Raw genomic sequence first — 283274 nt, forward strand, 5'->3', positions numbered from 1 at the left:
AGGCTGCTCCCTTAACGTCCTGGGGCTCCCTTGCTGTGGAGACGGGCTGCACATTCTGCATCACCCATTGTTCAAAGAGCAATAGCCAGTGAAACTCTTGTGGAGATAAACGCTAACTTCTGAGGCTGGGCCGTAAGAGACCGTGGGCCTTCTGTTTTGCACTCCTCAGAACCACCCTGCACATAAGCCAGCCTCCAGGCAAGACGTCAGCCTGCACCAGACCACCATGCCGGCAGGAAGCCCAAGCAGCCCCGCGGAGGACGCCCGATGCCCACTTCCTGCGAGGGGAGCCTTCCTGGACCTTCCAGCCCTGCTCACCACCAGCGGAATGCATCCGAGCAAATGGCCCCCGCTGATGCCATGCGGAGAAAAAGAACCACCCAGCTGACTCCTGCCCAAATTCCCGACCCCGGAATTATGAGCAAGGAAAGTGGTTGTTTCAGGCTCCTCGGTCTAGAAGTGGTTTAGCACGCGGTAAGAGATTACTGATTCTCCTGAAATATGCCTTCACCCTCCTCGGGGACCAACTTTCAGACAAGCAGGTGTGGGGGACAAGGTGCTATTCTTTTCCCTAGCAGACCATTTCCGAACTCCCCCCATCTGGCCCTCTCTGGGCTGGCGGGCAGCTGTCCCCAGCCAGCTCTGGACTCCACAGGCCTTCACGCCCGAGCTTCATTCAGAAAAGAACGGCTTGCTGCCCTTGACTTGGCCTGGCCTGCCCCCCCCCACCCCCGCCACCGCGTCTCTCCTGGTGGGTCTCTGCAAGAAGGTGTCAGGCCAGACCTTCCTGCCCTTTGTCCCTGAGGATGGCAGCTCAGGGTCCCCGCCTCAGGCAAGAACAAAAGCAAGCCGAATTGAGAACAGCCAGCGATACCGCGTTTTCTCCAGGAAAAATGTTCAGTGCAGCGAATTCATGCAACATTTCACGCCCCGCGCGGGAACAGTCCCAAAGCGAGCCCCAGGATCCTCCCCGGAAGCCGGGGTCCCTCTCCTTTCGTGTACCAGAAGTGCCTTGGCATGTTCAAAAGGAAGTTGCCCTCAGAGCCTGACAGCTTCCGTTGTGTTGAAATTTTAAGGAAAACAATTATCTGTGATCACAGTAAACCTTGTGGGTAATTTATATTTCTAACGATCTGCAAGTATCTCTTCTCGTTAAAGGTCCAAGTTGCTCCCACAAACATCAAAAGTGCTTTTTCCCCTCAGCTTTCTCTGTCAGTCCCCGCGGCAGCACGCATCTGTGTTATTCTGATCACCGTCTGGAAAGGTCTTGGGGAGGGTTCTGAAGCAGGTAATTTTCACCTCCCCTTGACATTTCCCGAGTGCTGAAATGCCTACGTTTTCTTCTATTGTTTCCTGGTGAAGTGAACAAGAAGTCCCCTCTCCCACCAGCTCTGGGTTTTGTCACGATGACAGCTGGGACTCAGGAGCCAAGGCACGTTTCACTTCAGAAGGGAGGGAGGAGCCCACACCCTGGCGGTGTTTGTTTCACGGAGACCCTCCGTGGCACGAGCTGTGTGTGCTTTAGAGCCACGTGAGCCGCCCCCCCTCCCCCTTGTGAGCTTGCTGGGTTTCAGACGTGGGGTCTGCAGGGGCCGTGGCATTCCAGCCGGGACTGGGGACAATCGGATCAAAGAGGTGTCTCAGCAAGCCCTTGGGCAGGTCCCTCAACTTCCCAGAGCCCCTGCCTCCCCTGTCTGTAACCTGGGGGTAACACCTGCCTCCCAGCGCCATTGTGTGGTCTTAATGAGCCACCAAGTATAGGAACCATTCAGTCAGGGGTGGCAATAGTTTCCGGCGGCGTGCTATGGAAGGAACCAGAACCCACCGGTCCGCTGTGTGCTGACGCTGTGCTGGCCGTTTCCCCGTAAGTTAACTCATGACTCTCCTGACAACGTGCAGGGTACAGGGGTATGAGGGGTGACTCTCAGGGAGGGCGATGAGTCACCTAAGCCAGTCTCACCTGATGACCCCCTCATGCTCAGTTCCCCGATGTAAAATCAGCACCTCTTGGGTGCTTCAGTAGGTGATGGACGAATACACCGTAGGACATCCACACCGTGGAAGGTCATTCACACTAAAATGAGGTGGGCTATCAAACCAGGAAGAGACAGAAAGGAAACTCGGAAACACATGACTCGGTGAAAGAGGTCAGTCTGAAAAGGCAACACGCTGCACGATTCCATCTACGTGATGTTCTGGAAAAAGGCGAAACTGTGGAGGCCGTAGGGGGTCGGCGGTTGCCGGGGGGTCGGGAGGAAGATGGAGAGGCGGATCACGGAGGACTTTTAGGGCAGTGAAGCTATTCTGCATGAAACTATTATGGTGGGTACGTGTCATTACACGTGTGTCAGACCCCAGAGAACGTACAGTGCCTAGGGTGACCGTGACCCACGCTCAGGACTCCGGGTGACTGTGATGCGTGGATGCAGGTTCATCGATTGTAACAAATGTACCACCGTGGCGCGGGATGTCATGGATGGTGGAGAAGAATGTGCGTGTTGGGAGGCAGGAAGCACATGGGAATTCTCTCTGCTTTCCACTCAATTTTGCAAGGAACCTAACACTGTTCTAAGTCATAAAGTTTACTGAAAACAACCACCGGGGGCGCCTGGGTGGCTCAGTCGGTTGAGCGTCTGACTTCGGCTCAGGTCATGATCTCCCGGTCCGTGAGTTCGAGCCCCGCGTCGGGCTCTGGGCTGACAGCTCGGGGCCTGGAGCCCGCTTCGGATTCTGCGTTTCCCTCTCTCTGACCCTCCCCCATTCATGCTCTGTCTCTCTCTGTCTCAAAAAAATAAATAAAGGTTAAAAAAAAAAAGAGATTAGCGGCGCGTCCTGCCGGGGTGGGGGACAGCATCCCATCCGTTCAGGGACTCAAGAGAGCCAGCAGGTAGAAGAAGGGCAAGGGTGCTCTTTGCCTGAGCTGGGACATCCCTCCTCTCCCGCCCTCAGACACTTTCGGTGGTCCTGGTCCCCGGGCCTTCTGAAGTGGCCTGGAGCTGTACCCCCAGCTCTCGGGCCCCCAGCTCACAGATGGTGGGTCGTAGGACGTCTCAACCCCTGCAAGCGTGTGAGCCGATCCCCTGTGTGGATCCCGGGGGTTCAGTCTCTCTGGACAATGCCGACTGGTGACCAAGGAGAGTGTCGGTGGGGTGAAGGGACGGGGGAGAAAGCCCTTCTTCCCCTGCAGACACCCATCCTCCCTCTGCCTCGCAGTTACCTTCCCCCTCCTCAATGCTCTTTTTCCCCCCGTATGAAACTTCGCAATGTGCTCGGTGACTCATTGCAAGGCCATTAAGCGGCATTAACTCTCTGCCTTCAGAGATGACTAAATCACGACTCAGACTCGTGGGGGGACTCAGCTGCCTGGCCACAAGGCAATGTGTGGGTGTGCTGGGGGTCTGTGGAGGTGTAGACAGGCGGGAGGGGTGGGGTGGGGGGACCTCTGATGTAGCACCCAGTCCTGGTGACACAGAGCTGTGTGATCAGCACCAAGCCCACCATCGGGGAACACAAGAAAGTGGCGGGGGTGGGGGGGGAGTGCTGCCGGCAGGACTTGGATTGGTGGAGGGATAGAGGGAGCAGAGGGCAGGTCTTGGGAGCCCAGAGGCTCTGCTACTGACCAGCCATGCGATGTATGATCCTGGGGAGCCTCTGGTTCCTCAGAAATTGGAGGGAAGCCCCCTGACTGGCTATGGCATTAGGAAGATCCCTGGAGAGGTAACACTAGCCACCTTCCTGTCCTAAACGTGGCCAAGGGCGGGTGAGACCACCCCCAGCAAGGAGGCTGGGAAATGATCCTGCTCACAGTGGAAGCATGGCCTGAGCGCACTCTAGACCGCACTCAATTCTGAATGTGGCTCCTCTGCTTCCCGTCTCTCCAGGAATCCAGACTTCCGGTTTCGCTGGCCTGGGCGGGACAGGCTCTACAGGTGGTTCCTATACTTGCGCGGCCTGGGCTGGGAGCCTCCCACCTACAGCCGGCCTCCTCCAACTTGCATATGTATACGGATTCCGGGGGTGTCGCTTTGAAACGTAGGTTCTGACTCGGGAGGTGTGAGGGGCTCTGCACGTTGAACCCTGGTCCGGGTGAAGGATGCCAGTGCCAGCTGGCCCAGTGACAGATCACTCAGCTCTACGGTCATGGGTCTCGAACTTCCCGGCATGTCAGAGTCTCCCCAGGGAACCGTTGACATGTGGATTCCTGGGGGAGGGTAAGGCTGGTGTGGGCGGTCCTGCGGTCACCCCGTCCCAGCAGTCCCAGGTGGGGCCGCCATACTCCCGCACGCTGCTCTTCTGTGACTGGTGCAGTGGCCACCCATTCAGAGTTTAAGTCACCAGGTGCTGCAGATGCCCTGAGGGCACAGAGTCTCTGGAACACTCAGCCTGGTCTGCGGAGGGCGGTTCTCAACTGTCAGTGGCACGTGTCTATCCTCCTGGGACCGACCCACAAAGGGTGACTGGGCCCCTTGATTCCTTGATTTTGATAATATCGATTTGAATATCGGTTCCTTGATTTTGATGACTATCTGAGCCAAGGGATTGGTTCAGTCCGCTGGTTACGTTTATCCCACGCCAGCCTGCCGAGAGTTGGGATTTCTGTGCCCCACCCCAGCTCATCTGACCCCCCCGGGTGGACAGCTGGTGATAGTGGGACCGTAGTTCGGACACACCACTGATTACATCCGTTCCCTGTGGCTGCTGTAACAAATTGCTGCAAACCCAGGGGCTTAAACAGCAGAAGTGTGTTTTGTCACAATTCTGGAGGCCGGAAGTCTGAAATCGGTATCACGGGGCCAAAATCCAGGAGAATCCGTTTCTTACCTCTCTTAGCATCTGGTGGCTACAGGCTCTCCTTGACTTGTGGCCGCATCCCTCCAACCTTCAAGGCCAACATCTTCGTATGTCTCCTGGTCATCTCCACGTCGCCTTCTCTGTGAGTATGGTGGCCCCCCACCCCCGCCTGCCCATGCCTCTCTCCTGAAAGATACCTGTGATCGCATCTAGGGCCCGCCTGGTAATCCAGGAGGACTGCCTCACCTCCTGTGAGCACAGCATATGTAATCCAATCACGTCTGCAACCACCTTTCCCCAATAAAGTAACATTCACGGGTCCCAGGAAGGAGGACCTGTATCCCGGGGGGTCATTTTTGGCCTGGTGCACTGATGGTCTGAGAAAGCCCGCAACCTAGCTATCCTCCAGAAGACAACCCACCAACCTCCTTCTTCACTTGACTTTGTAGGTTTGGCCTGCAGCCAATGCTTGGAACTGGCAGGAAGTCAATAAACATCTGTTGAGTACATTGAAGGGGCTTAAGCAGCAGTAGAGAAGGAAGTGTGGCAAAAGCAGCAATGCAGATTCGGAGAGCAGGTGGAAAAAAAAATCCAGAGGCAGCTGGTGGGACAATGGGACTGAAGTGTGGGAGGCATATTTAGATGTCGCACTGAAGAGTTTGGACACTGTCCTGAAGGCAAGAAAGAGCTCCTTACGAGGTCTTAGCACAAGGTGACTCATTCATTCATTCATTCATCCAACACACACACATACACACACATTCCAAAGAGAGAGAGAGAGAAAGATTTCTTTCAGGCAATCGGTTCATGTGGATCGTGGGGGCCGTCAAATCCAGTCTGCAGGGCAAGATGGCAGGCTGGAGACCCAGGGAACAACAGATGCTGCAGCTCATACCTGAAGGCCATCTGCTGGCAGAACTCCTTCTTCATCAGGGGACCTCAGTCTTTCTCTCTTAAGGACTTCAACTGATTAGATGTGGCCCACCCACACTGCAGACAGAAATCTGCTTTCCTCAAAGTTCACTGATTCACATGTCACTCTCCTCTAAAAAGATATCTTCAGAGCAACATCTGGACCAGCGTTTGATCAAAGCTGTTGCCCACGGCCTTGCCCATGCCACATATTAAAGTAGCACATCACAGGAGCGCCTGGGTGGCTCAGTCGGTTAAGCGTCTGACTTCAGCTGAGGTCATGATCTCACGGTTTGTGGATTCGGGCCCCGTGTCTGGCTCTGTGTGCTAACAGCTCAGAGCCTGGAGCCTGCTTCAGATTCTGTGTCTCCCTCTCTCTCTGCCCCCCCCCCACCCCACTCGCCCTGTGTCTCTATCTCTCGAAAATAAAACGTTAAAAAAAAGTTTGTTGTTGTTGTTTTTAAAAAAGTAAAGTAGCACATCACATAAAATATAACACATCACAGCTGCCGTCTTTCTGGTACATTCAGATTTATGACTTGAATCTTTGTGGACTGCACCTTGCACCATTACATAATAATCCCTCTTTGTTCTTGTGAAAGCTTTCTGCCTTGAATTCTTCCTTCCTTATATGATACTCATTTGCTGTGCTTATTTATTTTTTTAATTTCACTTTCAGTTGCTGTGCACTTTGGACCTCTATTTCTCATCCTTTGGGGGGGGCATTCCTTGCAAATCGCACTTCATCACCGGATTTGTATTTTTACCCCAGTCTTACAGGCTTTGATGGGAAATTCAGCCCATTCGCATTTTTTTATGAAAGTCGACGTGCATGGTTTTATCCATTTCTTCTCGTTTTATGTTTACTTGGACTAAACTTTGTTGCTGTGGCTATTTTCTCCTCCCCTCCTTCCTTAATTTTGCTTCCCTGCTCATTCTCTCCACCCACGACCTCCCCCTATTGATGCAGAAGGTCTCCTCTGCTCCTTTTCTCTTTCAGCTCCTGATAGTCATAATTAAACCGACACTCCCCCGGGAACGTGTGAAAAGTAAACGGAGACAGCACGCCCCCCACAAGATTGTTCCTTTCCCACTCCCTCCGCCCCCAGTGCGGGCACCAGAACGGCCCTCCTTCTCCCCCACAATCAGATGTGATCTCAGGATGTCCGACCTCTGCCCTCCACCCCTTCCTCCTTCAGGTCCGGGGGCCGCGGAGATTGAGTCTATTTTTACTCCCGGATGAATACCAGTGTCCCTTACACCATGTGGCATATGCTTCAAGAATCCTTACTTAGCAATTATCCCACAAAATCCCAGGCATGTTTAGATTCAATCACGTATCTTGCAAGGGTCACTGCCAAACCACCATTTCCTGTTCCCGGCTTCTGCTCTATCCTGAGAGGCTCCTGTGTGGCTGATCCACCTGGGGGGAGTGGGGGGAGGGACTTCCAAGGGGAAAGGGGAGCCTCTCCACCTCTTGCGGTCCTGCCCCGTGGGATACTTTATTTCTTATCCCCCAACAGAGGAATTCCAACACAGCAGTGGGGACTCCATCATGGACCGTGATCAGATCATCAGGGTCCCTGGACATCGTTCCAAACTCCCCTGGGAATGGGCACTAGCCGGATTCTCCTGCCTTCGATGCGACTGGTTCTTTCTGGAATTCTGCAAGACATTCTCCCTTTGGACTCGGAGCCTTCACAGCAGAGTTTCGGATGGAGACATGTTCCTCTGGCGTTTCTTTCACTCGTGTCTCCCCCGCCCCAGCTCCTTTTGGCGCTCCGAGCGGCGTGTGTGCTGTGCCTCCTGGAACTGCCCCACAGCCTCTCGGTTTTCTTCAACCAGCAGGGGTGGACGACAAGCCATTTACGTCCCTGTAGACAACAAAGAAGGAGCTGGCAAGGCCCTCCCATGTCGCTGAAGGAAGGCTGTCTGCTCTCAGCCTCCCAGGTGTGAGCAGGGCTGCTGGCTCCCAAAGGTGGGCTGCACAAGCCTTTCAGGCAGCCCCCCAATCCTGCGAGCTGAAGGAGAGGACAGGCAGTAAAGACAGTGGGCTGGAAAAAAAAAAAAAAAAACAACCTCATCTCCTGGGTTTTCAAAGAGCCGAAGGAGCCCAATAGATGAATAAGAGAGGAGATGCTTTTCAAAATGAAGAAACAAAGAAAGTCTAGCCTCACTAGTGACTGTGGAAATGTAGACTACAGAGGCAGTGAGACCATTTATCATTTACTGTAGTAGGAAAGGAGTAAAAAATTCTCCATGCCAGTGTGCACCCCTCAGAGGCGAACTGGAGACAACATGGAGGCATTTGTTTGGGTAAAAATGTATCTCATAGACCTGAAAAAGCCTATCAGGATCAGTGCTTCTGTTTCTAGGACTTTGTCCTTATGAAACAGACATGCGCAGACACGTGCGAGTGTGATCACAGGGCCTTTGGGAAGCCCCTTTTTCAAAACGCACAGACCCCAAAACGTGAACAGTAATCGTCTTTGAATGATTTTTTTCTTCTTCCTACGTTTTGGAAGTCTCCAAATTTTCTGTAACAAGAGGCGAAATATTTCCACGTGGCGTTGGGCAAGTAACTACCTATGTCCAAACCTCAATCTTCTCATGGATAAAAACAAGCCCCATGCCACCTTCCTCAATCCCACCCTCATTAGAGGTGTAGTGAAAAACCTCAATGTAGGCAAGCCCCCCCCAAACTGAACCTGGGTGCTGCTCTGTGCCCATTTCCTCCCCTCCCCTGCGAGCCTTAGATGAGATGGGATCACACACAGGGGGGCAGCTGGAGAATTAGATGAGGTGACTGATGTGAACCACACAGCTTTTGACGCAAGTCCCCAGGGCTGTGTGTTCACTATACAGAATCCACCTCCCAAACCATCTGGGATCTTTCCCGCCAACATGTTGGTAACACATCTCTGGCAGCCACACTGAGCGGATTTCTGTAATGATATGCTAGGACAGACACCCCAGGTTGGCTGTGAGGACCAGATACAGAGCAGACACGGCCAAGGGGGCCACCTGCCAGGGCCTTGTATTTCCGTATTTCCAAGGGCCTGACTTAAGGATAGACCTTTACCCTCATCTCCAAACGACACCTCTCAGACATAGGACAGGACAGAAAGAAGAGGGTTTCCAAACTGCCTGAGCCTCACACATCACCCCACCCAGGGCTGATACATTTTCTTAAATGAATCCTACAATTACTTTGTGAAAGGCGTGCTATGTTGCACTTAATTTCGTGCATTTAAAGCTGTACTTGGTTACTTGTACCAGATTTTCTATCCCTACTGCTAGATCTGGGGAGCCCTCTATCTCTCTCTCTGGCAGAGCTGGAATTAAGGCCTCTGGCTCATAGCAGACACTCCACTGTTAATTAGTATTGCAGTAGCAGTGATAATGCATCTGGGGCCAGAGTAGTGGGTGAAGGGTGTCCCGAGTCTAGTCCAAGGGTCCAACCACCTGTTACAGCTAAAGGCAAGGGGCCTGCCTCTGCGACCAAACACCTTGCGGGCGGGGCCGGCCGAGGCCGTGGCGGGGAGGGGGCGGGGCCACGACGGGGTGGGACGGGGCCGAAGCCGACTCCGCTCGGAAACTTTCGCAGTGGGCGGGTCGGACCCGCCCCCCGGCTCCCTCCGACCGCGCGGCGCCAGGGGGCGGTCGGCGGCAGCCCCGGCGAGGCGCGCCGTGACTGGCGGAGGCGTGCGGTGATTGGCAGGCGTGCCGGCCGCATAGAGGACAGAGCAGGAGCCGCGTCTTCCGAGCCGCGCCGGGAGTGGAGCGCGGCCCGCGGCCCCGCCCTCGGCCCCGCCCTCGGCCCCGCCCCTCCCGCGGAGGGCGGCGCTCGCCGGCTCTCGCCGCCGCCGGAGTCGCTCCCTCCGGTCCGGCTGCTTCGCTCCGGCCCCTGGGCGTCCGCCTCCTCGCGAGCAACTTTTCGGTGGGCCCGGAGGCCCGAGGGCGTCGCGGCGCCGCGTGCAGCCCACTCGCGGCCGGGTGAGTACTTCGGGGCGGGGGGCGGCCCCGCGGGGGCCTGGAAAGAGAGCCAGGAGACGCCGCCCGCCTGGGGCCTCAGTTTCTCCGTCTGGGCGACTGCTCCCAGCGCCCCCCACAAGTTCCCCAGAAGGTAGAGGGCCGGGGTCCCGCCCGCTTCACGGCGACCGCTCCACGGCGACCACTCCCCGGGCTTGGGTTGGGTCTTCCTCGAGGGGTGCGCGCCCCCTCGGCCGCAGCCCGGCGCCCCGGGAATCGCGGGGCCCCGCGGGTGGCCGAAGGCACCCCTGCCCGCGCCCCGCAGCGCCGGTCCCGACGTGCCCCGTCATGGCCCTTCCCCCGCGGCCGGCGGCCGGGCTCGGCGGGTCCCAGGGCGGCCCTCGCTGCCCGCCGGGACGCGGGTGGGGCTGCGGGGGCGCGGGGGGTCCAGCCCGCACTGGGGAGCGGGCCCGCCGGAGGGGGCAGCCCCTGGGTCAGGCCGAACCCCCCCCCCCCCCCCGCCCACAGCCCACTTGGAATCTGTGTCGCGCTTCCTCTTCCCCTGGGGCTCCTCCTCAGTAAGCGGGGGAGGGGAGTGGCAGCCCTGGGTCCTGGCTGGTGCGAACCCCGCGGGGGGCCCCACCTCGGCAACATTACTTTCTGTTTTGACAGATGGCAGCTTTCTGCGGAATCTCGCCCTGCCCTTTTGGATGTGATGGAGCCATGCCCTCCCACCCCATTTTTTTGTAGTTGATGTTAAGAAATTCCAAGGAGCTAACATTTGTACAATATTTACACTACCCTCCCCCTTAGTCCTACGGGACTAGGAATGATGGCCCCATTGGACACATGGCGGAGCTGGGGCTCACTGGGGATTGGTGACCTGCCCAGGGCAGGACCACGAAGAGCGCAGGGGAAGACTTCCGCCCCAGGCTGCCCTGAAAGCAATCCCAGTTCTGCCTCTCCTCACCTTGGACAGTGACCCCTGGCATTTGGCCTGTTTATAAAGGGCTTTCCCTTCCGCTGGGATCTAGCCCTGCTTGCACAGTGCCCTGGGTACCCTCTGTGCTGGACGCCCGTTCTCACTGCAGCCCTAGTGAGGGAGCCCGGAGGCCACACTTACCACCATCCAGGCCCGGCCCCCATGTCTCCAAGAGGCTGTGATTCTCGCGGGAGCCCCAAAGTGTCTGACCAGGAGTTTAGAGGAAGTTTCCCCTGTATAACCTCTCCTTTGCTGTGACCCCCCCCCCCCCAGCCCCCAAGCACATGGAGCTTCGAGCACAGGCAAGGTTGCTGGGAGACCACATCGCACCTTTCCCAGGATGAAGTGTGTGGAGGGCTCCCGGTTAATACCTCACCAGCCCCTCCCAAGCCAGGGCTGGACAGGCCTTGGGGGCTGGTCACAGAGGGGCCCCCAGCTCAAGAGGTGCCTGAGCACTGGGACAGAGACCAAACGCTGGCGCACGATGGTGGTGCTAAGAAGAATCGCAATAGGGAAGGAGCCTTACGCTCCTTTATACGGCTCCTGCCCTCTCGCACATCCCCACCCCAGAAAGTGGCACCACTGCTGTGGCCCCTGGCCACAGACCAGGCCACTCTCTGCGCCCCCGCCCCTCCCATTGTGTTGGTGACACTCCCGCCTCTCCTGGGTCCAGAACCACTCTCAGATAACCTGCTCTGGACCAGGCCTTCTTACCTTGCCCTGGAGAGTTGCCCAGCCCCTTCCCTGGTCTCCCCATCCTGTCCCCACACAGCCCTGGTGGTTCTGTAACTGTCACTTTCCTGCTCGTCACTGTCTTGTACTCCTTCTGGCCCTGGACGCAGCTCTGGCTCCAAAGCCTGGCGCTCATTCAGGCCCTGGGAACCTGCCCTAGCCGCCCACACAGCTTCTTCTCATTCCTGCACCCCATCCCCAAGCAGTCACTTCCCAGCCGCCTGCACCTTCCTGGCGACATTGCTGGTCACTCTCACCCCACCCCATCCCCACCGCCTTTCCTCCTGGGCAGTCCCCTGTTGGAATGCCCACGCGCCTTCCTTCCTCCTTCCTTCCGTCCTCACCTGGCTCACACCTGCCCTCTTTGAAGGCTGAGTCGATCCCTTCCCTGCCTTCCAAAGCAGAGTGAGACCCCCCACCTTGGGTGCTTGTAGCCCCAAATGCTGCTCTGTCTTTGTGGTTGTCTGTTGAGGTGACCTCCTTCCCACTGGGCGTGAGCTGCTGGAAGGCCAGCCCTACGGGGGTCCTCTCTGGGGCGGGGAGGCCAGCTAGTGCCTGGCAGGGGATCCGCCCACCGTCCGTGTCTGCTGTCCCCCTGGGGCCTGGTGTGCAGTGGGGGCTCGGCCACCGGGGAGACATTCATAACTGTCCTTGATCAAGGACTAGGGTATTCCCAGCTTGACTCCCACTTTGTTCCTGTGCATTTGGCATGTTGAGTGGAGCCGGAATGTTCCTTGGTTTGGCCCTTAATACTCTGGGGCAAAAATAGGTATCTGGGAGCCTCCAAGGGCTTTGTGCCCTTGTCTTGAGGAGTAGCCCAGTGCCAGGGGCTGGGCTCCCAGACCTTGGGAACCCCTGGGTCCTTTTGCTTGGGGCTCAGTCGCAGATGGGCTTTAAAATCTATTTTGTCTTAATTTCAAGAACCTTATTATTATAGGAAATTAGAGAAATACATTGAGAAAAAAGTCTAAAATAAAACCAGTCATAATCCTTCCCCCCCAGACAGAGTCAGTGTTGACAGTTCGGGGGCCATTTTCTTCCACGTCTTTCTGCAGGTAGGTTTTGATGGCATTCTAAAGAGACAGGCTGATTCTCATGCTGTTTTAAATCCTGCTTAACAGTGTTATACCAACACTTTTCTTGCCTTTAAACATTTATTTGTACACAGGGTCGTGGGTAACGTCTGTATAGGACAGCACCGCGCTGACGGGTTGTAATTTTCAAAACTGGTCTCTCTGGATGGTTCCTGATGTCTGCCTGTGTATGAAACCTGTGGGCATCCCTGCTTACTCTCCTGGGCTGGGGCTCTAGTGTGGAGGCTTGAGCAACTTGAAGGCTTCCCGTGGGGGCTTGTTCCAGAGGTGGGGCCTTCCCCCCAGGAGAGCAGAGGGGGGGCCTGCCTGCACAAGGACTAGAGTGTTTGGGGCAGAAGACCACACGTGGTCATCCTGCTCTGTGTCTCAATAGATGCACGGTCCGTGCAGTCCCCTCTGGGGGTGGGAGCTCCTCAGCCCAGCTCCTTAGTGCTGGAATTCGTGTTTTGATGGGATAAAAATATGCCTCGGTGCTCACGTGGAAAGAATGCCAGCCACTCTGCTTTTTTGGAGCTGACACAATGACAGGTTCCAAGCTCCCGCTCTGGCCATCAGGTGGCAGTTGGGCTTGACTGGTCCCACCAGCAGGCAGGTTGGAGGAGTCTTGGGGCCGGGGCCCAGCTGGAGGATGATGTGCCCGTTTTGCAGTCAGGACGCCGGTGTCTGGGGGGAGGGAATTGCTTAGAATCACAGGGCAAAAGGTCCTGAAAGCTTCTTGCCCGGCCAGCGCACCTTCCCTGAGGCCAGGCTGCCTCAGTGTCCCTTGCGCCCTAGGCCCCTAACGTGTGTCAGGCAAGGCAGCAGCTAGTCTGAGTGGATGAGGTCCAGCTCCTGCCTTCCGGGCTCCTGGCATCATGGGAAAGAAAACTTGTCAAAGAAGGAAGGACCAGGGGCACCTGGGGGGCTCGGTCGGTTGATCATCTGGCTTCAGCTTGGGTCATGATCTCGTGGTTCGTGGGTTCGGGCCCTGCGTCGGGCTCTGTGCCGACAGCTTGGAGCCTGGAGCCTGCTTCGGATTCTGTGTTTCCCTCAGAGTCTCTCTGCCCCTCCCCCGCTCACACTCTGTGTGTGTCTCTGTCTCTCTCTCTCGCTCTCAAAAATAAATAAACATTAAAAAATTTTTTAAAAAAAGGAAAGACCAGACACTTGTGGGGGGTCCTTCCACCAGGAGATGGTCTGTGATCCTTCCTGTGACCCAGCCATGGCAATGAATTGTCTCCTGTGCTTTAAAATAACAAGACTTCTGATCCCAAAAGGGCTTGACCAACTCTCAGAGACCCTGAAAATTAATTTTCTTTTATTCATTCATTCTTACTAACCGTTTTACTTGAAACAGTCATTTTGACTGCTGTATGAGATGCATAATACTTAGCCCGCAGGCCAGCCAGAACCTGTTTCCCTGGAACCCCTTTCATAATGTGTTTTCAACTGAATATGCCTTTGTTCAGCACCTGAGAGAACTAGCTTGTTTATTTGTTGTTTTTTAATGCTTTATAGTTTGCAGATTACTTTCTCCTCCTTCACACCCTTAGTCCCTATAGCACCTCTACGTGGAAAGCGTTATTCTTATTCTACAGATGAGGAAAAACTGAGAACAGTGAGGTTAAGTAGCTACAGGTAAAGGGAAGAACTGGGATTCACTCCTCATGTTGCTTGGTAGTCAAGTCGTGTCCTGTTGGCTGGGGACAGAGCTGTCCCTCCAGACCTGGGGCGTCCTGGTAGGAGGGGGAGTGTTACCCGAGACAGGACTCAGCAGAGGCAGCGGGGAAACTCCCAGAACGGAGGCACGCTGGGGCCTTGGCTTGGATGTCCAGTGCTGGGGGAAGGGGCTCTGCCAGAGCACAGGCACGGGGTCAGGGGGAGGCGGAGGACGGCTTTGGGAACAGGAGAGAGGGAAGAGAAGGCGTGGCAGGGGTCGGATTTTGAAAAGAGGCCGCATTTTCAGAGACGGGCTTTGTGGATTTGAATTCTGACTCCCACACGGTGAGCTGTGTGGCCTCTAGCAAGGTATCTCGTTTCTCGATTCGCGTTTCCTCACCTGCGAAATGGGGTGAGGGTTGAAGGACGAACCACTTCTCCATCTGTCACACCTGGGTAGCAGCAGTGCCCGCTTCACGGGGCTGTGCGAGGAACCCCGAGAAAATGCACGGGAAGCGTTGAGAACAGGGTGTGTTCCAGACACATGTGCGTTCCTGTTAACGACCCGGGTGCCCCGGCACGAGGTGGCCGTCTTAAGATGAGCTGCACTCTGCCATTCCAAGAAGGTGGCACTTGATTCTGGGGGCATCCGGCCAGGCGAGGTGGCTCGGTAGGACGTGGCCCGGTGTGGCCTAAAGAACAGACTTGTTTGCTGTCTCGGCAAGACTCTGTTCTGTGTCCCAAGTCACCCGCCGGTCTCCTCGCCCGCCACTGGCTACGTGCTCCCTCGGGTCTGTGCGCGCTGAACAGCGAGTTTCCTGGAACTTGCCTCTTTGTTTGGTTTCCCTGAAGCCCGGGAGTTTGGAAGCCACACCAAGCGCATCGATGTCCAGGCAGAGTCACGTGGCTTGGCCAGGCTTTTGTTTTGCCCCCGGGGGATGTTTTTAAATAAGGACTCTATCCCTCTGAGGCAGGAATGTCCAGATTGAAATCGGTGGGGTTGTTTGGCGGACACAGATCCCATCTCCCGGACCCATTTGTGGCTGGGGACAGGGCAAGCAGGGCAGCGTAGACCCTGGGAACAGGCCACCTCCACCCTTCTTGGGCCAACGGTCTCCAGAAACATCCGGTGAGCATCTACCCTGCAGGTGCCTGGAGCTGGGTGTTTGGGGACACCTGGCCCCCTTGTGCAGCCTGTAGTCTCTAGCCTCATCTCGTCCTCACGGCACCCCCTCACGTGGGGCGATTGTCCCATTCATAGTGGAGGAAACTGAGGTGCGGGGAGGGGCGTGGCCCGCTCAGGACCGCAGAGCCGGGGGGGGGGGGGGGGGGGGGGGGGGGGGGCGGGGCCGGCGTTCCATTAGCAGAAGGGGGTGGATGTGGCCTTGAGTCCCGGGGAGGGTCACGACATCTTTTTGGAGTCTGAGGAGAAGCCTCGCTGGGTCCCCCCGCTCAGCGCACACATAGACCCCGTCAGGGGCCTGTGTCCCCCTCAAGTCTATCCAGGGCACCGGGTCGGGGACCCCGGGGCACCTCCCAGAGCTTCCGGCTCCCTGCCCCGTGACTTCCGGTTGCCCTCGGTTGTGGCGGTGCCGGTTTCTGCCTTGCTGCTCGACAGCACGTGAGGTCCCTTTCCTGGACTGATGGAGCCCCGCCCCCTGCCACGAGGTGGCTGTAGGTCTGTGCTCTCCCGTCTGGGCCGGTTCGCCCCCTGTCCCTAGGTGCTCCCCTCTGCTTTTTAGGGTGTGTTCGTGTCTGGTGGCACCCAGGCTCCGCTCGGGCTCCGCGGTTGTCCTGTGGTTCGGGCCAGCACGGATGGCTCTGCGGTTGGGCAGGTCTGACTGAGTCCCAGCTCCAAGGGCCGTTTCCCTCCCCTACAGAACGTGAGGCGGCCCCTACCCCACTTCCCTTTTCTGTCCCTTCTCTGCCCAACACTCGAGGCCCGAGCAGGCTGGGCCTGGCCCGCCTGGCGTGTCTTACCCTCGGCTTTTCTCCTCCGCAGGATGGACCCCGGCGCCCCCTCTGCGAGCCCCTCTGGCCCACAGCCTCCACCACCGCTGCAGCCCCAGGCCCGTTCGCGGCTCAATGCCACTGCCTCGGTGGAGCAGGACGAGAGCGGGGTGCCCCGAGCCCCTGGACCCCAAGTGGGACGCGGACCGGATGTAGGAGACACAGCTGCCCCAGCCGTGGCCCGGACCCCGAGCCCTCGGATCCAAGAACGAGGGGACAGAACAGGTAAGGGGCGGGGCCTGGAAGGCAGCAGCCCTCCGCACACGTGGCTCAGGCGCCCTCCGCGGTTCTCCCTGTGGAGCAGGGCCCTCGGGCTCCCACCCGCACGGCGGGCTTTGCTCTTGGTGCGCAGACGTCACGCTTCCCACCTGATGGCTCACCCTCGGGGCTGGCGCCGGTCCCTCAGCAGGTCCTGTGGGTGAGAGGTCCTGCTCTCGTCCCGCACGGCGCTCAGGGAAGCCCATGTGGTCCCCCCTGCCCCCCGCCCAGTCCCCAGTGAGGGTGTGCCCAGGCTGGACAGCTAAGGGCCGCCCCCCTCCCCACTCTTGGGCCCCCTGAGGTTTTCATTCCCCGAGGCCTTCCCGGAGGCACCTCCCCGGGGCAGAGGTGAGCCGGTGTGCGGGCCTCGGTGAGACCGGATGGTTGGCCGTGGTGCTGGCTGTCTCGCTGACCTTGGGGGAGGGGCACTAGCCCTTGGGCCGTCCTCCATCCAGCTCCTGCTCCCCGAGTACGGCCCTGAGTGGCCGTGGGTGGCACACATGGGTCAGGTCTGCCCCCGACTCCCATGAGCCCACAGTCTGGTGGAGAGCAGAGGGAAGCATGAGGCCTGGGGAGCACCGAGGTGGCCCTGGGCCCAGGGCCGCGGCGGTGGGAAGAGAAGGTGCCCGAACAAGAGGTAGGTGGGAGGAGAGGGCATGGCGGCCAAGAGAGTCTGGACCTCCGGTGACGGTGGGAAGGTTGGGAAGGGAGGGATGCGGGGATAACGCTCATCTGGCCTGTGATGGAGATACACTGGGAGGGAGCTGGGGGGCAGGACTGGTCACTGGGCCGGAGCACAAGCCTCGTCTGAGACGTTTCTTCACGCTCTGGAGGCTGCTGTGGGTAGGGACGGCTGTGCGCCACCATGAGCTTCGTGGACACTCAGAGGCAGGAATCCCAAGCCTCTGGCTCCGATGTTTGTGGCGAGTGTAGCTGCTGTCAGCTCCATTCTTTCTGGTACTTTACTCCATACTTTGCAGCGCGTGTCTCACTCCCAAAGGAACCAACCCCTCCACCTAGACCGTGCGCTCGAGCACAGGTGGGGTCATGGTCTTGCTGTCCTGCTCAGAGCGCCAGGTCCCATTCCTTGTCTTCCTGGGGTACCGGCCCCTCCTCCCTGCACACCCAGACTGTTCTCTGTCCCCCAGGCCGGCCTCCAGGCCTCCCCATCTCCCTGTGCATGTGGGAAGCTCCGCCCAAAATGTGCCCTCACTGTCTCCACCTGCTGGAGTCCTACCCGGCTCTTAGGGCGCGGCTGCCTCCTATACTTTCTGACCTTGACCCACAGCAGGCAGTACACGAGCCACCCTTACCTGACCTGCGTGCCTGCACACACACACACACACACACACACACACACACAGCCCCGATGGCAACAGAAATTTCCAAAACACCACTTTTCTCGCTGCGTGTGCTGCAGTCAGATCGTGTCCTTTCTCTTCCTTTGATGTAAAAGCAAACGCCGCTCGTGGGCAGTTAAATGGATTTTGGGATTTAGTGTGTCGAGACAGGCCTGCATTTTATAAAACGCTTTCTGCAGTTTGGCTCCGCTGCCGGTTCTCTGTGCACATTTCCAGGCCGGGACTCCCCGGGGCACGTGTCTGCACACGAACCGTCACTTGTTGTCGGGGGCCTGACTCTCACGGTGGCGCACCCCCCAGCCACGTGCCCTTGACGGAGTCGGGAGGCCACGGCGAGCCTGTTCCTGCGTCTGAGGAGTGGGCGCGACCTCGCCAGCACGTGGAGTCCTGCCAGGACCTTGTACGCCGGGCAGACCGCCGTCAGGCCCTGGCGCATGCAGAAGCGTGCTGGCGGGTCGGTGAAGGGCCGAGTCCGAGCCTGTGGTCCCCCGGGCACCCCGTGCCGGTGCACAGCGACCGTCTGTACCTTGAGCTGCAGCACAGTCACCAGACAGCCCGGTGCCCCGGCTCCCTCACCCAGATCCTGTGCAGACCTCCTCCTGGGGGGCATCTGCTATTTTATGATCCCCCATTGAACCCCTCTTTGGACTGGTCTTCACGTTGGCTCGGGCCGTGTGTGTGCACCAGACTTTTTCTCTCCCCCAAGGGAAGCTTGTTGTGCCACTAACTGGGTGTGTGCGTGTGCGTGTGCGTGTGTGTGTGGTAGGGGGTGGGGGCTCTCTTTACCTTCTCTGTCACCGCTGGTGGGTGGGATGCTACAACCTCGCTCCTTATTCCCAGGCTGCTGAGGTGAGGCTTCGTCCCCCAGGTGGTCTGTACGAGCTAAGGAAGTCCAGCTGTCGCGGCCCCCTGGCCACACCTCACCTCCCCTTTCTCATCTCACCCAGGCTTTGTCATTTTTCTCTTCCTCTGGACAGCTCGCCGCTTAAGTAGGCCACCCCAGCTCAGCCATGCCGCCCGTGCGGAACCCCCAAACCTGCCGTGAGCACCTGCTGTGTCTATCTGTGTGTGCCACGTGGCCAGCCCTGTCCGCAGGGCTTTCCGTGGGGCACGTCTGACCCCTCACAGCAGCCTGTGAGGGAAGTTCTGTTATCACCCCACCTAGAGGGGAGGAAACTGAGGCACAGACTTGCCCAGGTGACCCACTGCTGTGTGACGGGTGCACAGGTGACCCGAGTCTCCTGGGTTAACACCAGCCCCTCCCAGCAGAGTTCAAGCTCTGGTTGAAGCAGGCTTGAGGCTCCCTGTACAGTTCATGCTGGGCCAGTGCCTGCTTTATTCCAGAAACTCACCCGGTCCTTGGGCACTTCTGATCTTTGCATCTCCTTGAAAGATCACCCGGTTCTCCGCTTTGTCTCCAAGGCCTCTGGGCAGGCAAGGGGGCTTGACCCTGAGATCTCAGCCACAGATGCCTCACGGCTGCAGGGCACGGAAACCAGCTCTAAAAACACACTTGGTTTTAATCTGAGTGTGCAAAACAGCCCCAGGAGGGCAGGGTCGAGACTGCAAATTTCAGGTAGGAGCCAGGAGATGGCTGTGGCCTCTGGTTGCTGTCCACCCCCAAGGGGGGGAGGGAAGCGGGTCCTGGGCAGTCTTGCGGCCTTGGGGTCCCAGCCCCCACGTGCTGCTCTGAGGCGGATGCAGCGGGCCCTGCCCTGCTGGCCCTGCGCAGCCCAGACGGCGCCTGCCCCTGGAAGGGCTTTGTGGGCACGTTTCGGTGGATTCCCTGACCTGTGCGTCTGCAAACGTGTGATGCGCATTAGTTAGGTAACACTGAGAGTAAGAGTGAAAGTGACACGTCCCGTGCTGGGTACGCGTGAGGTTTTCTGCCTTAGCTCACTCGCTTCTCCAACATTTTCGCGAGAAAACCTAGGGGAAGAGCGGCAGTAGATACCCCGAGGCCCCCAGCTGGTGAGGGGGAGGTTCAAACATACTCTGTGACTCTGCCTACCCGGGGGTGGCAGGCGGGGCCCTGCCGCGTGCCCCGTGCCTTCAGGCCGTCTCTTCAGGGTGCCCAGGGCAGGAGCAAAGCAGAGACCTCTGGGCTGAGGCCTGGGTGGTCTCTGGTGAGGACAGAGGGGTCCGCCCCCCAGGAGCCCTTGGGCCACAGGGAGACAGAAGCAAACAGTAACGGTCCTGGCGGGCAGGCACCATGCTAGGGAGAGCTGACGTCATGGGGACCCGGGGAGCACGAGACACCCTTTCTGCTGACCTCGGTTTGCGGCGGGTCTCCAATGGGACCGCCAGCCCTGTACAGCCTCCCAGCTACGGGGCCACGGACGGGGGTGCTGGAGCCCTTGGGCACCCCAGTGTTGACAGAGGACCTGCCCAGTGTGGGCAAGACAGGAGGGGCTCTGCCCTCCAGGGGGGGTCCTGGGTGGGTAAATGAAGAAGGGTCAGCACAGTACGGGGCGTGCTGGATGCTAGGCCCGGGGCAGGGATCAGAGTGCAGGGGCAGGGGGTCAGCCAGGTGAGCCCTTGGGGGTCGTGATAAGGAGAAGGGTGTTTTAGAGGGCATTGGAGGGTTTAAGACCTGCACGAAGCCAGGCTGGCCCCCAGGTCTCTGGCTAGATGGTGGGGTCCAGAGCTGATAGTCTGGTCTGAACCGATACCGATGTGGGACCATGAGCAGAAGCAGAGTGTCGAGGCCCTGCCATCCCAGGGACAAGTCACAGCAGTGGACCACATGGGTTCTGAGGCTCTGCTCGAGGAGCCAGCTACTGATCACTGAGGAAGTTTTCTGCACACATCGTCTCGTTCTGATCCCGATTCACGCCCCGGTCTCTCTGGACGCCCCACCTGTGCTGTGACCCCCTCACTGTAGGATGTCCTGTCCCAGGACGGCAGGGGCAGTGAGTCTGTCTTGGGCGCGGTGGTTTCCTGAGACCTTTGGAAACTTGGCAGTGTGCCCTTAATCGGTCACCTTTAACCACCCACTTATGTCCCAATCCTCAGGTGTCACCTCCTCCAGGAAGCAACCTCCCGCTGCGCCGCCCCCCCCCCCCCCACTGCCACCATCAGGCGACACCTCCACAGCCTTGACCTTCCGGCCTGGACCCCTGCCTCAGCTCAGCCAGCCCCAGGCAGAGACGGGGTGGCAAGGATTTTTCACCGTTTGTTTATAAGAATCAGAGTCACTATCACAAAGGCTGATGAGACACCCTGTTAGTGCAAGACAACCCCCACTCCCTAGGTATGGGACACCCCCTTGGCATAGGGCAACCCAGCCACCCCAGGTGTGGGAGCTGCGTGGCCTTGGACAAGTCTCCCTCTTGCTTCCAGGGGACCCAGCTATCCTGAGTATGGGCACCTGTTGGGGCAGGGCGGCCACAGCAACGATGCGGGCACACAACGAGGACACACGGTGTCCTTGACTGCAGGGCCCCCGTGAAAGGCGTCCTGAGAGGACCAGGGCGTCCAGGAGGCCTAGACTCGTCGGGGCGGGACTGGGGAGGTGGGATGGCAGCAGCCGCCCAAGACAAGAGCTTTGGTCATTATCATTCCTGCAGGCGTCAGGTGGCTCCTCTCCTAAGAGCTCTGGGTGTGCATTCCGCAATTCAAAACTACTTCCACCACAGACCTTGCTAGCAGCCTTCGTGAGCAAGGCTGCCGGCCGTGGGAGCGCTTCGTGCATAGGCCTCCCAGCTCGCAGCCGGGGTCCTGACGCTGTCCAGAGTGGACCCCAGACTTGCTCACCACCCTCTTTCCTTTCTGCAGAGCACCTGCTCCAGCCGTGGGGGTGCGGGGTGAGCTCAGTGCAGTCACCGTGCCGAGCACGGGCCGTGTCCCTGCGCTGGCATGTGCGGGGACAGGAAGGCCGCAGACCCTTCTTGCGATCCTTCCCTCGGCAGCCCCCACCCCCTCGTCCCTCCATCCTGCGCCGTGTATCCAGTCGCGCTGTCCCACGCTGGCCGGAATCTGGGGATGGGTCAGACCCACTGGACGGATCGTCCCCACGAAGGCTGGTGGGAGCTTGGAGACACCGTGTGGACACTGCATCCTGGGTTACGGAGGGAAAATAGCAGTGGGCCCTGCTGGGAAGAGGGGACGGCATCCTGGGGGCTCTGCTCACCTCACCAGCTCCGGAGAAGATGAAGGGTCACGTACCAGGTCAGCAGGGCACGGGGTCTGTGGGCATAAACAACGAAAAGACGGGGGTCGGTGTATACGTGGGTCTCCGTGGGCTCCGGCAGAGGTGTGCGGACCTGCCCAAGGCCACGCAGCTCTTGCTGCTTCGTGATAGGAAGCTCTTCAACAGTGAGTTCGAGTCAGGACCCCTTCGGTCGTAAGTGACACAGAAACACAGCGTAAATGGACGTAAGCGAGAAATCAGGAGTTGAGAGGAATTTCTCAGTCCCATGGATCTGCAGAGTGTAGGCTGTGCTGGCTCTACACGTGGCTGGATGCAGGGGCTCAGAGGACGTGATCAGGAGCCCCAGCTCCACCCTCCCTCCCTCTGGTGGGCTGTCCTCACCGGGCGGCCTTCCGGGGCTCCCGGGGGGCATCCATCAGCCAAGTCCTAGCGGAAGAAAGGCTGCTCCCCGATAGTTCAGCACAGACCCCGCTGGCCCGGCTTGGGTCTGTGTCCATCTCTGAATCAGGCGCTGTGGTCGGGGAGACAGAGGCTTCTGATGGGCCAGGAGGGCGTGCTGTACCCACCCTGCATTGAGGGACAATGCCACCGGACCTCGAGGACCGAGATGGGGAAGGGTGGGTACCCAAGAGGGGCATCAAAGTGCTACTATCAGAGAAAGACAGGAACGCGGGCCGGACATGCACAGAATAGTGTGTTTCGTGGTCTGTGGTCCATGCTGACTCAGCCAGATTCTGGGGGCGTCCTTTACGGGGCTGAACAGTAAGCCTGTGACCTGTGGGAAGGCTCCTACTTACACGGAAAAAGCCAGAGCCCTCTGATGGGTCTGCAGCGTGGGCCCAACACTTGAGTGGTAGAGAAGTATTTATGTCAGTGCCAAACGGGAGCTGGAATAATAAAGGTGTGGCATGTATTTCAACGAGACTTCTCGAAATGTCAGGCTGTGAGTAACTTCTGTGAAAAATTAATCACAGACAGAATCTTTGTAGCCAACAGATATATGCTCGAGTCTTCTATATCCTGACTAAGACACAAAAAGAACGTGGGCTTGTGAATTTGGTTAAGAAAAGTTTCGAACTTGTGGGACGCGCCCCATGGGCGCTATGGTGGGAAGTGCACTGAGGAGCAAAGGCCCTGGGGTCAGCTGAGAGGTGGGGAGCATGGACGGAAAAGAAACCTACGTTTTGGGAATGCTGGCTCTGGCCCAGCCACTTCATACGAAGTATCTCGTTCTTTATGACCGTCCTGTTGGATGGATATTAACGATTAGGTTGATAATAACTGGCTAGGTCACACAGCACTTTGACGTTGAAGGCACAGTCACACGCAGGTTAGATTTCTCTCCACGCCACACTCCTTCCCTGGGAGCCTGCAGGCTTTGTGTTCTCCTGTTCTAGGCCAGAGAGCGCATCCAGGGGCTGGAGGGGCTGGGACAACAGCCAGAAGGGAGAAGTGACCTTGCTGGCTGGCTCGGGAGGCGCCAGGGTCCTGGCCGCGAGGGCAGGCAGGGTGGGCATGCTGAGGCCATTGCTGGCAGGGTCCCCGGGGACCTCAGGGAGGAAGTCCAGTCCGAACTCCTCAGGGAGGGTATTTTCCAACCGCCCACCAGGAGGGCGATGGTGTGTGTCCCTTAGCGTGAGGTCTTGAGAAGAAGCTTCCCCTCTTGGAGCTGTGTCCTCGGTCCCCTGTGCCTCTCTGCCTTTGAACCTGCGGGCCGTGTTGGCTCAGACCCCCGTCGCATCCCCCCGGAGTCCTGTGGCCCGTGGACTCGGGTGCCCGGCATGCAGCAGCCTGTGGCCTTGGCTGACACAGGCAGAGCCGGGAAAGGCCTGGATGAACCAATCAGGAAGGCTGGTCATCGAGTGTTGTTACTGGGGACCGTTTTTGTTTCCCTTCATTCTGCCTCCCGTTTCCAGAAACATCTAGGGAGTGAGGAGGCTGTCGTGTCTAATAAGCACCTGCTGTGAAGTCAGCAGTGCTGCGGCCGCATCCCACGAGCTACTGCGAGGTGTCTTATACCTGCCAAGGTGGGATGCGGGGTGAACGGAGGCGGGAGAGGAGCCGGACGTGGGCCCCCGAATATCGGTTGCGGAAATCAAAGACAGGCACTGGTAAAAAAGGATTTGTTTTTAAACTTCTTATTGTCATGCTGCCTACTGCTGGTAAGGTTGCGGTGACATTGGTGTAGTTCCATGACACTGTGTAACTTGGGGTAACTTTTTGGAGACTAGGCTGCAGCGTGAGCCGTAGCTGTTTGGGCCTTGGGCCTAGGATTCAACTGAAAGGCCTGTGCCAGGAGAGTAACCCCCAAAGGAAACACATACACGGAGTGGTTTGTGGCACCGTTTCATAAAATTAGGGAGCATTGGGAATAATGTAAGGGCCCAGTGGAGTGGAGGGGCCCGGCACCCTGGGCATGTTCCTCCGACGGGATCTCTGAACTGTGGCAATGCTGGATTTCACCACAGGGTAACATGGGAGATCGGTTACGATTCACTGTTGTAAACGTGTATATGTCAAAATGTGCATGCACAGATTGTGACCCCCAAAAGTCGTGTGTATGTAGACGACAGTCTTGGATTTGGAGTGTTTATTGGGGCACAGGTGTTTAGCTGGGTCAGGGGCTTTCCCGCTGGAGCCTGGGATCTTTCTGGAGCCCCAGTTCAAGCAGGCCTGCCCTCAGGCGTGGCGGTGGGACTGGGGTCGGGGCCCCCATGTCCTTCCCGCCACTCTGAGCCGCTGCTGAAGACCCCCGTCCGTGGCAGGTTTGCTGTCCATGCTCTGGGGCTGTCAGCATCCTGGATGGCAGCTTTCTGGAGTGTTCTCTCCACGTCTGACCTGGATTTCCATAGAGCTACCCCGGGTCTGAGCACATTCTCGCAGTCCCCTCCACTCCCAACGAGCGACAAGGACCGGCCTCGTGACGTTCTGTCTGCTTCTCTTCTGTGCTAAAGGGCCCATGAAGGGCGATGTGGAAATGCCCTTTGAGGAAGTCCTGGACAAGGCCAAGGCGGGGGACCCCAAGGCACAGACAGAGGTGAGGACGGCGTGTGGGTGGGAGGCTCAGGCCTCGGCCCCCCCACGTGGCGGCGCTGCGAGGGGCGGGTGCCCCATGAACAGGGAGCAGGGGAGCCGGCTGACTACGCGCTGTGTGCAAGGCCCCCTCTCTTCCATGGTCTCCGCGTCCTTCTGCCTCCCGCCACTCCTCTGGGGACCCTGTGTTCTCTCCCGTGTCCGGCTCACGCCTCATCTTGGGCCCCCCCTCCTCTGGGACACCTTCCCCACCTCCTGCCTGCCCTCAGCACCTCCACCCTCCTCTCATGTCCTCTGTGGAGGGGGCACCACACCCTCCCCGGGGGCTGCTGAGAGGGTCTCACAGGCCCAACCCGGTGCAGGTCTGAAGCTCCCAGAAGGTGGGGTGGGGAGGCGGGCTGGCCTGGGTGACGGGGGTCGGGGAGGCGGGCTGGCCTGGGTGACGGGGTCGGGGAGGCGGGCTGGCCTGGGTGATGGGGGTCGGGGAGGCGGGCTGGCCTGGGACAGTGGGGCAGGACAGGGTCTGGAAGCCGGAGCTTGCGCGGCCATGGGGAGCAGGTCGGGGCCAGCACACAGAGCCGGAGCCCGGGCGCATGCGTGTGGGGACTGCCGTGGAGCGTGGCCTGACCGGGTTCTCGCCCGCAGGTGGGGAAACACTACCTGCAGCTCGCCAGCGACGCGGACGAGGAGCTGAACAACTGCACTGCCGTGAGCTGGCTCATCCTGGCCGCGAAGCAGGGCCGGCGTGAGGCGGTGAAGCTTCTCCGCCGGTGCCTGGCGGACAGGAAAGGTGGGCCCGCGGGAGGCTGCGGTGGCTGCCGGGGACACACTGCTTCTTGCTACATCAGCACGTAACGGCAGGGGGAAGATACGAAGCTGGTGGCACTCTTTTTGTTTTATGGGGTTTTTTTTAACGTTCATTTATTTTTGAGACAGAGAGAGTCAGAGCATGAGTGGGGGAGGAACAGAGAGAGAAGGAGACACAGAATCGGAAGCAGGCTCCAGGCTCCGAGCTGTCAGCACAGAGCCTGACGGGGAGGCTTGAACCCACGAACTGTGAGGTCATGACCTGAGCCGAAGTCGGACACCCAACCGGCTGAGCCACCCAGGCGCCCTTGAAGCTGGTGACGCTCTCGAAAAATAAGTGTAAATTCTGTTTCGCCAGTGCTTTTGTCATTTGGACGTTGTTTCCAGAGCATAACACGGGATGTTTAGCCAACAAAGCCACTCATCCTATCTTTAGTGTGTGTAGGTGTCTGAGTAGATCCCTTCTGAGTTCGAACCCAGATTGAGGAGTGGATCATAGAGCCATTGGAGAGTCAGCTTCCCTGTGATGCAGCAGGACAATGTGACAGTGGCCGGAGGTCAGGATGGAACTCCCTGGACTGACTTTGCATCTGGTCTGGGCCGAACGGCTGGGAGACCGTGGGCCAGTGAAGATGTGCTCAGATGCATTCATGCCTGGAAGGGAACGGATGTGGAGGGCGGTGGGGGGGGACAGCGAGGCAGAGCCCGGCCACGTGTGGTCGCATATTCCATTATCCTGCCCAAGGGAAATGGCTTGTCCCTGGTGCCGTGGAGCAGTGTGCTTCTGGGGGCTTCCCATCTCAGAGACAAAGGAACGGGTATGTCATAACGGGTTTTTTTTAAACAAAGTTTCTCCAGATTGTAGAAGTGTTTGATGCTTATCATATAAAACGTGGAATACATAGAAAACAGAAAGATACAAGTTACTCATAACTTGGAAACCCAGAAAGAAAACGCTCTGTAGTCTGGTGTATTTTCTTCTGGTTTTGTATTGTACCGTTTTTAGAATTACATTTTTTATATAGAATCTGCTTTCTTTGGAAATGGGGCTAGTGCCTCTGAAAACCTGGAATGGTGGCGTTCTGTTACCCGGGATTTCTCGCCAGCCCACCTTCCCGTTCTGGAGCAGGAGGGAGGGCTGGGCCCACGGCCCACGTGGCCCGGAAGAGGGGCTCAAGTCAGGACCCTGGGACCCAGGGCGGGTGCTAGACGGGGCCGGGAGCGGCTTCACGGGCTCCGCACCCCCACTTTCTCACGTTGGGTGCTTCCTGATCTTGAGAGAAACGTGTGCTCAGGTGGAAAATTTGGAAGACGTGTAAAGGGAGAAAAAATCCCGTCTCTCTCTGCGGCGAGTCTGTGTCTCCCTCGGAAAGGCAGCTGTGCGGGGACACAGCTTTCCCGGCCGTCTTAGGAGGGGCAGTGCCCGGGAAGTGCCGTGGACACAGGGGAGTCCCGCTTTTGCACCCAGGCTGGTGACCCTGGTTACGTGTCTCTGACGCCCATGGTTACCTGCCACTCTGTTTGTCTCTGACTCCCTGGCCGCCTGCCCCCCGGGGTCGCCTTCTGCAGGGCCAGGCCGTGCTCTGAGCTGGAAAGTCTGGGACTTGGCCAGATGGCATTTTTGGTCAAATGTCTGTTTCTGCCCTGGTGACCACAAGTGCCTGCAAAACCTGTCACCTGAGTCCCCTCCCAAGCCCCCGCAGCAGAGCTGGTCTGGGCCCAGGGCATCGCTAAGGACACCCAGGCGGGCAGGATGAGGCCTTTAATGCATCTTGTCTCCTAGGCATCACTTTCGAGAACGAGCAGGAGGTGAGGCAGCTCTCCTCCGAGACTGACCTGGAGCGGGCCGTGCGCAAGGCGGCCCTGGTCATGTACTGGAAGCTCAACCCCAAGAAGAAGAAGCAGGTGGCTGTGTCAGAGCTGCTGGAGAACGTCGGGCAGGTCAACGAGCACGGTACGCGAGCCTCGTGGGGACCAGCCCTTCCCACGGGCACCTCATGGGCTTCTCTGGAATTCTGGGGGCTTCCCTATGGGGACTCTGGGAGCCTAACAGGGGGCTCCCAGGGACCTTGTCTCGGAGACCTCATGGGTCTCCTCTAAGTAAGGCTCAGGGAGGGTCCCTCCTGGGGTGCCATCCTGTTCTTGGGGTCCCCTTCCTAAGCCGTGTCCTGAGCTCTGGAACAGTCGATGGGCTGGGTGCCCGCAGGCAGAGCTGTAGATCATGTCATTCTTAGGGTGTCCTGCTCCTCCTGAGGGGACAGAAGCTGGGGGAGAGTAGCAGATGCCGGCAGGGACTCGCGGTTCCAGGGGTGTGGGGCCGGCTGTGGCTCTGATGGCCTCCCTGAGGCAGGCCTCGTCTCCGGCCTCCACAGCCCCTCCCCCAGTTTCCTGACCCGGCAGCCAGCCAGAAGGACAGATCGGGCAGAAGAACGGGCATCCCTGGCTGGGTGCGGCCCCTTCGTTTCCCAGGACCCGACCTGGCTTTTTCTTCTCCATCAGCTCGAGGAGCACCTGCCTCCCTCTGTTCAGAAAGTTGATTCCTGCCCTTGGGTACACAAGACAGGGCCTGGGGCCACCTGCCAGCAGCAGAGAAGGCTGCCCGGTGGACACCTTTGCCCCTTCTCCTGGGGTCTCTGGGCAGGACCCCTGTCTGACTAGACCTCTGGCGACCAGCCCGCTCTCTTGGCTCTCAGCTCTCTCGGTGCTGGGGCCGAGCCGAGGCGTCCGTGAGGCCTGGGGCTTGGGCGGCAGCACCCGGACAGACATGCTTGCTGTGACGGACTCGGGGCCGCCCCCTGGAGCCCCAGGGGCCCTGCAGTGCCATAGGTCAGCCCCCACCCGCTGCCCCCCCCCCGCCCCAAGGCAGTCCCAGCGTGTCTGGGCCCCTGTGGCCCCCGGTCACTCTCGGTCACAGTGCTTCTCACCTCGTGTTGTCACTGCCTGACCTGACCCTGCGAAGGCACGCCTTGGCGCCTGGCAGGCAGACTGGAATGCTTGCCAGATTGGGGGCGCGGCAGGTGGTGGATGTTGACAAAGGGGCAGAATTCTTCAGTCCCGGCTCAGCGCTCAGCCATTGAGCAGACTCTTGTGGGGCCCCTTCCAGCACCAGGGCTGGGGAGACCGGGAGAGGCCTGACCCGTGGCCCCAGGCGCTCCGTCTGTTCGGAGAATCAGGGGAAAATCATGCCAAGGGACGATGCCAGCAAAGGTTATGCCGACCAGAAACTGCGATGTGTCCTCTGCCCTGGCTGCATCCGCAGAGGAGGTGGCTGTGCTCCCTGGGTGCCAAGTCAGCCTCGTGGGCGGAGGCTCAGAGGTGGCCCTCACTGTGCCCACCAAGGGCTGCAAGGAGGCCCCAGGCCCTGCAGCCCCCAGAGCTCAGGGGCCGGTTTCCGGAGGGCCGCAGGGCATGTGGGAACGGTTAGTCCTGTTCTCTGATTCTCTGTCTGCTCTGTCACTTACAGATGGAGGGGCACAGCCAGGCCCAGTCCCCAAGTCCCTACAGAAGCAGAGGCGGGTGCTGGAGCGCTTGGTTAGCAGCGAATGTGAGTATGGCCTCCAGTCCTGCACCTGTGACAGCTTTGGCCCAGCCGTTAGGCCCCCCAGCCGGGCACCACCTCCACTCCTTGGGCACCACAGCACATGCCCCAAGACCTTGGAAGCGGGACGGACTTCTCATCCCAGCCCATCTGGGGCTGTCGGTGTTCTGGGCAGCGGGATCTGGACTCTGCCCAGCAGGAGCACATGGCTTGGAGCGAAGAGGGACAGGGCACAGAGAGGGCAGTGTGACAGTCCCTGCAGGGCAGAGAGATGGGGGAAGGTGAGTGCATCTGGGGTTCCTGAGTAGTCTGCAAGGATGAGGAGGCAGTTGGCCCCTGAAGGGTAAAGGGGAGGGAACCGCACACAATGGCCTGGCGGGGCAGTTGCGGGGCGGGGGGGGGGCTCCCAGTAGGGAGTGTGGGGGGCCCCCCCCAGCACGGGCTGCGGGAAGGTCGGGAATGGGGAATTTAGGGCATCCAGTTAGGAGAGGTCCTCAGATGCTCTGTGTGCAGCTGCCCGGCTGGGTGGTGGTGGTCAGAGTTCCCCGGGGCCCGAGTTCCAGGGGAGACAGACACGAGGGGCCCAGGGGCTGCTCACCACTGACAGGAGGCCTGGGTCCTCCCCTAGCTCGGCCACACACTCTCCTCCTGACCTCAGGCAGGCCTGGCTTTCCTCCCTGGGGCTCAGTTTCCCCTTTCTGCACAGTGGTGGTCAGATTAGAGGGCCGAGGGCCCCACCAGCCCTGAGAGCTTCTGTACGGGGGCGGGGGGCGGGGCGCGCTTCCCCCCTTCTCACCGTCTGTCTCTGACGTGTCATTGGAACTCTGGGGGCATAGCGCATCCTGGGCCTGGCTTCCCCAAGGCCCCGGGCATGTAGGACCCTGAAGCGGAGAGGAAAGTGTATGGCTGATAGGAACCAGAAGGAGGGGAGGTTTTAAGGGGGTTTTTTGCGCAGAGGTGCCGGGAGCCCGTCTGGGGTGAGGCGCGCCTCTGGGCAGAGGTTCGTGAGGGTCGGTTCCTCCCGAAATAGGACTGCCGTGTGGCGATCTCAGAAGGTCCCTGCTCAGCTCTGCCTTCTCCACCCTGGGGATTTTATGATTAACGGCCTAGAGCTCTCCTGCGGACCTTGTAACTGCCAGAAGGTCACGGGGTCCCGGGGGAGACCACGTGCTCTGGGCTGGGAGGGATGGGTCTGAGGCCCACCCGCGCTGAGAGCTGGGCAGAGACGTGGCCTCTCCAGGCGGGTGTGGACAGTGCCGTCCACGGGTCCCAGCCCTGCCATCAGGCGGCCAGGCCGGCCTCCCCTCTGGCTTGGGCTGCCGGCCCCCCCTCCCCACTGGGACATTCCCAGCAGCTTATGAACACGTGCCTATTCCTCCCACCTCAGAAAATGAAGACGAGACCCTCTCTGGACCCCTCGTGCCCATAGCAGCCACCTGCCCTGTTTCTCTGCTCCCCTTTCTAAGGAAGGTGGAAAGGTGCACATGGGTCCGTTTCTTGGCTCCTCTCCCCACTTCTCCCGGGGCCTTCCGCGCGTCATCCCACCACAATGGCTCTGTCCAAGTCCTTGGTGACTCATCCTTACACCCCATTGTGTCCACGCGCCACGCCTTGGTGGCCAGTTTCGTGGCATCAGAGGCCACCCGTGACCCCAGTCACACAGCCTGGGCCAGGCCACTGGGCCCCGTTTTCTCCCCTGCTTGTTCCATGTCGGCTCCAGCCTTACCTGTCCCTGTGTGGGCCCCACCAAGGCTGCCCCGTCTTGACCCTTACCGCTACCCCGGCTCGTGTTAAGGAACAGCCCCTTGTCTGCGCCCCACCCTCTCCGTGGTGCTCACTGCGTTCTAGACACTGTTTCCTTTGCTCTTGCTGCTGTCTGTCGCTCTTTTCTGCGATGGGCTTCTGTCCCCAGTGTCCAGAACGCAGTCCCCGCGTGGGAGGCCTCAGAAGCGCCTGGCAAACGGCAGCCCTGGGGCTGGCGGCCCATTCACGATCGTGATCTCTGTGCCGAGTCACTCACTGCACCTCCCCGGGCTCCCCTCTCTCCCTCTGCCTGGAGGACGGTTCCGGGGAGCAGCCGGTCGCGTCTGGCAGCCAGCTGTCTTTAGCACGACCCCACCAGACTTGTGCACACGCTGGGTCCGTGCGCACATACCGGGCCTTCCCAGTGCTTAGCACGGTGCCTGGCACGTAGTAGGTCCTCAGTGGACGCACGCTGAGTGGAGGGGGGGGCAGGTGGCTGGGCCGTGGGCTGCAGGTGGCCATCACCAGAGCTGGGAGCAGCCAGGGCTGAAGGAGAGGAGGTGGCTGCAGGGCTGGTGGGGGCAGACCCTAGTCTTGAGAGCTGGGCAGCAGGAGGTTCAAAGGAGGGACTGCTGTCCCCAAGGCGAGGAGGCAGGGTGCCCGCTCTCCACCCGGTTGGCCCGTCTGTGCCCGCCTGTCTGTCCAGGACAGAGAGGTTTGTGCCTGGCGTGCTCGGCCTCCCTCCGCCGGGGCCCAGCCACCGTCCCCTGCCTTGCCCATCCGTGCGGGGTGACCGTGTGCTTGCGGTGTGGGCGGACCCTGTGCCGTTCTCTCTTGTGCCCCAGCCAAGAGCTACATAGCGCTGGATGACTTCGTGGAGATCACCAAGAAGTATGCCAAGGGCATCATCCCCGCCAACCTGTTCCTGCAGGACGATGATGACGATGAGCTGGTGGGCAAGAGCCCCGAGGACCTGCCCCTGCGTCTGAAGGTGAGTGGGGCCAGGGGCCCAGCCAAAGGGCGCTCACCGTGCAGCCTGGTGCCATGCAGGAAGGAACGGGCAGGAGGCCGCTGCGACACAGGAGCCTCCGGGACTGCAGCTTGTCTGGGGAGGCGTGTCCGCAGGGATGGTCCCCATAACTGCATGAGGGTGTGTTCTCGAGAGAGGGGCCTTTCACATGCACTCAGGCTCCAAACACAGGGACACAGGTGGGGCGGTCATGCGCGGATGTGACAGACGAGCACGGGTACCCCCCCGGGCCGTTCTCCGCGGAACACCACAGGCAGCAGAGTGGCAGGCTCTGGAGTCCGACTCTCACGGAGACCTTGTCATTTTGAAAAATGATCCGTTTACGGCACGGAATGGAGGTCGGTTTTGCAAAGATGCCTTTCCCCAGACGCAGAGTGCTGGTACTGAGAGACCGTGAGGATCCTGCCGGTCCCTGTTTACCCAGATCCGCGGGGGCTCGGGGGAAAGCCAAGTGCAGTGTGCATAGTAGCAGAGAGGCCACTGTGGGCTGGCTGGACGGAAGGGAGACACTCTGGCCCCCGCTGTCGGCCCGCGAGCAGCCAGGCCCGTGAGGAGCAAGCACGGGGCCTACAAATACGTGCAGAAGGCAGGGATGGCAGGCCATGCCCCTTCTGTGACAGCTTTCACTTCCCTGGTCACGCCATTGAAACCACGGTGCAGGCGGTTCCCCAGGTCAGCTCTCTGGCTTGCAGAGTCTACCGTGATTCCGCATGCCTGGCTGCCTGACCCAGCATGAGCGGCTCTGAGCAGACGAATCCTCGAGAAGCTCGTGGCGTTAGTCGTCCGAGCGTCCGTGTGGTGCGAGCTGAGTGGGAACCGGGGTGAATCACCATCAGTGGGGCAGAGGGGCAGGCGACGGCTGGGCCGCCAGCAGGCAGGAGTTGGGGGGACAAGGAAGCGTGGGGAGTCCCCGTGCTGGAGACAGCTTGGTGTAGCACCTGCCAGGAGCCCAGATGCGGAGGCTCAGACCAGGGCGGCCGGCGCGATGGCCACGCTCGGGACCGACCAGCGAGCTGCGTGAGTCCCCCGAGATCAGGTGCTGTGGCGAGCCGCAGGCCAGGATGGCCAAGGAGCTTGACCAAGGGAGGTCACAACTTGATTGAAGGTCCACTCTGACAGGCTGGGGCTGTGTGTTCACAGATAGTTGCTTTTAGTTTCCTTAGAACTGGAGAGAAGGGGGGTGGGGCCCTGGCCGTTGTTCTTGGCCAAGCTGAGGTGCTTCCGAAATGCCAGTGAAGGTCAGAGGTGAAAGGGTGAGTCTGGAGGGCCTGCGGGCAGGACTGCGCTGTCCCCCCTAATGATGCCTGTTTGCAAAGCAGCCTGGCTGGGACAGTAAATTCTGTCACTCTCAGTGTTGGGAGACGTCTGAGAGTCCTTTCTGGGAAAGAGACTTAAAGTACTCTGACAAGAAGTACATGGGGCTCTGAGTTTCCTTCAGGTTTTGAAACCATCAGAGCACTTGGATGCCTCTATAGTTTGTCTCATTAAAAGTCTTTTGCAAAAGAGATGGTGAATCCTAGCAGGTGTCCCTAAAACTGGAGGCTGTTGCAGCTTTTAATAGCCTTTTGGAGGCAGAGGAAGAGCAGTGTGCTCTGTCTTCTGGCCCCAGCGAGGTGCCTGGTGCCTCCGTGAGCGCATGTGGCCCCCACAGGCAGGCTCCAGACTCCAGGCCCCGGGCTGCACGGGCCTCTTTTGTGGCAGATGAAACCGTCGTAAGAGTAAATGCAGTAAAATCCACACGGTTTTCACGTCAGTCATTGCGAGGTCCAACGTGTGAAAACTCACCGGGGTCTGAGCCTTGCCGTGACCTGCCGGGTCCCAGATGGGCCCCTTGGTTAGCGGCCTGTCGTCACACCCCTGGCCTCTTGGGTCAGCAGAGCGGCCGACGACCTCCGACCTGGCCAGAGCGAGCTGTACCTTCCTGTCGTAGAACTGACTCCCTGCTCTGTTTTTTTAAAAATCTGTTTCCTGCTCAAAGAACAGCTTGTTTTAATTTGTTGGACTTTGTCTACAGAAAGGTTTTCTGTTTCCCAATTCAGTGGGTCCCCAAGAGCAGGGTCTGGATGGAAGTGACCGGGGACAGAGTTGGGACCCTAAAAGGGAAGGGCTCCCTGGTCCTCGTGGCCTTATGCCTCAGCCGACAGAGGCCGGACACCCTGGACAAGCTGGGCATTAGGTTGGAGAAGCTTCATTGTCCTTGAAAGTTCCTCTCAACCACTTTGTGTGGCCTCAAGGGCAAAAAACAAAAGGTGTGAGTGGCTCGGAGCCTGGGGGGAGAACTTGAGACCCGTCTCAAGGTCCCAGCCGCAGGGCACGGGGAATGACCACTGACCACAGCGGCCGGGAGACGCCTCTAGTCCGTCTGCCACTAGCTAGCGAGGCCCCCGTCCCCAGGGATCGGCTGCGCCAGCCTCGCTGACACCCTGTCCGCTCGTTCTGAGGCGGTTGACCTCCTGCCAAGCATCACAAGTACCCGCCGAGACTAACGTTACAGGGCCCAGCACTCGCTGGTGGCCGTCCCCAGTCACATGTGAGTGTGATGCCTGCTTTCCGGGAAGGTCACTAGCCCCGGGGAGCTGGGGGAGTAGTTAGCTGGGGTACCGATCTGTTCATTTCCTAGCTGGGCTGTCACAGACATGTGAGAAGGAATGTAACCCTTCACACGGGTGTGTGTGTGTGTGTGTACAGACAGGTGTGGGCATACACACGTTCTTTGAGCCATGGACTCCTGTAGGAGCCCGGGTGCCCCTTCTCTGTGGAACATGCCCCATGCCGTTGCTTCCAGGGTATTTGGTCACCTGTAGCTGCCAGCCACATCCTCAGATGAGAACCTGTCCCGAGGGCATGGGCGGAGGCCGTGGTGCCCACCTCACCGGGGCAGTGGTGGGCGTCCGTCACCTAGCCCCTGAGGTGGGCTCTGGGTGGCAGCCGGGCTTCCGTGCCCCCACACGTGGGTGATCTCGTGTGGTCTGGGGTCCACGCCTCTGCCCCTCCAGACACACCCAGACCCCTGCCCTCCACACCACACCTCCTGAGCCCTGGCAGGGCCGGGAGCCTCTGGGAGTCCTGCAGAGAAAACCGGGCAGGAGTGGGGTCCAGCCCGCCTCCGCCGTGGTCTCCCCTGCCCTCTCCACTGGGTGCAGATTGCAGAAGTGGCCGTCGGTTACGTGTCTGCTCTGAGCGGCGTGGGTGTGTGGAGGTGGGCGGTGGCAGGCAGCTGGTTCTCAGGGTCCCTGCCACTGGCGAGCACCTCTCCTCTGGCCCCTTTCATGTGAGCCCCATCGTTCCGTTTGCAGGGAGCTCTTTCTGGAGCCCCTACAGCCACCGCGGCTCCTGGGAGTGTTCAGAGCCCTGTGTGGGCTTGAAAGTATCTTTCTCTCTCCTCAGCGGGCTGGGGGGCCGAGGCCCAGCAGGGCAGCCCTTGCTGGCAGGTGGGGGGGATCAGGTCACAAGCCCTGGTGCTTTCCCCCAGGGACTCGGGGTCCCACGGGGGACACTGGCTCACAAGAGTCTGGAATCCCTGGCAAAGATTGGGACGAGAGGGGAGCCAGGGGACACGCTCCAGGGGTGCAGAGGACAGGGGCCAGGACGTGCAGGCCTGGGTGCAATTGAGGGAGGGTCTGTATAGACCGCAGGGCATGGGGAGGACGTCACCACGTGGAGAGGGTATTCCTGGGGAAGGACCCGCTGGGACGAGGGGCCCAGGGGTGAGCCGTTAGCTTCGCGCAGAGCTCGGGAGGCTGGCCGGCCGGGTCACGGGGACGGCAGCGGGGGCCCCGTCCCCACCCGCCTCCGACGCCCCGTCTTTGTCTCCGCCCCCCAGGTGGTCAAGTACCCCTTGCACGCCATCATGGAGATCAAGGAGTACCTGATTGACATGGCATCCCGGGCGGGCATGCACTGGCTGTCCACCATCGTGCCCACCCACCACATCAACGCCCTCATCTTCTTCTTCATCATCAGCAACCTGACCATCGACTTCTTCGCCCTCTTCGTCCCCCTGGTCGTCTTCTACCTGTCCTTCGTCTCCATGGTGATCTGCACCCTCAAGGTTTTCCAGGACAGCAGGGCCTGGGAGAGCTTCCGCAGCCTCACGGGCCTGCTCCTGCGCTTCGAGCCCAACCTGGACGTGGAGCAGGCCGAGGTGAACTTCGGCTGGAACCACCTGGAGCCCTACGTCCACTTCCTGCTGTCCGTCTTCTTCGTCATCTTCTCCTTCCCCGTCGCCAGCAAGGACTTCATCCCCTGCTCCGAGCTGGCCGTGGTGGCCGTCTTCTTCACGGCCACCAGCTACATGAGCCTGAGCACCTCGGCCGAGCCCTACACCCGGAGGGCCCTGGTGACGGAGGTGGCCGCTGGCCTGCTCTCCCTCCTGCCCTCCCTGCCCTTCGACTGGCACCACCTGAAGCTCCTGGGCCAGACCTTTGTCACCGTGCCCCTCGGCCACTTGGTCGTCCTGAACGTCAGCGTCCCCTGCCTGCTCTACGTCTACCTGCTCTATCTCTTCTTCCGCATGGCGCAGCTGAGGAACTTCAAGGGCACCTACTGCTACCTGGTGCCCTACCTGGTCTGCTTCATGTGGTGCGAACTCGCTGTGGTCATCCTGCTGGAGTCCACCGGCCTGGGGCTGATCCGCGCGAGCATGGGCTACTTCCTCTTCCTGTTCGCCCTCCCGATCCTGGTGGCCGGCCTGGCGCTCATGGGCGTGGTGCAGCTAGCCCGCTGGTTCCTGTCCCTGGAGCTCACCAAGGTCGCCGTCACCGTGGTGATGTGCAGCATCCCCCTGCTGTTCCGCTGGTGGACCAAGGCCAACTTCTCGGTGGTGGGCGTGGTGAAGTCCCTGACGCGGAGTTCCATCGTCAAGCTCATCCTGGTGTGGATCACGGCCATCGTGCTGTTCTGCTGGTTCTACGTGTACCGGTCGGAGGGCATGAAGGTCTACAACTCCACGCTGACCTGGCAGCAGTACGGCTTCCTGTGCGGGCCGCGGGCCTGGAAGGAGACCAACATGGCCCGCACCCAGATCCTGTGCAGCCACCTGGAGGGCCACAGGGTCACGTGGACGGGCCGCTTCAAGTACGTGCGCGTGACGGACATCGACAACAGCGCCGAGTCGGCCGTCAACGTGCTGCCGGTCTTCATCGGCGACTGGATGCGCTGCCTGTACGGCGAGGCCTACCCGTCCTGCAGCCCCGGCACGGCGCCCACGGCCGAGGAGGAGCTGTGCCGCCTCAAGCTGCTGGCCAAGCACCCCTGCCACATCAAGAAGTTCGACCGCTACAAGTTCGAGATCACGGTGGGCATGCCGTACAGCGGCGCCAACGGCTCGCGCAGCCCGGAGGAGGACGACGTCACCAAGGACCTCGTGCTGCGGGCCAGCGGCGAGTTCAAGGACGTGCTGCTCAGCCTGCGCCAGGGCAGCCTCATCGAGTTCAGCACCGTCCTGGAGGGCCGCCTGGGCAGCAAGTGGCCCGTCTTCGAGCTCAAGGCCATCCGCTGCCTCAACTGCATGGCCCAGCTCACACCCGCCCGGCGCCACGTGAAGATCGAGCGCGACTGGCGCAGCACCGTGCACGGCGCCGTCAAGTTCGCCTTCGACTTCTTCTTCTTCCCGTTCCTGTCGGCGGTGTGAGGGCGCGTCCCCGGCCAGGGGAGTCCGCGCGTGTCCCCGCCAGGACCTCCAGCCCGCGTGTGGCCACCCAGCCAGAGGGCACAGCACTAACGCTGAGAGTGTGTGTGTGTGTGTGTGTGTGTGTGTGTGTGCGTGTGTGCATGCACGCACGTGTGCGGATGTGGCGCTTGTCACGTGCAGCCTGCTCACACCTCCGTGAGCTTCGGCTCTGCCCGCCTGGAACGCGATGACGTTGGCAATTGCATGCCGTCTCGACCCACAGCCCCGACCTTGCGGAGCGAAGCCGATGGGCCCTCCAGCCTGGCAGTTCTGGGCCCTGGAAAGCACGTTACAGAGGAAGTCCTTCCCCCTTCCCTCCACTTCCAAGCACCGCCCCCCCTCCCCCCGTTTACTCCCGTGTCGGATTTGTTTTTTTAAAGAACCAAACGCGCTGCTGTGAAATTCGGTGATAGGATGTCTTATTTATTTGGTCACTGCTAAGCCTCGACAGCTGCTTGCCGATCTGGGGCTTACTCGGGTACCGCCTGAGCTCTGTCGCGCGGTCAGGGCCCCGCCCGATTCCCAAGGTCAGAGGCTGGGGGAGGCGGCAGCCCGGGGCCCCACGGGCTTGCCCTGCGGCTCTCCTGTCTAGTGGGCAGTGGGTGAGCTTGTGAGATGCATCCACGGCATCAGGAAATGGGAGGAACCTGGGGTGTCCCTTCCTGGTGCTCAGAGAAGCTTTGCCTTGTTCACCAGGAAACAGAGTCAGGGTCCCAAAGCAGCCAAAATAAAAGCATTTCATGAAACCTACTCTTTTCTTTATTTGAAAGAGCTGTTTTCTTGTACATTCGTGAGAACAGGTGTCTACACTTGCACTGAACTAAGTACAGGTGAGTTCCAAAGAGCAGAACGGACGTTCTCAGTAGCCGACGACTCGCCTGCCAGGGCACAAACCCTGGCACCGCCTCTAGGCCGGGGGCCGCCCAGCTGTGCACTCGCGCCTTACAGGGTGAGACGTGTGCGTGGCCAGAATCGCCCGTGAAACTCCCATCGGTGATCGCATGGCATACACGTGACTCACAGTTTGGGAAGAGCCATCCCGTCGGCAGTAAGTTTGTGACACCGGGTCCCGTATTCAGTGACGCACAATGGTAATTCCATAGTCACGTAATCAGGGCTTCGGCCGTTTAGGGGTGCTGGAGGAGTGGCTCGGGTCCCCCATTAAGCTTCGTGCCCCCTCAGACAGGGACGGGTGTCTGAGTCCCTCGGGTCTTTTGTTTCTTCCCCGACGTTGAGGACAAAGCCGGCACCCCGCTCCTCCCCAGTGTGCAGACGCCCGGGGAGCAGTGGGTCCACATCTTTGCAGAGGTCGAGAAATGTGGAGTCCTTCCTACATTCTTTCTGTGGTTCGGAGACCTTGCACCGACCGTCCAGGGTGTGGCTGCCTCCGTTTTCCGTGGACGTGGCTCCTGTCACCATGGCAGGTGGCAGCTGTGTCCCTGCACCCTTGGCTCATCCTGCTTTGTCCGTGGGTCCGCCTGAAATCCTGTGCATTGGAAAGTGCTCCCCAGGCCGCATCCTTCTGCGCTGGGTTTGCTCCCGGGTTTCTTCCCTGGGCAGTGAGGACAGGTGAAAGCCCATCCCCCTCTCTGGCCCCGCAGTGTCGGGAGGCCACAAAGTGCATTCACGGTTTGACTTTGCCTCCCAGGCTCACCGCTGGCGGTTCAGAGAGGGGGGCATGCAGACGACATCCTATGATCCTTGCACTTGGACGGGGAGGTACAGGGACGGCCCTACCGCCCAGAGGAGGAAACAGATTCAGTGAGGAGGTCGCACTGCATCCTGGCAGGGTTGCGCAGAGATCTGTCCCCTGGGCCACCACGCTGCCACTCGGCCCCCAGCAGAGTCCCCTGCTTGGTGCAGGGAGTGGTGATAGCTCACGGAGATTACCTCAGACTGGGTATCGGACCCCAGTTCCCCTGCCCCCATCACAGACGCCTTTGTGACCGGCCACCCACACCCCTGTCCCCAGGCCTGTGCCCCGATCTGCAGAATGCAAAAGTCGGGGCTAGGTCAGACTTCGCAACGAAACCCTTTTTAAGCTTAAATGCTGTGCACGACTCCAATCTATCAAGTGAAGAATGTGTTATTTGTAAGTTCAGGTGCAATATACCCGGCAGGTGAGAGCCCACAGCCTGGTGTGAATCCCACTCCTGTGCCTCCCAGCTGTGGCCTTGGGCAAGTTCAGTGCCCAGGTCTGTGCCTTTAGACCCTCACCGCACCCCTTCTATCTTTTCTGAAATGTAAACTTGATGAAAATAACTGTGGGTTATTGACCTGCCTGCAGCCCTGCCCCCTGGGCACCCTGCCTCTAATTCCTCAGGGCTGCAAGTCCAGGAAAGTTCAGCCGGTACCTAAAACATTCCTTATTTAACTTAACTAATGAGCCTTGAACGCACTTCTTGCCACCCACGAGCAAATATTTATTGCACCGTGATGTTGAACAGATGCTGTAACTCCACAGCTGGAGTCAAACCCGGGTCCCACCCCAGGAAAGTCACGTAGAGCGGATGTGAGTGGCCCTGATTGGGTCAGAAGGGCCCTCCTGCCACCAGACACGGGAAGCTGTGGGAGCCCGGGGAGAGAGGCACGTCCAGCCTGAGGTAGGATGGGGGCCAGAAGGCCTCCGGGAGCACGGGGCGGGGGGCGCCCCATTCTGACAGCCAGGGGAGGGACTGGGCTGGGGAGGTCAGAGGCCGATTCATCACTCAAGGCACCCACTGGAAGGCCTCGGGCGTGGCCCAGGATGCCAGGGGTCCCAGAAGATACAGCCTCAGGCCCAGAGGCCAGGTTGGGTTGTCACTACTGTCCTACAAGCAGCTGGGAGGCCCTCTTGGCTCCGAAGCCGGGGCCCCAGTAAGACACGGAGAGGCCGTCCCCGGCCTCCCGTCCACCTGGCCGGCTCTGAGCTGTTTGGTTCGAGACGCCGCCTCGTTGGACTGCCTCCAAGGAGCCATAAACATCGGAACGCCCTTGGCCCGCCTGGTCCCGAGGCTTCCTGATGTGCTTGCCGTCCTGCTTTTTCTGTTGATAAACAGGCCGCCGCCCGCCCGGCCCAGGACCGGGTGTGAGGCTCACGCAGGGGTTTGCTGAGCTCAGGCGGCCGGGGGGCAAAGGGTCCCCCGAAACAGAGCTGGGCCGTGGCTCTGGCACCGTGTTCACGTGAAGTGATTCGGGTGACACGCACAGGTCCCGCGCAGCAACCCCCCCCCCCCCACCACCACCATTTCGCGTATGAGAATTGATCAGGTTCACGGGGTGGGACTTGCCCAGCGTCACTCGGCCAGGAGGGGAGCAGAGCTGTGATGGAAACCACGTCCTGCTCTTGCTCCCGGGCCACCAAGAAATCACATTTTACTGGGTCTTGGGGGCCGTCCCTCGGGCCCGCGGGGAAAGAACGGGGGCAGCCCGCCATCGGTCAGCGCTGTGTCCGAGCACCCGCTGGGCGCATCCTCCAGGGCTCTGGGAGCACCGGGGAGGGTCTGCGCCGGGGGTGGGGTCTCGCCGTGCCTCCGGGTGTCACGCCGACAGAGGCAGGTGCCCCTGAGCGGCTGGGACAAACGTGCCCGTGTGTGGCAGGAAGTGGGCAGAGGGCCGGGGCGTGCTCCCTCCTCCCAGGACCCTCAAGGTGCTTCCACGGTCCAGTTTCTCTTTCTGCTCAACTTGCCCTCTTATCTGGCTTGGAGGCGGAGGCACTTGTCAACACCCCGAGTACTTGGGTGGCGTGGCGGCAGGGCCCGGCCCCCGGGTGAGCCCCGCTGTCCGCATTCCGCTGGCCCTGCGGCCCCCGCCTCCCCGATCCCCGCATTACCTGTGCGGCCTCATCACCAGCCCCCCTGCTCAGCGTTGCCCGCCCGCCCGCCCGCCCGTAGCTGGGACCTGCGGAAGGGGAACCTGGGGGCCTTCATCCTGACTCCTCACCCCACAGGCACTGCTCAGGCCTCCGCTGATGTCCCGATCTGCTTCTCCTTGAACCCAGCACCCGGGTACTTGCCCCACTTTTCACCCCCCAGCTGCCTCCACCACTCTGTCCCTGGAGGGAGCCCTCCCACGTGGTGCTGGTCCCAGGGCCCGGCCTCCCCAGCACCCCCTTGCTGGCTGACGAAAACACGCCCAGGCTCTTTGATGGTGACCGGTGCACCCACGCAGGGGTGACAGGGTGTGGGATGTGGGCCAGTGACAAGGCTCGAGTCCCCAGGGCCCGGCACCCACTGCCCTGCTGACTGCCCCCCAGGTGCCTCCCGCTCACTGCTTCGTATCTCTGAAAGTGGGGCTTTTTCCCCTTTTACCAACCCCCCTGCCTCCCCCGTCAGCCATGCAGAGGCGCACAGCTCGGTAGCTGCAGCCAGGCTGTGTGTCAGGACCCTGCTCCTCCTGGGAAGTGTCCCGGCCTCTCCCTGGGGCCTCGCCTGCACCTGCCCTCGGGCTGAACTCACACCCAGGACCCGCCCGGCTGCCCCTCCCCCTACTCCCCTCTGGATCTGCCAGCTCTTGCCCACCGTCAGCACCTTCAGAAAGTCGCCGTTGTTCGTTACCGTGGGACAGTCATCCATTAGCTCGCACACAGGAAACAGGCCCGTGTTACCTGGTGACAGTCACACTGCGCACAGGTGTCCTTATCCTCTAGGGACCGTTTGGTGGCAAGTCACAGGAATGGCGGTGGCTTCTGGCTGGCTCCGGGGGGTCCCTCTGGGAGCGGGTTGGGAACAAGCGCTGGAAAGAACGAGTCGCAGCCCATTTCTCTGCGGCGACAGACACAGACGTGCTGCTCTGTCCCCCCAAGTGCCCTCCATGGCAGGAGAGCCTGACTCTGAGCCGGGCCTGTAGCTGGTCAAGAAAAGCCACATCTCCCAGCCGTGTGCCTAACTTCCGGCCAGGGGTGGCAGGGAACACGGGCACCTTCCGGGCGGTGGCCTTAGGGACAGAGGCCCGCGTCCTGCTTCTGCCTCCTCTTGCCAGCCTTGCAGAGCGAAACCACCAGGCTAGCATAGGCTATGTCAGAAGCACGAACCCCACATTCACACGGACTCGCATGGGGCTCACATGCCATTCTTCTCCTGGCTCTCGAGGGTCAGGGGCCACACGGCAACCCCAGGACCCGAGGGGCAGGGCACTCACACGCTTCCAGTCACCCTGTGCTCGCCGGGAGCAGGGATTTCCCTGCCCAGCACGGAGCCCAGTTACCAGCAGAAGGGGGGAGGCTGCTGGTGCAGTGGGAGGGGTGCTCCCACCCTGCACAGCAGCAGGGAATCCAGACACTGGCCAGCAGTGCGGGGCGCCCAGGGATGCACTCGGACCCCTAGACCAGCCTGCTTGGTGTTGGCACTGTTGGTAGGCAGGTGGCTTCAGGCTGCAGCTAAGCCCCCACCCTGTCCTCTCCACCCCACCCCTGCTCCCTCCTCCTTCCTGCAGGCAGCCCCTGCTGCCCTCCTCAGTGAGCCCCCTCCTCATTCTCCACACAGGCACAGACTGTCCCCACGTCCCCAGGATGGCTGGGGCCAGATGCAGCATTCAGCGGGGCTTCGTGGAACGTTCGGTCACCGTGAGAGGGACTGTCATTAACGGGCTCCCCGGGAGCTCAGGTGACACGCTGACCACTTACGCAGAGACTTTCTTGTTTGACCTGCACCACTGAGGTGGGTACTGTCATTCTCCACGCTTTGCAGATGAGAAAACTGAAGGGCAGCACGGGTGGGTAACATCCCCAAGACCTCCGGCCACCTCCAATGCCAAGATTTGAGTCCCAGCGGCTGGGGTCCAGCGTCCCAGCTCAGAGCCACGTGCATCGGCACCGCTCACATAGCAGATGCTCAGAACACGTCTGCTGAGGGAATGCGTGAATGACCAAGTAGATTTGCCGAGAGAAATGGGCATCCTTCCCAGGTGAACTTATTCGGCCCATTTACGAATGAGACGGTCATCGGCTTTACAGGTGAATTACATGACTCATTCACTGCTCCAAACATTCACATGTATTTTTCACGTTTAGATTTTTGGGGGGGGGAGGGCATAATTTTGCTAATGGATTCCTTTCCATTTTCATTGTTATTTTTGTCCTAAGACAGCTGCTGCCTTTTGCAGATTTTCAGTCCCTCCGTGAAATTCATCCTGTCATCTGACTGCGTGGGCCCCTGTGCAAAATGCTAACAGTCTCCAGGTAGAGATAATGGGGCTTTGTTTTTTTTGTGTTTTTTTTTTTTTTTAATAAAAAAGGACATGGCTGGTTGAAATGAATCACTCACGACTTGGGCAATTATTTCGAGCTCTAAAAGCTTTTCCGTTGCTAGGATACCACTCTCGAAGCTGGTAAGCCTTTGTTAAAGTTTTTCTCAAGTGGTTAACTTTTGCAGGGGGCTCTGAAACGTAGTCTGGATGAAACAAAGCAAAAAAAAGACGGGTGACAGGGTCTTCCTTGCCCAAAGTCGTGAAAACAAATGGACCCACACGCTGCTTTTAGCTTTCCTCCAAGTAAATCTATAGATCATTTGCTTTTCCTGCAAACGGTTCTGCAGAAAGACTGTTTCCTTATGTCATTCACAGAATAACCTGTCTCCTTAGTGGAGTCATCTGATGAGCTTTAAAAAGTTCCTATGCCGAATCCCAGCCCGAGATGCTGAGGGCTGGGCCACGGGTTTTGGGAGAGCTCCCAGGCGAGGCTAACACACACCTGAGGCCGAAAGCCACCGGGAGACCAGGAGCCAAGCCGGACAAGACCAGAGGAGACGGGGTCAGCTCATCCCCTGCCAATCTCCACAGAGCCAGAAGAGCCCCCAAGAATGTCAGCCCACCAGAGGAGGGCACTGGGGCCCAGAGCAAGTGGGAGACAGCTGACTAGGTCTCTACGAACACCTGGCACCTGCCAGATGCTGTGACGGTGGCCTTGTGGATGTCAGCACCTGGAGTCTCTCAAAAACACCTTAGGTGATCGGTGTTATCATTGATGAAGTTTGGGGGTGACGGTGGGGTGGTCCAGGGCCGACGGCCAAGAAAGAACTCTCAAAGATGTCTTTGGTGCAAAAAGGTGATTTTATGAAAGCCCGGGGACGGGACCCGTGGGCAGGAAGAGCTGCCCTGGGGTCGTGACGGGTGACTGATCAGATACCTTCGGGTTGGGAGGGGGTCAGGGATAGAGTAAGTCTCTAAGGAATTTTGGAAGCGAGGTTTCCGGGACCTTGAGGGGCCGGCTGTTGATAGGAAAACGCCATTTATTACCGTTTAGTAAAACCTCACTCGTGAGACCCTTCAGATGTGCATCAGGGGCCAGAAACTTGGACTATGATCGCCAGCGTATATCTTGGGGGGGTTGAGATAAAGGAAGTTTCGAAAGGAATTTTTATATGTTGAAGTCGACTCACAGGTTCCTGGGCGGGGGGCGGAGTCAGGATAATGTTAAGCCAAGACTCCCTTTTGCCCCCAGCCAAGTGCCATCGTCGGGGCAGCTGAGCTCCCAGAGGGAGGTCACTCGGCTGGTTTCAAGGCCTTGCCAGTGGGCTGTAGGCAGGGAGGGAGTTTAACTTTTCATTTGCCTTAGTTTCCCACATCACCACGGCAAGCACTTAAACCCCTTTCCTGTGTTCTTGGGGAGCCGGAAGTGTCTGAGGAATATCACACATTTCACGGGGGGGGGGGGGCGGTGAGAGAGGGTGGCGGGGTGGTGCTGTGAGCCTGTATTGTGCCCTCAGCTTGTCCCATGCTCCCTCATAATTGTCACCACTTTATAGTTGAACCCTGGGCTGAGAGACATGCAGAGGCTTGCTGGGACCCCTGTGGTAGCCAGCCTCCAGATGGCCCCCGGTGACCCCCACCACCTCCCACGCCTTCTTGTCCCAGGGTGCCAAGATCGGGCTATGTGACCAATAAAACATGGCACGTCTGAGATTAGTTTACAGCAAGACTGGCTTTCGGCTTGGGTGCCCTCTCTCTCAGATCGGCTACTCGGCGAGCACTCCGTGCTGCACACAGCCCCGGGGAGATGCTCGTGTGGCAAGGAACCAAAGCCTCAAGCCACGTAAGCGAGCCTGGAAACAGAACCTGCACCGCAGTCGGTCCTTCAGAGATGACGGCCACGTATGGCGCCCTGAGCCAGAAACACCCAGCTCGTCTACGCCCGGTTCCCAACTCTCAGAAACTGTATGAGGTAACAGATGCTGTTGTTTCAAACTGCTGCATTGGGGGACCATTTGTTACCCGGCAGTAGATGACAGATACAATCTCAATGCTGGTCAGTGACAAGCCTGAGATTAAACCCGGGTCTCTTGTGGCTGCGCCCTCAGCCCATCCCCAGGCCAGCAGCCCCATCTCTCCCAGAATCTTTCCCCCAACCCCCTTAGAAGTCCCCAGGTGCCCTTGAATGTCGTCGGCCAAGGAGGGTGGCCCCCATTTTCCCTTTATTTGAATCAATCATATTTTTCTAGGTGTTTTGATCACTCCTGACTCAGTTTACTTTCATGAAGCTTAAGGCAAGTGCGGTTTTTCTGCCCATGGGGCCGCAGCAACGTCCCAAGTCAGCCCAGAGTGAAGCTACATTGAAAGTGGCTGTGGTGTCACCTACGCTGGCCCCTGGTACGCTCATCAACCCCACACTCCTGCCAAGATCACTTGCTCTCCTGGTCAGAGACTCCCTGCTGCCCTGCTTGACGAGGGGTCTGAGCACCACCCAGATCTCCGATCCACCAGCCACCGTTTCCGTGACTTGGGGTTTGTCAGACTCCTGAGCCTTACTTCCTCACGGGTCCCTCTCAGGACTGACTGGGGGAGATAAGAAGGGAGTGCACGTCCGTCCCCTGACCGCGGCGAGATTCTCCACCCTGACCGCCCACCCCCGGCTCTTACAGCGGCTCTGACCCCCGGACAAGCTTTCTCCAGGCATTTGCCAACCTGAAGGGCTTTACGTTTCGGTTAAAACATGGAGGCTGCATGAATTTCAGCAACAACGCTCCCTTTCAGCAAAGAGTAGCAGAAGTTACCACCCAGCAACTTCGGGTAGCGTGTAAAGAAGGAATCCAGTGCCGGTAGAAATCACAAAGCTTTCTCTAGATTTTGCAGGCTGCACGCAGTCGACCCCCCTTTGCCCCAGGGGTGTCGATGCCAGAAGAACAGGGCGCTGAGGTCAAGACAGAATGAGGTCAGATGCCAGCTCCGGAACCTACGCCTGCACAGGACAGACGTTTCAGAGAGCTGGGTTCTAGCTCTGCCTTTACTGTGTGGTCCTGGGCAAGTTCCCTAACCTCTCTGAGCCTGGAGTCCCTCATCTCTAGAACAGAAGCAGCAAGAGTACCTGCCACGGGGGTTTACTGTGGCTGAAATAAACGCAAAGGGCTGGCCACAGTCCCTGGCACAGAGCTGGGGTCCATCAGTGGCCACCAGCGTGGTCGTTACCATATGGGCGGTGGGCCTTGGGCACGTGCCCTGAATCTCCTGGGCCCCAGATAACTCCTCTGGGAGATCAAGACGGTAAGGACCAGCTCTTCAGAGTGGTTCCGGGAGTCAGTGAGGAATAAACCACCCCTCAGGCCATCAGCAAGGTGTCAGCAAGGCTGTGTCCTGCCGAATCCACTCTGGCCCTTGCCAGCCTCTGGAGGCGCCCACGTTCTCGGGCCTGAGGCCCGTCCCCTCCCCCATCTCCACAGCCAGCGATGGCAGACGGGACCCTCCTGCCACATCTGACCCCCACTTCCTGGTCTCCTCTCCCTCTGAGGTTCTCTGCTGACAAGGACTCACGTGACAGATCGGTCTGCCTGATGGCTGGGGATAACCTGTCATCTCAAGGTCACACGGCCACAGTCCCGAGCTGGTGCGTAGTCAGTGCTGGCTGAAGCTGGACGGGGTGGGGCTGAGGCCGCGATGTCCCTGACCACGTGCCACTCGCCATCAGAGTCTGAATCCAGACGTCACCGCTTGGTGTTTCTAGAAATTTGGGCGCAGGCTAAACCCCCTCCTCTCTCCGAGCCCCAGTTTCTCCGTATGTAAAATGGGTACGGCAGAAGTACCCCCCCCTCCCCTGCGAAAGGGCTGACATGAAGCCGAAAGGTAGGTCAGACAAGGTAACGCCCGGAATCAAGACAGTATGGGACCCTCCCGGGACAGCGGTACCACAGGATCTGTCAAGTATTTTGTGTGTCTCAACAGCACTGAGAAGGACCGGCACTGCCCTCTAGTTACCCAGGTGGTTCAGAGAGGTCGGCCGGGGTCCAAGGCCGCACAGCCTGGGAGCAGCTTTCTCCTTTAAGCTCTGCCCAGGGGCCGTGTGGTTGACAAAGAGCTCAGCCAATGAAAGCCCCACCAGCAGGACCCACTAGAACAGCACCTGCCTTCCTCTTGCTGAGTCTGAAGTATAAAATGCCCTCTGGAAGGTGGAGAGGAGAGGCCTGGCCCCCAGGAGGGGTGCGGGGGAAACCACGGCGGGGGGTGGGGGCGGGGGGGGGGGTCCTCACCCATCTTCTGGCTTTTCTCAGCCACTGCGGCACACCAGGCCGGGCCACCCCGGCTTCCAGAACGAACCAGCTGCCTTGTGGTCGCTCTCTTCCCAGGCTCCCCTACCCTACTCATGCTCTGGCTCTCTGTCTCTCAATAATGAATAAATATTTAAAAAATTTAAAAAAAAAAAAGAGAGAGAGAGATAGCAAAGCTTTGACGTGATCCAGCCTTTCCCGTCCGCCATATTGCCTCCTGATGGCACCCACCTCCCCCGCCGGGGGTTGGCCTCACTAGAAACCACCAGCACTCCGAGTCCCATTTTCGATGTAACGTTTGTTATTTTATTGGAAAAAGCTGGTATTAACATATTTATAATTTTATTCAACAGTCGGATAATCCGAGATACCGAATGAAACCAGAATGCACCCATGAGTTACAGAATCCAAAGTGATCAGGTCTGTCTACCTACCACACGTCCAACACCAACCAAGACTTCAGTCCTCAGAGTATTCGAGTAAAAACAAAAACCACCCAACAACTTCACAAGGACTAGGTGAATGCCCATACATTTAAGAAGAGCAGAAAATTTAAACAGAGGAAGCAGCCGAGTTTGTGACTATGTTACTGGCCCGTCTGTCTGCCGCGGCTAGTCCTGCCCCTCCCCCACAACACGTGTCGTTGTTCACAACCTGCTTTGGACATCACGATTTTCCAGGGATCTGAAGGCATGCTTTTCCTCTAGGATCTTTCTTCCTTTTCCTTTTTTGGTTTGCTACCCAAAGCTTCACACAGAAGTAAGGAACCAGGAACTGTATTAAGACCTCCTTTTGAATGCAGTGTAAGAGTGGTACTGTGTAGACGGGTAAGTGTGAAATCTACGCTCTGACAGTAAGTCCTCGCTGCAGTTCGAGTCTCCCCTCAGCATCCGAATCACAAAGGGAAGGGGATTGTGCCAAATATCCGTGTAATTGTGTAAGGCCCTCAGAGCTGGATTTTGGCTTCGACAAGATTTCTATACAATTTACCACATTCTTGAACCTCTTTACAAAGGGGGGAAAAGAGGAATCCAATCCAGTGATTGTTAATTTCAATTAGAATAGATATGTACATATAATACTGTCCAGGTCACCTGGATTTTACAGTGATATACAAACAAACATTCTTCATTCATGTTGATTTAAAAAAAAAAAAAAAAAAAAAAACAGGAACGATGGACCCATTTCCTTGTGTAAATATCATATGGCCAGAAGTGAATGCACATGCGTTTTGTGCTTTGATGCACAGAAAAGTACACCACTATCCACTGAGAAAAACCTCGGGTGGGTCTGTTTCCTGGGTTGGGTTACACCCTGTAAAAAAATGTTGGCTTCGGCCTCTGCACTCGGTTTCCTGAATCAGGACGCCCAGCCAGTGGTTCCCCGTCATCTGTCATTCCGTGCAGAGGACAAGTGGGCGGGGTGGGATGGGCGGAGCTGGTCTCCACGTCCATCGGGCAGGAGCAGGTGCTATGGAGACACGGGCCAGGTCGTTAAAGAAGATGTATCCTGAAAGGTCAAAACATGCAATCTCCTCGGAGGCAGCTCGGTGCACCTGAACGAGGGGCTGGGGTACAGATGGGGGCGCGGCGAGGTGCCCCACAGAGGGCGGGGGTCTGAAGTCACCACACAGAGCTTGGCACCACGGGGGCCTTCTCCATACTCCGTGCTGCAGCTCGGGTCTCCCCGGACCCTCGTCATGGCCCATCTGCTCTGTCCCGCTTCACAAGATGAAGATAAGTTTCCAGAACCTTCCAGGCAAGAATGTTGCTTTAACACGAGCCGCCAGCGTGGTGGACTTGGGAAGGGCCCCGTGCGCGTGAAGACCGGCTCAGGATTCCTGACTCCACCACTCGGTCAGGACGTGCGTTGGACAAACTGGTTCATTCTCTCGGGGCCTCAGCGTCCTCCCGCGTCGAGTGGGGCTGATAAATTACTCACCTCTCATCCCTGGCATCTGGCACTCTGTGAGGGGCTGGTGTTTGTGGAGGAAGCGATGGGTCACGGACAGAGCCGCGTGAGCTCCCTCGAGGGGCCCAATGACCATGAAGCACGACAGGAGAGCCCCGCAGAGTGGGGACTGGATCCCTACGCGTGAAGGGCCGAACGCCGTGCCTGGCCCCCCCACCGGCCCACGCTCAGCAAAGGCTGGGGCAACGGTGAGAACAGGCACACACACACACGGGTGGCTTTCGCTGTCCCCTTTCCTGTCTGGGAACGCCAGACCTGGGGGACTGAAAGACATTGCAAGAACCTAAAAGTGGATCTCGCACCTGTCTGTTCTCAGCACGAGTCCACGATCCAAAAAGCAAAGGGATGACCCTCAGCTCAGAGACCGTGGAAATTGCTCCGTCTATAATCAAAAGAATCCTGGCTGGCTGGTTTGAGTCCGTCGTCTGGTCCCCAAAGCCCCGATGGGGGGGGCCCGTGAGGCCCCCGGGGTGCCTGCTGTCCCCTGCGAGTTGCTGCTGGAAGGAGTGAAAAGTGATCCTGGAAATGACAAAGTCCTAAGAGCGGGACAGGCGGCAGGCGGTTAATGAACGAAGCGCCTGATCCCCGAGGCGACGGTCACGTCCATGTTACGGTCTGTGGCTTCAGTGAACCCTCCTTCCTCCCGTTTTCAAACAGACGGCGGCCAGCGGCGGCGGCCCGGCCGGGGGACCGGGAGGGAGGGACGCGCTCCCAGCCGTGCCACCAGACGGCTGCGTCCCCGACGGGGCTCCGCACACACCTAATGCATCTCAGAGTTCACCTTGTCCTGGAAGATGTACAGGTTGTTGGTGGCCGCGATGGCGATGATGTTCTCGGCCGGGTGCCAGGCCGTGTGCAGGATCTTCTTGGTGAAGTCCAGGCTGTCCACGCTGATGTCGTCCCGCCTGCGCTTGCCGCCCACGCACACGCGCCTGGGCTTGAGCACGGCCCGCGGCTTGCTGCTCTCCCTCGAGGCCTCCAGGGTCACGTCGCGTTTGGTGTTCCGGTCAAACATGCGGAAGAAGTTGTTGTAGGCCCCGGTCATGATGACGCTGGCGGGAGAAGGAGAGGCGTCAGGCGGGTTGGGGGAGGGCAGGGTACGGGGAAGAAACGTGCCACACCTCAAGTAACCACCCCGGGCGCTGCAGGACCTCACTCCCTGGGGTGGGCCCCCCGCCCCGGTCCCACCTTCCCCTTGGGCTCTGGTCCTCCCCCACATCTCAGCTACCGTCTGCCTGCAGAATCCAAGGCCGGGAGCTGAGACGCTTTTAAAAACAATTTTTTTTTTTTTAATGTCTATTTTTGAGAGAGAGAGAGAGACAGAGCACAAGCGGGGGAAGGGCAGAGAGAGAAGGAGACAAAGAATCCGAAGCAGGCTCCAGGCTCTGAACTGTCAGCACAGAGCCCGATGTGGGGCTCGAACTCCCAAACCTTGAGATCATGACCTGAGCTGAAGTCAGACGCTTAACTGAGTGAGCCACCCAGGCGGCCCTAAGGCAGGGGAGGAGACCCCTTCATGCTCCGCCCCAGACATCGTAAAGAAACTTCTCCCGTACTTTCCCCTTTGTCCAGGAGAGGCCTGGCCAGACCTCCAGGCACCAGCAGAGGGAAGGCCCCTGAACTGACCCGACGCGCCCTTCACGACAGGGACCCAGCACCTTCCTGTTCTGAGTAGTTGGGTGACTAAGTGAACACACGTTGCACGCCGTTGATGTGCAGATGTTCACGGACTTTCCTGTCCTGCTAAAGGGAATTTGCCCCTTGTCCATCCACTCCTTCTCCCTCCCCCCTCCAAGGAGAAGGGGTGCCTGGGGCCTGGGAGAAAGGCCATGTGGTCTGTGTGGTAAGAGGACGGCAAGAAGGCCAGCGATCGGGGCCTGGGCCTACAGAGCGGGTTTCGGGGTCTGGCCCAGGAGAGTCTCTGGAGCAGCCGGGGGTGGGGGAGGGGGGCAAAATAACCGGGGAGGAGGGAGGGGATTCTGGGAAACAAGGTCCCCTTCCACATCCTTCAGGGGAGGTGCGTACAGACTGGGATTCCTGTCTTCCCTTTGGAAGCTGAGCGTGTTTCTTGGGGCCTCACTGCTCTGAGACAGAGCCCCGTGGCCCCCTAGGTGAACAAGGGTTGTGCACACTTTCCACGTCTCCATTTCCCCAAGTCAGGGGGACAGTGCAGTGCAGGGGAGCAGGAAATGTTCAAGGCCGAGGTCCACCCGGACAGACCAGGAGAGGTTCTCTTATTAGGCACCTGGGCTGTGGGAGGTCAGATGCTCCTGGCATGGCTCAGGGGCCTGGGTGATGCTGAGTCACGGGCTGAACGTGACACATCTCCTGTAACGTGTCCCCCTTCTCGTGGGAGAACATGGGCTGGTAAACCGACACTAGGAGAGTGTAGCACCCGAGGCCCCAGCCTCAGCAACTCTATCCGAGACCGGGAAGCCGGCCTCCCGGGGCCTGCACGGAACGGACCAGCTGTGATTGTCACACAGTTACCTCGCCTGTGGGCCATCTCTCAAGGTCAGTCCCTTCTAGAAGGAGGGGCAGGGTCGTGCGGTGGGGAGGCCCCGCTGCCTCCCTGCCCCTCGGAGTTCTGATCCTCTCCAGGAAGGGCCTTGTAGTCTTGGGTCCTGGCAAGTCCGGGCCAAGAGTTCCTCTGAGGGAAGTACTTTGTGTTCCCACAGACAGCGGCTTCCGGGCCTCCCCTGCCCGCCCTGCACATGCGGTTCCCGGGGATGGCCTGCGCCCGTGAGGCGACGCTTCCCGCCAGAGCCCGCGACCTGCCGAGTTAGCATTTGGTGTCCCTCCCCCGACGCCCAGACCACTTTGTCCGACCTTGTGTTCAGAGATCAGTGGGTGGGCGCTTGGGGACAATGAGCATGGAAAACCTCCATAAAGCGGTTCTTCTGCCATGTTCCAGGGGTGTCCAGGCAGACCCAGGCGGGGGTCACCTGGATCCCAGCAGAGGGCAGAGGGTGCAGGCCAACCGGGTGACTGGAGACCAGCTCCACAAAGGAGCTATGCACAAATGTTCTGGAAGGTTCTAAGGGAACCACAGGGAAAGTGCCGTGCCCCCGGGGCTGGAACATTTGGAGATTTTGTTACCATCCCCCAGGCCTGAGGGGTGAGAGGAGGAAAGGTGAGAGACACAGAGACAGAGTGGCAGAACTGTGTGAAGGGGCTGGCTGACCAGGGCATAGTCCACTGAGAGGACAGGGAGGGAGGTGGGACAAACACCCTCTCCCTCCCTGCTTCCCTCCCAGTGTCCCCACTGGTGAAACCTGGTCAGAAGCCAGAGGGCATGCTGGCGTGTTGAGGCACCTGCTCCAATAACCGTGGGCAAGCTTCTGTGCTGCCTCTGTCTCCACCACTGGGTGGGGGCTCCTGGGGCAGGCCTGTCTTGCCTCAGAGTCCCAAGCCCTGGCTTGGCCTCATCGGGGGAGCGAATGCTGGCCCTCAGCAGCAGCCAGACTGAACCAGACCAAGCCAAGCCCCCTGGTGCCTGCAGAGAAGGCAATAAATGCTCCGTAAATGGTAGGGAACGAAGGGCCAGAACCTTCTCTTATTCACCGCCAGACCTGCAAGTTCAGAAGGTACCTCCCCCCAGCAGGTGCTCTCTAAGCCGAATGAGTGAATGAGTGAATGAATGAATGAATTCGGCGGAAGGGTCACAACCCTTCACAACCACCCTCCCAAGTCCTAGAAATGCAGGAAGCGGCCTTGCCCAGCCACCCCTCTGCACTTGACCTGGGACACAGCCCAGTGGGCGGAGGGGCTTCTCTGCGGCTGTGGGGGCAGAGCCGTGGGGGTGGGCTTGGGGGAGGGGCGCAGTCGAGCAGTTCTGCTTCTCTGGAGGTTTGTCTAATCTCTGGAGGGGAGGGGAGGGGAGGGGAGGGTGGGTGGAGAATCCCAAAGTATTCTCTGGCCCTATTCTCTTGTGTTCTACAACTCCGCCCCCCAAACCTTCATCCCTGTGAATAAATCCCTTTGTTGTTGAGACAAAGAAATGGCATGTCGCAGGTGCATGCTGGGAGAGGCCCTCTCGCTCCCACCTTCCAGAAGGAGGCCAGGCCAGCAGCCAAATGGCGTCCCTCTTAACCTGCAACACGGAACTGAGACCAGGCCGTGGGAAGGAAAGTGGGCAACAGAGTCAGAGACCCAGAGTTGTTCTCGGGGAGGAAAGGCTCACTCCCAACATCAGGCCCCAGGGAGCCCACTGGAGTCCATCCAGGTGCCGGCGGCTCCCGGCAGCTCAGCCCGTGGAGCGTGTGTACGTGGCTGGAAGACAGAGCTGGGGGCCGGGAGCTGGGGGCCGGGTGACCTGCCGAGGCTGGGGGGACGTGAGGGGCCGCCGTGCGGCCCAGTGCCAGAGTCCCGAGGCCCGAGAGCAGGGGCGCTGCTGGGAACAGGGCTCGTGGCTACCTCTTATAATAATGAGCAGACACTCAGGGACAACGTGACCTGTTCACAGTCAGAGGCCCACGCAGCCGGGGAGGTGACAACTCCCGGGGAGTTTCTGCACCCCATCTCTTGCTTTCTAGAACAGGGTGGGACATTTGCTCTAAGGCTCCAGGCCGCCATGGTGGGTGGTATATGGGGCACCCCCAACCCCCGTGCCCGCCCCCGAGGGTGTACACGACCCGGCTCCTGTGCATCCTCTGGTCACCTGAAGGTAGGTGGCCTGACTTGAGCCCGTCCCCTCTACCTTCACCGCCCACATCCCCCTCACCTCTGGCCCAGAGGGACGGCTGCGACGGCTCGCTCACTGGTCTTCCTGCTTCGGTCCCTAAGCCCCCCATCCCCCATGCTAGACTCTCCCACGACACCCACCCCAGGGAGGCCCAAGGACACTTTGACCTGAGACTTAACTCGCTAAGCTGTGGCCACATCAGTTGCTCTTTCTTTCTCCTGAGCTTTCGGCCATGCTGTTCCCTCTGCCCCAATGCCTTGCCACGCTCTGCGGGCAAATTCCTACCGCTTTCTTGAGACTTGAGAGCACCTCGTCCAGGAGGCCACCCCCGGCCCCCACCCCTGCAGGGCCCCCACCCTCTCTCCCCCTGCCCAGGGCCCCCCTCCGGGCTCTGCTTTAGTCCACGCAGTGTAAACCACAGAGTCCTCCTAGGCAGGCACTGCGTCCCATCTCTGCCGTGTTCCTGGTGCCCTGTGCCCTCGGGGACGCCAAGACCAGAATCTGCAGATCCCAGGCTGACACCTGCACGGACAGTTGGGGCACAGCTCTGCCACGTGCCCCGCAGAGGGGGATGCTCAGACCTCGGGGGTCACCGGCTGGGACGAACTCTCACCTCCCGGCCCGGGACAGCAGCCCATCAGGCCCGTCCGGCTCAGCAGACCGGGGGGGACCCGCCTGTGGCACTGCCAGACGTCCCCCCTTCACTCGCACGGCCGGTATCCATTGGTGTCAGGCGCTGGGTCCGGGGGAGGGCCCCCCCCTGCCAGGAGCCCCCAGGACATGCACAGGCAGGAAGTGCCGCTGAGCCAGATGCCCGTGGCCCCAAGCTTTACTTAGAAGGTGCTTCCTGCTTTCACTCCTTCCTCCGCCCTTCTTTACTCGTCACCCCCGTGCCCAGCCCTGGGACTCAGGTGACGCTGCTGAGGTGGCAGCAAGAGAGAAAAGATTCTCTCCCTCCCCCAGGGTGAGCAGCTGGGGCACCCCTGCCCTCGTCTGGCCTCACCCTGTGGCCCCCGCCCTGCACGGGGCTGCCCCTATTAGGCAGACATTCCCAGAGCCTGCGGAGAAGAGGGATCACCTGTAGGCCGCAGACCCACTGGGGAGGCTCATGAGACCCACACCAGCCTGCACTCGGCAGCCTGGGGCCGGGGCGCAGCTGTGGTCTCCAACACCCACGCTGGATGGGGACTCTGAGATCTCTGCAGGGCCAAGGGCTCCCCTCCTTGGGCCCAGAGCAGCTGCCAGGGGGCTCAGCCTGGGGTCAGGAACTGGGCGTGGCCGCGGCAGGCGCTGGGCGATCTGGGACACTGGCCTCCCCGTAAGAAGTGAGGACAGAGGCCTTTCTCTCCCCACCTGCTTTACTTGGGCCTCCAAGGCAAAGGAGCGCCCCAAGCCCAAGTATTGGGAGCAGGTGCTCGGGCTCGCCCACCTGGCTCCAAATTCTAGCTCTGCCCCTAACATCAATAAAATGGGGGTAATGAGGGACCCCAGCTTCTGGGGAGCATGGACCAGGAGTCTCAGTAAAACAGAGCAGTGCTGGGCCCGGGAACCCCCCCCCCCCTTATGCTAGATGCCTTGATTCTAATCATGCTCCTGGCCTGAAGTCCCACCGGCTAAGCCTGAGGCAGGACACCCAAACTGAGGAAGCAAAAGGAAAGATTCTCAGGGAAAGGCCCTGCCAGAGGCCACACCCTTCCCTCCAGGCCAGCAAGGGCAGAGAAGAGGGGACACCAGCCCAGCTTTGCTCACTTAACCAGCGAGTGCGGTCACGCAACCGCCTGTCCTGATCCACCAGGGGAAGGGAGAGTGGGGTCACTAAAGTCATTGGCAACCCCGCCCAACTGCTAATCCTCCTCCCTTTAAGATGCAGAATCAGGCTGGCACGTGGGAGAGAGGGGGCCCCCTCCCGGCCTGCAAGGAGAAGGGTCCCTTTCATCTCAGGACAGCAGGTCCCAGCACCCTGCAAAGCACTCCAGGACAGAAAGGCCCACTGCTTGCATTCTTACATTCCAGAAGGCTCCCTTAGCAGAGGAAAGGGCAGCCCCTGCCCTGGATTGTGTCTAGGCACGTCGCTTCACCTCTGCTAGCCTCATTTTCCTCCTCTGCACGTGGGGATGCCGATCTGACCGCTCCCGTCCCCGGGGCTCTCTGCCCCCATCCGGCCAGCGGAGGGACTGCCAAGCACAGGGCTCCATGCACCCCCTGCTGGCTGATCATGGCTTGCAATAATCGTGTCCTTGCTGATTGGCTCCCAAAGTGAGCATGTAACCCAAACGAAGCCAATCAGACCCCACACCCTGGGAGGGTTGCGGACTGTGAGGTCAATGGCAGGGCAATCCTGCCAGCCACGGGGCGTTGCAGCAGAGCATGAGGCTAGTGTGTAAGGAGAAGCAGGGAGGCACAGAGATGAGGACAGGGAAAGAGATGGCCCCAAGGTACACCTGAGCCCTGGGGAAGCCTTGCCTGGAACCTCTCAGAACGAGCTGAGGCTGGTCTGATTTCTGCAACAGGAAGACGCCCGGTTGACGCAAATCCCTTTGTCCTAGGCAGAACAGATCAAGGAGAACTTCCTAGAGGAGGTGGCATTTGAGGTGGGTCTTGGAGGCTCGGAGGGGTTCTTTTCCCCCCCCCCCCAAACGTTCACCTATCTTGGAGAGAGTGCAAGCAGAGGAGGGGCAGAGAGGGGGAAAGAGGATGCTGTCGGCACAGGGCCCGACGCGGGGCTCGAACTCACGAACCGTGAGATCACGACCTGAGCTGAAATTGGAGGCTCAACCGAACTTCCATGGCCGATACTGACTCGTGGACTTTCAGCCTCGAAACAGCCCTGGAAGGTCACGGTTGATTAGAACCATGCTCCAGGGGACAGGTGGGCAGGCTCAGGAGGCTCGGGGGCTAATTGGAGCACACAACTGGAGGGTGGGGGAGCGTGCACCGGAACCCGAGGGTGTCCGGCCCTTCCCTCTACACCAGGCCACTGCTCTTGCTGGCGTTGGGTACGAGGCCACCGTGAGGGCCATCAGACCCCAGCAGGTCTCTGCTGCCGTCTGGGCAACAGGGCACATGGGCTCCCCACGGATAGCAGAGGGATGGCTCAGCTGAGCCTGCAGAGTTCGGAGGGTGGTCTGGTCTGTACGAGCGGGGGTCCTGGAGGTCAGCGCTTCTTCTCCCCTTAGGCTCTGAGCTCCTGGGAGGCAGGGACCGTCCTCCACCCGCCACAACGGGCTCTGAGGAGGGCTCAGGATGAAGCGGAAGGAGGTGGCACACTCTTGCCCCCTCCAGAGTGTCATAGCCACTGACTAGACACCCCTGAGGTGCGGAGTGAGCCGCTTAGGATGGGCTGAGCCACGGTCACACCCCCCCCCAAGGGCACCCCATCCCACGGGGAAGGCAGAGGCAAGGAGAAAACACGCAAAGTGCCAAGACACAGGCGGAAAAGTCAGGAGGCTCGGGGTCAAGGTGGAGAGGGCCCTGAGGGCTTCCTGGAGGAGGCGGCCTTGAGTTGGGTCGGTAGTAACTTGAGGCGACAGGGGTGAGCTAGGTACAGTGCGGCCAGGATTCCAGGCTGCAGGAGCAGAGCGGTTGTGCAGGGGGAGACAATACAGGGAAGTGCGGGACCGCCGGGGAGGGGGGTGGCTGGTATGTTAAATGCGTGGCAGGAAGTGGCTCGTGAGAGGCAGGACAGCTGAGCTCCAACCAGGACAAGCTCGGTGGCTCCTGTCTCTGGGAGCCAGGCGTCACCTGTTCACGAGCGCCCCCTGGTGGTAATGTGGAAGAAGGGCGTGCATCGGCCATGGCCAGGGGAGACTGCCCCCAACACACACACACACACACACACACACACACACACACACACACACAATCCCCTGTGGCCAGCAGTAAGTCCCTCTCCTGAGATTCTGACAGCCCCCACCCCAAGACCCACGGCCAGTGCTCACTGGGGAACCCCCAATGTGTCAGGGTCTGAAGTTCAGGGTATCCCAGAAGCCCTGTCCTCCCTGGGGGTGTCTGGGGTCAGCCTGGGTACGGCACCCGGAGGGAGTGCTGTGTTGGCCTGGCCTCAAGCCAGCCTTCTCACTGTTATCCAACTGAGCCCCTGTGACCCCCACGCTGGTCCCCGATTGAGAGCTGAGCCAGGTGAGCCCCCGGGATGTCAGCAGCAGCTCTAGGGGACCCCCACCCTGGACCCGGCGGCTCAGCCCCATGTGGGGCCAGCCTACATGCAGGCAGCTCCCTCCCGGCCCCGGCCCTGCGGTTCCTGGCCCCTCCTCACCACCCCCATCCTAGGGTCCCAGCGTGCCTGTCGCATCACAGAAGCTCTTCCCGTGACCGCGGCAGCACATGACGGATGCATGCCCCTGGACGACACTTGAACCAAAGGCTGCTGGCCCGCACACCACGCCTCCCCCCTGCACCGCGCTGGACCACAGGACAGGGAGGGGACGCCGGGCCTGCTCAGGCTGTGAAAACGTGACAGGCAGTGCTCTGGGACACAGTGCGGTCTATATCCTGCATTTTCTGGTCACCTGGGCCCCTGTGCTGGGCCTTCCCGTCCACGCCGGCCCTGGGCTGAGCCAGCAACAGGGAAACAGGAACTCACATCGGGCCATCTCCCGGGTGGGTGGGCTGTGAGATGTGGCCGGGCCTGGGGGACCCTGCCAGCCCCAGAGGTGTGGAGCTGTGATGTGCCCGCCGCCCCGGGGGGCCCGATGTAGGGGAGCCATCAGGGAGGCAGGTGCAGCCATGATGGGGGCGGGGGGAGGGGGAGGGTGTGGACCAGCGGCCGAAGCTCTCCCCATCCCCCCCTGTGGCGGTCCAGGGAACACCCCTCATCGACAACCTGGGGATGTGTGTGGCTAGGGCCTCGGCCTCGACTATTTCCACTATCACTTAGGAGACCAGGGGGGGGGGGGGGCGTCCAAGTGGACGGCAGGTGTGGTCACAGGTTGTGACCTGGCTGTCGTTTCCTGCCCTGGCCTGTGAGGGCTGAGAGCTCGTGGGCACTGGAAGAACGGATGGGCCGCTTCCCACACGTTCATCCATCAGGCTCATTACCAGCGAGTTCCCCAGGATGCCAGGCCGGCAGCCGAAGCGCTCCCCGGCGAGGGGGCCACTGCCCCCGGGTTGGGGGTTACCTGTCGCTGCCGTTCCAGGCACATTCAAACTTGTCGAAAATGCAGTCGTTCTCGTACAGGGAACAGAGCTTGCTCCGCAGATAGTCGTGGACCTGGTGAGAGAAGGGGCCGGTGAGTCGGGGCAGGGGGCGCCCCAGCAGTCCTGGTCCCTGCTGCGAGAAGAGTGTCCCTGAGCAGGGAGGGGCTGTGCCCTCTGGGTCCGGATGGCCCCTCCAGCCCCGACTCAGCCCTGCTCATTGAGAAGGACCCACAGCCAGACAGGGGGACAGGGCCGACCCTAGAGGTGTGGCCAGAGGGGACAGTCGCAGCGACAAAGGGAACGATACCGTAGGGTCCAGATCCTGGCTCCACCCCTCCTCCCCCACGCTGTGTGATCCCGGGCAAGTGACTTCACCCCTCTGAGCCTTGGTTTCTTCCGCCCTGAAGTGACGAGAGCGCCACACCTCATGGGCTGTGGTGGGACCAACTGTAGGAGGCTGTGTGGTGCAGGGTCATGCTCTCTGAGGATCGGAACAGTCACCCTGAGCACGGATCATGGGAGAAAGGGGAAGGGGCGTCCTGTTTTGCGGATGAGGCCCTGACACTCAGAGAGGGTAAGCGACTGGCCCAGAGTCACACAGCTGGTAAGCAGAAGCACCCGACAGCAGCCTCTATACCCAGAGGGCCTGGTCGGTGCCCGCTCTCTGCCAGGCACGTGGCCCTGCCCTCTGCGTGGGGGGAGGGGAGGGGCCAGCGTACCCAAAGCCTGAACTCCTGGCTCTGCCCCTTACCGTGTGACCCGGGAGTCACTTAGCCTCTGTGACCCCCAGGTTTCCCATCTAGGAAGGGGGTCGCGGACCCCTCCAAGCAGACAAACGAAGGGCAAACACCGATAGGTATTTGGGACCTTGATTAACTCCGGAGGAACAGACAGAAATAGGCATTCAACTCCTGTTGGGCAATGCCACAGGCCAGGAGTCAAGTGTAGGGAGAGGAGGGGGGAGGAGGGAGGGGGGAGAAAACAGGTTCTGTCTGAGAACCTCTTATTCACCTTTAAAAAGATGGGTGCCCCCACCCCCTGCCACCCAGCAGCCTCCAGGGTCCCCAGGCTGAGTGAGGCTCTTCCCTCGGAGCATCCGGTGCATCCGAGGGTCCTGCCCGGACTTTCTGTGTTTGTGTGGACCCCCTGCTCCCAAGGCTCAGCCCGGTCGTACAAGGTGACTTTCTCGGGCCTCGGCTGAGATGCCCCTCCTCGGAGAGGGCTCCCTCCCTGCCTGCCCACCGGCCCATGGAGCTGGGTCCACGACCCTTCTGTTCCCACCCCCGCCTGCACTCTTGTGTGATGCCCTCCACACTCCGATGACGTGTGGATGCTCCCCTCCGGCGGGACCCGTCTCCCTGGGGCGCACAGCGGACCATCCAGCTGCCACAGGGGCGGGCGAGAGGCCCCTCGAGGCTGCCCCCTGCGAGCCCCCCGCCCCGGTCCCCCATCCTTCCCGGTACAAAGGCCACAAACAACAGCATCCCTCTCCACACCGCTCGTCGGTCACACCCCACATTCAGCCAGTCCAGAAGCAGAATCCAAAGCGACCTGGAACCCAGCTGCCACTCACCACGTCCTGTGCTACTCCCTGCCCCGAACCACCGGCTCCCAGCTCACCGCAAATGCCTCCTGACTGCTCCCTGCTTCTGTGCCCCCCGACCCAGTCTGTCTCCACGGGCAACCCGAGAGACCCCTAAGAAACCAAGCTGGACCATGTCACTCTGCTGCTCGAGACCTTCCAGTGCTCACAAGCCCCCTAGACTCTGCCCCCAATCACCTCTCTGACCTCAGACTCTTCTTCTCTCCCCCTGCTCACTCTGCTCCAGCTGGCTCCCCACCATTTCCTGACCACACGAACCACATGCCCGCCTCAGGGCCTTTGCACTTGCTGTTTCCGCCCCTGGGAGCACCTTCCCTGCCCACTCCCCCCCCGCCCCCGACGACTGATGCCCTCACTTCCGTCAGACTCCAGCACCCCTCCTTTCTCTGCCTCAGCTCCTGGTTTGTTTTATTTGCAGCCTGTGATTATTTCATTTTATTTCATTTGTGTATTTCCTTGGTCTCTGGCCATCCTTCCGGTTGGAATGGATGCCCCTTGAGGCTGCCGTGGGAGCCAAGAGAGGGGTTGGGGGATGAGGGCACTGGTCTTGTGTGTCTCCAAGACCTGGAGGGAGGGAAGCCTAAGGCAGGGATCACTGGCCCAAGCCTGGGATGGAGCCACTGGGTCAGGGACTCTCGCCCTCCTCCCGTGGCGAGCGTGACGGGTGGGGAACAGCACCTGCCTCCACGGGAACCCGCACGGCCTCATCTGTGCCGAGGCTGGAGGAGTGATGCCCAGCGCACATTACAGCCCCAGACTGCCTCTGCCGGGAAGCAGGCACGGATGAGGCTGAGCAGAGGACCCCTGACTGCTTGTGGGTCCCCGGGGAGGCCCCCAGTGACAGGCGCAAAGGCAGCCCCGGAGGAGCCTGGGAGGCAGGCTGACGAACACACACGTGAGAGGCACCAGGGGCTATGGAGGAGAGAGCGGAGCCAGGGGGGAGACGCGGGAGGGCACGGCTATTTCTCTCAGACAGGTGCCTGCCTCCGGGAGCCTCCGCTCCCAGAGAGCCCCCTGGTCCACGGCCACACCGCACCCAGGGTCGCTGTCGCGCGGGACCCTGGAGGGCAAGGCTGCGGCTGCCACTTCTCCCTGGGGCCCAGGGTCTAGCCAGGCACAGAGCACCTGCCAAATAGGTGTAACCCCTTAGATGCCTGGGGATACACGGTGCCTGGCTTCATGCCGGCCACGGACGGATTCCCAGGGGCTCATGGGCAGCCCCCCCAGGTCTGCACTGTGTGTGCTCCCTGCGCAGTCAGAGCGGCCTCACTGATGCACTCGTCCGAACACACAACACGCACGCACGCACCCACCCACGCACGCTGTTCTCGCCCGCCCTCTCCTGCAAAGTGAGCGCCTCCTGCCCTCTGGCGGCAGAGCAAGGAAGAGCAGGGGCTCCGGGGAAAGACGGCAATCCCAGGTCTGCGGCTGGCTAGCTCTCTCTCTCTACTCCTGCAGGTCTGCCACTTAACTCAACTTTCTCCAAATACAACCGGATAGAGAGAACTCTGGCCCCAACCCCGTGGGGTCTTACTTAACATCGTGCGAACTTTGTTTTCCACCCCCCGACTCTATCTGGGTGGATCGTAACAGAAAAAGAAAAAGTCATAACTTTCCGGAAGGTGCCCCACGCTCCGGCCTAAGGGCCTGACTTGCGAGGCCCGTGCCGAGGACTGAGAAAGGTAGCACGCTCCCAGTCACCGCCGCACCCCTCCCCGGGAGAGGACAGGGCTTCTCCCGCCTTAACTGCAGACGCGGGCTCCAGGACGGGCGACCTCATCCTTCATCATCTGCACCCTCAAACCGGGCCTCGCCTGTCGCTCACCCTTGTCCCTCTGGGCCCCGACGGCAGGAGCCAGCAAGGGGACGGCACCGCCCCCACCCCCGCCTGGAAGGCAGGCCTGGGCCGGGGTGTGTGATTGGGGACAGGCTGCCCGATTTCATATGGGGCGTATGGAAGCCACCTCTGCGGCGGGGACCCCCCTCCCGGGAGTTCTGGGCACAGGAGGCGGAGGCCGGGGGGGGGGGGGCTGCGTCTCCCACCCCTCAGAGGGGCTCCGGAGTTTCTAGGCCGTGGCACCCACCTGATAGGTCTCGATGGGCCTTGCCTCCATGTTAAGGTCCCAGACTTTGACCGTGAGGTAATCCCGGGTGAGCATGTATCGGCCACTGTGGCTGAACTTCACGTCCGACACGGAGGAGATGATTTCGGAGAAGAAGGAGCGGTTGCTGGGGTCCTCGGGCTCTTCGAACACTGTGGAGACAGAGAATCGATTGCCGTCACCGGGCCGCCCGCCCCGCGGATCAGAATAACAGACGACTGTTTCCATCCTGGGCTCTCGCTGTACGGTCATTCATTCACTCATCAAGCCTGAGGCTAAATACCTGTCAGGCGTGGCCCCGAACCGACCCTTCTGAGGAGGGAAGGGGCAGCTTTCGGAACCACGTTTATTGAGCATTTACTCTCTGAGCCGGATTCTGTGCACAGCCCGTTCCGTGCATCACCTCGTCCAATCCCCTGATAAAACATCTGGTCGGTACCACTATCAGTCCCATTTCATGGCCGGGACAACTGAGGCATGGATGGCTAAAAACCATGCCCGAGGCACCGAGCTAGAAGAAAGTGGCCGAGTGGGGATTTGAACCCAGAGGGACACCGGCTGGGCCGCACTCTGCTGCCACCTACTGGCGTCCTGATGTTCTCACACGTGCTGGGCAGCGTCGGGGAGGAGGCTGGGCCCTGCTTGCAGCCCGGGGCCTCTGCTCACGGTGCACGGGGCACTCACGGCTGAGCCCCGCGGGCAGGCACGTTTTGTCTGGCTGCTACGGGGATCGCGGCTACATCCAATCTCGCTGCCACAGATGGAGCCTGAGTCCCATCAGCTGCCCGCCACCCACCTCCCGGCATCTCAGACAAGGTGCTTCACGCAGGAAGTTGCTTCCCGGGCTCCTGAAGGCGACAGCTTGCCGCCCCTACTGGATGATCCCACTCTGGGACAGAGTGCACAGTGAGCGGCCCCCCAGGCAACGTCCCCTCCCTGCTGCCCCTGAGGACGGGGCCTTCGGGGCACATGGAGGTTCCCACCCAGCAGGACAGGTTCTTCGGGGCTCAGTCTACTGCTGGCTGCCCCACCAGTCTGCCCAGCAACACCCTCGCTGGCCAATCAGATCCCACAGTGGCCCTGGTGCTGGAGCAGGGTGGGGACCAGGCATTACCCAAGCGTCACCTTAGCTAACCAAGCCAACCAAGCATTATTAGCTCCTTAGGAGCTGGGCCACGGAAGGGCCCGGGATCACGGGGAAGGACAGAGTGGGAGGCCAGCACCTCTTTACCAGCCAGTCCGGAAGGATTTAGACATTTGACAACCTTTCTAGCCGTCCCCACGGACAGCGGCTGAGTGGCCACTCTGTCTGCTGGCCCCTGAGTCCCCACACCTGAAACACGGAAGCAGAGAGCTGAGCACATGTCTCTGGAGGCTCACTAGAGTGCCCTCCCTGCCAGCCCCTCCCAGTCCCCAAATCCCATGTGCCACTTCCCAGGTCTGTTCTGGCCCCTTGTCCCCCCATCCGGGACCCCCGATCTCACTCCTGTTCCTGTCTTTCCCAGAAATGCAGCTCTTGCCGAGCTCCTTTCTGCACGGTGGCTGGAAACATTTCATGCCAGCCAGATGTTCTTGCGTCCGATGCATTCATTCATTCTCTCAGACACCCAGTCCACACCGAGCGCCCTCCGTATGCCGGGCACTGAGACCCTGAGATGCCGCAGAGAGCAGTGAGTCTCCTGGAACCAACATTCTCGCAGAGACAGGCAGTAAAACTACATGCTACACCGTCAGGCAGTGATGAGGGCAGGGAAGAAAACTAAAGCAAGGAGACAGATGGATAGGAGCTGGTGATCTGGATGGACAGCGCCCAGGGGGAAAGAGCATCTGAGCAGAGATCTGAATGGAGTGAGGCAGAGAACAGTGTAGGTGCTGAGAGAGGAGGACTCCAGGCAGAAGGAACAGCATGTGCAAAGGGCCTGAGACAGGGACAAGTGGAAGGTCACATGGACGGAGAAAGGAGTGAGTGAGGCGCCGTGAGCCAAGGGAAGGAGTCATCCCATAGGCAATGAGGGCAGGAGAAAAGGACGGCAAGGTGAGGTGTGGGTTTCTCCAGGATTCACCTCCCTACAGGGGCAAGGAGACCTCCTGGCACGTCACCTTTAACCTCTAAAACCTCTGAATTCTTATTTTATTTTATCTTATTTATTTTGAGAGAGAGAGCGAGAGAGAGAGAGCATGGGAGGGGCAGAGAGAGAGGGAGAGAGCGAATCCCAAGCAGGCTCCACACTGTCAACACAGAGCCTGATGTGGGGCTTGAACACCCAAACCCTGAGATCGTAACCTGAGCCTGAAACCAAGAGTCAGATGCTTAACCGACTAAGCCACCCAGGCGCCCGTAAAACCTCTGAATCTGATTCGCGTCTCACATAATCAATGTTTTGTGCCTCTGACACCTTCATTTCTGGCAGGGATAAGCATTTGTAAAATTTCAGCACTTAATTTCCTACTTGGAGTGCCGAGACTGTGTGTCTTCCTTAAATGAACAGGGGTATAAACCTGTATTTGAGAGGAGCAGGGCAGAGGGTTTCAGAGAAGAGCGACCCCAAACAATCAGCAGGGACCTAGGTGTCCCCTCGCCCCCATTCCTCCCCAGGTTCGAGGCAGGAACCCCCTCTTGACTGAATTAGCATTTGTGCCCCGAAGGGTCAGAACAGAAGGGGAGTTATACAGGCATAAAACGGGGTTGGTCTCTTGCACCCCAACTTTGAGGGGGCCCCTTGCACCCCATGCCCACTTTGGAGGTTTCTCCGGCCAATCCCCCAGGGCTGGCCCAGCTCGCTTCGGCCCCCTGCCCCGCGCAGGGCGTCTGGCACGTCCTGTGGGGTAGGTGGGTGGGTGGGGCCCCAAGTCAGAGGAGTGTCTACACAGAGCCATGGGCTGTGTCTCCTGCCAGCTTCAAGGAGCAAGACGCCACAAAGGTCAAAGGCTGGGCGGGCGCCCTAATCAATAGTTGAGAACAGAAACACCAAACGGTCCCGTGTAACCTCAGTTCTGGCCACACCGGGCATTTCTGAGGGCTTTCTAAGCACAAAAGGGCCAGCGTTACACGTGATCAAGGGGAAGGGACACTGACAGGTCTTACCTAGGAGTTCTTTTTATTTTCCAAACACTTCTGATACCGCTATTCTTTTGTCAAAAGGTCACCGAGTGTCCCTGCCCGCCCCTCCCCCCAACCACGGGCAAGCTGCACATCCCCCAGGGCATGGGTAACAGATAAGGCGGGGAGGGGGGGGGTCTCCCTTCTAATTGATGGAGTCACGAAGGACATTTCACAGTAATTATTGCTGCCACGAGTTTAAAGAAACGCATCCCAGAGCCCCTGTCACTGAGACGGGATGAATCCCACCTCCCCCCCCCACCCTAATTATGTTCAGGTTGGAGGGCTCTGAATCCCCAGAAATCTCCTGTTTCTTTTGAATGATTTTGCATAATTAAGGCTCTCGTGGTCCTGGCTGGTTCCCTGACAACCACATCCTCCTGTCTGGGTGCCCTACAGCATCGCCACGGTCACACGGTGGGGAGGGGCGAGAAGCACCCCCCCACGCCCCAAAGTGAGATGAAGGGGCCCCCTGAGGATCCCAGCTCTAAGTACCTGTGCACCCAAGGAATGGGAAGGTGAAACCAGAGGTCAGTGCTGGCTTTCCTCTCCAGCCTCATACCCAGCGGACGGTGTTCCTCTCCTTTGTTTAATGTTTATTTATTTTTGAGAGAGAGAGCACAGGTTGGGGAGGCAGAGAGAGAGAGAGAGAGAGAGAGAGGACGGGATCAGAGGATCTGAAGCGGGCCGACAGCAGCGAGCCTGACACAGGGCTCGAACTCATGAGCTGTGAGATCATGACCTGAGCCAAAGTCGGACACCCAACCGACTGAGCCACCCAGGCGCCCCACTGATGGTGTTCCACTCTTGCCTAAAGCCCTCTGTGGCTCCCAGTGCCCGCAGGATCAAGATTCAGGCTCCTACAGGTATCAGACAAGCTCCTTCCTCACCCGGCCTTCATGGGCCACCTGCTCCAGCCACCCTCCAGCTGCCTTTCCACCAGGGCCCCAGGGCCTCGAAAAGGGTGAGGCAAGCAAGGTCCCTAGGGTAGCACACTAAGCAACCCCTTCTCAGGGTCACCCTAAATGACCTCTTTCGATGCCCTTCCCTGCCATCCCAGGCAACAGAGCACAGCAAAGTTCCGTGCGCCCTCAGGGAAGCCCCTTGACCTGTCCAAGCCCACGTTCCCTCACCTGGAGAACAATGATGTGACCTCCGGAGGTCACCTAACTCAGTGAGGGACTGGAGGAGTTGCTCAGTAAAACTGGGTGGCGATTTTTATGGTAATTTTCCTCACTGTTTTCTCTCCTTGAAATTTCCTTCCCCATTTTTCGTCCTCGTCTTTCCTATCAACTCTTATACATCCTTCAGAACCCCAACTCAAATTCCCTGTTCTATGCACAGCTTGTCCAGACAGATGCTTTCCAAAGAAATAAACTGCTCACCCTTGCTGCCTGCGCAGCCTGGACTACCCTCCTGTATGGCATCAGCAGGGACATGCGGTCACTTCATGGGGCTGTGAGCTCTGGGGCCAGGGGTCCTTCCTCTCTGTTATTGGTCATCTGAGTGACCCTGGCCAGCTTGGAGCTTCACTCAGAGCCCAGACCCACTCACAGAGTGGACAGAACCTTCCATGCTGCCTCTTCTCTGTGCCTTTCCTGATGCCTTCCTTCCCCAACCTGATACAATCCCCCCGCCCCTGACCCCCTACTGCCCCGGCCACCACCACCACCAGAAGCTAGAGGGTGTGCCTAGTGGGGAGGAACAGGGAGTCAGTGCAAGACAGTGGGCACAATGGATGCTCACTGATGAAGAGCTGACAATTGTCATTTCCGGTTAATAACCACCCCCTGCCCAGCGCCATTTGATGGACCCCAGTGGACAAAATAAAAGCCAACCCCTATGTGGCCCTGGCCCTGCGTGGTCTGCCCCCACCTCTCTGTCTTTGCACCTGTCAGCCTGCCTCTTCTCTCGCCCGCTGGGGGCCCTCAGCGCCCTTCTGCGGCTTCTCTTCCCAGGCTCAGTCCTTCAGAAACTTCCCCGGCTTCGATGCTGTCATTTCCTTGGCAGGTGGCTTCCCCACACCTCCCATCAGCCCCGCAAGGGCAGGAGCCCGCTCTCCACGCAGAGCCTGCTGTCCTCCCGCGCCCCCCCTTCCCATTCCGCGGGAAGGCTCCACCCCTCCACCGGCAGGCTCCACCCCTCCACCGGCAGGCTCCACCCCTCCACCATGCCACGCAGCTCAGAGCACCAGCCCGCCCCTGCGCCCAACCTCACCCCAGTTTATTGTCCACGCAGCAGCCAGAGGGATCCTGTCAGCACACAGCCAGGCCGGGTCGCTCCCTGCTCAAACGCCCTGTGGCTGCTGGCCCTTCAGGGTGAGCCCCAAGCTCTTACCATGGTCTATAAAGTCCTCTTGCTGTGGTCCCTTCTCTAACCCTGCAGCTCTCTGACCCTCACGCCCACCTGCGCCCTGCGTTTTGCTCCTGCCTTTGCACTGGACGCTCCCTCTGTTGGAGACATTTGCCCTGGCTTTGCCCCCAGATACCTGCAGCCTCCCCAGCAGACGGTGGCTGGATCCGGTCCTTGAGTCCAGCCCCTTTCAATGAAGCCGGCTCACCCTCCTTTCCCATAAGCGTCCTTAGTTCTCAAGTTCTGAATCTCTGTGAAGACTGAGAAAGAACACAAGTCCATAGGCATGGGACTATCGGAGCCTCTATCCTAGCTCTACCTAGCTGTGTGACCTTGGGAAAACACCTTAACCTCTCTGTGCCACCCATGTGGTCAACAATAATGGCCCCTAAAGCTTCACAAGTTCCCTCACGTGGCAAAAGACTCTACAGATGTGACTACATGAAGGGTCCTGAGCTACCGGGGTTATCCTGGATTCTCCGGGCGGGCCCGCTGTAACCACAGAGTCCTTGAGCGAGAGAAGAAGAAGGTCAAGGCAGAAGGAGGAAATGGGGATGATGGAGCAGGGGGTGGAGGGCAGCACTGTGGAGGTGCAGGAAGGGGCAAGAGCCAAGGGGTACGGTGGCTTCTAGCAGCCAGAGAGGTCAAGGAGACAGATTCTCCCCTGAACTCTCTGGAAGAAATGCAGCCCCACCTGAATTCTAGACCTCTGACCTCCAGAATTGCAAACATATACGTTTGCGTTGTTTTGTGCCACTAAACTTGTGCTGATCTCTTTTTTTTTAATTTTTTTAACGTTTATTTATTATTGAGAGAGAGACACAGAGCGTGAGCAGAGCAGGGGGAGAGAGAGAGGGGGAGACATAGAATCTGAGGCAGGCTCCAGGCTCCGAGCAGTCAGCACGGAGCCCGACGCGGGGCTCGAACTCACGGAACGCGAGATCGTGACCTGAGCCGAAGTCGGTCACTCAAACGACTGAGCCCCCCAGGTGCCCCAACTTGTGCCGATTTCTTACGGCAGCACGGGAAACCCACAGGCCCGGCGTCCTCATCTGTAAATGAACAGATGAGGGCCTCCGTCGTAGGGGGGCTCAGAGGATTTAATGAGACGTAAACCTAGAACGGCATCCGGTGTGCAGGAAGCATCAGCAAACGTTAGCTGGGCTGTTGCTTCCCCAGCGCATCACAGGGGTCCCGAGAGGGGCAGCGCCTGACACGATCGCCTGTTCCAGGGACTCCCGTGCCCCAGCGGAGCGCAGACCCTGTGCTGTCAAAAGCAGAAGTAACTGTCTATTTTGAGGCATCGCGGAAGCTGTTTCCATGGTTACCCGGTCATACCGACTAGCAGACAAAAGACTTCCACTGCTTCGGAGAAAGACGTGAGGCTGTGGGCTGGACAGCGGAGTGGCCTGAGGGCCCCAGCGCTGCCCCGATGGAGGGCACTGCCCCTCCCTGTGCCTTGGTTTCCTCATCTGTCCAATGGCAGAAATAGCCATCCGCTTGTGGTCTGGGCTGCTCTCAGCCAGGGGAGGGAAAATCGCTGTGTCACCTGCTGGGAAGATGACGTCGTGACCCCTCATCTCTAGGGACCACTGTCAGCCATTCCCGAGTTTTGGGCCACAACTGGATGAACGGACAGAAGCGAGATCTAAAGGAAGGGATCTAATCTCTGGGTCACTTTGAAAACAACCATTTATAGGGCGCCTGGGTGGCTCAGTCGGTGGAGCGTCCGAGTCTTGATTTCGGCTCAGGTCACGATCTTGGGGGTTGTGAGTTCGAGACCCGTGTCAGGCTCTGTGCTGACAGTCGAGCCTGCTTGGGACTCTCTCTTTCCCTCTCTCTTTATCCCTCCCCTGTTCTCTCTCTCTCTCACTCTCAAAATAAATAAATAAAAACGTAAAAAAACAAACAAACCAGAATCTATTCCAATAGCAAACCTGTATAAACCAATAGTCAAATGCACACACGAGTTTTACTAAGACTTCAAGGAGCAGATATTAAACGAACCGTTCCAGGCAAAGAAAGAGAGTGGCCCAGCTCACTTTCCAAGAGTCGAATAATCTTAGTAAAACTGTGCAAAGAGAGTGTAAGAAAAGACAATTAAAGACCAACATCACGTATGAACATTTAGGCAAAAAAAAAGCATAATTTTTGCCTTCATGCAAAACTGTCTCAGCAAGAGACATGGCCCCCAGGCCACGGGCCACCCAGGCACAGCAGGAGATCACGGCGGTCAGAAGCCACCATGTCCCTCCCTTCGTACCTCGGCCCTACAGAAAACAGCTTTTGGGAACCTCGGTGTGATCTAGGGAGAGGCAGCCCTAAAGTTACGATGTTCACGGGGGCCCTCGGAGAAGAGGCAAGAAACACAAATGGAGATGGGCCATGGAAAATAAAGTTCTAGCCCCTGCACTCCTGAGTCTGTGGGCTGATTCACATGCAGGGCATACACCCCCAGGCGTGTGACAGCGACGTGCCCGGAATCCGCACACGTGTGCCTGCGCTCGGGAACCGTACAAGTGACGGCTGCCTAGGGGGGTGGCCGCCCGCTCAGACCCCGGGGGAAGCCAGATGACAAAAGCCAAGGGGGACTGCGACTTCCACCTCCCGCCCGCCGTCATTCAAACAGCGTGGGGTGCCAAAGCTGTCTCCATGCTCCCTAGACACCAGCTCGCCTGCACGCACACACATTTCCTGGCTCAGAGTTGAAATCCAAGTTAAAACAGATACACAGACGGATGTAGGGAAGAACATGGTCTCACTTTCTGAGCCCAGCACTCAGGGACAATTTCTTGGCATATTTCATTCCCTTGTTTTTTCTGTGTCTTTTTTTTTTTTTTTTTTTGTAAAATAGTCATTATCTTCCTTTCTTGCCCCCACCAAATATTTTAACATAATCATTTGCTCGTGTCATTACAAATCTAACGCCACATTCTAAACGACCGAACCACGGAAGGCATCGTCATTCCTCGTCATTTGCTCTGTTGGATGTTTACAATGTTTCCGAATTTGGCCCCTATGAAAAAGGCCGGACCACAAGGCCTCATCCCTCTTCCTTCCCACGGGCCCCATGTGGGCTCAGGCTGGGCCCAGAGGTGGACCCCAGACTCTCCTCTCTTCTCCAACCTCGTTCCGTGCCAGTCTGACCCAGAGTTGCACCCGGGCAAATCTCCAGAGCACCTGCGGCCTGAGCCACACGCGGTGGGCATGAGGTGGTCGGGGCCATGCCCTCCAGGGCGCAGAACAATAACCGTTAGGGGGCACCTGGGAATATGGAATGTTACATGGCAAAGGGGAAATCAAGGCCGCCGGCCAGCTGACCTTCAGGCAGGGAGGGCTCCCTAAATTATCCAGGTGGGGACCGATGTAATGACGAGGCTCCTTCAGTGTGCAAGGGGGGCAGGGGAGGCAGTCACGTGATGCAGCATGATTAAGAGCCCGTAGCCGCTGCTGGCTGTGCAGACGGAGGGAGGGGCCACGAGCCAAGCGATGCAGGTACCCCCAGAAGCTGGAGAAGGGAAGGTATGCATTTCCCCCGTGGAGCCTCCAGAAGGAACCGGCCTGTCGACACCTTGATTTTCTTGTCTGGTAAGACCCATGTCAGACTTTTGAACTGCAGAACCCTCGGAGAACAAATCTGCGTCGTTTTAAGCCACGGAGCCTGTGGTCGTCTGTTTTGGCCCTGGGCTGCTCTTCGGGGGCTGGGCACCGTCCACACTCACGCCCTGGGCGTCTTAGCTGGCCCCTGGGCTTCCCATCCGTCCATACACTGATGACTCCACACCTTTATCTGTGGCCGAGCCGCCGCCCCTGACTGCAGACCTCCGGCTGCCTTCCCGACAGCCCTCCCCGGGGCCCAATACGATCTCACACTTACTGGGTCCAAAACCCACCTGTCGGTCCTGTCTCTGCTCCCAGCCGCCCTGCCCCCCACCCCAGTGTCCTCACTGTCCGTCCAGGAAAGGGCCCCACCTTCACCCGCTGCACAAACCAACCCTCGGACGGAGCTGCCGCGGTCCACACCGCACTTGGCAAAGCCCGCCAGCTCAGCCTTCCGAGAACACCCAGGACGGGACCCGTCTCCACACCTTCGTCATCCCCCCCGGGGCCCGCTGCTTCTTCTCAGTGAGCCCCGGGCAGGGCCTCCTCCTGCCCCCGCTTCCACGTTGACCCCTCTGAGGTTTCCTCTTTTCAAACACCTGTCTCGTGACTTCATGCCCGGCCCTCACCCCTCTGCTGCTTTCTCACCTCCCTTACGACGAAACCGGATCCTTCCCCCGACCCACAGGCGTCCTGAGTCACCCGCCTTGCGTGTCTCCCGGACCTCAGCTCCCGATACCCTTCCCCTTAGTCACCGCCCTCCGACAACGCTGGTGCCCTTCCATCTCGGAGCCTCTGCCCCTGAAGTGTCCCCCTTCTAGAACATTCTCCGCCCAGAGCTTGCATGGCTCACTCCCCGGCACCTCGAGGCGTCTGTTCCGTTGTAACTTCCGGTGAGATGACCTCCCTGCGCCCTGCTCTTTGGGGGCTGTTGCTGATGTCTCTTACTACCTCCTGCCATTACACCATCCGGTGGTGAGTTCTTCGTCTGTTTGCTGGTTCCTGCCGTGCCGTCACAGCGGGACGTGTGTGCAGCACAGCAGGCAGTGTCCCCAGCTCTGCTCAGAGACAGACATCTGCTGTCCCCCCGACCTGCGCTGGCCACTCAGCCCCCAGGAGGAGGAAGGCTCAGCGCCGGGGAGAAGGTGTTCCTGGGGCCGAGTGTCTGCGGGGCGTGGACGTGCTTGGAGAATAGCAGTGTGGCAAGACGTAGGGACCCAGCCTGGCCAAGGCGTGGCGAGGGGCCACCCTCTCCGGCTCCTCTGGGAAACCAGGCTCCCGAGGGGAAGAGGTGACCCAGTCCCTCCTAACAGAACTCTAATGAAACCACCTCCAGGGGCTTACTGGTCACTCACTCCTTCACTCACTCACTCACTCATTCACTCATTCATTCATTTATTCATCCATTCACTTATTCATTCATTCATTCATTCATTCATTCATCCACTCAACAAGTATTTATTCCCAGACACTGTTAAGGTAAATACAGAGATGAACCAAAGTCCCCACCCTCCTGACTGGGGTCTTGCCTGTCCCTGCCCCTCTGCTACCACTGCAAGGTCACCCAGGGAGGATACCATGGCCTGACCCCGTGATCCTCTCTGCCTTTAGGGGCCTCTGGGGAACCCAGCACCAAGCGGGCCAGGCTGGAGGTGAGAGCACCAGCCAGGGCATCTCAGGGTCCTGGGTTCAGGTCCTGCCCTGCCGCTTTTCACTTCGGGTGACCTTGGGTCTATCCCTGGAGCCTCAGCTCCCTCCTCTGTGCTGGACTCCGTCAGAGCTCATGTAAAGACGAGATGATGTGGGTAGACAGCTGTCTGGGTGCCTGGCTCAGAGTATCCAAGGAGTGTGAGCCGCTGTGTGGTCCTGGTGGTTGTCACATCGTGCTCCTCGGACCTTGTTCAGCCCCGGACCCCCATGGCACCCCCCCTGGCATCCCCCCTGGCATCCCCCCCCGGCTAGCCCTGTCAGGGTTCCAGCACGAGGAAGTGACCTTGTGGAGCGCACAGGCTGCTGGGGTAGACGGCCCAGCCCACAGAAAGTTCTGCAGGCTGTGGCTAGTCTGTGAAAGGGAAGCTTTGGGAGCTCTGGGGACACAGAGAAGGGGCCTAAACCAATGTGGGGGGGTCAGCGAAGGCTTCCCAGAGGAGGTGCCAGCTGAGTAGGGTCCCACCTTAGCTTCTGGCTCCCAGCTCGCTCCCCGACCCTGGTTTCAGCTGCCCGGCCCCTGGAAGCTGGGCAGCCCCAGCCTGTGCAGGGACTTGGAGGGCGGTGGGGGGGGGCAAGACCAGGCTCCCCCTGCCAGCAGCACGACAGCAGCACGGAGCCCACGGGCCCTCAGCCCGCACCGTTCCCACCTGCCCCAGGCACAGCACCAGGACGGGTGCTGCCCCGCCGCCCCCACTGCCCACCGGGTTCCCGGGGGGGAACGGGCACTTACGTTTGGAGTGCTTGTCACACAGGGCGGCCGCACGCATGTCACAGAGACGCAGGGAGCCCTTGCTGCTGCTGTAGACGAAGAGGTTGCAGTGGTGGGGGTGGAACTCAGACGCCGTGATCACCTCCGTGAGGTCCTCCATGTTGGCGGGCTTGATGTCCACGATGTCTGGCCCCATCAAGGAGAGGCCAGAGAAGGGAGGGGACCGCCGCCGCCCTGCTTCCCACGTGCCCCGCATCTGAGCGGCCTCCCCCTTCCCGAGACCCCTGGACGAAGCCCCGGCCCCAGACAGCCTCTGAGCTGCACACCTGCACGTCCGACCGCCCGCCGGCTGCCTTTCTGGGTGCCGTCCACTGTCCCTGCAGGCTGGACCCGCTGCCTCCCACCCGACCTGTGCCCTGTCCCCAGCCAGCACCCACCAGCCCGCCCGGCCTCCCCTCCATCCCCCACACCGGGTGCCCAGGAGAAGGCAGGGTGCGTTTGAGGGCCTAGTACGTGCAGGGCTCTTGCTGCGCAATGGCAGTGCTCCCGCTACTCAGTGTTCCCGGCGCCTGGAGCTGGGGGTGCGGCACCTTTTGGCTCCCCTCCCCCACCCCCGCAGCCGCTCCCCTTCTGTCCATAGCATCAAGGCTCTCCTTTGGGGAAAAGGCTCTCTCCTTGCTGGGTTCCCACCACTGATCTGTGTCGTCTCCACTCACGATCACCATGAGGGACAAGCACATGGCCTCAGAGGGGCCGACGGAGGGACTCCATGACCCTTGGATGACTAGATACGGGAGCCAATGCATCCATTTTCTGTCTAGGACCAAGAACTCTGTTGCTTGCAAAGGAAATACCCCTGACTGATACTCTGGAGCCCAGAGAGGGTGAGCAACTTGTCCAGGATGGCTCAGCAGCGAGGGGTAAGGCTGAGTTTCCATCCACTCCTCGTGGCCTACAATAGCAAATCCGAACCCCTTGGTGTAGCATTCAAGGCCTGGCACTCCCACCCCCCCTCCACCACCCTCTATCTCTTCAGTTTCAGATCCCACTAGTCGCTCGGCCCTAAAGGTACTTTCCTCTCTGACAGCGATACCCTGGTCTCTGACTCCCCAGCCCTGTGCGGGGCTCTGCCCAGGCCGTTCCCTTTGGCTGAAATGCCCTCCCCTCCCCCTGCATCTGTGTGTGGGCCCTGGAATCAGAGTCTGGGGTTTGAGCCCCAGCTCTGCCACCTGTTGCCTGTGCAATCAAGGGGGAAGTTCCTTAGCTCTTCATGCCTCGGTTTCCTCTTCTGTAAAATGGATCGACAGGGCTAACACAGTCTTGCTGTGAAAATTAGAAGCGGCAAATCCCCTTGCTCACTGTTTTATACATCACAGAGCTCAGTGAATATCAGCTGCCATTATTATTTTTTATTGTCTGGAAAGAATGGGATGGAAACTCTGAGACGCCTCCTGCCATCAGCTCTCCCTGCCCCTCCTGCCAAAGCCTCAATAAGAGAGACATTTCCTGACTTGTGTAAACACGAGAGTTCATAAAACGTCCGAAAGAATGCTGAATCTGCGTGACCAGAGGCACCGAGGAGGGTGTGTGTGCTCACGATATCGTGTGCTCAAATATTGCTTCAGGAAGCCCATCATTAACCAGACACAGAATCGCATAAAAATATCGAGAGGAGGGAAAAGGAGCCTGAGCTGCGAAAAACTGCGGTTTTCTCGTACGATAAGCAGCAGAGATTAAATCACAGAAAATGAGACTGAACCGTAAGAGAGAAAAAGCCAAGACTAAATTCTCTCTGCAGAACTCGGGCCACAAACATCAAAGGAGGGACACCAAAGTGGCCAGGGCTCCAAGGAACGCCGGCCGGCCTGGAGTCCCGGTGGGGTCACTCATCAGGGGACACGTGTTTACTCCGCGTTTCACGGAGAGACGACTTCCGGGGGAATAGGACTCAGTGGGATATGGTGAAATACCTTGCCGGTTTCGGCTTCCCATCAGAGCGGGGGGAGGGGGAGGGGACGGGGGAACCTGTCCATCCGCCCGATGGCACTCTGCGCAGCCGGCTCCCTTATCGCTTTCCCGAAGGATGGAGGGCAGAAGTGACAGGTGCCACGCGTCATTCCCAGGCTGGAGCTCTGAGAGCCAGCACGCGGTGTGCATGACACTTTCCCATCTGCTGTGGGACCCGCGCCTCAGGTCACCTGCCATGAAATCCCCCTCGGCTGTTCCAAGCCTCAGAGACTTTCAGATCACCTGTCCCTGCACACAACCCACCCTCCTGACCCCCTCAGCGTCCAAACCCAATTCACTTTCCCACCTCGAGATGTTCTAGAACACACCTCAATGGACGAGGAGCAGAGGCATGACGTCCGAACCCCGGACGTGGATCGCTCTGCCTCCACAACGACCAAATCTCTGACGCACGCAACGACCCCTGTCGCCCAGTTTACGACTGTCGTTCATTGTGAGTCACGGCATGAGCTCAGAAGCCGTCCGCCCACATTCACCAGATGTCTGGCTCATGGAGACCGAGGCTGGTGTTTATGAGACTTTTCACAGAGACGGCCAGGCTGGGAAGCTGTGCGCACTGGTGTCCAGAAAGCGCAGTGGGAGGGCCCGGAAGCCTCCTCTCCCGGCCCCCGCGTGCCGCTCCCAGACTCACGCGGGGCTCAAGGCCAAGCAAATGGGTGTGGCCTCTTTGCTGGATTCCAGAGTGCACGCTTCCCGTGACCCCATCGTGCTTAACCACTCGTGACAGCCTCATGACAACAGTCGTTAGAAACAGGTACGAGGCGTGATGGCTTTTAGAAGTACACGGGGGCACAATCAGGTCTGCAGCGAACAGGCCTGAACCAGGTGACACAGAGCCGGCCGAGGGTGATGCGCGGGGACCAAGGGTCCTGTGTGTGGGCTCGGGAGACAGAGCCTCCAATGCGTGGGTCCCACTGACAGCCCAGGACTTACAGCCCAAGCATCACTCCGGAAATCTCTTGCTGTTTCAAACAAAGGGCTCTGGATACAGTGGGTGCCAGGGAAAGACGGACGTGAAACACATTCCCGCACGACCCGGGCGGAGGAAGACCAAGCCATAGTGGCAGCGAATGTGCTGGGGCCCCCGCAGGGCAAGGGGTCCTTGAGGCCGGGCAGGGGGTCCCGCACCTCTGCATCCCAGGGCCAGAGCCATGCCTGCATGTCAAGGACAGCACGGCATCCTTCGGGGCGTGGCCACCCAGCCTGATCCCCTGCGATCAGCCTCTCCAAGACCTCCTGCTGAGCCCGCCACAGGACCCGCCCTGCACCTGCTACCTGGCTCCTCCCGGGTGCAGGCGGGTGTGTGAAAGGATTAATTGCCGAGTGGGGCTGTCACCGTGGAACTCCTTCATCACATCACAAAGCCGGGCCTGAACTATACCCCGAACGGAACGCACAGCGCAAACGCTCCTCCTTGACTCACACCCATGTGGCCTTGTGCACGTGGACTGTGAGACATTTGGTCCAAACGTGACCTGATGTGGGGGCTTTGACTCTGGCAGGCCCCGTGCTGGGTCAGAAGCCGGGGGCCCCGGGCTGAGCATCCGGTCTCAGCTCTCTCTCGGATGCTCAGGGCCGCACGCAAACGTCATTTACACTCCTCGAGCCTCAGCGTCCCCCATTTGCGAAACGAGGGGTTGGGCGTGATCCCGGAGCACCCTCTCATTTGGAGGACTGACCCCCAGGTGGCCTCTCCCCCATTTCATGGGCAGCTGCATGAATCCCACACGTACGCGGCGCCTCACGAGGTTTATGGCAAACTGGCCTCCCTGGGGAACGAGCGTAATTAGACTCATCGGCAAGCCCCTCCCCCTGGCAAAGCCGGATGAATTATTCATGTTGTTTTCCATATACCTGTGCTCCAACTGTGTGATGGGCGTGCATTTAAACTCCAGTCACACCTTGGCAACTAAGTTTGCTGACCAGGTAGGTGGAGAGAGGAGCAGGTCATGGAGGGAGGAGGAGGAGGAGGAGGAGGAGGAGGAGGAGGAGGAAGAGGGAAGGTGAACCTGCTCGATGCCACACCCCGCAACTGAGCACCAGGTACTTTTCCAGGAAGGCGTGAGGCCACCAGGGGCTGGGAAAGGCAGGAGGGAGTCTCCAGAGGGAGCACAGCCCTCCCAGCACCTTGACTGCAAACTTCTGGCCTCGAGAACCGAGAGTAGATTTCTGTTGTAAGCCCCACCCCACCCCCACCCCGCCAGTTTGTGGAAATTTGTTCTGACATCCACGGGAAAGTTATGCTTCCCGGGAGCTGGGGAGCAGTGGCCCGGCCATTGCACGAGTACCACAGACATCTCGTCATGCGTATTTGTTCACTGCCCAGCTGCCCAGCGAGGGCAGGGCCCTGTCTGGATCGCTGCTGCACCTTCGGTGCCTAGAGGAGTGCCCGGCACATGGCAGGTGCCCAGGGAACAGCCGCTGGAGTCAATGAACCAACCAGCCTGTCTCAGGCCCCTCCAATCCAGGCTGGGGGTGGGTACAGGAAGTGTCAAACCCTCTCAAGGGGAAGAAGCCCTTCACGTGGAGATGAACAGTAGGGCTCAGGGAGACTCCAGGCCAGGGGAGTGGTGGCAGCGGGGTCCTTTAAGGAGGGGACTGGCACAGGGCACCTGGGTGGCTCAGTCGGTTCAGCGTCTGACTTCGGCTCAGGTCACGATCTCATGGTTTGGGAGTTCAAGCCCCACATCGGGCTCTGTGCTGACAGCTCGGAGCCTGGAACCTGCTTTGGATTCTGTGTCTCCCTCTCTCTCTGCCCCTCCGCTGCTCGTGCTCTGTCTCTCTCTCTCACAGAAATAAATAACTCCAGCCCAGCTTCACATCTGTGTCCTGCTCAAACCTCTCCACCGGTGAATGGGGTGTACCCCAGCCCGTGGACGAGGAAATAGAGGCTCAGCAAGGAAGAGCCACTCTCTGGGGACTCGGCAGAGGCGGGGGGTGGGCAGCCTGGGACTGAGTCGGATTCCAGAGCTGGCAATACACCCACTGTGTGATGGGGCAAAGCAGAGCAGGGGTGAGAAGCATAAACCCTGGCCCCTGACCGCCTGGGTGGGCATGGAGGGGCCAGCGCCCCCTGGAGGAGGAGGTCTCTGGCTCCTCGAAGCCTTTGGCTCCTGCCTCCATGTCATACGATGAATCCCTCTTCCTTCAGGGCCCAAGTGTGAGTGGGTGTGTTGCTCTAGATCCAGGGCAGGCAAATGTCTGTAAGAGGCCAGACAGTAAACATTTTAGGGATAGGAGCCATAAGATCTCACCTCGATACTCAACCCTCCTGCTCTATCGGGGTCACAGACAGCATGTAAATGAATGGGAGTGGCTGAGAGCCCATAAAACTTTATGAACGGGTGGATTTGGCCCCCAGGGCTGTTCTCTGCTGGCCCAGGGCCAAGAAGAAGGACCGCGATCTTGCTTTTGTAGCAGGAACCTTCCCTCTTGACCCCCACACAGGACCAGTGTGTAAAACAGCCTCACTGGCCTGGCTCCTCCCCCAGCATGAGGATGTCCTCCGGAGCCTGGCACAGCCCTGTGAGCTCTGGCCCTTGCCTGGGGGGTGTCGGCGGAGCTCAGAAAACAGGCCCGTTTGTCCCGCCCTACAGCAAAGTCTGTAGCTCTTATTGCCAAGGACACCGGCATCTAATCCAGGCAGGCCTTCTGCTGAGTCATCGGGTTTGCAGAGATTTTTATAGAAACTCCTTTATCTCCTGCTGCCAAAGGCACGGTCTGATGGCCTGAAGCCAGGCAGGGTCACATCAGCGTGGAGAACCGTTTGCCAGCCCTCAGTGCCCAGAGCTGCAACGCCAGGAGGCCCCACACAGAGAGCCTCTGACATGTCGGGGAGAAGGTCACTCCACCTCCAGCGGCCCTCCTTCTTCCGATCTTCGTCTCTCCCACCTGTGCAGGGTGTGGGCACAGGCACAAAGCGCCACACTCCTCCACCGGCCATAAGATGAGTCCGGCACACGAAATGAATAAACGTCACTGATTTGTTTGAGAAGGAGCTCAAGGGAGAAACGGATATGAAAACCATCCCATCAATATCAGAGAAGGACACAAATATTCACTAATATCAGGACAGGCTTCAGTGGCAAGGCCACAAAAAATGGCTCTATGAAGACGCAGCAACTAACTGAGCTTGGAGACACTGTCACAGCCTCAGAGAGCTGTGGAGGGCAGCCCCCGGCCCTGCACCCACGGGCCAGGCACCTCGCATCCCTGTGGGAAAGACCGCCCACCCTCCACTCCCACGAAGGAGGCCAGGGCAGGGAGTGGCTTGTGCAGGGCCACGTGTGGAGCATGGGTCAGCGGGAAGAGAGTCCTGGCTTCCTAACTCCCAGGCGGTGCTTCTCCCCGTGTGCCCTCTGTTCTGGACTAAGTGCATCCCCACCCAATACACAACCGCAGGGCCCTGCTGCTGGGGCACACTGGACTGGCCCGTGACCCTGCAAGGTGGGTGCCAACAGTGTGGGTGGGGGAGTTCAGTAATGAGAAAGATGCAGCCTTGGGCTCCATTGATTTAACTGAGCAAAGCATGGTTTATCTAGATGTCTCTGCGGGAACAGGCAATCAGGATGGGGGAGGCGGTTCCCATGGTGACTGAGCAGCTAGTGAGTGAGGACAGAGGCAGTTCTGCCAAGGACCATGCCACGAGAAGCCTCCCCGACAGGCTCTCCGGGGACACTGGGTGTGCAGGTGCCCCAGAAGGCCTCCTGCACACGGACACAGTCCTGTTGGGGCACAGCCAGCAGAGTTGCTTTTTTCAGAAGATTTGCTCCAAGAGATGCCCTAGCTACAAAGATGAGCCATAAGCACTCTGGCCAAACCACATCAGATCCTGTACGAGGTTCCTGGCAACCTTTGCCTCTGTATGAATTTGCTTGGGCTGCCACAGCGGATGTCATAGATGAGTGGCTTAAACAATCGTTATTCTCCCCCAGTCCTGGAGGCTGGAAGTTCAAGACTGAGGTGTCAGGAGGTGGGTTTCTTTGAGGCCTCTCTCCTTGGCATGCAGGTGACCATCTCCCTGGGTCCTCACCTGATCTTCCCTCTGTGCGGTCCTAACCTCCTCTTGTTATAAGAACACCAGTCATATGAGATTAAGACCCACCCTAGCAGACTTGTTTTGCCTTTGGGATTAAGACCCACCCTAGCAGACTTGTTTTGCTTTAATCACCCATTTAAGGACCAAATGCAATCCCATTATGAAGTCCCGGGGTTAAGATTTAGGACATCAACATATGTATTTTGGTGGGACACAATTCAGCCTATGACAGCCTCTTCCCTTCTCTTCTTGGAAACTTACTGTGATGGTGTGATTCTGCTCAGAGAGAAGAGCCTGATCGCCGGAGCCATACAGGGCCATGGAGAGAGGGGGATTCTGGGTAAACGTTCACTGTACAAGCCCACTGAAACCCTTGTAGGTCTTCTCCATGTGTTGAGCCAGTCTGCACACTTCTACCACAAGCCAGCTTATGTCCTTCCCAAGTACTTGGACAGGGAGAGAGCACTCAGTTCTGAGTCACAAAGACTGGGACTTGACAGGCCAGCCCCACCGTAAACAGCTGTGTGACCTCCAGAAACTTTCTCAACCTCTCTGCACCCTGCTTTTCTCATCTGTAGAATGCACTGATAAAATCTGTTTTGCAGGGCTACGATGAAGACTTAATGAGATGACGTAAGTCAAAGGCCCTAGCAATTAAAATAAAATGAATAAAATAAAGTGATGTGGAGATACGTGTGTTTTTTTTTAAAGGCCCCAGCGCAAGGTTAGTACCTTTAGCAATAATTAAAGTTTATCAAATCAGAATCAGAGGCTTTCTCTTTCTCTGGAAAAACACAAAATTAAGCTGGTTGCCAGACGTGCAATAATGACCCCCCCCCAAGAAAACAAGGACTTGGGGGTCTGTGCTGAATTGCATGCCTTGGTTCCTAAGAGCTGAGACAGAAACCCTAGGCAAGACAGTGCTGGGACACACACCCGGGTGGCTAAGAAAGGGCAAACTGGAGCCCATCCTGACCTCCTCTCCCAGGGCTTCTAACCCAGCAGTGACACCAGAGAGGCCCATGATACTCCCCCAGGAGAGACACACAGGGTGTACGGGATAGGATTTTTGGCAAGGCCCTGAGCTGGTGTGGAGATTCAGGGAGCCAAAGGCATCAAGCCGAGGACTGAGAAGAGTAGGATCATCCGGGGGAAAGCGGGGGAGTTCCACATGAGACAGAGTCGTAAGGCTGAGGAGCTGTGACACGGCAGCCAGCTGGAGCCCCAATGGGGGGAGAGGGTGGGAGACGGGGCTCCAGACTGTGGTCAAGGGGGTTTTAATCAGGAGCGTGTCACAGAAATGCCATGGAGGCCTTTCAGGAAGGATCAGAAGCACGGCAGAGTCTCACATCCCCACGATTAGAGGGTATGTTAGAAACCTCCAGCTGTTGGGACACCTGGGTGGCTCAGTGGTTTAAGTGTCCAGCTCTTGATTTCGAGTCAGGTCATGATCTCATGATTCGTGAGTTCAAGCCCCGCATCGGGCTCTGTGCTGACAGCGTGGAGCTTGCTTGGGGTTCCCTCTCTCCCTCTCTCTGCTCCTCTCTCTCTCTCAAAAATAAATAAACTTAAAATAAAAAGAAACTACAGCTATGGCCTGTGCACTCAGCCACCTGTGTCACCTCTGCCACCAAGCAACCCCTACTCTGTCCTGCAGTGTGGTGAAAAGCACCTGCTCTCCCTTAGGATCTAAGAAAAGAGCCAGGAAACATCATTGTACTGATGGGGCTGGACAGGCCATGGGCAAGTGCACCCACTTCTCAGAGCCCATCTCCACACCCACAAAATGAAAGGAATGACAGCAACACAGGCGAGCCGTTCTAAGGGTTTGAGGCACAAGTGCCTGCAGATTGAAGGTGGAGTAACGGTGGCTGCCCTGGGGTTGTCACTATCATGACTGAGAGGCAGTGTGGCATGACAGTGAATCGCATAGGTTCTGCATCCAGAGGCCCCAAGTCTGAATTCCTAGGCCCTGACACTTCCCAGCTGGGTAAGTCTGGGTAATTACTTAACCTTCCTGTGGCTCACTTTCTGCGTCTACGAAAGGCGGATGTCAATAATGCCTACTCCACAGTGTTGTCAAGAGGATTAAATAGATTAATACGTGCAATGTGCTTAGAGCACTGTTTGCACAGAGTAAGTGTTCAGTAAGAGGTGACGGTGGTGTGTGCGAGGTGGTGAGGAAGATGATGCTCTGGCGGACAATGGAGTCAGCACCACGGACAGCTGCACGAGAGCTGGGGCCCGGGTCAGCACCATGGACAGGTCCGTGGGCGCTCAGCTCAGGGTCAGCACCAAGGACAGCTGCACCGGGGCTCAGCCCCTGGGAAGCCTGGCCTTTGCTGAGCCCCCAAAACAGTGGTGTGCTAATAGCTTAACGACATGCTTCCTGGGTGGAAACTGATTTTGGGGATTCAGACTCAAGCACTTCTGAGCAGATGCTCCTGTTCCTTCTCTGCAGAGTGGTACTAGGGGAGGATGGAAGAAGGTAGCCTGTAGGGTGCCTGACAGCAGGTCAGGGCCAGGGTGGGCTGTCTACAGTACATCAGGCCCTGTGCTCTCCAGCCATTCTACCCTGACAGCCCCCAGCACAGGAGTCACACTCCACTGAACTGACAAGAAAAGCAAGGCTGAGGAAGGCTAAGTGACTGGCAGGGTGGCCAGTGAGTGAGGCAGGCTGGGTGCCAAGCTCCAGGTTTTTCGTTAACCACAGACCCTGGCACATGGAGGGGCCTCGGCCAGTCCCTTCCTTTGCTCTCAGCATGGGGAACACTCCCAGCCCACAGGCAGCAGTGTGCTGACCGAGGTTTGGAGCCTTTACCCCTAATTATTGCCACACCATCCCACCTAGCTTCAGGACCTGCTCTATAAATGGCAATTAGGAATTTGTTCCAGACCAAGGCTTGGTGCAGTGCCAGATTCCACCATGAGAAATCGCTCAGAGGGGAGAAAAATCAATTGAACCATCTTCACAGTTCTCCGAGTGCTAAAAATAAAGCAGAGGCCCATCAGCTGAGACCCTCTGTGCAATCTGTTACCTTTAAGAAGCATCAAGCTCAAGAAAAATCGCTCAGAGCTGCATAACTGTCTCAAATGTTGGTATTAAGGGACGTGAGAGGTTGTTTCAACAGATGTGGGCACAGTGCTGGAGTAAAAAAGGGGCTTTGACAACCAGAGACAATGCAGGGATTTTATGAGAACCAGCCTTAAATATCTGAGGATCTGTTGTTCAGGAGGGAAATACTGGCCCCCTGCTGGGCCCCGAGTAGTACCAGGCCTTTCATGTGCGTGATTTCTTCATTCCTTACAAATATCCTTAGGATAAGGAACGTGGCCCATTTTACATTGGTGGAAATTGGTGGCCAAGGGGGTTAAACAAGGAATCTGAGCGCAGGTCTGCCAGACCCCAGAGCCCAGACCACTGCTCTTTAGTGTTCAGGGTCTCTGAGGCCCCTGGAGCCCAGATTCACAAGGAGGTGTCTACATCCCTAAGACCAGATGGAGACTGGAACTCCTCCATCCAAAGTCACCGTGTACGACCATTCATAAGCACCTGCTATGTGCTGGACCCTGCATTATACATGGGGATACAGAGAGGGCTAAGACTGGGTGCACTGAATCTTGAGGGTTTCACCAGAAAATAGAAGAGGCGGTCATATTAAGAGACGAGGAAAGCCCAGTGTGACCAGGAAGTGTGGGCCTGGAGGGGCTCTGATAGCCCAGGAGGGGTGCAGAGTAGACAGAGCAGAGGGGGCTATGGGTGACACTTATGGCCACATGGCAGCCAGCCAGGCTGAGAGGGAGCAAGAATGATCCCCGGAAGGACCAGCAGAAGACAGAACACCCCCTCTCTTAAACCCCTCCCATAACATTAAGGGAAACCCAATGGCCTGAAGGTGTACATAAGCCTGATACACAGGAGCCTGGGGAGGTGGGCGGGGGCTGGTTATGAAGAGCCTAGGGCACCGCTGAAGGATTTCGACTTTTTCCAGAAGCTGACAGGAACCACTGAGCTTTAAGCAGGGGCCTGATGAGGTCAGATCAGAGGTTCTGATGAGCAACTCTCACAGCTCTGCAGAGGGCCGGCTGGCTGGGCAATGTGGGATCCGGGCAACAGGCCAAGCAGGAATGGTCCGGCCCCAGTGGGGCCTTTGGCAGAGAAGGAGAGGAGGGCATGATTCCAGAGCCGTCCAGGGGGGAAGCGGAAAGGGCTTGGCACCTCTTTCTAGCTTGTGGGTGAGGGAGAGGAAGGAGACGCTGCATCACGCGTGTGCCTGGCACACAGAGGGGCTCAGTAAGCACCAGGCCCCCCACCCTCTGCTCAGAATGACCAGTGCTCAAATTAGCAGAGGAAGGGGCCTCGGAGTGAGCTTTCTTACCACCTTTTCTCACCGGTCAAAACGACGCCCACCATTTCTCCCTTATTCAAGAAGTTTTCCCGTCTCTTAAAACCTTCACTACAAAGCAATTCTGCTTAGACTGAAGGTGTTACATTCCGACTTGCGGAGGTGGTACCACAGCAGCAAACTTCCGGTGGCCTTGACATTGAACAGCAGTGTCAGGGCAAGTCAAGGCACCGGAGGGCGAGAGTCGAAGGAATGGGAAGCCCCAGGCGCCGAAGCCCCCAGGAGTTACGGGCACAAGAGGGATGTCCAGATTCGGAGCAACTCCCCAGCTCAGCAGGCCTTGCCGGCCTCCTCCCGCGGTGGAAATGAAACACCTTTTCTAATCACTCGGCCGCGTAGGAACCTATCATCACACCCGCAGCCGACAGACCTGACCTTCCCTGCCAGGGAGGCCGACCTCCACGGGGCGGGCGCCGGTCTCTGCTCTGGGCCCCCGTGTCCTGTCGCTCTGGTGGCCAAAGCAGCAGCGGGCCACGGGGAGCGACGTACAGCGTGGTTCCCTGAGGAATCGGTCTGAACGGGAGGTTTCCACAACCACCCACCCCTGGAGACTCCACTCCACTCCTTCTGTCTGCCTCCAGGGTACTGTTTCCACAGGCGGGGGCTGCCCGGGGCCCAGCTCTGCAGGACGCACACTCCTCCACCTCAAGGCACGGGCCCGTCTTTATATTCCGATCAGCTACCAGTTCACCTTCACAAAATTAAGAGGCACCACACACGTCTAACGTGCCGTTATGTGGCAGGACCTGCAGCCAGGGAAGACTCCTGGGTCCCCAGGGGGACCCCCCAATGACGCGTGCTCCTCTCTGGTCACTAGCCGTCTCCCCCTCACCTGGCCTAGACCTTAGGGTTAGTCGTCGTTTTTGCCATTGCCTGCAAGGCACCCTCACTTGGCCAAACAACCGCCCCGGCTCACGCAGCCCCCACCCAGCCCACACCCGCGGCCACGCAGGTAGACAGGGCTCGACACAATGCACACCGCCGTGCCCCGTGGGCTCACGGTACTTGTCCGCTGCTTGCATGGACATGCTAGGTTTGTCACTTGTTCCTTATATTAATGGCTTATTGTCTGCTGGGTCCAGGGGGGCAGGGGACTTTGCTTAGCTAATTCAAACGTCTGGCACAAGTAGGTACTCAGCAAATACAGCCGTGAATGGTGTGCTCTCCAACACGCGGACGGGGCGCAATCTGTGTGTTTAAATAGAGCAAGGAGGCACAGCCGCCAGTGAGGACTCAGGACAACTGGGCCTGCAGTCCTGTGGCGGATCAACCCTCTTCTCTTACTCACAACTAGCCCGTTCCAACGTCCTGTGGCCACGTTGGTCCAAAAGACAGTCACGATACGGCCTCCTGCCTCACTACTCCACTGACTCCTGCTCATGGCCGTGACGCTGCCGGCCCATCGCCGTCTCTCCCTGGATCTCCCCGCTGGGCTCCTGGCCTCCAGGCTTGCCCGCTGGAATCCAGTCCGCCCACGGCACACACACGCAGCCCAGGAAGCCCCCCGGGCTGAGCAGTGCTGCCCCTGCCCCCTGTTTACAGTGCAGCGAGGAGAGGGGCAGGCACAGCCTTCCCGGCACAGATTCATACACTGAGAAAAGTCTCCAATTATTTTCCAATCCATTTGATGGAGAAGGGAGAAAGCCTCCATTCCATGCTGCTATGCTCTGGCTTCAAGCACGTTTTCATCTCCCTCCTTGACTGAGAACCGGCCTCCAACAGAGGCTGCATGCACTGTCCAGCTCGGCCGCCACGGGTGGCTGTTTAACTTGAAATCTGAATTAATTGGAACAAAACTAAATAAAAAGCTCCGTTCCGTGGTCAACCTAGCCACATTTTAGGCGCTCCCCCAGCACACTCGGCCGGCAGCTACCTACCAGCCTGCCCAGAGCTGGGATATTTGCACTGTCACAGGAAGTTGCACTGGCCGGGGCGGAGGGACGATTTTATTCCCGCTGTCCTGTTCTCATAGCATTTGTCTTCACCGTTTCGTCCCGCCTGTGATAGGTCATAGGTTTTATTTTCACTTATGGCAGCCGCATTTAGAACGCGTTAATTTAGACAAAAAGACAAAAAAGAAAGCAACTCGATTTAAAGGAAATTAACAGAGGGGCACCTGGGTGGCTCTATTGGTGAAGCGTCTGAGTCTTGATTTCGGCTCAGGTCACGATCCCAGGGTCGTGGGATCGAGCCCCGAGCTGGGCTCTGCGCTGAGCAAGATTCTCTCTCTGCTCCTCCCCTGCTCATGCTCTCTCTCTCTCTCTCTCTAATAAAAAAAAATTTTTTAAGAAAATGAATAGAAACTAGAAACATCGGGAAAACGAAGGAACACAGACACAGGAGCAGGCGTGAGGGGGTTTCTGGAACCACTGACATTAGGAGCCCGGCCCCTCCCAGCATCCTCGCCCTGCCATGCCCATCAAAGCAGCGCAACGTCCCTGACGTGGAAGGAGGCCCCCACCGGCAGGGCCGAGTTCTTCCACTGCCCCTGTGTCCCGGGGCTTGCACGGAGCCCAGGCCAGAAGAGGCACTAGGCCTTAATGGCTGAATGAATGAATGATACACTAGCCCTTACCCGGCTTCAGGGCTTTACAGGTTTTAAGGGCTGTGGGCATTCACAATGCTACCGAATCTTCATAGCAGCCCGGGAGTGGAAACCAGGAGGGTGGCTGCAGCGGGCAGCCCAAGGGTAGGCCAAGCCGCCTGGGGCCAGGCCTCGGCGGCCTGAGCGCGAGTCCCAGCTCTGCCCCCGTCAGCCCAGCCCCCCGTCTCCCGGAACCTCTCTTTCCTCATCTGCAAAACGGGCTGATGATGCGTGACCGTTTCGCAGCTTTCAGGCCAACACGCACACCAGGCGAGCTCACGACGGCAAACGGCTCTGTGCACCGCACGGCGCTGGGAGGAAGCACCTAGGACGGCCCCCTGCAGGTACATGCGAGTCCCACGCCCACCCCGTGTGCAGACCTGGGGCTCCCATGTGACTCGTTTCACTCTGCTAGGAAGCTGGCCCACACCTCACACCTGGCAGCGGACGTCCGTCTGTGTGGCCCGCTGTGGGGGCCCCCAACTGCTGGGGCAGTGCCTGGCAGGAGATTCCCCCCCACTGACCCCCTTCCAGCACCCTTGACTCAGGCCTGGCCAGTGAGAGCACTGCATCCCCCCCGCACCCCAGTCATGGGTTCGGAGGTGCCCCTGAGGCCCAATCAGAGCCCATGGGGTGCCATCTGGGGGCTTATAGTGGGACAGTTCACAGAAAACTGGTCTCTTGTCTCTTGGACTTTACTCTGGGAGGGCGGGACATGCGCCGCTGGCCCCCATTTGCCGCCACGTGGCACCTAAGACAAGCCTCTAGAGCAGAGAGCAGAGGCAAGAAGCAGAGAGAGACATCGGATGACATCGTTTCAGCCTCTGAATCCACCTGTGCCTGAAGCCTTCTCACGGTCCATAAGTCAACAAATGCCATTTTGCCTGAGCCAATGGGGATGAACTGTTCTAACCCTTGCAACAGAAGAGTCCCGAGCAACTGAAGCTCTCCCATCGGGGAGGGGGTGGGACCTACCAGGCTTTCAGCCTGAACGGAAGGTCAGGCAGGTGCCCAGCCCAGCCCTATCCACCAAGCCAAATTTGAGCTTCCATTCCTTCCAAGCCGCTCCAGCCTCAGCTCCTCCTTGAACCTTTGTGACCATCCACCTCCACCCTCCAGGCTCATCGCACTCACTCCCTCGGGGCAGGAAGGAGACAGACGCTTACGTTTCCCAACACGCAGAGCACCAGCTCCGTGCTGGGTGCATCTCGGCGGGGCTCCCTGAACGCGCACCCTGCAGCCCCAGCGGGGAGGGGCCGGTGAGGAGTCCGAGGCTCCCAGAGATCTGGCTACTCACCAAGGTCAGCGAGCTTGAATGTGCAGAGTGAGAGAGAGAGGCTCACGTTGACCGCGAGGCCCCACATCTGCCCTACATCCTCTTGCTGGGCTCGAGAACAGCGGGTGCTACTCTCTGCCCCATCCGAGCCCCCTTCTCCCCGTTCCCAGGGTCTCCCTGCCCACTGGCCTCCGGCAGGTGCCTGGCTCTCAGCCCTCAGAAGTCGTTTGCTACCCTCTGCTTCTCCTTCAGACCTTCCAGGCTGCTCCTTCTGGCTCCCAAACGCCCTCCCAGCCAGTCCTGGCTTCTGCCCCGAGGGACACAACCCACTCTTGACCGGTGAGGCGGCAGCAATAGCAGGTATGACAGCCCGTGTTGGGAGGTTCTCACGGCAGGAACTGCCCGGCTCCCCGCACAGAGCGGACACCTGGAGACCGTCAGCTTGCACGAGAGCTCTTGGGGGTGGGGGGCCTCGCACCCCCTGCCACTGCACACCTGGGAGGCATCCTTCACAAAGGGCAGCTGGACGTGAAGGTTGGACAAGGGGATCCGGGGCTGGGGGGCCTGGGCTGGACATTTGCTAGGTGTGAGCTTTGAGCAGGTGAACTGGGGCTCCCCGTGACTCAGTTTCCTCATCTGTAAAGGAGGTCACGATAGCACCTACCTCCTGGGTTGTTGTCAGGGTGATGTGAGTGAACGTGAACACGTGTTGAGGCCAGGCAGAGAGCCGCACTGTGTATGATTATTATTGTTGGTCTGCAAGGCCCGACACCTTAGCAACCCTAGCTGGTCTGTCCCCTGCGGCCCTTCCCAGGCCTGGCTTCTGTACAGAGTTCTTTCTCCACTTCTCAGTGGGGTCAGGACTGCCCCTACCTTGCCTAGACACAGGGGACCACCAGGCAGGGTCCCCCTTTGGTCCCATCCAACCGGACAGGTGACACCTCAACTGTCACTCTAAGCCCTGGTTGGGACCCCGAGGCTGTTCATCAAGCACTGAAGCCCCTGCCTTGGGCCACAACCCAGGAGGGCTGACCCCAGGCCTCTACCTCCTCCGTGGCCCCTGATGAGGTCCCAGAATGACATGGAAAACTACCACCTGGAGAAGGGCAAGGGGACGAACAGAACCCTCGGCAGCCACGGCTTTAAAGTCTTCATAAAGCAACTCACCGTGGTTCCAAATCCGGGCCCCACTCACTCACTGGAGACGCTGCACCAAAGCAGAAGCCCCCAAGTCGGCTCGCTTACAACTGAGCCAACCGCCCCCACCCAGAAGCCCCCTGCCCGCAGCTGGAAAGGATACTGAAGCTCCTATCGGTGATGGCCAGGTGCCAGAGGTTAATGCGAAGGTCATCTGCCGACATGTACGTCTCACAGTCGCTGTTGACGGAGATGGAATTGATGTGGTAGGTGTGGCCATTGGCAAAGACCCTCCGTGGGCTCACCTCCACCATCAGATCCATGGGCTTCAGCACGGGCACCTGCAGAGGAGGGGCGGTCCCCAGGGCGATAAGGTGATGGGGGGAGTGCAGGGGGGCCAGCAGCCAAGGCAGGAAACGGCAGGTCGGGGCCGCGTGATCAAAGCTGGAGGCTGGGAAGGTGCACGTAAGCAGTGCCCTGCGGCCAGCAGGCACTGCCTGCCAGCCCTGCGGGAAAGCTTCGCCTCCCGGGATTGGTTCTGAGCCTGCTGTGTGACTTTGAAGCCGTGGCTGAACCCCTCCGCACCCCAGTTTCCTCACCTCTAAAATGGGATGATACCGTGGCAACCCCAGCCGATTATCCACCACTTTTGTTTCCTCCTCGCGAGTGGTGGCCCGGACAAGAACTACGTCTCCCAGCTGCCCTTGCAGTTTGGGTGTGGCCACGGGACTGGTTCTCACCCACAGGAGTGGGAGCACAGGGGTGCCCGGCACTTGTGAGCCAAGGCTGTTCAGAGGCAGGTGAGTCTTCTCCACCCCTTTCCCCCTTTCGCTGCTGGAAGGTGAGGAGCCAAGCTTTGGGAATGAAGGTCCGTGGGATGGGAGGAGCCTGCGTCTCTGTGGGACAGTCACGTGTCACCCGGGACCTTTCCACGAGTGAGGAGGACATTTCGGCATCTTCCGCCCTGCAATGCCGGGGCTATTTGTTACAGCTGCTGGCGTTAGCCTAACTCCTACAAACTCCCACCTTAAAGGGTTGGTGTCAGGGGCCCCCGACACAGCATCGGTATCGTGCCTGGCTTCCCTCTGCGCCCTCCGCCTGAAACGTTCACCCTCTTTGAACACGTGGTCGTGCCGACTCCTGTAAGACCCAGACGCGGCAGGCCCGGAGACTTAGCCTGCCCTGGCAGTGGGGGCACGGGCCTGCTCACCCCCACCACCTCTCTGCTAAGGCTCTTAGCGTGTGCCACGGCGTGTGTCGGGCACGACGCTCCATTCCAGTAAACCGTGAGGTCTTCAAAGGTACGGAGACGGGCACACAGACACGGCTTCATCAATCTCTCCCAGGCCTGGCCCACGCTCGACGCTCAGGAAGTAGGGACTAGCACTGCCCTCCCCACGTCCCGGATGGGGAGACTGGATGCCAGGATGACCCCGACTTGTCGAAGTCGCCGTCAGGAAATGCAGAGCCAGGTGTGACTGTCCCGAGGGCATCCCGGTGGCAGGGCGGAGACCGGAAACCCTCCTTCCTGCCCTGCCGCCCGCTAGCGTTACCCTCACCGGGGAACTCAGCTCTCTGGGCCTCACCTTCTTTATCTGTGAAGAAGGGCGTGCTGGCATAGAAGCTCAGCGGCTTCTATGAGGACCCACGCGTTAACGCAGGTCAAGTGTGCTTAGAATGGCGCTGAGCACATGGTGAGTCCTTGTGATGGTCCTCCTCAGGAGGTGATGGGGTGTGGGGGGGGGGAGGCCTCACACAGCCACGGGGGTCCCGGCGCGGGCCAGGGTGGACCCTGCTGCAGGGGCGATGGGGACTGCGTCCGGGCGAGAGGCAGCGAGGCCGGCCTCCGCGTGACGAGACCTTGGGATTCTGGAGACGGGCCGTGGAGACGTTGTGGGCTAACTGCAGGCCCCCTGAGCCTGGGGCAGTGATGACCGGGTAGCATCCTGGGTGAGGACACACTGTGGCCGATGGGCTGCTTGTCCTCGAGTGGGAGAGAAAGACAATGACTGATACACAAGTGAGCGTGCGTGTGTGTGTGTACGTGTGTGTGAGAGTGAGATTTCACGTAGCGATAGGTGTTATTTAGAAAAATAAAACAGGTGCGGGGATGGGGTGACAGGGCCGCAGGGGTGGGGCCAGGTTGGAAAGGCGGCCAGGAGGGGGCGTAGGAGAGGGGCTGCCGTGGGCTGGGCGGCTTGGACTCAGGCTCACGTGGGACCTGAGAATCTCCTCCCAGGGCACCTCCCGAGTCCACCTCACTCTCAGGCCAGCCAGGGGCTCGCTGGAGTCACCAGTTTGTCACAGCCCTGACCACGTGACGAGGCTGTCTTGTTCCTGCGGTGGCCTGGGAGCCAGTGAGGGGCACGCTGTGTCTTCTCTGGTTCACCTCTGGATCTCTGGTCCTCAGCCCAGGGCCCAGTACGGCAAGGTCCTCAGGTGAATGAGTGAACAGGTGACCGAATGAATGGGCTGTGTCCCTCGAGCTCCCCAGAGACGGCTGAGATGGGAGGTGACAGCTTTGGAGCTGCAGTAGGGGTGGGTGAACATTAAGTGTTCCTTCTGATGCAAATGCAGTATGAGCATGTGCCCGCGTGTGCCTGCGTGTGCACGTGTGAGTGTGCGTGTATGTGTGTATGAGTGAGGGGGTGTGCAAGTATGCCTATGTGCTGGTGTATGAGTGTGTGTGCACATGAATGTGGGTGTGTACTATATATGTGTGCGTACATGTACATGTGTGTGCCTGCGTGTGCATGCATGTGTAAGAGTATGTGCATATGTGCGAGTGTATGGGTGTGTGTTTGCATGAATGTGGGTGTGTACAACTATATATGTGTGCGTGCATGTACATGTGTGTGCCTGCGTGTGTGTAAGAGAGTGTATACATGTATGCATATATGCGATGTATGGGTGTGTGTACACGAGTGTGGGTGTGTAGAAGTATATGCATGTGCGTGCGTGCATGCGTGTATAAGAGTATGTGCACATCGGCATATGTGTGGGTATATGAATGTGGGTGTGTACAACTATATGTGTGTGTGCATGCATGTACATGTGTGTGCCTGCGTGTACATGCATGTGTAAGAGTGTGTGCATATGTGCGAGTGTATGGAGTGCATGTGTGCGTATGCATATGTGCAAGTGTATGGGTGTGTGTCTGCATGAATGTGGGTGTGTACAACTACATGTGTGTGCATGCATGTACATGTGTGTGCCTGCGTGTGTGTAAGAGAGTGTATGCATATATGCATATATGCGATGTATGGGTGTGTGTGCATGAGTGTGGTGTGTAGAAGTATATGCACGTGCATGCGTGCATGCGTGTATAAGAGTATGTGCACATTGGCATATGCATGGGTATATGAATGTGGGTGTGTACAACTATATGTGTGAGCATGCATGTACATGTGTGTGCCTGCGTGTACATGCATGTGTAAGAGTGTGTGCATATGTGCGAGTATATGGAGTGCATGTGCACGTATACATACGTGCGAGTGTATGGGTGTGTGTGCACATGAATGTGGGTGTGTACAACTATATGTGTGTGCGTGCATGTACATGTGTGTGCCTGCGTGTGCGTGCGTGTGTAAGAGTATGTGCATATGTGCGAATGTATGGAGTGCATGTGCACATATGCACATGTGCAAGTGTATGGGTGTGTGTGTGCATGAATGTGGGTGTGTGCAAGTATATGTGTGTGCATGCGTGTGTGTAAGAGAGTGTATGCATATATGCGATGTATGGGTGTGTGTGCACGAGTGTGGGTGTGTGCAAGTATATGCATGTGCGTGCGTGTATAAGAGTATGTGCACACAGGCACATGTGTGGGTATATGAATGTGGGTGTGTACCAGTATATGCATGTGCCTACGTGTGCATGTGCGAGCATGGGTGTGTGAGTGTTCATGTGAGTGGGGCACGCGAGTGTGCATGTGTGTGCATGAGTGTGGGTGTGTGCCACATTGGCGCGCCTGTCTGCCTGGTTCTGGGCCATTCTTGTGTCGCCGGCTCTGTGCCTGAGCTTCTAGGCTCTCGGCCTGGGAGGTGATGTCTGTGTGCCCGGGCCTCTTAGGGGGCCCTCCGCCCTGCACATCTCCCCATGTGTCGGCTATTCTGGATCAGCTCCTAATCTTCCCTTCCCTCAAAGCACAGCTACCGTCTGCCTCGGGGACCCCTGGACTCTCTCACGTCGCACCTGCTGCTGGAGAAGGTCAGAGCGCCACTGGCCTCGCAAAGTCTTGGATCTCAGTCCACTTCCCCTCCTTCTGGCCACGCTGTTTCCTCCCGTCGGACTTGGGCTACATCAGGGCTCCAGCCATTCATTGCCACCCCAAACCGTATTTCAAAGCCACTGAAAGCCTCTCCTTAAAGGAGAGGAAGAGTGAAAATAAATATGCCCTGAAGGTTTGGGTGTCTCGTGAATAAAACATTCCCCCGCTTCCAACACTTCCAGAAGCCACAGTCTAGTCAAGGTGAGAGGCAGGAGGGCCGTCACACTAACACTAAGGACAGAACACTGTGGATACAGAAGGCTGGAGTGCACAGAAGGATGATTTACAGAGGAGAAGGCGAACAGGGTTTTAAAGGATGAATAGGAGTACGCCAAATCAACAAGGTAGAGAAAGGCCTCCCTGTGCGTCTGTCACAGCACTGACCACCAGTGTGGGGTGACTCCATGTGCCTGACACCCAGGGACCTAGCACAGGGCCAAGGACAGAGTAGTCTGTTAGTAAATAACAGCGCCAGCCTCCAGCATGAGCGGCAGGGATCGCGTCAAGAGCTGCACAGGGCTGGGTGGCTTGGGTGACGTGGGAGGACACACAGAAGAGGTGAGTCGAGGAAAGACCCAAATGCCCTCGTTCCTTCTCCTTTCTCCCCCAGCCTCAAGGGACGGCTAAGGGCCATCTGGGGACGTGAGTGAAATACAGAGCAAAGTCTCAGACGCTGAGAGGGAAATAAACCGATTCCTGTGGGCCCCCGGCTCTGCCGCAAATGCCAGGCCCATCAAGAGGTGATAATTGTATCCTTCCCACCAGATGAAACCCTCATACACTTTCGTGGGGCTGGGGGGTGGGGCGGGGGACACCGTCACTGCCATTAGTCAATGTTGAAGCTAATTGGCCTCCTGACTTCCTCAGAATTTATTTGCACAATTTGCGAGTCATTTAGAGGCCAGTATGTTTAAATATTTATTTCTCCATCTCGGGAACAACACTGATTACCGTTCCATATTTAACGACAATTTGCTGGACACCTAGGGAGCGCGTATGCTAAGCTGTTTCAGAGAAAGTGAGTCACCGCCCCCATTTTGTGGACAAGGAGACTGAGGCACACACCAGGGCCCTGCCTACAGCCACCTGACCAGCATCAAGTAGATCCGGAGTGGCTGGGGAGCCCGCGGGAGGCGCTAACACCCCCACGCCAGGCCTCGCCACTGTCCGCCTGGAGCGGACAGCTGTCGTTGTGAATTCTGTCCTCCTCACCCAGGAGGACAGGCCGCTCGGATGATGTGACCCAGCCTTTCCACGTTGGCTAGAACATGGAACCTGCACGGGACTCAGGCAGCTTGCTCTGAGCCCGGCCTATCCCAGGAGCAAGGGACACCAACTCAGACCCAATCCCTCCCTTAGGCTCTTTGTTTCACTGAGGCCTCCCAGTGCCTACAGCAGGGCTGGGCACACAGTAGGTGCTTCCAAGTGTGTGAAGAATGAACAAACCCAAATTAGCCGTGCACCAGCATCACCTTCAACAAGCGTGAACAAAGCACCCACTATGTTCCAGGCTCGGTTCTAGAAGCCAGGGACAGCCGAGATGGCCTCAGCAGGCTTCCTGCCCCCCTGGAGAAGGACAGGGGCAGACTTTCACGGAGTCCTCCAGCAGGACACCATTAACCATTCCCGTGGCTCTCCCATGAGGTGGGGGCCTCATTCCCGCTTCACGGAGGAGACCGGGAGGCCCATCCTGGAGCCCGACTTCCCTGGGTTTGGATTCAGCTCTCATTTCATCTGTAAAACGGGGCTGATGATCATGTGCCCACGTTCTAGGACTGAGTCATTACAGGCAGCGACACAACGCTCGCCACGGAAGTGCTTATTCTCATTCCAGATCAGCAGTCGGAGGCTCGTGGAGGCGGAGAGCCTTGCCCAGGGGCGCACCGCCAGGAGGTGGCCGAGGCAGGATTGGAACCCGGATCCTGGGACTCCACTACCCTCTCTGCCATGTCTCACACCCCTCCCCGGAAGAAAGAGGAGCTCTTTTGCCTTTTAAGCATGTGGGGACAGGAGTTGGCCTCAGCAAGGCCCTGCATCTTAGCCTCCCCGGCCTCTTTTAAGACAACTGCATTGGGTCGAGCCTCCGTACCGGCTGTGGAGAACCGTGCCTTCCAGGCTTCCCTCGGTCCCTCGACAAAGGGCTTGGAATCCACACAAAGCTCCCCTCCCAGGTTCTCCTCTTCTGGCTCTGCCACTCATTCGGCGCAGCGGCTTTGGGGGAGTTGCTGCCTCTCTCTGGGCCTCAGTCTCCCCCTCGGTGTAGCAAGGGGTTCTAGAACTTGCTCTGCACCCACAGCTGCAGTTCACAAGCGCTTCCTGGACGTGCATCACTCCCGCCTCATCCGCACAACACTTCCGGGAGAAACATGACCATCCCAGCTCTGTTGGTGGGGAAACCGAGGCTTCCAGCAGGGAGAAAGCCCGCGGCCACCCCACGAGTAAGCAGCCCAGCCAGGACCTGAACCCGGCTCTGGCAAAAATCTCAAAGGCCCTTCGACTCCTAAAATCCTCCCCACTTAACAGAAGCATGCGCCGCTTCCCGTTTGCCGGAACCTTCCACGGTCCACATCTCACCTGCAGCGACGTCACCGTGGACAGGTCTTTAAGCTTCCCTTCTTCATCTTTTAGGTTATATCCCTCGGGCCTCTTATCTCGTTCCGTAATCTTCCATAACTTGATAGTTTTATCTTTAAAAACAAAGCAAATGAAACGGGATACGTGATGAACACCAGCACAGGGAACGGGCCACGAGGTAGGGGAGCGCTGATCCGGGAATCACCTGACCGGGGCCCTGCTCTCGGACAGGCAGGTTCTTTCTCCTGTGCACCCATGCGCTGAACGCGGCCGTGAACGGGGTATCTGTCCTCGATCTCTGCCTCCTCACAACTGATCCCAAGGGACAACTCCCGGGTCAGAAGGGAAGGCACCTCTGAGGGCAGCTGGCCAAGTCTAAAGCCACGTCCAGACAGAGCATACGACTGCAGTTTCCCAGTTTTTAGGCTCTGCAGCGGCAGACAAAGGAGGGTGACCCACATTTCTGAGCAGCGCCCCGCCCATCCAGAGGGCAGGTTCCCAGTGGCCTCACTTCTCTGAAATCCTGCCACGAATATCAGGAGGGCCATGTAGTAACTGTGATGCTTCCTTTTATATGTCAACGTGGCGAAGCCAGGCTACCCTGGTATCTGGTCAAACGTAGGTGCGTGTTGCTCTGAAGGTGTTTTTTGTTTTTTTTTTTTGGATGGAATTAACATTTAAACCGTAGAGGAAAGCAGGCTGGCCTCCATTGTGTGGGTGGGCCTCATCTAATCAGGTGAAGGCCGTAAAGGACAAAAGACTGACCTCCGCTGAGGAAGAGGGAATTCTGCCAGCAGATGGCCTTCAGACTCGAGCGGCCACGTTAGCTCTTCCCTGGGTCTCCAGCCTTCCAGCCAGCCCTGCACATTGTGGATTTGCCGGCCCCCACAATCATGTGCAACAACCCCTCAAAGTAAGCCTCTTTCTATGTATCTATATCTACATGTTACATCCGTCCACACGCCTCGGTCCCATTTCTCTGGAGAACGCCAGCCGCTCCTGTGCCTCAAACACACACCGTCAGGCTCAGGAGAACGAAGAGGGAGACGACTGAGATCACTAAACCCTTGATATGTGCCCAAAGACATGCGTTAGCAAAGGGAGCAGCTGGGATTTAAACCCGGGAGGTGGGGGGGTGGTGAGCAGCTCTGAGAGTGGGAGGGTAGGGAGCTTCTAAAGCTGCCTTCCCTCCAGAAGGGCAGGAGGAGAATGACGCACCCTGTTCCCACGGGTAGAGGGAAACCACGTGTGCGGCTCAGGAGCTCCGGCCCTGCTCTAAACCCACCGTGGCCTCACATCACTCCGTCCTCCCAGGGCCCCCACGAGGCAGGCACACCCATCACAGGTCAGATGGGGAAGTGGCAGGACCAGGATGTGAACCACATTAGGGTCTCCCGTCCTTGGGGAGGTCCACGCTGCCTCTGCTCCAGTGCTGGCTGAACATGACCCCGTGCCAGGCACCCCTAAGGGGGTCTCAGATCGTGCACGTGGCACAGTGAAGGACGAGGACAGCGGGAGCTCCTGGAGGGCAGGCCTGGAGCAGGGAGGGGCTGGGACCGACCGCAGGAGGGACCCCAGGCTCAGCTGAGACGTCAGCGAGGGCTCAGTGGAAGGTGACACCCAGTGGAGGTCTCAGGGATAAGGATGATAGGGCTGGCTGGCCAGGCGAGGGGCAGGGAGGGCAGCCTTTGGGCACAAGGCTGGGTCGGTGGGGCTGAGTCTGGGCCATTTCAAGGATGCCTTAGCAGCCGCACCGAGTCTGGGCTCTGATGGAGGAGACGGGTGGTGTCACCTTGTGAGGCTCACGCACATGGCAGCAGGACTGGCTGGTCTCAGGGTGCTGGGGGGGGGGGCGTCACCTCCCATCACCCTCACCACAACACAAGGGAGGGAGCTGCATCCACCCTGCTGCCCAGGTGGGGAAACCGAGGCTCAGGGAAGCAAGGAGTCTGGCCAGGAAGCCGGGGGCCTGGGGGCGCACGCGTTCTCCCTGGGGCGGAAGGGTCAGGTGGCCAGCCAGGCTCCTAAATCCGTGCCCGTCCTGCAGCCCACCCCACCCCCAAGAGTGGCAGCCGCACTCTTGCAGAAGACCTAAGCTTGCCTCCTTCACTGGGACTATCGAGCTCCCCCCACGCGCCCCAAACAAAAGTCATCACGGAGCCATTCCTGACTCAGCTGCTTGGAATAGTGGGAACGAGCCTCATGTCCAGCCACGGGAAAAGGCTAAGACGCAGCGGGGTCATCGCAGGGAATTCACGCGCTGCTCAAAATATGATTTTGCGGTTCTCGGGACCTGGGAAAATGCTCACAACCTAAGCGAGGTGGGAAAGAGCACTTGACGGCCCAGGGCGGGCACAGGCGGGCGGCCCCTCACCGTTGGTGGACAGCAGGGAGTGGGCGGCATTCTGCTGAGGAAGCCACTTAATCTTGTTGATTTTCTCCTCTATCTCCAGACTCTTGAGATAGTCAAACTCCGGCTCGTGGCTCTGGAAGGTGCTGTAGACGTCATACTCGCCCTGGCTGTGAGGCGCATTTTTACTCTGCAAGAAAACCCAGACGAGGACACCTGAGCTCCAGGATGGCAGGGGTGGGGTGGGAGCAGCCCCCCAGGCAGGGGTGAGGGACTCACGGACCAAACCCTCAGAGAGCCCGACTGCCAGGCGGCCCGTGTCCAGCAGGGCTTGCAGACCCGACGCCAGGGTCAAAGGAAACCAAGCCCTGTCTCCTTCTCTGTCCAATAAGTAAAACCAGCAGCAACCGGGCTACCTCATCGCATTTGATGAACACCTACTATGTGCTGAGCTAAGTGCTTCTCACTCCTCGTCTTGTTCTAGCCTTATGGCCCCTCTGCAGTGGGCACCGTGAGTCTCCCCATTTTACAGATGGGAAAGCGGAGGCTTGGAGATGAGTTGACCACCCCCGCCCAAGGCCATGTGTCTACTAGGTGCTGTCACCTGTGCCTCTGAGGTCTGACACCAAGGCCAAGGCTCTGGCCTGCTCCTCCAGTCTGAATGTCCAACTCAGGAGGCCTGACCTGAGGAATGAACGTGCTCTGGAACAGACACTACACCGTGGCAGAATATCCCGCAATGCCAGTCACATCCCAGCGACTTTCCTTGGCAGGCCCACCCCGGTTTTGGCAGCGAGCTCCCGACACGGACCCTCGCAGTAGATCCCTCAACACAGTGCGGTGGGGAATCCATTGCGGGCAGAGGGACAACTGTCCCAGCAGACGATTTCAGTTTATGTCACAACATGAAGCTTCTACCAGAAGTATAACCTGCCTGGGAGCAAAGCGGAGACACTCCGCCACACACGATTTCAAGGTTCCTGTTCACTTTCTCCAAAAGCATCTACTGCTATGTTTCCACATCTGTTCTGCTTCCGGAAAGCTTTCAAGTTCCCCTGGATGCCTGGCTAACTCCCTTTCTGTCCCGTGAGCGCTGCCCACAACGAAGGTCAGCGGGACCAGGATAAAGAAAACCATTAACAGGAGAAAAATTCAGAGTTGAGAAACTTGCATCTTGCGATTTAATTTCTTTCTGCAAAAAGGAGCTTTGCGATCCCCGGCCGGCTACCCTGGTCCCCGTGAAATCAGCACGCTCCGGCCATGGTGCATGGGTGACCGATTTTCAGCTGTCCACTCTCTGGCTATGTGTCCTTGCTAAGCTATTTCACACCCTCTGAGCTCCGGTCTCCCCATCTGTGAAATGAGACCACTAATGGCCCCTGATTGTGCCACTGGGGCTGTCGTGAGGAGGTTGACGGGGGTGAGCACGGTGAAGTCTGACCTCAGTCGGGTCCGGAACTGGATGGAGCAGGGTTGCGTCTGCAACATCTCCCTCCTCCCCTCTCTCCTTCTCAATCACCCCTCCTCCTCTTCTCTTTCTCCTCTCCCTTCCCCCTCCCCTCCCCAACCCCCTTGGTTTTCACCATCCTGTCTTCAGCATCTAATCCCTGCATGGGTTTGGTGTGTGGGATGCCGCCCCCCCTCCCGCCCCTTGGAGGCAGGCTGGCGTCTTGACTTCAATCCCTGGTCTTTGCTCACTGGCTGGGCGACTTCTCCAAGTGTCCTCATCTGTCAAATGGGTGTCGGTCCCCACCCTCTGGGGTGGGCAGTGGAGAGTGAATGAGAAACGTCCTTAAAGAGCGTAGCAAGGGGACTGCACACAGTAGGTACTCAACAAATGGGGGCCTTTTTATCATGAGGTTTCTTTCAGGGGTTCAGAAACAGTACCCACCCCACCCCCCACCCCCCCACCCCGCCCCGGGTAGGCTGATCCAGGCCACTCCGGTCTTACCCGGAATTCTGCTGGACAACAAACCTCACCAGGGCTAGGCCTGGGGCTGAGCCTCATCGCCAACCCCCGCCTGACCCCTGCAGAAAACCCAGTCCTCCTGTCCCCCCACCTCTGGCTGGGACAGCGCCGGCTCACCCAGGCACAGGGCAGTAATCTCAGGCTTATGCCAGGACAACAGCCCGTCCTGAGTGCCTCTCAGGGATCCCGGGCAGAATGAGCAAGGGCCCGCGTTGGGCGTAGCCCCCCCCCCGCCCCTCCCCCGCCCCCCCCCCCCCCCGCCACCACCAGGTCCGGCCGCACCTCTGGTTCCCGCTGGAAGATGACGACCCGGCCACCCTTGTCGCCTGTGGCCAGCAGCTCTCCGGTGTGGTTGAACTCAACAGTAGAGATGATATCAGCTATGGGGGGGAGAGACAGGAAGGCGTGGCTCGTTAGGACCCCAGTACTGCGCAGGTCCACAGAACTAGGACCCACCCGCACAGAATGCACCCCTGGGCTGTGCCACCATCTGGAAGCAGGAGCCCGAGGCTCAGGTGCCCTGACGAGGGGCCAGTGGTCCCCCCGTCCCCTCCCCGCTGGCTGCAGGACCCGTCCATGGGCTTTACTCTGTCTCCTTCCTGCTTCCTACCTTCCTCCCGCTCGTGCTTCCAGAGGCAGTTTGGGGGTTTCACGGGCTGGCCGGGAGACTGGGCTACAAATTGGACACTAGCCCTACTCTGGGGGCCCCTGGGACCAACTGTGGTCAGCCCTGCCCCCCATGAGCCCCCCGTCAGTGGGACCCCCTTAAGCTTCACACTCCTGGCCCGGACTCTGTAGGCACCAGAATCTCTGCTCCAGCTTTAGCACAGTGGACCTACTTTGCGACAAACCGCAGCTATGATCACAGCCCCTGCCCGGTTCTCCCACAGCTGCCAGAGTGATGCCCGAAACCCTCCGCGGGTCCACAAAACCAGACGCTGTTCCCTCCCGAAGCCTTCCTCTGCAGCCTCCCTCTCAGGTGGTGGCCGCTCCATACCCCCCAGCCCCGGTCGGGCCCCAGCCTTGGGAGTCTCTGTGACCCCTTTCTCTCTGCCCCTCTCCCCTGCCGCGTCCAGTCCTACTGGCTCAGCCTTTGCAATACACCCAGACTCCACCCACATCTCCCCACCTCTCGCCCCCGCAAGATTCTGACAGCCCGCGAAAGGACCTCTTGGCTTTGTCCCTGCTCCTGCTATAAGCTAGCCCCAGCACAGCAAGAGGGGGCCCACCCAAAACCCATCTGACCTCAGGGTAAAAAGCAAAGGTCTCAGAGTGGTCTAAAGTCTGAGTGGTCTCTGGTCCTCAGAGGCAGACCCCATCGGAAGCCCAAATAGTCACTCCCCTCCAGCACCCGCACAGAACTCGGTGTTGCCTCCCCACTGAGGGCTGGGCAAGCCCCAGCCAGACCCCTCCCAGACCCCCTCCCTCCCGGACTCTGGGCTTGGCCGTGTGATCTGCTTTGGCCTATGGGACACCAGCAGACAAGCCACCATCCAGAACCCCTCCCGCTTCCAGAAGGACCTGCCTGGGCTAGCCCCAAGGTCCCAGGAGGAGGGGGAGGGACGCAGCAGAGTCAGCCCCTAGGAGGGCCCCTGCCTCCCCACTTACCCAGCCCAACCCAGCCTAGTTCAGCAGATCTGCAGATGTGCCAGGAAAAAAAAAATGTTTGTTGTTACGTCTTGTTTTTCACTCAGTAAAAGGTAACACCTCTCCCCCCCACCCCCCCACCCCCGCCTCATCTCCCCTCCTGCCCCCCTTCCTCTTCCACTCACACGGGGCTCCTTGCTGCTTCTCAAAAGCACTGGCCACCTCTTACTCAAGACCTCAAGTGATTTTTGCATTTCTATTCAATAAACGCCCTTTGCTTTTCCAGCCAGTGCCTTTTAGAGGCAGCTTCCGGCCTGCACTGGCCACCGGAGCCATAGGTAAATGTCGGCTTTGACAGCAAAAGAAAAGAGAAGAGAAAAGGTGGTTTAGAAGCGGGATGATGGGCTGGACATTTTCATCGATCAAGATAAAGGCACATTTCATTGAACTTAGAAAGACAAGACAAGACAGCGAGAGCGGCTGTACGGGAACATGTAAATGCCTGCGGAGCCCGGAGCTGGGAAAGGGCCGGGCCCTCCGTGGGGCAGCCGGCCCTGAACCCGGACCAGCGGAACCAGAGCCCTCAGAGCTGGGTTCCCGCTACGTCGTATCAGCAGCCCCTAAGGGGCAAAGAGCAGGGTGCGAAATTGTGCATAAAGTGTTTTAAATCATATAGACCAATGATCACAGCCGTGCTAAATGCCAAACACACCGGGCAGAGGAAAGAGAAGCCGAAAAACGATTCCCCACCACGTTGGCACAGGGCGCTTTGGGGTGGTTGAAATAAAGTATTTTTGTTTCTCTTTCCACGTTTCTACGTTTTCTCAATTTTCTGTAATGAATGTGTATTTTTAATAGTTTTCTCGGGGTATAAGTGATACATACAAATGTACATATTTCACGTATCCAAGTTGATGAGTTAGTTTGGACATATGCATAATTTATGTTATTTTTATGACAGAAGAATAACAATGCTATTAAATTAAAACGCCAACGTGACCACCGGTGCCCAGAGCGAACGCAGTCCTTAAATGCTGGGCGGTTTCCACAGCAACAGACGCTAACATCTGCAGGCAATTTACAATTTATGTGTCACTTTCACATCCACTGCCTCCTTTGAGACTCACGCCAGCCCCTGAGGGGGGGCACAACTATTCTTTCCATTGGCAGCTGGAGACGGGGAGGCACCTGCTTGGGGACAACCTCCCGAGCTGCTCACGGGCCAGTCGGAAGTCCTGGGTTGGAGTCTGGGCTCCAGCGTCTTGGCTGTGTGGCCTTGGGTTGGTCACGCCACTTCTCTGAGTCTCAGTTTTTTGGCTATAATAGCGTCTGCCCGGGATTGGAAGCTCCAGTGGGACTACGGGGTGTGAGGGTCCAGGAGGAAGGATCACGACTCTGAGCGAGGATGAGTTACTAAAATTTACTGCACAGAGAAACTAAAGTTCCTTCTCGGCCTTGCTTCTGGCCTCCACGCACTTTGCAGTGGCCAGCCCAGAAGTGTGCGGGATGAATGGCGGCTCAACTTCACTATGCGGATTTGGGGGTCCTGACCTCCAGCCCCACTAGTCCCATCGCACAAACACTTATGGAGCAAGCAGACCATGGCACCGCTCCCTCAGGCCTCAGGTTGGTGGGTGTTTCACATCTATTTATTGCTACAGGAAGTATCTTCTAGGGGTTGCCATAGGCAAGGTTACTTCCCCTGAGAGCTGGAAATTCTTATCAATAAAACCTTGAAATCAGAAAGTCTCTCATCTTGGAATGTTTGACACATATCCAGTCCCAATACCACCTCCTCCAGGAAGCCCTCCTGGAGACCACCCCTGCCCCCCAGTTCAGCGGTCTCTCCTACAACTACAGTCTCATGCTCACTGTGGGTCCCTCATTGAATATGGACCCCTTCTTACATGGGGGTGGTCCCTGTCCAGGTTGCCTCTCACCTTGACCACAGAAGGGAACCCAGCAGTGTGGTCAATAATATGAACTCACATTCTTAAAGTGCTTGTTTTCCAGGCACTGTTCTAAATCTCTCCATAGAAGTTTTTGCTTCTGGAAATAGCTGGCGGCTCCTATTGGATCAACTCTCTCACCAGTAGCGACGATAAAACCTCAACAGATGAAACAACAAAACACAACTACCTGAGGCACTGGAGGGAACCAAGTACAGGTGGAACCTGCAGAAAAATCAGCAATTGAAACTCACTGGATAAGTTTCCTATTTTCATGGCTGAGGACAGGCCCCAGTCTGTGCCACGGGGCTACTGAAACTCAGACATAAAGTCCTACTCTTAAGGCTCAATAAATCAGAAGGCAGGGACTGGGGAAATCCTAGCAGCTGGAAAGTGAGGGAGTAAATTCTGGAAAGGGGGGGTGACTGAGGAAGTCCCCAAATGCAGCATATAAACTCTGCCCAAATCTTCGGCTACAAAACACACATGTGTATGACAGATTCCAAGCAACCCAGCGATGGCTAAAAGAAGTGACCTGAGGCTGTGCTACTGTCCATCACCCCGGAGATGGGGTTTACAGTTGAGTTCAACCAAGTTAACTGCTCACAAACACAAAATAAAACAAAAAAAAAAATGCTCTTTGGAGGGACATAAAAAACATCTCGAATCTCTACAATGTCATCATTCACAACGCCCAGGACAGAATCCAAAATTATATGAAGACATACAAAGAAATATGAACGCATCACCCATACTTAATATAAAGATGATTCATGGAAACTGGCCATGAAATGCCCCGGATGTTGGAACTGGCAAATGAAAAAATTAAAGTAGGTATTATAACTATGCTCAAGGATGCAAAGGAAATTACTCAAAGTAAAGAGAGAGAAAATACATTAAAAAAAAAAAAAAAGAACAGATCTTCTGGGATCTGCAGGTCAATGTCAAATGTCTAACACACATGTAATTGTGGTTCCAGAAGGAGAGGAGAGAGAGATAATAGAGTAGGAGAAAGACTTCAAGGAACAACGGCTGGAAAACATCCCCCATACAGGAAAAGACACCAGCAACACATTTCGGAAGCTCAGTTACCTCCAGAGAGGATAAATACAAAGAAAGCCACACCTAATTGTTGAACGACTGAGGACCAAATTAGTGATAGAATTTTGTAAGCGGCTGGAAGAAAACCATGTCACATTCAGAGGCATCAGGCCTCCAATGACTGACGATTTCTCATCAGAAAGGATGCAGTCCAGAAGACGTTCAAAGGGCTGAATGAGAATTCAAAAGTCGGTGAACCCAGAATTCTGTATCCAGTGGACGTACTCCTCAAGAATGAAAAGCAAACGAAGACATTTCAGTTAAGGCCTTCCAGGGACCAGAAATCCAATCTCAGAACAGTCCTACTGTCCTATCATCATTCTCTCTTTACAGATAAGCGACCTTGGTCACCGAGAGGCAAGGAGCTTGCCCAAGGTCACATATGCAGCAGGGCCTGTGCAGTGTGTCCCTGCACCCACACCACAGGGTCTCACAGTGCCACTCAGCCATTGAGTGAGGGCTGCCAAGCCGCCTGACAAGCCAGTGGTGGCTCCGAGTCACCCTGTCACGGGTGAAGAAAAATCCCACGAAAGCCCATGCTGCCTTCCCACTTGAGAGGTCCCCTCTTCCTTCTCCTTCAGCTCCTCAAAAGGCAAGGCTGGAAGAGGCAGCTTGGGCCACGGCACCAGGAGACACCTGTCACCTCCCTGGAAATGGCCACCATGCAGTGCCAGCAGGGGAAGCCCAGAGCCACCCGGTCCGGGGAGCCAGAAAGCCACACTGTGGCCCAGTATGGGCTTAGGGAGAATCAGAGGTGGTGTTGGATGTGACCAGCCAAGTGACAAGGTCCACATTGGGAACTGGAGCCGGGGATGGTGTTGTGAATGAACTGTGTCCACCCCCCACCCCCGACAAATATGTTGAAGTCCTAACCTCCTGTGACTGTGACCTTATTGGGGTCATCTTTGCAGATGATCGAGTTAAGATGAGGTCATACTGGACTACGGTGGGCCCTAAATCCAATGACTGGTGTCCTACCAAGAAGCCTATGTGATTTCACAGGGACACACACACATACAGGGAGAAGGCCATATGACAACAGGGCAGAGACCGGAGAGACTCATCTGGAGGCCAAGAAACATGAGAAACTGCCGGACACCACCAGAAGCTGGGGGACAGATTCCTCCCTGGAGGCTTCAGGGGGGGGCACGGTCCTGCCGACGCTTTGCTTTCAGTCTTCCAGCCTCCAGACGGCAAGAGAAGGGATCTCTGTTGTTTTAGGCCACTGAGCTCGTGGCCCATTGTCTCGGCTGCCATAACTGGCACGGAGGGAGAACAGAGCTAACACAAGAGGCCACACACACACCAGCCCTGGAGGACACGGGCTGCACCCCGGGTTGTGGCTCCGGCTGGTGCCACGTGGGGGCAGGAGCCCGCGGATCTCCAGGATATCTGCTGTGACTGTCGCCAGAGGAAGATACTCCAGTCGAGCCCTGGTGTATACTAGCTGTGTGACCTCACCCAAATCACTCACCCTCTCTGAGCCCCGGTTGCCACAACTGTCATCCCTGCCTGGCCACAGTTCTCCTAGGGTTTAGGTGAAATTCAAATGATTCTGTGGCCTGGAAAGTTCCCTGGAAACTCTGGCAGAAGCCTACACACCTGCAGGGGAGATTAAGATGCTTGTCGGGGCGGCGGGGGCAGCGGGGGACTCCTGCCCTGCTCGTCCATCACCGCCCGTCACCGTAAGTGCCGTCGACACCATTAATGATCCATCAGATGTCGGGGCTCACGGCAGAGGGGAGGCCTCAGAAAGCCCAGCCCGATCCTTCTGATGGGAGCAATGCCTTTAATTAGCATCGTCAGAGGCGTCAGGCTGATGAGGACGGAGGTGTGGGCAGAAAGAGGAGGGAAGAGGCGCCCGCCTGCCGCAGAAGGAAGCTCAGTGAGAGGAAGGAGGCCAGGCAGCGGGGCACCAGCCCGAGACAGGACTGGGTGAGCGGGCTTCCCCAGCACCTTCTCCGGGTTCCCCTGGGAGGGGTGACTTTGCAGCCCCTCCCCTCCGGAGGTAGAGCCTACTTTCCCACCCTTGGCCCCGCACGGCCTGTGACCTGCTTCGGCCCAAAGAATGGGGTGGACACGAGAGGTGCTGGCTCCAAGCCCGGGCCTCACGAGGCCACGCAGCGCCTGCTCTCTGGGACCCCTGTGCCACCACGAACCCCCAGGCCAGCCTGCTGGAGGATGAGAGGCATGTGCGGCAGGGATGAGCCACTGCAGTGGAGGCCACACCGGGCCAGTCTACAGCCAGCCGGTCCCCAAAAATGACACAGCCCACCAGGACCAGCAGAGGCACCTTCCTGACCACAACTACCATGAGTGTGTGAGTGAGCACAGCCTAAGAACACCCATTAGACCTACAGACTCAGGAGCAAAAATAAAGGCTTCTTGTTTGAAGCCACTGAGTTCTGGGGATGTTTGTTACACAGCAGGGGCTGACTGGGACGGGGGTTGCCAGGCACGGCCTCTTTAAAACGAAGAAGAGCCACCCACCCAGCTCTGCTCCGTAGATCACCTGTTTTTGGAGGCGGCACGGTCATTTAAAAGGGAAGACTTTCCCGATCAGAAAAAGTTAAAAGGGGAGACTTTTCCCGAGCAGAAAAAGCTCCCCACTACAGCCTAGGTTTTCAGGCAGGCACATGCTCCCTCCCCCACCAAGGGGCCTGGTCTACACAGTGCTCTGACCACAGTGCCGTCCCTTCCGGGTTCGCCCGGACAACTCTGATGGTTCTCCAGGTCTCCGCCCAAATGTCCCATCTCTGGGGAGGCCCCTGAGCCCTCCATGCTGACACCTGGTTCCTTCAGGTCACGGTGGCCTGTGACGGCCCTTGGGGTGGGAGGCAGCAAGTCCCATCCCCTGAGACTCAGTTTCCTCCCTTGGAAAACAGGGATAATGTCGTAGGACTCACAGAGGCCCCATATGACAGGGATCAGGACAGCGAAGGCAGCAGGAGCTCTGAGAACCTGGACAGTGTGTGGCCCTGAGAGCCAGCTCTAGGACCTGACCCCTTGGACCAGGACAGGCCCCGGTGATAGTAAACCCTCTTGGAACTTGTGGGAGGTGTTCTAGCACTTTACACACAGAACTAAATCCTCTTAGCTCCCCCAAGTTGCTGGAGTGATGCCATTGTTCCCGTTGTACAGATGAAGAAATCGAGGCACAGAGAGGATTAATAACTTGCCAAAAGCTGCCCATCTGGTGTGTGCAGAGCTGGGACTTACTCCCAGGCAGGCTGGCTCTAGAGTCCTTGAACTTGGCCCCAGGCCTGGTACTTTCTCAAGATGTTTAAAGGGGTCAAAAATGGGAGTGGGGGTTGGTGAAGACATTTCCTGGGAAAAAGCAGGTGCTGAGGGGAGGGTCCCCACCCACACCTTCCCTCCCAAGCCTAGTGTGACCTTCGCAGAGCTCCAGATACGCTTCCTGAGGGCAGCGGACCCAGACCCAAGACTGGGAAAGCCGGGTGTCGGGGTCTGGCTGTGCTGGGGACACAATGGCCTATGCCCATGTGACTCCTGGGGACAGGAGAGAGCTGGCATCGGTCATCTTAGTCCTGTCTGTTGGCTTCCCAGAAGGGCAAGGACAATGCAGGAGCAGGGGGCCACTGCACCCAGGGCCCAGGAAAGCCACCAGATGTACAGCCGTGACTGCCTGGGTCAAGGGTTGCATGAGACGTTTGGCAGGAAACTTCCAGAACACCCAGGAAAGGACCCACAAGAAAACCAGACAGCTGTATCCACCTGCTAGGTCCACCCAGAGTGGAAAAAGCCACCAGAAGTAGGAGGTGGCCCATCCCCCTGGTGGCCCTCCCAGCAGGCAGGGGTTGGGGGCAGCGGGCAGAAGCCGGGAGACCCAGCCCCTACCCACTGTCGGCCTCCAGCACCAGCAGGCTGCTGTGGGGGCAAAGAAGGGAAAATGCCAACTCTGGGTCAGCTTCCGGACCATCACCTGGGACCAGACAGTCACTACTGCGTATATGACAACAGACTACTTATGAGGGTAACCATCCAAGCATGGACCCATCCAAGGCCTCGTCCAGGGCAGGGAAGATGACTCCCTGACTAAGGTCTGATGAAAGGGTGGGGACACCACCCCAGAGTGGATGAGCTCCCCTCGCACACCTGTGCTCACGTGGGAGCAAGCACCCGGCTCCCCAGGTTGGGGGGGGGGGTGTCCTGGCACCAACTGGGAGCCGCGATCACACTGTTGCTGAATTTCAAGTCCTGCTGCAGAAACCCAGCCCCTGTCCCCGAGCAGGTCTGTGAGAAGTTCCCTCCTGCGGCCTGAACGTGGTGTGGGGGTTGGGGGAGCAGCTCCCAGCCTGTGGGCAGAAGCCACGTGGGGCGAGCTGGACGCTGTGGCCGGGCCGGGTGGGTCTGCTCGGACGGTGCTCGGCTCACGGGGCTGGAGGAAAATGCAAAGGGGCTGGGGGGTGGGGGTGGGGGGTTGGGGAGGGTCTTGTGCAACGGTCCCAGCCGCCACCACCTCCCACCCATGCAGCCCGGAGGCCCAGGACCCCAGGTTCTGCCTGCCGGGGACCAAAGCTCACACACAGGGCAGGAAGGGGGCGCCCGGCCCCAGTTGCCCGCAGGTGGGAGACAGGGCCGGCCCTGCTGCCTCTTGGAGTCACACAGGAGCTACAGTCCCACCCCACACCTGGGATTAAGTCACCACCCTCTAAAATCACACGCCCTCCTGGGCAGAGGGGGTGGGGGTGGGGACTACATGGGACCAAGAGCCCCAAGAGTATCCCTCCCCAGAGCTAGCCTGATAAAAGAAAAGCATGCCCACACAGGAGACCCAAGGGATGACGAGGAGTGTAAACACTTAAACTGGGCTGAGTACGGATGAATTTTAAAGGTTGAAAAATAATCCCATTCTCCCAGCACCTGCCCCAAGAGCTCCAGGTGAAACGCAATATTGGCACCGGGAATTGTGGCCCCCAAATGTGCCTGCTGCTCGGTGGTCAGCCAGCCAGAGCCGGGACTCCGGGAGCGTGGGGCTCGAATAACGCCCTTGGGAGAGAGGGGGACCGAGGGAGGCCTGGGGGGAGGCGCTGGGCCGGTGTCGCTATGTCCTCACAGCATAGCTACTCCACGGGGCAGTCACTGTCTACAGGTGGGAGATCTGAATTCAGACCCCACTCTTACGACCCTCTGAGTCCATCTGATCACCTGTGAAACAAAGATGGCCACACACACCTTCCAAGATGGTTGGAAGGCTGAGCTGCCCATCACTTAGCACGTGGGAGGCACTCAGTTAATCCGTCTACCGCTCATTTATTCACTCGAAAGCATGTCAGCTAATGGGGAGAGTTATTAAGTTATTGTTTACAGGGGAAATGTTGGCTAGGGTTTGAGGTCTGTAAGGTGGGCTGCTGGATAAAAGACTGCCCCAAAAGTAGAGTTTCTGTTTGGGATGGTGAGAAAGTTCTAGAAGTGGAAAAGTGGGGATGGCTGCACAACACCATAAATGTACTTAATGCCACTGAATTGCACACTTGAAAACAGCTAACATGGTAAATTTTATCTCGGGTCTATTTTACAATAAGAAATTTAATTTTAGGGGCACCTGGGTGGCTCAGTCGGTTAAGTGTCCGACTTCAACTCAGGTCATGATCTCGTAGTCTGTGAGTCTGAGCCCCGCATCGGGCTCTGTGCTGACCGCTCAGAGCCTGGAGTCTATTTCAGATTCTGTGTCCCTCTCTCTGCCCCTCCCCCGTTCATGCTCTGTCTCTCTCTCTCTCTCTCTCTCTCAAAAATAAATAACCATTGGGGCGCCTGGGTGGCGCAGTCGGTTAAGCGTCCGACTTCAGCCAGGTCACGATCTCGTGGTCCGTGAGTTCGAGCCCCGCGTCAGGCTCTGGGCTGATGGCTCGGAGCCTGGAGCCTGTTTCTGATTCTGTGTCTGCCTCTCTCTCTCTGCCCCTCCCCCGTTCATGCTCTGTCTCTCTCTGTCCCAAAAACAAATAAAAAAAAAAATAATAAATAAATAAATAAATAACCATTAAAAAATATTAGAACATAAAAATAAAAAATAAAGAATTTAATTTAATTTTTAAAAAGAACAGTAATTGAGCACCTACTGTATCCCAAGCACTGCTGCATACACGGGGAACTCCGCAGTGTGCACTCCCCACAGGAAGCTCACTCTCTAGTAAAGGACACGAAAAAGCAAATTTTCATAGAAATCTAGATTATTTTGCCGGGGAGGGGGTAAGAGCTATGATGCAAAATAAAAGTAAAGGGGATGGAAGAGGTGGGAGGTGCTGTTTTAGTCGGGGAGGTCAGGGAAGACTTCCTGGAGGAGGGGCATTTGAGCAGAGACCCGAAGGAAGCCAGAGAGGCAGCCACACAGATATCCGGGAGAGCAGCACGTGCAAAGGCCCTGAGAGGCGGGAGTCAGCTTGGTCTGTTGCAGGTCAGCAAGGAGGCAGCATGTGCATGAAGGTAAAAGGGGCAGGACGTGAGCTGGGGTGGGGGGGGGGGCGTGCAGGGACTTGGAATTTGACAGCAGAAACTGCGGAGGGAGGGAGCTCGGGCTGGGGCACCGCGATCTGACAGGGGTTAATGACTCCTGCTCCTCCTATGTGTGGCTCTCACTCAGGGAGCCCAGCTCTTCCAGGGGCGGGCAGAGCCCCTTCCCTGCAGGGCGCAGGCCTGGCCACCTGAGCGGCTCTCAGGAAAGGGTGGAGTAGCGGGGATGGCGGGAGCCTGCTTCACCCCTGCGGCTCACTTGCTCACTTGTCTGGTTCCGCGCTGGTTCCACAGCTATTAGGGGATGTGTTGGCATCACAATGATTTTGGTGCTGCTGCTTTCATCTCAGCATCCGTTGTAAAAACGGAGACGGAACTCACAGAACACGAAGTTCACGCTTCAAACTGCACGTTTCAGTGGTTTTTAGTGGATTCGCTGTGTTGTGCAACCATCACCGCTGCCTCATTCCAGAACATTCCCATGACCCCGAAGAGAGCCCCCGTACCTGTCCGCGGCCATTCCTCACTCCCTGCCAGACACTCACCTGTCTTCTGACTCTGCGGCCTTGCCTCTTTGGGACCCTTCCTGTGACTGGGATCATGCAGTGTGTGGCCTTCTGTGTCTGGCTTCTCTCGCCTGGCATGGGGTCAAGGTCCCTGCCCACGTGTGGCCTTCGGTCCTTTCTCAGCCGAGTAAGACTCTCCTGTGACAGTGATGCTCCTCAGGAGAGGCGCCAGCAGCTTGAGTGGGGGTTGGGAGCCTGTGAATGGCCCTGCCCCCCGGGACCCCTGACCCACAGTGGCACCCAGCTCTGCCAGCTGTGAGCCAGAGTGAAGGCGGTGCTGCCTTCCCGTGGGTGCCCCCTGAGGGGCAGGGTCCAGGGAGGGCAGGGGCTGTGGCTGCCAGCTCCTCCCTGCCAGGTCAGACGGGCCCCTGCTGGGTAGCCGTTGGCCTGGGGGACTGCGAGGCAGATGGGCTTGGGGAAGGTGGGCGGGGAGCAGCTGTGGATTTGCCTGTGGTCAGCAGGGCCCGGTCAGGCGGCGGGGTTCGATTCCAGGCCAGGTCAGATTGTGCTCAGAGCGGGGGCGACTCCCCAGATCTGACTCCAGCAGAGCCCCCAGGCACCGCCCCTCAATCACACAGACCCCCCGCGGGCCCCGAAGGTGGCCAGGTGGCCTGGGGCCAGCAGCTGGCCTCGGGACAGGGTCAAGGTGAAAGGGACTCAGAGAACACCACCCACTCCCTGCCCGTCTCCTCACAGCACAAGCTCCTGGAAAAGCCCACGGCAAGGTCACCTGGGCGGCTCTCCTACAGATGAAGATTCCTAGGACCCTGCCCTGACCCAGGGGATCAGAATCCTGGGTGCCTGGAATCCGTTTTGACAGGTTCTCCTGTGGCGTGCCCCAAGACTTGAGAGCACCGGTGAAGCCCTGGGAGGTTTGGGAGCAGGAGTCCCACTTCCCTGGGGCTGCCTGAGCCTCGGTTTCCCGATCTCTAAAGTGGGCACAATGCTATTATCTCAGGGTTGGCTGTGAGGACTTGAGGCAACATACACAAAAGTGCCTGGCAGAAACAATCAACTGCTCAAAGACCGTTCACTGCAATCAGCGGTACGCTGTTGTTCCACGCGTAAACCGACAGAACTATCTGGAAACTGAAAGAAAGCGCAGAGGGGAAGAATTTCTACACGACACGGAGGGGGGCTGAGGTGTGGTGAATTTGCTGTTGGGGGACCTGGTTATGAACCCCACCTTCTCCTGGCTGTCATTTCGCCCCTCTGAGCCTCAGTTGCCCCATCTGTGCCATGGTCGTGTTAAGAGCCGCCCACACTGGAGGGCTCTGGAAATGGCAATGTGCTTTCCCGGGGCCAGGATGACAAGCCGCTGTGGGAGAGGACGAGGGGGGCCTGATGCAGACCCAGACTGACCGCTACTGCCCGGCCGGGCTGGCTGGCCAGGGTCCTCCCACGCCTGGGGCCCACGGGTCCCGGCCTCTCTGCTCAGGCTGGCAGCCAGTCCCTCAGATGCCCATTGGCAGATGGGCCAGCAGGGCCGAGTGGCCCAATGACAAGGACACCCTTCGGGCCTCATCACATCAGTGTGTCCACCAGATCCTTTGCCAGGCCTGCATCTGCTCTGGGGCCGGGGGGCCGGGCTCAGGAGCTGGACGCTGAGGTCACAGCTGGCACAGCCCACGGCCCCCTGTGCCCGCCTCTCCTGCCTCTGCCCTGGCCCCGGCCATCACTCCTTCTCTCCTGGAAGACTGGGGTTTCCGGGTCCGGCCCAGTCCGGCCCGGCCAGGGGGCCTTTTGTGAAGCTGAAACCCCATCACATCATGACCCTCCCTAAGATCTTCTGTGGCTCCCCCCACTGGCCTCGCCTGCCTCTCTCTCCCTCCCAACACACCCTCTACTCCTCAGCCAGCCCGGACTTTCTGTGTTTCCCCAAACGGGACTGTTTATCCATTCAAGGAGTATTTATTGACCACCAACTACCAGACCCCACGCGAGGCCACAGGAATTCAGCAGTGGCCCAAATGGGCACCAGGCAGGCCGTCCCGACTGGCCAGCACCTGTCGGGGGGAAGAGAGAGTGCCCACAAATAGACAAAGCAAACATCACATGCTATCCACGTCCCCCCCCCCCGCCCTTGCTCGTGGCAAGGCCCCGTGGCCCAGCCTCTGGGTGACGGTGCGGCACAGGGTGACAGTCTATTCCTGCTACGGTGTGGCCGGGGTACGGCAGCTGCAGCTGCAGCCGTGGGGTTGGGGGCGCCCACAGCCGGGTGAGGGCACGGCCTGGGCAGGTGCACGGGCAGGTCCCTGACGCTCTGCACTGGCTGAGGATGGCTGGCAGCTCCGCCTCCTAAGACCCACTTCCTCATCTGTAAAATGGGTACAGTTGTGCCTGTGCCGCGGGGCGCTCCAAGCAACGGCCGGCCTGGGGCCCCCTCGGTCGTGCCGTTGCTGTTGGCCCTCCCCGGGACCCCGATGGCTGGCGAGGAGCATCCTGAGGCCGCCAGGCCCTGTGCCTTGCACCCTGGTGGGAAGGGGTCCCAGCCTCCCTGGGGGAACTCACTGAGAGCCACTGGGGGCTGGGGACTGGCCGGGAGCATTAACCCCACCACAGCCATAGGACTTGGGGCCATTCTGCTGCTTCCATGTGGGGAAACCTAGGCTCTGAGGGTGAACTTGTCCTTGTGCGGGGAGCAGGCGGCTTCTATGCCATGCAGAGCCCAGGGGTGTGCTCCTGATACCGTGAAGTACGGTGGGGCCGGCCCAGGTCCCCTCGCCATGGGACGGCCACCCACCTCCAGGGACAGTGGCGGTGCCGCAGACTTCCAGGCGGGCCCCACGCCTCGTGCCTGTTGCCCCGTACCCCTCTCTACCCAGGGGCCCCTGCACCCATTATAAAGATGAGCAGACCGAGGCACCCCAGGCAGGTGCGGAGCCCTGTCCTGCCCCATCTGCTGTGGGTTCTCGGGCTCTCTTCCCAGGTTTCTCCTGGAGACAAGAACTTCCAGCCCAAGCACACTACTCCACAGCTGCTGGGCGGGTGGCATCTATGGGGCCAGCGTGGTGACTGCCCCTTAACTTTGGCATCACGATCCCTGCAAACGTTTCACACCCATGACCTTACTAAATGCTCGTGATGGCCTCCGGGGGTGGCATGACTCTCCCCCACTTACAGATGGGGAAACTGAGGCTCCAGGGGGTGGGGTCTGTGCTGTGCTGGTAAACCAGATGACCCCTGGCTCACGGGGGGAGGGGGGCGGTGGGGAGAGCCAGAGCACCCACCCTGATTTGTGTGTTGGCCGAGCCTGAGACCTCAAGCCACTTGCAAAATTCCCAAAAACTTAACAACCAACTCACAAACTTGCTGACACGAGGCAGCTGTGGTGCACCCCGTGGGGGGCAGAGTCCCCACACCCATGCCTGCACGGGCCCTGAATCCGGCTGAAGTCCCAGCCTTCAGCCTCTGAGTGAGACTTCCCGCAGCCCCACCGAGAGCACTGCGGTCCCCAGAAGCCCCACGTCTCAGTCAGCAGGACCGTCACCATGGCTTCTAAGCCCCTGCCCGGCCCCAGCCTGGCATCACACACACTAGGCCCAGGGCCCTCACCGAGGATAGCCAGACCCCAGTGCTCCTTCTGGCTGTGAACACTGAAAAATGAGTAAAATATATCTGCTCAGAGAGCTGTAAGGGTGCAATGAGTGAATATGTGTTTGTGTTAGATCAGGACCAAGAACAGCCAAAACAACTTGAAAGAAAGAAAGAAAGAAAAAAAAGAAAAGAAAAGAAAAGAAAAGAAAAGAAAAGAAAAGAAAAGAAAAGAAAAAGAAAGAAAGGAAGGAAGGAAGGAAGGAAAGAAGGAAAAGAAAGAAAGAGAGAAAGAAAGAAAGAAAGAAAAAGAAAGGAAGAAAAAGAAAGGAAGGAAGGAAGGAAAGGAAGGAAAGAAAGAAAGAAAGAAAGAAAGAAAGAAAGAAAGAAAGAAAGAAAAGCTAGAGCCCTTACCCAGCCTGATTTCAAGACTTCCTATAAAGCTACAGTAATCAGACAGCATGCTACCAGTGAAAGGACACACATACAGAACAGAGAATCAGAAACAGACCCACAAACCCGTGGTCAGTTGGGTTTCATTAAAGGCACCCAGGCAATTCGATGAGGAAAAAGTGGTCTTCCCAATACATAAATAGATGTATGGGGGAAAAATTAACATCAGCCTTTATTTTATGCCACATACAAAATCACGCCGAAATGAGTCACAGACCTAAATATAAAAGCTACGACTAGAAAACAGCTAGGAGAAAATAGAGGAGAAAATCTCAGCAGCTTCGATTTCTTAGACAAGACGTAAAAAGCATAAATGGTAAAAGAAAAAAATGGGTAAATTGTACTTTATCAAAATTTAAAATTTTGCTCTTTGAAAGAAACCATCATAAAAACCAAAAGACAAGCCACAGAACGAGAGAAAATAGTCACAATATGAATATCTGACAAACCATCTGCACCCAGAGTGTATACAGACCTTGGAGAACTCAATAAGACTGCAAACCACTTAATTAAAAATGGGCAAAAGATTTGAACAGGCACCTCTTAAAGCCAAATAGATGAATGGTCAGCAAACACACGAAAAGATGCTCAACCTCCGTGGTCACCAGGGAAATGCACATTTAGATCCCAATGAGATACCTGGACACACCCATCATATGGGCTAAAATTAAAAAGACTGATAACACCACTCTGGCTGGCGAGGACGTCACCCAAGTGGAAATCCTGACCCCTTGTGGAGATGCACAGCAATAGCGGCCTTTGGGAAACAGCCGTGCAGTTCCTTAGGGTTCAGCATCTGCCTTTCATGTGACCCGGCCACCTCTTGTCACCAGGAACAACAAAGCCCTTGAGCACAAAGACTTGTGCACACGTGTTCATAGAGGCTTCATCCACAGGAGCTCAAAGCTGGAAACAACCCAAATATCCAGCAGCAGGTGACTGCAGAAACAAATTGTGGTGTATCCATACAAGGGAATGCTACTCATCAATAAAAAAGGAGGTGCCAGTGATACCTGCCACAGGATGAATCCCGAAGAATTATGCTGAGTAAAAGAAGCCAGACAAGGAGCGCCTGGGTGGCTCAGCCGGTTAAGCGTCCCACTGCGACTCAGATCATGATCTCAGGGCTCATGAGTTCGAGCCCTGCGTGGGGTTCTGTGCTGACAGCTCAGAGCCTGGAGCCTGCTTCTGATTCTGTGCCTCCCTCTCTCTCTGCCCCTCCCCTGCTTGTGTTCTCTCTCTCTCTCTCTCTCTGAAAAATAAATAAACATTGGAAAAACAAAAAATCTTTAAAAGAAGCCAGACATAAGAATATGCGGTCTATTTTTATGAAGCTCCAGAAAAAAAGAAAATTAATATACAGTGTGAGAAGACAAATCGGTGGTCACCAGGACGCAGGGCACATCAAGGACAGAGCAAAAGAACAAGGAAACTTTTGGGGGTGATGGAAATGTACTGGATCCTGATTACCGCCTCACGTTCCTAAGAACACAGCTGTCAACAGGATGGGACTGTAGCTATAAGTAGACCCAGTTTATTGCACTTGATAACATTGTTTCTAAGTTTCTGTTTGCAGCCAAGAGGAAAAGGGGGGATAGCAGCCGCCACCTCAGCCCCCTACCCCCTTCTGAAGCCTCCAGCAAATGCTGATTCAACACCCTAAGGGCTCTACAGGCAAGCCGACCACCTGAGTAATTACATGAAGGGAAACAATCATTTGGCGCATTTTTCATCAGCTGAGATCATTCGTATTTATCAAGCTGCTAATTCATCTCGATTTGTCCAGGGAGGTCTGACCCACCCTGGCCCAGGCGTGAGGAACGCCTTGTGCCAGGCACTCGGTAGAATGTCATTAATTGCGTGTTGAGTTAATTAATAATCGTCCATCTTTCCCAGGCGCGCAGAGCTCGAAGCCAGAAGCCAGCGTGGGCAGGCTGAGCTGAGCCTGGGAGAAGCCCGAACTGCGCCCCTCCACGGACGAAGCCTTTCCCGGGATACCCTCGGATGCTGAGGCTTGGACCAGCGAACGAAGGCAGAGTGAGGACCATTTTGATGTGACATTGGGGGCTGGGGTGGGCAATACAGCAGTGAAGCTTGAAAATCAGTGCGCAGCCGCTATGGGGTCAAAGGCAGGCTTCCACCAGAAATGCCCCATCCAGCTGGATGACAGAAGTCTGCAGCTAGATACAGCTGCTGGGGACAGTTGAGCCAAAGGATGGGGGTCTTGGCTGGGGGTCTGAAGTCCAGCCAGTCGCTGCTGCTGTTTTCCTCCCAGTTCACCTCCAGTGGGACACGGTCAAGGCTCAAAGACCCTGAGCTCCCTTGTCAACGGATGAAGTGACCCGGGGCTGACACGACTTCCCTCTTGGCTTCATCCTGAGGTCATCAATCACCCAAATCAGCAGTTCTCGGATGTGGTCCAAGGACACAGGCGGCTCACGGGGTCCTGCCTTTCCAGCCACGTATCGGCACAAAGCTGGATGTCCCACCGCTTTAGCCAGACGACGGGTCACAACAGGCCGGATGCAGACGCAGGTGCAAGGATCCTGCTGTCATCTCGTGAGCCAGACATTAAAGAGATTTACAAAAATGCTACTCGTCTCCTGAGGCTTTTTTTGTTTTGTAAAACACAGTAATTTTCCAGCAAAACAATATTATTCATGTTAACACATAATTGGCCCTTTTTTTTAACGTTTACTTATTTTTTGAGAGAGACAGAGACAGAGAGAGAGAGACAGAGCGTGAGTGGGGGAGGGGCAGAGAGAGAGGGAGACACAGAATCCGAAGCAGGCTCCAGGCTCTGAGCTGTCAGCACAGACCCTGATGTGGGGCTGAGCCCACGAACCGTGAGATCATGACACGAGTCGAAATCAGGCGCTTAACCGACTAACACTTAACCAACCCCTAAGGGGTGCCTGGGTGGCTCAGTCGGTTAAGTGTCGGACGTTGGCTCAGATCGTGATCTCATGGTTCATGGGCTCGAGCCCCACATCGGGCTCTGTACTCACAGCCTGGAGCCTGCTTCGGATTCTGTCTCCCTCTCTCTCTCTGCCCCTCCCCTGCTCGCACTCTGTCTCTCTCTCTCAAAAATAAATAACAAACATTAAAAAATAATATGAAACAATAAATGGATAGTTACGTAAATCCTTGCAAGTGCCTCAGTCTTCATTTCTAACCCAGCAACTACCGATGGCTATAGCCTGCATACACAGAAGCTCTTAGCGATCCGCAATAATTTTTTATGAGTGTAAAGGATTCCTAACACCAAAAAGGTTGACAAGCACCGCCCTAAAAGTATGGTGGGCAATTTGCGTCTTTGATCTATTAACGTGTCTCCTGATCCAAGCAACGTTCCTTGGTCCTTAGAGCTCCTGGGTCCATCAAGGACTCTCCCGTGTCCCTGGGCTGGGGCCGCCTGTCACAAGATGCCCAGAGCCAAATGGAGACGTGAAGGTGAGCCAATCAGACTCCGAGAGCCGACATCCCCAAACCGAGCTAAAGCTCACACGGGCAGATTTGCTGCTCCGATCCCTCTGATAAGGCCCTGCCTCTGCCCACGGGGTTGTTGTGGTCAAGGGATTGTGGGAAGGGAGCTGAGCCAGGAGGGGCCAAGAGAACGTCTCAAGGGGGGAGAAAGATCTCAACTCACATGTCAAAAGCAGCACGTGTCCAGTGCACATTTTGGCCAAATGGTGCATGGTTGGAGGCTACAATCAATATTTGGCCAAAGGGAAACATCACTGCCATAGAAAAAACTGGATTATGAGAATGAATCTGAAATCATATCCAACATTTGAATCAATAATGGTTTTTTCATGGTCATTTATTTTTGAGAGACAGACAGAGACAGAGTGCGAGTAGGAGAGGGGCAGAGAGACAGGGAGACACAGAATCCGAAGTGGGCTCCAGGCTCCGGGCTGTCGGCACAGAACCCGATGTGGGGCTCGAACTCACGAACCCTGAGATCATGACCTGAGCCGAAGTCGGAGGCTTAACCGACGGAGCCCCCCAGGCGCCCCTGAGTCATTAATCTTACTGGAAATCATAGCACACTAATTATTCAGTTCACCTGTCCTAGAAAAACTTGGTGATTTTGTCTCCGCCTCCTGGACCCACAGTTGACAGTGAGGATACAGTTTCACGGGTGGACAGTTGGCCAATGTTTAAGGAAGGTGCTTCTGAGATCTTCCGGGTGCAGCCTTCAGAACGCCTCCCTCCCTGTAGGCTTATTTTTAATACTTCTGCACGCGCCTGCCTAGTGAGTTGTTATGCACGACTACAATGGCAATCTTGGGGATTCCAGACCGCCGATCCCCAACAGTTCACAGACGACAAGGATGCGGCTAGCTGGGCTTCAGAGACCAAGGGCAAGGCCATGCATGGAACAGCAGCCTGGGGCTCTGCATAGCGCAGAGCCCTACATGCTGGCACATCCTGGTCTGAGATGCCCTGAGCTGGGCTGGAAGGCTCCAGGCTCCGATGCAAGATCCATGAGCCTGACAGTCCTCCGTTGTCATGACTTTATCCAAGCGGCTCCAGGAGCCACAACCACACAGCTGGGACCGCAGATCAGCTCCAAGGTGCCTCAGCTGTGAGCTCACAGAGGAAAGACACGAGCAAGACTGGGGAACACGCCCTGTCTTCCTGCTGCGCAAACAGCAGAATCTAGGAAGGGGAGCCCCCCTCCTGGACGCGGCCGTGGAGGGTGCTGAAGAGAGTGTTAGGAAAATGACAACGGTAGGTGCCACTTAAGTGCCCACGGCAGTCAGACACAGCGCTGGAAACGTACATATCTCAGGCGCTGGAGGGGAAGAGCCAATGGCCCCAATATCGCAGCCGGAGGACCCAGCTTCAGACCCTGGCTCTGTCACACCCTGGCTGTGTGACTTCAGGCCAACTGCTCGATGTCTGTGTGCCTGTACATCACGGTCGATGATATGGCAGGTGTCAAACTCCTCACGGCGCCGGGGAAGGGGGGGTTGGGGGGGGGAGGAAAAACAGTGACACTCTTGGAACACTGCCTGGGGCGTAGCTGTCCTTGCTCTGGCCATCTCCTCCAACCCGCCAGCAACACGGGAAGCGAGCGCGGGCTGTGGTCTCCACTTTACTGAGGGGAAAAGCCACACTGGAGGCTGAAGTGCCTGTCCAAGGTCCCGCGGCGGGTACCACTGGGCCCCACGCACACACACCTGCCTCACCCCAAGCCCTCTGCACTTTGCACTTTACCTGTGGCCTGTAACTCAAGCCCTTCTGGTTTCGCCGAATCAGAAAATAGCTCCTTGGGGCGCCCGGGTGGCTCAGTGGGTTGACCGACCGACTTCGGCTCAAGTCACGATCTCACGGTCCGTGAGTCCGAGCCCCGCGTCGGGCTCTGTGCCGACAGCTCAGAGCCTGGAACCCACTTTGGATTCTGCGTCTCCCTCGCTCTCTGCCCCTCCCCCACTCACACTCTGTGTCTCTCTCAAAAATAAAATTAAGAAAAAAAAACATTAAAAAAAGCTCTTTTGCCATTTTTTAAAAATTGTTTAATGTTCATTTATTTATTTAATTTTTTGAGAGAGAGAGAGAATCTGAAGCTGGCTCTGCACTGTCAGCATGGAGCCTTATGCAGGGCTGGATTCCATGGTTCACAAGATCATGACCTGAGCCCCAATCAAGAGTCGGATGCGTAACCGACTGAGCCCCCCAGGCGCCCCTCCTCTTTGCTATTTTAGACCCAAGATACAAAGTATGATGAACTCACAGGGGCTCTGCCCCTTCCCAGTCACATGTCCTCAGTGTTCTCATCTGCAAAATGGGCACAGTGTTACCCGGCCTCTCTCCCTTCCTTCCTTCTCTCCTTGCCTTTTCCTTTTCTCCTCACTCCCTCCTTCCATTACAGCAGACAGGTGCTGTGCCACCGCACTAGGCCAGTAGTGACTCAGACGTGGAGGCCGTGGCCTTAGGGGCTCCCAGTCCCGTTGGGGAGTCAGGCAGGTAAACACGTACCACGTGGTATGGCCAGTGAGGGCCCCGCCAGGGGAATCAAGAATGGCTTCCTGAAGGAGGTGGTGCTGAAGCTGGGTCCCGGAAGGTCCGTATGAATAGAAACACTGCCGGCCGGGAGGCATTCGGGGTGGACAGGGGCATAGACGTGGAGCCCCCACCCCGTGGAGGATGGCAGCAGCGAGGGGAGGCAGACACGGTCCTCCAAAGCCAAGGCCCTGAAGGGCCCGCCGAGAACGCTCCAGTCAGTGAAGGAAATCTGGGCGTCCTCTCGCTGTCTCCTGACTCACACCTTCTAGGACCAGCTGGTAAATCAGGAGGCGGATGAGCTGTAAACTCTACCGAGGCCAGAAGGAGCCACTCTGGGCTAATTAGAACCACAGAGCAGTTTGAGGGCCTCAATTACCACTCTCGGCAGGAAACGCGTCCCCACATCTGCGGGGTGATTGAGTCCACCGGGACATCGCTGGCGGTGCAAGGTATTAAAACGAAGCGGGGTCCCAGAGCCATTCCGTCTCGCTTAAGTGGGCAGAGTGTTCCTCTGGGGGGTCAGGGCCTCAGAGACAGAAACTCGGGAGCGGGGCCGAGCCCACGTCAGGAACCGCTTTGGAGACCAGATAAGTACGAAGGACTGCCGCTCCCCAGTGTTTTATTTAATTAAAAAATAGACAAGATTAACGAAATCACTGCTGTTTCCAAATGTGTGCAGTTGATCAGACGTGCCGGACAGAGAGGAGGCTGCTGGCCTGGCGGGGCTTCCTGGAAGCTGTCATTGTCACCACTCAGGGCACATGCTGGCCCCCTCTCCGAGCACGGAACCTATTCCCCTGGCCGGGATATTTAGTCCTGGGGGTTAGACAAACACCACCTGTTATTCGAGAGGGTTACCCTCTGCCATCCCACCCCACGACTGTCACGGGGGACAGGAGCACTGAGTGTGGCCAAGGGCCCCAGCCCCCTCCCACGCCTGCCAGCACCTGGCTGTTCAAGGACCTTGGCTCTGGTGCTTGGCCTCTCAGGGTCTCAGCCTGCTCATCTGTAAAGTGGGCAGTGGTAGCTGGGTCAGGAAATCAGAACTCTGCAATTGCACCTCTCCTAAAGGAAATTGTTCTCAGGGCGCCTGGGTGGCTGAGTCGGTAAAGCGTCCGACTTCGGCCTAGGTCGTGATCTCATGGTTCGTGAGTTCGAGCCCCGCACCCAGCTCTTCGCTGACAGCTTGGAGCCTGGATCCTGCTTCAGATTCTGTGTCTCCCTCTCTCTCTCTCTCTCTCTCTCTGCCCCTCCCCCACTCGTGCTCAGTCTCTCTCTCTCTCTCTCTCTCTCTCTCTCTCTCCCTCAAAAATAAACATTGAAAAAAAAAAGAAATTGTTCTCTGAAATCAAATTTGATCGGGCGGCCTTTTCATATGCTAATTCTGGCCACGGCTCAGGCACACAACTTACTCTAAATAGACTTCGCAGGGATTCTAACGTGGTGGGAGGAGGAGGGGACAAAGGGTGGGGGGTGGAGGGTGGGCACCCTGTCAGAACCTGCGCAGAATTGTTGCTCTGCCATCGTAAAGACGAGAAAAGGGAGACCCAGAAGTGTGGAGGGACTTGCCCGGGTTCACACAGCCGGTCCAAGGCCACCCTGCGCCCTGGGAACAGGCTCCCTTCCCTGGAGGACTCCTCGACCACATGTCCCACCCAGACCCTGGTCTGAGCTCCGGCCTCTGCAGCTGTCCCCCTCTGTGACTCTCAGGGCCTCCCATCCAAACTGCCTCTCCTCATCCCTTTCAGCTCGGTTCCGGTCAGCTGACGGTTTACCGACCGCCTGCCACACTCCGGCAGGGAGGTCAGGCCTGTGCGGGCCTCCCCAGGGTGCGCATCGTTGCTGGTTAACACGGTGACTAAGGTTAATTGGCTCCCGCCGCAGGTCTGGCACTGCCTTAGGAACACATTTGCACCACGTCACTGGCCCTCCCACGCCTCCTCTAAGGTAGTTATTATTATACCCATTTCTCAGATGGGGAAGCTGGGGGCTCAGAGCGGTTAAGTTGCAGGGCGAAGCGGCAGAGCTGGGATCAGAAACCAGCTGTGGCATCCCAGCTCTGGGCTCCCACCCAAAGGTGCTCAGCCCTTGTCTCCACCAGAGGAACCGGTGCCCCTGACCCTGCCCGTCCACAAAGCACATTGCAAGTTTAAGGTGCATTTGCTTCCTGCGTTTGGTTGAATGTGTGCAACATCACCCGTGAAGCCCCCAGGCAGCGTACTGGCCATCCTAAGACAGAGGAGCTGAGACTCGGGGGAACGGGAATGACCTTCAGCTCCCTACAGAACAGGTTTCCAACAAGCAGGTGCATCAATGATCTCCCCCGGGGCTTGTAAGGTGCGGGGCCCTGACATCTCTGAGTTGGGGAATCTGCATTTGACTGGCTCCGTGAGGGAGGCTGCAGTGAGTGTGAGGGCAGGTAAGTCAGCAAAAGCGAGGTGGGTTCGGGCACTGGGTGATTGCAATGGAGGGTCTGATACGCAGTGGGCAGACCAGGTGAACGGGGTCCCCTATGCGCCGAGAGGCAGGCAGAGGGGTGACGTTGGAGAACTGGATGGGTTCATGGCGGTGAAGTGCTCAGAGGAGCCCCTAGCACAAAATGAGTGCTACGTACACATCAGGGGTTCTTCCACGAGTCGTGCCCTGTGACAGGCAGCCAGGGTGCCGGGTATTTCCACGACCTCCTTCAATTCTCGAAGCTGCTTTGGAGGACCATGGCTATTCCATGAGTCTCCCCAAGAGGGAAGAGTTAAGAGACTCCCCCCACCAAGGAGAAGGGCTGGGTCAGGTCAGCTGGGCGCTAAAGAAGGACCCCACCACCCTTCTTTCCTGTCCTGGGGCAGCTCGGCCAAGCCCCACCTCCTCGGTCGTGAAGGAAAGTGTGGCCCTCAAAATTCATCTTACCGGGGCACTCGGCGGTGGTGGGCTGAACAAATGAGTGCATGGATAAATGGATGAGCCCACGGATGAATGGCGGGGAGGGGTGAAGGGATGGATGAACGAGTGCAGGGCACAGCGAGAGCGAACCTTCTCTTCCGGCTCAAAGGCAGAAGGAAGATCCCCAATTTAATGACAGGGAAGGGAGCCCCGAGGGCAACCCCATACCCGCAGTAACACAAGCACTGCCATTACTGTTTATGGTTTCCTGGCCCATTAGCAAATCCCCCAGGCTCCAGGGGGCGATTAGATCAGGGGGAGGGGCTGGGCCTGCTCGCCGGCCACACTGGAGGGTCCGGGTCTGGGAAGCATCCCGTCTTGAATCTAGACGCTGACATGACAACATCAGGGAAAGCTCATTTGCAAACCCAAATTAGTGCCATCCTGATGATCATATACAAGAAAGATGGGCACATAAAGTGAGCCGTGAACAGGCATGACCACGGGTAACGGCATCACCGAGGCGCCGGGAGAGCTCATAAAGGAAGGTTTTTGTCACCGAAACCCATTTGGTGACTTACAGATTCAGCTTAATTCTTTGTGTTTGTATCCTGGCAGGGGTCTCTTTCTCTCTTAGCCTATCGGCGATCATCCTCGTTAGTAATATAAAGGTGTACGATCTGGATGCAAATACACAATCACGATAATCACAATTTTGATGATGAGATTTAGCATTTATTAAGTGCTTGGGCTGAGCCGGCCCTATTCCGGGCGTGTGACAAGCATCGCCATATCTACTTTTGAACAACGTGAGACACGCTTGCCTTTCTATCGTCTTGCGGTTTGTCTTTCTGGATGCGTCTGACTTACGTGTGTGTCCCCTGAACTCCTGTCTGGTCCTGGCTGAAGCGTGGACCGGCACTTTCCACGACACCGGCAGGCGTACCTTTCATAGCCCACTGCCGTAGGCATCTCCCAGCCTAGGGGAAGAAAGCCCGTCCCTGCCTCCTCCCTTCTTCATCCTTACTGCGAAACACGGACGTTTCCCTGTCGTGTGTGGAATGGTGGCCCTGCCAGACACGTGTCCACGTTGTAACCCCCAGAACCCGGAACGTAAGTGGCTTCACTTACAAAGAGGGTCTTTGCAGACATAATAAAAATAAGGATCTTGAGATGAGATCATCCCAGATTACCCAAGTGGACCCTAAATCCAGTGACAAGTGTCCTCGTAAGAGACACAGAGATGAGTCACACTCCCGTGATATAAAGGAGGCAGAAATTGGGGTGATGGGGCCATAAGCCAAGTCACGCCTTCGCCAGAAGAAGCAAAGGAGTCTTCCCCAGAGTCTCCAGAGGGAGTGTGGCCCTCCCAATATCCTGATTTCAGCCATCTGGCCAGCGGAACGGTCAGAGAATAAATTTCTGTCATTTTAAGCCACTGAGTTTGTGGTGACAATTAGGGCAGCCCCAGAAAACTAATACACTTGCTAATGGAAAATAATGGGCTACCTGACCTGGTCAACAAAGACCCAGAAAAAAAAAATCAGGATACAGGGAGGAAGTCAGAATGAAGGGACCTAATGCTCCAAAACTCCAACAGACTTTGCGAGCATTTATTATTAGAAACCCAGCATTTTGAAGGCACACGCTCTTAGCCAATGGACTGAAAAGTCCTTAAACTATTTTAAACTATTCAAAAGTGGGTGAGAATACAATCAACAGGATATAAAAGATGTAAAGCAAAGTCATCACATGGGCCACACTGCCCAGGGCAGTGGTTACCAGCCACACGTGGCCACTGAGCCCCTGAAAGGTGCCTAGCCCAAACCGAGCTGTGCTGTAAGCGTAAAACACACAACAGATTCCAAAGATTTAATGAAAAACAGAATGTGAGACATCCCAATAATTTCTATATTGATTATATGGTGATCACGTTTTGGATATGTGAATTAATTCTTACAATTAATTGCGCCTATTTCTTTTCACTTGTGTAATGTGGCTACTAGAAAATCCGAAATTACACGTGTGGCCCCATTACATCTCTACGGCTCAGTACTGATTTAGGGTAGGCTGGAAATTTGGGGATTTAAAAATTGTGTGTGCCATTCGGCTGGTGAAATAAGAAAACATTTTAAATGGCAGATGAGACTAGGATCCCAAAACAACGCAACAACATGCCAAAGGAGTCAAATGTGGGCAGCGAGGACTTCTCGCTGTCCCTTACCCACCACCAGGTAGAGCAACAGATCTTTACCTCATGACCACACCTCCACGCTGCCCTCGGCTGATTGGATCTAGAGGTAGACACCCCTCTTTGAAGGCAGCCAATCACCAGACTGCCCGGAGATCTGAGCCAATCACATTGCTCCCCGCCCCCTCCCCCCAGTGGCCTGAGAGCGGTAGTGAGTTCAGGAGGTATAAGGATTCCTAGGGATTGCAGGACCCCTAAGCCAGGGCCAAGAGAAACACAAATAATCCAGAGCTGAGCATGTCAGTTACAACGGCACTCGTTAAGAACGCAGATTCCTTGGCCCTGGCCCCAGACAGTCTGGGTGGGAACTGGGAAGCTGTGTTTTAAATCCGCCCCCGAGTGTGTCGGCCACAGGAGCTCTGAGGGTCACACTGAGAAACCCCAGGGGCAAAGGTTGCGGAGGTCACTGGATGCAGAAGAGAGGGTGGAACAGACCAGGGGCGGCTGCCGTGGGTCCAGTTCAGGGGGCCAGAGCCAGCCAGGAGGGTCAGTGTCTCAGCGGCCCCGAGAGGATCAGAGGGGCACCCTCACCACAAAACCCCAGCCAGCGTGGCCTCAGAACTTCCTGGAAAACTGGCCAGTGGGCGCCAGGCTCTCGGCACTCTCACTTGAGCAGACGATCTGCAATGCCCTTCCTTTCACCTGGCATCTATTTGACTGAAGCCCCACTTCACCTCCACCTGAAGTCCTAGCTGGTTCCAGAGTTGAGGGCAATTGTTTCTCAGGAAACAGAGTTTATAGGGGGAGCCACCCTGGTGTCACCATCTAAACATGCCCCTCAGATGCCCTTAAACAGCCAGCAGCAAGCCGGCAAGATGGGCATGCCTGCTTAGAGCTGGGTTTCCAATGGGGCACCTGGGAGGCTCAGTCGGTTAAGCGTCCAACTTTCGCTCAGGTCATGATCCCACGGTTCGTGAGTTCGAGCCCCGCATCGGGCTCTGTGCTGACAGCTCGGAGCCTGGAGCCTGCTTCGGATTCGGTTTCCCTCTCTCTCTGCCCCTCTTCTGCTCACTCTCTGTCTCTCAAAAATAAACATTAAAAAAAAATTTTCTTTTTATTAAAGAACTGGGTTTCTGAGCTCAGGGCCACTTTCTGTGGGCCCCGAGGCAGGAGCCCGCCTGGCGGCCTCGCAGAACTAATGAGGCCGCCGTGTAACTGTAATTACACCAGTTCACGAGCCCGCACGGCTTGTTCACGCAGGGCCTAATGAAGCATCCCATGTTCTACAAACCTCACTGTGTGATTTAATTAACCCTCTGCCCCGGGTGTGCCCTCGTCACCCACTGCGAAGGAGGGGACCCCAGCCGGACTCGGGGAGCAGCGGCAGGGACTGTGTAACTGGGGGTGTGCCCTAGAAGGAGGTCCGGTCCTGGGAGAGGGGAGCGCATGGGCCAGCTAGTGGGGTCCGGGATTTGAGTTCGGATTTAGACGGAGGATAAAATATCACAAAGATAACGGGGAGGGTGACAGGTGACAGGTGGCATTTGGTGCAGGGGCAGGAATGTGCGGCATGCAGGAAGGGGCCGTCGAGGGGCATTCTGGCTGGTGTGTGGACAGGGCCTGCTTGCACACGAGGCACTGTGGGGTACCCAGAGTCGGACAGACGAGGATGAAACCCAGCCCTGCCACTTGCCACCGGAGTGAGTCTGGGCAAGTGGCCGTCTTCCAGAAACACTTACCCCGGATCAGAGTCCTCTGCATACACTGATCATTTGATCCACACAATAGCCCTGAGCAACTGGGACTAGTATTACTCCCATTTTGATGAGGAGGAGACCGAGGGTCAGAGAGGACAGGTAAGGAAGCCTATAGGCACACAGCCCGGAAGGGGTGGGGCCAGGATTCCAGCCCAGGCTGTCCGTGCCTGCCTCCAACGCTGGTGTGAATGTTAGCGCTGGCGTGGTCCGCCCCATCCCAGAGCCTGGAGGGCGGCAAGGAGGAGGGGGCGAGAGGTTCCCTTCTTCCCGCCCTTTCTACCTTCCTCCCAGCTGCCCTCCCCTGCACCCCTGCTCCACGCAACTTCTGTCTCGCCCTAAACCAACCGCATTCCGTAAGCTCTCACATCGGTGTCTCTTCTCCACCTGGACTGTTCGGACAGCCCTCCATCCCGGTGGCTCTGCCATTTACCCCAGGTACTTAATATTCATGGTGCCTCAGTTTCCTCATCTGGGAAATGGGGATAATAATACCTCCAGGGATTATTTTGAGGATTAAATGAGTTAAGGGTGGAACATGACTTAGAACGGTGCCTGGCAAACAGCATGCACTGTTGAAGTGTTAAATATGATGAAAGTCAGTTTCCATTCTTTTCCTGAGCCCTTCCTGCTAAGGGGTGGGGGTGGCAGGCCCTTCCTGCCTCAGATTGCTGAGACCAGGCTGGGTGTCTGGTCACATACACCAGCCCAGCTCAGTAAAGGACCTCTCTCGGGGTCCAGACCAGTAATAAAGTGATAATGACCATGGCGGCCAACCCTGACTGGGCACCTGTGTGCCACGCCCCACCTTGGGTGCATTATGCACCTGCTGTACCTCCTTGAATCCCCATCAAAAGGGTTAAGTGAATACCCCCATTTTACAGATGAGGAAACTGAGGCGTGGGGGGCGGGGGTTAAGTGACTTCTCCAATGTCACACATTTGTGACTCAACAGGGGTTGGGCTCACAAAGCCAGGGTGCCCACCACAGCCATCTACTTGCAACAGCACCATGAAGACGAAGGCTGGGAAGCTGGGCTCGATCACACACATATTATCTTAGGGGAACAGAGACCAACCCAAGTGCGTTCTGCACAGAGCACGAAGGGGACAGAAGGGATCCCAAACCCTATTCCAAACGGCACCCTGGAAGAAGTGTGGGATGCTGGGCCAAGAGAAGACAAGACTCACTGTCCTCTGGGGTCTGCTGGGTTCTCATGGTTAACAGGGAGCTGGCTTCGCCTGTGTGGCCCCACAGGCCCGACCGGTCCAGCGGGCAGACGCTCGGCTCAGTTTACGGATGAACCTACCAGTCAAAGCTGAAGACAGAACGGTAGGAAGGTGTGAGCTCCCTGGCACTGGAGGTGTGCAAACAGAAGGTGCAGGTTCCCACGTAGAAAATGCTGTAAGGGGAACCTGAGGCATCACTCACACGCTGGGTCTCCTCCAGCCCTGAGATTCTAGAAGGGCACGTACGCTCTGAGCCTGCCTTCCTCCGAGCAGCCCTGCCTCTCCCCAGCTCCGGCTGCCCCCGGCTCTGTGCCCAGTGAGGAGCACACGGCAGGAGCCTAGTAAATCCTCACTGGATGTTTTTGCAGAAGTTGCCGTGGATAAAAGATCAGTTTTAGTAACAATTTATAATTAAAAAAAAAAAAAAAGACATTCTCTTCACGACGTCAGAAGTTGAGAAGCATCTGCCAGTCAAAAGCAGCAAGGACGATGGAAAGAGACAGAACAGAATATGTACAAACTGTGCGGGGCTCCCAGCTAGATACTGTCAATGTCCAGCTAAGGGACCCCTCAGAATTACCCCGTCTTACAGGTGAGGAAGATGAGACTCAGGGAGGGTAAGCTGGCTGCCCAAGACGACAGTGACTCCTCCCTTTGTTGCCATGTCCCTGGGCACACAGTAGGCGTCCTTAGATGCCCGCTGTGTGCTCGAACAATGACCGACCGCCCCGCCCAAGGACCGCAACTCCAGGGGGCAGCGTCAGGGACCACCCTGTGCTTTCCTGCTCTTGGAACAACGCCAGCTGCAGCCTCATTTCCAGACCTTTCCCCGGCCCTGGAAGGGTCAGCCGCGTACCGAAGAAGGTTCTAACGGAGCCACGGCCCCAGCCCGCAAGACGGACATGCAATCATTTCTTCAACATTTCCTGCTCCGGGCGCCTGGGTGGATCAGTCGGTTGATCAGGTCATGATCTCACAGTGGTGGGTTCGAGCCCCACATCGGGCTCTGTGCGGACAGCTGGGAGCCTGGAGCCTGCTTCCGATTCTATGTGTCCCTTTCTCTCTGTGCCCTCCTCTCCCCGCCGCCCCGCTCACACTCAGTCTCTCTCTCTCAAAACTAAATAAACGTTAAAAAAGAATAAAAAATAAAATAAAATAAAGGTTTCCTGCTCTTTCCCCCAAGAATAAACAGAGCAAACACACACACATACTCTGACATTCACACCAGCTGGAGCGGAACCCCGTTGGCCCAGAGGCTTGGGGTCAAAGCCAGGGCCTCAGATGTGGGGATTCGCCCGACTTTACCGCTGCTGAGGAACCACGAATGACCCCAGCACCACCCGTCTTGCCGTAATTAAACTGCCAGGGGGACACTGCTGGGGACGCGGCCAGGGCCCAAGGGTATTGGCCTCGGTGCCGTGATCAGAGCCAGGATCTGTCCCCTGTGGGTAGAGGACCCCGGCTGGCTTCTCGGCCTACGCAAGAGCACGGGCCTTGTTTCCCGTAGTGACAGCGAAAGCTGACTCAGGCCTCCACCCCCGGGGTCTTCCGTGACCCGCATTTTTAAATGCAGACACCCCAACAATCCTCTTGGTGGCGGGTAGAGGCACCGAGGCCCTGAGAAGGGGCCTGATTGGTCCAACATCACAGCTAGCAGGGGGCAGAGCCGGATTCCCTCTCAGAACCCCCCAGCTCGCCACGACCACCAGCTCCGAGGCCACTGCTCACGCCCTCCGCTTCCTCCTGTGCGCTTCATTCCTTACACCCCCTTCGTCAGAATCAGAGAACCCTCCATTCGAGTCCTGGCAGTCAACGCCACGTAGCCAGTCGATGGCCAGAACCGGATCAGCGAGGCCCAGATCTACCAAATATCCTCTGGACAACACCACAGATGGTGTGTGTGCACGCACGTGTGCCTGCCTGTGGCCGCGGTGTGTGTTTTAATAGCCACGACGCAAAGAAACAAAATACCGTCTGGTATTTCTTTATCCTGCGCCTGGCTGGAGGCAGCACTGGTCTGAGCTGGGACGCCACTCAGCTGGCGACAGGGCAGGCCGAGGATTTATTCAGAAGCGCTCTGTGTTACTTTCTACCCGCATGAGGACAGCTGGTTCTCCGGAGATCTGAGCTCGGTGCTCTGGCCACGTGCACGGTGGGGATTCCGGTGGAAATGAATTACGCAGGCGGCTCTGGTCTCTGCTGGGGTGAGGGCGGCCGGACAGAAAGCAGGAGGCCGTGGGGGAGCACCAGGCAAAGCGGAAGTCCCTTTGACGCTCAAGGAAGGCCAAGGACGTGCACAGTTTACACAGAGCCAGTATCTGGCTCTCACTTCACCAGTTCAAAGAGCCCTGCGAAGGGGGCGGGTTTCTTCCCATTGTTCAGACGGGGAAGCTGAGGCTCAGAAAGGCAAGAAAGAAGAGAAAGGAACTCCTGGTGAGCCACTTGTGTGTTCACAAGGCCCCGTGCCGGGCGTGACCTAACACGAGGCGTGGTGTGGAGGGAGGACCGGGGAACGGGGACCCCAATGCAAAGTGCTGCTCCTTCACTGCTCCTGGCTGTGCAACCTCAGCCCAGCCACCTAACCCCTCGGAGCCTTAGGGGCTTTCATCTGAAAGCCCCGATGAAAGTACTTCCTGTCCAGGGCTGTCTGCGGTGCTCAGCACGTGCTGCCGGCTTCCTGCACCAGCCTGCTGCCCTTGACTCTGGGAGCGAAGGGCCATTCTCCCAGGGGCCAACGGAAGCATCTCACCCACGCGCACAAGGACGGGATGGACAGCGACAGCAACAGGTGCAGGTGACGGGGCCGAGAAACGCCAGGACAATGGGCGAAGAGCTGTGTGCCCTGGCACAGAGCTGACGGGTGACAGCCACACCCCCTTGTCCACGGGTTCGAGGACCGGCTGCATTTCCCCGGCTCGGAAGCGGACACCCAGGACAGGAGGCCTCCCATGGGCCCAAACCCACCAGTGCCAGTGGGTGCACCATGCCAGCCCGCGAGGGGCTCGGAGCCCCTTGGAAACTACCAGAGACACATCTGGAGGTTAGACCTCCAGCGGTTTAAATCCATTTGCATTTGGAAGATACTCAGCATCTTATTTTAATGGCAAATTTGTGCCTACTTTACTGTTTCTGCTTAAAACCCAAGAACAAAAAAACCCTCGATATGCTTGCCCGGCCAAGGCTCAAGCATGTGTGGACCAGGGTGACGGTCACCCTTTGGAAAGCACCTCTGTGCCCTGGATCCTGTGCAGAAGCCGGGCAGATGCCAAGGGCTCACAGGAGGGCACCTGAAGCTCATCCAGTCCAGGCCTCACTGGTGTCCTCTCTCCAGGGCCCCCCAGTAGACCTCCAGCTGACTCTCATCCCTCCCAAGATGGGGATCTCACTACCTCCTCGTACAACCCGTTCCAATTTAAGGTGGCTGTGGTAGAACATACTTCCCCCGACTGTTCCCCTACCGGTTCCCCCTTTTCATCCCACACAGAGCACCCAGCTCCAGTATCCACGGGACAAGTGAGAGGGACAACAGCTTCAGTCTTTTGTTCCAATCCCTGCCTGTGACATTGGGTCTTTCTATTTGGCTTCCTTACCGGCAATGTGAACACAATCTGCCTGGGACTGAGCCCGCCCTCTTCCGAAATAAACCCACTCCTCCCCCACGTCCACCCATCAGCCCAGCCTCAAAGCCAGAGTCGGCTCAGTGCCCCTCCCACCTCCCCCAGGATAACACGCCGACCAAGATACTCTCATCACCAGGCCGCCTGTGTGCCCGGCCCTGCGCACACAGCAAACCCACAACGGGGAGTTTCTCCCACTTTACAGATGAGAAAACTGAGGTTCAGAGAGGTCATACAAGCTGACGAAGTCACACGGCTACCAAGAGTGAGAGCCAGGATTCAAACCCGGGTCTGAATGAAACCCAGTGAAACTGTCATGGCCAGTCTAGCAGCACGGCCCGTCCTTTCTGCCACCTTGATGCCCCTTATCCTGCCCTTCGGGGACCCTCCCCCCAGCCTCTGCTCAGCTTAGCACTCGCCACCATGCCTCCAGCCTTGCTCACCCCCTGCCCCCTCCGGCCTGAGTTCGCCCACACAGCAGACCAGCTGCCAGCTCCAGGACAAAGTGGGAGCCCTGGCTGAGACCCCTGCACCCCAGCCAGGCTTCTCTCTTGCCATCCCTGCCCACCCCCCACCTCTGCTCCAGTTACACCGACCCCCTGTCTGTGTCCCGGCTGCCAACACGCCCTCTGGCCACGCAGATACCCAGTGGCAGAGCCAGGCTCTGAATCCGGATCCTTCCGTTTCTCAAGATCTGACCTCCCACAGCTGGGACCACTTGCCAGAGACGGGGACACATGTCTTCCAGACTCCTGCCGCGCCCCTGCACTCATCCTGGGAGGGAGGGTGACTCACTCTGGTGCACCTGGAAGGAGGGCCGGCACGAGGAGCCCAGCCCCTCCTCGCCCCCCCGCCCGGCATCGCCTGCCAGAGTCCAGAGACGGGCAGGTTCCCCAGACCATTTCTGGGGTTCGCTGTTAGGATGCCCATTTGCCGAGACACCCAAGCCACGTCCTCCAGTAGCCACGACGCGGTGCTTGAAGCGACGTTCTGCTTCCCTATGCTGCCTCCTTGTCTGGGTGAGCCCCTGGGCGCCCTGTAAGGACATCGTAAAGGATGAGGAGGGGAGGGGGTGAATGGAAAGGGACGGGGTGGGGATGCTGCTTCTAAGAAAAGGAAAGAAAGAAGGGCTCGGAGACCCCCAGGCCCCACAGACTAGGTGATCACACGGACCCTCCCCTGGGTTACACTAATTAAGGGCATGGCCCCTCCTCCAATTCTGCCGCCTGTTCGTTCGGGCCTCAGAATCCTCTGCTAAGAAGCACCACCCTTTCTGGGGCTCCTGGCACCCCTCCCTCTCTGTGGCCTCGGCCTGGCCCTCCCCCCCCTCCGCCTGCACCTATCCCCTCCCTGCAATATACTGAGAATGAGCTTCTCGAATCCCAGGGGCAGCCGAACTGGGTGTGTTTCCAGCGCCCAGCCTGCCTGGCTCCCTCTGGACGCTGCTCTGGCTTCTCGGTAAACACATTCTCCTGCGGAGACTCTCAAGTCGGAGGGCCCCAGGGACCCCAGCCCGGGGCCTCGGCCCTGTGGCAATAACGCAAAGATGCTCCTGTTTGAGCAAACAGGCCTTCTCGGGACAGATTCTGCTTAAGGCCAGGAGAATCTAATCAAGGGTGGGATCGGGGCTGTGTGCGCCCCGGGAGGGGAGGGGAGGGCAGGGCAGGAGGGAGTGGGTGCACAGAGCAGCCAGCAGGGAGGTGCTCCGTGGAGTCGCCATGCCTCAAACGGCAGCATCCCTGACGGATTTCTGTTGCTCAACCCAATGATCTGGGATGAGGAGGGTTCTCTTAGCTCTGGTCAATGTGGCCCAACCGTCCATGGCCGGGACAATGCCTTGAGCAGGCAGGGACTCTGGAGGGGGACGAGGGGGCAGAAGAAGGACCACGCTGTGGTCACCATGCTGCCATTTGCCTTGTAGCCTCAGGTAAGTCACCTCCCTCGCTGAGCCTCTGTTTGCTCACCCGTAAAACAGGGTGACCACAGCAACCCTTGCACGGTGGCAACATGGGACCCAAGGGAACAGGGGACACAAACCCACTCTGGAAGGAGAGAGGGCCTGGCAAAAATGTGAGGCTTTATCCTTCACAGCCAGTGACTACAGAAGTGTTACTAACAGCAAGCAGCCCTGTGCTGTGCCGGGCACACCGTACCCCATTCTCAGGACAGGGAGGCTTTCTGTGCCCTCCGAGGGAGGAGGCCGAATAAAGCCCGGCAAGGTTAAGACATTCACCCGGGGTCACACAGCTGCCACGCAGCAAAGCTGGAATTCCAATCTGGGTCTGACTCCCAACTCTGGCCCTCCCAGGACCAGCTCACACGGCTTTTAGAAATCATTTCCCCCTTTTCTAGAGTCTGAGTCTCCAGGACTGAACCCGGGCCCCGGCACGTGGCCCTGAGCCAGGGCTGGGTGCGGTTCAAATCACGTCATTAGCCCAGACACCCCTCAGACGTAACTCCCTTCGGCTGATTCTCCTCCCCTCTGTCATCAAACTCTGCACAGGAGGTGACTCGGCCAGAATACCTGCCCTCCCTCAGAGACAGTGACACCACGGAAGTCACTGCAGTGAAAGTGGGGGCTGGGGGAATACCTGACCCAGAGAGGGCTTCTGGAAAGCTTCCTTCGTTCTTCAAACAAATCTCCCCTGAGCTCCTGCAACGTGCCAGGCCCTGCGCCCAGCACCGAGGAGGGAAGTGTGAACAGGATGGGTCCTGGGCATGGAGGCAGGCAGGTGTGCGCCTGCCTAGTGCTGTCCTGTGACCTTCACTCAGGAAAACCAGCCCTTATTCCCTACTGACAGGTGGGAACACTGAGGCCAGGGAGGCTCCGGGCCCACTCCTCCATTAGGCAGTTGGCTGACGGCAGAATCCAGGACCCTTCTGCGCCCGCGGGGGAGGACTGTGCATGCAGCTGGGGTTCCCCACAGGCAGAATTCATGCCTCAAGTCCAGGGGCTGGCAAAGTGCAGCCCATAAGCCAAACCCAGCCCCAGATGAAGAATGTGTTTTGCGTTTTTAACGGGTTATAAAACAAACGACCAAGAAACAATGACAACAAAGCAAAGCAAACTATGCAGGAGACGCTGTATTTTAGTCCTACAAACCTAAAACATTCTCTATCTGGTCATTTACACAAAACGTGTGTCACCCTCGCCCTGTCCACACCTCACTTTGCAGAGGAAGACAACCGGGGGTCAGCGTGTTAGGGGCTGGGCTGGGTCTGTGTCTTAATTCTCTTTCTGACTACGAATAAAGAGGCTGGAGACACTGGGAATGTATTGTCTCACGGTTCTGGGGGCCAGAAATCCAAAGTCAGGGCGCCAAGCAGGCTGGTTCCCTCCGGGAGGCTCCAGGGGAAATCCAGGCATTGTCTTTCTAGTTTCTGGTAGCTTCCAGCAGCCCTCGGCCTCCCCTGGCTTGTAGGCGAGTCACTCCAGGCTCTGCCTGTCTTCACACGATACCCTTGCCTGTGTCTCTGTGTGTCCCTCCTCTTCTGAGGACACCAGTCATTGGATCCAGGGCCCATTCCAGTATGACCTCATCTTAAATAATTGCATCTGTAAAGACTCGATTTCCAAATAAGCCCATATTCGCTAAGGTTCTGGGTGGCTTCGAACCAGGCGGGCAGCGAGGCCCAGCCTGGGAGTCATAACTGCCTGTGCAGCTTCTGGCCCCCGGGACCAGACTTTTCCTGAGCTGCAAGGGCAGGCCCCTCACTGCTTCCCTAGGCCCACCTCCGCCTCCCACCTGCTCAGGCCCGGAAAGGGAACCACGGGGTGGCTGAGCACCCGTGATCTGCTGGGGACGCTGTCACCCATGAGTTTGTCACCGACGGAAGCGACAAATCCCGGGGCCCTGCAGATGCCGCAGACAGAGTAAAGACGAAGCGAATGCCCAGGAGGAGAAGGTGGGTGAAATGAGACGACGTGGCCCTCCAGTGCAATACCAGCCCCCCGACAACGAACACGTATCTGACCCGTAAAGATGCTCACGACATTCCCGGCACCAGGACTGTGCGGGCACTCTTGGGTGCTCACTAAACACGTGGCTGAATGTTATAATCAGATATTTTAGGTGAATGGACCCTCACCTGTTTACCAAGCCTCCACTTTGTCCAGCCCGCCACATAGCCTTGGGAGGAAGGCTGCTGCTGGTGGTGGGGGCAGGGTTGGTTCTCCCTGGCGGGCTTGAGGAGGGCTCCCTGGAGGAGGGGTGCAGGGATGGGCTCTGAAGAGGGTGGAGGGTATTACCTGCAGAGGGATCACTGGGGCCAAAGGCACCGAGGCGCAACCCCGTGTCAGTACCCTTGACCCCAAGCACACCGGGGGACACACAGTGGGAATGGTGGGTGTCTGGTGTCCTTTTGGCTGTTCTGTGCTTACGCCCCTGCATTTGGGGTGAACCCCGGTTACACCCGATGCTCAGAAACGGAGCGGCCAGACCCTCTCTGCGCCCCCAAATACAGGCAGGCAGGAGACCTGGGCTCGGCCAATCACGAGCCTCCTGGCTGGCACATGACCTGCGTGAGCCAATCAGATACTCCTACACAGAAGGGGCCTTGAACTCGATCGTGGCCACGCTGGCTGGCCCCGGTCCTGCCGAAGGGCATCGCAGGCTCCCCGCTTCCGGCGTCCCGGTCTGCCAGTGGCAAATCTGGCTTTGCAGCTCCTGTCCAGTCTCTAGGCCCCACCCAGGGCCAGGGCTCGGCCCCATTTCCGGCCATCAGAGCACCCCACCTGGCACCTAGGTGTTCACTAAGTGCTTGTGGCTCACGGGACAGCTCCGGAGATGGGCGCCACCGTCACCTGCTTTGCGCCAAAAGCCCGCTGGCTGCCGCACACCACGGCCGCGAACGCACAGCCCGCAGACCTGCCTGGCGCCGTGCGGACCAACCAGGTGGCTTCCACCACCAGGGAGCTGAGGGAAGAGAGGAGGGGGCCTGGCACGGTCCTGCCGGGGGCGGGGGGCCGGGGGCTCAGGGCCTGCCCCGGCGCTGGGCTCCGACCCAACCATTTGTGGGGTAGAGTCAGCATCAACTGAAATACAGGCGAGAAAAGGCTTGGTCACCAGGCCGGGTACATACACGCTACAAAACGATGCGTGGACAGCAACCTCTGAGCTTAGCACGTGGCCTGCACCAGCTCTGGAGAAAGACACTGGCACATTCTGAGGTGCTGGGGGTCAGGACTCAACATATGAAGGGGGGGGGGGGCGGCGGGACACACAGGTCAGCCCGTAACAGTAACACACGTAAAGGCTCTACCATATAATATAGCTCACACCCGCGTCACCAATAATAATTAGCACTGACCTGTGCCCACCGAGTGCCAGTAACAGGCCATGCATTTCACACGCATCCTCTCTAAGCCAGGGAACAACCCCAGCCAGGTGGGTTCACATCCTGCCCCGGGGCCTGCCAGATACATCCCTTCCTCCCCTGGCCATGCCCTGCATGGGAGGGACGGCGGGGCATTCCTCATCCTTTCACAAACATCAGAGCCCTACTGTGTGCCAGTCCTGTGCTATCTGGCAGGTACAGTTTAGTCGGCCAGAAACACAAGTCCTTAAGAAAGTTCCTTCCAGCTGGGGAGACAGATGCCAAACAGACAAGCAGTATCGGTGAGGTGTACCTAGGGGGAGCCCAGGAAAGGCCTCCTCAAAGCAGGCCCCGGTGTGGGGCCTGGACCGTTGGGGTCGGGCCCTGGGAGAGGAAAGGACACTCCAGGAAGAGGGGTGGGGTGTGCAAAGGCATGGGGGCAGGACTGTGTCCTGTGTGTAGAGCTCTGTGGGAGAGGTGGGGCAGGGCTGTTACCCTTCCAGCCCCCACACCTCCCACGAGACCCGGGGCAGTGACCTCACCTCAGAGAGTCTATTTTGTCACTCACAAATGGCCAACGCTAAGACCTCAGAGCCAGACTTTCTGGGTTCAAATCCCGACTCCAGCACTGCTGAGCTGGCCTCCGTGTGCACACTTCCTCCTCTGTGACTTAGGGATACAAGTCTCCACCTCTAGGCCTGTCCTGGAGAAGCAAGACTTAGGTTAATATAGGCAAAGAACTTAGCACGAGCCTGGGACCCAGAAGGCTCTAGAAACAATGTTCATTGCTCCTGTTCTCGTTTATCTGGGGTTGTCTGGGGACAAGAGGAAGGATGCGGCAGCACTGTGTGCCCCAACGCAGAAACCGCATGGGCTGGGGCAAGGGTCCTCCTTCTCCGCCGGGTCCCTAGAGCAGCCAGCCCTCCTCAACTCTGAGCTCTTCCCCTGTTGGCCCCTCCCAGGAGACCCTGCGCCCAGGGTTAGCTTAGCCACACCCTCCCCACAATCATTAAGAGCAGGTTCAGGAGCCCCGTGCTGGCCACACTCAGTTCTGTGCCTCACACGCTGTGTGTCCTGGGCACATGCACAACCTCTCTGATCTGAGCTCCCTCAGGGCAGCGCTGTCACCTGGAGAACAGGATCAGGCCAGCCCCCTCCTTGGGAGTCCCACGAGGACCCAGGCCAGCCAGGTCTGACAAGGCAGTGCTGCCCAAAGCTTAGGGGTGCTTCTCTCCAAGTGCAGCCTGTTCTCGGGGCGCTGTGAGACTCCCGAGCAGAGACTCGGAAGCTCTACACGTTCTCCTCCGCCACCTGCCCAAACGTGTGAACGTGTGGCTTTTGGTTTCCGAGCAGACGCAAGACCCTCCGCCTTTCCGCAGGAACAGAGGGCTGGGTGGCCCAGGCAGCTGCCATTTCCTGTTCGGCACACACGGGAACCCTGAGAAAAGCGTGTCCGTGCCTGTCCCCAGCAGCAGCACAACCGGGCATCTCTGAGCCCACTCCAGCATCAGATCCCGGGCGGCCGCGGACTGAATGTTGGCATCTCCCCAGAACGGGTACGTGGAGGCCCTAATCCCTCAGCGGGATGGCGTTTGGAGTTGGGGCCTTCGGGAGGCAGTTAGGTCACAAGGGGGGAGCCTTCACGAGGGATCAGCAACCTGACAAGAAGAAACAAGAGAGCTTGCTTCTCTCTCCGTCTTGTCAGCACACCGCGACAAGGTGGCCGTCTGCTAGAAGGCAAGAGAGCTCTCACTAAGAACCAAATTGGCTGGCACCTTGACTCTGGTTTCCGGCCTCCAGCACGGTGAGAAAAAACTGTGGATCAAGTCCCCCAGGCCACGGTACGTCGTTAGGGCAGCCTGAGTTGACGGAGACAGCGGGCAGCGGCATCTGTTGGGGGCAAATCCGCGTGCGGGGAGAACACGGCCCCAGAATCAATACTTGAGGGAGCCCGGGGAGGGGGGCGCGGGTGTCTGCAGCCCCGGTAGGGTGGGATGGGCCACTTCCCAGGGGCAGGCTCTGATCTATGCAGCCAATCCAAGGAGCCAGCAGGCACCCAGCCGTTGCTATGGTGCCCACGGGGTCGTGGCCAATCACCTCCTTCCCGGCCGGCTGGGTCCCGGGGACCAACGGGGTCCCTCTGCCGAGCCCGGGACTGGCAGGAAGCGGCTCCTTGGATCGGACAGCAGCCAGCAGCCCGCGGCCCTCACATTACAGGCTCCTCACGGAGGGGAGAGGCAGCCCCGCGGTCCAGCCACCTCTACGGTCAGCTGCTAGAACTCCCAACGGCGGGAATCCTTCCAGCGCCACACGTGCTTCCCCAAGCCCTTCCCGCACGCCTGCTGCGCACCGGGATCCGGGCTGAGGATGTGAGATGCAGAGACGCAAGGCGGGGCCTGGCCTCCAACTGCTCGTGGCTCAGGACAAAGGGGTTGGGACCCACACGGGGGAGCGGCTGGCTCAGTCCGCTCGGGGAAACGTGTGCTGCACGTATCGACACCTGCACGACCATGTGGTCCCTATGTTTCAACACAAGGGCAGCGTCGCCTCCCTCTACAGCACCCCCACTCTATCCTGCCAGTGCTCCAAAGCACTCTCAATGTCACTGTCAGAAGACAGAATGGACCATCCCAGAGCAGAGCCAGAATGGCATCGCGGAGGGCGGGTGCTGGCCGGGGCCCTTGAGAAATCAGGGTCAGCCTCCTACGTAAACAGGGAGGTTGGGTCACCTGCCCAAGGTCATCCGGGAGTCGCGTGGCAGAGTAGGATTCACGCTCCGCTCTGACTGCAAGCCTGCGTTCTAACCACCCACACAGCAGGCCACCCTCACTCTCCTCTTTGGCCCAGAGCCTGGCTCTTTGCTAATGAGACCCACAGAGCTGGGTTGGGCCCGGCTTCGGACGCCTACGCTCTGTGCCCATGGGGCTTAGAGGGCCAGGAGGGGTCTGCCAGGCTCCTGCTGGGTGCTCGGTGCCTAGAACAGGTCTGGTACACAGTAGGTGCTCCATACAGGTTTGTTGAATGAATAAAAGAACTGAGCAGGAGAATGAGGGCTCAGCCGTCAGTGCCTGGGTGCTCAAATGAAGACTGGGAAATCCTGGCAAGACGACTCCTTCCAACTAACTCAACAGCCACATCCCAGGTATAGCCATTTGCAACCAGGCCAGCGGCTCCCAAGCTGGGGCCTGGCCTCAGGGCCCGTCTCCCACGCTCAGCTCCAACCAGACAGAAATTCGAGCAGCAAGTCCCTGTCATGTCTCTGGACAGCGACTCCAGATCCAGGCTGTCTGGAGGGTTATGTGGAAGAGAAGGCTGGAAGGGCCTCCTGGGAGGAGACCTTCACGGCCTCTGCTCACCTCTGGTTCCTGTCACCGTGGCTGTGCCTAATACCCTCTAACAGCTGTCTGGACAGACACCCCTCCGCAAGACTTGTTCACAGCAAGAAGTCAGGACACGGCTGGCCCGAAGTCCCCCCTCTTCCAGCCAAGTTCGTAGGAGGTGCTGTCTCTGCCACCCCAATGTCCAGCTCCTGGGCCTGGGCTTGTTTGGTTCTGTGGAGGGGGGTGGGGAACAGGGAAGAGACCAGAGTCACAGAGCCACCTGTGACTCTACCATTAAAGGTCAGGGCTTCCATTTTTCTGGCTAAGAAACCACATCATGTCAGGGCAGCTGGAGTCTAACAGGCCTGGAGGGCTGACTCATCTGAACCAAACTCACAAGAGACTAATGAATAAGCCAGGCAACTCATTTACGGTGATAACACGGACAGTGACCGGAACAGGCGCCAGGCCCCTTGTGAAGTGTCCCAGCCAGGAACAATCGCCCTGCAATGTGGGCAGGAGATGGCTACAATCTACAGACACAAAACCAGAGCCCTGGGAGGCAAAGGGATTAGCTCAGAGTCCCAACCGGGAAGAGGCAGAGCTGGGATTCAAACCCAGGTCTGCCTGACTCCCAGGCTCTGCACAGTCTTTCACTACAGATGGTCTGACCCTGAGCCACACCCCTTCCTCCATACCAAGGGCTGGCATATTAATCAGGGAAAACAAAAGTAATAGGATGTTTACACAGAGAAAGAAATTTAATAAGGCATTGGCTCATGTGGTTATGGAGGCTGACGAGGGCAAAAGCTGCAGGGTTAGCCAGCAGCCTAAAGACTCGAGGAGAGGCCCCGTTGCAGTCTGAGTCTGAAGGCTGCCTTCTGACAGAATTCCCCCTTGCTGGAGGAAGTCAGTTTCCACTCTATTGGGGCCATCAACTAATTAGACGAGGCCCACCCGCGTTCTAAAAGGTCAACTGCTTTACTCAAAGTCTGCTGATTTAAAAGTTAATCGTATCTAAGAATGCCCTCACGGAAACATCCAGAATAACGTTTGACCACACATCTGGGCACCACAGCCCGACGAGGTTGACAGATAACATCACCGTTGGCAAATTCTTTCTATAAAAGGCCAGAGAGTCGACAGGGAGAGTCTGTGGCCATACGGTCTCTGTTGCAGTTCCCCGGCTCGGCCGTCATCACACAAAGGCAGCCACAGACAGTCTGTAAGTGAGCAGGTGTGGCTGTGTTCCAATAAAACTTTATTTACAAAAGCAGGCAGTGGGCGGGGTTTGGCCCACAGGCTGTCGTCGCCACCCTGTCTCGAAACCACACGACAGGGCAGGAGCAGCATGAACTTCTGACCGTGACCCTGCATTTCTCTAACTTAAACACCGCGTCTGTATTTTCATTTCTCAGCTTGCTTTCACATTTCTTAAAAAAATTAATGTAGGGCTCAAATCAGATCATCAGCAGTTAATTAACAGTAAATCTCAGGCCCTCATACATGGTAAAAAAAACAACGACGAACACAAGCCTCACGAAGATGTGTTTTAATTGAAAACTATAAAGAAGGAAGGCCATTGAAGAAATCCACAGCAAACGTTAAAGGAAACCCAAAAGTAAACAGTCCAGGACGATAACATTAATTCCAGCACCGCTGATCCGAATTACAGCCGAGTCCCTGGTCACAAGCAGCACGAGAGACCCTGGAGTCCTGGCTGTTGCTCTGGATTTAGCAGAATATCCTGTGTGGCTCTGTCTCGCTTTGCATTTTCTGTAGAGAGAAAGCTCTGACGGGGATGAAAAGCCAAATTGATGACCCGTCTCATGGCGTTGAAGCAGCTCCTTGAGGCTTTATTGTATGCTAACACGCTGGACCTCAATCCTTGACGGAATGGAGTTCACGGTCAGGGGATTAACGAGTGCCCCGTCACGTCTGAGAAGAAAGGCTCCCAGATCGCAGGCTGGCCCCTGGGAAGCAGGGCCGGCTGTACCCCCCACAGCTTCCAGAAGGCGTGACGATGAGGCAGCCCTCGCTGGAGATGGTGCGGTGACGGTGCAATGAGGACACCGGCCCAGAGACGCTGACCGCCTTGCCCGAGGCCACACGTCACGTCTGCAGGGGCCTGGCCCCCATCTGAATGCCCCAGTTTCCTAAGCTAACGTTGCTGCTCAGGGCCCGGCGGATCCGGACCAAAGTTGGGGTGTGAACTTCCGCTCGAGCCGTGGCCGCGTGAATCGAGTTCCAACTCCGCAACCAGCGGAATTTTCCCCAGCGCCGAAATCAACGAGAGGCCACCACAACCAGACCCTTGATGGGTATGGTGCTTCACAGCCGCCCTCATCTCCCTTGAAACCCTGGGGGCTCCCTGATGATCATTCGGGTGTCCCAGAAGGAAGGCGAGGCCCAGAGAGGTCTAGCAATTTGCCTGAGGTCACACAGCCTGCAGCAGCGGTCTGGCTCCAAAATCCATGCTCTCTCTGCTCCACTTCTACCACCTTGTATCAGCGAAAAGCCAAAGACCATGGGTTCAGGAACACAAGGGCGACTCCCCTGTGTGACAGCACCCCACCACCGCCACAGGGTGCTGGGAAGAACTGGCTTTCAGTGCGAGGTAAGGACCACAGCCACAGATTCGTAGTTGTACCGAGCACTCCTAATCTCAGAGCGAGCCTACCCAAGACAGGGATCGAACGACTGAGGGAGGAGGGGGCCGACCTCCATGGGGGCAATACGCATCCTGTGGCCGGTATCAAGCTACCAACAGGATAACGACCAGCTCACAACACTAAAAGCCGAGTGACTGGCTCTCGTGAGCTACTAGGAGAAGCTTCAGAACGTGATCGGGTGAGACACACCTCCTGGGGTAAAATAAGTTAGGGCCACGGGGTTTCCAGGGGCTTCCGCAGAGAGGGGGACCGGGCAGAGACCATGAATGGCCAGCTGCCAGAACGCTGGAGGACCCAGAAGTCAGACCACCACTCCCTGGTTCCTTTGTAAGTCCACCCGTCCCCAGTCTGTGCTCTGGAGGGGACTGAGCACCAAGACTGCATAGGGAGCACTGTTTTCCATCCGTTCCCCGTTTCTGAGCTCCCCTGCCCTGGTGTCGTTCCATGCTGGCTTCTGCCCAACTGCACCTGCGACTCTCTTAGGAAGATGCCCTCCGCACCCCCAAAGAGAGGGGGCAGTGCCTGGGAGTGCGGATGACCACCCCCCACCCCAGGCCCATAGCAGTAACGGCTGCCTTACCCCCACTGAGAACAATCCATCAGGATCAGCCTGAAACTACCTTCATCTGAAATCACCCCCTGCCTCCCCCATGCCCCACCTAGTCTCCCCTGGGAGCACCTCCTTAATAAGTCGCTTACACTCCTGTCCCGGCTCAGGGCTTCTAGGGAAACCCCCCCTCCTCACTCCCACCAAGAGCCTGGATTCTCACAACCTCAAGCCTACCTTGGACACTTTCCAGCACCTTCCAGCCAGTGTGGTCTTGGGGTGGAGGCTGGACCAGCTTCTACTGACTCTCCGCTCTCTCCCCCATCCACGCCCCTCCCCCCCCCCCACACCTGGTCTCAGTCTCCCCTTCCATCCCTGCCCCCTCTGAGCCAGCCTCCAGCAGCGGCCGGTGAGTGAGCACAAGTCAGAGGAGGTCCCCGCCCTGCCTTCCACCGGCCACACATCACCATCGGGAGGATCCGGGCCAGCGCCCGGGCCGACACACGTTTTTATTTCTGCAGCAAAACATACCAAAAGTCACACTACAGGCATAAATACAGACTGTAAGTGAACTCGAGACATCAATTTAAGTCAGGCTTTGCTGCCTAACAAGTCACACAAAAGTCTTCTGGCTTTTGGAGCGCAACTCCGCTTCTCCACCCTCCCTCCGCTCGGATACATGAGACTTGGAAAATTTTGCACATCGGAGGGCTTTGAAAGGGTCCTGCCTCGTTTCCCCATTCATTCGTTGAGACCCAGCAGGACGGCAGCCGCCGAGCCTCCCCTGGATGAGGATGAGCCGGCCGGCCCTCCTTAGGGCCCCCTGCTCCAGACCCCCTCTTCCTGGCTGTGGCCAATCCGTCGACCAGCTGGCCTCTGCCACGCGGCTGAGAGGCCCCTGGGCTCCGAATCCAGGCCCTGGGTTCCGAATCCAGGCCCTGGGTTCCACCACGGACACAGTCATCGTAACAGCTAATTCGACTGTACTTTGGTTCTTGCCTAATCATTTCACTTGAATGAACTCGTTAATCCTCGACATGCTTATGTGGTAGTGTCCTAACCCTTTCAGGCTGTTGTAACAAAAATACCATAGACGGGGTAGCTTATATGCAATGAACAATTCTCGTAGTTCTGGAGGGTGGGAAGTCCGAGAGCAGGGCACCAGAAAACTCGGTGTGCGGTGCGGGCCCGTATCCTTGGCCGTCTCTTCACTAGGACATCACATGGTGCAAGAGACGAGCTCACTCTCTGGGGTCTCTTCATGAGACAATGTTCCTAATCCTGAGGGCTCTGCCCACATGACCTCATCGCCTCCCAAAGGCCTCACCTCCTAATACACCACCTTGGGGGTTAGGATCCCATATGTGGATTCTGGAGGGACACAAACATTAAGACCATAGCAGTAGGTACAATCCTTAACTCCATTTCACACGTCTGACACCCACAGAGGCGAAGTGACGTGCCCAAGGTCACACAGATGGGAGGTGGCCCAGCCGGCATTTGCACTCCGCAGGCTCCAGAGCTTAGGGTCATCATTTTTCTAAGCTGTGCAGTCTCTGGTTACGGAAAAGTACAACAAAACCAACCACGAGAGCGAGTCTCCCTGACATGCTTCTCTCTCCCCACCTGCTGTCCTGACTGGTGGCAACCACCGTGAACAGTTTCAAGCGCATCATCCTGCCAGAAATATCGTATGAACAGCAATCCTGAAATATCCCATTTCATTAGCCTGGGTGTCCCAGATCTCCCACTACCCCGCACCTTGCCCGTGTCACCTAAAGAATCTTAGACACTGTCCCACATCCGGGTGCATCGGGCCGCCTCATGCTTTCCATCGCGGAGCCTTACCAGCCTCTGGGACAGTTCGTCTGGCCAGTCCCCTACTGATGGCCATCACGGTTACTTCGCCCTTTGGTATCACCACCAATAATACGGTGCATCTCGTGGGCCAGCGTCATTTCTCACTTACGTGAGCGTCTTTAGTAGACAATGGTCACAAGTGGGCTTCCCGAGTCCAGAATTGTCATCATTCGGAGTTCCTGCTTCCCCTGCGCCCTGGCCACCACGTGCACGATCAGGCGTCTGGTCCTTGCCTATATGACCCGTGGAAACGGTACCTCGTTTTAACTTGTGATCCTCTCACCAGTGTATCTTTCCTCTTTCCTCACTCACCGCACTCCCTATCAATCCATGAAGTCAAATCTCCTGTTTGGCAAGTTTTCTTGAAATATTGCTTTACTTAGTCATTTCCGTTCCCGTCTTCGGGGACCCCAGTTGCGAGTATGTTGGGTCTCCTCTGTCTCCTGGGTCACTTGTTTTCTCCTCCTTTATTTATATTAATCTGCCTTGCTTTTCCCAGCCCCGCCCTCCGGATCTCCCAGTGTGTCCCTGTACTTCCCGTTGGAAAAATTCCATGGTGGACTTTGGCTTTCAGGAGGCTGCATTTTTCAGTCCATCTGTCTTACGGGGCTCCGCCGTGTCGCCTCGTCTCCGGAGCTCTGGCACCCCTGCATCACATTCTTGTTTTACAGATGCGATCGCCTCCCGTGCTTCTCCCCTAACCAAGACTTTCTGCACTGCTCAAATTGTCCTCTGCCTGGTGGCAACTTTTTGCTCATGCACATTCTTCGCCCCTTACTTTCTTGGCTCTTTAGAGTAATTTAACACGGAGTCGGTGCTGGGTGTTCCTGATTATTACTTGTCTTTGCATGAGGTGGGTTCTTCCTTTCTACAAGATTCGTGAGCAAGACAGCCCCGAAAGTGAGACCGCAGCCCTTTTGGTCTTTACTGTTTTCTGGGCAAAAGCGAAGGCATGGGTCTGCACCCCACACAGAGCCTCTCTCTCCTGCCCTGCCTCCCCAGGAGGCTGCTTCCGGAAAATATGGTTGTTCAGCCCACACTCCCCTGCTTTTCCTTTGTATAAACTAGACTTGGGGGGCGGAGGGGACTCCGTGCCAGCCAAGGCACTCATCCCTGCCGTTCCCCAAAAGGGGTGGCAGGTCTTGTGTTCCACGTGAACCGCCCAGGGTGTGGAGAATTCTGCTTTCCTGCTCTGTGCTCCGCAGCCCTGGGCGTTTGCTCTCCCTCCGGAGGCCTCCCGAACCCACCTTTGACCCCCCCCCGGCCCTCCCCACAAATGGGATTCCGGACCCACGGCTGTGCCCGCGATGAACAACACCTCCACGGTTCCACTATTGCATCAGGATCATTTCCGGGAGGAAGAAAGGGAAACACTGTCTTTCCCCTGTCGTTTTAAAGCGGTGAGCTCCCTGAGCCAGGCTGCGGACACAGGTCATTCTGGTTCCAAATCCAGAATGTCTCCCCTGCCCTACAATGACCCCACCCGGGGGGTGGCCCACTTTTTCTGCAAAGACCCAAAAGACAGGAGACATTTCAGACTTTGCGGGCCACGCTGTCCCTGACACAACTTCTCAGCTCTGCTGTAGCAGGAAAGCAGCCACGCACAATCCCGAAACAAACAGGTGTGGGCTGCTTTCCACCCACCAACAGGGGGCAGTCCAGATTCGGTCCCTGGGCCCCAGCTTACTAATCGCTCACACGGACTCCAAGGCAGAGGTGACAATGGGGTCACAAATGCCCGAGCTGTCCTTGGGAAACTTGACCCACACACGTGCTGTGGCCCAAATGATGCTGGAAAACTTCTCAGTGAACATTTAGAAATTTGCAAGATGGGGGGCGCCTGGGTGGCTCCGTCGGTTAAGCGTCCGACTCTCGATTTCGGCTCACGTCCTGACCTTGCGGTTTGTGGGATGGAGCCCTGCATCAGGCTCTGTGCCGACAGCACAGAGCCTGCTTGGGATTCTCTCTCTCCTCTCTCTCTGCCCCTCCCCTGCTCGTGTTCTCTCTTTCTCTCTCTCTCTAAAAATAAATAAACATTAAAAAAGAAAAAGGAGATTTGCAAGATTTGACCTGCAAACCGGAATTTCTGATTTCTTCTCAGAAACTGTGAGAGCTGGCCACTCTAGAGTCCCCCACGGCCAGGCTCACCAGCACGCCACACCGTGTCTCTTTATACATGTCGTCCTTTGCTCACTGCCTGACCTGCCTGGCATCTTTGGGCATCCACGTTTCATGGTCACCAAAGTGAAGGACAAGGCTCTTGTTCTGTTTCCCCAAAAAAGCTGGTAAAGTGCTAGATGAACGTGGCCACCAAGACATAGATCTGGAACTGCTCAAAGGGAAACCACATCTGTGGCTTAAGCCTTCCTTCTGTCCTGCTGGCAACAGGGGATCTGAGACATAAGGGCTGGAAAGGCCTCTTGGGGCCATCTGGCCCAAGCCCTGTCTTTCAAAGACGGGGAACGACAGCCCAGAGAGGAGCTTGGCTTGACCAGAGCCGGGGAAGCCCCTGGACCAGAGCCTTCATCGAATGTCCCTTCACCCTTCACTTGGCCATCATAAACCCGCCAGGACCCCTTCTTCAAAGCTGAACTCCATCGAGACAAAGAGAGAAAGCAGAGGGAGTCGTGTCTCTTGCCATCTGTCTGCTGTGTTTACTGAAATGTACTTGTAAAGTCTCATAAACATGCCAGGAACTTGGTGCACAAAGAAAGGCATGGCAGCTTCCTGCAGAAATGACAGGTGGTGTCACTCAGCCGTGTGAGCGAGTCTCCGTTGCCACCTCCGCGGTCTGTTCTCCCCTACCTTAGCTCATCAAACCGTCACAACTCTGGGCCGAGATAAAGCACCCCCACTTCTGCGGGAGTGAGCTGCTGACTCCTGGCTCTGTAAGGAACTTTTCTCACTGTTAACAGATCTAAGCACCCTTGCAAGGGGGGATGGGGTGGGGGATGGAAATATCTTAGCTAGTTTCCCTCCTTTTGGTCTGAACCAATCCCCGAGCGGCGTTCCTGTTGGCTTGAGTGCAGTTTTACTGGGTCTTTCTGGAAGGCAAAGAGAAGTATGCTTCTGCCAGAGCCCTCGCCAAACCTCTCCTTCCTGTCCTGTCTCATCCCACGCGCCTGGACCAACAGTCCTGGTCACGGCCCTGCTACAGCATCTAGTCTAGCCTGAGCTGAACACCGCTTGCCATCCGACACTCAGTTCTGCTGCGACCATGGCTTTTGCAAAGCAGAGTGTGTCATACGTGATTCTCAAACACGAGGACGATGTTAGAAGATGGGAAAGTCGGGTTGGCTCAGGCACGACTTTTCTCGGTGTATTAATGTATTGTGCCAGCCAGTGCAAGCAGCTGAAGACAAAAAACAGTAACAGCTCAATGCAGAAAGCTGCCAAGAAGACGGCACAGGAAACCAGGCCCGTTCACTCGCTTCTTCTTCTTGGCCCAGTCTGGAAGTTGTTTGATGCACAACTCCCTCTTCTGTACATGGGACTTGTCTCCCTTTGCACATCAAACAACCTTAACTTTTTTTTTTTTTTGCAAGAGAAAAATTATATAATTGCTGGGATAGTTATTTATTAGGAATTTAACATGTTTGTTTTTTTTAACTGTGCTAGATTTTTAGAGGTTTCTTACTACATTTGTTAGTGTTCTGGTCCAACTCGGCCTAGGTTTCCATTGCTCTGCTCCCAGCCTTATTCTCCCCATCAGCCTGGTGTTAGCATGTGATTTTCCCGGTTGAGAGATTTCTCAGGAACGTATATATTCTGCTTGAGCAGAGACACCCACGCTTATCTTTACAGTTGCTTTTTATTTTTGGCCTGATCTGCTGGTTTTCCACTTATAGTAGAGGGCCAGTTTTTAAAGAAAAATGTTAAGTTTTAAAAAAAAATTTTTTTTAACGTTTATTTATTTTTGAAAGAGAAAGACAGACCATGACCGGGGGAGAGGCAGAGAGAGAATGAGACACAGAATCCGAAGCAGGCGCCAGGCTCTGAGCTGTCAGCACAGAGCCCGACGTGGGGCTCGAACCCATGAACTGTGAGACCATGACCTGAGTCGGACACTCAACCAACTGAGCCCCCCAGGTGCCCCAAGAAAAACATTAAGTTAACAACACCATGAATGGTGTAGAGGTGGTCCTTGACCCACTATCGTTTACAGGGTTGAAACCTGACATAGCGTGGACACAGCGAAAACACAGGCCCAACAAGATCAATTACAGGACCTCAGAACACACAGGACAGAAAAATGACATCCAGACAAAGGATCCTCTCACACGGAATCCCTGAACAGCACTAGGGATGTGGGAAGGAAGAACTCAGTCGACATGTTTGTTACTATTATTGCCATACCTATTTATAGAAAAAGCAAGAATGAAATAAATAAATAAATAGGATGTTTCCCCTCCGAAACCAGGCAGAAGGCCCATCGTGACATTCATTAGCAACAGCAAAAGCACTTCAAATAAATTTGCTTTTCCATTAACCCTGCATAAGCGCTGGTTTCCCAGTATCAGCAGAAATTACTAATTACTCTAGTCTGAAGCTCAGAAAGATAAAGAATTAGACTTATTACAAATGCAGGATGTGCGCCCGTGTAGAGATGACGGGCGCTGTAGCCTGTGACGTGCACTGATTTACGGCACCACATTCACACTGTGCTGCTTTTCCGGTTTCTAATGCTCTAAATGAGATATGGATTAAGAGGAAAATTAGAAGCCTAACTTTGGCATGGTTCAAAATAGTTCATTTCCATCCCAGAAGAGCAGAGATGAAATTTTCTTCTAAATTAGGGAGGCGTTGGGGTGCCTGGGTGGCTCAGTCAGGTAAGTGTCTGACCTCGGCTCAAGTCACCATCTCAAGGGTCGTGGGTTCGAGTCCCGTGTCGGGGTCTGTGCTGACCGCTCGGAGCCTGGAGCCTGCTTCGGATTCTGTGTCTCCCTCTCTCCCTGCCCCTCCCCCACTCACACTCTGTCTCTGTCTCTGTCAAAAATAAATAACCATTTAAAATTTTTAAAAAATAATAAATAAATTAGGGAGGCGTGATGTGGGCTGAGGGATGCTTCTGGTCACAGCCTCACAGCCAGGCCCTGGGACCAGCCCTCTCCCTCTGCCCGGAAAGCCTGCAGGTCTCCCGACTGCCCTCCAGCTTTCAGGCTCCCCCGCCTCATCCCCCCTCCCCTTCAGATCCGGAGAGATCTTTCTACATTGAAACTCTGACTCCATCACGCTCCAGCTTAAATACTTTGGTTGGATGGCTATAGCTCCAGGGGCAAGTCCAAATGCACTGGCACATCATCTGAAAATCCCGTCCATACTCCAGCCCCATCTTGGCCAGCTTGAGCCTAAGCCATACACTACTATGTATCGTTCTTCATGCACACCATGCTATTTCACATTCTTTAGGGGCCAACGCCTCCACCCAGCCTGCCCTCTGCTTTCACCTCATTGCCTGGAAAACTCTGCTAATCTCTTAAGACCAGCTCAAGGAACCCTGTGCTAATTCCCCATCCCTCCATCACCACATAGAGGTCAGCTCTCACAGTCCCTGTGGCTCCCTCCGTCCCAGAATTCTGCAAATGACACCATAGCTGTCTCTTTGTCCAACTGTCTCCCCCTCCAAACTGCTTCCCCAGGGCATGACTGTCATGACCTAGCCTTCTCTAGGTCCTCAGAGCCTAGCATGGGGTCAACCAACAACTGGAAAGCAACCCACATTGGACGGGTAGATAGATGGAGTAGTGAACATATGCTTCACAGATTCATTTTCTGGGAAGTCCTCAGAAAAGGGTATCTATCTACCTTCAGAGCCTCATGCCTGAACCATCAGTCCTATATCTTGGCAAGCTCAAGGCAGATTTCCAATCCCATGCACAGGAAAAGCAGAAATAGGGAAACCCAAAGTCCTATCAGATCCTGTCCCCTGGGCCAAGAATTTGCAGGGTGGGTATAGAGAAACAGACCAGCAACTTCCTAAGGGAGGCCCAAGCCCCTGGACACTATGGCACTGACCAGAGATGGCCTGGTTTTCAGCAGTGGGGAAACGGGCCGGATTTTAAATGCCCAACTTTTGTAAAGCCCGCTGTGGTCCGGGAGGCCCAGCCAAAGGTAAAGAACCCAGGTGCCCCCTCCCCCCGCCCGTGGTGCTGTCCGCGGTGCTGTCCGTGGTGCTGACTTCCAGCCTCTGCTTCCCCTATGGCCTCAGCACCTCCCTCCCCATCTGCCATCACCTCAGAGCCTCCTGGCAGGGCTGATGGCCACTGCCTGGGTCCTGTCTCATCATATTTCCCCTGAACACCCTTTTGAATAAGTATTCGGCTCCTTTGCTGCCCTGTATTAGGTTGGGTCCAGAAATGGACTTGGAGGCAAGGGTCTGAGCAGAAGTGATGACAGAGTGCTCCCAGGAAAAAAGCAGAAAGAGTGTGGGGAGAGAGACCAGGACAGAAAGGAGACCAAGAGGGCAGTGAGGCCAAGAGAAAACACAAGGAGGGCAACTTGGCTCAGCCCTGAGGGGAGCTCTGGGGACAGGGCAGGTCACCCCAGGGGGTTGTGATCAAGAGTGAGAGGCCAGAGCCACCTGCCAGCCCCCGCTGCCCCACAGAGGCACAGATGTCCAGGAACTTTGAGCCCCTCCCCACCAGGGCACTGGCAAGGGGGGCTCCAGCAGCAGAGGGAGACCCACATGCAGGTTCCTGGAAGAGAAAGCACTTCGGGGGTCCTTACGTAAGAAAATAGTACAGGACCCTGAAGGGATGTGGCAGACCCCCTCCCTCAGTCTCCTCACTTGAAGCCCCTCTCCTCGCTAATGCCACAGTGGCCCTTCTCAACCCAACTCTGGTCTCTCCTTCCTCAGCTCAAAGCCCTTCCCAGCCCCATAGCCTGCAGGGAAAATCCAGCCTCCCCAGCCTTCCCCACAAGGCCTCCACAACCTGCAGCCCCCACCCGACTCCCACCCTGTTTTACAATCCTGCCTTACCGAATGGCCTGCAGTGTCCCCACGCATGCCTTCCCTCCACCTGGCCTGTGCTCTGCTGTGACCTCCTCCTGAAAGCCCCCCAGTCTTGTCCACCTGGCCAAGGACTCAGGCGTCCCCCTCTGCAGCTGGTTTACCATTCAGCACACCCGCATCCCTGCCCCTTGCCCTCTCCTAGACCTCGTTCCTTGGCCTGGGCCTCTGCTGCCCTCGTAACTGTCCCCGTGAGGAGCAGAGGAACCTCGGAGGTGAACCGGGTAAGTGACAAAGGGGTGGTGTTTGAAGGAGAGGGCGTGGCCCCCACACGCATGTGAGCTGACGCTCCACCTGGCACCGTGTGTCTCTGCACAAACACCCAGCACCTGCATCTCGTGTCTTCACTGCCCCGTTCCACACCCCACAAGCCATGGCAGAAGCCACCTGGCCACCTGGGTCAGACCGAGCACACAGCCCATGGGAGTCAAACGTCGACTGTGGGTGGGAGAAGCCAGTTGGCCAAGATGACCACCTCACTCTCCAATTCATCCTGTTCCTCGAGTGGCTGAGCTCGGGCTGTCACATTCTGATGCGACTCAGAAAGCTGTGACATGTGGCGTCCTGGCTCGCAATGAAACTGCCAGCGGCCTGGGCGGCCCCAGGGTGAGGAAGCCACCAGACTGTCCAGCGTGCCGTCTCCCACATCCATCCCCAGCACCTGGCCAGCTACTCCCAGCCATCTGCCCCACAGGCAGAAGGCCCACACTCCCCTCTGAGCCTCGGGTTGCAGATGATTCTCCTGCCTGGGGAGAGGATCAGCCCCTGCCTGCTCTCGGCAGGGAGGTGGGCAAGTGGGCAGAAGCCCGGGCTCAGGACCAACCCACTTGGACCCTCCGAAACTCACACGGGGAAGCAAAACCTGCCCTCAGCCACCTGCTCCGGCCCCTGGGGCCACCAAGCCATCATCGAGATGCTCTACGGACCATCCAGTTCCGCTTCCGGGCAAACAGCATGGTGCCAGGGGCTGGGGAGAGTACACAGCGATGCTGCTGCTGACCGTGGTGATAATCAGAGCCACCAAGACAAATAGCACTTTCTGTGTCCCAGGTACTATGTGTTCTATATTAATTAACTCATTTAAGCTTCCAGTAACCTTTAAGGCACGACTGCCATTTTATCATCCCTGTTTGACAGATGAAGAAATCTAGGCACAGAGTGGTTAAGCAACTCGCCCCAAGGCACACAGCCAGTAGGTATTGAGCTGTGAATGCATGGGGTGGCTGCTGGCTGTGAAGCTGCCCATAATGAGTTCCTGGGCCCCCAGAATTTGCCCAAGGGAGACACCTGTATTTTTCCTACCACAGCGGTGGAAACCAAAGCCCAGGGAACTTGCATGATTTGCCTGGGGCCACCCAGAGGACCTGACCTTGAGTCTGCTGGACTCCAAAACCCATGTCCTGAGTCACTACACTTGGCCACCTCCCCGTGGGGTTACCACCATCCACCACCCATTCCTGCACTTTATGGGAAATCTTGTTTTCCACCCTCAGCCTCATGGAGAACAAAGTCCTGCAGTGGCCCCAATTTTTTAAGCTTCCAGAAGAGATGAGGCCCCTTCCCTCTCTCCTCGGCCCTGTTCTGGTAAGGATCCCAGCCAGCCAGCCCACCCAGCAGCCCCCTGGCAGGACTAACTCTGCACACACGTCAGCCTGATCAACCTTAATACACGATCAGCATCATCTCTCAGAAGTGACTCTGGCTTCTCCGTCCCCAATGATTTTATTAGGAAGGTTTTTATAGGCAATGGGTGTATCTCATGACACACACAGGGTGCTCTCCAGCCCAAACGCTCTGTTCTGGATGTCCGATACTGCTGCAGGAAGCGGTCCAGACTGTCATGCAACAGCCCAAGGACACCCTGGGACCTGGGGGGCGTCAGGCACTCTGAGAGGAGCCAGCTTACGCCTGCATGAGTCACTCCCTATTTATGGACATTTCCTGTAAGTCACTGACGCAGCATTCAGCTAGATGATGGCGAACCCCAGCAGCCCGGAAAGGACACGAGCTAAGAATCAGGAAGCCCCGGGTTCAAATTCCACCCCACCGCTTCCTGGCTGTGTGGCCTTCACCAGAGTCTTGACCACTCTGGGCCTCCTGCTCCTGCTCTGTATGATCACAATGGCAACGTCGGGCTTACGGGGCTGCAGAGAGGCTCCGGAAGATGCTGGGTGCTCAGTAAATGTATGCCCTCCCCATTCCACCCCCGGGTGTCCTTGCAGACCATCTGGTCCAAGGGCTGCGAACAGATGGCTTCTGGGTGCATCTTATCCGGCTGCCTCGTTTGGCCCACGCAAGGCTTGCGAGCAGTGTGATAAGGCCAGCGTTGAGCCAGCCCAGCAGCATAAACAACCACCCAGGTCACAGATTTGGGCTGCCTGCAGCCCTTTGGCCATGATCGAGGACAGAACTGACAGATCAGGAAAACTATAGCCCAGAACCAAGTAACGGACAAAGTCTGACAGTACAGATGGCTACCGAATGCTCAACAGAGGCTAGAGACAGTCTCCCCAGGTACAGAAACCAGACTGATAAGACACAGGCCCCGACACTTATTACCGGAGGTCTGTGTCTGCAGAGGCCAGGGAGGACCAGGGGGAGGGGGGCAGTCGCTGTGACAGCCAATTTCCACAACCATTTTTATTTTTTAACGTTTATTTATTATTGAGAGACAAAGAGAGACACAGCACGAGCAGGGGAGGGGCAGAGAGGGGGGAGACACAGAATCAGAAGCAGACTCCAGGCTCCGAGCCTTCAGCACAGAGTCCGACGCGGGGCTCGAACCCACAAACTGTGAGATCATGATCTGAGCCAAAGTCGGACGCCCAACCGACTGAGACACCCAGGCGCCCCACCACAACCATTTTCTTACTCGGTCGGTCCTCCTAACAACACCTGAGCCTGGTTGCTACTCCCCCCATTTTACAGATGAGAAGACTGAGGCTTACGGAGGTCACATAACTTGCCCCAGGTCCCCTGGGTCGTAAGCAGGGAAAGCAGGACTATTGGGAATTCTGCTCCTTCCAAGGGTTCTCACAGGTGTGGTCTCCCCCAAGGGTCTCAAAGTCACCACGCTCCTTCTCTCCACCTCTCCCCGCCCCACTGCTTCAAAGACAGCGATTCTGCATTTCAGAGGCTACTAAGAGTGGAGGGACTTGGTTTCTGAATTTCTTCGAACATAAGAATGCTGCACAGGGAAGATGGACAGACCTGCAGTGTCCCCACGTTTCCACGTGATGACTAGCTGGGCAGGTGGTTTTGCACTCTGCAGTTTTTTTTACTGGGATGGATCATCCCGCATAGATCAGAGAAACATCCAGGGATCACTTCGGGGAGGCACCTTCCCATCCATGGCCCTGCGGCATTAGAAACCTCTCCTCGAGCCCTTTCAGGGTGACTCCTGGCCAGCTGCATGCACCAGCCAAGAATATTCCAGGCTCTTGCGTTCACTGCCCAGGTAAGACATGACATGCTGGGATCATTTGCACGTCCGTACCAGCAACCGTGCATTTAATTAATCCAACTGGAACCAATTTAGGGGAAGTTAATTAACTAAGTTTGCAAAAGGACAGACTGTCAGAGGGAGCCAGCTTTCTCTCTGCGAACCAAACATCCAAAGAAGCAGCGAGGTGACTGTTCTCATCTTCCACAAAAGCAAAGCTTCATAAATAGGCTGGTGAGATTGGAAAATTTAAGTTTTAACAAAAGAGGAATTCTAAACGCGTAACTTTCAGCGATCCAAGGGGCTCAAGAGGCCTTTCTGAGCACCAAGGCTCCAGCCTGCGCCACACGCACGTTCTCACGCCGATGTGATGCTCCGGGGGAAGCGAGAAGTTGGCCCCCCACCCTCAGCACCCATGCGTCCCAGCACCTGAAGTAGGAAGCCGAGATCTCTGCCCCCGAGTGGCCATGTGGCCTCAAGCCCACCCGAGGGGACTCACTCGTCTGGATGTTGTCCAAGGACCACACCCTGACCCTGAGAGCTGGCTTTTCTAGGGCCAGGGTCCCCTGGGCACATTACCGAACCCTTCTGGGCCTCAGCTTCCTCACCTGTAAAAAGTCAGTGACCACGGCAGTGACAACCTGCCGTATGGGGTCACGTTAAAGATGAAGGGCGAAAGCTCAGACAGTACCAGATCCTCAGGCAGTGCCCAGAAAATATCAGTTATTATCCTGAGCCTCCAGAACTCAGAGGTCTCCCTGCAGCATCTCAAACGTCCCCCTCCACCACTCCCCACCCCACCCCACTCCCATCAAGCACAGCCTGACTTGAAAGAGGACAGGAAGGTTAGTTCTCCAGCCCCACCCACCCTTGAGACCCATCCCCCCGCCCCTACCCCCCCCCTCCGTGTGGTCTCAACCCACCCCCGCTGCCAGGCCAGGCAACGGGCATTGCACCTGGGCTTGAGTTCCAGCCCTGCCTCCTCCCAGGCGTGGGCAAAGATCACGGTGCCTCCCCAAGCCTCAGTTTCCTCATCTGTAAAATGGAAACTAATGCCGTCTGCCCCGCAGGACTGGTGAAAGCATCAACGAAAAGTACACAAGCAGGAAAGGCCACCGCATGCTGAAACGCGCTGTGCGCACACAGGGGCTCGCGGGAGCTGACGAGTCTCACCACCCTGGATGCTTCTGCAGGTCTCCCGGGGGCCTCCCCGCCTCCCTGCCCTTGTCTGCAGGCCATCTGGCCCTGTGGCCCTGGAAACACCAAGGTCATCTGCACAGCACTCCTGACCCACAGCCCACCTTCTCCCCGCTCCTCACGAGCCATCTCTGAGGCAACCAGAGCAGGCGCCCATGTCCCCATTAATCAGATGAGAAAAGCGAGGCTCAGGGGGTTATGCAATCCGTGTCAGCGCGTTCACGGAGCAAAGGGTTCTGCTTGCACGATGCAAACCAGCTAGATGGAGCTGAGGGATGAATGAGGGATGAATAAGGGCCTGATTGGCACTGAGGCCACGGCCCGAAAACTTCCAGAAGCCGTGGCGGCTGCAGCCTCGACCTGCTGGAGGAAAGAGCAGCCCGAGGGCCAGGTCGGAGGCCCCTGTGGAGCCCTCCTTGGTCTCCCGTGAAGAAGCCTTGGGGGCTTGGGGGGCTGTGCTGGCGGCTCACGCTGGCCACGGAGGGCAGCATGGAGGGGAGCGACCTCCCTCGGGCCTGGGACTCCCAGCCCGAGACCCACGAGGTGCAGAGGAAGGCCCGGCAGAGGCCCTCACACCCTCCAGCCCGGGAGCCTCAGCCAAGGCAACTCCCAACACACGAGTGCCGAGGGAGCTTCCCACTCTCCGTTTCCATGGGGATCCCCTTGAAATAACCCCATCACAGGCTGCTGTTCCTTCCTGCGGAGGAAGTGCTCAGGAGAAATGTGATGGGGGATGGCAGGCTCTCACCCGCACCCAGACGCCACGGGAATCTCGAGGCCCAGGGCCCGGCCCCAGCCACCCACCCACCCACTCACTCAGCGCAGACGGCGGAGGTGACCAGGGCCTGGGGGCACACTTAGCCTTTACTCCCTGCACCCACGGGAGCAACGCCATGTCCTTGGAGAGCGAACCATAGGGAGGGAATTGCCAACGGCATCTAGAACAACATCCGTCTGCCTCCCTTTGGGAGGGCCCAGGTTTGCAGGGACACGGCCTGGGTTCGAATCCAGGGTCTGTCGTCCCAGCGTGATCTGGACAAGCCCCTCGCTCAGAGCCTCCGTTTTCTCCAGAGGCTCCGGTAAAAGCAGATACAGGTGCACCTGCAGCTCGGAAATCACCGCCCCCCTCCCCCTGCAGCGGGAGCGCGTTGGTCTGATAATCCGAAAGTATTACAGAAAAGTTCTTCGGTTCATGCAGTCAAAGGATTTTGAGCCCCTGCTGGTGGCAGGGAGAGCGGAGGGTTCCCGTGCAGCCCCGTGGGGAGCGCCAGCCTTCACACGTGCAGTTGGCCAATGAGAAGAGCACCCGGCCGGTGAGAACAGGACGTCCCACAAACAGGGGCCCCACAAACAGGTGCCGGGCACTTTCTCTGCCATGTGGTCCTCACAGCCACCCTCCGACTTTGAGAGCCGTTGCCCCTGCTTTGCTGATGGGGACACTGAGGCCACTAGAGGTCACATGGAGAGGGTGGCACGACAGCCCGCTCTGGGACCTCCCTGCCCTCCCCGGATCAGCCCACCCCACCAGCCTCCAAGCTGTAGCTGGAGGTTGGCGCAGGACCCAACCTGACCGTCGGGGGAGGCCCCCCAAGCCTATGCGGCATATGTCACTGTCCCCTCCATCTGGCTCACCCTTCACTAGTCCCAGGGTCCACTCGTCCCTCACGTCACCATGGCTCCTAAGACTCGGTGACAACCCCTAGCCAGAACCACCAGGGCCAAGGCTCTGCTGATGTGGGAGGTGGGGAAGCTGGGGCCCAGGAAGCCAAGAGACCCTCCCCAGGGCCTCAGCCAGGAACGCCCGGAGCAGGGCCAAAGACGGGAACCGTCCTCTGTTATCTGGCGGTCCCCTCCGCCCCAGAAGAACAAAGGAACCACACAAGCCATCGGCTGTAACCCCAGAGGGACGTGCTACAGTAAGTAAGGTGCCTGCATGAAGTTAAATAAGATCCTGGTTAGTGGGCTCGGGGAGCAGGGCTGACCCCAGCAGGCAACCGAAATGTCCCTGCCGATGGCACTTCCCGCAGAGAGCCCCTCGAAGCCCCACAGTCAGCCTCAGTAACCAACAGCCAACCCCATCCCCTAAGATCAGGCCTGTGGGACTCACCAGGCAGAGTGAGTGCACCTGCGGGCAGGGCCTGGGTTCACTCTGCTCAGTGGTTTCCCACCTGGGCGGCACAGAGGTGGCCTCGAGACTGTTTCTTTTCTTTTTTTTAATGTTTATTACTTTATTTTTAGAGAGAGACTGAGTGCGAGTGGGGGAGGGGCAGAGAGAAAGAGAGACAGAACTCCCCAGCACGGCGTGGGGCCCGATCCCACAAACCGTGAGATGATGACCTGAGCCTGTATCAAGAGTCAGACGCTTAACCGACTGAGCCATTCAGGTGCCCTCTGTGACTGTTTCTAAAGGAAAGGCTTTGTCGAGGGTAGAAAGCCACAGAGCCCAGTGCTGGTGAGGCGTGGGGAAGCAGGCACCACACACGCGAGTGCATTCGTCAAGATATACAGCGCGGGTGTTCATTCACAGCATCACGCAAAACAGGAAGCAAATCGAAAAGACACCACCTAGTCTATCTACCGACGGTGGCTTTCATCAATGGTGCTCCAGCCCGACAGGAGATCTCTGCAGCCATTAGGGACAACGGGCACAACTCCATGGGCCCGTGCAGAAAGAACTGTATTTTCATATTATGTCTCCGTGTGTTCCCAGCATTTCTACCCTGTGAATACATAACTTTAATTTTTAATAAAGAATTTGATTTCTTTTAATGAGTGTCAAAGCAACGGCTAATAACAGTCCACTAACCATGTACTCGGGAGAAAGGAAAATAGAGAGCCATACAGACGTGAGGTCCCGGCAGCCCTGAGCCATCCGATCGTCCAGTGCCTCCTCTGTGGCCCCCTCCCGGGCTCTGTGGGGTCAGACATCCACCCCCACGCACAGCAGGGCGTGCTGCACGAAACAGACAGGAGAGTCGTGTATATATTCAGCAGGGATGCAGCTCTCTAAGTCCCAGGACACCAAGTCACCTGGGCAGCCCACAGTCTCCCTCACCCCAGCAGTCCCTGCTTGGCCCCCACCCGGCCAGCGAGTGCCTGCTCTCAGGGGCCAGAATCTTCTCTTCTTTCACCAGAAGCCAAATGCTGGTGAGCTACGACTTCCAGGGAAACAGCAAGTCCTGAGTGCAGGAATGGGGGGGGGGGAGGAAGAGAGGGGGTTGGGGAGCACAGAGCCCAGAAAAGAGGCTAATCCCAACCTCCTGGGAGAACTGCCTCGTCTGCTTTTTGTAGGATTCCCTCCTAATTCTCTTTCACCCGAGTTCCCTGTCCTAGATAGCTTCAGGGGTGGAGTTTCCAGCAGCAGTAAAATTAGCTCTGGGAGACACCAGAGTGGTGGAAATAGCATATATAGCCAGGCAAGGCGGGGTCGAACCCCAAGTCCACTACCCCGCTGGCTGTGCAATCCTGGGCAGGGAGCCTGACCTCTCTGAACCTTGGTTTTCTCATCTACGGGGGGCAGCGGGGAGGGAGTCCCAGCACCACCTGCAGGCAAGGACCCAAGGACCGTGGCTGGTGCCTCTGGCCAGTCTCCGGCAACTATTCCACAGACACGGGCTTCCTTCGCCTGCCATCAACACCCCCATTGTCAAGCTGAACACGGGGTCTGTCGCTCACTTTATTGGGTGAATGGCTACCCAGCTCTTCATCTGGGTCAGAGAAATATCAAGCAGCAGCCCAGCCGTACTCTCGAGGCTTGCCAAGTGCTGGAAGGAAAACGCCAGATGACCGGCACAGTGGGTCAGCTCGGGGGATTCCGGCCCTGCAGCGCCTGCTCAAAGCATCCTGGCCAACAACGAAGGGAGGCCGCTGGGGGAGCGGGCCAACGAAGGTGCCCATCCCAGAGCCCCCGGGGGTGCAGGGAGGTCTGCGCAGACTGTGGGTGGGCTGGGTTTGGCATCTGTGGTCCTGGATACAAATCCCAGCCCACCCACGTAGGAGCTGTGAAGCCCCACCTCCATTTCTTTGCCTGTCAACTGGAGATGAGGACAATTCCACACCCACAAGGAGTCCTGAGCCGGCCCGTCTCTGCCTCCTCCTCAGTGCTGCCCACTCCCTGCTCACCCTTTAGAATCATCTTCCCTTCTCCTGTTCCTTCTTAGATCCTAGAACTTGCTCAGAACTGTCTCTCCTGTCTCCCCCAAACCCATCTCGATGCCTACACACGGCGGGCCTCGAGAAACACATACTGGATGAATTCACTTCTTCCGGGAAGCCCTCCCTGACCTCCCACCACCCAGGCCCTCCTCTGGGAAAGTCAGCCCCTAGACTGCTCCCTGCCACCTTCCCAACACCGACTCCCTGTCCCTCTGGACCCTTCTGGGCACTCCTCAGAACCTGGACCTCGTCAGTCACATCAACGGCCGTAGTCCCCCCTCCCAGCAAAGCACCCGATGCATAGTATGTGCTCAGTAAACTGCAGGCCAAAGACTCTCACCACACCTCACTTAAATTCTCTCCAACACCTGAGTCTCTTTCTCAGCAGGGTGGAGCTTTCCTTTCGTGGCTCTTTCCTCTCCCAAACATCCCACACCCCCCAGCCACATCCAGCTTCTTATCCTGACGGTTTCCACCTGCCCTGTCTCCCGGAGCCTGTATTTCTGCGCTCTCGACAGCAGACAGAGCAGTGATGGCTGCTTTGGTCCTCCTCTGAGGACGGCCCTGGAGAAGGGCCCCGGGTGATAAACCCAGGGGAGCCTGTTTTATGGAGGAGGTGCTGCACTGCGGATGGGTTTTTATAGCTGCCTATTTACAAAGCTGAGGCAGAATTACTTCTCAGCCGCCTCGCCACCACCCATAGGGCCTGGTTTGGGGGGGGGGCGCGGCCAGGGAGGCGGTGGGGGGGGGACCCCCCATCCTCCTCTTCTCCTTTGTGTTCTCTGTACTCAGTACCCTTCCTCTTGCTCCTCCCCCTCTGAGGGACTGGCTGGGGTGTCTGGGGGCCCAGTAAACGGTCCTGCCCTAAGCTGAAGCCCCTCCCCCCAGAGGGAGGGGGAGGGGAGGAGGGGAGAATCCGATATGCCGGGAAAGGCAGACTCCTGAGAAAGGCCGGTAGGAGGTACGATGGGGTGTCTCCAGAACCCAGAAATGACCTCACCCGCGCCCTCACCCCCACCCTAGCTCTGGCACCTATGTCACAACTTATCCCAAACCCACAAAGGAGAGCACCCTCTCCCCGCCCCCAGAGTGCCTGAACAGAGTGGGGAGGGCACAGAGGACCCTCCCAGGAAGGAAGGCTGGGGGGGGGGGAGGTCAGGGCCTCCCGACAGCCTGGACAGGAGACAGGAGGGACCAGGTCCCACTCCGCTGCGCCATTCCTTAGACGTACAAATGGGTCCGGCCACCTCCTGCCGGCCTGGGGGCCATGTGTCCCTTCCGAATGACCTTGTACATCCCTCTCAGACCCCGAATGTGTAAGACTGGAGTTTAGCTGGCAGGGTATGGTACATCTAGCTCACTTCCTAGCCCTTGCCCCCCCGTAATGGGACCCCACTCCTGGGGCCCGGGTCTCACAGCTGCACGTGCTGCTGCCCTGTGCAGCGCCCTTCCTTCGGGGGACACACGGGCATTTGTGCCCTCGAGACAGTCTTCACTGCATACGTGAGGAACCTGAGGCCCAGGGAGGCCTTGTGGCTTCCACAGGGTCACACAGCCAGTCACCAGGAGAGCCTGTGTCTGCACGGGGTCTCCAAGCCCACCGCCATCCCCTGTCACCACGCCACACAGCCGCTTACAAGGATATAGCTACGGCGACCCCAGCCCCCAGGTTTTCAGCCACTGCCCCAGTTTATCACCTGCTGTCCCACTGTCCCCATATGGACACACCTGTAGTCGGCCAAGTGTCCCAGTTTGGTTTTTTTTTAACTGGGTCACCCACAGGGAAGATGCCATCGGTGAGGTCTATACTTGGGGTTCACACGGGGTTCACAGGGTTGACCCTGGGGCCTCCCGGCCTCACTCCAAACACTTCAAGTCTGGGACTCGGGGCGTCAAGTACTTAGTCGTTCGCACAAAGCCCGTGGGGTCCTTGGGGCCAGCCCTGTGCTGCTGGCTGTCCCCAGCTCGGCTCTCTCCTGGAGATACATTCGCCCTCTGGCCCAGCACAGATGGGGACCCTCCCGGGAATACCACGGGTGCCGCAGAGGACCTCAGGGCAGGGCTCCCACTGCCTGGACGGGCTGCTCCCTTCCCTGGCTCCTTCATCTGGCCACACTGCAGGATGCCCTTCAGCTGGTTGAAGGGCAGGGCTGGGATCGGTCGGGGTGGGTCAGAGCCAAGGGTCAAGGCCTGCAGAGCCAGGGAACCAGCACCTTTTCCTGAGATGCTGACACACGTGGGTGGGCTGGGTGGCTCCCTCCCTGTGAGGTCCCCCCCCCCGCCCCCCGCTCAGCAGAAGAGGAGCGTCAGGCAGGACCTTTCCGAGTATCAGGTAAACCGAATGCGGGGCTCAGTCCAGCCTCAAAGAGACCTCGGGAAGACATTCACCTTGGCCCCAATTTAGCTGAAGGTACAGGGGCACCAGGAGAGGCTGGGGCAGGCCAACCGCACACAGGGGAGTGAATGCAAAGGAAGGCTAGCCCCAGGGTGACTGGAGTCCCTCAAGGTACCCTTTGCTGCAGATGAAAGCACCAGGGACAATGCATGGGGGAGGGGCCCTAAGGCGGGAAGCAGGAGCTGCCTCCGCATCAGGGACCCTCCCAGGCCCTCCCCCCAGGCTGGGGGAGGTCTTACCTCCTGGGCAGGTAGGTTTCCTCAACTGTAAAATGGGGAGAACCACTCCCCTCTCTAGATGCAGAAAAGATAAGGCAAGGTCAGAAGGGAGTGCCCCCCCCTCCCCACTGTGTGTCATCCAGGAACCCACAAATGTGAGAGGGCCAAGGCTGGCCAGTTTCTCCCCGCCTCCCCCACGTGCGGAACACCAAGACCATCTGCGTGGCTTAGTTCTGTCCCAGTGCACCTGAGGCTTTCCAACATCTAACCTCCTTCCCAACTGCTACAGCGTGGATGGATCTAGAAGACATATGCCCAGGGAGACGAGCCAGGTATGGAGGACAGTGTGTGACCGCATTTATACGCCGTCCCTGAAAGAGGCACAGACCAGAGGGAGGGGAGCTGTTGCTTAATGGGCCCCGAGCTTGTTTGCTGTAATAAAACGGTCTTGGAAACAGATAGCGGTGATGGCCGCACAACATCGTGGATGCAGTTAATGGCACTGATTTGTACACTTAAAAACGGCTAAATTGGCAAATTTTATGTTGTATTATTTTACCTCCATTCTCAAAAACTTAATTACGTAACATACCAAAAACCATTGAGTTGGACACTTTAAATGGGTGAATGGCATGATATATGAACTGCATCTCAATAAAGCCGGATTTTTGTGGGGGGTTGTTTTGTTTTTTTTAATTAAAGGCATGCATCCCGGCCGCTGGGGCCTCAAGCTGGCCGGGGTTCCTCGGGGGACAGGCTGAGCCCATTCGTGTTGGCCGAACCCGAGGCACGTGCCTGTCCCATTAGCTTTGCTGACACACAGAGGAAAGGGAACGCCCCACACTTACTCTGAGGCTGGGAGGGAGCCTCTAATGCACCCCAACGCTCCCTTGCTCCAGAGAAGAACGGCCTGCAGGGGAAAGATTACTGCCTGGGACTAGATCCTAAGGCTGACCTCTCAAAGGTATCGCTTTCTCCAGCAAGGACGCAGCCGGGTGGAGGAGGGAGTCAGGCGGGGGGGGCAGACAGGCTCAGGAGAGTCCCTTCATCTCCCTGAGGTCCCGCCTGAATGGGGACAATGACAGCGTCTGCCTCAGGGACAATGCCTGGACACTGCCTGCCCCGCCCGCGCTCTCACTCAATGGCAGGCAGCTTCCTTCCCCTCCATGGCGTTCACTCAGAGCACAGCCCACTGCCCATGGGCGGACGCCGTGTCTGGGACCAGGCCACCGGGCCATCATGGTTTCCGATAAAACTGCCTCTGTGAGAGGTCAGTGTGTCCTTAGAGTCAAGCCAAGCAGAAAAACCATCCAGCTCACCTGTTTCTCTTCTGCAGCCCTCCCCCACCGCAGGGGCCCTGGCAAGAGAGAAAGGCCCGCTCTACCCAAAGCCACCTTCCCTGATGTGGGTAGCGCACCTGCAGAGGGGGAGGGACGGGGGGGGGGGGCGGGATTCACTCGGCACCCGATCGTAACTTCTGCCTGGTGCACGCACGGGGGAGGCAGGTCTGCGGGAAATCTAGTCTGCCCCCTACAGAAAGCCCTTCCTCACCTCTTGTTTTCTGTGTTTATTTTTTTCCAGCTTTACTGAGATATAATTGACATATAACATCGTATAGGGTTTCGAGTGAGTGAGTTTAACGCGTTGATTTGATCAGGCTCAAATACCACAAAATGATGCCACCACAGCATTGGCTCACGTCTTTACCAGGTCACATGACCACCAGTTCTTTTCTGTGTTGACAATATTTAAGATCTACTCTCACAGCAACGTTCAAACTCAAATACAGCGCTACTAACTATAATCACCACGTAGTGTGTTAGATCCCGGAGCTTATACATCTTATAACTAGAAGCGTGTACCCTGTGACCAACCTGTCCCCATTTCCCCCATCCCGAGCCCCTGACAACCAGCATCCTAGACTCTGTTTCTACGACTTTGGCCTTTTTCGATTCTGCGTCTAAGCGAGATCACGCGGCGTTTGTCTTTCCCTGTCTGACTTATTTCACTTAGCATAGTGGCCCCATGCTTCATCCATATTGTCACAGGCTCTGTATTCAAGGTGGCAAAAGTGCAGGATGCTGTTTGTGCTTCTGGCCAGGGACAGCGGCGTGGAGGAGGAAGGGGCCTCCGCTGCCTCCAGCCGGTCAGGATAGCAAAAGGCAGAATGTCGCTCCCTGGAGATGCGGCAGCTTCAAGGGCAGACAGAGCCGCGCGCAGGGCTTGGCTGGGCCCCGTCTGCAGCAGACGGTTTCCCAGCCAGGGCCACGGCCACGGCACTGTCTCCCCTCCCACTGTCTCCCCTCCCACGGCGGACCTGGCCTGGCCCTTCCCACATCCGAAGGCGGAGCTTACGTCCCCTTCAGCCTGGGCTGGCCGGTGACTCAACCCAGCTGAAGTCATACCACTGGGGAAGGGGGACTCCAAGGATGGGGAGGTTATATCTTCCACGTGGTTCTCCGGACGCCTGAAGAGACCCTGAGAGCGCCGTGTTGGAGAGGCCAAGTCGACCGTTCCAGGGGAGCGTTCCCAGCCGTCCCCACCACGCACCAACCCGTGTGAAGCCCTCTTGGACCCTGCAGACCAGCCAGCCCCCCCAGCTTAGAAGGGAAGCTCGGTACTTGCCACGCAGAGCCCAGCCAAACCCTGCTCAAACTCCTGACCCGGAGCATCCAGGGGCCATAACGACACGGCTGTCGTCTTCGGTCACTACGGTTTACAGTGGTTTGTCAAGTAGCAACACGCACCGTGTGACTTCAGGCACGCAACCTGACCTTTACGGGGCTCTGTTTCCTGATATACCAAAGGGGGTCACTCCCCCACTCCTGGGTGGGTATAAAGCTCCAGCGAGGTCACGAACATATGTCTTGCGACACTGTAGCAGTCAAGAAATGGCAGCGGGGCGCCTGGGTGGCTCAGTCAGTTAAGCAACCGACTTCTGCTCAGGTCACGATCTCACGGTTCGTGGGTTCCAGCCCCACGTCAGGATATCTGCTTATCGGCACAGAGCCCGCTTCGGTCCCTGTCTCCCTCTCTCTCTGTCCCTCCCCAACCTGTGCTTTCTCTCCGTCTCAAAAATCGACAAAAACACCACAAAATATTTTTAAAAAATGGCAGTTCCTCTTGTCACCGTCACCACCACTGTCATCTTCCCACGAAGACAGGAACGTTTGTAGGTGCGGACAGAGGTTCACGGTACGTGTCCTTCGGCACAGCCGAAGCCCATCGCCATCAAATTCACACGGAGAGACGATGAACAGAGCCCTACGTCTCCAGGCGCCCAGCTTGAAATCTATCCTTGTCTTTCTTACGCAAGAAAGACCGAGCCTGACGGGTTCACTGTGACCTACGGATTGTGCCAAAGCTTCATGACATACACACACACTTAACTCTTCCGAAGATCTCCCCCACAAAAACTGTTGGTCAATTTTGTTTTTATTTCGGTAGTCAACATGGTACCCAAATCTTTATTCAAGCCCCAAAAAACTCTCCTATCCTTTCACCGAGAAATTGACTTCCCAGGTGGCCAGAGACAAGAACACCCGAGATACAGGAAGAGACACATTCACAAGGACGCTCATCACATGATGAGCACCTTTAAGGCCCCTGGAGTTGGGAGGTGCCTGGGTGGCTCCATCGGGTGAGTCGTCTGGCTCTTGATTTCAGCCCTGGTCACGATCTCACAATTTGTGGATTCGAGCTCTGACAGAGCAGAGCCTGCTTGGGATTCTGTGTCTCCCCCTCTCTCTCTGCCCCTTCCCCACTCACGCTCTGTCTAAATAAATAAATAAATAAACTTAAAAAAAAAAAAAAAAAACACCCAGAGTTGGGATGTCGGCGTCCAGGAGCAGGGAGGTGCCTCCACCCTCGGCCCACTGTCACCTGTGACGCCAGCTGGGGAGCACTCCTGTCGTGATCAGACCATGCGAGGAGGCTCAGCCCTCCTCCTCCCTCTACCAGGGCGCGTGGACAACCCTCACTTCCACCTCCTCCCAAGGCCCGTCCCAGGAGCCTTCTCGCCGCTCCTGGAGGTGCTCACACAACCTCTGAACGTCACCCTCCTCCCCACCTCACTCTCCAACCCCCCAGGGACCTCCGGCCACTCTCGTTCCCTCTTCCTTCCGTGCCTGGACAGATTACAAAGGGCCCTTTCCCGGCCTGCCTGCTCGTCTACCACTGCCCGGGGAGCCCAAGCCCCATAGGTGAATGGGCTCCCACAATGTGCCAACTGGTTCCGAGTGCTGGGAACGCTTTCTCCCCTTCTCCCTACGGCCGCTTCTCTGCTCCGGACCCAGCCTCTCTGCCCTGCCCCACACGGCGACCCCGTCCCAGCTGTGGGGTCCCCCTGCCTCCCAGCCCCCAGCACACTGTATTACGACCCTATATTTACGTCCCCCTGATTCCAGACGTTCTCCAGGGAGGGGCTGTGCCCTGTTCCTCCGTCCTGCACCTCCCCCCTACACACACACCGACTGCAGGCATCCACCTTAGTCTGATGAACGAATCCGGACCTAGTTACTGAATGAATAATTATATCTACGCAACGGACTATTACGCAGCCATTAAAAATTATTTACTCAGAAACTGTGACAATACGGGGAAACGTTTCAGCGTGTTAGGTATTCTAAAAGATACAAACTGTATTTACATTACAGTCTGTAGGGGAGTGGTAAACAGGAAATACAAAAAACTGGAACAACGGTTTCTGGGGCAGTGACATCAGGATGTTATTCCCCCCCCCCCCCGTTCTACCTCCTGCATTTTCAAACGTTTCTGTAATGAGATGAAATAAATAGAGAAATACAATTAAAATCTTCTCGCAAGGAGCACCTGAATGGAGCTTAGCTCCCACAGTCTGATGATATGGGACATGTTATGATGGATTATATTTTCACACTTTCAATAAAGAGCCTGACCTCTCCTCGGGGCTATAAAATATTCAGGGTTGTTTTTATCACCTTTCACGTTGAAAGCCGATACAGGAGCCACTTTCGTTCAGCCTCGGACTCCTTCAGCCAGCTCATTCTGTGATGGATTGTCCCCGAAGCAGACGGGCTGGCTGGAGGTCCGCATGGTGAGCACAGTGGCGGGAGGGCGTGTGTCCCTCTCTCAGCGATCCAAGGGCTGCCTGACCATATCCACGGTGAGGGATTTGCGCTATTTAATATTCTCGAGTCGTTGCCTTCAACAAGAAGAATATTGACCATTCAGAACATCACCGTGGCCTCGACCTGTGGAAGGGCCATGCAGCATAGACACTACCCATTTGAAGTAAGTACAGGGAGTTCTCGGGTTGGGGGAGCATAGAAATGACCGTGCATGCTCAAATCATTCAAAGTGATCTTAAGAATCAATCTGGAAATTACAAATGTTCTGTGACTTTAAAGATAATTTTTTTAAGTCATTAAAAACTCTAGAGGCACCTGGGTGGCTCAGTCGGTTAAGCATCTGACTTTGGCTCAGGTCATGATCTCACGGTCTGTGAGTTAGAGCCCTGCGTCGGGCTCTATGCTGACAGCTCGGAGCCTGGAGCCTGCTTCAGATTCTGTATCTCCCTCTCTCTCTGACCCTCCCCCGTTCATGCTCTGTCTCTCTCTGTCTCAAAAATAAATAAACATTAAAAAAAATTTTTTTAAACCAAATTCTCTTATTGGGGCATGTGGGTGGCTCAGTCGGTTAAGCATCTGACTTCGGCTCAGGTCATGATCTCACATTTGTGGGTTCAAGCCCTGCATCCAGCTCTGTGCTGACTGCTCAGAGCCTGGAGCCTGCTTCAGATTTTGTGTTTCCCTCTCTCTCTGCCCCTCCCCCCCATGCGCGCGCGTGCTCTCTCTCTCTCTCAAAGATAAGTAAGCATTAAAAAAAAAACCTCTCTCATTGATGGTTACAAGCGTATAGGGATATAAAAAATAGTAAAACCAATATTTATTTAGTTCAGTGATTTAAAGCATTGGAAACATTGAGAGAAGTCAAGTGTTTTATGTCTTTGTAAAAAGAAGCATATGGAAAGTAGTTTGAAGGTTGCTGCTTCTGCTGGCGGCTGGCACCTCGTCTGTGCCTTGGAGAGCCGTCTTCCCAAGTTCAGATCAGCTTCCAAGATCTCACCCCTTTGCGTTTCCAACGTGGTGAAACACCTCCCAGAGTCACTTCCTCTGGGGTATCTCCCTCCCTCCGGAGCCACATTCTTCAGCCACGAGGGTAGGATCTCTTTCACTTAGCGCCTGTCGCTGCCCAAGAGACTCTCCTCAGGCCATGGTTCCAATGCTCCCAGGATCGGCGATTTCCTCTAGGACTCCGTTCACATGCCACCCACGGTTCCCCTCCAGCAGGATCCCTTTTCACTCCCCTGCTGGGCGTCGTCGCTGTTGGCCCGTTCCTTCTTTTGATTTTCCATTTCCGTGAGGCGTCACATGGCCTCATCGCGGGGAGACAAAGGAGGCAACAGTACCACATGCTTTGCTGTCTGTGTGTGAACTAACACACGCTCGGTGACCAGCCAGCGACAGACACGGAAAGAAGTGACCTGGCAGGCTCTGCAACGTGCATCTGGTATTTACTTAGTGATCCGTGCCCTGAAAACTTACTGGCAAAGTTTGCGATTGACGCAGTTCCTCACAGCTACCGCGCCGGGGTAGCTCAAGTCTGATCCGTGGGGCCGCGGCGCTGGCGCGATTTCCCTGGAACCGTGAAGACTGAAATCTGCACGTATTTCAACTTTGCCAAGAGAAGACTGTTTCTACTCGGGGAAGCTGGTAGGGGAAAGTGTGGCACTTTTCCTCTTGGTCACTCGACCACGTATTTACCCAACACCTGGTGGGTAGCAGGTGCTGAGCTGTGTAAGGGGAAGCAGGTCCGTCCCATGTGCGTATCTACTGATGTTCCAGAAGGGACTGGGTTCCAGTCTTGTCTTATGATCTGACCTGAGTCGCCTTCCTGGCTGGCACTGGGACTTGGGGGTAATGATAAACAACAGAAATTGACACAGGCTAACATACACAGGTAGGAAGTTCTGGAAGGCTCTGCAAGGGCAGAACCAAGGAAAGCACAATTAGCTGGACAAGGGGCCTCAGAAGGAACAGGAGTTGAGCTGGACCAAGAATTCAAGCTGGGAATCCATGACTATTCCAGTTATCTGTTGTGTAAAAAAATCATCTCAAAACTCAATGGCTTAACACAGAAACCGCTGCTTTTGTTCACGAATCTCCCATCTGGCTAGGCCTCGGTGAAGACGGATGTCCCGGTCTGTCCGCTGATGAAAGGTGAGGAAGGCCCTGGAAGGAGAGAGAGGCACGTTCCCGGGGTGACTCCCAGGATCCGGGCAACCGCTCCTTAGCCTTCTAGACCCTTCTGGCAAAACTGGGAGCCAGACACAGGCTGGGGACAGTAGGGGGTGAAACCAGCATCTTTCCAAAGCAGTCACAAATGTCTTTAGCAGTCAGGGGTCTGAGAATGGGATAGAGGACTGGTCTCGATCAGGAAAGACATAAGAGACAGAACACCCCCTTGCAGGTGCAGGCCTTGGGATCCTGGTTCAAACCCAGCAACCATAAAAAGGCATTTTTGAGACAAGTGGGGACCTTGCCAAGATGGATGAGAATTCAGATGGGAAGGAATTAGCACTCGTTCTGACTTGGTCAGGTAAGAAACACTGGCCTGCTGCGGTGGGGTGATGTGACCGGGGTCCTGATTTGGCTTAAAAATTTTTCAGTCCGGGAGCACCTGGGTGGTTCAGTCGGTTAAGCGTCCGACTTCAGCTCAGGTCATAACCTCACGGCTGATGAGTTTGAGCCCCACGTCAGGCTCTGTGTTGACAGATCAGAGCCTGGAGCCTGCTTCGGATTCTGTGTCTCCGTCTCTCTCTGCCCCTCCCCTACTCATGTGCTCTCCCTCCCTCCCTCTCTCTCTCTCTCTTTCCCTCTCAAAAATGAATAAATGTTAAAAAAATAAATAAAAGTTTTCATTACCACTTTTTTGAAATGAAAACAAAATCCAAAAGCTGATACTCATAACACAAGTAATTGCCTTTTATTGAGGTTTCTGTACAGTATATAGATTATTTCACTCAATGCTCACAAAAAGCCCGGGTGGCTGGGAGTTCTCTCTCTGCTTCCCAGATGGACGGGGAAACAGGTTCCGAGGCTGAAGCACCTGCCAGCTCAGACCAGAGCTCAGGCCCCGGGGGGCCCAGGTCCCGGCCTCCAGCAGCAGCAGCCCCAGGGGTCAGGGCTATGACCTCTCCAGGGTGGAGAAATGCAGAAGGCCAGGCTGGCCCAGAGCAAGCCCCGGGCCTGAGCTGGTGATCCTGGGCCTGAGCTGGTGATCCTATCCCTGCTCGGGGCAGCCGGCACCTCTAAGCTGCCTTTGTTCCGTTTCAATGGGCCCTTCAGCCCAGGGTTGGGGAGGACAATAGCCCCCATTGTACAAGGAGGCAGTGCCTGTCCTGGGCAGCACAGTGGCTCCCAGGTGGTCCCTGCACCCAGAGCTGGCTGGGAACTGCTTCCTGGACCCAGGAGGAAGAGCCCAGACGCTGTCAGGAGACAAGCGTATGTCACTTTGCACATGCTGTTCTTCCTGCCTGGAATGTACTAGAATGCCATGTCCCAAAGGGCATCGCTGTCTGCCCTGAAGAATGCCACTCCCTTCAGTGCCAAAGCACCTGTCCTCTGTAGAGCTGTGACCATCCCCCCGGCCCCCACCCCCTATGCGGTAGAGGGGAGCCCTTCTCCTCCTGGCCCATCTCAACTGCCTCCAACCACACACACGGCTAGGACCGATGTGTTGCCGCATGCCCAGCGTGAGCACCACACCAGGCAGTGCTGGGTTTGAATCCCAGACCCTGCTAAGCAAGGAGCATAATCAGAACCCAACAGATCTCCTGTCCCCTCCTTGTTGGTTCCTCCACACAGTGTGGAGGTCAGGAGTGCGGGTTCTGCAGGCAGATGGCCTGTGTTCAAACCCCAGCTCTGCCCGTTTATACCTGCGACTCTTCACACGTACCCAAACCTCAGCTTTCAACCCTGTAAAATGGGGAAAATACATACAACCCAGAGCTTTGTTAGGATCCAGTAAGATGCTGTACTTAGCATCGTGTCTGGCACATAGTATATACTCAATAAATGGTTAATACTAATAATGGCTATTATGTTGGTTTCCTAATCATTTAATACTCAAGTCCACATGGGTCGTTTTGATGAGGGCCACGGGACACCAGTGCAGTGGAAAAGAGGCACCTGTCTTGCAGGGCCTGGTTTAACTAGCAGGACTCCCCAGGGTGCTGCGGGCTGCAGATTCCTCCAGACTGCTGGAGGCAGCTCACTCTCCCAATGGCATCCAAGACCCTGGCAGAGACAGGCCGACGTTTTGGAGAAGGACACAGCCTGGCTTGCGTCCACAGAGCACAGAGCCCTGGAAACGTGCCTTCTAGGACCTGGAGCGTTTTGCCCCAGAGGCAGTGAGATTGGAGAAAAGGGGTCAAGGGGCTGTCTGTCGGGGAGAGCCGAGAACAGAGAGCAAATGACTCTGTGTGCCAGCAGGGAGACCTGAGCGGGGAGACAGAGTTGCAGACCTTAAGGGCTCATGGAAAGACGGCATCACCGAAGCAGAGCCCCCAGGGAACAGGGTGCAGAGTGCGTGTAAACACCTGAAACAGGGAGCCCGGGAGATGCTTTCCAATACTGTCCTCCTACCCAACAGGATGGCAGGACGGTGACCCATCCTTCTTCCCCCGCCCTGTCCCTTCCCACCCAGATTCTCAGGCCTATGACTCCATGGCCCACCTGGGTGCCTACCCCAACCGTGCCACAGACTCCCTGTGATCTGTCCTTTAGCCACTGCAGAACCCCAGGCTCTTCCTGAGCGCTCTCCTCCCCCAGCTCTCACCCCACCCTCCCCCTCCCTGCCCCAGCAACCCGGAAGAAGCCAGTGCCCAGAACACAGAGGCAGCTCCAGAGATATCTGCCCAGCGAATGAATGAGTGGCTGACTGAAGGACAGCAATGAACTCCGTCTTCAACGTTGCCCGTCCAACAGCTAACATCCCCCCGGCACAGAAGGGGGGGCGGCAAATATCTATTGAACAAAAGGGGGAAAAAATAGCCCATCTCATCGGTACTCAGACATAAACTAAAACGAATACTTTTCATCTGTGATATCTGCAGAGGTCAAACACGTTAGGGTATCGAGTGCTGATCAGCACGTGGTAAAAACAGCAACACTTTCTGGAGCATAACTTGGCGACATGCGTCGAGAACACCAAACGCGTTCATCATTTTCGCATGACACTGCACGCACAGGGTTCTCTCTGAAGAAATTATTCCGAAGCTGTTCGGGGTTGGGAGTTGGGCGTAGAGTATCTTCATAGCAAACAGTGTTCGTTCACTCGGTGTTATACCAGAAAAACAAGCCACCTAATTATGCAACAATGGGGGTGATTAATTGAACTATGGCGTATCTATCACAGGAATAAAGCCGTGGAGTCTGGGGCGGGACTGAGGTAACCATTAGGCAGCCCTCCCTGCCGCTAGGATTTGAGGCCACACAGGGGAGGTAGCCAAGAAGAGAGAAATCAAAAGAATCTGCTTTATTAATGGTAATGGGGGGGGTGGGGGGCATGGGGAGCTAGGGACCCCTCCTCTACTGCCCCTCAGTTCAGGGCTGTGGGGACACAGGTCGAAAGGCTGGAATCTGAAATGAGACACTTGGCATCCCCTCCTTGGAACAGCCCAAGGAGTGCCAGCCCCAGCGGGTAGGGGAGGAGCAGGGACCTTTAATACTTTAACCCCGCCCAATAGGGAAAAGCTGCCCAATGGGTGACAGGCTCTCACCAGTTCTCTACCAATCCCAAAAGCCAAGGGGGTGGTGGGAGGCGGGCCAAGGATTCTTGCCCCCTGGAAATGCCAGCCTGTCCCATATAGTAAAGGAGGGCCAGTTCTACCATTTGTAGGGCCCAGTGCAAAATGCAAATGCAGAGCACCCGGTTCAAAAAGCCAGAGGAACTAAAACATAAACCTTTTTCACTTTCCCCATAACTCGCCGCAGTGTTATTTGCTACGTAACGCCGACAGAAAAACTAAACGTTTAAGTTATCAGCGTGAATTCTGCCAGTCACCATTCTGTTCTGCAATTCCAGCGTTAAGTGTGAACACAAGAGCATTTAACGGGAATGCAGACTCACGGAAACACACAATTCGTATCTGGGGGCTCCTACCCGCGTGGGTACCGTATTCATTCTCACCAGGGCAGTGTGGGTGCTAACCCAAACAGCTCATCTGGTTTCATTTAGCTGTTTTTTCTTTTTTTTAAGGTTTATTAGTTTTTTGGGGGGGTGTGCAGGGGGTACACAGAATCTGAAGCAGCTCCAGGCTTTGTCAGCATGGAGCCTGATGTGGGGCTCGAACCCACGAACTGTGAGATCATGACGCGAGCCGAAGTCAGACGCTTAACCCACTGAGCCACCCAGACGCCCCTCGTTTCACTTTTTGATGCTTGCACATTCTACACACACGCCTCTACCCTTGGCTCAGTGATGAATAAGGATTGAAAGGGAAGGACTAGGGCTGTCCCCTCCTGTCCTTTCCTTCTGGGTCATTATTTTCAGCATCAGTGATTAACTCACGCAAGGACGGAATGCGGGGAGGAGGGGACGGCAGGGCTCCTTGGTCCCTCGTGCTCCTTAGCACGTCACTGCCTCCTTTCTGCCGCTGAATCTAGTCTGGTTCAAGTGGAAAAGCGTGGCTTCTCCGGGCCGTCAGCCGACCCGCTGCGGAAGCACAGAATGTGGCGGCCCGCGCGTGTGGGAGCTCAGCGACGCTCGAAGCAAACACAAGGTGTGTGTAGCAGCGGCACAAAGCAGCTGCCACACGTGCTGCACGCATCATCTCTGCTCGGGCGTCCACTCCGCTGCCCCCATCAGACGTCGCCTACAAAGCATGGGTCCGGAGAGAAGATGATAAAAACTCCACACGGCGACAGCAGAGCACAAAACCAGAATCCGGTCCTTCCGGGCGTGGGGCCCCACGTGACTGCCCGGATGGCACAGACTGCCAAGCGCTGGAAAACTCCTATAATCTCTTGCTGAATTTAAACAGTTGCCTTCGGGGCGCCGGGGTGGCTCAGTCGGTTAAGTCTCTGACTTCAGCTCAGGTCGCAATCTCACGGTTCGTGAGTTTGAGCCCTGCATAGGGTTCTGTGCTGTGGGCATAAAGTCTACTTCGGATGCTCTGTCCCCCCGCCCCCCCGCCTCTCCCCTGCTTGTTCTCTCTCTCTCTTTCTCTCTCTCTCAAAAAATAAGTAAACATACAAAACTAAATTAAATAAAAAAATAAAAATAAACCAGTGAGCTGCTTACAGGGAGGGGGCTGTGGGGGCCAACCCACTCAACGGTGGAGTCCACACAGCCTTTGCTCCTTAGAGCCGTGTGACAACCCAGTGTAAGGAAACTGAGGCTCAGAGAGGTGGCGCGACTGAACAGAGAACACCCAGCCTCTCTCACTGCCCCCCCCACCCCTGACATGGAGACAGTGTGAGTCTGCGAAAGTCCAGGACTGCTCATGGAAGTGATATTCTGAAAGGGGAGCAATGGGGGTGAAGGCCCAGCAGTCCCCAGCTTGATTTCCAACCGAAAGCTGGCTCCCCCCACTCTCCCTCTGGGCTGGCTTCAGGGAAACGCCATGAGCGACCCCCTCTTAGCCTCCATTTCCCCGTGGAGTGGCGATGGGGTTGGGCTAGCCAGTCTGGCGATGGTTCTAGGCTATCCTAACTCTAACCGTTGGCAGACGACGTTTATTAAGTACTGACTGGGCCCCAGGCCCTGGGCTGGGCGTGTTCACACACACCGAGCCATTTAAAGCCCTGGGCTCACAGACAGTGTTCCTCCCACGAAGGAACACATGCACGTAGCATGTGACGGACACGTTTATAACATCAAACAAACTGTGCATCTCTCATTTCAAGCGAGCAGCAATCCAGAGAAGACGCTGGGGGTCCGAGACACGGGGTGACCTGGTCGAGATGACGAACCCAGAGTCAGACCCCACCGGGAATGCAGGTCTCCTGGGAGAACTCATCTGGCTGGAATGCCTCCTCAGGAGGGCCGAGGAAGGGAAGCCAGAACTCAGCAGCCCTGACTTGAGTGCAATAAAACACATCCAACAGGATTCCTAACACAGAAAGTGAACACATCAAACTCCCTCTTGGTTTCCTGGGTCTCAAATCTTAGCCAGGAGTGACGGGGCAGGCTCCCGGTCTTCCAGATAACCAGGAAAGGGGGTTTGTTGGCTACCAGGCACAGAGGCTCAGCTTAAGGTGTGCAGCAAAGAGGAAGTGTGGCAGCTCATGGGAATGGAAGCCCAGAGACGGGTGGACATCAGGCCTGGTTAACCCACGGAGTCACAATGTCCCCTGCTGCCACTCACTCTCTGCTCAGACACCGTCAGCATTGTTGGCTTAGGACTTACCCGCTTCATGGTCTCAGGGGGGCTGCTGGCAACCATGGGAGCCTCCCTGCTCCTTCCAAGAGAGAAACCAGCTTCCATGCGACCTCCAGAACTGGTTCCCATGTCCGTTCTAGAACCAGTCACTGCAAGAGGGACGCATTAGCCTCGGACCAAGCTGGCCCGGCCTCTGGCCACAGGTTTCTGGGTGAGAACCACGATGCTCTTGTGGGGTGAGGCGCTGGGTATTGGGGAGATCAGCCTCAACAGCCCCAACGTGGGGGCAAATTTGGATGAACCCTGGTCTCCCACAAAGCATGCCTCTCCGGCGTAGTCTAGGCGTGGGCAGAAAGCTGACATTATCCCCGCTCAACCAGTTTGAACCAGGAAGACAATTCCATGCTGTGGAAACTGCCCAAATGCTGGGTTCAGACAGGCCTGGGACACCCTCCCGACCTTACCCCTTCCTCCTCTGAGCCCTGCTTCATCTCTCAACCATACAATCCACGGGGACACACAGGTGGCTCTGAACCACATGCAGCACACGAGGAAGGCAGGGATACGGGGTCAGGGAGACGGAGGTACCTTTCTTTCCATGGATGTAAAAGGCAGAGATGACAGAGTTTAATGGCTGAGATACTCCAGGGAGGGGACTGTGGTCCTGGCAGAAAAGTGTGCCCTCAGGTGCCTTAACCTGCAGGCACCTGGGAGTGACTGCTCCTTCCCAAAGACACCCAGTCACTGCCACCAACTCTCTCTTCAGCATGTGCCGCCTCCTATGGGCTGGGAGCCCCCACGTCTGCCCAGGGCCAGAGCCAGTAGCGAATGGGCTTGGGAAACGCTGCTGCGTGAAAGGGGATGAAGGGGCTTGCAGACCAGACTAACCTAGAAACGCCTATTTCACTCATCCAAAAGCTGAGCTCCGTGGCTGCAGCAAGGGAACACAGCCAGGAAGCGCCCCTCCTGGGCCACATCTGGCTCTTGAGAAAAGTCTAAACACACAGAGACTTCCTGGCACTCTCCTACCCCTGGGGACCCTCTCTCAAGGGTCCAGGTCCTTCTACTGTCTGGAGAGACTCAACGATACTGCCCTCCCCAACACCCACCCAACCTTTCCAAGTTCTCTGTGCCCCAGGGTGGCCTGCATCCATGCTTAGTGATCACAACCCTCGATCAGCTGAGATGAGCCAAGAGTTGAGGAAAAAGAAAAAAAAAAAAAAAAAAAGCTGCTCTAATTCATACCAAGGTGTGAATGACTAACAAAACCTAAACTCTTCCCAAAGTATTTGAGATTTTATAAGAGATTGAGGAATTCGAGCAGGACTCCCATAGGCAAAGACGACGTTTGACTTGAGATCTAAAGGCTGAGGAGGAGCCAGCTATGAGAAGGGCAGGAGGTGGCTATTCTAGATAGAGAACACAGCCAGTGCAAAGGCTGTGAAGCAAGGAAAAAAAAAAAAAAATGACCTGCTTAAGGAGCAGGAAGTAGACCAGAGCCACTGGAGTGTAGTGAGTGAGTGTTTGTGGGCCAAATGACCAGGTGGAAAAAGAATTTGTACACCTGGGTCTTTTGCAAGATCTCAGCCTCCATTATTTGCTCATGAAGCTCTTCCAGAAGCCTTTTAAATTATAGCAGTACCATTTATCAAATGCCTCCAATAGACCAAGCACTGTGCTGATGTTTTCTACATTAGCGCAATAATCACTGATCATCCTAATAATAATAACGTAAGGCTTGTTATTATTATCTCCCCCTGTACGAAGGGAGAAAGTGAAGCTCGGAAAGGTTTAATAACTTGTCCCAGATTACACAGCCTGTGAAGAGTCAGAAGCAGGATTTGAACACAAGTCTGTCTGACACCCAAATCTGTGACCTACCCTGGTCTCCGAGCACAAAATGCAGGGCGCAACGTTGTGAAAGTCTGTTTTCACGTAGGGAGGCCAGAAATCTCATAGGATTCCAACAATGACTGTCACTGCTTCCTCTGCTAGACCCTCTTGTTCCTCTGCATCCCAGCCCCCCGAGCCCTATGCCCTACACACGCACTCAGCCTGGGACACCGACAAGGTCAAACCCTGACTTCTTTATCTATAGAACGGGGGTATGGTGTATGCGGTATCTTGAGTGAGGCCCCAGCACACAGCAGGTGCTTAACATACTTCAACTGCCAGCTGACAATTTCCTGACAATTTCCTGTTCCAAGATGGCTCCGTCATCCGCCAGTCCGCCGGACCCTCCCAGAAACCCCAAGACCTTGTAGGCAAGATGGTTATCATTCACTCCCATTTTACAGATGGGGAGACCAAGACTTGGTGGAAAAGCTTCCCCTCAATACCACGCACAGAGCTCCCTTCTAGAATACAGGCTGCCCAAGGGCAGCATCTTTGTCTAGACCCGCGGGGGCTACAACAGTGACTGGCACATAGGAGCTAAGTATTTGTTGAATGAATGAGGAGGAATTAAAAGCACTTCTTACTCCAAGTATCCACTGGCCCCTTGCTCTCCTCCGCTAAGAGCTTTTAAATTTATGAAAGCAAGCAGGCCGGGGGGAGACAGGGTGAAGAAGGAACTCGTCTTTGCTCAAGCCCACTGGGGGTGAGGCATGGTGCTTTTTACTTTTAATCACCAAGTCCCGCGTCCTGTCCCATCCGCCTCCATGCGAGAGGAGAAAACAGGCTTCAGGCTTCCTGCACAAAGCCAGACCAGAATGACCTGCCAAGATGCCCTCTCGGCCGGAGCCAGGCCACTGGGGCACCTGCCAGCAGCCCAGAGGCCTCCTTCACCCTCTGTGCTCAGCAGCCTGCCAGCAGAAAGAACTCGCCGATTCTTCCTCAACCTCACCAAGGCAGGCGACAAAGGGCCGCTTTCAGCTCCCTGGGCCCCAGAAAGCCCTAGCTGGGGGCCCGAGCCCTCACCCGGCCCGGCTGCGCGGCCTCCTCCCGCCACCCCCTCCCCCATCAGCAAAGCATGACTCAGCGGTTCTCCTCCGGGGAGCGGGAAGCGCCGCCCCTCAGCGTCCCTCCTCCCAGGTTACACACCCTGCCTCTGCTCTCCGGGCCGGGACGCAGGGGTCCCACCCGCCCCTCGCTGGCCCGACGCTCCCCGGCCTCCTCCGCAAGGGCCCCGGCTACCCGCTCGGCCTCATTTCCGGTGGAGCCAGGCACCGGAGCATCGGACGCCACCCAGGAGTCAGAGTCACCGGCGCCAAGCCCACACAGGTTCCCTGACAGCGGCACCCAAGCGCACCAGCCCCCGCGGACCGCGATGCCCGGGGCCCCTCCCACCGGGGCACCCACCCGGGGACCTCTCGCTGCAAACCCACGAACACGTAGGCGGCCAGTCCAGCAACCCCTAGGCAAGGTGCTCACGGTCCCTAAACCCGGGAAGGTCTCCAGCACAAGTGTCCTCACTGATGCATACTGCCACCCCGCGGCTAGCTATCCCCATCTTCAAATCGAGGATTCGCTCCGCGGGCCCCTGGCTGCGGCTTGGGACCTGTCCCCACCGTTCTCCGGGCAAGGTGGAGGGAGAAGAGAGACCCTTGGAAGTCACTGGGCCCCGACCCTCTGGATCCCACCATCTCGGGGTGGGGGTTGGGCTTGGGCCTCTAGGGCCGATTTGGGGGATTTCAAACGCCGGGCCCTTTCGGGATGGCATGCCCCACTTTTGGGGGGAAAATTCTGACAGTTTGGGGCCAGTTCCTCCTATGTCAGTATAACTCACCAGGTATAAAAGACCAACCCCAAACCAGCCGCCTTCTCCCACCCAGGAAGGGCCCCTGCCTCCGGAGGCACAGGGAGGGGCCCAGGACAGCGAGCCTCTGGGGGGAATCTGGAAATGGATTTCCCCCCCCCACACACACACACCCTCGGATCCCTCTTCGTCTCCGGGGAGTGGGAAGCCTAGAAAATTCTGTAGGCTTTGGGCAGGGCTGAAATGGCCAACCCAGGATTCTAAACCATTTAATTTCCCCGGATTTCTTCGCCAGATTAGCCGCAGGAATGGCCTTTCTACAAATGACGGCCACGGCCGACTCGGGATGCCTCCGGGCCTGGGGGTCGAAAGCTGCCGGCCGGAGGGCGGCGCGGAGGAGGGCGCTGGGAAGCGGAGGCCGGCGCCCTCGGGCTCCCTCCCTCCGGGACCCGGGGCGGGGTGGGATAGGGTGGGGTGGGGTGGGGTGGGGCGGGGGAGGGGGGGGGGGGACACGACACACAGCGCGCGGTCCAAACCTTCGGAGGGCATTCGGTGCGACGGCATCCCCACGCCGCGGCCGGCCGGAGGGGGCCTCAGACAACACGTACGTTACCTTCAGTCACATAGCTGTGGTCCCGCAGGAAGCTGTGGTTAATTTTCCGCGTGTCCGTGTCCTCGCCCATTGAAGGCCGTGCCCGGTGCCCTGGGCATGCCCCGCCGCCACACACCGATGCAATCCGCAGAGGTCGCGCCGGGCGCGCGGGCCATGCCGCCGCAGCCTAGCAGGGGCGCGGGCCGCCGGGGCCCCGGGGGGCGGGCATCGCGGCCGGGGAGGGGGGGGGGCGGCCGGGGACGGGCGGGGCGGCCGGGGCGGGCGCCGCGGTCAGGCGAGCGCGCGGCGGGCGGGCGGCGGCCGCGGGTGGGGGCGGGCCGGGGCCCGGGCGCGCATCCCGGCCGGTGCGCGCTGCGTCGTGCGCCCGGCGGCGGCGGCGGCGGCGGCCTGGTGCCGGGGCGCCTGGCTGCGCGGCGGCGGCGGGAGGGGACGCGCGCGGCGCTGCGCCGACCGAGCCGGGGCCGAGCCGGGCTGCGCGGGCTGGGGCCGCCGCCGCCGCCGCCGCCGCCGCTCCGCAGGCCCCTCCCTCGCGCCGCCCGCTCCTCCGCCCCCGCGGCCCGCGCCGCCCGCCGCGCGCCTGCCGCCCAGCGCCCTGCAGGTGGAGCCGCGCCCCGGCGGGGGAGGCACCGCTGTGCTCCGGGCCCCGCGGGTGGGCGCCTTTGGTGGCTGGAAGTGCCCGGCGGGGGAGGGAGGACGGAGATGGCCACCTGGGCGGGGGGAGGGCGCTGGTCAGCTGAGCTTTTGCGGGGGCACCTTGGCCGCCCAGGTGCCGAAATTATGGAAGAGAGATGCCCAACGACGGAGGGGTTAGCAGAGGTGGGGCAGAAGGGCAGCTACCGAAAGGACAGGGAGGGGATGGGGGGTGGGGGTGGGGGGCAGCCGAAGGTGGCACCTCGGAGCCTGGAAGACTTTAGAAGTGGGGACGGGGGGGCGGACAAGGGTCCCCTTCGTTGGCAGAAGAGGGTGGGTCAGACAAGTTGAGGACTCTCTGGAGCGCAAAACTGGAGCCGTGGGAAGAAGCTGGGGGGGGGGGGTTGGGGAGGGCGGGAGGGGCGGGGAGAATCGGCCACCGATGAGGTAGAACTCGGGGTGAGCTGCCTGGGCTAGCTGGCTTCCTCCAGGCAGAGCTCCATGATCGGTCCTCCGGCTCATCTCTCTACTTACTGGGAAGATAAAGCGTGCAAGCACCGCTGGGTGCACTCCAGAAACAGGCTGGAAAACGGATGCCTCTACCTGTCTCCCTCTCCTCCAAGCCCAGGACTTCCGCCCAGCAGGACCCTCCCTGCCTCCCTTCCCTGAGTCACCAGTGTGGCCCCGCATTGCGCGTGGTGCCTGGCGCAGATCAGGCCCTCAAAAAGTATGTCTCCTCTTTTGTCCAAGCTAAGCCTTTGCCTGAAGGATCGAGTCCCTTGCGGGGGCACAGGCCTCACCGGGGAGCTTCAGAGGGTGGGGAGGGAAGGATCGACACCCCCCCTCCCCAGTACCTTCCTAGGTACTCAGCAAAACCTCTTTGGAAAGGGAGGGGGAGGGAAGGCGGAGACTGCCTGGGAGGAGCCCCAAATGTTGAGGGCCTTCAGCCCCAGCTGGGAGAGGGAGCCAGGAGGTCCCAGCCCCACAATTCTGTGAAGCTCTGCTTCTCTCAGCTGGACTTCTGGGGACTCCGCGCAGCTCCCCCAAACTGCAGTGGGGCCAGGAGGGGCAGGGGCAGGAGGGCGGGGTCATGAAGACGGGGCAGGGGAGGCAGCCTGAGGATTCTCGCTGGGGAGTGGGTGTTTGGCAGCTAGAGCTGGGCTTTCATGCGGCAGAAATGCCCAGAATGGACCTAGGAGGAGGTCCGCCCACCCCCCCCCCACCCCTGCTGGCTGTGATGGAAAGGACCCCACAGCGTCCTGGGGTCTCTGCCAGCACCACCACCTGCTTCCTGAGTGACCCCACACTCTTCCCAGCCTCAGCTTTTTCACCGGGTCCGCCTCAAAGCACAGGTATGCAGGCTCAGTGCAAGGATGGGTAAGCGCAGGTGAGATGTGTTCAGGACGCACCTCCGCATTGTGGCGAAGGAGGCTGGCATCCACGTGCCGTCTCGCCCACCAGCCCGGCCCCTCCTGCCCTCTCCCTCGTGCCTGGGCTGCCCAAACCTCACATCCAGAACCCAGCACCCCCGCTCTCTGCCCACACCCCGCTCACCTCTCTGGCTCAGTGTAGCAAAATGGCTCTGGAAGACACAGGCTGGGTTCAAGTCCTGACCGGGAGCGGGCCCAGCAAGCACGACCTCTTGGTCAGCTTCTGGGCCAAGCAGGGGACCCCCGAGTTGGTGGTCTCCAACCTTGCTGGGCCCCGGGGCACAACATCAGCCCTCCGCACCCTCCACCCCCGAGGTCCTCTCTGACTTCCTGCAGTTCCTCCAGACTGTCTCCTTAGTTCTCCTGAAGCACCGTTCCCCCCCCCCATCAGAACCAAGGCTCTTCCCTCTACCTCCTGCCCACCCCACCCACACTCACCGCCCCCCCCCACCATGCAATCCATTGCTTCCACTTCTTGTCTGCAAACTCCCTGCCCCTCAGTGCCCTGCCCCCTTCCCGAGCTCCAGATCCCCACCCTTGGTCCTCCCTTCCCCACCCCCTCTCTCTGCAGGACACCTCCCCATTCATTCATCCACGACAGATGTTTGTTGAGTAGGGATAATAGGGGGAACCGAACAGGTAAAACTCCCTGCTCCCATGGGTTTGACCTCTTAGCGGGCCGTGATCAATTAGGTGAAGTGAGCGGATAACATAGAGGCCAGGACCCAGGGAAGAGGAGGAAGGGAGTAGGGGGACGGAGATGAATGGCGAGGGGGACTATTGTACAAAGTGGGAGTAGAGACGACCTCCCTGATAAGGGTTTGCCAGCAGTTCCCCTAGGGGTTCCCCGCGGCAAAGCCTGCTTGGGTCTTTTCCACGATAAAAACAGTCCTGACTGCCTTCCCTCCAGCTGCCAGCATGGTGCCCTCCCCCGCTTTGGGACCAGAGTGCCAAAGGACACATCTACAGTCACCATCTCCTCTTCCGCACCGCCCCCCACACTCGCTGCTAGAGCCCTCCACCAATCCCACCCTGCCTCCCCAAAGGGAAACTGGTCTCCAGAGGGTTGGGAACGACTGTCCTGTTCCTGGAGCCAGTGCAGGAGTCGATGGCCTCCTCCCTTAGCTGACCTTTCAGCAGCCTCCACCCTGCGGGCCTCCCGGCCCCTCCTCCCCTCTGCTTCAGCGACCCCACCTTCTCCTGCCTCTCAGCCGCTTACCAAGTTATGCCCCTTCTGGTGGTCCCTGCAATATTTTGTCTCCATCTGCCTGGTCTCGACTGATGTTTAGTTTGTGTGCAGAAAAGTGCACAAAAGCTGGATGTGCGACTCAGTGAACTGTCGCGGAGTAAACGCTTGTTTAACTGCCAGCCCAGTCAAGAAAAGAAGACACTGGCACCCTCCAGAGGCCCCCTGACAGCCCATTCGGTCCACCCCACAGGTAGCCCCATCTTGACTTCTAACACTGTGATTTTATCGGGGCGGGGGGGGAGGTGGGGAGGGACTTTCTACAAATAGAATCACACGACATGAATGTTTTGGGATCTGGTTCTGTTCAACATTATGTTTCTAAGGTTCGCTCCGTACTGCGTATTTGTGGTTGTGATCTATTCATTTTTCATTGCTGTCTAATATTCCGCTGTGGAAACACGCTGCTGTTTCTCCTGTGGGTGGGCGCCTCGCTCGCGTTAGGTTTGGAGGTTGTTATGGATACGGCCCTGTGTCGGCATGCACCTGTGCTCCCTTCTGTGGCCGGTGTGTAGTCGGCAGGGGATCGTGGACGAGGGGGTCTATGCATGCTGAGCTTTAGCAACAGAGGTCAAAGAGCTGACCGAGGAGGTGACACAAGAGAGTTCCTGCCGCTCCAAAAAACCTCCTGAAACAAAGTGCTGGCGTTGCTTGTAACTTGAGCCATTCACCCCCTCCAACCTCTCCCACAACCAGTTTCGGGACAGGCTGGACTTATCTTTCCACCTGTCCCCCTCAAGCCATCACGTCCTGTCGAGCTTCCAGTCCTGCTGACTGGCCCTCAGACAGAGCCCACAAACCCACCTCTTCCCACCATCCTCCCCGCCCCGCCGGAACTCAGGGGTTCACCCCTCCCTCACCTGGGCCGAAAGCTGGCCCCGCTCACTTTCCTGCTCACCATGTTTCAAGGCTCCCGGCTGCCACAGGCTAACGTCCAAATCCAGAGGTGTTCACTGAGAGCTCCGAAGCGTATCTCTGGCTAGTCCCCTGGCTGCGTCGTGTTCCGCCTGAACACCGGCCGTCTCCAGAGCAGGGCAGGTGCCTCCCAGAGTCTGCATTGTGCATGCCCGTCCCCTGCCTAGAATGTGGTCCACGTGGCACTTTTCCCCATTGGGAGTCAGCCTGAAGGTCACGATGCACAGTAAGTCCAGCGCCAGCCGCCGTTCACGGAGTGGCCCCATGGAGGTCGCAGTGCCCACCTCACATACCCTACTTCCCACCTCTTGTACACGGAGCGGATTTGCTCTCCCGTCCCTTTTATGCAACCGGGCATAGCCGTGAGACTTGCTTTGGGCAGTGAAAAGAGAGGGAAGTGACCCGCGTCTCTTTGGAGTCGGAGCTTTACAAGCCTGAGTGTGCTTCTTTTTTTCCCTCCTGACTCAGGGTCTTGAAAAAAGACCCATCAAGACGGAGTCTCCATCAGCAGGGGCCCCTGAATGACCACAAAGGACAGGGACCCCCTATAAGATGCGTGATGTGAGTGAGAAATAAACATGATGTGTTTGGTGGCCAAAATTTATGGATTGTTGGTAGCTGCGCATGACCGCTCCTGTTCTGACTTCAACGTCCCTGTATGCCACGTGGTGGCTATGCACGTCACGGACATTATCCCATCCTGTCCTCCGGACACGAGCACTCTCAGCCAGAATGGACTCGGTGGTATCACAGCAGTGGACGACCCTCCCCACGCAGTGCCTGACAGAATAGGGTCTCACTTATGGTCCATGCACATCGCAAGTTGGCTGTACCTCTGATCCCTGCCATGTTTACTCTGGGAGCAGCTTCGTTGCCCCCAAGTAAGTCCCGTAACCACCACTCACGAGTCCAACAGGGCAAGGAGGGGCACGGTAGGTCCTGTGGCCGCATGACCTCAACGGAGCACACAAGTCCAATCCTCCCCCAAGGAGGGGTCGCAAATAGTTTGCACAGTAACACAACCTACTACAGGACTCGCTGCAGAAATGGAAACAGAAGCAAACACAAAAACAGGGACCACGTCACTTTTCCCAAGGCACCTAGCTGGTAAGTGGCAGAGCCTTGCCAAGTCTTGTGAATCCAAAGCTTAGCTGGTACCCACGTGACTACTTCTTGCCCCCTTTCCCTCTGTGGCCACCGTGGGGCCAACGTGGAGCTTCAAGGTTCCTCCCAGCACTATGAACCATCTGTTTCACGCTGTAGAGGCTTCCTGGAACAGTGCCAGGGTGGATCTTCTCACAGGAAATTCTGGACGAAAACCCACCCACTGACCCCAAGTCGATTCACGGTGCCTCGGGTGGAGACCGTCCAAGAATTCTGACATGCGCTAAGACCCATCAAATAGAGATGCCAGTACGGACGGGCCCGGAGCCACCACCTGGCCCAACACTCAAAGCTTGGTGGCTTCCTGCCACTACACAAGTCACACCTATTCATGAGACAGAATGTGGAAATCAAGGACAGTAGAAAAGCTGTGGTCCAGAATCCAAACACAGTGACCGAAACCTTTTTGGATGGCTTTTCAGGGGAGTTTTGTTTTTACATAATCATAATCGTACTTTAGTTTTGCATTATGTTTATGTGAATGAGATACTTCGGATAAATAGAGACTGGAGTGTGTTATCACGCCCCCCCCCATTTGAATACTGATTCAAAAGGAATCAAGAGGGGCGCCTGGGTGGCTCAGTCGGTTAAGCGGCCGACTTCGGCTCAGGTCATGATCTCACGGTCCGTGAGTTCGAGCCCCGCGTCGGGCTCTGTGCGGACAGCTCAGAGCCTGGAGCCTGTTTCAGATTCTGTGTCTCCCTCTCTCTGACCCTCCCCGTTCATGCTCTGTCTCTCTCTGTCTCAAAAATAAATAAACGTTAAAAAAAAGAAATTTTAAAAAATTTAAAAAAAAAAGGAATCAAGATTCCACCATATTTGCTTCAGCTTTTTTAATTTAAGAAAGAAAACCACACGATACGCTGAAGTTCTTTGCAGCCCTTCCTTTAGCTTTGTCTTTCCAAAGGCAAACGCTATCCCCAGATTTTTTATTTCTTCCCATCTATGTTCTATTCTTTAACGCGTATAAGTGCATTGTATCATTTTGTGTAATTTTAAAATTTATAGAAACATTACCCTATTGATTATAACATCGCAAATTGCTTTTTTTCTAAGCATGATTTTTTCGGCTCTACCTAGTCTCTTCATTGATCTTAGATGCTGGAAGAAAACAATCAATGGTGTCCCGGAGCCGACCCCCAGGACCTTTACCAGGGGCTGATTGTATCCACCTCTCCCCAACTCCGTGTTCAGCGATGTCACCGCGGTAGCTAGAAATCAGCCACGGTGGGAGCATTTATATCTCGGAAATCGACAACTGTTACAATTTAAGGCCTTTTTCCCTAGACAGTAGGTTGTTTACCAGTGACATACCAGTGACAACAATTCGTTTATTATTTCTCCCATCCCCCTCCACCCGTGTTAATGGGTATTTAGGTTGTTTCCAACCTTTCTGGACTTTAAACAATGCTGCAGGGACATCGTTTTACCTACTTCTTCATACTCGCGTGTAAAGGTTTCCCCAGGATGGACATCTGGAGCAGGGACCACTGGGTGCTGGTACCTGTACATTTTAAACCTCCTCCATGTTGCCAAATCAAGAAACAATTTATGCTCCTGCAGAGCGTATCATATTCTCTGTAACACTTGGAGTTGACTTGAATGCGTGTCAAGTTGATGAGGGAGCTGATATGTGGTGACTGATTAATTTGCATTTCTTGATTACGAGTGAGTTTGAGAATCTTTCCGTTTAACCTCTGCAATTTCTTCTTCGATGAGTGACCCGTTCTTTCTCTGCCCATCTCTCCACTGGGTTACTTGAATTTTTTTCTTACTGATTCCCTGGAGCCTCATATAATTTTACTACCTATCCTCTGTCTGTGTGTGTTTCAAACATTCTCTTATAATTTATTGCTTTTCTCATAACTGTTTTGTACTCTTGTCCTACAGAAGTTGTTCGTTTTGATGTAGTGAAATTTATCTGTATTTTCTCTTAAGTATTTGGCATTTTGTGTCTTGTTTGATCAATATTTCTCTACCACCTCAATTATATAGGTAGACTACAGAAGGTCCTGTTACATTTATATGTTAGCCCATCTAGAACATGCTGTTCTGTTTGGGGCGAGGCAGAGGCTTAACTATGTACTTTTTCCATATGAAGAACTTAATATGCAAATCATTTTTTGACTGCTTCATCCTTCACCCGCTGATTTATACTGCTTCTTCCTTTCTATTTCAATATACACGTGGGTCTATTTCTGGATTCTGCCAGTAATACTCTGCCTTAGATTGTATAGTTTTATAAAGAGTCAATATCAAATAAACCAAATGGTACAGTCCTTGTTTTCTTTAAAAATGTCTTGACCATTCTTGGACCTTTGCTTTTGTATATAAATTTTCACCTTTTCACATCCCATTTAAAAATTCTGTCGGCATTTTAGTTGCAACTGTAGAGAATGTATCAACTAACCAGGAGAAATTTTTTTTCTTTCTGATTCAGAATTGTCCCATCCATGGACATGGTCTATCTCCAGATTTATTCAGATTTTTTTTCATGTCCTTCAATCAAATTTTGTCATTTTCTTCATAATAATAGTAGCCAACATTTATACATGTATATGCACCGCTACTGTTCTAAACACTTTATATTTAATTCAGTTAACCTTTCTGACTTCCCTATGAGGTGGACATTATTATTGTCTTGCTTTTACAAATAAAGAAACTGAGGCATGGCAATCAAGTAATTTATCCAAGCCAGTAAGGAGTAGACTACATGTGAAACCAGACATTTTGAGTCAGAGGCCCTGCTCTGAACCACCTGCTACACTACCTCCCTAAAGGAATTGCATATCTTTCCTTGGATTTGATCTTAAGTACCTTATAGATTTTACTGCCTTTGTGGATGGGGTTTGCCTGTAACCAATGAAGCATCGGTATTGCTGTTCAGGAGGAGTGCTATTGGTTTTAGTAGGTTGTCTTGTACCGAACAGTTTTGTTGAACCGTCATGTGGTTCTAATAGTTTGAAAGCAGATCCTCTTGGATCTTCTAGGTAGACAATCATATCTGCAGTTAAAAACAATTCTGGCTTTTTCTTGCCATCCTTCACCCATTTGCCATCCAGCCCAATTGATTCTCCTACAAGGTAGGGTTGAGAAGCAGTGATGATGGCAGGCGTCTTTGTTGTGGGTGTAGCTATGTTTTTGAAGTTTTTCCATGAAAAATGTTTGCTGTTGGGTTTTCATAGACACCCTTTCCCATCCTCCCTAGTTTTCTGGGAGCTTATCAGATTGCCAGAATTTATCAAATGTGAATGTTTCTTGTTTGGCCAATTGCTTTATTTTGTTGCATCTATGGATATGATAGAATGGGTTTTTGCCTTTAATCTGTTGATGGAGTGAGTTATGTTAACAATTTTATCTTCAAACCATTCTTGTATCCCCACTGTGTACACTACAGTCATAAGATGAGAGAGAGAGAGAGAGAGAGAGAGAGAGAGAGAGAGAGAGAGATAAATATATCTTTCCCTTTTTATATTTTATGAAATAGTTTGTATATGATAGAAATCATTTTGCCAACTGTTTCTAAAGTGGTTATACCATTTTGCTTTCCCATTAGCAGTGTATGAGAGTTCCAGTCCCTCCACATCCTTGCCAAAATTTGGTGTAGTCAGCCTTTTTTATGTGAGCCATTCTAACAGGTATGTTGTGGCATCTCACTATGGTTTTTACATTTGCATTACCCCAGTGACTAAGGATGTTGTGCATCTGTTCCTGTGCTTGTCCGTGTATTATCTTTGGTAAAGTGTCTCCTCAGACATTTTCCCCATTTATCATTTAGGTTGGTTATTTTCTTATTGTTGGCTTTTGATGATTTTTTTTTATATATTCTAGATACAATCCATTTATCAGATATATGTTTTGTAGATTTTGTCCAAGACTAGGGCCTTCTCTTTTGAGAAAGAGAACGGCTTTCCCCATTCTCTTAATGGTGTCTTTCAAAGAGGAGACATTTTCAATTTTGATAAAGCCCAATTTATGAATTTTTTTCTTCTATTGATCCTGTTTTGATGTCATATCTAAGAAATCTTTGATTCACTCAAGGTCATGAAGATTTTTCTTCTACGTTTTCTTCTACAGCAGGTATCAACAAACTATGGCCTACAGACCAGCTACCTATATTAGCATATAAAGTTTTGTTGGAATGCAGCCACCCCCTTTCCTTTCAGTATTTTCTGTGGCCACTTTCACACCACAATGGCAGAATTGTGTGGTTGCAACAGAGACCATAATGTCCACAAGCCTAAAATATTTACTATGTGGTCCTTTAAGAAAAAGTTTGTCGACTCCTATTTTAGAAGTTTTCTGGAATTAGGTTTCAAATTTTGGTCTATTTGAAAATTTGGTCCATTTTGTACTAATTCTTGTATTTGGTGAGAGCTATGGTTCACTTTTACACACACACACGCGCGCGCGCGCGTGCACACAGTCTTAGCTCCAATTGTCTGTGTATTCTTCACTGAACTCTTTTTTCACCTTTGGTGAAAATGAGCGGTATCAGCTGCCATATGTGTGGGGATCTATTTCTGGCCTCTATTTTGTCCCATAGATCTACTTGTCCAACTTGGCATCCATTAATGAGGTTTTACAATAAGTTCTTTCAATCAGATTATATTCATCCTCTGGCTTTATTCTTGTGCTTATCTTAGGACCTTTGCATTTCCAGATGAATTCTAGTGTCAGTTTGTCAGTTTCTAAAAACAAAAAAACAAAAAAGCATGTTGGGATTTCAGTTGGATTGTGTTTAATTTATAGATAAATTTGGGGAGAATTGAAAGGCTAACAATACTGACTCTTCCAACACGTGAATATGGTACATCTCTTCACTTATTTAGCTCTTAATTTCTCTCATTAGCGATTTATAATTTCTAGTCTGTAGGTTTTTCACATCTGATGGCAGATTTATTCCTCCTCTAAATGGTATTTGAAGTTTTTCAATTCTGAATGCTCTTGCATCCTGTAAACTTGCTAAACTCATGTATTAATTCTGGCAGCTTTTTTGTAGGTCTCCTTGGATTTCTCTATAGACAATCAGGTCATCTGTGAATAAGGACAGTTTTATTTCTTCCTTTCTAATCTCAGTGGCTTTTATTTATCTTTCTTGCTTTATTGCACTGGCTATACTTTCCAGTAAAATGTTGAACAAATGTAGTGAGGGTGGCCGTCCTCGCTTTGTCCCCAATCTTAGAGGAGAAAGTATTCAGTCTTTCACCAGTAAGTCTGTAGCTTTTTCAGAGATATTTTTCATAAAGTTTAAGAACTTCACTTCTATCCCTAGTTTGCTAAGAGCTTTGATCAGTAGAGGCTAGGTTTTATCAAATGCTTTTTGTATCTCTACTACAAATGGTTATAGTATCTCTACTACAAATGGTTATATATACAAATTATAATTTGTTGTTTGTTTGTTTGTTTGTTTAGGCTGCAAGTACAGTGAGTTACACTGATCAATTTTCAAATGTTAAACCCACCTTGCATTCCTCGGTCACACCCACTTTTTCTATATTGTCGGATTAGATTTAAGAATTTTTGTGTTGACGTTCGTGAGGGATACTGGTATGGTATGTAGTTTCTTTTTCTCATAAAGTCTTTATCTGGTTTTGATATCAGGGTAATGCTGCCACACAGAATAATTTGGGACATATTCCCTCTCCTTTGGTTTACTAAAAGACCTTGTATGGAATTGGCATTTTTTATTTCTTAAATGTTTGGCGGAAGTCATCAGTGAAGCCAACTGGGCCTGGGGTTTTCTTTGTTGAAAGGTTTTAAATTATAAATTCAATTTCTTTAATAGTTATAGAACTACTCAGTGTATTTCTTTCTTCTTCGGTAAGTTTTTGTAGTTTGTGTGTTTCAAGGAATTTACCCACTCCATCTAAGATTTTTAATTTATTAGCAAAAAATCATTTTTTGCTAATTCAAGATTTTTAATTTATTAGCAAAAAATCAATCATTCAAATATTCCCTAATTATTATCATATTCATATTATTATCATAATAATCCCTAGTTAATTATGATTATTAATTTATTATCTGTAGGATCTGTAGTGGTGTCACCCTCTCATTTTTTTTTTAATAAAATTTATTGTCAAGTTGGCTAACATACAGTGTATACAGTGTGCTCTTGGTTTGAGGGGTAGATTCCCATGATTCTTGTCTTCTCTCTTGTCCTGGTCAGTCTGGCAAGAGGTTATCAATTTTATTGATAAAAATCTGGAAGATTCAGCTTTTGGCTTCATTGACTTTCTCTATTTTATTTGTTCTATATTTTGTTAATTTCTGTTCTGATCCTTATTATTTCCTTTTTTTGCTTACTTAAGACTTAATTTGTTTTTCTTTTTCTAGTTTCTTAAGAGGAAAGCAAGTATAATTGACTCGAGAACATTTTTTCCCAGTATAGACGTTTAATTCTTTGAGGTTCCCTCTAAATATTATTTTAGCAACATTTCACAAGATTGCGATACAATGCAATTTCATTTTCATCCAAATAAAAGTCTTTCTAATTTTTTTTATTTATAGAAGTGTGCTACATAGTTTTCAAATATTTGGAGATTTCCCAGAGTTCTTTCTGCTATTGATTTCTAATTTAATTCCATTGTAGCAGAGAACATACTTTTTCTGACTTGAATCCCTTTATGTCTATTAAAACTTGTTTTGTGGCCCAGAGTATGGTCTATTTTAGTAAATTTTCTGTGGTGTGTACTTGAAAAGAATATCTACCCCCAAAACCAAGAGCACACTGTATACACTGTATGATAGTTAACTTGACAATAAATTATATTTAAAAAAGAAGGAAGGAAGGAAGGAAAGAAGGAAGGAAGGAAGGAAGGAAGGAAGGAAGGAAGGAAGGAAGGAAGAAAAGAATATGCGTTCTGTCCTTAACAGGTGAAGTGTTATAGTTGGTCAGTAATGTTGTTTGTGTCTTCTATTTCCTTACACGTTTTTGTTCTACTCTTTATTAATTATTAAAAGAAGATTATTGGATCTCCACCCATAATTATGGATTCATCTATTTCTCCTTGTAGTTCTATCAGTTTGTGCTTTGTGTATTTTGAAGATCTGGTATTAGATGCATAAACATTAAGACTATTGCATTCTCTTTATCATTATGAAATTACTTTCTTTAGCCCTGATTATATTTTTTACTGCAAAATCTTCTCTGAGATTAACATAACCCTCCATCTTTCGTTCAATCAGCACACTGTATCTTCTTCGTTGTTTTACATTTAATCTATTTATGTATTTATATTTAGAGTGAGTTGCCTATATTTGGGTCTTAATTTTTCATCCAGTCTGATCATTTTCTGCCTCTTAGTTGGGATATCCAGACCATGCCATTTAATGTGATTATTGATATGGTTAGGTTTAAATTTTTTTTTTTAATTTTTTTTTTCAACGTTTTTTATTTATTTTTGGGACAGAGAGAGACAGAGCATGAACGGGGGAGGGGCAGAGAGAGAGGGAGACACAGAATCGGAAACAGGCTCCAGGCTCCGAGCCATCAGCCCAGAGCCTGACGCAGGGCTCGAACTCACGGACCGCGAGATCGTGACCTGGCTGAAGTCGGACGCTTAACCGACTGCGCCACCCAGGCGCCCCTTAAATTTTTTTTTTTAACGTTTATTTATTTTTGGGACAGAGAGAGACAGAGCATGAACGGGGGAGGGGCAGAGAGAGAGGGAGACACAGAATCGGAAACAGGCTCCAGGCTCTGAGCTGTCAGCCCAGAGCCCGACGCGGGGCTCAAACTCACGGACCGCGAGATCGTGACCTGAGCCGAAGTTGGACGCTCAACCGACTGAGCCACCCAGGCGCCCAATATGGTTAGGGTTAAATCTACCATCTTGATATTTGTCTTCCATTTCCTCCAACTTTTCTTTGTTCCCCTCTTCCTCTTTTTTTTTTTTTCCTTTGCCTTCTTTGGGATTAATTCAGCATTTTTTAATGATTTCATTTTATCTATTTTGTGGCTTGTTAAGCTGTGACTTTTTGCTTCATTTTGTTAGTAGTTACTTTAAGGCTTATAGTATATATCTGTAACTGTATAGTATATATCTGTTAAAGCATATATATCACAGTCTACCACTTCACATATCATTTAAAGTAGTTATATTTACTTAAAACCGTATACTTCCATTCTTCCCTCCCAGCATTTTTGCTATTGCTGTCATACATTTTATTTTTACATACGTCATGAGCTTCCTATTACATGGTTATTATTTTTGTTTCAAGAGCCAATTATATTTTAGAGGCTAAAATAATAAAAGAAAATATTATATATTTGCCTGTGCAGTTACCACATCGGTTGGTAATGCTCTTCATTGCTCTGTGGAAATCCATATTTCTATCTAGTGTCATTTTCCTTTCTTTTTGAAGGACACCCTCTAACCTTTCTTATATTTAGGATTTTCTAGAGGTAAACTCTTTTAGTTTTTGTATGTCTGAGAATTTTTTATTTTGCTTTCACTTTTGAAAGATTTTTCTTCTGGCTGTGAATTCTAGTTTGACAGTTTAAAAAATCAGTACAGTATTTTAAAACGGTTGCTCCACTGTCTTCTCACTTGCGTTGTTTCTTACACGAAATCTGCTGTGATCCTTATCCTTGTCCCTCTGTAGTAACATGTCTTCCCCCATCCCCCTTCTGGCTACTTTTAAGATCTTCTCTTTATTACTGATTCTGAGCAATCAAATCACAATATGTCTTAGTGTGATTTTCTTCATTTTCGTTGTGTTGGGTTTCACTGAAATTCTTGCATCTGTGAATTTCATCAAATTTTGGGAACTTACATCAACTTTGGAAGATTTCAGCCCTCATTTCTGCAGATATTTTCCTTCTCGTCCCCCTGCTCTTTTTCAGAGACTCCAATTACACATCGTTTCACAGTTCACCAAGGCTCTGTCCCTCTTTCAAATTATTATCATAATTGTCTTTCCAGTCTACATTTCTTTTTGGGAAATTTCTATTTCTGTCTCCTAGTTAACTCATGTTCTTTGTCTGCAATGTCTACTCTGCTGTTAATCCCACCCAGTGAGCTTTTCATCTTAGACACTGTAGTTTTCATCTGTCATAATTTGGTTTAGGTCTTTTTTACATCTTCCATGTCCAATATATGTTCCGTTTTCCTCTAACTTTTTGAACATATGGAATACAGTTATAATAATTGGAGTGGTATCCTTGTCATCTAACTTTAACATCTGTGTTGATTCTGGGTTGGTTTCAATTGATTGACTTTTCTCCTCGTTATGGGGTGCGTCTTCCTGCTTTGCCTGGTTGGTAATTTTCTACTGGATTCCAAACATTGTGACTTTTACCTTGTGGGTACTGGATATGTTAGTCTTCCTATATTCTTGATCTTACTCAGAATGTAGTAAGGTCACTCAGAAAAAGCTTAATCCTTTCCAGCCGTGGCTTTGGATTCTTCTAGGCTTGGCTTGGACAACCTCTCCCTGAAATGTGAGCAGAAAACTCTCAAATTGAAGCAATCCTTGAGCTTTCCCTGTTTGTTTTTATCTCTCAGTCGTTGCTGTCCCTTACTGCCTCATGTCCAATCTTTTGAAAACTGTTATTTCATATGTTTTGTCCTGTTTGTTGTTGTTGTTGTTGTTTCTAGTGGGAAGGTAAATCTGGTCTCTGTTATTCCATCTTGGCTGGAAGCCCAGCAGCTACATTTGAAGCTTTGAGTCATCAACCCACACTTGACTATAGAGAAGGGGCAGGCACCTCCACTGCCTCCTGCTTAGGACAGAGTAGGACTCCTAGTACATACAGTCCCCAAAGCCATACTCCCCACCACCTCCTTTCATACCCACCACCCTACCCTTTCACACCCCCTTTATCGGTAAGGAGTGGGAGAATCCTTGCAACCAGCTTTGGACAATTTTCTTTGGAAATCTGTTTCTTCATTTGTTTCCCCACATTGGCGTGTTGTATGTATTTTACTGGGATGTCACAGTGGTAATGAAAGGAGACAACATACACAGAGCCTGGCATATCACAGGTGGCACAGAGCATACAGTGCTCCTCTTGGCTCAGATTCTGCCATCCCATGGTTCAAACAAGTAAGTCAAGTCTTGGGGGATGGAGGCACCCAGGGTAGCACCTCTTTGCAATATCATGTAGCACAGGAACCCCCTTTAGCACTTGGATTAATCCCAGCCACAGTTTTAAAACTTAATATCAAAGAGAAATAGATGGCATCCCTTTTTACTGGATTGAAGCAAAATAAATGGGCACAGAGCAAATCCGTCCCCTAGGCAAGCCCTAGGGAAATTTGGAAAACAGACAATTAAACATGATTGAGCAGTTTGGCCTAAGAGGGAAATGACCTTGCCTACACATTACTCTCCGGTGATCAATAATTCACAGCACTGCTGACTGAATGTGTCCCCTCCATTCATCTATTTCTAGACCAGCCACCCCAGACCATTCAAGAGGACCCTGAAAACCCACCTCCTATCCCTACTTCCCACCTGGGCCTGGCCATGTGAAGGGAAGAAGACTCCAAGCTTCCCATGGGTAGGCTCTAGGACCTCGGTGTAGGAGCCCAGAGCCAGACTCTCTGGGGACATGTGTTCATTATTGGGGGGGGGGGGGGGCGCTGCAGTGAATAGAGATCTTCCCAGCCTACGCAAGTGAGTTGGCGTTCTTCTTTCCCACTGGCAGTTCCGAGCCCTCCTCCCATGACACCTCTTCCGTGGAGCCTTGCTCAATTGCTTTGGTGCTCAGTGTCATCATGAGGTCCTTATATATTCACCACTCATTAATTTAATTAGACATTATTGGTCCCTCATTAAGTATCAGGCCTGTAGTAGACACGGGAACAGAAACCAATGAATAATACCCATTCCTGCCCCCAAGTTCTCAAAGAAACCACAGTGCCTATGGACACATGGACAGGAAACCAGACGATCACGGACTATAATGGCGCTAAACCTCAAACCTGAGGGTTGCTCTCCCTGTATCTCCCAAGCTTAGCATTCCAGGGAGAGAGAGAGCATGTCAGGGCACAGAGTGTTAGGGGATTTGCACATCTCAGGCCTGGGAAGGAATATTAGCCGTGGAGGGACACTAAGGTTGGGGGCCACTCACATGCCGTGCACTGTGCAAACACTCCAGATGCGTTGTTTCGCTCCCCCTCCAAGACCCCCAGGGATAGGGCCTATTAGCATCTCCATTTCACAGATGGGAAAGCTGAAGATCAAAGAGATTAAGCAGCCTCCATTGGATCACACCTGAACAGAGGAGGAGACTGGGGCCCAGGCAGCTCGGCTCCCATGCTGGGCTGCAAGCCCCTCCCTGTACTGAACTGGGGTACCACCCTGTCTGAAATCCCAGCCTCGGCGCCGACATTCCATCCCCCCGCTCTGCTTCATTCTCCTGGTTAGTACTCACCACCAAAACATCATATATTTTACCAACTTACCTTGGTTTTCTTCATTGCCCCCACTAGAAGGTCGGCTCCATGGGGGTGGATGTTCTGTGTCTTGTCACCTCTGTGAGCACCCCCAGTGCCTGGCAAGCAGCAGGAGCTCGTTCGGTATGTGTCCGGTGAATTGGTGACTGAGTGGACGATTAGGGAACCTACCTGCAGCTCAGGTGGCCAGCTCCTCCTCCTTCCCCTCCCCCCAACCCGGGGGGTGATGCAGGCTGGGCCATGGTCACATGGTGCAGCGCCAGCTGGGGGGGTGGGTGTCCTGGTGGGTTGAGCCGGGGAGTCATGGGGGCAGCAGGAACATCTATCTCAAGCATCCCTTGGGAACCAGAGAGGCAAGTCCAGCGGGGCTGTTAGAACCCAGAGGGCTTTGGACAGCCTGGTTCAAACAGGAGAGGAGCTGGGTGTCCTGGAGCAGGGCTTGGGGGGTGGTGTGGCTGTGACCTGGCTGCATCTGCTGGCCTTGCTGCAGGCCTTGAGGACCACTGTCCTGGAGGGCCTGGTGGTGCACTCAGCACGAAGCAGCAAGTGACACAAAGCCAGGCCCAACTCGCTTAGCAAAAGAGGACGTAAACCTGACCCTCTGAAGACAGACCCAGCCTGGGGAATAGTGGAAGCTGGGGGTTAAACTCCACAGGACCCTGTCTGCCCCTCCTCTCTGTTTCTCCCAGGCGGTGGCCTCATTCTCCCCTGCTGCAGGCTGACTTCTCTGGCCATGGCCAGCAGCACCTTGGAGATTACATCTCCTAGCATCTCAGCCAGAGCAGGAGGAGAGCCCCTCACCACCCACCACAGCTACAAACCCCAGGGTGCCATCAGCCCAGACACCTGCCTACCCCTGGGCCAGTCCCCGCAGCCAGGGCGGTCCTGTCTTTGGCCTGCCTGGGGTCATGGTGAGCAGAATGAGAATGGGGCTAGGAAAGACACCTTGAGAGCCCCAGCACAGCGCTGGCTCTAGCCACAGCTGTGCTGGACCATCAGCCCAGGTTCCAGCCTCACCTCAAGTTCCGGCATCCTGCTGCGTTGTAGCCCCAGGCCTTCGAGATGCTGCTGGGTCTTGGGCATGCGTGGAGTGCAGGGTGGGGAATCAGTGCCACCCAAGGTGCGGTCTCCCAATTTACAAGGCGAAACCCTGGAGAACTGCCTCTGTCCCTGCCTCCCAGGAATCAGTTCCGGAACCTTCTGTACACATCTCAGGGGACTGGAGCCCCCATCCCCCACAGCAGGGACCAGATGATGTGCCCTGGGATCACCTCCCATATAAACCACCTACACCCACGTATTTCTCTGGCTCTGCTTTCTGGGAATCCAAACCCAGCTGCGCTGCAGAGAGGGCCCCTTGGAGCCTGGGCACGAGCTACAGGCCATTCGGGAAGGGACAGGGAGGCCTGTATGCAGGGCATGGGCCCCAGATGTGGGACTGGACCTCAGCATCGGGATTCTCATCCAGAGGTGGTAGATACAAGAGGGGCATCGAGTGGTCACAGAGAGCCTGGGGCACTGGATGAGCCTCTCCAGCCCAGGATGCAAGACAGGCGCCCACTCCCAGAAGTGGGAGCACTCACAGCTGTCCTCCCTGCCACATGATGAGCACCTACTGTGTGCCAGACACGGTGTGGGGTGCTTTGCTGGCACTTGCCCAGGTGGGTGTCACGGGACCGCCTGGCAGTTAAGAGGAGCGTTCGGGCGACTGGGAGTGGCTGAGCAGATTCGAAGTTTCACTCTCCCCTGGTGCTTCTGCTCGCTTCCTCTCTTCCTGCGGCCTCAGTTCAAATATCCCCTCCTCAGACAGGCCTTCCCCAATGTGACCACATCCCAAACGTCGGCTCCATGATTGTGTAGTAGTTCAGAATAAAGTAGTTGACACGATATTGTTGTCCACTTGTCTATTCATTCACTCTCCATCTCTGTCTAGAATATACCCTTCACGAGCTGGAAAGCACTTGGCCACCATGGGTGTCCAGGGGTTCTTAAGGGCCTAGGAGGAGGCGAGGTCCTTTGTGGGAAACACACAGCCTGGACGGTGGGCCATCCCTTCCAGCCCATCTCCTGTGGTCCCCACAGGACACACCCCTCCCTCCCTTCCTCCCCTCCCCCATCATTCATTTGTTCAACAGCCCCTTGCTAAGCGGCCTCTGGGGACAAGATGTAAATCAGCCAGGGCCTGGCCCTCAAGAGCCCACAGTCCAGAGAGGGGACCCGAGCATTAATACCAGGGAAGGACTGAGGGTCAGGGGCTCCAAACACTAGGGGGACACAGAGAGTCAGCAAAGACAGCAGGGGGAGGAGACCTTTGAGCCGGGCCTTGAAGAATAAGTAGGAGTTTGTGGGAGGAAATGGCAAGAAGGGGTCACAAGGTACGGTGCCAGCGATCAAGCACCTTCCAGAGTGTCTGCTGGCCTGAGCAGAATCCAGAGGCTGAGTCCATCAGTGATCAGCAGCGATGTCTGCCCTGGCATCGGGACATGACAGGGGCCAGCGTCGAGGTTCCTATGTATTTGCCATACCTGTGCAGGTAGAAAATCACAGGGGCTGTGGAAGCCCAGAAAGGCGGCTGGCCAACCCAGCTGCGGGCGGCGGGGGCCTGGGCTCGCCTCCACGGTTTGGAGCCCCACACGAATGCACTTGTTCAGTGAAGGCGTGTTTCGTGGGAAGGAGACTGCATTCATTCAGTGAGTGTCTATTCCGTGCCCAGTGCTGGACCAGCTGGCCTCCTTCTATAACCAGTTATTTCTGCGAGGCGGCCGTCATTGCCTCCGCTCTATGGATTGGGAAGGAAGACAGGGAGTGGGGAAACGAAGTAACTCGTCCCCGATCACACGGGCTGTCTGCTCTGCTGTCCAGCCCCTGCTGTCAACCTCTGCTCCTCACCTGTCCCTCCCTGTGTGGAACCGGTTGACGGGTAAGAAGCCGGCAGGTAAAAACTCAGCAAGTAAAAGTCCAAATCCAGGGGCACCTGGGTGGCTCAGTCGGTTAAGCATCCAACTCTTTTTTTTTTTTTTTAATGTTTTTTCATTTTTGAGAGACAGAGAGCAAGCAGGGGAGGGGCAGAGAGAGAGGGAGACACAGAATCCGAAGCAGGCTCCAGGCTCCGAGCTGTCAGCACATGTGGGCTCTGAACCGCGAGATCACGACCTGAGCCAAAGTCGGATGCCTAACCGACTGAGCCACCCAGGCGCCCCGTCCAGCTCTTGATTTTGGCTCAGGTCACGATGTCACGGTTCATGAGTTCGAGCTCCGTGTCAGGGTCTGTGCTGACAGTCCAGATTCTGCTTGGGATTCTCTCTCTCTTCCTCTCTCTCTGCCCCTTCCCTGCTCGTACTCTCTCGCAAAATAAATAAGATAAACATTAAAAACGCTTTTTTTAACGTCCAAATCCAGGCTCAGCCATTTATCAACTGTTGGATCTGGTACCAGCCCCAGCGTGACTCACAGCTCCTCACGGCGTGGACAGGTGCCTCAGCCTGCTTGCCTGTGAACCAGATGAATGGGTCACTTACCTCTTGGGGGCAGGGCACCCCCAGCACAGCACCTGGTCCAGAATGGCCCAGTGAACCACGGTTCCCCCTCCCCACCAAGCCTTTGGCTCTTGTCACGAAGTCCTCCCAGTGGCCTGAGGATCCTATACCACCTCCTTCCCTTTCCCACTCTCCCCCCAGCTCACTCCACGCCAGCCACACCGGCCTCCCTGCTGCCTCTCCTGCCTCAGGACCCTTGTACCTGCTGGATTGTCCCTCCACCCGGATTGCTTTCCCCTTGGATATCTCCAAGACTCAGTCCCTCATTTCTTCAAGACCTTACTAAAATGTCACCTCCTCCATGAGGCCAACCAGGATCCCCTTACTTACAATTACAACCAGCCACCCTCCCCTGCACACCCCCCCCCAACCCCTGTTCCCATTTACTCAGCTTTGCTTTTTCTTTCTCACATAAGATACAATTTGCTTGTTAATCATGACCATTGTTTAGTGTCTATCTACCCCCCAGATGTCCCAACGTCAGCTTCTCAAGGCAGGGGCAGGGCGGGGGGGAGACTTCTGTCTTGCTCGCTCTTACACCCCAGCCGGGTACACAGCGGGCATCAGCATGTGTTCGGCAAATGAACGGTGCTGTTGAGAGGCGGGGGCCGTTTGTGATGTAAAATGAAGGAGATTGATCCTGACCATCAGGATTACATACTTCATGCATTTCGTACCCTAGCAGTGCCGTGTTAGAAAGCGACACGTACTAAATTGATTTACGACAAAACAAAAGATAAATTCACGCTGGTGCCTTTCTGAAGGAGAAGCCCGTGTCAGCAGCTGGCTCTCCCCGCCTGCAGTTGAACACCCCCCGTGAAGGGCTGCAAACACGGAGGGGTGGTTACCCTCGGCTTCGCTCTAATTGCTTCTTACAGCATCCGGTCCTCTGGGCTGCATTTAAACCCTCCCCCGGCATACCCCCCCCCCCCACCAGCCCGATTAATGGTTTTCTCTTTCTGTCTGTCGACTCTTTGGTCGGGAGCCCTGGTTTTAAAATCACACCCGCCTCGTTGTACTGTTACCTAGCAACAGCCATAAATCACCAGTGCACGCTGGAATGTGAGAGCAGACCTCCCTGGTTGGTAGACGCTTCGGCCTTTGGCAATCCAGACGCGCTCACTTGCCCCCGTGCCCCATGCGCGCCCACCTTTCCGCCACCTGGCCTCGCGGAGCACCTGGGTTTGTACATTTTGAAGCTACCTTACAGCCCGTCTGATCTGTCAGTGCGTCTTGAGGCACCTGTCCACCCAGCCCGGGTGCTTCCACTCCAACCCTACGGCCAGGGAACTGCGGGGTGTCTGGACGGACAGGCCCCACAATGACCCACCATAGTGGGTCGGTAGGGATGTGAAGGTGGGTTGGAGCCCACCCTGCATTCGCTCATTCACCGGCTCCCTCGTTCAGTCATTCAACAAACACCGAGCACATCCTCTCTGTCAGGCCCCCACAGGCACAGAGGAGTAAGGTCCGGTCCCTGCCAGGAGAGTCTTCGTTCCACCGGGGCGAGCTGACCAGAACACAGAAACACAGAAGCAGCAGGGCCGCCCCCACCCCCACCCCCCGCCCAGACCGAGGGCCACCCCGGCCGGACTCGATGCAGAGGCTCAGACTGCGAGAGGCAGCGAGACAAAGCCAATCCCAGACTCGAGATGCTCACAGCCCGTGGCGGAGGCCAGCAAGCATACGGACCAGCAAGGGCCACCGTGCGCGTGGTGCTCGAGGAGGGGCAGGGCGGGCCAGAGAAGGGCCACACGAGCCCACAGGCCTCCGGAGAGGAGGGGCCGCTCGTGCAGAGTCCGGAGTGGGAAGGCACCTCTTGGGGTTCCGGGAACAGGAGACAGGGGTGCACGGTACACGGGGCCCTTCCCGGCCACCCGCCGTCCAGAGTGGCTGGAGAGCCAAGGCGGCCGTGAGCCGAAGAGCTGGGTGCCAAGCTGTTGCCGAGAGCGTTGGAAGCAGGAGGGAAACCCCATCGGAACGGTTAGATTCAGACACCGCTCTCTGGCTGCTGTGTAGACGGGGGCTGCCGTGGGGGCCAGGCCGGAGGCCGTCACAGTGGTCCTGGCCGAGGCAGTGGGGGCCTGGCCGGGCCATGCTTCATGGAGGAGGCGGGAGGGGCCGGGTGTCTCAGAAGGGGTGGGACAGGTGCAGGGGCCAAGCGGTGAGAGGTTGAAGGAGGAGGGGAGAGGGAGCAGCCGGCTGCCCACCTGACAGGAGAAGGTGCCCCCCAAGGAGGAGCAAAGTGCAGGTGAAGGTACGACCCACGAGCTCCCCGCTGGCCAGAGGCCCTAACTCCCCGGCTGTTCAGCCTGCCCCGCCAAGTGCCCTCCACGGCCAGAAGGAAAGTCCTCAAGACACGGTGTTGGCCACCAGCTCTCCAAGTACAGGCGGTGGACAGGCTGCCCCACACCCCGAACCCCTGCCAATGGCACATCGGCAGTGCCCGAGCCCGAGCGACAGCAGGTCTGTATCTGTGCAGCAAATGCCGCATGAACCAGTGAGGAAGGTGGGCTTCAGGACGTGCCAGCAGGGGACGCTGAGGTTGTGCGTGACGCTGGGAGGTGGCTGGTCCCAGGGAGCTGAGCACCACCCCTACTTGCCCCCCAAGTCCTCTTAGGGAGGGGACACAGGGTCTGGTCCAGGCTCAATACAGGCTCTGGCAGTGATTCAGAAGGAAAGCTGGGTGCCTGGGAGGCTCCGTCTGTTAAGTGTCCAACTTCGGCTCAACTCATGATTTCCTGGTTCATGAGTTCAAGCCCCGCGTCAGGTTCTGTGCTGACAGCGTGGGACCTGCTGGGGATTCTGTCTCTCTCTCCCTCTCTCTCAAAAATAAATAAACATTAAAAGAAAAAGAAGGAAAGCAATGCTGAATTGGGATGAGAGAGGGGTGAGGACGCTGGCATGTCTTGTCTGAGCCCTCGTCCCAAGGCTGTGGCAACCGTCAGCTCAACCTGTCACAGCACTGCCGTCTGGGAGGGAGGGAAGGCGCCCAGGCTGGCTTTCCCAGCTGTCACCTGCTGGGTGACTTTTTCACGGTGTGTTAGTTTCCTGGGGTTGCCACAACAAATTACCACCAACTTAGCTGAAAACCCCAGAAATTTGTTATTTCAGAGTTTTCTGGAGGCCAGAAGTCCAAAATGAGTCTTACAAGGCTAACGTTGAGGAGTCAGTAAGCTGATTCCTTCCAGAGGTTTTAGGGGAGAATCCATTCCATGCCTGCCCTGGCTGTGGCTGCTGGCGATCTTTGAGGTCCTTTGGTTTGTGGGCACATTTCTGACTCCTCCTGTGTATCTTAGTCTCCCTTCTCTTATGAAGGCACCGGTCATTGGATTTGTGCCCCGCCCCCCAAATCCAGGATAACCTTGTCCTGAGATCCTTCACTTAAATGACATCTACAAAGACCCAGTTTCCAAATTAGGTCACACTCACTGGTACTGGGGGTTAGGACATGAACATATCTTTCTGGGAAAGCAAATTCAACCCACTACCCATGAAAAGAAAATTCTAACTTTAAATTTTTTTTCAATTTTTTTAATGTTTATTTTTGAGAGAGAGACAGAGAGAACACAAACGAGGGAGGGGCAGAGAGAAAGGGAGACACAGAATCTGAAACAGGCTCCAGGCTCTGAGCTGTCAGCACAGAGCCCGACGCAGAGCTCGAACTCATGAGCTGTGAGATCACAACCCGAGCTGAAGTCGGACACTTAATTGAGCCACCCAGGCGCCCCTAAATTTTTTTAACATTTTTTTTTCAAGAGACAGAGCGTGAGCAGGGCAGTGGCAGAGAGAGAGAGAGGGAGACACAGAATCTGAAGCAGGCTGCAGGCTCTGAGCTGTCAGCACAGAGCCTGACGTGGGGCTCGAACCCACCAACGTGAGATGATGACCTGAGCCGAAGTCAGATGCTTAACTGACTCAGCCACCCAGGCACCACAGAAAACTCTAACTTTATAAAACATTCATAGCATGAAAAGAATCAAACCAACCATGATCCCGTGTGGTCACCAGCCAGCTGGGGCATCTGAGGATTCTCTGAGAACAGATCTTTGAAATGGGTCCAAGAAAGGTTTTGCTTGAACATTCTCCCTTTCATTGCCCCTGAGAAAACTCACCCATAACCAATACGTGATGAAGGAATGTGGAAAGGAGCAGTTGTAGGGGAAGAGAGGCAAAGCGAAGTGGACGTTCAGTTTGTTCCGATGGGCATTCCCTGAGCACCCGTGTGCATCAGCCAATGTGGGGGATGCGGGGCTGGTGGAGATAAAGTTCTGGGGGGTCCGGGCTGGGGGAACATTGAGTAAACAGCAAGCGAGGGCAACACAGCACGTGAGGACGATCGAACCAAAAGAACAACTACCTAGCTCTTCTCTGCGGGACTGTTCCAGAAGCTTTTAAGGCCACGATGCTGGAGTTGAGTCCATGACCGAGCAGGACTTACCCAGAGAAAGGAGGGAGAGGGGACCCCAGAGAAATGGATCAACTCTGGGGGCAAAGGGAAGATGCCAGAGCCGACTGCGTGTGTCCATGAATGCAGAGATAGGAGTATAGTAGCTAGTTACTTGTAGAAGAAGAACGACTTAGGAGGAGAAGATCTTAGAGCCGGGGTGGGCCGGGGGGGAGGGGGAGGTGACGGAGACTTGCCCTCTCAGATCGCAAGGCCTATGGTAGAGCCCCAACACTTGAGGCAGTATGACACCGGTCAGCGGAGCAAGACAGAACCCAGGCCACACACACAAAGAACCTGGTGGGACACGGAGAGGAGGTATCAGTCAGACCAGCGAGAAAGGGCAGACCGTTCACTAAGTGGTGCTGGATGAGTTGTTCTCCCTTTGGGGAAACATTTCATTTAGATCCCTACCTCAAACCCTACACAAAAATCAATTTTGAGCAAATTAGAGATTTAAATGTGAAAGGCAAGGGGCACCTGGGCGGCTCAGTCAGTTAAGCCTCCGACTCTTGACCTCAGCTCAGGTTTGAAACCAGAGTCGTGAGCTCAGGCCCCACAGTGGCCTCCGCAGTGGCCTACTTAAAAAACAAAAACAGAAAAACATGGGGTCGCCTGGGTGGCTCAGTCGGTTAAGCATCCGACTTCCGATCAGGTCATCATCTCACAGTCTGTGAGTTCTAGCCCTGTGTTGGGCTCTGTGATGACAGCTCAGAGCCTGGAACCTACTTCGGATTCTGTGTCTCCTCCTCTCTCTCTCTCTCTGCCCTTCCCCTGCTCACACTCTGGCTCTCTCTCTCTCTTTCTCTCAAGAATAAATAAACATTAAAAAATTAAAAAAAAAAAAAGAAAATGTGAAGGGCAAAACTTGAAAACTATTAGAAGACATTATAGGAGACTATTCTTATGACCCCAGTATAGGACAGGATTTCTTAAACAGGTCGAAAAGAGGACGGATTTTACTGCACCAAGTCACAAACTTAAGACACCATAAACAGAGCAAAAAGACAAGCCAGGCGCAAGGAGAATGCACTTGCTACCCAGGAAATGAACAACTGATTAACACAGGAAACGTACAAAGAACTTCTGAATGTCAACAAGAAACCAAAGAACTCAATACGACGTTTCGCAAAAAAACAGAGCAAGTATTTCATAGACAAGGTCAGGAGAAGCCCCTGGAAATGTATGAAAAGATCACCAGGGAAACAGAAATCAAGATCACGTGAAAGATCGTACCCACCAGATGGGCAAAATCTAGAAAGTTCTGTGTATATGAACAGTCGACCAGGTCTCGGGCTGCTGAGGGATGGTGAACGGGTGCAAAGGATTCAGAACACTGGCTGCCAATGTAAAGTGAAGCTGATGTCGTCCACACCCCAGACCCAGCAATTTCTCTCTGATAAACGCAGAGAGAAACCTGCAGCCGTGTTCTCCGAGATGCATACGGTCACGGTCACGGCACACTGTCGGGAGAACAGAGCAAGGACCACAACCCCAACATCCATTCACAAGGGGCTGGGTAGCTGCTGGCACGTCCACGTGGAGGGACAGTGCCCAGCAGTGAAAATGAATGAGGAATGATTGCATAAGAAAACCAGCCTGGTCTATTTATATAAAGTTCAAAAGCCGTGCTCGGCTACACACTAGGTGGTTTTAGGCTATCGCTTTGTGATACAACCGTGAAGAAACGAGGCAACGATACGCAGAACGTACAGGATGGCAGTTACCTTGTGCAGATGGGGAGGCGGAGGGTCTGGGCAGGAAGTGGGCAGAGGAAAATGCTGGGCGCTTGGTGTAGAGCCCGCAGATGTTTCCAGGCTCCGTAATCTGCACAGCCTCTACCTTACGTTCTTTTGTCCCTACCAACTCTTCCATCATTTGAAGACTAGAAACTTAAGGTGCGAAGGATTAAGACGGAGAAGTGAGGTGGAAATGATTCACCAGGTATGCTGTGGAATATTAATGAGGGAGAGCACTTCGCAGAGGGGACCGCGGGAGGTGACACCCCCGGACGGAGGAGCTGGCGCTGTGCTGACGCCAGGGAGCCAGGGGCAGGCGAGCAGCGTGGAGCGGCCAGCTCATTCACTCGTGCAGCAAATGCCTGTTGAGCCCCATGAGCTCCCAGGCTGTGCAAAGGCCCAGGGGCGGGGGGAACACAGGGCGGCTCAAACAGCCAGCCACGGGGAGAGGGTCTCTTCCCTGAGCCTTCTTTGAGTTTTCCCCATCACCCCTCTCCAACCTCAGAGGGACCTCCTCATGGTTCTTGGTGGGGCTGGTGTTGAAAGTGTCGCTGAATCTGGATCCTGTAACACGGCCCATCTTTTAGATGACAATCTCGCTTTGTCTCTATCTGTCTCTTTCTCTATCTCTCCGTCCCTGCCTCTGTCTCTGTCTCTTTCTGAAAGCCATCTCAATGACAGCTGGGGTTGCAGTCATCTGAGGGATCCAAGCCCTCTTTTAAGCGGGAATCTTTAACCATAAATGACTCAGCGATCCGCATGCTGATGCCCTGCTCTCTCCCTGTTGCCTCGTGCCCGGGATGCTGCTCTCTGATTCCGATGCATCAGCCCAGCTGCTGCCATCGACGGAGCCATTGCCAACTGGGCCTTGGAGCTACGGGTGAGGGGCCAGAATCTGGGCCCCGAGCCATCAGGCACGCACTGACAGACACCCTCAGGGTCACCAGGACCCGCTCTTGGGATGGGCAATGCCAGGTCAGCTGGGTGCCCCCAGGAGAATCCCTCAGAGCACCTACAGGAATCACACGGGTGATATATCAGCGCCATTAACCGTCATGACGCTTTGACTCATTCGTTCCCTCAGGAGGTGGCTGTCCCCCGCACCAGGCTAGCCTCCCGAGACAGAAGCTATGGGGGAGAGATCCATGGTCCTGGCCATCGTGAGGGAGATTGGTCCCTGGCCCATTTCACAGATTAGGAAGCTGAGGCTCAGGGCATCCCAGGGGGCTGTGGAGTCGCTCCTCCCTCCATACTGCCCCTCCCCCCCCCCCCCGTCTGCTCCTCGAGGCTGATGCCAGCCTCCAGTGTGGCTGCGGCACGTCTGGTCCAGGTGCTCCCGAGGCGGGTTCCATCAGGTGGGCCACTGGGACTTCTTTGTCTGGTTGGTCCCGGTCCCCAGCCCGGGGCTGGCACATAGAGGGGGTCGGAAATCACTTCTCGGATGACTAAATGAGGAACTGGAATTGGGGAAGTTTGGGCTGGAGAAGAGGCGGCTGGGGTCCGTCTCTGTCCTCGCTGGTCTGCCGGGCGGCCGGAGCACTAGGAACGAGCAGCGTGGGGTGGGGTGGATTCTGCGGCTGAGGACAGACGAGAGAACGGGCGTCTTTCCACGTAGGGGTAAACACTGCTTCTGTAGAGCTTCTCAGTGCTGGAACGAGCGAGCCACGGGCAAGCCTGAGCCTAAAACCCGAAGCCCGCGGTGCCACCTGTATGGAAGGAAGTCCCCTAGGAAATGAGTTGAAAGGAAACAGCACATCCGTGCTCTGTGGGCACCACGGGGCCGCAGGGAGGAGCGCTCACTGCCTCGGGATCTGAAGGAGGCTGACGGGGAGGCTCGACCTGGGAAGGTCAGGCCCTGTCTCCCCCTCCTGCCTCCTGTTCTCCGGCTCCCCCCCCCCACTCCTCCCTTCTTCCCTTCTTCCTTCCCTCTCAGCTGCTTCCTTCTACCTTCCGTGCTTCCTTCCTGTCACTCCAGGACAATTTTGCGTTCCTGTACACCTGCCAGAACCTGCCCTGGGGCCTGGAGCTTCTGCCAGTCGGGGACAGAGACAGGAATGGAGCAAATCAGACATTCAATGATTACGAGACACTCTGGAAGCGTAGGCAGAGAGCAGGATAGGTAGAGTGACTGACTTAGCCTTTCCCTGTCCCCAACCTTCAGCAAGGGACTATTGCCACTTTGCTGGGTCAACAATTTAATTCGACGACACTCAACGCTTCCAGTCACTCAGGCTGGAAACCCCTGGAGTGGTCCCGGACGCCTCTCTGTCCCACACCCACATCTCCTCTGCGCTGGAAATGCTGCTGTTTCCACCTGCAAAATACACCCCGGGGCCGGCCGCGTGGGCCACCTTGTCCGCTATCACTGCGCCCGCACCGACCTTGCCTGGGTGTCCCGGGGGCATCCTCGCTGGCGCCCCACGTCTCTGTCCTTCCCACGACTGTCTCTTCACAGCATGTGGCCTGACACCTCACAGCTTCCCGTCCGTCTGGAGAAACCCAAGATGCTTACAATGGCCCTGAGCCCTGTGCCACCTGCCCGTGATCAGCCCCGGTACTTCCCACACCTTGGCACTGCCTCCCTGGGCCACTCCAGCCAGCCAGAACCTCAGGGCCTTCGCGGCTGCTGTTCCCTCTCTGGGGATGCTTTTCCCCAGATCTCCACACAGCTGGGGTTGTACTCATCTGAAGGTCCGACCGGGCTGGACGCCCAAGAAGGCTCTATCACACGGCTGGTGGTTGACGCCTGTTGTCAGCTGGGAGTTCAGCTGGGCGGGTGACAAGCATGCCTACACATGGCCTCTCCATGTGGCTTGGATTCTCCCATTCTGATCGACTCAAGACTGAACTCAATAGACCTGGACAGAAATCCATGGTTCTTGTGATGCTGCTTCAGGAAACCTAGACGTCACTTCCACTGCCTCCTGCTGATTAAGCCAGACGCTCAGGCAGCCCAGGTTCCAGGAGAGGGGAGCAGGCTCCACCCCGGGACACGAGGAACCACGCTACATCCCGGGTGAGAAGCAGCTGACAGTGGCCACCATGGAGACTCTGCCACAGGCAGGAAAGAGCTGGAAGTCGAGGACAGGGTGGGGGCCAGGTTCCCGGCGGGCAGTGAATGGGGTGACAGTGGAGGCAGCGAGCCTGGAGGAAGGATGACGAGGCAGGATGGGCAAGACTGGAAGGCCACCGTGCCTAACACACGATCGGACCCGCACGTTCACAGATCGTGCTGGCGTCTGTGGGGACTGGGTGCTGTGGAGGACAGGGATGGGAGCAGAGCTTAAGAGGCACTGATTTGTCAGACAAGAGATCCTGATGACAGGTGGGAGGAGTGAGGGGCTCCGAGCACGTTCTGGCGGATGAACTTCGGGCCAGCCGGACGGGGCTGCAGAGAGGAGAGGAGCCAGATTTGCATTTTCCCCATAACAGCTGATATCGAACATCTTGTGTTGTTGACCGTTTGTGGGTTTTCCTTGGAGGGATGTCTATTCAAGTCCTTTGTCCATTTTTAAATTGTGTTGTTTATCTTCTGTTCTTATCATGCACTTTTATACATGAGGAAAATGAGGATGGGAGGGGGTGCTTACCTCGGGCCATGCAGGGAGGAGAAATGCAGTGACAGAAGCCCAGTGGCCTGATGGCGGTCCTGTATGCTTCCTCTCTAATACAGGGGGCCAGCGAGGGCCCTGGCCTGGGGTTCCTTTCCCAGGAGGGACGCCAGCTGCCCAGGGGTGTACCTGTGACCTCTACAGCGCCTGAACCCCTGAGGACAGCCCGCGGGTACCAGGCGTCTCTGGGGAAGGTGGCTGGGAGGTTTTTGGACCACATTCCCAGAAATACCAGTGTCAGTTTGCTGCAAAGATACAATTCTTGACCCAAGAACACGTGGCCAAGTACACTCTGGGCTTGGGTACAGACGAACCTGGGCCCATCCTGCTAGGTTGCTTCGTGACCATGGCTGTCCCCTCGCTGGGCCTCAGTTTCCTCGTCTGTATAGGAACAGAATATCGCGTTGCTTAGAAAAGCCAGTAGGAATTGTCAAGAGACATTCCCTGTTTTCACGTCTCTGTCTCCTTCCGGGATGGAGATTTACAAGACAGCAGAGCTGGCTCAGCGGATGTTAGCCAAGAGGCACTGGGTCAGGGGCGCCTGGGGGGCTCAGTCGGCCAAGCATCTGACTTCGGCTCGGGTCATGATCTCACAGTCCATGGGTTCGAGCCCCGCGTCAGGTTCTACGCTGACAGCTCGAAGCCTGGAGTCTGCTTTGAATTCTGTGTCTCAATCTCTCTCTGCCCCTCCCCGGCTCATGCTCTGTGTGTCTGTCTGTCTGTCTATCTGTCTCTCTCTCTAAAACATAAATAAACATTTAAAAATTTAGAAAAAATAATAAAGGACCAAATGAAATCATTAAGTGGTCCAAAGTCCCTCTATTAAAAAGAGAGAGAGAGAGGCACTGGGCCAAGTAGAGAAGAATGGGGGGGGGAGGAGGTGATGAAACCCCAAGACGGCCAACCCACCAGTGACCACCCTATGGCATCAGAAGCAGGTGCACCCAGTGGCCACCTGGTCCCTCCATCCACCATGGGGTCATGGCTGAGAGCTCCCACCACTGGCTGCTGGGCCTACACTTGTGCAGAGCTCGATGCTCTGTCCACACCCATAAACCAGCCTGTGCACACCCAGTGCCCACCTCTAACCAGGAACTTAAGAGCAGGAGGGGCTCGCAGGGGTGGGGGGACAGCATGGGGACAGCATCCTGGAGGAGCTGGACCCAGATGCAATGGGAGGCATGAGGGCTTTGGAGTCTCAGACGTGGGTTCTCTTGCACCTGCTCTGAATGTCGGCCACAGGGTCTGTGTCAGCTGCCCCCTCCCCAGTTCAGTGTCTGGTCTCCAGAGTGAGGATCAGCAGGGACGGAGAGGGCTCCAACTGTGGCTGGGGCTGTGTTCGCTATGAACAGCCATAGAAGGACTCTGACCTTCCTGGGCACTTCCGTTTTGGGTTTCTGCCCCAGACTGAGGGACCAGGTGGCCTTAGCACCGGGACCCAGTGGGAGGACCGTGGAGCGAGAGGGAGCTTTAAATGGGGCCGGGGAGTGACAGGCTGGAACCGAGCACTGTGGAGACACTGGGGAAGGCTCGGAAATAATATGTCTTTGTTCTCAGGGCTCACTAGCCCCGCTTGTCCTGAGTCCCCCACTGGTTGGCTCAGCGACCTCGTTGCCTCGTGGGGAGGGAGGGCAGAACCAGCGAGAGCAAAGCAGTCAGCCCTGTACGCGGTGACAGCTGGCTGGCTCTGGAGGCAGACGGACCTGGATGCATCCCGGCTCTTCTGTAACTGTGCCTCAGTTTCCTCATTCGTAATAGAGCGGTAGCAGTAATTCCTACGCGAAGGATAGCTGTCGGTGGATGGTGGTGCCCAGCAGGTGTTGGCTGTCGTGGGGTGCAGGGCACGGCTGGAGAACAGAGCTCTGGCACAGGAGAAGGACCGATAATGGCAGGCACTGGTCCGTTTTCAGAGCTTCATGCCTGCCGAGTCATATCAACCCAGGCAGAAGGGTAGAGTCTCAGAGGGCCAAGAAGTGGTTGGGGTTCCAAAGGTAGAACCAAGGCAGCTCCCCTCACCTCCACAGGGCATACAGGGAGGGGAAGGGAAGCCTGATGGGCAGGCTCGTACATGGACCCCGGGACGGCCATCTTGCAGGGTGTCCCTTGTCGGGGCTTTGAGGGGGGCTCAACATACGGTACCAGCTTCTAACCCACCCAAGTGATCACACTAAAGAAAGGCAGATGGCTGTGTTCGTTCGCTAGGGCCACCACAGGAAAACACCGCAGGTGGGGGCTTCAACAGCAGACATTTATTCTTTCACGTTCTGGAGGCTGGGAGTTCAAGACCCAGGCGTGGGCACGTGGCTTCTCCTGAGGCCTCTCTCCTTGGCCTGTAGACGGCCGTCTTCTCCCTGTGCCTTCACGTGGTCGTCCCTCTGTGTGTCTGTGTCCTAATCCCCTCTTATAAGAAAACCGGTCAGATTGGATCAGGACACACCCTACGAATCTCATTTTACCTTGATCACCTTTACAAAGGCCCCGTCTCTAAATACAGTCACATTCTGAGGTGCTGGGGTTAAGAGTTCCACATACGGGCTGAGGGAGGGCACCCTTCAGCCCATCACCGTGGGGAACTGAACAGCACCCCCTCAGTAATGTGACACCGGACAGCACGGCTTAGGTGCGTGGCCGCAATGGGACCAGCTGTCCCTGAGCCCCGGAATCACACCTACCCCCCTGGTCACGCACAGGGCCTCCGCTGCGGGCAAGGCAGGCCTCTGCCGTCCGTCTTGTGCCCAGAGGAGGGGAACTAAACACAGGCTTCCTCTGGGCCCACTGTTGCCCAGAGAGATGGTCAAGGGCAGAGGCTGTTTTTTAATGTCGTCCCTCCTGGGGAGGGGAGGCGGGGCAGGGAGAGGCCGGGACTTCACTAGGGAGCTCCCTTCGTGTGGACAGAAACCTCAGGAGTCAGGGATAAGCATGACTCCTCATCACATGGTCAGTAGGACCCAGAAGTTTCTATGCACCTCGACGCAGGGCATGCTGAGTGGGCCAGTGAGCCGCAAGAGACCTGGGGTTAGAAACCCGTGGGGGGGGGACAGCAGCGCAGGGGACCACCGCAAGGTCGCCGGCCCGCAAGACGCCCTGAAAGATGAGGAAAGGTCTGGCACACAACAGACACCAGAGCAGGGCGTCTTGGGTTAAGCGACCTCGGAGGGGACAAGAATGACGCCACAGAAGGACCCCTTTCGGCGAAGACCTTCCTTCCTCAACCCACCAACCATGGCTTCGCCGTGAAGAGGTTTGTTCGTTCCAGCACCACGAGGCCCAGGGGTCATCCAGGGCTGGTGAGAAGGAAGCTCGGCCATGTCACCAGGGACCCTCACTCTCGCCACTCGGCCTCACTTGGCGGGCAGCCGTTGTCCTCATAGTCGTTGCCTCACGTGACAGAATCGCTGCTGTACCTCTGTGCTCCCGTCTGTGTTACAGGCAGGAAAGAGGAAGACACAAAGGGCCTGAAGTTGGTCCATTTTAAAAAAACCCTTCTGGAAAACTCCTCCCCATCCCCCCAACAGTCTTCACCTTGGTCTCGTCCTAGCTGCAAAGGCTTCTGGAAAGTTTTTTTAGGTTCCCCAAACAAACCCGGGGCTCTTCGAGTAACGAAGAACGGGAGGAGGGACCTGGGTAAAAAATGAAATTGTGCCACAGGTTTTATGATGATGTTGCATGTGTTAAAGCAAGTGAAGGGGCCGCTACCGATCAGACCGCGTAGGCGACTCGGGGGTGGCTAACGGGAATGATAGTCTGCCGCCAGCTGAGCACAATCCACTGTGTGTGAGGCGACAGCTGATCAGTGTGTGAGAACCTACTGTGTGTGAGGTGACACAGACGTCAGACAGACCCCTCAGGAGCCGTGCAGCGAAGCCTCCTGTGCCGCGCGTGTTTGGAACGGGGTGTCCCGTCAGCGTTAGAAGCACTTGGGCGCTAGGCACTGAGTCAGGCCGACTTGGGGCCAACACAGCTCTACTACGGACGCTGTGTGGCCTGCAGCAAGTTACTTAACCTTTCTGAACTCTACTTTCTAAGCTGTGTGCATCGCAGCCTCCGCTCATTGAGGGAGCTGGATTTGCTCCTCATTTGAGTCTTGCCGCATCAGCACAAAGAGGTTTCTGAACCCCGGTGGTCCCCATGGTGATGAGAATAAAGACGTTCCCGGAGGACCGGTCAGGAGCCGGGTGCATCCTAAAAACTGTGTGTTTTCTCAGCCAGTCCTCACAAAAGTCCCCGCAAGGCAGGCGCTGTGATGACGCCTGTTTCACAGACGAGGAAACGGAAACCCAGGGAGAGCTGGTAACTCGGCTGGCGTCCTCAGCCGGTATGTGGTGAAGGTGGGATATTGACCACAGTCCGCCATCTCCCGCTATCTTCTGCCTCCCATGAGACACGGCAATGGCATTTCGTATTTGAGTAAAGATTTCCGGCTTCCGAGTTGACCCTGTGGGCTCTCTCTCATTTAAACTGGTGCTTCTCCAAACAACCTTCTAACATGGGCTCCTTCTCCCCATTTCACAGATGAAGAAACTGAGTCTGGGTGAAACCAACACGGTGGCCAGACGAAGGCAACAGAGCGGCGTCCAGAGGGTGTCGAAGCGGGGTATACTCGGATTTCTCTTGCCAGCCATGGGTCATTAAGAAACGTACCTCGCCCCTCTCATGCCTCAGTTTCTCTGTGCGTGCTAATACACCAGCCTTGAGGGTTGCTGGGAGGAATATGTGACCCAATGGCGGGGAAGCTCTGAACCTACTTGGGAACGTCATGGGTTTCCCCAAGCGGCGGTGGCACCCCCTAGTCTGCAGGCTCCGAGTCCAGGGTCCTCTCGTGCCCCCCACCCTGCTTCCTGCCGCGACCCCAAAGTGGGGGCGAGGGGCCCAGTGGCAGAGGAGGGTGTGTGCCGTCAGACCTGAATCGTGAAGCTCAGCCAAGTGTCCGGCTGGAGTCTCACCGCCGAGTTTCACTCGTCAGGGACTGTGCTCGGCACTCGGGATGGCCCTGTCGCTGTCTGTCCTGGGCACACCTCACCTGCACGCGACTGTGTTTCTCACCGTGACTCTACCGGCCTGGCTGCCGCCGACGTGAGACAGAAATCACTCTACTCAACACGGCGCCCGAGAGACCCTGTCCAGAGGCGGGCGGACGGCGAGACCCTCGAGGACGGAACTCGTCTTCCGCCGGGATGGAGAGGAGGCCAGCCCCCACGGTGATGTCAGCCGTTGTCGTCAGGGGGCGCTGCCATGACCCTGTCGGTCCCCAGAACGGTCTGTGGGACCCACGGGGCACCGCTCTCTGAGGGCGTTGGTGCCGTGGCTGGGAACGTGGCTGCCTCCGCCACTCGGGACACGAGGGGCCGTACCCTGTGGGATGGACTCGGAACGAGCCGAGAACCAGAACGTCCGCTCAAAGGTGTGGGGGAGGGGGAATGGGAATGAATCCCCACCAGTCAGCATGACTCCGGCGAGGACCCCGCTGTGACCACGTCCTAGCCAGGTCCACTTGACCGAGTCTTCGAGCCTCTCACCTCAGTGAGCTCCTCTGTAGAATGGGCACTCGTGCCTCCTCTGCAGATAGATGCTTGGCACCTGCTGAGTTTGCCGTCTTGCTTCCTGCAGCCGTGATAACGAAGCATCACCACCCAGGGGCCTGGAAACAGCCGAACTCCACGGTCTCACAGTTTGGGGGCCAGAAGCCCGAACACAGGTGTCCCCGGGGCTGGTTCCATCTGGGGCCGTGAGGGAGAATCTGCCCCACGCCTCTCGCCCCGCCTCTGCTGGCAACTCTTGTCCTCCCGGGCCTTGAACCAGCACCACCTTGACCTCTGCCTCTGTCTTCACATGGCGACCGTCCCCGACCTGAAACCCTCCTCTCCTTTCTCTCGTGACGACCTCACCCCAAGGCGTTTCACGCCATCACATCTCACAGACCCGTGTGCACACACGTCCCGCTCACCAGTTTCGGGGGTGACGGCACAGACGCGTCTTTTCAGAGGCGCGTCGGTCAGTCTGCTGCAGGCTCTGACCGGTGCCGCCAGCCTTACGATCTGGCCTAGAGTCATGCAGGCGTCCTGCGCCTCAGAGGCTTGGGAGACCAGGCTCTTGGGCACCCCATTTCCTTCCACGGCCCCCTGAGCCCCGGGGCTGTGAGGGGTGTCCACCGAGGTATCTGTGCCCAGCTAAAGCCACAGATGTGGCGGGACACCCGGAGGTTGGGCCGGGCCGGGGACAGTTAGACGCGACCAGGCCAGCCCTCAGGGACCAGGGCTGACTGGAGGCCTGAGCAGTGGGGAGGGAGGAGGGCCCAGGTTTGGGGAGGGACGATTCGTTGCTCTGGACAGGGTAAGTCCAGGTTCCTGCCTGACGCTTGCTGGATACAGGGTTGTCTAGCTGGGTGTGGAGTACAAGGAGGCCAGTACGTAACCTCTCCACCCAGATCTGGAGCCGATTAACGGACAGATGAGAGGAAGAAGGGACATCAAAATATCAGTCTTGTTACTGAGCAAGATGATGGTGAAAAATGTGGCCGACATCTGAGGACGAGGGGCCCCCCGAGCTGAGCCCCAGAATCTGCCAGACCCGCCCCGAGCCTAGGCAGCCCTGATCACCATCGGCCTCCCCGTGGGCGGGGACGAGAGGGGGCTCAGCCACCCCGGAAGTGTGGGAGCTGGGGGCAAACCCGACCCGCCTGGCTTCCAAACCCACATAGTTCCCCCTCCCTGCCCCAGGTCCAGTCTGGGCCCCAGCTCAGCACAACGGACATTTGGGGGGCAGATGTGGGAGGACTCCCCGAGAAGCTGGAGAAGTACTTTCTTCTTTCTACTACTTCCTAGTGATGGCCAGCCACAGAGCCTCTCAGAACCTCCATCTCCTCATTTGCAGCATGGGGCTGCTGTGCACTCAGAGATCGATCCCAACCGCGCCTACCATAGAGGGAGCGCCTTCTTATCGTCCTGGGAAGGCGTCACTCCCATTGTGGCCATTTCACGGAGGAGAGAGCAAGGTTCGGAGCAGCGGAGGGGGTTTCCTGGGCTCCCCTAGCTACCAAGTTGCCCAGCCTGGCTTTGCACCCGAGGGCTGACTCTAGGGCCTCCGTGTTGGGCTGAGTTCAGATGAGCGTGTGTCCAGCATAGTGCCCGTCACATAGGGCAGGTACCCGGCAGTGGCCCCTGAGGGTAGGCGTCACCAGAACAGGTCGGTCTTGCCCTTGACCCAGGTGAGCCACCTGCAAATAAGGCTGGTGCTGCCCGCCCCTGCACGGAGCCGAGGCTAGCACCCCAATGACAGGTAGCATTTGCTGAATGCACAAGAAGTCCTTGTCACGGTCCTCTTTGCAAACTGCACAGCCAGATGGTCCCGGAAAGCCCAGAGCACCCTGGGGCAGGGCTCTGGGGGTGCATTAGGGACGGTGGGCAGCCAGGGGCACAGTGAAGCGGGTCCTGAGCACACCTGCCAGGAAAAGAAGTCACCGATGGTGATATGGGTGGCCCCCGCCCAGTCCTACCCCCTTGTACCCCGAGCATGACCTCGATTTGAATAGAGTCACTGCAGGCTCAGCCAGTTACGTTGAAGTCATACTGGAGGAGGGCGAACCCCAACCCAGCGTGACCGGTGTCCTGACGAGAAGGCACAGGCACACGGAGAGAACCTTATGGGACGACAGCGTTGCAGATGCAAGCCGGCGAAGCGGGATCGCCGGCAGCACCCGCAGCTCGGGCAGGTGAGGGAGGACTCCCCTGCAGGCTTCAGAGGGAGCCTGGCTCTGCCCACACCCTGATTTCAGACTCCCAGCCTCCAGAGCTCTGTTTCAGTCCTTGGTCACGGAGCCCCCAGGAAAATGAAAGCCACGCCCATCACAGCGCCGGCATACAGGATAAATGCTTGCTGAGTGAATGATGTGCATTGAGTGCTTGCCGTATAGCAGGCACCGGCTGCAGGACCGGATGACTCTTAAAAGTCATTGAACGATTACACTATGCATCTACGGGGTGTTCACTCGTTCGGTCCACAGGATGACCCTCTGGGGCGAGTGCCTCTACAGTCCTCGCTCTACACAGGAGAAAAAAACCAAGACGCAGAGCGACGAGCCCCTTGTCTGGGGTCACATAAGCAGCTGAGCTAAGATGCAAACCTAAGGCAGCAGCTCTAACCCCAGAGCCCTTGTCGGGTGGCATCGCATTATTGCTTCCCAGCCGTCTGGCCAACCCACAGTGGGTGACCGATAAACCCCCTGCCGCCTCATACGAATTCATCGCTCCCTCCTCCCCCCCCCCGGCGTGCTGACAAAGTCCTGGGATCCTGAGAGTCCTCAGTTTTCAAACAAGGGAAGTGTTTCGCCTTCCCACGCCAGTCTGCCACAGCCCCTGGTTTACTGGTTAAGATTTACTGAGTAAGAGCTGGTTTGATTCTGCCTTTAAAATTGTCACTTCTTCCCAGAGGCCCTCCCTGATCAGCCCCCATCTGTATGAGCATCCCGTTGTGGATTGAATTGTTTCCCCCAAAGAGATACGTTGAGGTCTTAACCCACGGTATCTGTGGATATGACCTAATTTCGAACTAGGGTCTTTGCAGACAGAATCAAGTCAAGATGAGGTCATATTAGATTAGGGTGGGTCCTAATGCAAAATAACTGGTGTCCTTATAAGAAGAAACACAGAGACTCACCAGGAAAAATGCCATGCAAGGACGGAGACAGGTTATTGTGGTGCATTGATAAGCCAAGGAATGCTGGGAGAGGGTCCTGGAACAGATTGTCCCCAGGGCCTTCAGAGGGCGCATAGCACTGCCAACACCTTGCTTTCAGGCTTCCGGCCTCCGAAGTATTAGAGAATACATTTCTGCTTTTTGAGCCACCCCCGTCCCCCGCCCCCGCCCCGGTCTGTGGTGCTTTGCCATGGCAACCACGGCAAACAAATATGCACCAGGCTTTGCCACAAGCTGACTTGGGCTCATCCTGTTCTGACTTCATTCCACCTTCTACCAGCACATTCTAGAATCCAGGTATCTGAACTTCCTCAACTTAATAGTTTAGGTGACCTGAACAGTCTCCCTTCAGAGCAAGGTCGATACATTGCATTCCTGTGCATGCAGTTCAGGGAGGTGCAGTTCCGGAAAAATCAGGGCCTCCGGGGTCAGCTAGGAGTGGGTCCGGTGCTCAGCTCTGTCACTTACCAGTACTGAGACCTTGGGCTAAGCAGGTAGCATTTTTGATCCCCAGGAAGTTCTTACAAAAGTGGTCATAACCATATTGCCTTGAGAGGTGTGACAGATGTGCACCCCTGTGGGACAGATGTGCAAACCCCAGGGCAGTACCTGATTCTACCTGGGCTCCAATAAATTCTTCTTGAACTGAACAGAATATCAGATCCCCCAGCTGAGTGGTTCATTCAATAAATGAAATTGAATTTCTGTTAGTATCATAGGTTCACAACATTGAACAGATTAATTACACAATATTTTCACCTGCTGTTTAGATACAGAAGAAAAGGGGGCGCCTGGGTGGCTCAGTCAGTTAAGCGTCCGACTTCAGCTCAGGTCATGATCTCACGGTTTGTGGGTTCGAGCCCCACATCAGGCTCTGTGCTGACAGCTCAGAGCCTGGAGCCTGAAGCCTGCTTTGGATTCTGTGTCTCCCTCTCTCTCTCTGCCCCTCCCCCACTCTCTCTCTCTTTCTCTCTCTCTCTCAAAAATAAATAAACATTTAAAAAATTTTAGATACATAGGAAAAAAATAACTCAATTATACCAGGTTTTGTACTTTCCGAACAGAAAAACAAAGTCAGAGGGAGGAGAGTTATTTTGTCCTTACATGAAATTAATTCGGTGCTCACTAGCACGGTTCTGTTTCTGTATTCTTCCGCTTCGTAAATATAAGAGGCCCGATTTATACATCCCATCTGTATTTGAACATTTTTAGAATGCCTCAAAATTACTGTTGATTTCATTTATTTTCACCACAAATTTGCAAAATATTTTCCTAAGTTGCTCTGAACCAGAAGGCCGTTCATTAGGAGAGAGGACGGGTAGTGTCGGCAGAGCAAGTGTTCCCCGAGTAGCAAACTCAGCAAAGTAGGGAGGAGGTAGGGGCTTGCAGGGGCCCCTCCCTGGCTTCTCCAGTCCAGATATCCCCTTCCACCCCTTCCAAGGTGTCCTGTGCACAACCTTTCCCTGAGTCCAAGCTGCCCCCCTGGGCTGGGTTTGGAGGCCCTTTGCGAACTGGTCCAGGCCGGTCCACGCTCACACCTGAATCTGTCCCCTTCACACTCACCTGGCTCGCACCGAGCCCCGACACAAATAGACACCCATCTGTGCGGCCAGGCTGCTTACCATCGTCTCCCTCCAGGTCCCTGTGAAGAAGCCTTTCTTTCCCTCGCTCCTCACCCTCCTTCTCATCCAGGGAGGACCCTTCTCTCTCCGTGCCTGTAGAACAGCTCCTTGGAAAAACTCATCTGTGTCCCCACTCTTTGGAAAGACTCCATCTAACCCGGGGTCTGTTTGCTACACTGGATTGAAAAAGCCTCCAGTAAGACCTGAGCTCCGCAAAAATGAACATGTTTAGTGAGTAGATGCTTATTAAGTGAACTCGTGAGTGAGTGAGTGAGTGAGTGAGTGAGTAGATCATGTGTTCTTTGGAAATTTTTCTAGCGCTAAGATGTAACCAAATTATACTAACTGCAGTAAATCTTTTTAAAGCCCTCACACTTAGAACAGAATTAATTATTCTATTTACAAAATTCCCTAAGACGCAATAAAACACAACGAAGTCCTTTGTATAATCCTTGTATGACCAGCTAACGCTGTTAAATCAGAATTTTAGAGTGTGGTTTTCTTGAATCTGGTTTCACTGGGTTTTATCATAAGAGGACACATTTGCTTTGAACTAAACTAAACTGAAATGGAACCTACAGTTATTAGGCATTTCCCATTTGTCCAGCACCACCTTAAGCCTTTTATATATGTTATATAATTGTACGGAACTAGGGACCCAGTGATGCCTCATCCTCAATCATTTCCTCATCAGGAATCACCCTCACCACCACTGTCCCCCTCACCACCATAACCACCACCATGACCATCAACACCAGAAGAACAAACAGTTATTAGGCACTTCATTTCAGGCATTGCTCTAAGCATTTAATGTGTTTTTCTCACGTAACCCTCACATACCCCCCCATGAAACAATTTAAAACTGAGATTAAGATAAATTCAGGGACTTTCTCAAGTACGCAGCTAGTGAGGGTCAAAGCTGGAAATCAAGGCAGATTCCTGGTCTCATTCATTCATTTGACAGATATTTCAGAGACGGTCTCTTATGGGCCAAGTACCATTCCAGGGTTGGGCAACACAGAGCTAACCGGCCAGGAGCAGGAGGTTTGTATTTGAGAGTACGTGTGTGCGTGGATGTGCACATGTGCTTGTATGTACTCCTGCATGTTGAATCTGTGCTTGTGCATGCAAATGTGTGTGCATCTGTGTGTGTGTGTGTGTGTGTGTGTGTGTGCATGCCTGAAAGCAAGCGCATGTGTATGCCTGTGGGTGGAGCAGGGGCACAGACAATGAAGAAATAAACAAATAACAGAGACAATTTCAGAGAGATTTGGGGCTAAGATAAGATTAAAGCGGAGTGTTGGGACACAAAGTGAGGGGGCCGAGCTTCTTGAGACAGGATAGCCAGGGACTATATGACATCTGATATTTGAAATAGGTGACATTTGAACCAAGACTGGAAGGAAAAGAAAAGGTGGTTTTAGGGGTGATATTCTAGAGGGAGGGGACATCGAGTGCCAAAAACTCACACCAGTCATAACCCAGCCATGGCCGAGGAGCAGAAAGAGGCTGGTGAATGGGGGACAGAGTGGTGGGATGGAGTTCAGACATGGGGCAGAGCCAGGCTGTGTGGGTGTGGGTTGGGCTTTGGGTTTATTCTATGTGTGAAGGGAAAAGCTTTAAGCAGATAGGTGACCTGATCTTTCTCACGTATTAAAAGGCCTGAAATTCAGGGGGCGCCCAGGGGGCTCAGTCGGTTAAACATCCGACTTCGGTTCAGGTCATGATCTCGCAGTCCGTAAGTTCGAGCCCCAGGTCAGGCTCTGTGCTGACAGCTCAGAGCCTGGAGCCTGCTTCGGATTCTGTGTCTTTCTCTCTCTGCCCCTCCCCCACTCACACTCTTTCTCTTCTCTCTCAAAAATAAACACTAAAAAAATTTTTTTTTAATTTAGAAGGCCATTTGGGCTGCAGTGCAGGGAACAGATTGAAGGGAGCAGGGAAGAGCATGGAGACAAGAGTTTAAGGTGCCTGAGATCATCAAGGTGACAGATGGCCACTGTGCAGACCACAGTGGTGGCTGTGGAAAGGAGGAAGTTAGAAGCATTTGAGATCTGTTGTGCCAGTGGAGTCAACAAGAACAACTGGTCAGCTACACATGAGGAGTACAGGAAAAGATGCTGAGGACCCTGATGAGAGTGAACACTCCCCCCTGCCAGGCACGACTCAAGCCCACTGTGGGGATAGATGGAAAGAGAGGGGCCCATGGAAACCAGAAGAGAGAACTAAGTCACAGAGAGCTAAGGTCATGCAGCTGGAAGGTGTGGGAGCCAGGTTCAAGAGAAGGTGGAAACGTTGGTCTAGGGTGGCATTGCTCCCACCAGTGCAGGTGGACACGAGGGCAGGTGTGGGCTCCCAGCAAGAGTGCTTCATTGGATCAGAGGTAGACAGACCCCTTGAATGTGATTAAATAAGAGTGGATTCATCCGGTTGGGTTTCTGGTAGATTTACCCAACATAGCATTTCCTCTGGTGTGAAAGTTTATCATCCCTCTTACTCGGTTTTTTTTTCATTTTTTTTAATGTTTATTCATTTTTTGAGAGACAGAGACAGAGTGTGAATGGGGGAGGGGCAGAGAGAGAGAGAGAGAGAGAGACAGAATCCGAAGCAGGCTCCAGGCTCTGAACTCACAGTATAGAGCCCGATGTGGGGCTCGAACTCACGGACCGTGAGACCATGACCTGAGCTGGATGCTTAACCAACTGAGCCACCCAAGCACCCCTTACTCATTTTTTTTTGCCAGAGTCTCAACTGATATTTTTAATTGCACTTGCTAATTTCTAAATGACATTTCAATTCTCCCTCCTGAATATCTCTTGTGCTTTAGCTCACGAATCTTTGACACATGACGCTGGCGCTGTGGATGATTATGGGGAGAACCAACACACAGGTGGGTTCACCATTTTTCAAGAAGGGCTCTGGATTGAAGCCTTTAGATTTTATCCTTTGTTTTCCAGTTAGAGTGTTTTTTAACATTGCAATTGTCCTTTCCCAAACACAGGAAAACCAATTTCATATATAATTTCCTGGCTGAGAAGTTCAAGGTGTTTTAAACACTGCAATTAAAATAATAGTCAGATTATCCTTCCTAGGAATCGAACATCATATGTCATTGTCTTATGCCCTAAAGCTAATTCCAACTTGTTTCAGGCCTTTCAATGTTACAGAATCTTCAAAACTAAAAAGTACTTCAGGAGCGCCTGAGTGGCTCAGTCAGTTAAGCATCTGACTTCGGCTCAGGTCATGATCCCACAGTTTGAGAGTTTAAGCCCCACATCAGGCTCTCTGCTGTCAGCACAGAGCCCACTTTGGATCCTCTGTCCCCCCATCTGTCTGCACCTCCCCCACTCATGCACACTCTCTCTGTCAAAAATATAATAAAACATTTTTCAAAAGTACTTCAGTAATCATGTTTAACCATCCCATTTTAAAAAAATTTAAATGTTTATTTTTAGAGAGAGAAAGCATGTGAACAGGGGAGGGTCAGAGAGAGAGGGGGAGAGAGGATCTAAAGTGGGCTCCATGCTGACAGCAGAGGGCCTGATGTGGGGCTTGAACTTGTGAACCCTGAAATCATGATCTGAGCCGAAGTTGGATGCTTAACTGACTGAGCCACCCAGGTGCCCCAACCCTCCCTTTTGATAGACGAGGAGACTGGGTTCTAAGCAAGGAATGATGTGCCCAGAAAGCAAGAGCTGATCTCAAGGGGACAAGCTTAGTGGAGGATATGGAGAGTGGGTAGACAGACCTTACTTAGTGTATCAGTTGGCTATTGCTGTGTAACAAACCATCCCCAAGTTCAGTGGTTTAAAGCAGCAGTCACGTATTTGCTCATGATTCTGCAATCTGGGCCAGGCTCAGCTGGGTGGTTCTGTTGGTTAACCTTGGGTTACTCAGGGATCTCCAGAAGTCACCAAGACGCTGGCTGGGCCTAGATGATCCAAGATGCATCAGCCAGATAGTTAGAACAGCTGGAGCCTGGCCGAGTCTCTCCCCTTCTACATGGAGAGACCAGCAAGGTAGCCAGCCTTGTCTGCGGGGTGGCTCAGAGCTGCAAAAGTACCAAATCGGAAGCTTTGAAACCTCTTAGGTTACCCTGCGTTACTTCTGCCTCTTTCTATTGGTCAAGATGAGTTATGCGCTGGCCCTGACTCTAATAGAGGGGAGGTAGATTCCACCTCTCATTGGAAGGAGTGGCAAAGCCACAGTCCAAATGGCCCCTGTGGGTTCCTGTCCCAGCTCTGAACCTGGACACCCTCTATGAGGCACACAACACGTGCGATGGAGCCAGGAGGCCAGGGAGCAGAGTAACCCTTTCTCCATCAAGCTCCCATGGAGAAGGACCATGTGCCAAGCACGGGTCCCAGAGCAGGTAACCGGAGCAAACATGGACACTCATCCCGTCAGGGCCCCGCCCACGCGCACCTGGCACGACCCTGGGGGAGCCCGAGTGCACCTGTGGGGGTACTGCCGGATCTCGGTCCTGAGCTCCCCCGCCACAATCTGCATTCCCACTGGTTTCCGGGGGCGCTTCGCGGTCTCATCGGGTGCAGACGCGTAGTTATTAGAAACGGGCTGCGGATCCATATCATTGTTGACGTGGTACTCCATGAACTCCCGGGTCACCTGCACCGTGCGGTTACTCTCTCTGCAGAGACCGGAAAGGGAAAACAGTATTATGTTTGTGCACACGTGTCCCGAGCACGGTCCTCGCCATCAGGGAGCAGGCTAACGATCCCTCTCTGCAGACGCCAGCCTCGACGTGTGAACATGAGTGATCTCGGCAGAGTAAGTGACAGGCACGAGGCCGCTCGGTGAAGCTCGTGCACTTGGATCAGATAAAGCCTGTGAGACCCCCCCCCCTCCCCGAGCCATAGTGGCCTCAGATTCCTCCCGTGTGCCAGAGGGGACCCAAAGCTGGAGGGCGACAGAGGCTACATAACAGGGCTCTGAGAGCATAAGCCCAGGGGTAGCTTCCCGCGGAGGTGGTGCCTGCTCTCCAGGCGGCCAGCTGGGCCCACCCTACTCCTTTCCGCAGGACCCCAACCGGCGCAAGCAGGGGCCTTTGTCCTGCTGACCCAGATGCCCAGGTGTCAAGAGCCAGCGCCTTCACTCACCTTACCTCATCAAGTTCTCCAGACGCCCGAGGGCAGAGAATATTAACCCATTTCACACTGAGTCACGTAAGGCTGGGTTTCCCGACATCACTGGCTTCAGACTACATGCACTGTAGACATGGTGTAGACACATATATGGTGTAGATGGGTATATGGTGTAGGCAGGTATATGGTATAGACAGGTATGTGGTGTAGATGCATATATGGTGTAGACCAGTATATGGTATAGGCAGGTATATGGTGTAGACAGGTATATGGTGTAGACACGTGTATGGTATCGACGGGTATATGGTGTAGAAGGGTATGTGGTGTAGATGTATATATGGTGTAGACCAGTATATGGTATAGGAAGGTATATGGTGTAGACAGGTATATGGTGTAGACATGTATATGGTGTAGACGGGTATGTGGTGTAGATGCATATATGGTGTAGACAGGTATATGATATTGACAGGTATATGGCGCAGACATGTATAGGGTGTAGGCATGTATATGGTGTAGATGGGTATGTGGTGTAGACACATATATGGTGAAGACACATATATAGTGTAGATGCATGCATGGTATAGACAGGTATATGGTGTAGACGGCTATATGGTACAGACATGTATATGGTATAGACACGTATATGGTGTAGGTATGTATATGGTGTAGACATATATATGGTGCAAATGTGTATATGGTGTTGATGCGTACATGGCGTAGACAGGTATGTGGTGTAGACACATATGGTGCAGATGCATATATGGTGTATATGCGTATATGGTGTAGATGGGTATATGTGTAGATGCGTATATAGTGTAGGCATGTATATAGTGTAGACACGTACATGGTGTAGACGCATACTTGGTGTAGATGCATACATGGTGTAGACGTGTATATGGTGTAGACGTGTACATAGTGAAGATAGGTATATGGTGTAAATGGGTATATGGGAGGGGAAAGTGGGTGATGGGCATTGAGGAGAGCACCTGTTGGGATAAGCACTGGGTGTTGTATGGAAACCAATTTGTCAATAAATTTCATATTAAACAATTTTTTGCAGGGCTGATTTAGTGGTCACAAACTCCTTCAGTTTTTGTTTGGAAAACTCTTCATCTCTCCTTCTATTCTGAATGACAGCCTTGCTGGATAAAGAATTCTTAGCTGCCTATTTTTCTGATTCAGCACATTGAATATATCCTGCCACTCCTTTCTGGCCTGCCACATTTCTGTGGATAGGTCTGCTGCAAACCTGACCTGTCTTCCCTTATAGGTTAAAGACTTTTTTCCCTTGCTGCTTTCATAATTCTTTCCTTGTCTGTGTATTTTGTGAATTTGACTATGATATGCCTTGGTGATGGTCAGTTTCTGTTGAATCTAATGGGAGTTCGCTGTGCTTCTTGGATTCTGATGTCTATGTGCTTCCCCAGGTTAGAACAGTTTTCCACTATAATCTGCTCGCATAAAACTTTTGTCCCTTTTTCTCTCTCTTCTCTTCTGGGACACCTATGATTCAGATGTTTTTCCTCTTTAATAAGTCACTGAGTTCTCTAACTCTTGTGTCATGATCATTTGCTTTTGTTTCCCTCTTTTTATCTGCTTCATTATTCTCCATAATTTTATCTTCTATATCACTGATTTGCTGTTCTGCTTCATCCATCCTTGCCATCATGGCATCTATTTGAGATTGCATCTTGATTATGGCATTTTAAATTTCATCCTGACTAGATTTTACTTCTTTTATCTCTGCAGAGAGGGATTTGATGTTTTTTTCAACACCAGCTAGTATTCTTATTTTCATAGTTCTAAGTTCTAGTTCATACATCTTACTTATATCTGTGTTAAGTCCGTGGCTGCCATTCCTTCCTCTTCTTTCTTTGGGGGTGAATTCCCTCATTTTGTCGTCTTGGAGGAAGAAAAAAATTAATAAAATAAAAAATAAAAATTAGGGGCCCCTGGCTGGCTTAGTCAGTTAAGCATCCAACTTCGGCTCACGTCATGATCTTGCAGTTCTTGGGGTTGAGCCCAGCATTGGGCTCTGTGGTGACAACTCAGAGCCCAGACCCTGCTTTGGATTCTGTGTGTCTCTCTCTCTCTGTCCCTCTCCTGCTCGTGCTCTGTCTGCCTCTCTCTCTCTCTCTCAATCTCACTCAAAAATAAATGAATATTAAAACATTTTTAAAAAATTGAAACATTAAAAATGAAACAAAAAATCTGATAAAGAAAGCTAGATCCTAAGAGTCTTTTGGTCTTCTTGTTGAAAGAAGCTTGATAGAATAGAGAAAAAAGGGAAAGGAAAGGGGAAAAAAGGTAAGAAAAAAACAAAAAATTATATAGCAATATAGAATAAAATAAAATAAAGAAAATTAAATAGAATAAAAGATTTAAAAATATAGTAAAAATATTTTCCCTCTGTATCCAAGAAAGGGAAAGAAAAAAAAAGGAAAAAGGAAACAATTTAAGCAAAAACAGAAGCAAAGAAAATGAACAAATAAACAAACCAGCAAACCGAATGAAACCTGAATGAAGTTATATCCAGTTTCCCCTAGAAGTGAAACTATGAAGCCCTCTATAGTCTGTACACTAAGCAGGTGGAGTGACTTGTGCAGGTCTTGTAGGGGATGTGCTTGGAGAGCGCAGTTGGACAGGGCTTGGTGTCATGGCTCTGTTCTCCACTTGGTGGCACTGTTTATCTTACTGGGGTGGATCAGTGGGTGCACATGCGTGTGTGCAGGAGGGTGGAAATGGCTTCACCTAGCTCCCTACTCTGGCGCAGGAACTTCACGCTCTCACTGACCCGTGATCAAGCACCCCTCCTTTGTCTCAAGCCTCCATCCACTCCTAGCCTCTACCCTGTCCATGTCCAACCTGTCCACCTGCCAGTCGGCACCCCCTTCCAGAGTTTTATCTCAGATGGGGTTGTGTTTCAAAACCTCACTCTTCAGAGACCAGCTTGGACCCATGTTGACTCCCTGGGGGAGGGTCTCGCCGAGCAATCCCCGGGTGCCGCTTGCCCCAGAAAACGTTGGTGTGATTGCACAGTAGCAGAGTTTCATAGATTATGGCAAATCACAACACACAGCTGGCTCCAATAATCTATCTCCTGATCCTGGGAAGGGGTGGGTGAGCTGCAAACACCAATGTGGCATTGTGGAAACCAGCGTGACACTAGGCAGCAGGAGCTATGAAAACTTTCATCCTCCCTGACACAGCATTTACATATGGGGGAATTTACCCTATGTAAATTATAAAAGAAGGAAAAATAAGCTTGTATGCCTGAAGATACTCACTGCAGAATTATAATCTGGAGTCAACACAAACGCACAACCACAGGGATGTACTTTTCAGGTATGTGTTTCTTTGCTTCTGTTAGTTTGTGTAAACATGTTCTTATCATCACTTAGAAACCACAGGGGAAAGGATGTGGCTGGCCAGTGATGTTTATTGTCAGAGAGAGACTCTCACTCACACTTCCTCCTTGTCTGCTTATGAGAGCACACGTGGGAACGTCTATTGCAAATAAATGCACATCTTTCAGGAAAATATTGGGCGGCAAGTAACAGAAAAATTGGCTAGATGGACTGCTGAGAGCTGGAGCCTAAGGAGAGAGGGTTGTAAAGTATCTTGAGCCCAAAATGTTAAAGTCTGCATCCAAAGGTGGTCATGTGACTCCATGGCATCATCACACACTGGGCTCCTGCTGTCTTCCGGGACTTCCATGCTTGGCCCTGGACCAGAACTCCACCACTGAAAGTGGTTCTTTGTCTCAGTAAACCAGTGGGGTGGTTGGGTGGGAGAAGCACCGGGCTTCCTTCTCCCCCTCCATGGGGGCTTATCTACATGGAGACATGGAGGTTTCCTTCCAAGCCAGATCTCCCCAGGTGTCTGTGCTAGGCAGGATGGTGGAGATGAAACTCTATAGGAGGTGAGCCTGTGGGGTGGCACATCCATGTGAAGAGAAATGTGCCCCAGTTGATGTTCCCTAAAACACCAATCAGTATTTTTAGGTGTGGCCTTCTTGTTCACAGCCATGTGGTGGCCAGGTGCACACATGTGAGATGAACCTTCTCCTTGCAAGGCTTTGCCCTTCACTTGAGGCTCTCTGTCACCTGTGCTCGTGTCCATGAGTCAAGCTGGGTCATCTGGGCTGCTTCCTAGGCCCCACAACACCCCATGTGGAGAGGCTGCTGTTTCCCAAGGTTTTGGTGGGCGGTTTCCTGCTCACTGCAGCTGACAGCCAGAGGGAAGGGGCTGCACCACCTTTCCAGCAGCCACAGAACAGTGAAGCTGGACACTTCCTCCAACATGGCAGCATTTATGGGGCCCCTGGGAGGGGCCTTGGGAGCCCAAGAGCGATTCTGTGGCATCTGTCCGTTGGGAAAGCCTGCATCCCTGCAGGAAGAATTAGGTCTTTGGGAAAGGATACGGTCCTCTGGTGCTGAGCTATAGGGGAAAGTTGGGAGCAGAGATGGGTCCTTCCTGTTTGGTTGAAAACAGGGTCTGAATTGTCCCCTGCAGTGTCAAAGTCCTTCTGAAGACCGTGCCTCCTTGAAGCCTCACACCCCTGGGAAGCAGGGGCAGGGGAGGTCACTGCAGACCCAGAAGTGACTTTCACATGGGCAGACATCTGGGTGATAGTATGGCCCTCCATTCCCCACTTTCCCCAGTAAGAAGCTTGACAGACCGCGTGAGCTCTGCCAAATCCTACTGCTTATTCCATTGGTTAAATATTTGCTAAGAAAGAAATATGCCCTTGTCTGTGTTGAGAATCCTGCAGTGTTCTTTTGTATTCAAGTCAAGCTCTTCAGTGAAGCCTCCGTGAGTTAGGTCCCATTCAGGATGGTGGGCAAACCCATCTCAGCAGACAAGCATAGGGAGTTTAACTACAAACATTTTCTAGAACAAGTGTTGCACTAAATGCCACCTCCTTTAACTGAGTCTAGCCTAGAGTTCAACAGTCCTTGGGATTATCACATAATTGTCTCCCCACAAAGGGAAGCTCTGTCTGGCAAACAGACCTGGAGAGAAAAGGATAACTTTATGCAAGATACAAAACAGAGTGTGGGTTTGACTTCAGCTGTGAGGCTCTAAGCTACATGAATACTCCCTAAGCTTTCCTGCAATGGTTTAGCTCAATGTCACAGCACCTCTTTCTCTCGTCTTTGCTGGCACCCTGAGCCACACCCCCACTAGCATCAGGGTCCATGGTGATGCCTTTTCCAGTCAAGGATGAAGGACAGGTGACAGGATGATGCTTTTGTGTTTCCTGGGCACAGATGTCATCCTTCCTTTATTCACTGTCTGGGACTGTTAGATCAGTCTTATACATGCATATAATATGTAACATATATAACAATACATAACATAAATATATCCATATCTCTCTATGCAAAATCCTTATGGACAGTATAGAAAAGTAATGAAATGATTTTCTGTGCAGTCGCCCACCCCCAGGTTAAGAGATAGAATACTCTAGGACATTACAAGCCCCCCAAGACCCTCCCCCTGAAGCAGGAGTTCATCAGTATTTCATCTGCCTCACCTCCTAAGGTAACCACTACACTGGATTCTATATCAGGTTCCATGACTGTCTTTATTGTCAGTGTTTCCAAGGAGTACATTGCTTTGCTTTGCCTGTTTTTGCAGTTTACATGAAATAGAGCAGGTCTTACTTTTGGCCACCTGACACGGTGTTTTTGAAAACTTTTCTGTGATGCTGTGTACCCCTGAAGGTCACTCATTTTCACTGCCCCATGGCTTTGTGCCTTTTAACTATATCACACTTCCCTTATCTGTTTCACTGTTGATGAGTATTCAGGAGGCTCCCAATTTGGGAGAGGTTTGGACCTGTAGCCTGGTGCACATGCCGAGAACTTCATACGCTCGGGGACACACTCACTGGCCCATAGAGGATGAGAGAGTTAAGCTTCTCCAGGTAGCTTCAAACTGTTGCTCAAAGCTGGCACACCAGCTCCAGAAAGCAAGAAGCTGCAGTCATTCAAGCCAGGTTCCCAGAGGGGAGGACAGGGCAGAGAGGAGCTGTCCGTGGGGCCTGGGGCAGGTTGCCATGTGGTTGGTCTCTACTTCCTCCGGGAGGGCAGTGGGGCCTGATGGTGAGGACTCAGAGTTGTCCTCCTGGGAAGTTGTGGGACCTTGGGGGGATCTGAGCCCAAGGGGCTACTTGTCAATGGGGACCTACCATCACTACTGCAAGTCGTTGTGGTGAAGTGTGAACAAGCACAGAGTGGCAAGTACAGCTCCTGGCCCATCAGATGCTGAAAAACCCCAGTTCTAGTTATTTTTCCCCCATGTATTCTTCATCACTCATCTCCTCTCCCTTTTCCCTCCCTCTCACTACCTCTATTTCTATGTGTGTATTGGGGCATATTTCCATACATGAAGTGTCCCAATTTCTCCCTGAAGAGCATGCCTATTAATAGCCATCCGGTTATAGCACCCTACACGCAGGCCATCATTTTTTAAAAGATTTTCTTTTTAGGTAATCTCTACACTCAACGTAGGGCTTGAACCTACAACCCCAAGATCAAGAGGTTCATGTTCCAATGACTGAGGCACCCAGATACCCCCCAAGCCAACATGTATTAGTCCCACTTCCTATTGTTAGACATGTAGTCTGGTTCCAGTTGTTCTTAGTTATAAATAATGTGCAACAATTTCATATTTGAAATGTATTTGTGACACAAACAACATCTTTAAAGAATCTTAAAAATCTCCAGTCCTTCATTTGGACACCAACGTCAATCATGGACCATAGTCCCTGGTGGCCATCACTGGCCTTGAACCTTAGGCATTACTGACTTTATAGGTAAACTCCCCCCCCCACCCCATTCCCCTAGTCCTTTTTTTTCCCCTATCATGCTCTCCTAGGCCATGGGAGTGTGTGTGTGTGTGTGTTTGTGTGTGTGTGTGTGTGTGTGTGTGTGTGTGTGTGTGATTTCTTCATGTACATCCAAGGATGCCTCTGAATTCTAGAGCATCACCTTTCAAGCACAGGTGAGGTCATTCCAAAATTCACTTTTGTAAGCCTGTCTGTATTCTGTGTTGTTAACTCATGATCAGGAAATGTCTCCTCATTCTCCCACTGGAGGTGGATATTACCCCACCTTTGTGGGCTGGGCTGAAGCTCTGAGGAGTATGGCTGTTCCACATGCTATGTAAACTGTGAAGCATGGTATGTGGGGAGGCAGTGTGGAGGGCAGCGGGAAGCCAGTGGGTATGACAGCCAGTCAGGATGTGGTACCACCCAGAGGGCCACTGTACCTGACCCAATTAAGGCCCCCACGTGCACTTCCTTGCTGGTTCCTGTAGGAATCCCAGCTGCCCCTGCCTGCTCTCCTCAGTCCACACCAGATTAAGGGGTGCGCTCATATGCCACACAGTGGCAGCTGCTGCATGAGCCTCAGTGTTCACATACTGGCTTCCTGCACAGCAGACAGATGCTGGAGGTGGATTCAGGCAGCCACACCATTTTCTCTCTCCACTTCCCCCTGGACAGTGCCCAGCTGGCATCTGGGCTGTGCTCCCAGGCTTGTGCTTCACCTTCCAGCTAAGGGCCTGCAGCTGCATTGGCTCATTTCGTAATCTGTAAAACGGGACTCATTCCTGCTTCCCAGGATTGCTTCAAGGATTCCATGAGGCCAGGGAATGACAAACACCATCTAATGTCATTTCACAAAGTCTGCTTGCAGCCCCATGGCACCAGCCCTACCTCTTCTGAGGCATCTTGCTTCTATGCCTCCTATAAGCACAAGAGATAGTTGCCACTTTTGGGGATTCCCAGCATCTCAACCCTCTTTGTCTGGGAATCCTCTCCCTTACGAATCTGAGCTCACCTCCCACTATAGGAATGGACTGAAGATGCTAGAGACTGGTTTCCCAGTCCCCCTTGCAGCGAGGGTGCAGGCATGTGACTCGGGCTCTACCTATCCCTTGCACCTGCCTTGGACTTTGGGAAACCAGTGAGGTGACAAACCAGGGACAGGGGTGGATGTACAATATGGGGGACAGGGGAGGGTCCCCAGCAGTGGAGGCAATCATGGAAAACACGGTGGGTTTAGTGGTCCCTTCCCTCAGAGATGCATCCCTCAGAGACGCAAAGGTCTTGGACCACAGTTCCAGAAAGTAAGCGTATCTTCAAAGGAACAGCACAGGTGGCAGCAGCCTCTCATGGACCCATAATGCGCTTAGTCTGTGGGTCCGAATTTCAGCACCAGGGACAGCGACTCTCTTAGACCATGGCGCCCTCTGGTGGCCCTCACGAGAAGGAGCAGGACAAGGCAAGAGCTCTTCTAGCTAATCAGCCCCGGCCTAGAAAAGGGAGGGGGGCCAAGTAGGAAAGGAGAAAGGAAGGCGTCAGAAGGAGAGATAGGAGGACATGAGTGGCAAAGGTCCCAACCACAGACAGGGACGGCCACCCCAAATGTTTCCAACGGCTCACTTCACCTGAGAACATGGGTGGGGGATGAAAGGGCCCAGATTTTGGTTTATGAAAACATTTACATCCAACCATGGCATCACTCAGATCCTACAATTGTCAACATTCTGCTGCATTGGCCCCGTCCCTCCCTTTTCCATCGGGATCATTTTCCTTTCCTGGAGAATTTAAATGACAACCGCCTCCCTTCACTTCAGCATGCTTATTTCTTGTACCAGCACAGAGCCATCATGTGCCTGCCAACATGAGGGTAATTCCTCGGAATCACCCAGCAGAGTCCCTGATCTAATTTCCCTGGCACTCTGCAGCCCTCCCCCCCCGCCCCCACCAACCCCCGTCTTATCTCCCAGTGGTCAGGGATGAATGTACGGATCTCTGAAGCTCCTCCCAGTGGTCACACGGTCTGGAGCCCTCCTAGTGGTCTCCTGCTTTGCCCCTTGACCCCCAAAGGCCACCCTCCACAGAGCAGGGAGATGGACTTTGCACCACTTCCATCCCCCCCTCCAGCCTCACCCCTGCCCCTGCTGCTCCGTCTCTGCTCCAGCCACACTGGCCTCCTCACTGCTCCAGACCACACCAAGGGCATCTCCTTCCCAGGCTTCACACCTGCTGTGCCCTCTGCCTGGGGGTCCCTTCCTTGCATCTTTCTTATTATCGATGTCCCATCTCCTCCAAGAGGACTTCGATGACCACTCTCCATCTGGAGCTGCCTGTCTCTGGATCCTACTCCTCATTTTATGCTCTTCATCATACGTACCACCATTGGAAACCATCTAATAGGTCGACTTGCTTATCACCTCTCTCAAGAGCAGGTGCCTTGTCTGTCTCGCTCACTGCAACGTCCCCAGGGCTGCGACAGTGCCCTCTTAAGTGAACTCGTGAACACACGGATGGATGAGTAGGTGCAGGAGAACCACAGCTGCTTACTAATTGCTGTCCTTCCTGCATTGACCCCAAGCCTGCTTCCCACCAGTGTCGTCATTAGGATGCACACGTGACACCCGAGACACGTCTCGGTGAGCGCACAGGTGGTGAAGAGGAGCTCTGGTTCCGGGTTGACGTGAATGATGCCCTGATTTTCACAGCTATGCGCTGTTGAGCCAGTGCTGAACCTCTCTGCAAAATGGGGTAGTCATGGCACCTGCCTCAGAGGATTAGGGAGCGGATGAAGGATTAAGGAGCCCTGGATGGACCAGGGCTGTAGCAAGTATGCATGACTGCACCTCGTGTGCGTATCTCAAATGGATGTGCTGGTCACCACCGCACCCAGGAGGCCAGGGCCCCGTCCTCCCACTCACAAGCCCTGCCATCTGGGAAAACCCCTCGGCCGTTTCGTCTGCAAAATGAGACTGGTGATACCTGCATCCTTCCTGCCGTGGGGACAGACCGCCGGTGTTGGAGCCAAGGGCCGTGGGCTCAGGGGCTGGCTCGGCCACCTGCTGGCCACCTCACCTTTCTCTCTGGCCTCTGGCCTCACCTCTAACAGGAGGAGAGCAGAGGAGGCTCACTGCACCGTGACCTGTAATTGGCTAACGTATTAGCTTTAGGGATGACCTACTTTCCCAGCACCCGATCGGCCGCACCGCAGGTGCTTGCTGAGTGGAGGCCATGACTAAGCCCACCCTCACAGTCCTTGTATCACTGCAGCTGTAACACGCCTATTTCACCGGACACAGTTCCCGGGGGGCTGTCCCAGGGAAGGGCCCAATCTGTCACTGATGAGGGGTCGGGTCTTTGAAGGTCTTCTCTAGGCAGGGTGGCTGCCATCTCCAATGACCTTTTCATCACGTGCGGCAGTAGTAAGCGGCACCCCAGTGAACCCCCTGGGTGCCAGTTTGTATGAAGCTGGCACCCAACTTCCCTTTGGTAATGGGGATCGGTCGCCCACCCCCCAGCGCCCCTTCTCGACCAGGCAGTCCGGCAGCTAGGACACAGACATGCGTACAAGGAGAACGCCATGAGGGCATCTACGAGCCGCAGCGCCCCGAAGACCACCAGCAGAACCCCAGAAGTGGGAGAGGCCCAGGACACATTCTGTTCACAGCCGCCAGAGGAACCAAGCCCTCTGACACCTTGATCTTGGACTTCTGGCCCCAGAACAGTGAGACCATTCCCCGTTGTTTAAGCTGTCCAGTCCGCAGACCTTGGTCGAAGCGGCCCCGGGAAGCCGCTACCACGACCGGATAGATGTCTTAGATCGCCCTGTGTGATTGCTAATGTCACCCGTTTTCATCCCACAGAGCACCCCAGGGTGTCTGATGGGAACAGGACACCCCAGCCCCTAGGAACGGGAGGGGGCCCTTCTAACCCCACCCCAGTTCTCCAATCGGGGCACGTCGCTGGAGGTGACGGCACAGCACAGTCACCCCTGCCTTATGGCCCACGTTCTTGCTGTAGGACTGCACCTGCTTTCAGGGTGTGGCCTTGAACCCGGAGCAGCCTGAAAGGCCATCTGCCACTTACTTGCTGTTTGACCTCAGGCCGGTCACCTAACCTCTCAGTGCCTCAGTAAAATGCAGCAGTAACAGCACCTGTCCCGTAGCATGTCGTGGGGGTGGGAGCAGCTAACACGGGGAAAGCCCTCGGAAAGGCCCCGCCCTTCCCCACACTCCCCGGGGTGTCAGACGCTTCCTGCCCCATCACCAGCAAGTTCGCGCTGGAAGGGAAATGGGGGTAGGGCACCGGCAGCTTCAAGCGTGTGTGGCCTGTGTGGTTACATGGGGCCCCGTGCTCAGAAGGAGCCCGTGCTTGGGGTTTCCTGCTCTGTGGTCACAGGCAGGAAACCCCTCATCATTTCACCATTGACTGTGTTTTGTAAGTGAATCCAAAGGAGCAGCTGAGCACGTGCCGGGGGCCCCGGCTCGTGTGTGGTCCCAGCGCAGGTCCTTCCTGCTCCCCTGACCCTGGCATGCAGGACCCCACCCTTCCTGCGCCTCTTTGTCCTTTGCCCCCGTGTCCCTGGCAGGGCCCAGAGTGTGGGGTGGCAGCTGGGGGAGGTGGGCTGGATGCGTGGGCCCATGACATCTCACGGTGGGGCTGGCTGAGGCCACCCGCCCTCAGCAGGCCACACCCCTGCAGGCAGCTCAGCCGGGGGGTGCAGGCACCCACTCTCTTAGCTCAGAGGCTGCGGCAGCCTGTGTGGGGCCCGTCCACTGTGCGCTGGGCCGCTGGGCCGCTTGGGCCCCGGGGAAGGGGCGATGGCTGGCGACTTCCCCAGTCCGGCCCGGACACATCAGCCTGTGGCTGGCGGGAGGGGCACAGAGGCCTGGAGGAGCCCGTGACGGTCCACACTCAGCCACCAGGATCCCCGTGGCCAACATGACACTAACTAGCAAATGGAAATAGCAGGACAGGGGAGCCTGGGTGGCTCAGTGGGTTCCGCATCCGACTCTTGATTTCAACTCAGGTCACGATCTCAGGGTTCACGAGTTCAAGTCCCCTATCAGGCTCTGTGCTGGTGGTACTGAACCTGCTTGGGATTGTCTCTCTCCCTCTGTCTCTATCCCTCCCCCACTCACTCGTTCTCTCTCTCAATCTCAAAACAAATAAATAACTTGCAAGGAGGGAAAGAAAGGAGGAAGGAAGGAGGGAGGGAGGGAGGGAGGGAGGGAGGGAGGGAAGGAAGGGGGGAAGAAAGAAAAAGAAATAGCAGGACAGGTTAAAGTGAGGCCACGGAAGAAAAGAAAAAGCTTTCTCTTGGCTGCTTTCAACCGCATTCTGCCTACTGTTTGAACACGGGCTCTGCGTTTTACACTGGGCGCCACGGACTATGGGGCTGGTCCTGCGTCGGAAGAAAGCAGGACGGGACCTGGATCTTCTGCTCCAACCTTTTCCCGTATTGCGCAGTGTCTTCCCGACACGGGCGTGTTCAGTATTTGTCACCCGCACAAGCACGTGACACACACACTTGGATTCGGAGCCTAAGGTCTAACTCCTGGGGCGATGGCCTCGCACGACTCCTGGCCGGCCGGGAGCAGGACGAGGGGGCTCAGAGCGAGGAGGACAAGGCTGTAACGCTAGTCGGCTGGCCCTTTTCGGGAAAGCCGCGACAGACCTTGTACCAGTCGTTCATTCGTTCACGCATTTGTCATCCTGCCCTGGGCTATGGATGCGCCGTCCACAGTTCAGCCGCAAACACTTAGAATCGTCACCATCCCTCCTCCCCTCCCTCCTCTTCTTCCTCCTCCTCCACCTCCCTCCTTTTCTCCCCCCTCCCCCCTCCACTTCCTCTTCCCTCCCATCCCCTCCCTAACTCTCCCCTCCACTCTTCCTCCTCCTGCTACCCTTCGTCCCCCTCCTTCCCAGCCCATCACTCTGTGGCATGGGGGTGGGGGTGGGGGGGGCGGGGGCAGCAGCTCAGAGTCATGGCCTGGAGCCAGAACAAGGAGGGTGGGTTTCGGGTGCATGGTGCAGGCACGGGTGGGTGCACAGGGTGGGGAGTAGGGGATAGGGACGGGATGGCCAGCACGGGATGGCAGCTGAGAGGCCGAGACTGGAGCCTCGGGCTCCCTCCCATGCTCTCCATGGCCCCTCCTCCACTCCACAGCCACCTGCTGCCTCGTCAGCCTTATTATGATGCTCATTTCACGGAGAAGACACAGAGGGTGGGGGACAGTAAGGGACTCAAAGAAAGCAGCCGAGGCGGGACTCAAGCTCTAACTTTTGGACTCTGGCCTGAGATCCTTCTGTGCCCTGTCTTTCCCAAACCCGGGCCCTACCTGGGGCAGGGATACTGCTCCCCTACTTACCAGGAGTCTGAACAAGATCAGGGATTGGGCCGGGCCAGAGAAGCCAGTTCCAAGAAGGCTGGACAAACAGTGACCCCAGCAGTGATCCTGAGGGACAAAGAGTACACTGACCCTCTCGGGGTCGCAGCCACCTCACCAGAAATGGGCACAAGAAATAACCCCGAAGATGTCAGTGTGTCTAGATTCAGGGATGTCCGCCCCTCAAACTGGCCCCAGGAAGGGAGGGGAGTGGGGACGGCCAGGAAGAGGGGCCACCCAGGGGTTGCAAGAGGGGGGAGCAGAGGAATGGAAAGAGCCCTGCAGACACCCCACCTTGCCCTGGCTCTCCTTCCACACCCCACCCAATTCTAGGTGGCCTGCCAGCCATCTCCCCGGCACCTGGTCCCTTGGCCACCCACCCCCAGCTCTGGAGATCACTCTGTTTCTTCCCCCTGTGGCTCATCGTCATCCCCCTACCCCCATCTTCCTTCCTGGACTTGGAGACCCAGCTCCCTCACCCCCTCCTCCGAGAAGGCCTCGGGGATCCTCCAGGAACCTCAAAGCACCAGAGCAGCGTCTCCTGTGGGCAGCACCCCACCCAGACCATTGCCTAGCTCCCACCCAAGGGCATCCTGAAGGAGCACATCTCTCCTCTGGCCTCCGGGCACAGAGCCAGCACAAGTGGATGTTAATGCATGAAAATCGAAAATGACGTCCAAGGAGCAGCCAGCCTCACAACCTGGAGTGGGGGGACCTGCTGCTTGTTAGCTGAGTGCTCACGCTGGGTCAGACACGGGCGGTCACTTTACATTGCCAGATGACGTAATACTTACACCATCCCTAAGGATAGACCTAAAAATTCCCATTTTATAGGTCAGAAGGCTGAGGCTCTCCCTATCCCCGCCCCCTTCGCCATCACCATCCACATTTGTCCTGGAGACACTTCCTCACCACTCACCAAATGCTTTCAAGCAGAGCCTCCCCCTGTCCCGATGGCAGGCTGCTGGGGCTCCTGACTCTCTGTTTCTGTTTGCGGAGGACACGCTTCCCCGGGGGCTCCCCCCTCTGCCCTCTTTCCTGGGGTCCTTGTCGTACCTCTGGCTCTCACGCCTTATTTCTAGACTTCACTCAACACTAGACTTTGCGGCTTCCCTCCAGAAGGTGGTGTTGCCGACAGAACCCTCTCCTCTCAGACCCTCACATCTCTCTCTTGTTCACCATGACTTCCCCTGCCCTGTGCGGGGAGCTTGTCCTGTGGCCCTGGCCCGCGCTCACACCCTAGGAGGGGGGCCTGTTGCCATCATGGCCACGGTGGCGGCGAGGCTTACAGAGTGAACCTTCCCCGAGAAGGGGGAGCCCGCGCGGCCAGCGTGGCACCTGGATCCCTGCCTCCGAGCCCCCCTCTTCCCTGTTCCCAGCAAGCTTTGAGCGGGCATTCCGCTTGTGACGCCACAGCAAGGTGAGCGGGAATGTGGCCGCCTCTGTGATCCCTTCACGCAAACCTCCCCGTCCCCTTACAGAGGCTTCAGCGCCTCCCCTCCTGGCCCTGCAAGGGTCTCCCCTCGTGTTCCCTGTCCTTTACCGGCTCCAAGGACAACACCTCCTGGGTTTGGGTTTGGGTCATGATGCTCCCAGCGAGAACAAAGAGCCAGCCCGGCCGGGCCCTGCTCTGTGTCTAACTTGTACCCGCAGGATGGGGACAGACAGTGCGTTTGTAGGACTCTCCAGGGTGGGGCTTGGGGGGAACATTGCAAAAGTCCCGACCCTGCTGTCCGCATCCCCTGGCTGTGACCTGTGTGCACATGGGGCCAGTGTTTCCGGAAGTAGCCGGGAGTGCTGGCCACCGCCCTGCACGGCTCCTGGTCCTCAACCTTCCCCACCCGTTGCAGGTCCCCAGCTTCGAGTCAGGCCCAGACCAGAGGGAAGAAGCCAGGAGGCCAGGCAGGCCCAGATGAGTCCCGGGGAGGGGGGGACTCAGGACGGACAGAATCCTAGGGGCTGGGGCCTCTGGCCGCTGACCTCCACCCTGCTCTCTGACCTTCTCCTGGGCGTAGCTGCGTTCTGAGCCGTTTCTTCCACAGGACAGACAGGGTTCCTCTGGCGGCAGGGGGATCCTGGGGGCGCCCAACCCGCCAGTGAGCAACCTGTGTTCACCCCTCCCTACCTCCCTCCTGCTCTGAACGCCGCCCATACTCACCTTACTCTGGGACCGGACATTTCTCTGCGGGGAGAGGCATCTGTCCTCAGCACCTCGGTGACCAGGAAAAGCTGAGTGTGGCCAGATGGCAGCCCTCCTCCCCTTCGCTGAGGGGCCAGCACCGCAGCCGGGACCCTCAGCGGAGGCCCAAGGAGAGGCAGGTGCCAGAGGGACAGCTCCGCCCCCACCCGGTCCCCAGTGGGAAAGAGCCCGGCTCCCGCCTCAGGCGCTGGGGCGCCACTGCCTGCCGTGGAGGGCAGCGGAAGGTCCGGTCCCGAACGAAGGACACACTGGGACTGTCATGGGGGCACTCCTGTCCCGGGATAGTCCAGCCCCGGCTCTCGGCCCCTTCCCGCAGCCCCCTGCACCCTGGGGGTCTGTCAGCTGCATGCAGGGGACGCTGGGGGTTGGAGTCCACAATTCCTGCTCGTGTCTCATTGGGCAGGACGGTGTCATGTGACTTGAGAGAGCCTCAAGGGATGCTGGGAATTCAGTCCATTATTTAGCTCACAGCCCATTGGTCAGGCTGGAGGCACCTGCTGTGGGAGGCAGGATCTAGCTAGGAGTCCCTGCAACTCGCTGAGGCTAAGAGGGGGGTGTGCTCCTCTTACTAGAAGAACGAAGGGGACACTGTTCCTTGGGGGCAATTAGCAGTTCCGTTCACTAATCACCTCTTCACTTGGGGCTCAGGGATGATTTGTGCAGGAGGCTCAGAGAACCTGAGCAGGAGTGACTTGAGTCTTGAGGACATTTCTGTTCACTGCCCAAGCTGGGGTTGGTCTGGGGTCCGCTTGGGCAGCTCTTTGATGTTTCCTCGACTTCTGGGCACCTCCCCTCCAGGTCCCAAGTGGCTGCCACAGCTCCAGGCATCATGTTGCCATACATCCCCACTCAAGGCAAGAAAAGGGACAAAGGGGCATTCGTCCTGACTCTTTTTAGTGAAGGGGGGAGGAATCTTTCCCAGAGAGCCAAGCCGACTTAACCCACATGACTTCTTGGCTCCAACCATGGTCCAGGCCTAACTCTACCTTCCACACAAGTCTTCCAGCCCCTCTGTGGCTCCTTCCTGGTCTCCTCTGCTGCCCCCACACCCTCTGCCTCCTCCCCCACCATCCCTGAGGGCGAGGAGCCCACACCACATCCATCCCCCCTGGCTGGTCCTTATCCCCTCCTGCGTGCAGCAGACCCCGACTTCCTCAGCCACCCACACCTGCCAGCAGTCACCTCTCCTGGCCTGATCCAGCCTTGGGTCTGCTCATGGCTCTGTCCCAGAACCCCAGGGTCATGTGGGCCACAGGCAGCATCCCCAAGTCACGGGGGTGGGTAGTTGCAGGCAGTGTGATCGAAGGCCATGGTCTCAGCTCTGGGACGGTTCCAAGACAACACTGGGGGGAGGCCTGGGAATCAGGAATCAATGGCTGATGTGAGTCTGGGGCTGTCCTTCCCCTGCAGCATTCAACCTGTCATCGGGCTCATGCGGTGGCTCTCAAGTTATGAATGAATAGATGAAGTGTCAGGGGATCCTGGCGTGACGCCCTCTGTGTTCGGATCTATTGCAGCCAATGCCCGGATGGCACTCCGGCACCCTGGAAGGGCAGGGGGCCCTGGGCAAGCGGGCGTCACCAGCAAGGCCGTGCTCTCTTTGCAGAAGGACACGGGTTCCTGTATGAAACCTCCGGGGTCCGGCCGCGGTTCTCCTGGCAGGTCGCCTCCTTTGGTGCTTCCCCCACGACCCCCACCCGATTTGCCCTGGCGGGCGTCCACGCGCTCGTCGTCTCCTGGAGCGACCGTGACCTGAAGGACGCCATGCAAGAGTCCCAGGCGACTGCTGAGTCACACCCGCTGCCCTCCCTGGCTGCTGCCTGCTTCCCTCCGTGTTCAGGGCACGTGACAAAGCCCCCCACTCTGTCGAGGACTCTGTCCGGGAGTATTCGGCTGATAGCGTGCGACACAAAGGCTAGCCGCGGCCGGTAGCCGTTACCCTCGGGTGGAACCAGGCTCTAGCTGAGCAAGAGAAATGACATCGTCCTGAGCCCCACTACGTGCCCTGCCGCACGCGGAGCGCACATCCCGTGTCGCTGCCGGTTCACCCGCAGCAGACCCTGTGAGCTGGGTGCGCCCCCTCCCCGCCCCCGCACATCTCAGGTGCAGAAACCGAGTCACGGAAGATTCAGGAAACAGGTGCAGTGCGGGGACCACAGTCAGTGCTAACAACCAGGATTCCCCTGCTTGGTAACCCCGAACGCTTCCACACCATCAGGACTGTTAAGAAACAGACCGCACGCTTAGTGGGAGAAGAGTGGCTCCCCGTGCAGGGGCTCCTCGACCACAGCCACTAGGAACTTCTCCTGGGGCCTGAGCAGAGACAGTCCCCCGCTGAGGACGGGGTGGGTGAGGGAGCTGGCTCGCGCCTGCCAGAGGGCAGTTTCCACAACCGTACGTGGCCCTGGGGGGGTCAGAGGAGGTCTACCGAGGGGGCAGAGGGGATGGCGTCGTGAACCACTGACAGAGACCCAGGGGTGGCCAGGGAGGCAGATCCAAGGCCATCGCGTTGTCATGTCGGGCCTCACTCTGTCCCCTGGGTTTTCAGGGGCAGCAGTTCGTGTAGTGAGGGTCCCCATCCCCTTCGGCTCAGCAGGAAATCTGCACGCACATCTTGAACCAGTTTGGCTACTGCTCGTGAGTGGCACCTTCCTTGGGGGGGGCTCTCGTTCTAGGCGTTCTGCCTGCGTCGCCTCAGAAACACCCTCCCAGCCACCCCCTTGGGAGAAGCTCTCAGGACCCCGGCTACAGATAGAGAAACTGAGGCAGGGCCATTCAGCCAGAGTCCTGTGGTCAGCTTGGCAGAGTCAGTGACAGTTGCGTTGGCCAATTCCATCGTGGGAGCCGTCAGCCTCTGGGTTCCTTGGGGTGGGAGTCCCTGGGTCCCACCCAGTCTGGCCCTTTGTACCTGGGAGGCTGTGGGGGAGCTGGCTCCCCGCTCCTTGAACAGGAGAGACTGGTGGGCCAGGAGATGGGCAGCTGGTAAGTAGATGCCAGATGTGGGATTCACGACCAGTCACCCCCACTTGTCTAGCCCTGCTCTGTGTCAGCGCTGGTTTCCAGCTGGTTTCCAGTGATGTCGTTCATCTATCTTATCAACCAACCCCGGTCAGGATGTTTTACGGATGAAGAGACTGAGGTCCAGAGAGGATCCAAGCGGCCACTCCTGGAAGCTGGCCTGCGATCCCCCCATGGCACCCCCTGCTGCCCAGAGTGAGGCAGGGAGGACCCTAACTAGGGGCATCCAGTCCCCGAGTGTCTAGTTGGGGGCTATGCCACGCACAGGGTGTGGGCTCCACGAGACGGCTGAGGCAGTGTGGGCCCAGGGAACATGATGTGTTCAGGTGCCACAGCTGGCGAACCGTAACCCGGGGATTTGAGCCCCGTCTTGTCTGCCACCACCGACCTGCCCATCACACAGGTGGGGGAGGAGGCCCAAGTGACAGTCCGAAGTCCCTGAGCTGCACCTGCAGCCTGCCTGTGCAGGATCCTGGACGCCAAGCTGCCTTGCCTTCTTGGGGCGGAGCTCCCCTAATCCTTCCCTCTCCTGCAGAGAGGGCTTTTCCTGGGATGGCTCAGCTGTCTTCCCAGAACCACCCGTCATTAGGATATATCCCGGCACGATTCGTCCCGTCACTCAGCACATCAGATACTACGCCATGGCCCTACTGAACAACGTGAAGGAGCGGGCCGCCTGGTTCCAAACACCGCACGTCCTCTGGCCCTGGGTTCTGCGGGGTCCCGGCCCCTGGGGTCCACAGCACAGCCCTGGACACCTGTCAGGAGTCAAAATATCATAAGCATTTCAATCAAAATACTATAACTACACTGGGGTCTTGAACCAGAGCGGAAGTCGTAACTGGACGATAAAGAAACAAGAACTTGAAATATTTACTTTCCCAACAGTTCAAATGCAGAATGTGCTGTTGGCAAGGAGAACAGAAAGGCCCGCCTAACATGACTTGTGTCCGGATCACACAACCCTGTCAGGATTGCTCTGTGACCTCCCTCTTCAGAGGCACCATGAGGCCTTTCAGAGAGGCGTCGTGCGGCTGCATGAGTTTAGGCCGTCCTGACACATGTCGCATTCCCGTGCTCCTTCTGTGGAGGTTGCTGTCAGCACATGGGGGGACCGATCATGACCTTGCCCCCACTCTGCCTCAGGACCCTAGACCCAGCAGCAGGCATTTGTGGGGCTGCTGCAGCCCTGTGCCCAGGGGTCTGTGCAAGTCCGACAGCGAAGGGAAGTTGCCCATCAGGCTGTCTATCCCCATCACTTTGTGTCACGAGCTCACACCAAAATCGCCGGGTGGGATGATGAGGAATCCTTGTCCTTGGGCAGCGCGAGAGCTAACGCATCTGCGGCCTCATCGCGCGGGCAGCTTGTGGGGCTGATTCGGCCTGGGCTCCCCCGTCAGACCTCGTGAGAACTTTCCTCGTTCCCCTCTTGTCTCATCGGTGCTCGGCGGGCCCCTCCTCGGTGAACCAGCCACTGCAGGTGTTCGGATGTTCCGGCAGAATCTGCAGAGCGCTGCTGGGGTGCGGCCATCACACGGGCCGCACGTCCGAAGCAACTGAACAACTTCATCCACGTCCGAAGCAACTGAACGACTTCATCCAGGCTCACGCTTCTCCGTCTGTCCCAACTACAGGCTTCGCCTCCCCTGGGCCGGACTCCGTCTCTCACGTGCAGTCTCAGAAGACGTCATTTCATATCTTCCGCCCCATGGCAAAATCTCAACAAGGCTCATTTAGGATTACCGCGACTATTTCTGGGGGGACCTTCTTTTTAATGACACAGTTCTCTCCTTTGACTGAGATGTAATTGGCAGATCACATTATGCTCGTTTCAGCCTGCAACACACCATTCCATATTTGTCTGTATTGCAAAATGACAGGCCCAATAAGTCTACTTGCCGTCCATCACTGATGGATGCTTGGGTTCTCTCCATGTTTTGGCTATTGTAAATAATGAGCGTAAATGAACGTTGAGTTGCCTGTATGTGAATATGGGGTGCATACCCGTTTCCAAATTAGCGTTTATGTTTTCTTTGGGTAAATACTCAGCGTGGCGTTGCTAGACCACATGGTGGTTCTACTTTTCATTTTTTGAGGGTCTGCCATACTGTTTTCCATCACGGTTCCAACAATGCACAGTCCCACCCACCGTGCACAGCATCCTCTTTTCTCCACGTCCTCGCCAACACTTGTTATTTCTAGTGGTTTTCACGATAGCCATTCTGACGAGTGTGCGGCGAAATCCCATTGTGGTTTTGAAGCGTATTTCCCTGATGAGGAGTGATGTGGAGCACCTTTTCACGTATGTACCTGTTGCCCATGTGTATGTCTTCTTTGGAACAATGTCTATTCAGATGTCCTGACATATTTTTTAAATGGATTTTTTGCTTTGGGGTATTGAGTCGTATGAGTACTTATATGTTACGGATATTCACTCCTTATCACATGTTTGATTTTCAGACATTTTCTCCCATTCAGTAGGTTGCCTCTTCATTTTATTGATGGTGTCCATTGTTGCACAGAAAGCTTTTTTTTTTAATATAGTCCTACTTGCTTACTTTTACTTTTGTCGCTTTTGCTTTGGGTGTAAAATCCAAAACATCATCACCATGAATGAAGTCAAGGACTTTATCCCCTCTGTTTCATTCTAGCAGTTTTATGGTTCCAGGTTTTATATTCAGATATCTAATCCATTTCGAGTTAGTTTTTGTACATGATGTAAGATATTGGTCCAGTCTCATAATTTTGTGTGAGGATGTCCAGTTTTCCCAACACCACTTACTGAAGAGACTGTGCCTGCCCCATTGTATATTTTTGCCTCCTTTGTCACAAATTAACTGACCACATATGTGTGGGTTTATTTCTGGGCTCTCTGTTCTGTTTTGTTGATCTATATGTCTGGTGTCATGCCAATACCATACCATTCAGACTACCATAGCTTTACAATGTAGTTTGAAATCAGGGGTGTGAGGCCTCCAGCTTTGTTCTTCTTTCTCAAGATTTGTCTGACCGTTCAGGGTCTTTTGTGTTTCCATACCAATCTGAAGATTTTTTGTTCTATTTCTGCAAATGCACCGTTTGAATTTTAACAGGGATTGCATTGAAATCATAGTTTACTTGGGGTGATGTGGACATTTAAACAATATTACTTCTTCCCATCCATGAGCACAAGAGCACGTGAGACATTATTTGTGTCGTCTTCAAGTATTTTCATCAATGTCTTAGAATTTTCAGCGTACAGGTCTTTCACCTCCTTGCTTAAATCTATTCCTAGATATTTTATTCTTTTTGATGCATTGATACATGGGATTGTTTTTTAATTTCTCTTTCTGATGGCTCAGTATTAGTGTGCAGAAATGCAACTGATTTTCATATATTGATTCTGTACACAGACACTTGATTGAATTTGTTAGTTCTAACTGTGTCTAGGAGGAGTGTGTCCAAGTTTTTATATGTAACAATGCTATGCCGTCTTCATATAGTGACAGATTAACTTCTTCCTTTCCAATTTGGGTGCCCTTAGTTTCTTTTTGTTGCCTACTTGCTCTGGCTAGGCCTTCCAATGCAACAGTGAATGAATATGTACAAGGTGGGCATCCTTGTCTTCTTCCTCATACAGCTTCCCACCATGGAGTATGATGCTACATTTGGGCTTGTCATAAACGGCCTTTATTATGTTGAGGCACATTCCCTCTATACTCACTATTTGAGAGGTGTTATCATTGATGGATGTTGTATGTTGTCAATGGCTTCTTCTACAGCTATAGAGATGATCATGTGGTGTCCTATCCTTTTATTGTTAACATTACGCATCGTGTTGATCGATTGGTGGATTCTGAACCATCCTTGAATTCTTGCAATAAATCCCACTTGATCATGGTGGATGATCCTTTTCATAGAAGGTTGACTTTGGTTTGCTAATTTTTGTTGAGTATTGTTGTATGTGTGTGCATCAGAAACATTGGCCTGTAATTTTCTTTTCTGTGGCATCTTTATGTGGTTTGGTATCGGGGTAATTGTTTTAGGATATGAGTTTGGATGTACTCCCTCTGTTTCAGTTTTTTCGGAAGAGTGGGAGAATGATAGGTATTAATTCTTCTATAAAGGTTTTGTAGAATTCACCAGTGAAGCTGTCGGGTCCTGAACACGTGTGGCTTGGGAGGTTTTTGACTGAATCTGATTGAATCTCCTTAGTAGTCTTTGGTCTGCTCAGATTTCCTATTTCTTACTGATTCGGTGCTTATAGGTAGTATATTTCTAGGAATTTATCAATGTTTTGACTTCGTCTTTTTGAAAGCAACTTCCAAATCAGTAAACGTGAGTCGTGGCTGTGATCACTGTGATTCGTAATTACTATATTATTAAAAATAATTATTATGCTTGTATCAATAATACTAATAGGCTTTAAGAAAATCCCAGAAAGAGAAATAATTTAGACAAATGCCAACACTATATAATCTCAATTATATGTGGAGTTGAGGAAAACTATACTTATGGAAATAGAGATTAGATCTATGGATGCCAGAGGTGTGGGGGTGGGGAAGTGGGGGAACTGGATGATGGTGTTCAAAAGGTCCAAAGCCCAGTTATAAGATTAACAAATACTTGAGATGTAAAACATAATATAAGAAAGAAAAAAGGAAGGAGAAGAGAAAGAAAAGGATAAGAAAGAGGAAAAACAAGACAAAAGAAAAGAAAAAAGAAGAGAAGAAAAAAAGACAAGACAAGACAAAAAGAAAGGGTCAACAGTCGCAGTCAGGGAGCTGGTTGGGGTTCTGAGGCTTCCAGGGAGAGTGGGAGGGCCCTTCATGCCAGTTGATGAGGGGAGGGCTCTGCCTGGGCCTGGCTTCCAGGGAGAGTGGGAGGGCCCTTCATGAGGGGCGGGCTCTGCCTGGGCCGGGCTCTCCCCGGAATTACAAGGTTTTGTGCCATGCCCCCTCCCGCAGGGCTGTGACAAGCAGTTCTTCAACGCCTCGCTCCAGTTCACCAACATGGACCTTCTGATGGAATTCATCAACTCTAACTCTCCGCCTCCAAGCTTGGCATCTCTGTGGAGCACGCCACACTGGCCGACTACTTCCGTGCAGTGCACACTCACATTGTCGCCTGGAACATCCACGACCACGGGACTTCCTGCCCTATTCCTCAGGTATGAGCGTCTGCAGGTTGGGGTGGAGATCTGGTGCCAGGGAGGGCGCCCGCCTGAGTGTCGACTCTGCCCTGCTGATGGAGCTTGTGAGGGTCACCGGGGCCGAGACAGGTCCTGTCCCGCCTAGCTGTCCCACCTACACATCTTAGTATAGACAAGATACTCACATAATGGCTCCATAGCACCCATTTTCCCATCTCTCCATTTCCTTCCCTTCCAGAGAGATGTCAGGTTCCAGACCCATGCGGGGCTGGAACTGGGCTGAGTCCTGCGCTGACACGGCCATGAGACGGGTTGGTCTAGTCTCTTGTCGCCTTGGTCTCTTGTCTGGGTGGTGAGAATGTGGGGCAAATTGTTCTGAGGACGCTACCATTCAGAGCGTGTGGTTGGAGAGCTGGCTGGATGTAGAGATGAGAGGAGATTCATGGCTGTGGGCGTGGTCACAGTTTAGGTGGGAGGGGCTACTGCATTGTGGGCGGGCTTACGGCCCAGAAGAAAGAGGACATATTGAAGTGCGCGGGGTTACAGTTGAGTGGAAAGGGATACATTGACCTGGGAGGTTAATTCACTGTGGGAGGGGATACATTCAAGTGGGCGTGGTTACTGTAACGGCGGGTGTGGCCTCACGGAAGTGGGCCGGGAGATAGTGAGATGGAAGGGTCACATCCGTGAGGCCTGGGCTCCATTCAGGTGGGAGGGCTTCCTGGGTGTGTGCTTGGTTACAGTAGAGGTGGGAGGGGTTAAATTTGATATGGGCGTGGTCATAGTTGAAGTTCAGGACTACGTCCCTGTGGGCGGGGTTACAATCCAGGCAGGAGGGGCTACAGGGAGGGGGGTGGGCTTGTGCTGCCGTAGGCGGGGCTGCATCTAGGAGGCGGAGATATGGCACAGTCCTGCAGGTGTACTCAATGGGCTTGGCTCCCTCCCTGAAGGCCCCGGGGCAGAGACAATTTTATGTGGACACTGGACAGGTGAGGTGAGCCCTGGGCCCTGCTCTGAGTCACTGGGGCCTTGGGAAGGCAATAGGCCTGCCTGGTGCCTAAAGTAGAGCTCAGGCTGTGGGGTGCCCCTGCCCGACCAGGACCCTCAGCCTGCCGGAGGAGCTGTGGGCAACATGGTCTAGCGGTCCCCACAGCCTGCGGCCTTTCCCCGGAGAGCATGGCTACCCTTCCCGGTGTGGCTCAGGTCCTGTGGGTCAAGGTCAGGGAATGCAGGCACAGCCCAGCCAGGGAGGAGGCGGGAGGCAAGAACAGTAGGAACTGTCACCCACCTTGTGAGACCCAGCCGCCCCCGGAGGCACCCAGCCCCACCCTGCTCCCACCCAAGCCTTGGTCAGGCCTCATCCTCTGTGCAGGTCAGGACGGCAGCTACCGGATCCCTCGGGTCCCCACGCCATCCCACCTCCCTGGTCTGCCAGAGGGACCCGCTGATTGCGGGCTTGTCCCGGGACCCCCCATTGCCCTCGAGTCCCACGCAAAGGCCTCTGCCTGCACTCAGGGTGCGTCTCAGGCGGGGGCAGCCCACTTGGCCCCCATCGCACTCTCCTCTCCCCCCAAGTCTCCAGACCCTTTGCTCACATGCTGTTCCAGGCTTCTGAGGTCTACCGTCGGCTCTCAGGTCCCCCCACCCAGTCTTTCAACACCCAGGCCTGGCCCAGCCCAGCCTGATGCTCCCACTTTCCCCAGCCCCTCCCAGGGATCCTGGGCCACTCCCAGCCTGGCCAGAGCAGGGGTCTGTGGCTGCCTCCGTAGGTGACCCAGGCAGACCGGCCTCCCAGCCCCAAGCTTCCCCAGCTTTTCTGGGGCTTTGGTTCAGCAAGACCCCAGGGCAGAGAGACTCTTGCCAACTGCCAGCCCTTCTATCCAGATCCATTTCAGGCCTGGACCGGCTTCTACGCATCCCACAGTGGGCTCAAGGGGCTGGCGAGGCGAGTCAGCACACTGCTGTATGCCGGGCAGTCCGTGTCCACTCGCTACGTGTGGCCGGCCCCCCAGCAGCACCTGGGCCTGGACCGGGCCCTGAAGCAGCTGCAGTGGCCCCCTGGGCGGTCTCCGAGGTGACGTCACACGTCTCGGTGACGGTACCAGGTTGCAACCCCCTGTGCGGTGTGCTGTCCCAACCCCTGGTCACTAGACGTCCACTTTCCAGATGAGAACACTGAGGAGGCCTGTGGTCACAGGCAAGTGCATGTGGACATGGGCCGAGGCGAGGACAGTGACAGTGTTCAGCTGGGGGCTGCAGGAAGCTTTCGGGCCGACTTTACGCAGAGGGCAAAGGGCAAAGCGGAGCCGCTTTGGTGGCCATCAGTCCTGCGTGGATTGCGTCCAGCTCAGCCGTGTGGCCTCAGGCACCTTTGCCCTCGCTGAGCTCAAATTCGTCCCAGTACAGTGAGAGCACGTGGCCACCCCGGGGTGGGGGCAGTAGAATACGATGGACACGATCTGCCCGGTACGGCGGCTGCCCCGAGGAAGTTGTCCCACCTTTCTATCTCCACCTGTCCCCCATGCACAGATGGGAAACCTGAGGCCCAAGAAATCCTGTAACTTGTCCTCACCCGCCAGAAAAGAGCCACGCTGGCCATGACATCTGCACACCCACCTAAAGGGAGTTGCTGGCAGAATGTGTGCTGGGGGTGAAGTGGGTAGAATTTAGAGGCTATCAGAGCAGGCAGGACAAGTGGCTTCGCCAGGTGGAGCCTCCATGTCCCCTCAGGGAAGGTGAGCTGATCCCGTTCCCACCTTGGTACAGAGACGGGAGGGTGCCTGGAGCATTCCAGCAGCTTTTATAGGAAGACTGGGCGGCAGAGACGAACCTGGGACGGGACCCATCCAGATGTGTGTTTCTTGCCCAAGCCAGGGGACTCAGGCAGTGGGTGTCCGCAAGGTCACCAGCCCCTCTGAGACTCAGTTTCCTCTTGTGAAAAGTGGGAGGGACCCTCACCTTCTCCACAGGCACCTGGCGAGAGGGAAGGAGAGCCAGCACCTGGGAGGTGAGCGGGTGCTCTGGAGAGGCGGGTCCCGATCCCATGCCTCCCCTACTCTGGTCGGGCTACGGGTGCAGCACCACGACGCCATCCCTGGGACTGAGACGCCCAAGGTGAGGGACATGTACGTGGAGAATCTGAGCGCGGGGATGCACGGCGTGCACAAGCTGATGGCCTGCATCGTCCAGGACAGGACCCCAGCCCACTCAGGTAAACGAGGCCCCCGCAGGATGCTTCTGCAGACCTGGGAGGAGGCTGTGACCGTCCTGACCAGAGAGCCCGCGGGGTCACGGAGCGGCACTGGAACACCTGAGTCTCAGTCTTGAACCACCTCCCTTGTGTGCCCCTGAACTTGGCACGTGCCTTGACTGCTCGGAGGCTCCTGTCCTGTCTGTGATGTGTGACCATTAGACTGATAAGCGGCAACTTGCTTTGGCATCTGCTAAGCACGCATCACGCAGGGTTTAACGTAACGCCTGGAAAGTCCGGAAGCTGGGAACTTCCACTATCCTCCCCGTGTAGGGGCACCCACAGCAGAAACAGAGAGGTTGTGGACGGGCTCAGGGTCGCTCAGCCAGGAAGTGCGGAGCAGGGATTGAACCCGCGGCCCTGCGCTGCCCTGACTGCAGAGGATGCAGGGGTCCTCAGGGGCCTGAGCCCAGCCTGGATCCCCAGCGCCCTCTGAAGTTCAGTTTGGGCGCGGATCTCCAGCCTGTTTGAAGGGAGGCTTCTGTGGCCGTAGAGTAATTGGTGATGCCAGTTTGGGACTGAGGAGCTTTCTTGAACCAGGAAGTCCTGGGGGCACTGGCACACGTTGGTCTCCCTACACGTGCCTGACACGTCCCGTGCACAAGGCCTGCTACCCCTCCCCCAGCTCCACACATCAGCCAGACCGGGTCACGGTGCGTCCTCACAACTGACCTCACCGCACACCTGGCCGCCCCTCCCCCTGTGTCTGTGTGTAGTGCCATCTGACCGTCAGACCGGGGAAGGGCCCCAGGGACCAGACCTGCGGCACACAGGGTCACAGCCCACAGATCACGGGGTTGGTGGGGGAGACAGTGGCAGCCGAGCTGGAGTCTGGGGTCTGAGTTCCCTGCCAGGTGGGGCCATCCGTTCCCATGTCCTCACCAGGGTGGCCTCCCCGAGAAATGAACTGGCAGAGGAGGTCAGGAAAGGTGTCCCAGCCACAGGGAAGAGCCTGGGCAGAGGCGGGGGCTGGGAGGTGTGTGATGTGTTCAGGGATCCGGGAATCATCAGACATGGCCAGAACTGCCCTCGCTGGGAGTAAGGATAGAACAGACATGGAATCCAGGCCGCATCACTGGGGCTCAAATGCTGGGCTAGGTGATGAGACTGGCCCCGACAGCCTCCCGAGAATTCCAGCCTCCCGAGAATTCTCCAGTCCTTCCCGATACCAAGCACTCAAATTGGGAGCCAGACCTTAGTAGCAGGTCACGTTGGGCAGGTGACTGTATTTCTCTGGGCCTCAGTTTCCTCATCAGTCAAGTGGGGCTGTCAGGGAGTGATGTGAGAGGAGCACGGGGAATCTCAGCTCTCCGGAGGGACCCTGTGTGTTCCCTTCCAGCCTTCCCTGCCCGGGGACCAGGAACAGAGCCCTGAGCAGAGGATGGGGTGCCGAGTGTAGGAGCCGACTAGCCCACCGGTCCCGATACACAGGTCCCCTGGGAGCTCTCAGGGCTGTGTCTCACCTGCCTCCATTTCCATGTGACAAGGGCACCCAGGTGTGTAGGGTGAGTCGAAGGGAAGCAGGTAAAGCCAGGTCTCTGCGTTTAGACCCAGAACGTGGGGGACACGTTGTCATGGTCTTCAACCCCTTGGCCTGGACGGTCACCACCATCATTACCCTGACTGTGGACTCCTCCTGGGTCAGCATCACCGATGCGTCAGGCCACCCGGTGCCTGCACAGGTATGAGAGTGACACCAGCTCATGGCGGGCACATCCAGAAGTGGGAGCAGTTAAAGGAAACGTGTGCCGACGGGGTCCTCACTTCGAGGACATCCCCATGGGAACCCATATCCAGTGAGGGTCCTGGGATCCACCATGGGACAGACACTGGGCCTTGGGCATCTGAAGTGGCCCGAAGTGCCCCCCACTGTCCCCTCCTTGTAGGACCTCCTGGCTGGTCTGACCTGGTTGGGCGGCTTCTCCTCAGCCCCCTCCCTCGGGTGTGTTGATATTCTCATGTAAATTTCCACCTTTTCTGGGAAAGGCCCTCAGGAGTCTTGAAAGGGGCGCCTCGAGGAGGTGCTGGTGTTCCAGGCTGGCCCAGCTGCCTGTGTCTGCACACCCAGACACCGGGTGAGCGAGGTCTGTTCTCATCCTTTCCACTGCCTAGAGCTGCAGGGGTGTCCCAGGGTACCCTGCCTGTCCCCAGGGCCACTGTTTTCCTGGGGATGTGCAGGGGGTGCTGACATCATTCAGCAAACCCTCTGAATGCACATTCTGGTCCAGCTGGGCTGAGTGCTGAGCCCCTGGGCACGAATGTCATGCTCAGAGCAGGGAACAGCAGGGGTGCCTGGAAGGAAGGGCAGTTGCTGATGCTGGTGCCCGAGGAGTGAGAGAGGGCAGGCAGGGAGATGAGGCTGGGACCGGGTCCTGTCGAGCAGGGAGGTGCCTGGAGGGAAGTCAGCTCAGTCCATGACGGAAAGACCCTGCTGCCTCGTGGGTAGTGAGCACCCAGTCCAGGAGGTATGCAAGCCACAGGTTACGGAGGAGACTGAGGGGTTTTCGAGCCCTGAAACCCACATTGTGTCCTGTCCCACTGGCCTTGCAGGTCCAGAAATCAAGGGAGAAACAACCTACATACGACCTGCATGTGCTGACCACCTTCCAGGCCTCAGTTACCGGCACTACGGCATCAGGAGCACCGAGGGGACCCAGACGGGCATCCACAAACCAGTTGCCACCATAGTTAGTTCCACCCAGTTTGGGCGCAGGCCGTGGACGTGCACTGGTCCAGGGATCAGGCACCTGTTGCCGGTGAAGAATGACATTAAAACACCGTGTTCCTGGACCATGACACCAACCTGATGCGCAGCATGTGGGAGAGGTGAGGTGCAGCCATTGCTGGTTCTGAGGCAGAGGCGTGTCCTGGCACCTGAGCTGTCACTCCCCACCTGTCTCTGTCCTCACCTGCTATGGGAACCACCAGAAGGTGGCGAAGGCCCTTCCTGCATTAGTGTCTTGACTTCTGTATTGTCAGATTAGATCAGTACAAGAAAGTCCTTCTTGAACCTTATCATTCCAGGGCTGTCAGTCGCTAACAAAAGTTGAGGACCCACTCCGGGGAAATATATAATATTCACGCCGTGCATTTTCTTAAATTTAAAGCAACATAAATCATCCCATCTGCCCACCAACTGCTAAATCACTCATCCATCCATCTCCTTACCTCCCGTTTACCTATCCATCCATCCATGCATACCACATACCTACATATTACATACATACCTACATACATACACTATCCCTCTTGTTCATGCATCCATCCAACCACCTACCCACCCATGCATCCACTAAGCCCCGTATCCATCCATGTATCCACACACAAACCACCCCTCCATCCGCCCATCTGCCCGCCCACCCACTCACCCTCCCACTCATCTATATGTTCACCCAACCACGTGTCCATCCATCCACGCATCCGCCCACTCACTCGTCCAGCCAGCCATCTATTTACATATCCACTCATTCAGCAACTAATTGTTGGCAGCAGAGAAGGCAGGTGACCTCCAGGAAAAGGGCCTCCCAGATGTTTAGAGCCAGCCCTGTCCATACTCAGGCCACCTCCAGATAGTTTTCATTCCACCCCACCTGCCTCTGCTAGAACAGCCACTTGCTTTTCTTGAAGTGACCTCCCAACAGCACTGGAAGTGCGGGAGAAGCAGGAGGTCTGGGGGGAGTATCTGGAAGAAGGTCAGAGTGAAGGAGCGAGAAGTGTCCCCAGCTGTGCACCCACAGAGCAACCAAGCAGTCACTGCATGGCACCCCATCAGGAGCTCTGCCCTTCGGTCATTGCACAGACCCTTCTCGAGAGAGCACGGGGCAGGCAGGACGGGCCGACCGCAGCCAGTGTGGGTGGTCAGTGAAGAGCGGACACAGCAGTGGAGTTTCTGAAGGGATGTTGGGGGCACGCAGCCAAGGCCAGAAGGGAAAGGCCTTGGGGCCAGACTAATGACAAGGATTCTTTCTCTCCTCTTCAAGGGGCGAATGGGCCCCTTCTTGGATGCCTCCTCTTCCTCCCTGTCCATCCCCACCACAGTAGCACAGAAATTCCCGAAATTGGTCAGAAGTAAGCACTTCTTAACGTACTGCCTTGTGGCAGGGCCACCTCCTGGTCCCAGTCATGGTTGTGCCTTAGCACACACATAGATGTACAATCCATATACATGTCTACACCACATATGCATCTATGCAATATACATGTCTACACCGTATACCCATCTACACCACATACCTATCTACACTAGGTACGCATCTACACCATATACACGTCTACACCATATATGCATCTACAATATATACCAGTCCACACCATATATCCATCTACACCACATACTTGTCTACACCGCATACCCGTCTACACCATATATGTGTCTACACCATATATGCATCTATACCACATACCCGTCTACACCATATACATGCCTACACCCTATACATGTCTGCGCCATATACCTGTCAATATCATATACCTGTCTACACCATATATGCATCTACACCACATACCCTTCTATACCATATACCCATCTACACCATATACGTGTCTACACCATATACCTGTCTACACCATATACCTGCCTATACCATATACTGGTCTACACCATATATGCATCTACACCACATACCCTTCTACACCATATACCTGTCTACACCATGTCTACAGTGCATGTGGTCTGAGGCCAGTGATGTCGGGAAACCCAGCCTTACGTGACTCAGTGTGAAATGGGTTAATATTCTCTGCCCTCGGGCGTCTGGAGAACTTGATGCGGTAAGGTGAGTGAAGGCGCTGGCTCTTGACACCTGGGCATCTGGGTCAGCAGGACAAAGGCCCCTGCTTGCGCCGGTTGGGGTCCTGCGGAAAGGAGTAGGGTGGGCCCAGCTGGCCGCCTGGAGAGCAGGCACCACCTCCGCGGGAAGCTACCCCTGGGCTTATGCTCTCAGAGCCCTGTTATGTAGCCTCTGTCGCCCTCCAGCTTTGGGTCCCCTCTGGCACACGGGAGGAATCTGAGGCCACTATGGCTCGGGGAGGAGGGGGGGGGTCTCACGGGCTTTATCTGATCCAAGTGCACGAGCTTCACCGAGCGGCCTCGTGCCTGTCACTTACTCTGCCGAGATCACTCGTGTTCACAGGTCGAGGCTGGCGTCTGCGGAGAGGGCTCGTTAGCCTGCTCCCTGATGGCGAGGACCGTGCTCGGGACACGTGTGCACAAACATAATACTGTTTTCCCTTTCCGGTCTCTGCAGAGAGAGTAACCGCACAGTGCAGGTGACCCGGGAGTTCATGGAGTCAACAATGCTATGGATCCGCAGCCCATTTCTAATAACTACGCGTCTGCACCCGATGAGACCGCGAAGCGCCCCCGGAAACCAGTGGGAATGCAGATTGTGGCGGGGGAGCTCAGGACCGAGATCCGGCAGTACCCCCACAGGTGCACTCGGGCTCCCCCAGGGTCGTGCCAGGTGCGCGTGGGCGGGGCCCTGACGGGATGAGTGTCCATGTTTGCTCCGGTTACCTGCTCTGGGACCCGTGCTTGGCACATGGTCCTTCTCCATGGGAGCTTGATGGAGAAAGGGTTACTCTGCTCCCTGGCCTCCTGGCTCCATCGCACGTGTTGTGTGCCTCGTAGAGGGTGTCCAAGTTCAGAGCTGGGACAGGAACCCACAGGGGCAATGACTCACGCAGGAGGGGAGTCTCGCGTTTTCATGACAGCAAAGCGTTTTCATGACAGACCTAAGCCATCCAGGCAGAGCACCCCAGCTCCTGCTTATCAAGAACCTGGACCTGGCTCCTCCCATAATATGCCCAGGAGGGCTTCCTGCCCCCCTGCCCTAGCTACAGACAGGAAGGAGGGAGGCAAGGTGGGATCAAAACCAGGAAGGAAGGAAGGAAGGAAGGAAGGAAGGAAGGAAGGAAGGAAGAAGGAAGGGAGGAAGGAAGGGAGGGAGGAAGAAGGAAAGAAAGAGGAAGGAGGAAAGGAGAAGGAAGGAAGGAGGAAGGAAGAAAGAAAGAAGGAAGGGAGGAAGGAAGGGAGGGAGGGAGGAGGAAGGAAGGAAGGAAAAAGGAAGGAAGGAAGGAAGGAAGAAGGAAGGGAGGAAGGAAGGAAGGAAGGAAGGAAGGAAGGAAGAAGGAAGGAAGGAAGGAAGGAAGGAAGGAAGGAGAGAGGGAGGGAGAAGGAAGGAAGGAAGGAGGAAGGAAGAAGGAAGAAAGAAAGAAGGAAGGGAGGAAGGAAGGGAGGGAGGGAGGAGGAAGGAAGGAAGAAGGAAGGAAGGAAGAAGGAAGGAAGGAAGGAGGAAGGAAGGAAGGAAGGAAGGAAGGAAGGAAGGAAGAAGGAAGAAGGAAGGAAGGAAGAAGGAAGAAGGAAGGAAGAAGGAAGGAAGGAAGGAAGGAAGAAGGAAGGAAGGAAGGAAGAAGGAAGGAAGGAAGAAGGAAGGGAGGGAGGGAGGAAGAAGGAAGGAAAGAGGAAGGAGGAAAGAAGGAAGGAAGGAGAAAGAAAGAAAGAAAGAAAGAAAGAAAGAAAGAAAGAAAGAAAGGAGGGAGGAGGAAGGAAGGAAGAAGGAAGGAAGGAAGGAAGGAAGGAAGGAGGAAGGAAGGAAGGAAGAAGGAAGGAAGGAGGAAGGAAGGAAGGAAGGAAGGAAGGAAGGAAGGAAGGAGGAAGGAAGGAAGGAAGGAAGGAAGGAAGAAGGAAGGGAGGAAGGAAGGGAGGGAGGAAGAAAGAAGGAAGGGAGGAAGGAAGGGAGGGAGGAAGAAGGAAGGAAAGAGGAAGGAGGAAAGAAGAAGGAAGGAAGGAGGAAGGAAGGAAGAAGGAAGGAAGGAAGGAAGGAAGGAAGGAAGGAAGGAAGGAAGGAAGGAGGAAGGAAGGAGGAAGGAAGGAAGGAAGGAAGGAAGGAAGGAAGGAAGGAAGGAAGGGGGAGCCACTGGTTCCCAAAGCGTGACCCACAGATTTGGCTTCTGCTCCAGGAGGGTGAGGGACAGGATCACACATAGGCCATCTACTCCCGACTCACCCACGTCCCACGAAGCCACAGCAGAGAGCTGCTCTGCCGTCGCATCGAGCAGGAGTGCCGTGGGGAGGGGGGGGGGGCCTTGCAGCTGAACCGCGAGGCCATCCTGAGGACCAGCGCCAGTCTACACAACCGCCGGGTCCTCTCCTCGGACAACAGCGGCTGCCGGATGCAGCGGAGGCACTTCGGGAAATACACGAACAACATGAACAACATCACTCGGGTACGGCCTGCGATGCCCGGTGGACGCGGGGCCCACGGCGGGGGGGGGGGGGGGGGGGGAGGGTCCCTGACGGCCCTCGTCCAGAGGCCAGAGCGGGGAGCCCGTTAAAGCAGCCCCTTGCAGTGGCAGAGGCCCCTGGGGGATGTCTGGCAGAGCCCCCTTGCCCAGCCGTGCAGTTAGGAGTGGAGGCCCCGACCCGGGTCACACCTGGCGTCTGGCGCCCCCACATGCAGAGGAATGTCCCCGTCCCCACCCGTGCCTCAGTTTCCTCTCGTGTAAGATGAGCGCCTCATCGGGGGTGGGTCTGAGGATTCCGAGATGATGCCAGTCAAGGCGGAGCGGGGCCTGACCCCCGTCAGCTGATCCTCGGAGATCTCTGCCTGGTGGAAGCCGGACATCAGCTCCCACCACCTTGGCCTTCAGCCCCGTGACCTGGGGCAGGTGACCAGGAGCTCCTCTATGGCTGTGCCGACAGCTCAGAGCCTGGAGCCTGCTTCTGATTGTGTATCTCCCTCTCTCCCTCCCTCTCTCTCTGCCCCTCCCCTGCTTACGCTGTGTCTCACTCTCTCTCAAAATAAACATTAAAATAAACATTAAAATAAACATTTAAAAAAAATTTTTTTTTCATATATGGGCAAACTGTGGTGCAGAGAGGTTCGGGTTCACTCAAGCTCACGTAGCTGGTGTGAGTGGATCTGAGACTCACTTCAATTCGATCCTCTACCTTTGCCCTGAGTGCTTCATTTTCTGCTCTAATGTCTCCTTTTCTGTCTCAATATGACGTATTTGGCCTGACGCCCTCAGCCCTAGAGGATCAACATTAAAAGACTTGTTCTATCCGATTTCTGGGTATGCCGTCACCAGGTGAGGGTGGCTCTAGTCCCTGGTCTGGTCAGCAAAGCTCATGCATTGCCTCCACTCAGAGCTCTGTAGATGTACAGAAGTCCCGTGCGTCTCCTGAAATAACACGAGAAACAGTAAGTAAGGACTGTGATTAAAGACGGGACTTTGGAGCAGCCCTTACACAATGAAACACCCACATGCAACTTGGTGTGTTTCTCACTCCACCTTGTACTGGGGCTGCTTCTCCTCACTTGCGGAGGTTTTGATGAGATGGGGTTACAATTTCTCCTTTCTTCAGTTTTAGAGCCGGGACCCTCCCAGGGCTTTAGAAGCACGTAGGCTCTTTCTTGGTCACGCAAGAAGCACTTACTGAGTGCTTGCTGGGTGCTGCACAGCATGGATGTGTAAGGGCCAGGGCTCTCCTGAAGGACCTCCTGAGCCGTCCCCTGGGGCGCCTGCTCATTCAGACCTAGGGTTAGGGAGCACGGGGAGCGGTGCTGAGGAGAGAGCCTGGGGCTTTGTGCTCTGGGGACGCAAAGCCTGGGAGAGATCAGGGTCCAGTTTGAGGGGTGTCAGTTGAAGTTCTCTTGTCTGTAAGTAAAAGAAAGGGAAGAGGCAGCTGGTTTTGCAGAACACGCAAGCTCCTGGACCGGAGGAGCTGGACAAGAGGCTTGGGCAGGCGGGGTGGGGGCAGGGCAGCTGGGAGTCTGTGGGGAGCAGGTGTTCACAGCCATCCCCCCAGGACTGCCATGAGCTGCCTCTAAGGCTCTGGGTCTAAGGCTCCAGATCCCAGACCAGGAATCTGATTGGCCAGCAGATGGGGGGCTGCCCCAGGATCAGTCCGTGGTTCCTTCCAGAAGACTGGGAGCCCTTCTCGCAGAGGGGGATGTCACTGTGTCCAGGAGGACTCGTGGCTGTGGTCAGCATCTCCCAGTGGCCCCAGTCTGGTCTCTCTTGGGTGCGGGTGACACTCAACATGAACTGGCTGAACCACTAGGAGACTCAATTCCAAGGATCAGGCACAGGACAGAGGGAAGGGAGGACTGTGGTTGGTGCTCAGGGGCTGGAACCTTGATGAGGCCGCCCCTCTCCCTCCCTCGCTCAGCTGTGCTCCTCCCTGCCTGTAGACGCTCTGTCTGCTCCTTACTGGGAAGTGGCCGTGAACTCCTCTGCGGTGCATGTCGTCCCCCCTCCCCCCACCAAGAACCAGACTCAGAATTTCCAGACGCAGGTGCAGAGTCCCAGGGAAAGCTCCTGACTGGGGCTGATAGGAGCTGGTGGCCTGATCCCAGACCCATCACTGTGGCCGAGGGACTGGGAAGAGGTGGGGGCCCCAGCTGCAGCCCAGGGTTCAAAGGGCATGTCCTAAAAGGAGGAAGGGGACGCTGAGGTGCCTTCTGAGCAGGGGGATCCTGGATGACAAGAGGGGAGATGCTGACATCCTAGACCTTAAAGAGAAATCATGACCCTGCCCTGTGATCTTGAACAAACCACGTCCCCTCTCTGGGCGTTAGGCTCCCCATCTGCGCTCTGAAATGGCTGGACCAGAGATTCAGGGTCCTTCCAGCTCTTGGACTGTGTGATCTGAGTCCAAGACTCCCTCGTCCCTCCCCATGTCCACCAGGCTCCCCTCGGTGAGGTCACCTGTTCCTCTTCTCTGCCCCACGGGGAGACTGAGGCCCAGAGGGAGGCAGTGAGGAACCAGAGTCACTCAGCAAGCAGGGCACACGATGGGCATGGACCCCAGTCCAGGATTTGTCCACACCCATTCTCATGGACCCCTAGTAACCCCACCCCCACCCCCCGGCCATCGTCCACCTTCTGCCAGAGCTTCAGGCTGCATACCCGTCCTGCTTCCTCCAGGGACTCCTCCTGGAGCCCTGAACAGCTGAGTTCCCACTTGGCCTCTGGACTCTGGATCCTGACTGCTGGAGTTTCCGTTCATTCAGTGAACAAATGCCTCTTGTGCTGGGCACTGGGCTAGGAGCAGTGACCTAGGTAGGCAAGGACCCTGGACTCACAGAGCTCTCAGACTAGAAGGGGAAGCCGCCAAGCCACCGGACAATGATGCTGATGTTCATGTTAATCCCCCAGCAGGCATCATGGAGGGCTTCCTGGGGGAGGTGACCCCTGCCATGAACCAACTCATCCTACTGTCAAAGTCTAGCTGGACCCTCTCCTCCCCTTTCCCCTGTCAGAGCTCAAAGGCAGGGCTGACTGCCCCTCAGCCACCCTCTTGTCCCCGGAGCCCCACCCGGGCCCTGGCCGCACCAAAGAGACCTCAGGAGTCCACAGATTAAGGAGGAAAAAGAAGTGACTACAGGCCAGATAACACCTTCGTCTCTGATCAAGTGGATCTCGGGGACCGCAGCTCATTTCTGCAGCCAAGTGGCTTCCTAACACTGAACCCCATTATCGAGAACCCCCACCGGTCACAGAAGACGCTGGGCAGGCAGCCTCCCCCACACAGCAGAGCATCCCCTTCCCACTTGCGTGCGGAGCCACCGAGAGTCAACGGGTCTCCTGTGGACGGCTGGCTCCCAAAGGAGAAGGGGCTGGACTGGGGGTGCCCCAGGCCCACTGAATGGAGGTCCCTCCTCCCTGGAGAGCAGCGAGCGAGGCGCAGAGGGCACAGAGCCTCGGGGATGGGGGGAGATCCTCCCGCTTTCCCCAAGCTCACGGCCGCCTCATGAACCATGTGTCTTGTCATCGCCACCATCGTAACCCCCACCGTCATCAGGAGACGGGGACTTGCCTGACTCAGGACTCAAATCCATAACCACCGCCCCGGGACGCGTAGAAGAGAGTTTACAAGCCTCTTGTGCTGCAGTTGCAAGAAGGCCCAACCCCCCCGTCCTGACACAGCCATGTTCATTTGTCCCCCAGGACACGTGGCTGGTGGGCTCAGCAGAAGGCCCTTGTCACTGTGGCCACCAGGGCCCCTGACAGAGGGAGGTCATAGTCCAGCAGGTGCTTCCTCCTTCACGGAGGCAAGACAAGCTTCTGTGCAAGGGACACATCCCTTCTGCTCCCTGTGCATCGGCCTCGGGGCCTCCGGGCCACACCACAGCACCCAGGGCAGGGGAGGGGTCCGGCAGAGCACTGGGACGCTTGGGGACAGGCCCAGGGACGACCACACATCAGACCAGAGGGGAGACTTGCAGGCACCCTTGGCATCGCCCCTGTGGGTGCGGCAGGAGGCCTTGGAGGCTGCCGGACCTAGAATCTTCCCTCTGGTGCCCACCTGCTGTGTGGCTTTGGGCAAGGGACTGCACCTCTCTGAGCCTTGGTTTCCTTGGCCATCAAGTGGAGGCCGTGTCAGCTGCCTCGCGGGGCGGGTGAGGGTGAGGAGCGGAGAGCAGGTGCAAAGTGCCGGGTCCAGACTGGAGGATTGGGGCTCAGAGGGGTCCTCACTGCCGCCCTCCTTCTGTCCCTGAAGGCCATGGAGGAAAGGCCAAGGCAGACCTCCGCTGCGTCCTGCTGTGGCTCCACCACCTGTGTGAGGTCGGGGGGGACCCGGTCCTGTCTCAGCCTGTGACGGTGAATCTGAAGGTAACCGACCCACCCCCGGCCCGCCCTCAGACCCCTGTGAGAGTCCTCCCTGGCTGCGGGCTGAGGCTCCCGCAGGGAGGCCGTGCCACGTGTGAAACCCCCTCTGGCAAAGACCTTGGCAGAGAGATTGTTGAGGGTGTTCTCACTAAAGCCTGGAGGGGGCGCTGGCGGGGGTGAGGGGCACCCCTTCCCTCCTGCCTAGGCTTCTAGGTGTTTGTCTTTTCTCTGGTCCCTCCCTGGGTCACTTTGTCCTGCAGCCGGCCTTTGTCAGCATGCTGGCTGTTTTTCTTCTGCTGGTCCCCCCTGGTCACAAGCAGGCACAGGCCCCACCAGCAGATGTGAAGGCAGAAGGGGGGCGGGCAGCAGTGAAAAGGGCCTTGCCCCCCAGTGCTTTCTCCTGTCAGGGCAGGGAAGCTTCCCCAGAACCGCCTCCACCTCCGGGCAGCAGACGGTCCCTTCCTTTTCAGTGGCCAGAATCGGCCAGTGGCCTCCCCCCACCACCCCCCACAGGAGGCTGGGTCCATGCCCATTTGGCACAGCAATGGTCAGCTATGCCTCGCCTCCTTCCTGGGCCCCCCTGAGCAAATACAGGGAGAGCGGGGACTGGATGTTGGAGGCACTCAGAGCCTCCTCCACCTCCTGGGGATGCTCATCCAGCACAGCACTTGGGGAAGCATGCTTGTCCCGGCCTCAGTGTCCTCATCTGTAAAATGGGGCCGCAGTCCTGTCCGGACTTTGCTGTGAGAATTAATGAGGAGCTGTGTTGTGGCCCTGCCCCTGCTTTGCCTCTGCTCAGCTCTGGGGCCTCGGAGTAGCTCACCCTCCTGGTTCTCCTGTCCCTGCAGGTCATGCTGGGGGGGGGGGGTGCTGGGGTCCGTGGTGGCCGTGGAGGAGCACTCACTGACGGGGACCTCGGATGTGAGCACCCTGTACCGCTGGAGCTGGAGGACACAGGAGCGGTCCCACCACAGAGGTTGGGGACACCCCGGTTCAGGCCATGCTCGGGAACCCCAGCTGCTCCAGCCTGGCTCAGGAGCTGGGCAGCCCTGGTTCAGATCCCAGCTCTGCCCCTTATGACCTGTGTGACCCTGAACAGGCTACTTTCCACGTCTGAATCTGTACCCTCCTGAATCTACCACAGTAGGTTAAGAAAGGCTTCGGGTCCATTTCCACCTGCCAGGGACCCACACAGGTCAATGTGGGGGGACTGTGTCTGCAGACAACCCCTTGCCTCTGTCCTCAGTGAGGCCTGAACTGGCAAGCATATCCCGGGGGGTTCTGACACCTGCCATGCTGCGGTCACACCGCACACAGCATCATCAGCTCCTAGGAACCACAGGCAGACAGCTTCATGCTTCTCAGTCTTTCCCATCTTGTTCCCTGTGCCTGGATCTCCTTTGTCCCCTTCACTCTGGCCAGCTCCTACTCGAGCTTCTGCCAAGTCCATGGCTCGGTCAGGTGCTCCTCTGCTCTCCTGGTCCCACTCTTTCCTTTGTCTCATGTAGCTCCTCTGTCCACTGTACACAACATAGAGTCAGCTACATAGCTGGACACTTAGTCATTTGGGGATGGAAAGATGGATGATGGATGGATGGATGGATGGATGGAGGTTGGGTAGATAAATAATGGATGGATAGGTGGACAGGTGGACAGACGTGTGTATGGATGGGTGGGTGGATGGGTGAATGGATGGATGGATGATGGATGGATGAATGGATGAATAGGTGAATTTATAGATGGGTGGATGGGTGGATCGATGGGTGGATGGATGGATGGATGGATGGATGAATGGATTGGTGGATAGATGGGTGGGTGTGTGTTGATCTATGGGTAAATGGGTAGATCGATAGGTGGATGGATTGGTAAATGGATGACGGATAATGGATAAAGGATGGATGGATGGGCGGATGGATGGATGGATGGATGGATGGATGGAAAGAATAAAAGAAGAAGGAAGGAAGCAAGGAAGGTAGAAGAAAGGAGAGATGGATGGATGGATGGATGGATGGATGGATGGACATATGGGTGGATAGATGGATGGATGGGTGGATGTTGGATGGATGGATAGATGGATGGGTGGATGGATGAATAGGTGAATTTATAGATGGGTGGATGGGTGGATGGATGGATGGATGAATGGATTGGTGGATAGATGGGTGGGTGTGTGTTGATCTATGGGTAAATGGGTAGATCGATAGGTGGATGGATTGGTAAATGGATGACGGATAATGGATAAAGGATGGATGGATGGGCGGATGGATGGATGGATGGATGGATGGATGGATGGAAAGAATAAAAGAAGAAGGAAGGAAGCAAGGAAGGTAGAAGAAAGGAGAGATGGATGGATGGATGGATGGATGGACATATGGGTGGATAGATGGATGGATGGGTGGATGTTGGATGGATGGATAGATGGATGGGTGGATGGATGAATAGGTGAATTTATAGATGGGTGGATGGGTGGATGGATGGATGGATGAATGGATTGGTGGATAGATGGGTGGATGTGTGTTGATCTATGGGTAAATGGGTAGATCGATAGGTGGATGGATTGGTAAATGGATGACGGATAATGGATAAAGGATGGATGGATGGACGGATGGATGGATGGATGGATGGATGGATGGATGGATGGATGGACATATGGGTGGATAGATGGATGGATGGGTGGATGTTGGATGGATGGATGGATAGATGGATGGGTGGATGGATGCATGAGGGATGGGTGATGGTTTGTGGATGGTTGGATGGATGGTGGATGGGTGATGAATAGATGGATGGATGGATTGGTCATGGATGAGAGATGATGGATGAATAGATGTTTGATGAATGATTGGGTAGATGGATGATGATTAATGGATGCATGATGGATTAGTGGATGTGTTGGTATATGGAACGGTAATTGTGTGAATGGATGAAAGGAAGAGGGGTTGGTGGATGGATGAATGGATGATGGATAGATGGATGAATGGTGTATAGAATGATGGGTGGGTAGATGGATGGATGATGGATGGATGAATGGGTGGATGGGTGGATGGATGACGGATGGTTGGATGGATGGATGATGGATGGATGGATGGATGGTGTATAGATTGATGGGTGGGTAGATGGATGGATGGATGATGGATGGATGGATGGATGGATGGATGGATGGGTGGAAGGATGGATGGGTGGATGGGTAGATAGGTGGATGGGTACATGGATGGATGATGATGGATGGATGGATGATGGATGTATAGATGGATAGATGAATAATGGATGGATGGGTGGATGGGTGGATGGGTGGATGGATGGATGATGGATGATGGATGGATGGATAATGGACGGATAGATGGATGATGGATGGATGGATAATGGATGGATAGATGGATGATGGATGGATGAGGGATGGTTGGTTGGTGGATGGAGGGATAGATGGATGGATGGACAGATGGGTGGATATATGGATGGATGGATGGATGGATGGATGGATGGATGGATGTGTGGGTGGATAGGTGAAGAGGATTCCCTCCAAAGGTCAAGTTTAGTGGAACCCAGTAATAGAAAAAGAGCAGGCCCAGCAGATGGCCTGTGTGAGAAAGCTCTAGGCACTGAGTGCTGCAGCCCATTGGGAATGAGGCCATGCATGGCCAGGACCACCTATAAATTACCCTCAAGGGAGGGCTGAAATGCAAGGGGCCCATGGTAGAGTAAGTTCTGGCAGGAGGGGGCAGCCAAGGGCCTGCATCACGGGGTCACAACAGAGTGAGTCAGGTGGGGCGTTGTGGGGGAATGCTGGATGGAAGCATCCTAGGGAAGCAGGGGGCTCAAAGGACAGACCATCTCTGCTCCCCCCGGTGGCTCCAGCTCTCACTCGACACCCCTGCAAGGCACCAAGGTCACAATCCACCCAGAGGAAATTCGGACATTCTTCATCCACTTTCAAGAGCAGTGAGGCCTTGGCAGAGTCTGTGGCTCCAGGGACGTTCCCTCGGCCACTAGAGCCGGCCCCGCCTACCCTCCCACCTGGGGGGTGTCCTCACACACAGATACCCCCGCATCCTCATGCACAAGTCAGTCAGGAAGCCCCACTAAAGGCAGAGGGAAACACCCACCATGACACCTAAGGCACCTGCCCTGCAGGCCCCGCCCCCTCTCTTAACCTGTGTTAAGTGCGGCCTACTGTGTTCCTAACGATGGGATGTGGAGGCAGCATGTGAGGGCAGGGGCCTCCGGAGCCCATGGGTTGCATGGGGGCCTGGTTTCCATTCGGGAAGGCTGCAGGAAGGTCACCCCCAGGCCAGGGCAGGGACTGTGGGAAGCTCAGACACCCCCGAGGCCTGAGCCCCGACAGGCTGGGGTGCTGAGAGCAGACGGCAGAATGTGCTCTATGTGTCTTTCTGCTGTCACTTCGGGGCACCTGGGGGACCCTCTGTGGGCTGTGTCTGAAACAGCCCAGGTACAGGGTCTTGTGTCCCGCTGTATCCACTGTAGGCTTCTCGAGGAGTCGCTTGTCTTGAAGTTGAAGTGTGGCCGAGAAGAGAGGCCGCTGGACACTGTCCTCTGGGAAATGTTGCTGACACCAGTTCCAGGACCGTGAAGGGTGGGGGAGAGGATGGCAAGGAGCACGTGTGAGTCTGGCTGAGTCCAAGGGGCACCTCTGACCCTCACCTGCCCCGGCTAGAAGTAGGGCACAGAAGTGGGTTGCCCAAGCCGAGGATTCTGGAGTCACACCAAAGAAAAAGCCACAAACTCCTGGCAGGGCTGCAGGTAGAGGGAGCGGCACCCGGGGCATGGGAGATTTCAGGAGTGTGGGAGGCTCTCAGCACATACCTGACCAGGTCACTTCTAACAGGTCACCTCATCTGGACCCTAGAAGGAACAGTCAGAGATGACCCACCTCACACCCTGACACTCTCAGGATCTGTTTGTAATAGAGATCCTTCCACAGAGCCCGGGGCCAGACAGGTGCTCCAGAACTCAGGATTCCTTAGATTTTCGGGATAAACAGCACATGTCCTGTGTCAAGGAACACCTAGCATTGGATCTGGGGCAACACCTGTGATTAAACGTTGCTATGGGCTGAATTGTGTCCACCCCAATATGTGTGTTCAAGTCCTAACCCCCCAGGACCTTAGAATATGGCTGTATTTGGAGATGGGATATTTAAAAAGTTTATTAAAGTAAAATGAGGTCGTGTGGGTGGGCTCTAATCCAACCCTTATTTTATTATTTTTTTAATTTTTTAAGTTCATTTATTTATTTCGAGAGAGAGAGAGCAAGCAGGAGAGGGGGAGAGAGAGAGAGAGAGAATATCCCAAGCAGGCTTCACAACTGTCAGTGCAGATCCCAATGCGGGGCTCGATCCCATGAACCATGAGATCATGACCTCAGCCGAAACCAAGAGTCGGACATGTAACTGACTGAGCCACCCAGATGCCCCTAATTTTACCGGGATATTATAGTTACACAGTATGGTTTATGTCTCTGTGTGGTAGATACGTGTAGAGATTTTTAGGCACCAAAAAGTTTTGGGAGATCCTAGCAAAATTTGTCAAAAATACCCAAGATCTGTGTTTTCAGGAGCAGATGGGACTAACAGATTATGGCCATTGTTCTTGAGCAGGTTGTGGCAGTGTTCATTGTTCACGACAACTATGAATTGTAAGCAACCCAGAGATCCATCCACAGCAGCGTGGAAAAATAGAGAGTGCAGTGGGTCTCCAAGTGTGGTCCCAGGACCAATAATACCAGCATCACTTGGGAAGCTGTTAGAAACACAAATTATCAGGTCCTACCTCGGACCAAACAAATCAGAAACTCTAGAGTGGGCCCAGCAATATGGGTTTTAACAAATTTTCAAGGTTATTGTGATGCATGCTCAAATTTGAGAACCACTGCCAAAGGGCAATCAAAATGAGTGAACTATATTTGCAGATTACATGATACTATACATAAGAAACCCTAAGGATTCTCCCAAAAAAACTACTAGAACAGATCATTGAATTCAGTAAAGTTGCAGGACACAAAAATCAACGTTCAGAAATCTTGTTGCATTTCTATGAGCTAAAAACGAAGCAGCAGAAAGAGAACTTAAGAAAACAATCCCACTTACAATTATACCAAAAATAATAAAACACCCAGGAATAAGCTTAACCAAAGAAGTGAAAGACCTGTATTCTGAAAACTGCAAAACAGTAATGAAAGAAATTGAAGATGACACAAAGAAATGGAAAGATGTTCCATGTTCATGGATTGGAAGAACAAATATTCTTAAAATGTCTATACTACCCAAAGCAATCTACACATTCCATGTAATCCCTATCAAAATGCCAACAGCATTTTTCAATGGACTAGAATGAACAATCCTAAAATTTGTATGGGAACCACAAAAGACCTCAAATAGCCAAAGCAATCTTGAAAAAGAAAAACAAAACTGGAGGCGGCACAATTCCAGACCTCAGTTTATACCGCACAGCTGTAGTGATCAAATCAGAATGATCCTGGCACAAAAATAAACATATAGATCAATACAACAGAATAGAAATCCCAGAAATAAACCCAAAATTATACAGTCAATTGGTATTTAACAAAGGAGGAAAGACTATATCATGGGAAAAAGACAGTCTCTTCAACAAATAGTGTTGGGAAAACCAGACAGTCACATGCAAAAGAATGAAACTGGACCACTTTCTTATGCCATAGATAAAAATAAACTCAAAATGGATTAAGGACCTAAATATGAGACCTGAAACGATAAAAATCCTAGAGGAGAGCAGTGATTTCTCTGACATCGGCTGTAGCAACATTTTTCTAGGTATGTCTTCTGAGGCAAGGGAAATAAAAGCAAAAATAAACTGTTGAGACTACACCAAAATAAAAAGCTTCTGCACAGCAAAGGAAACAATCAACAAACCAAAAGATAACCTACTGAATGGGAGAAGATATTTGCAAATGACATACCTGATAAGGATTAGTATCCAAAAATATATAAAGAATTTATAAAACTCTACACCCAAGGAACAAATAATCCAATTTAAAAATGGGCAAAAGACATGAACAGACATTTCTCTAAGACCTACAGATGGCCAACAGACACATGAAAAGATGCTCAACATTACTTATCATCAGGGAAATGCAAATCAAAACTATGATGAGATATCACCTCACACCTGTCAGAACGGCTAAAATCAACAACACAAGAAACAACAGCGTTGGCAAGGATGCAGAGAAAGGGAAACCCTCTCGCACCGTTGGTGGGAATGCACACTGGTGCAGCCATTCAGGAGAACATTGTAGAAATTCCTCACAAAGTTAAAAATAGAACTCTATGACCCAGCAATCACACTACTGGGTATTTATCTACAAACTACAAAATCACTAATTCAAAGGGATACATGCACCCCGATGTTTATTGCAGCATTATTCATTATTTACAATAGCCAAATGACAGAAGCAGCCTAAGTGTCCATCAACAGATGAGTGGATAGAGAAGATGTGACACACACATACACACACACACACACACACACACAGTGGAATAGTACTTAGCCATAAAAAAAGAATGAAATCTTGCCAGTTACAATGACATGAATGGAGCTAGAGAGTATTATGCTAAGCAAAATTAGGCAGGCAGAGAAAGATAAGTACCATATGATTTCACTCATATGTGGAATTTAAGAAAACTAACAAAGGAAAAAGAGAGAGAGAGAGAAACCAAGAAACAGACTCTGGTTACCAGAGGGGAGGTGGGTGAGGCGACGGGTGAAATAGGTGACGCGAATCAAGAATGAGCACTTGATGATGTATAGAATTGTTGACTCACAATCCTGTGCCCTCGAAACCAATATCACACTGAATGTTAACTATACTGGAATTAAAATTTTAAACTTAATCGGGGTGCCTGGGTGGCTCAGTCGGTTGAGCGTCCAACTTCGGCTCAGGTCATGATCTCGAGGTCCGTGGGTTCAAGCCCCACGTCGGGCTCTGTGCTGACGGCTCGGAGTCTGGAGCCTGGTTCTGATTCTGTATCTCCCTCTCTCTCTCCCCTCCCCTACTCGTGTTCTGTCTCTCCCTCTCTCAAGAAGAAATAAGCATTAAAAAAAGAAGAAGAAAATTTTAAAACTTAATTAAAAACTGAGTGAACTATACCTACTTGCATCAGCACAGATGAGCCTCACATATATAAAATATTGAGTTAAAAAATCAAGAGACAGGGGCGCCTGGGTGGCTCAGTCGGTTAAGCAACTGACTTCCGCTCAGGTCATGATCTCACAGTTCATGGATTCGAGCCCCGCATTGGGCTCTGTGCTGACAGCTCGGAGCCTGGAGCCTGCTTCGGATTCCGTGTCTCCCTCTCTCTCTGCCCCTCCCCCGCTCACACTCTGTCTCTCTGTCTCTCTGTCTCTCTCTCTCAAAAATAAACATTTAAAAAATAACAAAAAATGTAAAAATTAAAAACAAAATATGGTGAGGAGAGGCTCCCATTGGCCAAAGCTGGGGTCATTTCATCACTAAAAAGAACAGGGACTGGGACACCTGAGTGGCTCAGTCAGTTAAGCTTCCGACTTCAGCTCAGGTCATAATCTCACAATTCGTGGATTCGAGCCCCGCATCGGGCGCTGTGCTGACAGCTCAGAGCCTGGAGCCCTCTTCGGATTCCGTGTCTCTCTCGCTCTGCCCCTCCCCCACTTGTGCTCTGTCTCTCTCTCTCTCTCTTGCTCAAAAATAAATAAAATGTAAAAAAAATTTTTTTAAATCAAGAGACAAAGGGATAATTATGATTCCATTTATACAAAGTTCAAAAATGGGGGGGGGGGGAACTACTGTATTATTTATGATTGCTTTCAGAGCCAATAAGACAATAAAGAAAAGCAAAGAGGGGCATCTGGGTGGTTCAGTCAGTTAACCATCAGACTCTTGATTTTGGCTCAGGTCATGATCTCACTGTTGGTGAGTTCGAGCCCTGCATCCAGCTCAGTGCTGACAGCTTGGAGTTCTAGAAGGGAAAGAAAGAAAGAAAGAAAGAAAGAAAGAAAGAAAGAAAGAAAGAAAGAAAGAAAGAAAGAAAGAGAGAGAGAGAGGGAGGGAGGGAGGGAGGGAGGGAGGGAGGAAGGAAGGAGAAAGGAAGAAAGAAAGGAAGGAAGGGAGAAAGAGAGAGAGGGAAGGAGGGATGGAGGGAAGAAGGAATGAAAGAGGGAGGGAGGGAGGAAGGAAGGAAGGAAGGAAGGAAGGAGGAAGGAAGGAAGGAGGAAGGAAGGAAGAAAGAAATTTTAAGAAAAGCAAAGACATAGCTAACCAAAAGTCACACAAAGGATGACCTTTGGGGAGGTGGGTAGTAGGAGGACTGAAATGAGAGACGCACCAGAAGTTCTGGAGGTGTTGGTCTGGTTTTACTGCCTCGCCTGGATGTGTATATGTGCATTTCTTTTAAAATTATACATTATGGGGGGCGCCTGGGTGGCTCAGTCGGTTAAGCGTCCGACTTCAGCTCAGGTTATGATCTTGTGGTTCACGGGTTCGAGCCCTGCATCAGCTGTGCTGACAGCTCAGAGCCTGGAGCCCGCTTCGGATTCTGTGTCTCCCTCTCTCTCTGCCCCTCCCCTGCTTGTGCTCTGTCTCTCTCTCTCTCTCTCTCTCCCTCTTAAAATAAACATAATAAAAATAAAATTTTAAAAATAATAAATAAAATAAAACTATACATTATGGTAATTATATATATTATACATAATAATATACACATAATATGTTATATGTATTTCTTATATAAATATATAGTACGTATATGCATATACTGTTATGTGTACAGACACTATTCAAACGTTAACAAGAGAAAATACAAAAACGTGAAAAATAGAAATGTAAAAATGAAAACAAAAATCCAAATTCACACTTTACCTGTAACAGCTCCCCTTACACAACCCAGATCGCACAGCCCTAAGTCCGGGCGTCACGCACAACATGGGGAGGTTGTGGGCTGCGGCAGAGATGGTCCGCTCCACGGGAGCCCGTTCTCCCCATCCGGGCCGTGAACTAGGGTCAGCTGGGAAGTGGTCCACGAGCAGAGACCACGCTTCCCAGCTTCTGTCACATCCCGAGGCAGCATAGGAATCCGCGGCCAGGTAACGAGAGAAATACCATTCGAAACACGCCAGCGGGGCGTGTGAGCGAGAGCCCCCTGGGCCTTCCGGCCCGTCCCAGCCGGCCACACCGTGCAGCCGAGAGCGTGACTCCAGCCACCCTGCATGAAATGGTAGAAGCGACCGGACAGCCCTGCCCAAAGGTCCGAACCACTGTGACGGGTGAATGTGAGGGTCCTAAGCCATTACGTTTGGGGTTGTTTCGAACACAGCCACAGAGAACGGAAAGGTATCACTTCTTTGTAAGTCACACTTTTAGGGGCAGCTGGGTGGCCAAGTGGGTTAAGCGTCCGACTCTTGGCTTCAGCTCAGGTCATGATCTCACAGTTCGTGAGTTCGAGCCCCGCGACGGGCTCTGCGTGGACGGTGAGGAGCCTGCTTGGGATTCTCTGTCTCCCCAATTCTCTGTCCCTCCCCCACTCTCTCTCTCTCTCTCTCTCTCTCTCTCTCAAAAACAAATAAATATTTAAAAAATCATACTCCTATCATTACATAACATTCCTTTTTTTCTTTCTGTTTCATGCCTTTGACCTTAAATTCTGCTTTATTCCTTCATTTGTATAGTTTCATTGTGACTTCATCCTGGTTGCAAATAGCACATACCTGGATTTTAGATTTCACCTCCAACCGCCAATTTCTCTTTCATAAACAGTTAGGGTTGTCAAAAGAAAGACGACGACAACGACGACGGGCCCAGGGCGGAGTCACTTGTGCTAAGCCCACATCACCAAATGGAGAAACTTAATTAGTTTCGGCTTCTCCCAGCTGTGGAATCTCAAGCCAGTCAATCTGGAATCTCCTGGTCCGCACCAGCGAGGCCATCTGCCTGATAGGTCCCTGCCGTCCCCTAAAGGAAGGTGACCTTGACCCCAAACAGCCCACTCTGCTAGTAACTTCCTTGTCTGGCCCCCTTCTGCCTCCAAAAATCCTTCATTTTGCACGACTCTTCAGAGCTCCTTGCTGCCTGTTGGGATGCTGCCTGACTCATGAATCATCCAATAAAGCCTGTAAGAGCTTCAACATGTACTCAGGTGGATTTCATTTTTAACGGATTGCTTGTGGGCTAGATTAATCATGAATAAATCCATATTTCTTTCTTGGAATATCAAAATAACCGTTATACTTCGCCATCACCCAGAGGGCTTTGTCACCTGTGCTCCGTCCTCTTTCTCTCAAACAAGATAAAGCCTGCGAACCATGTTAACATCCCCCCTCTCCCCATCCGTTTCTGACAACCTCAGGCTTCAGTTCAGGTCTCGGAGAAGAAGGCGGTCTGTGCTCCTGTGGGCCAGCAGGGCGTGAGGGACAAAGAGGGAGGAGCGCTGTCAGTCTCAATGTCCTTAGAGGCAGACACCAGCCAGGGTCACCATCTCCCTTAATGCCCCAGGAGGGGTGCAGCTCCAGTGTCCTGAGAGTCCTGCTGTCCTTCTGACTTCTCAGCCAAGCATGAGATGGGATGCGAGAGCAGGAAAGGTAGGTTGCAGGGAGGCCATCTGCTTCTGGAGTTTTGGTGGATAAGACATTCTAAAATGCTCTTCTGCTGCACCCAGAGGCTGCACAGATTAGAACAAACTTGCCTTTCAAGGCATTGCTGAGCTTGCAAGAATGTACGAGAAATCCCCAAAGGTGGCCAGAAGAGGGGTGAATAATAAAACCAAATGCACGAGCAAAGAGCAAACCCAGACCTACCAAGAGCAGAAATATGGGGGATGAGAAACTATGTCCGGGAGGGGTTGAACCAACCATGCCATTGAAAATCTTCCAACTCGTGCAAAGCTACCAGTTTGTGTATCCTGATTATAGGTGGAAACAGTTAATAAAAATATAAATACAAATTTGGAGAAAGAATTCTGCGAATTTGCAATTATGGGATTGCTCTCAACTATCTGGAGGCTTGTGCCCAACAGACACAACCACAAATCCCTGCTGGAGTAGCTTTCTCAACCCAACCTGTTAGGATTCTCCCAAATTAAGTTCAGTCAGGGGCATCTGAGTGGCTCAGTCGGTTGGGTGTCCGACTTTGCCTCAGGCCATGATCTCACGGTTCCTGAGTTCGAGCCCTGCATCAGGCTCACTGCTGTCAGCACAGAGCCTGCCTTAGATCCTCTGTTCCCCGACCTCAAAAATAAATAAATCTTAAAAAAATGTATGTTATACACATACATGAAAACAAAACACCATGAATGAGTCACAGAAACAAAAAGCAACTCATATTGGAATTATCAAATGAAAAATATAAAATGACTTTTTGTGAAATATTTCAAGAAAGGGAAGGTGACTGAAGAAACAAAAGACTATCAAAATTAGCCAGGCAATGTTAACAACATCCCTGGACTCTACCCACTATACGCCAGCTGTGACAGTGACAGCCAAAAATGTCTCCAGGCGATGCCAATTTGTCCCTGGGGGACAAATCACCTGCACTTGAGAACAGCCTGTTCTGGAACAAGGTACAGGATCAGATACTACAGAAAACAGATCACTGACCAAGCGGCAAAAAACAACATTAACATTTTGAACTAATATGGGATTTTGTCAAATCTAAAAAGCCGTCAATTTTAAGATTTAGCCTTCTTTCAGGTAATGCTTAGAATGAGAATACCCTACAATTAAAGTGTGAATCATTTTTTTAAATCACAGAAAATTAAAGATGCAGCACAATTTCGGAGAGTTTAAATGTGAAAACAGGTTGCAGGGACAATCTGTGAAAAATACTACTTTAATAAAACAAAAGAGGAAGAAAAACTTGGCCAGGCAGACTTGGGGCGGGGCGGGGGGGGGGGGGCGGGAACCTTTCTGAAACTTCAATTGCTACGAATAATATGAGTCTAACCTCTGTGCACCGAATAAAATATCTGCATATGTATGTTACGTGTGCAAAAAAGTGACAGAATTACAAGAAGTGAATAAATCCATCAATATAATGAGATAATTGGTAGGTGAAGCAGACAAGTTAATGAGGTTATATAGGAAATTGAAAAATGCTATTAATGTCTCTTTTCATTCGTTTAGCAAATGATCAAAGACCTTAAGGAGAGAGCGGAAGCTCATGCTGATACCCGAAAGAGCCCTGTTAACCTTGAAAATAAAAACGGCCAGTTATTTTACCAGCAAAAGACGGGTTTTTTCGGGACTAGCAGAGAATTGCAACCAGCACAACCAACCAGTGGCAAAAGCA

General features: G+C 55.7%; 3 protein-coding genes across 3 annotated transcripts; 2 read left to right on the plus strand and 1 right to left on the minus strand.

Moving 5' to 3' along the window:
* Positions 1-9556: 9556 nt before the first annotated feature.
* On the plus strand, positions 9557-38475 carry WFS1 (wolframin ER transmembrane glycoprotein). Its single transcript, XM_042984977.1, has 8 exons — positions 9557-9699; positions 16124-16356; positions 24858-24940; positions 25582-25726; positions 27527-27697; positions 29207-29287; positions 31870-32015; positions 35878-38475. Exons 2-8 carry the CDS (start codon positions 16125-16127, stop codon positions 37684-37686), a joined length of 2667 nt encoding a protein of 888 aa, XP_042840911.1. The 5' UTR covers positions 9557-9699; position 16124; the 3' UTR covers positions 37687-38475.
* A 9981-nt stretch (positions 38476-48456) lies between these two features.
* Positions 48457-181757, minus strand: PPP2R2C (protein phosphatase 2 regulatory subunit Bgamma). Its single transcript, XM_042984800.1, has 12 exons — positions 181722-181757; positions 180777-180829; positions 140942-141053; positions 140227-140337; positions 103076-103399; positions 100849-101014; positions 98475-98587; positions 91794-91971; positions 75183-75347; positions 63673-63842; positions 59967-60058; positions 48457-51199 (listed from the first exon to the last, which is right to left on the minus strand). Exons 1-12 carry the CDS (start codon positions 181755-181757, stop codon positions 50908-50910), a joined length of 1812 nt encoding a protein of 603 aa, XP_042840734.1. The 3' UTR covers positions 48457-50907.
* Positions 181758-239794: 58037 nt separating this feature from the next.
* On the plus strand, positions 239795-273912 carry MAN2B2 (mannosidase alpha class 2B member 2). Its single transcript, XM_042984801.1, is given in 25 exon segments — positions 239795-239836; positions 241907-242005; positions 242121-242198; positions 242392-242474; positions 247759-247814; positions 248567-248739; positions 249509-249597; positions 250487-250688; positions 254925-255002; positions 255005-255101; positions 255104-255127; positions 256994-257159; positions 257549-257569; positions 258178-258320; positions 259908-260041; positions 260910-260961; positions 260964-261130; positions 261133-261185; positions 263603-263643; positions 263646-263797; positions 265326-265583; positions 268051-268060; positions 269776-269988; positions 270841-270951; positions 273848-273912. Coding segments are annotated over 25 exon segments (2607 nt in total).
* The last annotated feature ends 9362 nt before the right edge of the window (positions 273913-283274 follow it).

This window comes from Panthera tigris, chromosome B1 (assembly GCF_018350195.1).
Source record: "Panthera tigris isolate Pti1 chromosome B1, P.tigris_Pti1_mat1.1, whole genome shotgun sequence".
NCBI classification, from domain to species: Eukaryota; Metazoa; Chordata; class Mammalia; order Carnivora; family Felidae; genus Panthera; species Panthera tigris.

Bases quoted from the DNA above. Each gene is read 5' to 3' on its own strand.
- PPP2R2C (XM_042984800.1), bottom strand. From the start codon at position 181,757: ATGGTTGCCAGCAGCCCCCCTGAGACCATGAAGCGG. The intron at 180,830-181,721 runs GTAAGTCCTAAG...CTCCCCTTTCAG, and splicing joins CCCCTGAGACCATGAAGCGG to AATATCACTTCCATGAGCAG. The intron at 141,054-180,776 runs GTCAGGGGTGGG...CTCTTCCCTCAG, and splicing joins CAGACTCACACTGTCTCCAT to CTCCCTGGTGGTGGAAGCCA.
- WFS1 (XM_042984977.1), top strand. From the start codon at position 16,125: ATGGACCCCGGCGCCCCCTCTGCGAGCCCCTCTGGCCCACAGCCTCCA. The intron at 25,727-27,526 runs GTGGGCCCGCGG...CTTGTCTCCTAG, and splicing joins GTGCCTGGCGGACAGGAAAG to GCATCACTTTCGAGAACGAG. The intron at 29,288-31,869 runs GTGAGTATGGCC...CTTGTGCCCCAG, and splicing joins GCGCTTGGTTAGCAGCGAAT to CCAAGAGCTACATAGCGCTG.